The sequence below is a fragment of the Pelophylax lessonae genome (assembly GCF_965119305.1).
Source record: "Pelophylax lessonae genome assembly, chromosome: 4".
NCBI lineage: Eukaryota > Metazoa > Chordata > Amphibia > Anura > Ranidae > Pelophylax > Pelophylax lessonae.
In genome coordinates, this window is record NC_138771.1 from 587570286 (window position 1) to 587844346 (window position 274061).

General features: G+C 43.5%; 1 protein-coding gene across 1 annotated transcript; it reads left to right on the top strand.

Moving 5' to 3' along the window:
• The first annotated feature begins 69934 nt into the window (after positions 1 to 69934).
• Positions 69935 to 213731, top strand: LOC309552808 (interleukin-3 receptor class 2 subunit beta-like). Its single transcript, XM_082253721.1, has 12 exons — positions 69935 to 70059; positions 137925 to 138036; positions 143585 to 143708; positions 161637 to 161800; positions 170678 to 170798; positions 172762 to 172919; positions 178070 to 178221; positions 183521 to 183725; positions 191558 to 191648; positions 194143 to 194218; positions 201540 to 201625; positions 213362 to 213731. The coding sequence occupies exons 2-12, from the start codon at positions 137937 to 137939 to the stop codon at positions 213633 to 213635; spliced, it is 1551 nt and encodes a 516-aa protein (XP_082109847.1). The 5' UTR covers positions 69935 to 70059; positions 137925 to 137936; the 3' UTR covers positions 213636 to 213731.
• Positions 213732 to 274061: the final 60330 nt, after the last annotated feature.

The window sequence follows — 274061 nt, forward strand, 5'->3', positions numbered from 1 at the left end:
GTGGTTTTCATTAAATCAGGACCCCAAGTGAAAGAAAAGCATTTGAGATAAGTGCCTAGTGTGAGGATCGAACTCACGACCTTCAGATTATGAGACTGACGATTTACCTGCTGCGCAAAGGAGGCTTAACGTGAAGGATGTCCATGTCACAGGTGGCCACCGTCGAGGAAGAGGATGGTGGTGCTACGTCAATTTACTTTAATTTTCTCTATTTTTACTATAAAATATTATGACGGTTGTCCCATATGGTCTAGTGGTTAGGATTCCTGGTTTTCACCCAGGCGGCCTGGGTTCGACTCCCGATATGGGAAATGAATGAGATTTTAATGACCTGCACACTCCTGATCCTGAAACCTCCAAAACTGTTCTTCCCTTGCTACCTCCAATCATTCCCTTCTTGTCAAAGTACCAAGCAACACAACATCTATGCTCTGCTTCGATAACTCTCAGTCATTTTTCAATTCCATTCTCTGTCTTGTCCAAGATCTAAGCAATGGGGCACATGTGCTTGCTTTCAACAAGTCTTATTGGGCTTGATATGAAATTGCTTTAGAAAATCTGGCCTTTGATTTCAAAGCGGTTGCTGGTTTTTCTCCCCCTCTCACCACTCCTTCTATAAGTAGCTGATAGACATCATAAAAAAGTCCTAGAAAAGGTAGCAAAATAAACCAAAACACTCAATGCAGATTTCAGAAGCAGTCCTTCTCCAGTTTCCCTCAGCTGTTAGAAAGGGCCTAATCCACATCAAGGCTGTCAGTCCAACATTTGGAAGACAAGATAGAAGAGAATGTTTTTTCTTTATTTGCTTTTTTTCCAAGGAAGGTAAATCCATGAACAAAATGATTTCATGGTGGTAATAATGCAGTGACAAAAAGCGGTTAAATGGGGAAGTGAAAATACCTGTGCTTTTCATCTACAAAGAAAATGTGGTAAAATGAGAAAGGACAAATCATGGGGACTTTTGCTTTTTTTTTCACACCTTTGTAAAAGCCCTTTTGGATTCCTCTTTCCTTTTTTCTTTCTGTATAATGAAAGGAGAGAAACATGTCACATAGATGACATATGGTAAAATGCCTCTGTTGTTCCCGGGTGAGTAGACATTGCATCTTGCAAAGTATGTTAGATGCAAAGTTACAGATTTCAGCTGGGTTAAAGATGGTGGAGGAGAAAAGAGCATTGAAAGTTCGAGCTGCTAGCAACTTAAACATGGATATGGCTTCTTTCAAGCCTTAAGAGATGAAGAATACGGGTTTTCATTAAATCAGGACCCTAAGTGAAAGAAAAGCGTTTGAGATCAGTGCCTAGTGTGAGGATCGAACTCACGACCTTCAGATTATGAGACTGACGATTTACCTGCTGCGCAAAGGAGGCTTAACGTGAAGGATATCCATGTCACAGGTGGCCACCGTACGAGGAAGAGGATGGTGGTGCTACGTCAATTTACTTTATTTTTCTCTATTTTTCCTATAAAATATTTTGACGGTTATCCCATATGGTCTAGCGGTTAGGATTCCTGGTTTTCACCCAGGCGGCCCGGGTTCGACTCCCGGTATGGGAAATGAATAAGATTTTAATGACCTGCACACTCCTGATCCTGAAACCTCCAAAACTGTTCTTCCCTTGCTACCTCCATTCATTCCCTTCTTGTCAAAGTACCAAGCAACACAACATCTATGCTCTGCTTTGATAACTCTCAGTCATTTTTCAATTCCATTCTCTGTCTTGTCCAAGATCTAAGCAATGGGGCACATGTGTTTGCTTTCAACACGCCTTATTGGGCTTGATATGAAATTGCTTTAGAAAATCTGGCCTTTGATTTCAAAGTGGTTGCTGGTTTTTCTCCCCCTCTCACCACTCCTTCTATAAGTAGCTGATAGACATCATAAAAAAGTCCTAGAAAAGGTAGCAAAATAAACCAAAACACTCAATGCAGATTTCAGAAGCAGTCCTTCTCCAGTTTCCCTCAGCTGTTAGAAAGGGCCTAATCCACATCAAGGCTGTCAGTCCAACATTTGGAAGACAAGATAGAAGAGAATGTTTTTTCTTTATTTGCTTTTTTTCCAAGGAAGGTAAATCCATGAACAAAATGATTTCATGGTGGTAATAATGCAGTGACAAAAAGCGGTTAAATGGGGAAGTGAAAATACCTGGGCTTTTCATCTACAAAGAAAATGTGGTAATATGAGAAAGGACAAATCATGGGGACTTTTGCTTTTTTTTTCACACCTTTGTAAAAGCCCTTTTGGATTCCTCTTTCCTTTTTTCTTTCTGTATGATGAAAGAAGAGAAACATGTCACATAGATGACATATGGTAAAATGCCTCTGTTGTTCCAGGGTGAGTAGACATTGCATCTTGCAAAGTCTGTTAGATGCAAAGTTACAGATTTCAGCTAGGTTAAAGATGGTGGAGGAGAAAAGAGCATTGAAAGTTCGAGCTGCTTGCGACTTTAACATGGATATGGCTTCTTTCAAGCCTTAAGAGATGGAGAGTAGTGGTTTTCATTAAATCAGAACCCCAAGTGAAAGAAAATCGTTTGAGATCAGTGTCTCGTGTGAGGATCGAACTCACGACCTTCAGATTATGAGACTGACGCGCTACCTGCTGCGCCAACAAGGCTGAACGTGAAGAAGGATATCCATGTCACAGGTGGCCACCGTACGAGGAAGAGGATGATGGTGCAACGTCAATTTACTTTATTTTTCTCTATTTTTCCTATAAAACCTTCTGACGCTTATCCCATATGGTCTAGCGGTTAGGATTCCTGGTTTTCAGCCAGGCGGCCCGGGTTCGCCTCCCGGTATATGAAATGAATGAGATTTTAATGACCTGCACACTCCTGATCCTGAAACCTCCAAAACTGCTCTTCCCTTGCTACCTCCAATCATTCCCTTCTTGTCAAAGTACCAAGCAACACAAAATCTATGCTCTGCTTCGATAACTCTCAGTCATTTTTCAATTCTATTCTCTGTCTTGTCCAAGATCTAAGCAATGGGGCACATGTGCTTGCTTTCAACAAGCCTTATTGGGCTTGATATGAAATTGCTTTAGAAAATCTGGTCTTTGATTTCAAAGCGGTTGCTGGTTTTTCTCCCCCTCTTACCACTCCTTCTATAAGTAGCTGATAGACATCATAAAAAAGTCCTAGAAAAGGTAGCAAAATAAACCAAAACACTCAATGCAGATTTCAGAAGCAGTCCTTCTCCAGTTTCCCTCAGCTGTTAGAAAGGGCCTAATCCACATCAAGGCTGTCAGTCCAACATTTGGAAGACAAGATAGAAGAGAATGTTTTTTCTTTATTTGCTTTTTTTCCAAGGAAGGTAAATCCATGAACAAAATGATTTCATGGTGGTAATAATGCAGTGACAAAAAGCGGTTAAATGGGGAAGTGAAAATACCTGGGCTTTTCATCTACAAAGAAAATGTGGTAAAATGAGAAAGGACAAATCATGGGGACTTTTGCTTTTTTTTCACACCTTTGTAAAAGCCCTTTTGGATTCCTCTTTCCTTTTTTCTTTCTGTATGATGAAAGGAGAGAAGCATGTCACATAGATGACATATGGGAAATGCCTCTGTTGTTTCAGGGTGAGTAGACATTGCAACTTGCAAAGTCTGTTACATGCAAAGTTACAGATTTCAGCTGGGTTAAAGATGGTGGAGGAGAAAAGAGCATTGAAAGTTCGAGCTGCTAGCGACTTAAACATGGATATGGCTTCTTTCAAGGCTTAAGAGATGAAGAGTAGTGGTTTTCATTAAATCAGGACCCCAAGTGAAAGAAAAGCATTTGAGATAAGTGCCTCGTGTGAGAATCAAACTCACGACCTTCAGATTATGAGACTGACGCGCTACCTGCTGCGCTAACAAGGCTGAACATGAAGAAGGATATCCATGTAACAGGTGGCCACCGTACGAGTTAGAGGATGGTGGTGCTACGTCAATCTACTTTATTTTTCTCTATTTTTCCTATAAAATATTTTGAAAATTATCCCATATGGTCTAGCGGTTAGGATTCCTGGTTTTCACCCAGGCGGCCTGGGTTCGACTCCCGGTATGGGAAATGAATGAGATTTTAATGACCTGCACACTCCTGATCCTGAAACCTCCAAAACTGTTCTTCCCTTGCTACCTCCAATCATTCCCTTCTTGTCAAAGTACCAAGCAACACAACATCTATGCTCTGCTTCGATAACTCTCAGTCATTTTTCAATTCCATTCTCTGTCTTGTCCAAGATCTAAGCAATGGGGCACATGTGCTTGCTTTCAACAAGCCTTATTGGGCTTGATATGAAATTGCTTTAGAAAATCTGGCCTTTGATTTCAAAGCGGTTGCTGGTTTTTCTCCCCCTCTCACCACTCCTTCTATAAGTAGCTGATAGACATAATAAAAAAGTCCTAGAAAAGGTAGCAAAATAAACCAAAACACTCAATGCAGATTTCAGAAGCAGTCCTTCTCCAGTTTCCCTCAGCTGTTAGAAAGGGCCTAATCCACATCAAGGCTGTCAGTCCAACATTTGGAAGACAAGATAGAAGAGAATGTTTTTTCGTTATTTGCTTTTTTTCCAAGGAAGGTAAATCCATGAACAAAATGATTTCATGGTGGTAATAATGCAGTGACAAAAAGCGGTTAAATGGGGAAGTGAAAATACCTGTGCTTTTCATCTACAAAGAAAATGTGGTAAAATGAGAAAGGACAAATCATGGGGACTTTTGCTTTTTTTCACACCTTTGTAAAAGCCCTTTTGGATTCCTCTTTCCTTTTTTCTTTCTGTATGATGAAAGGAGAGAAACATGTCACATAGATGACTAATGGTAAAATGCCTCTGTTGTTCCCGGGTGAGTAGACATTGTATCTTGCAAAGTATGTTAGATGCAAAGTTACAGATTTCAGCTGGGTTAAAGATGGTGGAGGAGAAAAGAGCATTGAAAGTTCGAGCTGCTAGCAACTTAAACATGGATATGGCTTCTTTCAAGCCTTAAGAGATGAAGAGTAGTGGTTTTCATTAAATCAGGACCCCAAGTGAAAGAAAAGCGTTTGAGATCAGTGCCTAGTGTGAGGATCGAACTCACGACCTTCAGATTATGAGACTGACGATCTACCTGCTGCGCAAACGAGGCTTAACGTGAAGGATACCCATGTCACAGGTGGCCACCGTACGAGGAAGAGGATGGTGGTGCTACGTCAATTTACTTTATTTTTCTCTATTTTTCCTATAAAATAATATGACGGTTGTCCCATATGGTCTAGCGGTTAGGATTCCTGGTTTTCACCCAGGCGGCCTGGGTTCGACTCCCGGTATGGGAAATGAATGAGATTTTAATGACCTGCACACTCCTGATCCTGAAACCTCCAAAACTGTTCTTCCCTTGCTACCTCCAATCATTCCCTTCTTGTCAAAGTACCAAGCAACACAACATCCATGCTCTGCTTCGATAACTCTCAGTCATTTTTCAATTCCATTCTCTGTCTTGTCCAAGATCTAAGCAATGGGGCACATGTGCTTGCTTTCAACAAGCCTTATTGGGCTTGATATGAAATTGCTTTAGAAAATCTGGCCTTTGATTTCAAAGCGGCTGGTTTTTCTCCCCCCTCTCACCACTCCTTCTATAAGTAGCTGATAGACATCATAAAAAAGTCCTAGAAAAGGTAGCAATATAAACCAAAACACTCAATGCAGATTTCAGAAGCAGTCCTTCTCCAGTTTCCCTCAGCTGTTAGAAAGGGCCTAATCCACATCAAGGCTGTCAGTCCAACATTTGGAAGACAAGATAGAAGAGAATGTTTTTTCTTTATTTGCTTTTTTTCCAAGGAAGGTAAATCAATGAACAAAATGATTTCATGGTGGTAATAATGCAGTGACAAAAAGCGGTTAAATGGGGAAGTGAAAATACCTGTGCTTTTCATCTACAAAGAAAATGTGGTAAAATGAGAAAGGACAAATCATGGGGACTTTTGCTTTTTTTTCACACCTTTGTAAAAGCCCTTTTGGATTCCTCTTTCCTTTTTTCTTTCTGTATGATGAAAGGAGAGAAGCATATCACATAGATGACATATGGTAAAATGCCTCTGTTGTTCCAGGGTGAGTAGACATTGCATCTTGCAAAGTCTGTTAGATGCAAAGTTACAGATTTCAGCTGGGTTAAAGATGGTGGAGGAGAAAAAAGCATTGAAAGTTTGAGCTGCTAGCGACTTTAACATGGATATGGCTTCTTTCAAGCCTTAAGAGATGAAGAGTAGTGGTTTTCATTAAATCAGGACCCCAAGTGAAAGAAAAGTGTTTGAGATCAGTGCCTCGTGTGAGGATCGAACTCACGACCTTCAGACTATGAAACTGACGCGCTACCTGCTGCGCTAACGAGGCTGAACATGAAGAAGTATATCCATGTCACAGGTGGCCACTGTACGAGGATGAGGATGGTGGTGCTACGTCAATTTACATTATTTTTCTCTATTTTTCCTATAAAATATTTTGACAGTTATCCCATATGGTCTAGCGGTTAGGATTCCTGGTTTTCACCCAGGCGGCCCGGGTTCGACTCCCGGTATGGGAAATGAATGAGATTTTAATGACCTGCACACTCCTGATCCTGAATCCTCCAAAACTGTTCTTCCCTTTGCTACTTCCAATCATTCCCTTCTTGTCAAAGTACCAAGCAACACAACATCTATGCTCTGCTTCGATAACTCTCAGTCATTTTTCAATTCTATTCTCTGTCTTGTCCAAGATCTAAGCAATGGGGCACATGTGCTTGCTTTCAACAAGCCTTATTGGGCTTGATATGAAATTGCTTTAGAAAATCTGGTCTTTGATTTCAAAGCGGTTGCTGGTTTTTTTTCCCCCTCTTACCACTCCTTCTATAAGTAGCTGATAGACATCATAAAAAAGTCCTAGAAAAGGTAGCAAAATAAACCAAAACACTCAATGCAGATTTCAGAAGCAGTCCTTCTCCAGTTTCCCTCAGCTGTTAGAAAGGGCCTAATCCACATCAAGGCTGTCAGTCCAACATTTGGAAGACAAGATAGAAGAGAATGTTTTTTCTTTATTTGCTTTTTTTCCAAGGAAGGTAAATCCATGAACAAAATGATTTCATGGTGGTAATAATGCAGTGACAAAAAGCGGTTAAATGGGGAAGTGAAAATACCTGTGCTTTTCATCTACAAAGAAAATGTGGTAAAATGAGAAAGGACAAATCATGGGGACTTTTGCTTTTTTTTTCACACCTTTGTAAAAGCCCTTTTGGATTCCTCTTTCCTTTTTTCTTTCTGTATGATGAAAGGAGAGAAGCATGTCACATAGATGACATATGGTAAAATGCCTCTGTTGTTCCAGGGTGAGTAGACATTGCATCTTGCAAAGTCTGTTAGATGCAAAGTTACAGATTTCAGCTGGGTTAAAGATGGCGGAGGAGAAAAGAGCATTGAAAGTTCGAGCTGCTAGCGACTTTAACATGGAAATGGCTTCTTTCAAGCCTTAAGAAATGAAGAGTAGTGGTTTTCATTAAATCAGGACCCCAAGTGAAAGAAAAGCATTTGAGATAAGTGCCTAGTGTGAGGATCGAACTCACGACCTTCAGATTATGAGACTGACGATTTACCTGCTGCGCAAAGGAGGCTTAACGTGAAGGATGTCCATGTCACAGGTGGCCACCGTCGAGGAAGAGGATGGTGGTGCTACGTCAATTTACTTTAATTTTCTCTATTTTTACTATAAAATATTATGACGGTTGTCCCATATGGTCTAGTGGTTAGGATTCCTGGTTTTCACCCAGGCGGCCTGGGTTCGACTCCCGATATGGGAAATGAATGAGATTTTAATGACCTGCACACTCCTGATCCTGAAACCTCCAAAACTGTTCTTCCCTTGCTACCTCCAATCATTCCCTTCTTGTCAAAGTACCAAGCAACACAACATCTATGCTCTGCTTCGATAACTCTCAGTCATTTTTCAATTCCATTCTCTGTCTTGTCCAAGATCTAAGCAATGGGGCACATGTGCTTGCTTTCAACAAGTCTTATTGGGCTTGATATGAAATTGCTTTAGAAAATCTGGCCTTTGATTTCAAAGCGGTTGCTGGTTTTTCTCCCCCTCTCACCACTCCTTCTATAAGTAGCTGATAGACATCATAAAAAAGTCCTAGAAAAGGTAGCAAAATAAACCAAAACACTCAATGCAGATTTCAGAAGCAGTCCTTCTCCAGTTTCCCTCAGCTGTTAGAAAGGGCCTAATCCACATCAAGGCTGTCAGTCCAACATTTGGAAGACAAGATAGAAGAGAATGTTTTTTCTTTATTTGCTTTTTTTCCAAGGAAGGTAAATCCATGAACAAAATGATTTCATGGTGGTAATAATGCAGTGACAAAAAGCGGTTAAATGGGGAAGTGAAAATACCTGTGCTTTTCATCTACAAAGAAAATGTGGTAAAATGAGAAAGGACAAATCATGGGGACTTTTGCTTTTTTTTTCACACCTTTGTAAAAGCCCTTTTGGATTCCTCTTTCCTTTTTTCTTTCTGTATAATGAAAGGAGAGAAACATGTCACATAGATGACATATGGTAAAATGCCTCTGTTGTTCCCGGGTGAGTAGACATTGCATCTTGCAAAGTATGTTAGATGCAAAGTTACAGATTTCAGCTGGGTTAAAGATGGTGGAGGAGAAAAGAGCATTGAAAGTTCGAGCTGCTAGCAACTTAAACATGGATATGGCTTCTTTCAAGCCTTAAGAGATGAAGAATACGGGTTTTCATTAAATCAGGACCCTAAGTGAAAGAAAAGCGTTTGAGATCAGTGCCTAGTGTGAGGATCGAACTCACGACCTTCAGATTATGAGACTGACGATTTACCTGCTGCGCAAAGGAGGCTTAACGTGAAGGATATCCATGTCACAGGTGGCCACCGTACGAGGAAGAGGATGGTGGTGCTACGTCAATTTACTTTATTTTTCTCTATTTTTCCTATAAAATATTTTGACGGTTATCCCATATGGTCTAGCGGTTAGGATTCCTGGTTTTCACCCAGGCGGCCCGGGTTCGACTCCCGGTATGGGAAATGAATAAGATTTTAATGACCTGCACACTCCTGATCCTGAAACCTCCAAAACTGTTCTTCCCTTGCTACCTCCATTCATTCCCTTCTTGTCAAAGTACCAAGCAACACAACATCTATGCTCTGCTTTGATAACTCTCAGTCATTTTTCAATTCCATTCTCTGTCTTGTCCAAGATCTAAGCAATGGGGCACATGTGTTTGCTTTCAACACGCCTTATTGGGCTTGATATGAAATTGCTTTAGAAAATCTGGCCTTTGATTTCAAAGTGGTTGCTGGTTTTTCTCCCCCTCTCACCACTCCTTCTATAAGTAGCTGATAGACATCATAAAAAAGTCCTAGAAAAGGTAGCAAAATAAACCAAAACACTCAATGCAGATTTCAGAAGCAGTCCTTCTCCAGTTTCCCTCAGCTGTTAGAAAGGGCCTAATCCACATCAAGGCTGTCAGTCCAACATTTGGAAGACAAGATAGAAGAGAATGTTTTTTCTTTATTTGCTTTTTTTCCAAGGAAGGTAAATCCATGAACAAAATGATTTCATGGTGGTAATAATGCAGTGACAAAAAGCGGTTAAATGGGGAAGTGAAAATACCTGGGCTTTTCATCTACAAAGAAAATGTGGTAATATGAGAAAGGACAAATCATGGGGACTTTTGCTTTTTTTTTCACACCTTTGTAAAAGCCCTTTTGGATTCCTCTTTCCTTTTTTCTTTCTGTATGATGAAAGAAGAGAAACATGTCACATAGATGACATATGGTAAAATGCCTCTGTTGTTCCAGGGTGAGTAGACATTGCATCTTGCAAAGTCTGTTAGATGCAAAGTTACAGATTTCAGCTAGGTTAAAGATGGTGGAGGAGAAAAGAGCATTGAAAGTTCGAGCTGCTTGCGACTTTAACATGGATATGGCTTCTTTCAAGCCTTAAGAGATGGAGAGTAGTGGTTTTCATTAAATCAGAACCCCAAGTGAAAGAAAATCGTTTGAGATCAGTGTCTCGTGTGAGGATCGAACTCACGACCTTCAGATTATGAGACTGACGCGCTACCTGCTGCGCCAACAAGGCTGAACGTGAAGAAGGATATCCATGTCACAGGTGGCCACCGTACGAGGAAGAGGATGATGGTGCAACGTCAATTTACTTTATTTTTCTCTATTTTTCCTATAAAACCTTCTGACGCTTATCCCATATGGTCTAGCGGTTAGGATTCCTGGTTTTCAGCCAGGCGGCCCGGGTTCGCCTCCCGGTATATGAAATGAATGAGATTTTAATGACCTGCACACTCCTGATCCTGAAACCTCCAAAACTGCTCTTCCCTTGCTACCTCCAATCATTCCCTTCTTGTCAAAGTACCAAGCAACACAAAATCTATGCTCTGCTTCGATAACTCTCAGTCATTTTTCAATTCTATTCTCTGTCTTGTCCAAGATCTAAGCAATGGGGCACATGTGCTTGCTTTCAACAAGCCTTATTGGGCTTGATATGAAATTGCTTTAGAAAATCTGGTCTTTGATTTCAAAGCGGTTGCTGGTTTTTCTCCCCCTCTTACCACTCCTTCTATAAGTAGCTGATAGACATCATAAAAAAGTCCTAGAAAAGGTAGCAAAATAAACCAAAACACTCAATGCAGATTTCAGAAGCAGTCCTTCTCCAGTTTCCCTCAGCTGTTAGAAAGGGCCTAATCCACATCAAGGCTGTCAGTCCAACATTTGGAAGACAAGATAGAAGAGAATGTTTTTTCTTTATTTGCTTTTTTTCCAAGGAAGGTAAATCCATGAACAAAATGATTTCATGGTGGTAATAATGCAGTGACAAAAAGCGGTTAAATGGGGAAGTGAAAATACCTGGGCTTTTCATCTACAAAGAAAATGTGGTAAAATGAGAAAGGACAAATCATGGGGACTTTTGCTTTTTTTTCACACCTTTGTAAAAGCCCTTTTGGATTCCTCTTTCCTTTTTTCTTTCTGTATGATGAAAGGAGAGAAGCATGTCACATAGATGACATATGGGAAATGCCTCTGTTGTTTCAGGGTGAGTAGACATTGCAACTTGCAAAGTCTGTTACATGCAAAGTTACAGATTTCAGCTGGGTTAAAGATGGTGGAGGAGAAAAGAGCATTGAAAGTTCGAGCTGCTAGCGACTTAAACATGGATATGGCTTCTTTCAAGGCTTAAGAGATGAAGAGTAGTGGTTTTCATTAAATCAGGACCCCAAGTGAAAGAAAAGCATTTGAGATAAGTGCCTCGTGTGAGAATCAAACTCACGACCTTCAGATTATGAGACTGACGCGCTACCTGCTGCGCTAACGAGGCTGAACATGAAGAAGGATATCCATGTAACAGGTGGCCACCGTACGAGTTAGAGGATGGTGGTGCTACGTCAATCTACTTTATTTTTCTCTATTTTTCCTATAAAATATTTTGAAAATTATCCCATATGGTCTAGCGGTTAGGATTCCTGGTTTTCACCCAGGCGGCCTGGGTTCGACTCCCGGTATGGGAAATGAATGAGATTTTAATGACCTGCACACTCCTGATCCTGAAACCTCCAAAACTGTTCTTCCCTTGCTACCTCCAATCATTCCCTTCTTGTCAAAGTACCAAGCAACACAACATCTATGCTCTGCTTCGATAACTCTCAGTCATTTTTCAATTCCATTCTCTGTCTTGTCCAAGATCTAAGCAATGGGGCACATGTGCTTGCTTTCAACAAGCCTTATTGGGCTTGATATGAAATTGCTTTAGAAAATCTGGCCTTTGATTTCAAAGCGGTTGCTGGTTTTTCTCCCCCTCTCACCACTCCTTCTATAAGTAGCTGATAGACATAATAAAAAAGTCCTAGAAAAGGTAGCAAAATAAACCAAAACACTCAATGCAGATTTCAGAAGCAGTCCTTCTCCAGTTTCCCTCAGCTGTTAGAAAGGGCCTAATCCACATCAAGGCTGTCAGTCCAACATTTGGAAGACAAGATAGAAGAGAATGTTTTTTCGTTATTTGCTTTTTTTCCAAGGAAGGTAAATCCATGAACAAAATGATTTCATGGTGGTAATAATGCAGTGACAAAAAGCGGTTAAATGGGGAAGTGAAAATACCTGTGCTTTTCATCTACAAAGAAAATGTGGTAAAATGAGAAAGGACAAATCATGGGGACTTTTGCTTTTTTTCACACCTTTGTAAAAGCCCTTTTGGATTCCTCTTTCCTTTTTTCTTTCTGTATGATGAAAGGAGAGAAACATGTCACATAGATGACTAATGGTAAAATGCCTCTGTTGTTCCCGGGTGAGTAGACATTGTATCTTGCAAAGTATGTTAGATGCAAAGTTACAGATTTCAGCTGGGTTAAAGATGGTGGAGGAGAAAAGAGCATTGAAAGTTCGAGCTGCTAGCAACTTAAACATGGATATGGCTTCTTTCAAGCCTTAAGAGATGAAGAGTAGTGGTTTTCATTAAATCAGGACCCCAAGTGAAAGAAAAGCGTTTGAGATCAGTGCCTAGTGTGAGGATCGAACTCACGACCTTCAGATTATGAGACTGACGATCTACCTGCTGCGCAAACGAGGCTTAACGTGAAGGATACCCATGTCACAGGTGGCCACCGTACGAGGAAGAGGATGGTGGTGCTACGTCAATTTACTTTATTTTTCTCTATTTTTCCTATAAAATAATATGACGGTTGTCCCATATGGTCTAGCGGTTAGGATTCCTGGTTTTCACCCAGGCGGCCTGGGTTCGACTCCCGGTATGGGAAATGAATGAGATTTTAATGACCTGCACACTCCTGATCCTGAAACCTCCAAAACTGTTCTTCCCTTGCTACCTCCAATCATTCCCTTCTTGTCAAAGTACCAAGCAACACAACATCCATGCTCTGCTTCGATAACTCTCAGTCATTTTTCAATTCCATTCTCTGTCTTGTCCAAGATCTAAGCAATGGGGCACATGTGCTTGCTTTCAACAAGCCTTATTGGGCTTGATATGAAATTGCTTTAGAAAATCTGGCCTTTGATTTCAAAGCGGCTGGTTTTTCTCCCCCCTCTCACCACTCCTTCTATAAGTAGCTGATAGACATCATAAAAAAGTCCTAGAAAAGGTAGCAATATAAACCAAAACACTCAATGCAGATTTCAGAAGCAGTCCTTCTCCAGTTTCCCTCAGCTGTTAGAAAGGGCCTAATCCACATCAAGGCTGTCAGTCCAACATTTGGAAGACAAGATAGAAGAGAATGTTTTTTCTTTATTTGCTTTTTTTCCAAGGAAGGTAAATCAATGAACAAAATGATTTCATGGTGGTAATAATGCAGTGACAAAAAGCGGTTAAATGGGGAAGTGAAAATACCTGTGCTTTTCATCTACAAAGAAAATGTGGTAAAATGAGAAAGGACAAATCATGGGGACTTTTGCTTTTTTTTCACACCTTTGTAAAAGCCCTTTTGGATTCCTCTTTCCTTTTTTCTTTCTGTATGATGAAAGGAGAGAAGCATATCACATAGATGACATATGGTAAAATGCCTCTGTTGTTCCAGGGTGAGTAGACATTGCATCTTGCAAAGTCTGTTAGATGCAAAGTTACAGATTTCAGCTGGGTTAAAGATGGTGGAGGAGAAAAAAGCATTGAAAGTTTGAGCTGCTAGCGACTTTAACATGGATATGGCTTCTTTCAAGCCTTAAGAGATGAAGAGTAGTGGTTTTCATTAAATCAGGACCCCAAGTGAAAGAAAAGTGTTTGAGATCAGTGCCTCGTGTGAGGATCGAACTCACGACCTTCAGACTATGAAACTGACGCGCTACCTGCTGCGCTAACGAGGCTGAACATGAAGAAGTATATCCATGTCACAGGTGGCCACTGTACGAGGATGAGGATGGTGGTGCTACGTCAATTTACATTATTTTTCTCTATTTTTCCTATAAAATATTTTGACAGTTATCCCATATGGTCTAGCGGTTAGGATTCCTGGTTTTCACCCAGGCGGCCCGGGTTCGACTCCCGGTATGGGAAATGAATGAGATTTTAATGACCTGCACACTCCTGATCCTGAATCCTCCAAAACTGTTCTTCCCTTGCTACCTCCAATCATTCCCTTCTTGTCAAAGTACCAAGCAACACAACATCTATGCTCTGCTTCGATAACTCTCAGTCATTTTTCAATTCCATTCTCTGTCTTGTCCAAGATCTAAGCAATGGGGCACATGTGCTTGCTTTCAACAAGCCTTATTGGGCTTGATATGAAATTGCTTTAGAAAATCTGGCCTTTGATTTCAAAGCGGTTTCTGGTTTTTCTCCCCCTCTCACCACTCCTTCTATAAGTAGCTGATAGACATCATAAAAAAGTCCTAGAAAAGGTAGCAAAATAAACCAAAACATTCAATGCAGATTTCAGAAGCAGTCCTTCTCCAGTTTCCCTCAGCTGTTAGAAAGTGCCTAATCCACATCAAGGCTGTCAGTCCAACATTTGGAAGACAAGATAGAAGAGAATTTTTTTTCTTTATTTCCTTTTTTTCCAAGGAAGGTAAATCCATGAACAAAATGATTTCATGGTGGTAATAATGCAGTGACAAAAAGCTGTTAAATGGGGAAGTGAAAATACCTGTGCTTTTCATCTACAAAGAAAATGTGGTAAAATGAGAAAGGACAAATCATTTAGACTTTTGCTTTTTTTCACACCTTTGTAAAAGCCCTTTTGGATTCCTCTTTCCTTTTTTCTTTCTGTATGATGAAAGGAGAGAAGCATGTCACATAGATGACATATGGGAAATGCCTCTGTTGTTTCAGGGTGAGTAGACATTGCATCTTGCAAAGTCTGTTAGATGCAAAGTTACAGATTTCAGCTGGGTTAAAGATGGTGGAGGAGAAAAGAGCATTGAAAGTTCGAGCTGCTAGCAACTTAAACATGGATATGGCTTCTTTCAAGCCTTAAGAGATGAAGAGTAGTGGTTTTCATTAAATCAGGACCCCAAGTGAAAGAAAAGCGTTTGAGATCAGTGCCTCGTGTGAGGATCGAACTCTCGACCTTCAGATTATGAGACTGACGCGCTACCTGCTGCGCTAACGAGGCTGAACGTGAAGTAGGATATCCATGTCACAGGTGGCCACCGTACGAGGAAGAGGATGGTGGTGCTACGTCAATTTACTTTAGTTTTCTCTATTTTTCCTATAAAACATTTTGATGGTTATCCCATATGGTCTAGCAGTTAGGATTCCTGGTTTTCACCCACGCGGCCCGGGTTCGACTCCCGGTATGGGAAATGAATGACATTTTAATGACCTGCACACTCCTGATCCTGAAACCTCCAAAACTGTTCTTCCCTTGCTACTTCCAATCATTCCCTTCTTGTCAAAGTACCAAGCAACACAACATCTATGCTCTGCTTCGATAACTCTCAGTCATTTTTCAATTCCATTCTCTGTCTTGTCCAAGATCTAAGCAATGGGGCACATGTGCTTGCTTTCAACAAGCCTTATTGGGCTTGATATAAAATTGCTTTAGAAAATCTGGCCTTTGATTTCAAAGCGGTTGCTGGTTTTTATCCCCCTCTCACCACTCCTTCTATAAGTAGCTGATAGACATCATAAAAAAGTCCTAGAAAAGGTAGCAAAATAAACCAAAACACTCAATGCAGATTTCAGAAGCAGTCCTTCTCCAGTTTCCCTCAGCTGTTAGAAAGGGCCTAATCCACATCAAGGCTGTCAGTCCAACATTTGGAAGACAAGATAGAAGAGAATGTTTTTTCTTTAATTGCTTTTTTTCCAAGGAAGGTAAATCCATGAACAAAATGATTTCATGGTGGTAATAATGCAGTGACAAAAAGCGGTTAAATGGGGAAGTGAAAATACCTGTGCTTTTCATCTACAAAGAAAATGTGGTAAAATGAGAAAGGACAAATCATGGGGACTTTTGCTTTTTTTTCACACCTTTGTAAAAGCCCTTTTGGATTCCTTTTTCCATTTTTCTTTCTGTATGATGAAAGGAGAGAAACATGTCACATAGATGACATATGGTAAAATGCCTCTTTTGTTCCAGGGTGAGTAGACATTGCATCTTGCAAAGTATGTTAGATGCAAAGTTACAGATTTCAGCTGGGTTAAAGATGGTGGAGGAGAAAAGAGCATTGAAAGTTCGAGCTGCTAGCGACTTAAACATGGATATGGCTTCTTTCAAGCCTCAAGAGATGAAGAGTAGTGGTTTTCATTAAATCAGGACTAGTGTTGAGCGAACACGGACTGTATTATTCGTGTTCGTACCGAATAATTGGATTTTTGTTACCCGAACACGGACACGGACACTTTACTGTATGTTCGGGTAAAAAATCAGTGTTCGGTCGTTTTATTTCCGGGTTTTGCATGTTTTGGCGCTCTTTTCATGGCGGGCTTTCAACAGCCAATCAACAATCGTTTAACTGGTGTGCCTTAAGCTATCCCAGCCATGCCTGCAAATGTATGAGTAGCTGTGATTGGCCGTCTGAAGCATGTGACCAAGTCTTTATAAGTTCGAGGCAGCCGCAGCGGCGTCATTCTGCTGCTTAGCTCAGGGACAGAGCACACATACGTGCTGGCTGCTGATTAGGGAAAGACAGGCAGGGAAAACAAATTGGTGTTCGGATAGAATTTAGGGTCAGGTCGGAGTGTTTAGGCAGGGCGAGTTGTAGGCATTTTAGGGATAGAGTCTGCTGAATTATAGGGTCAGTGTGTTCTACAAACTACAATCGATATTGCTGTGTGGGGTGGGGTCTGCACTTAATCCTGATCTACGATCTCTTCTCAATCCTGTTAGGGAGAGGCTGCTGCTGAATTATAGGGTCAGTGTGTTCTACAAACTACAATCGATATTGCTGTGTGGGGTGGGGTCTGCACTTAGTCCCGATCTACGATCTCTTCTCAATCCTGTTAGGGAGAGGCTGCTGCTGAATTTTAGAGAAAGTGTGTTCTACAAACTACAATCGATATTGCTGTGTGGTGTGGGATAGGAGATAGGCAGGTGTCAGTGATCCACATCCATTTTTCTGTGTGTGGGCTGCAGTGAATACAATCTTTTTGGGGTGCAGTGAACACAATCCTTTTGGGGTGCAGTGAACAAAATCTTTGTGGGGTACAGTGAACACAATCTTTGTGGGGTGCAGTGAACAAAATCTTTGGGGGGTACAGTGAACACAATCTTTGTGGGGTACAGTGAACACAATCTTTGTGGGGTGCAGTGAAGACAATCCTTTTGGGGTGCAGTGAACACAATCTTTGTGGGTTGCAGTGAACAAAATCTTTGTGGGGTACAGTGAACACAATCTTTGTGGGGTACAGTGAACAAAATCTTTGTGGGGTACAGTGAACACAATCTTTGTGGGGTGCAGTGAAGACAATCCTTGTGGGGTGCAGTGAAGACAATCCTTGTGGGGTGCAGTGAACAAAATCTTTGGGGGGTACAGTGCAGTGAACACAATCTTTGTGGGGTACAGTGAACATAATCTTTGTGGGGTGCAGTGAAGACAATCCTTTTGGGGTGCAGTGAACACAATCTTTGTGGGGTACAGTGAACACAATCTTTGTGGGGTGCAGTGAAGACAATCCTTGTGGGGTGCAGTGAAGACAATCCTTGTGGGGTGCAGTGAACAAAATCTTTGGGGGGTACAGTGAACACAATCTTGGTGGGGTACAGTGAACACAATCTTTGTGGGGTGCAGTGAAGACAATCCTTTTGGGGTGCAGTGAACACAATCTTTGTGGGGTACAGTGAACACAATCTTTGTGGGGTGCAGTGAACACAATCCTTGTGGGGTGCAGTGAAGACAATCCTTGTGGGGTGCAGTGAACAAAATCTTTGGGGGGTACAGTGAACACAATCTTTGTGGGGTACAGTGAACACAATCTTTGTGGGGTGCAGTGAAGACAATCCTTGTGGGGTTCAGTGAACACAATCCTTGTGGGGTGCAGTGAACAAAATCTTTGGGGGGTACAGTGAACACAATCTTTGTGGGGTACAGTGAACACAATCTTTGTGGGGTGCAGTGAAGACAATCCTTGTGGGGTGCAGTGAAGACAATCCTTGTGGGGTGCAGTGAACAAAATCTTTGGGGGGTACAGTGAACACAATCTTTGTGGGGTACAGTGAACACAATCTTTGTGGGGTGCAGTGAAGACAATCCTTTTGGGGTGCAGTGAACACAATCTTTGTGGGGTACAGTGAAAACAATCTTTGTGGGGTGCAGTGAAGACAATCCTTTTGGGGTGCAGTGAACACAATCTTTGTGGGGTGCAGTGAACAAATTCTTTGTGGGGTACAGTGAACACAATCTTTGTGGGGTACAGTGAGCAAAATCTTTGTGGGGTACAGTGAACACAATCTTTGTGGGGTGCAGTGAAGACAATCCTTGTGGGGTGCAGTGAAGACAATCCTTGTGGGGTGCAGTGAACAAAATCTTTGTGGGGTACAGTGAACACAATCTTTGTGGGGTGCAGTGAACAAAATCTTTGGGGGGTACAGTGAACACAATCTTTGTGGATTACAGTGAACACAATCTTTGTGGGGTGCAGTGAAGACAATCCTTTTGGGGTGCAGTGAACACAATCTTTGTGGGGTACAATGAACACAATCTTTGTGGGGTGCAGTGAGCAAAATCTTTGGGGGGTACAGCGAACACAATCTTTTTGGGGTACAGTGAACACAATCTTTGTGGGGTGCAGTGAAGACAATCCTTTTGGGGTGCAGTGAACACAATCTTTCTGGGGTACAGTGAACACAATCTTTGTGGGGTGCAGTGAAGACAATCCTTGTGGGGTGCAGTGAAGACAATCCTTGTGGGGTGCAGTGAACAAAATCTTTGGGGGGTACAGTGAACACAATCTTTGTGGGGTACAGTGAACACAATCTTTGTGGGGTGCAGTGAAGACAATCCTTTTGGGGTGCAGTGAACACAATCTTTGTGGGGTACAGTGAACACAATCTTTGTGGGGTGCAGTGAACAAAATCTTTGGGGGGTACAGCGAACACAATCTTTTTGGGGTACAGTGAACACAATCTTTGTGGGGTGCAGTGAAGACAATCCTTTTGGGGTGCAGTGAACACAATCTTTGTGGGGTACAGTGAACACAATCTTTGTGGGGTGCAGTGAAGACAATCCTTGTGGGGTGCAGTGAACAAAATCTTTGGGGGGTACAGTGAACACAATCTTTGTGGGGTACAGTGAACACAATCTTTGTGGGGTGCAGTGAAGACAATCCTTTTGGGGTGCAGTGAACACAATCTTTGTGGGGTACAGTGAACACAATCTTTGTGGGGTGCAGTGAAGACAATCATTTTGGGGTGCAGTGAACACAATCTTTGTGGGGTACAGTGAACACAATCTCATACTTCTGAAGATTTGAGGGTGCTGCCTGTTTCATCCTCCTCCTCCTCATCCATCCTTTTAGGGGTACAAACAATAGTAATTGGGGCCTAGTGTGCTTCTGTACGTGTGAAAAACATACACTTTTTTTGATCATATTTCCTATTCCGCTATTCAATAAAAACCTTTGGGGATCAATTAAATTGCGGGATAGTCTGTGTCGGTACATGTGAGATCCACCTTTCCAAGTTTTTGGGGTTCATCTCATACTTCTGAAGCTTTGAGGGTGCTGCCTGTTCCATACTCCTCCTCCTCCTCATCCATCCTTTTAGGTGTACAAACAATAGTAATTGGGGCCTAGTGTGCTTCTGTACGTGTGAGATACATACACTTTTTTTGATCATATTTCCTATTCCACTATTCAATAAAAACCTTTGGGGATCAATTAAATTGCGGGATAGTCTGTGTCGGTACGTGTGAGATCCACCTTTCCAAGTTTTTGGGGTTCATCTCATACTTCTGAAGCTTTGAGGGTGCTGCCTGTTCCATACTCCTCCTCCTCCTCATCCATCCTTTTAGGTATACAAACAATAGTAATTGGGGCCTAGTGTGCTTCTGTACGTGTGAAATACATACACTTTTTTTGATCATATTTCCTATTCCGCTATTCAATAAAAACCTTTGGGGATCAATTAAATTGCGGGATAGTCTGTGTCGGTACGTGTGAGATCCACCTTTCCAAGTTTTTGGGGTTCATCTCATACTTCTGAAGCTTTGAGGGTGCTGCCTGTTCCATACTCCTCCTCCTCCTCATCCATCCTTTTAGGTGTACAAACAATAGTAATTGGGGCCTAGTGTGCTTCTGTACGTGTGAGATACATACACTTTTTTTGATCATATTTCCTATTCCGCTATTCAATAAAAACCTTTGGGGATCAATTAAATTGCGGAATAGTCTGTGTCGGTACGTGTGAGATCCACCTTTCCAAGTTTTTGGGGTTCATCTCATACTTCTGAAGCTTTGAGGGTGCTGCCTGTTCCATACTCCTCCTCCTCCTCATCCATCCTTTTAGGTGTACAAACAATAGTAATTGGGGCCTAGTGTATTTCTGTACGTGTGAGATACATACACTTTTTTTGATCATATTTCCTATTCCGCTATTCAATAAAAACCTTTGGGGATCAATTAAATTGCGGGATAGTCTGTGTCAGTACGTGTGAGATCCACCTTTCCAAGTTTTTGGGGTTCATCTCATACTTCTGAAGCTTTGAGGGTGCTGCCTGTTCCATACTCCTCCTCCTCCTCGTCCATCCTTTTAGGTGTACAAACAATAGTAATTGGGGCCTAGTGTGCTTCTGTACGTGTGAGATACATACACTTTTTTTGATCATATTTCCTATTCCGCTATTCAATAAAAACCTTTGGGGATCAATTAAATTGCGGAATAGTCTGTGTCGGTACGTGTGAGATCCACCTTTCCAAGTTTTTGAGGTTCATCTCATACTTCTGAAGATTTGAGGGTGCTGCCTGTTCCATACTCCTCTTCCTCATCCTCCCTTTAGGGTAGGAAAAAATTTAATCGGGCCTAGTCAGTGTTTGTACGTGTGAGATACACAGTTTTTTATCCTATTCCGCTATTCAATACACACCCTTTTGGTGTAAAAAACATTAAATTGCGGCATAGTTTGCATATTTGACTGTGAGATACACCCGTGCGATACTGTTGTTCTTTTGTTCTGCTATTCAATAAAGACCTTTCTAGGGCAAGATCTTAAATTTCAGAAATATCGTCATCCGCTCCGCATGGTTCCCCATTGGGAGAGGGACGTGGGAGTTTTTGAGGATGAGCAGTGGGAGGAGGCCCTGCAGGCTATACAGCTTAGCTCCCTTAACGTGGCTCAGCGACTGTCACAACTGTATATTGTTTACAGAACTCATTACACTCCGGTCAGGCTACATAGGATGGGTAGGAGGGATTCTCCTCTGTGTGGTAGGTGCATAAGAGATCAAGGGGACTTGGTACATCTCCTGTGGCGGTGCCCCAAGCTTCACATGTATTGGAGGGAGGTGCTTGAGACAATATCGGGGGCCTTCGGGGTTCGGGTGCCGGAGGATCCCAAAGTGTGCTTGCTGGGCATCCTGAGTGGTGTCCAGGCCCCGCCGCTGGCTCTGCAGGCCATTGGCCGGGCGCTGTTTCAGGCGAGAAAGCTGATTTTGCGGCACTGGATTTCCCCGAGGGCACCTCTGGTTAAAGAGTGGATTGCCGCAATGGGTGACACGCTACGTTTAGAAAAATATATATACCAACATAGGGGTAACCCTGGAAAATTTGAAGCACTATGGGCCCCGTGGTTGGCTGTCCCGGGCCTGGCCCCGGTGGACCTGGTCCTTAATAATCTTATAGCTGGGGTGGTCTGAGTTTTGGAGGGCCGGTCATGCTGAATTCTGTTTCCATTCGAACCTCCGCATTTGTGCTCATTGAGGGGGGGTGGAGCGGTGTGGGCGGCTAAACGCCTGTTCCACTATTTTTGTGATGGGTAGGTTGCATTACTTGAGTTGTGGCTATGCTAATGCTGTATGTTGTCTATAAATGCTTGTGGGCATTGCGGGGTGTGCGGGGTGTGCTCTGGACTCTGTTGTTTTGTTTTGTATCTGTTTGAACTTTCTAATAAAGTTTTCTCTTGATTTAAAAAAAAAAAAATTCAGAAATATGAGGAGAGCGTCAAATAGGGGCCGTGGCCTGGGTCGTGGTGCTGCTGCTAGAGCTCCTGTTGCAAGGAGAGGACGTGGTCGATTTGTGCCAGCTACACGCACAAGTGAAACACCTTCCTCAAGTGTGAGTAGGCGACAGAACCTGCATCAGTATTTGGTAGGGCATCATACGCCTCTAGAAGTGATGAGGCCAGAACACGTAGAGGCGATAGTAGATTGGTTTGCTGCTGACAGTGCCTCCAGTTCCTTCACATTGTCTCCCACCCAGTCTACTGCAGAAAGGTCAGAGTTGGCACCTGCAGCCAATGTCCAACCGTCTTTCACCTCACCCCCTTGCAAATCAGGCAAGCAGTCTGAGCCCCAAGCCATACAGCAGTCTCTTATTCTTTTTGAGGACTCTGTTAGCAGGGTTTCCCAGGGCCATCCACCTAGCCCTGCCCCAGAAGTGGAAGAGATTGAGTGCAGCGATGCCCAACCACTTATTTCTCAAGATGAGTACATGGAAGGACCATCACAGCACGTCTCCGATGATGACGAAACGCAGGTGCCAACTGCTGCGGCGTTCAGCATTGTGGAGACCGACAGGGAGGGCAGGGGTGAAGACTGGGTGGAAGATGATGTGGAGGACGATGAGGTCCTCGACCCCACATGTAATGAAGGTCATGCAGGTGATCTGAGTAGTTTGGAGGAAGAGGCGGTGGTCGCACAGAGCCACCAGCACAGCAGAAGAGGGAGCAGGGTGCAGAAGCGGAGCAGCCGTGCCCTAGACACTACGCCTGCTACTGCCCAACGCAGCAAGGGAACGAGCGCACCAAAGTCAGCTCAAAAGAGTTCTCTAGCGTGGAAGTTCTTTAGAAAATGTGCTGATGACAGGACATGAGTGGTTTGCACCCTGTGCAACCAGAGCCTGAAGCGAGGCATAAACCTTCTCAACCTGAGCACAACCTGCATGATCAGGCATCTAAGTACAAAACACGAGCTGCAGTGAGTACACACCTTCAAAACCAAGAAACGTCTCTGGCTCATCCTTCTTCCTCTTCTGCTGCAGTCTCGGCCGCTCCAGCCACCTCTGTAGTCATACCGGCACCTGCCACCCCGCAAACAGACGATCTGTCAGCAACACCACCACCTGGGTCACCAACAACCATCTCCACAATGTCCCGTGGAAGTGTTCAGCTTTCCATCTCCCAAACACTTGAGAGGAAGAGGAAGTACCCCCCTACCCACCCGCGATCCCTGGCCCTGAATGCCAGCATTTCACAATTATTGGCCTTTGAAATGCTGTCATTCCGTCTGGTGGAGACGCCCAGTTTTAAAAAGCTTATGTCGGTGGCTGTCCCACAGTACGTGGAGCGCGATCGCAAGATGCGCGAGTACAAGCGCACGCTGGTAGATGCGATGCTGCTGGCATTCCCATCTGACAGCGGGGCCACAGCGGAAGCACAAGGCAGAGGAGGAGGAGGAGGAGGAGGTCACCAACGCAACCAGGGCACCGCCAGCACCTCAGAAGGCAGGGTTAGCATGGCCGAAATGTGGAAAAGCTTTGTCAGCACGCCACAACAAACAGCAGCACCAGCAGCTCAGATGGAACGTCTTAGCAGGAGGCAGCATTTTACCAACATGGTGGAGCAGTATGTGTGCACACGCCTACATGTAGTGAATGAGGGGTCTGCCCCCTTCAACTTCTGGGTCTCCAAATTGGGCACATGGCCTGAGCTTGCCCTTTACGCCTTGGAGGTGCTGGCGTGCCCTGCAGCCAGTGTATTATCTGAACGGGTATTTAGCACGGCTGGGGGCGTTATAACAGACAAGCGCAGCCGCCTGTCCAGAGACAATGTGGACAAGCTCACGTTCATTAAAATGAACCAGGCATGGATCCCACGGGACTTTTCCGTACCTTGTGCAGAATAGCAATGGATACCGACCTTACCCACCCATTGTTCCATTTTTGCTCTTTCTCACTCTTTTGGGGTGTACCCTCATTTAAAATTTGTGAAAAGAAGCAGTGTTGGCTACCTCGTCCTCCTCCTTAGGGCCAGATTAACGTAGGGGCTATTGGAGCTGCAGCTCCAGGCCCCTACCTTTTATATAGGCCCCGGGTTGGCCATATTCACTGTGACCGCTCTTCTGTCACTTGTAAACACAGAAGTCTGGCTTCTATGCTCGCTTCCCCAGGCAGCACCCTCAGAACCTCCCCACACAGCGCGAAGGCCTGAAAAGGAGGGACAGTTGCCGATGCATGGATGTGTTTATGGGCTTCAGAGACAGCATCCCATGTTGAATTAGGCATGCATGGCTGCACCCTTCCTCCTCTGGGTGCATGCCAAGGCACGGCCCTTAAGGCCCTTCAAAATCCTCAGCACCAAGACCATGATGCTCTTAATCCGGCCCTCGTCCTCCTCCACCGCCGCTTCCACCTACACCGCCCATAGGTGTGAGCAGCCTATTGCATTAGGGTGTGCACCCCAAAGTTGAAATACACATGCATGTGTTTGCCTACATGTACATGGCCCCGATACATTACTCTCCCTGCTGGCAAAGAAAAATAGAGCAGAGCAGGTCCGAGGGAGATCTTTCCCATCTCCTCACTGGCAAACAGAGCGATAATGCTATGTGCCCTAGGTGATTAGGGTGTGCCCAGGTACACCCGGCACACCCTGTGCGCACGCCTATGACACCGTCACATCCACCACCACCTCAACCTCCCTCCTACTCCATATGGGCCTCGTCCTTCAGAGATGAAGAACATTGTTTTATTTTTCTGTTTTTTTTTTTTGTTGTTTTAAGTTATTTCCCTATCCACATTTGTTTGCAGAGCACTTGCCATGCTCTTAACTACGTTTTGCTGCCATTTGCAGCACTCTAGCCCTTTCCATTTGTGTTTTACAGCCATTTTAGTGCCTTAAAGTTCGGGTCCCCATTGACTTCAATGGGGTTCGTTGTCCGGGAAAAGTTCGGTAAAAGTCCGGGACACGGAACCGGACTTTTTTTTAAAGTTCGGCCGAACCCGTCGAACACGGACATCTAGGTGTCCGCTCAACCCTAATCAGGACCCCAAGTGAAAGAAAAGCGTTTGAGATCAGTGCCTCGTGTGAGGATCGAACTCACGACCTTCAGATTATGACACTGACACGCTACCTGCTGCGCTATCGAGGCTGACACAGGTGGCTACCGTACGAGGAAGAGGATGGTGGTGCTACGTCAATTTACTTTATTTTTCTCTATTTTTCCTATAAAATAATTTGACAGTTATCCCATATGGTCTAGCGGTTAGGATCCCTGGTTTTCACCCAGGTGGCCCGGGTTCGACTCCCAGTATGGGAAATGAATGAGATTTTAATGACCTGCACACTCCTGATCCTGAATCCTCCAAAACTGTTCTTCCCTTGCTACCTCCAATCATTCCCTTCTTGTCAAAGTACCAAGCAACACAACATCTATGCTCTGCTTCGATAACTCTCAGTCATTTTTCAATTCCATTCTCTGTCTTGTCCAAGATCTAAGCAATGGGGCACATGTGCTTGCTTTCAACAAGCCTTATTGGGCTTGATATGAAATTGCTTTAGAAAATCTGGCCTTTGATTTTAAAGTGGTTGCTGGTTTTTCTCCCCCTCTCACCACTCCTTCTATAAGTAGCTGATAGACATCATAAAAAAGTCCTAGAAAAGGTAGCAATATAAACCAAAACACTCAATGCAGATTTCAGAAGCAGTCCTTCTCCAGTTTCCCTCAGCTGTTAGAAAGGGCCTAATCCACATAAAGGCTGTCAGTCCAACATTTGGAAGACAAGATAGAAGAGAATGTTTTTTCTTTATTTGCTTTTTTTCCAAGGAAGGTAAATCAATGAACAAAATGATTTCATGGTGGTAATAATTCAGTGACAAAAATCGGTTAAATGGGGAAGTGAAAATACCTGTGCTTTTCATCTACAAAGAAAATGTGGTAAAATGAGAAAGGACAAATCATGGGGACTTTTGCTTTTTTTTTTTCACACCTTTGTAAAAGCCCTTTTGGATTCCTCTTTCCTTTTTTCTTTCTGTATGATGAAAGGAGAGAAGCATGTCACATAGATGACATATGGTAAAATGCCTCTGTTGTTCCAGGGTGAGTAGACATTGCATCTTGCAAAATCTGTTAGATGCAAAGTTACAGATTTCAGCTGGGTTAAAGATGGTGGAGGAGAAAAGAGCATTGAAAGTTCGAGCTGCTAGCGACTTTAACATGGATATGGCTTCTTTCAAGCCTTAAGAGATGAAGCGTAGTGGTTTTCATTAAATCAGGACCCCAAGTGAAAGAAAAGCGTTTGAGATCAGTGCCTCGTGTGAGGATCGAACTCACGACCTTCAGATTATGAGACTGACGCGCTACCTGCTGCGCTAACGAGGCTGAACATGAAGAAGAATATCCATGTCACAGGTGGCCACCGTACGAGGAAGAGGATGGTGGTGCTACGTCAATTTACTTTAGTTTTCTCTATTTTTCCGATAAAATATTCTGACGGTTATCCCATATGGTCTAACGGTTAGGATTCCTGGTTTTCACCCATGCGGCCCGGGTTCGACTCCCGGTATGGGAAATGAATGAGATTTTAATGACCTGCACACTCCTGATCCTGAAACCTCCAAAACTGTTCTTCCCTTGCTACCTCCAATCATTCCCTTCTTGTCAAAGTACCAAGCAACACAACATCTATGCTCTGCTTCGATAACTCTCAGTCATTTTTCAATTCCATTCTCTGTCTTGTCCAAGATCTAAGCAATGGGGCACATGTGCTTGCTTTCAACAAGCCTTATTGGGCTTGATATGAAATTGCTTTAGAAAATCTGGCCTTTGATTTCAAAGCGGTTGCTGGTTTTTCTTCCCCTCTCGCCACTCCTTCTATAAGTAGCTGATAGACATCATAAAAAAGTCCTAGAAAAGGTAGCAAAATAAACCAAAACACTCAATGCAGATTTCAGAAGCAGTCCTCCAGTTTCCCTCAGCTGTTAGAAAGGGCCTAATCCACATCAAGGCTGTCAGTCCAACATTTGGAAGACAAGATAGAAGAGAATGTTTTTTCTTTATTTGCTTTTTTTCCAAGGAAGGTAAATCCATGAACAAAATGATTTCATGGTGGTAATAATGCAGTGACAAAAAGCGGTTAAATGGGGAAGTGAAAATACCTGTGCTTTTCATCTACAAAGTTGAGATCAGTGGCTTACACAGCGTTCAAATAATTCAGCTGACTCCTCCATGCATGATGCTGGGGCTATGGCAGGAGTAGCTGTGGACAAGTGGACTGTGCACTAGTGCCAGCTTGGGTCATGGAGGATGAAGATGGTTTAGTAAGCCAGTCCACCACCTCCTCTACATGCTGAGGCTGGATAGCACGGGCAACATCACTAAACAGACAAAGGTGCCCTGCCTGTGTACGGACTAAATTCATGACTGCTGAGAAGCATAGGCTCATTTATGAGCAGCTAATAATCCAATACCTTGCCCCCCCCAAAAAGACACAGAAGCTGATTACATTGGAAATAGGGCAAGGCCACAGCTTTTTTGAACTTTGCAAAAATAACAACTTTCCAAATGTACCAAACAACAGTGACAGTCACGGTTATACCGTGAGCACCCGACAATGCCAGTCACAGTTCTACCGTGAGCACCCATAAAACATAAACTTACATAGTCTAAGAGGCCTGTCCTTACCATCAGTGCCAGACAGACATTAGATTGACCTCATAATTTAACTTGAGGGCATAGCCCATAAAGCAACATTAATTGCTGGCAAGGTCAAAACCGCCAATAAAGCTGTGACAAAACATCACAACGGGCGGGGGGGGGGAGGGTGTGCAACTCTTGTAACAGATGAATCTCCTCAGAGCAGTTGGATGTGCCCCAGCGTAGCCTTTTCCTAGAGTTTAGGCTCCACCCAATCACCTCAGGTCTTTGTAGCCAATCCCAAGGGAGCTACTTAACTTCTCTTTTAGGTTCACACCTACAGTGACGCCATGCTTCCAGCAGTCAAGGCTCCCTTTTCCTAAAGGAGGTTCAAGGGGCCTTCACCATTGCCTGTGGACACAGTGGCTGCTGCTTCCCCTTACAGTGGCATAGGAATGTCCTCCTCTCCTGGTTGGCCTCCCAGACATGATAGGGGGGCTTATTACACAGTTTTTTAGATACGGAGAAATGTGTAATTGGATGCACTACATTCGATGAAAAGTGCTGTATGGTGCAATTTAAATTGAGGGTTGATGCTGACAGGAATGTAAAAACTATGAAAAAAAAAAAAAAAGGGGGGGGGGGGGACACCACGACGCAGTCAGAAAAACTCCGGTTGACAATTTAAAAAAAAAAAGGGGGGGCAGGCAGCAGACAAAAGAAAAAAAAGACACAGGAAACAAACAAAAAAAAAAAAAAATGCAGCAACTATAAAAAAAGGATATACAGCAGCACTAAATGTTATGTAATGTTGTGTTAAACATTTCTCTGCACTAACACATTACACTGACACATTATTCTCACACACTATACTAACACTAAACTAAAGGCCCGTACACACGTACCGATCGTCGGCATACAAACGTCGGCGGACGAAGGATCTGCCGATTGTACGCTTGTTAGTATGGTGCCTCCGACAGCTGTCTGCGCACATTCTGCGGACAAGAGTCTGTCTTGCAAGCATTAAAATTTTTGTATGCCGACACCAGAACGGACGATTGTTCGCCTGTCAGTACAGAATTCGGCCGACACACAGCTACAAATCCCAACACGCATGATCAAACCAAATGAGGTCCCGGAAGAATTTTCTCTAGTAAACTAAACATTTTATTCAGAAAGAACTTTCGGCTCGCGGCAGTCCAAGAAATAGGTGAAATGCGGAGCACATGCTCATCTTGATAAATGTGAGAAGAAGGAAGATGCTGCTCATAATTCAATACTTTTCTAATAAAAAGGCATGTGTTCTGTTATGATGAAGATAATGTTTGTCTATTCTATGTGTTCTATCAAATTTTTGAAATAAATAATTTGAACTCTTCACCATTATTATTGTTTAAACAGCAAAGATCTAACTATTGATATGACCCTTTATTCTTGTATGAATTAATGTCTAAAACATATTTTTCAGGTTATGCACAATATTAAACATGTTAACAAATTCAGATAGGCCATTTTTTATTTTCAATTTTCTTTATTTTTTTTATCTCAGAAAAAAAGAAATGAAAACATCAATACTCTCCGTATAATAAACTAAACATAAAAAAGGTCCATTTGGACAAAATTAAAATACAATCTGCCAAACAGGGGTAAAATAAATAATAAAAAAATTAAAGTTGCTGGTAACTGTAATCAGGTTGCCATGAGGGCAGGTTTGGATCCTGCTGGCCATATTGCCACTGGCCATGTGGCATTTGGCGAGGTGGTGGGTGTTGTGGAGGTGGAGGTGGAGGGCATGGGTGTTCCTGGCATGCATGGCTGTGCTCTGTAAGTATGCCGTTTTCAGCCTTTTGCAGCACATCGAGGATGATTTTTCGGGCATACTGACACTGGCTGAGGTCCACCTTATCCAAAATTTTGCCCGTCATGTTGCCGAAGGACTCATTGGCCTCCGGTTTCCTACGTAGGGCTATGGTGGCCTCCTGGATAAATTCCTCAGTGATGTCATCCACATGCTTCCTCTTTTGCCTCCGTTTGGCAGGAGGAGGTGGTGGTGGAAAGAGTTCCGCAGGCTCCTGGCTGCACCCTGGCTCCTCCTCAGTGACACTTCCCTGTTGATGAATTGAACAATTGATTAGAATGTTATAGTGTATATAAAAATGCATGGTTGTTATATTATTGTGATCAAATAGCAGACTTTACATACAGTGGCGTATCTAGGGTCTCCAGTGCCCTTGTTGAGGAGCTGTATTTGGCAACAACCCCCCCCCCCCCAAGATCAATGTAAAAATGTAACCCACCCACCAAAAAAAAATTAAAGGGCATTAAATGTTTCTCATTTGTCCCTTGTTTGCCCAGCGTAGAGCTCTCTAGTGGGCAATCATTGTCTCAGGAGTGAACAACAAGAAAGAGAGGGGTGAGAGATAGAGAGAGGGAGAGAAAGAGGGGGTGTGAGAGAGATAGAGGGAGAGAAAGAGGGGGTGTGAGAGAGAGATAGAGGGAGAGAAAGAGGGGGTGTGAGAGAGAGAGAGAGGCCTGAACTTGCAGAGGGCTTTGATGTAGGGCATTGAGGGTGAAGCGGTGCAGGAAAACAGGAATAAGGGAGCCACCTGCCTTGCTGACCCAGAGTGAGAGACCAGAGACATGGAAGCAAGGATGGATGGATCATTTGCCGGAGCTGTTAGTTTGTTAGTTTTGTATTAAAAAAGGTTGAGCCATAGGAATGCTGAGGCTCCAGCAGTGTTTGTTAGGACCGGAGGTGTGCTGGGGATGCAGTGAGAGGCAGTCTCAGTCTCCTGGTCTTTTGGCTCAGCTGCTCTCAATGTTTTACACCTGCATGAAGCAGCTCTCAATGTTTTACACCTGCATGAATCTGCCTGCAAACTGGGGGTTCTGGGGTGTGCAGGCTGAGTGGATTGTTCAACAAAACAATAAACCAATGCCAATGTTTTTGTGACCCACCCCCCTTGGCCTGCGCCCCTGGCGGTTGCCTGTCATGCCAACCCCTTGCTATGCCTGTTTACATAAAGGGTCAATTATGGTTTAGCTTCTAATTTTGTTACATGATTACATTTTAGCAGACAATATATAGTGAAATGCCATACCTGAGTCAAACTCTCCTCCAGGAAATCCTCATCCTGGCTTGGATCTACCGACACTGAGCCCTCTGCCGATGTAGAAGGCAGTGTTGATATCGATGGCCTGGATTCCAAGGTGTCGGACAGGAATCGCAAGTTATCATAGTACCACAGCCGTGGTACATGTACATTTTGGGCACCTGCTCCAGACTGGGTGGACTGTTCTATTTTTTTTACCTCCCGCCTGTAGGCAGTGCGAATACTGTTGATTTTTCGCCTTACATATTCCACATTTGCCCCAGGATAGACGGGCTTGTAGAAGGCCACCAAATGGTCAATGGCCTGTTTTTTTAGTTTTTTATTTTTATAATCCGCCGACTTCACTTGCCACAAACACGGCAGTTGCCTGTACTCGTCAATAAAACTGATGAGAAAGTTGTGGGTGGTGTAATTGTCCACCATATTGCAGGACAGTATATGCCTGCAAGACACAACACAACACAAAACATATTAAAATAGCATGTATTTAGGCACATAATAAAGATATTCCTAATAAAATCTGTATAGGGCCCAAAACACACACTTTCTATTAAAATAGTCGTACCTTTGTTTGTGGTGAAAAGTCGTGATTCGCCGCTCGATCGTGCTCCAACCCTTGATATGTCCGCTAGCGAATCGTCGGCCGAACGATCCGGCATCCTTTAAATACAGCGCAGGCGTCAACTCCTCCTCCAGTGGCGGGCTTGTGCAGGGGTGTGTACGTGCTGAAGATCAGGCCTACATGCGACACTCACACCTGAAGCAGTGGAACAATCTTTTAATCAAGAAGAATGTCTGAAAGATCTCAGAGTTCATCAAGTGGGGGCCGAAGTGATTGGGCCACCAGAAAATCAAGGGCTACACCCATGACAAAGCCAGAAATGGTGGAGATGGTCTCCATTTTAGAAAAAATGGACTATGATGGCAAGTTGGCTAATTACGAGCGGCCCAATGCCAGGAAAGATGGCATCATGGATAAGGTGGTGGCCTGTTTATTGAGAAAATTCGGTGTTGAGCGATCGAAAGATCAGATTCGGAAACGGTGGTCCGACCTGAAACACCGTGAGCAGGATCAGCTGGGCCAAATCCATCGGATTCTGAAAAAAAGTAAGTTTTTTTTTTTTTTTAAACATGCAATATGTTTTTTATAATTTGGTGTATGTTGTATTAACATGTCTAGATCATAATGTCTATGTAAAAAGTTAGATTACTAATTTTAGTTGTCATGTCGTGATTAGATCGATCTATTGTTGATGTTTTAGTATATGACATTAAAAGTCAGGAAGCCATAGTTAAAAATATATGTATTGTGTTGCAACGAACGTTCTTTCCTGCACGAATCTTCTCTGCAAACATTCCTATTAATCACAGATTATTAATCAAACCTTTAAATAGGAGAAAAACGCAAACTCCGTGCCAAACTATGGGAAAGGAGGAGGAGAGGTCTGGCAGCTCCATCGGCAGTTGCCGAACAAGATGAGGACATGGGCACAGATGGTGGCACAGATTCCACTAAAGGTAATTGGTTCCTATGCACTGTCAAACATTAATGTACCATATTTTTCGTAGATAACTATGTACATGTCTTCATATTTGTTACTAAAAAAGCTATCAAGCAGGGCACCATGTCCTAACAAATGTACCTCTTGTGACTTTTATGATATGGCCAATTTTTTGTATTATGTAGATGAAGACATTATTCCTGAGGTGATTCTGGTGGAGCCAACAAGTGACCAGACACCAGAGCAACAAGAAGGTTTGTAGGCACAGATTTTTGTGTAGTGGGATCATAGAAATATGTGTATTTGCAATGATTGTTTAACCTTATATTCTTGTATTCTCTTACAAATTTACATTGCAGATGTTGCGTCATGCCAGGATGTGGCATCCCCAGCCATGTCAGAACCCAGATCTCCTGGCAACTTGGCAAGCAGCGTGGAAGCCACTTCCGAAACTGTGGAGGAACCAGGACCAAGTGTCCAAGAGCCAGTTGTGTGCCCACGTAGGTTTTTTCATAATGATTTTTATCAGTATTATTTTTAGCCTGCAATTGCCAACACTAGTTCCCTATGGGAGCCTCTTTATTTGAATAGAAGTCGCACCGTAAGTCGGATCAGGATGCTCTGACTTGCGGGGCCACCTGCGCTGTGAAGATTTTTGAGGGGGAACTACACAGACAAATTGAATAACCCACCGTGGGTGTCCCCCCAAGTTCACAACCAGGCCTTTTTTGTGTGGTATTGAGTTTGAGGGTAGGCCCACAACAAAAAGACAGCGTGGGTTATCCCCAAAACCCATACCAGACCCTTATCCAAGCATGCAGCTTGTCAGGCCAGGAAAGAGAACGAGCAAGCGGAACAAACACCCCCTGGACCACAGTAGGACCCATGCCCTCAACATGGGGGGGTTTTATTGCTTTGGGCCAGGGGGCCTCTGCACCGCACACCCAAAAGCACCTTGCTCTCATGTAGAGGAGGACAAGAGCCTCATCCCCACAACCCTGTCTGGTGGTTTTGGGGGGTCATGCGTCCAGGGGGTTCCTAGGAGTTTGGAAGCAACCTTTAACAAAGGGTGGTCCCCAGATCCCATACACCAATCCCTATGTGAATGGGTATGGGGTACATAGTACCCCTACACATTAACCACATAAATGGAAGTGTATGTGAATAACGACAGGAGACGTTTATGAAATGTTCTTAAATATCTTCATCCGGTCTTCTCCACTCTGCTCTTTGGATCTTCTCCTCTCCACTCTTCTGCTGTCCAATCTTCTGCTCTTATGTTGTCTGCTCTTTTGCCCTAGGCTCTTCTTCTTCCTCCTGTCCTGTCCTCCTCCGATGCTGTTGCCGTGCATTCTGCCCGTCTCTGGTCTCTGCATCTTAATATATATACATTACAACCATGCCCTCACAATGACGTCATCATGCGTTCACACCCCTAATGAATATATAGTAAGCTCAGGAGACCGGCAGAATCATCAGCAACAGCATTGGAGGAGGTCAGGAGGAAGATGAAGAGCCTAGGGCAAAAGAGCATAAGAACAGGGTAGGTATTAACTCGAGAGGAATTTAAAGATTACCTGCACACCAAATGTTTCTATATTATGACCTCATGTAGGTGATTCACATTGACTCCGTTGTATTTTATTTTCCAGATCATGTATTACATACTTGCACATTGGCCAAATTGACCCGTGAGGCTCTTCAATGCTGCTCAGACCTCGAGCAAATAAAAGAGACTGCAACGGCATTGCAAGGAAAGATGCGTGATTTTGTGGACATGCTTGCCAAATTTAAAAAAAAAAGTATTTTTAAATTTTTTACTGTTTGTATTGGGATGTTCCCATTTTTATATAATATTTTATGCCAGTTTTATGACACTCAGATGTTAAAGAGTGTACCCAAGTTTGGGAAAAGCACTTTCCAACACCCTAACCCTAACCCTAACCCTGTGAATGTTTGATACTAAAACGTTTTTACATTCAACAATGTGTGTTCAATTCTTTATTAGACTTTCGTTGGGGGGGTCGAGGTCTAAAGCTGTGTAAAGAAGCACTAAATGTATGATGGCTGTCCTATTCCCATATTTACATGTTAATGTAAGCATTTTTGACACTGCCATATGCGAGTTGCTGGAGGTGTCAATGAAATGTTAAAGATACCCCCAGTTTTAACGCATATCACAGTGCGATCTGACATTTCACACAGGATCGGATCACACAAGTTTGAACAACTGTGCGATCCTATTCGGATGCGGCTGAATAAATGCATCATGTGCGACTTTTGTGCGAGTGCAGTGCGAATTGAGCCATACAAACTGTATAGATGATTTTCGCATGAACATCTGATCGCATGTAATAAAGGAGCAGTGCGCTACGATATTACATGCCATCAGATGTGCAGTGTGAATTGAGAAATATACACTTTGTATGGCAACATTCACAATGAACACGCATACAAGTCGCACATGACCCTTTATTTCTGATGTATCTGGATTGGATCGCACAGTGCTTAACACTTGTGGAATACAATCCTGTGCAAAAAGTAAGTGGCGGGTCACACTTATGCAATGCTGGAAGGCTGAAAAGTCGCAGACTTCACACATCGCATAAGTGTGACTCAACACTCAAGGTACTAGCAGTCCTAGGATTCAAGATGGCATTGATATTGCCAGTAGCAATCAGTGTAGGGAGATCAGTGTAATCTATAGTGTATTGCTTGTTCGTTGCTCTAGTTCACTTTCCATTACCTATATATATAACACTTTGAGATGAACAATGATCTAGTTTCACATAACACTGAAATATCCTAACATTGGTGGGCAGTGAGAAGGATGTCCTAAATGAACACAACATAACAGGTGTAGGTACGTTGTTAATACCCTAATGTATTATATGAAATATATAGTATGGGCACCTTCTGGACAATGACCACCAATGTAAGGTGACATTAGATGAACCTTGGGTGTGACCTAGTTCTCTATGTGAGAGGGTTTGTGGAAATTTTATGGGGTGCAGAAGGCCCTTGTATTTACACCACTGGATAAAAAAATAACACATGGCCATCATCACTTTGGATCAGCTGGTGATAGACTACAGCAAAGAAACCCACTGATGAATGTATTAACCCTTCCAAAGTCACACATATATAACACATGATTTACAACAAAAATTATGTTGGCCATATGTGCCCAAATGATTAGAATCCACAATACAGAATCATAGCAATTTTTGTTTAATGTGTTCAAAAATAATAGATCGCTGAAATGTATCTTGTGTGTCAAATCTTTAACAAGATTAATGTGTTTGTGACAGTGATTGCTGCCACGACACAGCTCCTCTCCCCACGAAATAGTCCAGATATTCCTGGCGGATCTGACGGGCCCTGTGTGATGCCAATGCTGACCGTCCAACTTGCATTGACGTCATGGACTCCACTTGGTCAGAAGGTTGGGCCTCTCCACTTGTACCTGGCATAGCAGGGTCAGTATCCAGTTGCTGCAAAACATAATTGTGTACATTCCTGCGTAGGAAGTTGTGCAAAATGCAGCAACACAAGACCACATTATCCACTTGGTACAGTGCCAGGTTTATGGACGTCAGGAATATCCGGAACCGGTTGGCCATTATCCCGAAGGCATTCTCCACAACTCTGCGAGCTCTGGACAACCGGTAGTTGTAAATCCTTTGGTCGGGGGTGAGGTTCCTCTGAGGGTATGGCTTCATGAGATGCTCCCCAAGCGCAAAAGCCTCATCTGCGATAAACACAAAGCTCATACCCTCAACAGTTTGCTCCCTGGATGGCAGGTTCAGAGTGCCGTTCTTTAGACGACGAGCGAACTCCGTCTGATCAATAACTCCCCCATCCGAATTGCGGCCATTTTTGCCAATATCCAAAAAAATAAACTCATAGTTTGCATTAACTATGGCTAGCATGACTATACTAAAAAAACCTTTATAATTATAATAAAATGTGCCGGAATTCGGAGGGGGGACAATGCGGACGTGCTTCCCATCAATAGCACCCCCACAATTTGGAAAATTCCACTTCTCCAGAAATTGATCAGAAATCTCCAGCCATTGCTCTGCGTTTGAAGGAAACTGTGGGGAAAAAAAAAATAAAAAATTAGTGCTTGAGCACATCACATTATTAATTACACACACAGTTGTCTGTTAAATGCTTATGCAACTGGTTAAAAAAATAAACAACAGGAAGGCAAATGTTTGGATTTGGGGATGTAACATCTACATACATTTATTTTCAACCTCCTATTGTTCTTATATTGTAAAGGGCCATACACACTATAAGATTCTCTGAAGACTTTTTCGTGCAGATTTACCTTTTCTATGTAGTGCAAGGGCCTGCCAGATTGCATAGGATTTGAAAGTGTTTGTTGGACCTCATATTATTTGATTTTGGTAAATCGGAAGGATAAATTGTTCTGACAATCTTATAGTGTGTATGGCCCATTATACTCACCAGCTAGAGCTGAGATTTACAAACTAAGGCCCTCCAGCTGTTGCAGAACTACACATCCCATGAGGCCTTGTAATTCTCTGACATTCACAGACATGACTAGGCATGATGGAAATTGTAGTTCCTGAACAACTGGAGGGGCATAGTTTGAAAACCTCTGAGCTAGAGCTTTGAGATTTAGCATGTGGGTGGGGGGATGGGTAAGTAAAACTGGGCATTTATACATCAATAAGGGCTTGTGGTCAGTGAAGGTTTTAACATCATTACATAAACATACAGAATCATAGGTGGAAATGGATGGACTGATGTATTTTAGAAAAATAATAAACTAGGTAATAAAACATTGGCCAAGGAATAATTGTTTGAGGGAAAGCAATAAATTTTTAATATTTCGACATACTGTTAACAGGCAATGCATTTAGGGACACATAGGAGAGAATGGTGGGGTGGTTAGTGGGTAATTTTAAAAAAGGTTAAGATAATCTAAATCTTTACTACTATGTGCATGCGGACAGAGGGTAGTTTCAAAATAATGGCCTGTGTCAATTGCTGTACATCCAAAAACATCATAATTCGGGTGAAACTACTAATACATGTAATGTAAAAAAATAAACATACCTTGATATAGTCCTTCTGCAAGACCTTGATGATGGCAGAGCAGGTCTCAGGGATGATGACTCCAAGTGCTTGGGGGGAGATGCCTGTGGTGAACTTCAGATCCTGCAGGCTTCTCCCTGTTGCAAGATACCTCAACGTCGCAATTAACCTTTGCTCAGGAGTAATTGCAAGCCGCATACAAGTATCCTGCTTCAGAATATAGGGGGACACCAGGGCAAGAAGATGGTGAAAGATGGGATCCGTCATCCTCAAATAATTCCTGAAATCATCAGGATTATTTTCCTGGAGCTCCCTCAGCAAGGACATATGAGAAAATTGATCACGGTTAAGCAACCAATTTTTCGTCCAGGAGGTCCGCTTCTTCTTCCTATTGCTCGTACGTCGTCTCAGAGCCAAAACTCCAACACTAACGACAGCAACGGTCGAATTCACGGTCGCCATAATAAATTCTCGAACGATGTCTCGGAAAATAGCGAAATGTCGTCAACCAAACAAATGCTACCGAAATCAGCACGAGATGCCCAGAAGGGTCACGGCCAAGCACTCACTTCCTCTTTTGTAGCGGCGAACGTGCGTGGAACGTAGTGACGTCATTTTCTGTCGGCAGACAAATGTCCTGGGCAAGTTTTGAGCACTTTTCAACAGACAAACAACAAACACGCCAGCCGCGAACATTTGTAGGACGTTCTGTCGGCCGACGATCGGTACGTGTGTACGGGGCTTAACACTCTACACTCTGTATACAATATACTCTGTGAAAGGGAGATTTTCCTAGAAAGAAGCTTCAAAAGGCAGATGACTGTGTAGGAATGCATTATCTCTGCCTTTTGACAGCCCTGAAGAAAAGCAATGACTTACCATGTTTGTAACTTTTCTATTCAAATTAGTGAAACCTTCTGGATTGGGTCAAGAGCAGGGCTTTTTTTCAGCGGGAACGCGGGGGGAAGGCATTTCCGGCACCCCCAGTCTGAATGTATGCATTGGCAAAGGGGTGCTGGGGTCAGTGGCGTGAGCTGAAGGGCATATTGATGCTGGCTGTGGGGGGGATCTATTGTTGCTGGGGGTGAATCTATTGTTGCTGGAGGGCATTTTGTTGTGGGGGGGACTTCTTTTGCAGTGGAGGATTTATTGTTGCTTGGGGGAAATATTGTTGCTGGGGGGCTATTGTTGTTGGGGGGGGGTCTATTGTTGCAGGGGAGGATTTATTGGGGGGGACTATTGTTGCAGGGGAGGATTTATTGTTGCTGGGGGGCTATTGCTGTTGGGGGTCTATTGTTGCTGATTGCAGGGGATCTAATTTACTGTTTTTTCTATTGTTGCAGGGGAAGCTTTATTGTTGCTGGGGGATCTATTGTTGGGGGGGTCTATTGTTGCTGATTCCAGGGGATCTATTTTACTGCTTTTCTAGTTATCATTAACAAATTACATACAAATTACATAGAACCATAACATGATACTTGGTTCTGTATTCTCTAAAAGGGGGGGGGGGTACTGGGAGGTGGGTAGAGAGTGGAACCAAAGGACAGCGCTCGGAGGTGGGTAGGGGGTGGAGACAAGGGGTGATTCAGAAGAGGGCAGTGCCTGCACTTATTCTCGGAGAAAAAAAGCCATGGTCAAGAGGATAACAATAAATCACAAGGCTTCACAGAAAGATTTTTGGGGGTTTCCTTCTTAACCACTTAAGGACGGGGTCTATTTCTGACACTTGTTGTTTACAAGCTAAAATCAGTTTTGTTTGCTAGAAAACTACTTAGAACCCCCCAAACATTATATATATATATATATATATATATATATATATATATATATTTTTTTTTTTTTTAGCAGAGACCCCTAGAGAATAAAATGGAGATCGTTGCAATATTTTTTATCACACCGTATTTGCGCAGCGGTCTTCCAAACGCAATTTGTTTGGAAAAAAATCACTTATTTGAATTAAAAAATAAGAAAGCAGTAAAGTTAGCCCAATTTTTTTCTATATGTGATATGTGAAAGATAATGTTACGCCGAGTAAATAGATACCCAACATGTCATGCGTCAAAATTGCGCACGCTCGTGGAATGGCGACAAACATTGGTACTTGAAAATTTCTACAGGCTACCATCTTAGAGTTACAGAGGAGGTCTAGGGGGTAAAATTATTGCTCTCGCCTTAATGATCATAGCGATACCTCACATGTGTGGTTTGAACACCGTTTACATATGTGGGCGGGACTTGCGTATGCGTTTGCTTCTGCGCGCGAGCTAACGAGGACAGGGCGCTTTAATTTTTTTTTCCTATTTCTTTTATTTATTATTTTTACACAGTTTTTTTAAAAAAAATGTTTTATCATTTTTTTTCCTATTACAAGGAATGTAAACATCCCTTTTAACCACTTAAGCCCCGGAGGATTTGGCTGCTAAAAGACCAGGGGGTATTTTGCGATTCGGCACTGCGTGACTTTAACGGACAATTGCGCTTTTGGTGGTATTTGATCACCTGTGCGATTTTTTGATCATGCGCTATAAACAAAAAAAGAGCGTCAATTTTGCAAAAATAACAATATTTTTCACATTTTTTTATATGAAATTCCCCAGAAAAAAAGGAAAAATCAAAATTTTTTAACATTTTCGGCCAATTTGTTTTATGCTACATATGTTTGGTAAAAAAAAATCGCAAAAAGCGTATTTTGATTGGTTTGCGCAAAAGTTATCATGTTTACTAACAAAGGGAGAGATTTTTGTAATTTTTGTTGTTTTTTTTTAACGCGTAATGGCGGCGATCTGCGATTTTTTTTGCGGTACTGCGACATTGGGGCGGACAGATTGGACCCTTGACTGACATTTTTGACACTTTTGGGGTTACCAGTGACATTTCTACAGTAATCAGTGCTATATATATGCACTGTTACTGTAAAATTACACTGGCAGTGAAGGGGTTAACTTTATTTGAGAGGGAGGGGCTGTGTGTGTCCCTAGGGGCGTGATTCTAACTGTGATTGGCTGTGGCTTGAGCTGTAGGAACAATGATCAACGGTCCTACATAGTAGAAACGTATGATCAGTGTTTCTACACAGGGGAGAATGACAGGCGGCTTGTTTACACAAGCCGCCTGCCTTTCTCCCTCTCCCCCGACAAACGCAGAGTGATGTCCGCCGGTCACACGCGCGGGGGGGGGGTCCGTGACCGCGCGGGAGCGTTCCGGCGGCGCCGCGCGCTCGCTCCCCAGAGCCTCACAGGCTAGTGACGTACCGATACGTCACTCTGCCTGTGAGGGGCTGACCGCCGCAGTATATGTACTTGCGGCGGTCGGCAAGCGTTTAATAAAAAATAAGCATGACAGGTCCTCTTTATTGTGAGATTTGGAGTCAAAAAGACCTCAGACCTCACAACTATACAAAAAAAGAAAAAAAAACAAATTGCTGAAAAATAATTGTCTCTTTAAAGCAGTTGCTAGGAGACGACGTTTGACGTCGCTCCAGTCCTCCAAGACCAAGATGGCCCCCACTCGACTTCCTGTCTGTGAGAAGAGAGGACCGGATCACTTTCCCCACTGCTGGCAGGTCCAGTAGGCTGGCTTTGTGTTTCCATAGGACACAGAGAGCACAACACGGCCCCACCCAAACCCCAACTCACAGCCAGCGTGTCTGAGTCAATGAGGAAAGAGAGAGCTGAGAGAGCCTCCACTTTCATGCACATTGGTTGATCGAGATCTGGTTCAGGAATCCTCCAGCACTCGAGCCCAGTCCCAAGGTCACTCCCCCAGACTAGGGGGCACCCCTGAGGGTCACCAACAGCCTCCTTAGCACTTAAAACGAGCCTTGTAGAAAGTACTTGTTCTTGAAGCCAATCTAGAAGATCTGGACCCTGATTTACACACCATATCCATATCTTTGAAGATATTATCTAAGGAGACATCCCCTAAAGGTCTACAGGTTGACATGAGACACCTGAAATGCTCATATGAGTGTTAATGGAGGTGAGCGGCCATTACACCTATTCTGTGGATCCCTAGCTCACTAAAGCTCGCACTGGGATCACCGGACACCATTTATTATTTCACCTGATACGAACTTGATTTTTCTTTCATTTGTAGCACTGATTGGATTTGACTTTCACTTTGTGATATTGGTCACTATCACCTTTGTTCACATTTTTTTGTGTTTCTGTCCATTTTTTCACAATATTTAAGAGTTGACAGTGGTTCGCCCTTCATAGGGCATTGTTCTCTCTTTTTTAAAAAATAATTTTTTCTTCACTTTTTCTTCATTCATCTCTGCTTTCATGGATACCACTTCGGTTATTATTGGATGAGTTACTGTTTCACCGCACTTTGAAGAGCGACATTGGTTTACTCTTCATAGGGCATAGTACCAAAATGTAATATTTTTTCTTCTTTTTTACAATAATTGTTTCAGTTGGAGCCTTTGATCAGTTCTTCTTCTATAGAACTGTGTGCAATTGCTCATTTCTGCACATTAATTCATTTTACATCGATCCAGCTATTTTTTGATCATTTTAGATCATTCCAGCACTGGATATTCCCTTTATTTTATACTCAGCTATCTTTGATCACTTTATAGATCACTTGAACACGTTATTACGTTATTATTCTTGCTTATCCACAATTTCTGCACATGTCACTTTTCCTTCACCATCTGAAGAATTTTTATATATTTATTGATTATTCAGTTAGTTTTACTATTTATTCTTATTATTACTTACCATTGTTTTAGCCATTTCCTTGGGATTACGAATTTTTGTATTTTATATATATTTATTTACGTTCACTTTGGCACATTCAGCACATTTGTGAAGATTGATATTTATTATCTAGTTTATGGTTCACCGATTTTAGAGTGTTTTGCGCTGATTTTATCCTTTTATTTACAGTGAAGATTTTATTTTGACGTTTCGACAAGGCACAAGCTTGTCTTCCTCAGGACAACAAACAAGGGAAGTAACACAGTATATATACAACCTAACACTCCTTCCATCATTATCATCCACATGTAATGACTTCAAAAAGTGCAAATGTCAAAGTTCAAGCTAAAAACAATAATGGGCAAATGTCTTAAATAGGAGACCATAATGAACATGTTGAATGTATAGAACAAAATACAACAGGACACTGCAGAGCAGCCTTCAGCACCAGGAATGTAGATTAGAAGATAGAAAAGTGATCAATTAAAAACAGTAAGGCCCGGTTCACACTAGGGTTGCCACTTTTTCTTCAAGCCAAACCTGGACACTTTAGCGGCACGCAGCAAATTATTATTATTTTTTCATTTAGATAACACTATAGGATTGTAACAGACCCAGGACACCTTTGGGTGCTCCAAAGAGAATAGTAATCACGTACAGTGGCCCCTCACCCTCCTGTCAGGCCCTGTTCCGAGCCACGTTCCTGTCTGATTAATGTGTCCGGGTTTCAGCTAGACCAAAACCCGGACACATGATTCAAAACTTGGACTGTCCGGGTGAATCCCAGACAGGTGGCGACTCTAGTTCACACAGGCTGTGACCGTAGCTCGCAGCAGGGGGTCCAGTGCATCCCTGTTCTCTATTTCAGGTACGAATCAGGTCAGAATTTTTGCTTGAATTCAAACCTGAAACGGTAAACCCATATCCAATTCGCATAAGCATGAACTCAGCCTAAAGCGTTTGAGTTCAGAACAGGGAGAGCGCAGAAGGTGCCAACACTCATAGCAGAGTAGTCCCACTGGTAGCAGAAATATACATAAGGAGGAGAAACACTACAGACCTGTGACAGGTAAAGCCCCGTACACACGTACCGATTGTCGGCCGTAAATATTCAGCCGCCGACCGATCGTCCAATTGTAGGCTTGTTAGTATGATGCTTCCGACAGCCGACAGCGCATTTTCGGCCGAACAGAATCTGTCGTGCAGACTTTAAAATATTTGTTGGCTGTCACCAGAACGGCCGATTGTTCGCCAGTCAGTACAGATTTCGGCCGACAGACAGCAGATTAGCAAGACTGGGCATGCTCAGAAAAGAAAAAACACACGGAAAGTTAACCATCACATGACATCACTTCTGCAGTCGGCTGTTGTTGGCCGACAAAATTCGTGTGCAGTCTTTTGCAGTTTTCAACAGACACAACAGCCCTGGACAAAAGACGGCCGATCGTTCGGCCGACGATCAGTACGTGTGTACGGGGCTTTACTTTAGAAAGGAGATCACTGGAGAAAGAGGAGGCTGGACCCAGGGCTGGAGGGAAAGCTCCAGAATGAACAGCAAACAGGGAGAAATGAATAGAAACAAAGTGTGAGAGCCAGAGTAAAGCTGGATACACACTGTCCAACTTTTGTGGTTAGATTTCCTTCAGATTTACCTTTTCTATGTAGTGCAAGGGCCTGCCAGATTGCATACAAATTGAAAGTGTTTAGGTTTGACCTCATATTATATGGCTTTGGTAAGTCTGAAGGAAAAAGTCTTCAGAAAATCTTATAGTGTGTATGGCCCATTAGGGAGAGCATACATAGTAAAGGTGAATAAACATAGAAAACACAGCCAATTCAACTTCTACATAGAAAGTAGTGCCAAAAATCATAATATCTATGTTTCCAAGCCCATAATGAAAACTTAGAAAGGTAAGTAAAAAAAGGAGCTCCCAGTGTCCAATAATATACAAGTTGAAAGGAGAGTAAAGGCCCGTACACACGTACCGATTGTCGGCCATAAATATTCGGCCAATGTCCGATCGGCCGATTGTCGGCTTGTTAGTATGATGCTTCCGACAACCGACTGCGACTTTTCGGCCAAACAAAATCTGGTGTGCAGGCTATAAAATTTTTGTAGGCCAACAAAGAACGGCCGATTGTTCCTCAGTCAGTACAGATTTCGGCCGACAAAAAGCAGATGAGCAAGACTGGGCATGCTCAGAGAAGAAAAAACACACGGAAAGTTAACCATCACATGACATCACTTCTGCAGTCGGTTGTTGTTGGCCGACAAAATTAGTGTGCAGTCTTTAGCACTTTTCAACCTACACGACAGCACTGGACAAAAGACGGCCGATCGTTTGGCCGACAATCGGTCGAAGGCATTTATTGAAAACAGGAACAAGTACATCGACCAACATGTTTCAGGTGAACAAGGGCTCCCCCTTCTTCAAGGCTAAGAAATAAACACGGAGTTGTACAGAAACGGATATATACAGTGGGTACGGAAAGTATTCAGACCCCCTTAAATTTTTCACTCTTTGTTATATTGCAGCCATTTGCTAAAATCATTTAAGTTCATTCTTCTTCCTCATGAATGTACACATAGCACCCAATACTGACAGAAAAACACAGAATTGTTGACATTGTTGCAGATTTATTAAAAAAGAAAAACTGAAATATCACATGGTCCTAAGTATTCAGACCCTTTGCTCAGTATTTAGTAGAAGCCCCCTTTTGATCTAATACAGCCAGGAGTCTTTTTGGGAAAGATGCAACAAGTCTTTCACATCTGGATTTGGGGATCCTCTGCCATTCCTCCTTGCAGATCCTCTCCAGTTCTGTCAGGTTGGATGGTAAACGTTGGTGGACAGCCATTTTTAGGTCTCTCCAGAGATGCTCAATTGGGTTTAAGTCAGGGCTCTGGCTTTGCCATTCAAGAACAGTCACGGAGTTGTTGTGAAGCCACTCCTTCGTTATTTTAGCTGTGTGCTTAGGGTCATTGTCTTGTTGGAAGGTAAACCTTCGGCCCAGTCTGAGGTCCAGAGCACTCTGGAGAAGGTTTTTGTCCAGGATATCCCTGTACTTGGCCACACTCATCTTTCCCTCAATTGCAACCAGTCGTCCTGTCCCTGCAGCTGAAAAACACCCCCACAGCATGATGCTGCCACCACCATGCTTCACTGTTGGGACTGTATTGGACAGGTGATGAGCAGTGCCTGGTTTTCTCCACACATACCGCTTAGAATTAAGGCCAAGAAGTTCTATTTTGGTCTCATCAGACCAGAGAATCTTATTTCTCACCATCTTGGAGTCCTTCAGGTGTTTTTTAGCAAACTCCATGCGGGCTTTCATGTGTCTTACACTGAGGAGAGGCTTCCGTCGGGCCACTCTGCCATAAAGCCCCGACTGGTGGAGGGCTGCAGTGATGGTTGACTTTCTACAACTTTCTCCCATCTCCTCACTGCATCTCTGGAGCTCAGCAACAGTGATCTTTGGGTTCTTCTTTACCTCTCTCACCAAGGCTCTTCTCCCCCGATAGCTCAGTTTGGCCGGACGGCCAGCTCTAGGAAGGGTTCTGGTCGTCCCAAACGTCTTCCATTTGAGGATTATGGAGGCCACTGTGCTCTTAGGAACCTTAAGTGCAGCAGAAATCTTTTTGTAACCTTGGCCAGATCTGTGCCTTGCCACAATTCTGTCTCTGAGCTCTTCAGGCAGTTCCTTTGACCTCATGATTCTCATTTGCTCTGACATGCATTGTGATCTGGAAGGTCTTATATAGACAGGTGTGTGGCTTTCCTAATCAAGTCCAATCAGTATAATCAAACACAGCTGGACTCAAATGAAGGTGTAGAACCATCTCAAGGATGATCAGAAGAAATGGAAAGCACCTGAGTTAAATATATGAGTGTCACAGCAAAGGGTCTGAATACTTAGGACCATGTGATATTTCAGTTTTTCTTTTTTAATAAATCTGCAACAATGTCAACAATTCTGTGTTTTTCTGTCAGTATGGGGTGCTATGTGTACATTCATGAGGAAGAAGAATGAACCTAAATGATTTTAGCAAATGGCTGCAATATAACAAAGAGTGAAAAATTTAAGGGGGTCTGAATACTTTCCGTACCCACTGTATGTAAATATATAATATAAAAGTGGAAAAGTGACAGCTAAAAACATCATATAAAAAAACCATACGAAACAAACATATGAAAACAATTTATAAAAATTCATATAAAACTGTGGAATAAGTCATATATAAAGACACCCCGCTCTGTGCAGGCTTTATCTATCAATGCTTTGGTTTTTACTAGTCATAAGACCAAAAATTAGTAGTAAGGGCCAGTTCACACCATAGAAACGCAGTCTGGATGCATTCTGGATGCTTTTCTGTATGCGTGTTTTTGATGCATTTTTAGTGCATTCCGGGGTGTTTTTGGTTTGTTTTTGATGCAGTCCAGTGAATTTTTCCCCCCTCTTAACCGTAAATAAGGACGTGGGTTGCAGTGTGTTTTTGGTGCATTCCATTGAGTTCCAGTGCGTTTTTGATTTGTTTTACCGTGTTTCAATACAGTCTAGTTCAGAAAAAAATGCAGCAGTTCTACTTTTTTTCTTTTTCTGGAACTGGAACTGACCGCACTGGTGTGAACCATGCAACTGGAAACCATATAACCTACTATCCATGAGTTTTTCATGCAGAAAAAATGCACTGGACTGCATGTGGTGTGAACTGGCCCTATAATATTTTTTTAATATTCTTCTTATTTTTTAAAAAGTTATTTACAGGGAAAAAGAAAATGTTTTTACTGGGCTCCTAGTGTGGGGGCTATACAAAAGACAGCTTTGTGTTAGGTCTTGATTATGCTGCAAAGGCAGCAGCTGGGGGTGTACACATTCTGCAGGTGCATGCAATGGACACAGTTGTGGAGCAGTAGTGTAGCATTTAGGGGGTTAAAACAGGCAGTGAGGAGGTGAGCAAAAACCTTCTCAACACCTCTCAAATGTTTCTAAAAAGCGATCTGACCATGGATAGCTTTTCAGAGGCACAGCAGTCCATATCTCTATTGTAAACGTGTCCATAAGACACGCTTTTATATTGTAAATGTTGGATAGTTTTTTAGGCATTTACCCATTTTGAATACATGTACACAAGGCTCAATGTTTATATCTGAAGAGCTGACATGCATATCTTTTCTCCCTTCCTTTGTATTTCTCTACTGTTTCCAAATCCAGAATATAGAAGACAGGAAGTTTTATGACTCCCGCATCATAGAATTACAAGATAAGAGTAGCTTTCAGCAGCTGCAGGTCAAGCAAAACTAAATTGTTTGTCATATTTATATGACACTGCTTGCTTTCCTTATGTTTTTTGTGCATTTCTGAAATACCAGCATATAAATTAAAACTGTAGCATGAGGGTGAGCTTATCTGGAATTTTAATCTATTCCCCTTAAGGCCTAACTCCATGTTTACTTTTACTTTTAGGGCTCTTTCACACTATCCGTCCGTCGGACGGACTCCGTTTATTTCAGCGGGGGATCGATCCGTCAATCCCCCGCTGAGCAGGAGGATGACAGCTGTTCTCCACGCTGTGTGCGGAGACACAGCTGTCAGTTCCCCATACATCTCTATGGTGGAATCGTATGGGAACGGACCGTCGGTCCGATCCCATCCGATCCGATCCGCTGGACGGATGGAAAATAGGGTTTCCATCCCTCCAGATTTGACGGATCGGATGTCAGTGGACATGTCTCCGCTGACATCCGATGCCCCATAGGGATGCATAGGGGGACCGTTCAGATCCGCCAAAAAAACGGACGGGCGGATCTGAACGGTCCGCCTGTGTGAAAGGGGCCTAAAGGATAAGTTCACTTTTTAGAACCACTGAAGGCAGGTGTTGTAGTAACTTGGCACGATAAATGCACATCTTTTTTGAGGTAAAAAAAAAGTATGCATTTTTTTATTTATTTAATTATTTGGAGCCTGTAAAGCATTGCACCAGCAATCTGCTTAAGATCCCTGCTGGCTGTCAGATCAGGGAATCAGGGTGGTGTGGGGGGTCACACATTCGTAACATGTTACACCCTGAATATGAGTGTACCATATAATGTTACCAAAGGTGAACTTTTTTTAACTCATTTGACTATACGACAGGCGGGAATGGCGTTATATGACATTGCCCCAGTCTCACCGCTCTTGCACGCCTGTGTTCATGTGGGCACTGTGTCCCTGGGACACAGTCTGACCCCGATCTTGGTAAAGAGCTGATGACGCGGCTCTTTCCCAATGAGATCAGCTGTGTCCAATCACAGCTGATCACAAATAGAGGTAGAAGTGCCAGTAATCGGCTTTCCTCGCTTCACACTGACAGAGTATGCAAAGAGGAGAGCTGATCAGTGGCATTTCCTCATTAGGGAGACCTGTAAAAGGTAATCAGGGCACTAATCACCCATGCCCTGATGATCAGTGCAGCCCCAACATTGCCCAGCGGTGATGCTAGTCAGTGGCCATCTGTGATGCCAATCTGTGCCCATTAGTGATGCAAATTTGTGGCCATCAGTGATGCTAATCTGTGCCCATCAGTGATGTCAATCAGTACTGCTTTTCAGTGTGAAAGAGTGTATCAACGTGCCTTACAAAAATTATATTTCATATTACATTTTGTTAGGGCTCATTCTACGATGGAAGGTGGCCCCCTGCAATTACAGATTTAACAAGCCAGACTAGCACCCATTCATAACAACCTTGGACAGCAGCCAGCTGTATTTTGCATTTAGACGACATGTTAAACCACCTCTCCATTCATTCATTTGAACACTTGACAGTTGAATATTTAGCATTTAGATTACAAGACATTTTGCATAGAGACTGACACCACCCATAAACAATTGACAATTGCTTACATTAACACAGACAAGCTGAACACAGACGGACCGACTCTACAACAAAACACCTCATATTGACACAAATGCATAGGGAAACAAAAGCCTTTCATGTACAGTTTCTGGGAGACATGTTCTGTTGTCAAATTGACCAGTAAATTGTAAACCAGTTAAAGCAGTTTTTTCCCGCTCAAAACGTGCCTTAAATATGAGCTACACTTGCAATAAAATCAGTTGTGACTGCACTAAGTTTGGGTGCTATGTGTCGTCATCACTCCCGGCCGGACTAGAGAGAATTCACTATCTATTGGGGGATTAGCAACTGAAAGGCTGTATATCATCGTGATTGCCTCCTGACGAGAATTGAGCTAACACAGTGCCACTTATTATTGCCCATAAGTGCCGCCTATCAGTGCCACCTATCAGTGGCCATCAGTGTCACCTATCAGTGCCCATCAGTGTCACCTATTAGTGCCCATCAGTGCGGCATATTAGTTCCTCTTCATCAGTGCCACCTCATCAGTACCTTTGAGTGCAGTCTCATCAGTGCCCATAAATGCCGCCTCATCAATGCAGCCTATCAGTGTCCATCAGTGCCGCCTCATCAACGCACATTAGTGAAGGAGAACAATTACTTATTTACACATTTTTTGACAGTAACTAAGAAAAAACTTTTTTTTTCTTCAAAATTTAGTATTTTTTTTTTTTAGCAAAAAATAAAAAAAACCTGATTCAATACCACCATAAGAAAGCTCTATTTGTGTGAAAAAAATGAATTTGGGTACAGCGTTGCATGACCGCGCAATTGTCATTCATAGTGTGACAGCGCTGAAAGCTTAAAATTGGCCTGAGCAGGAAGAGGTGAAAGTGCCCAGTATTGAAGCGGTTAAATAGTTCACTTGGACCAAGCTGGCTGCAAGAATTTGCTGCATATGTTTTTTTTTTTGTGCCCTCATATAAGCTTTAGCTATTTCCTGAATTTACGGTACACAATTTGTCCAATCCTGCTACTAAAATTGCTAGGGAATAATTGCTAGGTGTAGCAAATGATTGCAAAACAAACAGTACAAATGAATGAAGCATTGTGTGATCATGTGAGACTGATTGCTGCTACCTGCTACTTGTACAGCTTATGCCAATATGCCTTTTGTTCCATTAGTTTAGTGAGACTTTGCTACACTTAAAGGTTCATGCATAAAAATATTTCTATGTGATTATCTCATCATCATTCGTGCAAAAGTAACAAATAATACCCGTAATGATTGTAATATATGTGTAATGTCAGTTTCTTTTTGCTGTCTTTTCCAGGGTGAATCTAACATTCCCTTATTCGATACTAAGAAAAATTAGCCATAAGATAATGCAAGAATAAGAGTTAAAAAACATTCACCAGCATAGAAAACAGTCTAAAGCCTCGTACACACGCACCGATTATCGGCCGACCGTTCGGCCGTCTTTTGTCCAGTGTTGTTGTGTTGGTTGAAATGTGCTCTAGACTGCACACGAATTTTGTTGGCCAACAACAACCAACTGCAGAAGTTGTCATGTTCTGGTCTACTTTCCGTGTGTTTTTTCTTCACTGAGCATGCCCAGTCTTGATCATCACATTTTTGTCGGCCGAAATCTGTTCTGACTGACGAACAATCGGCCGTTCTGTTGTTGGCCAACAAAAATTTTATAGCTTGCACACCAGATTTTGTTCGGCCGAAAAGTCGCAGTTGGTTGTCGGAAGCATCATACTAACAAGCCAACAATCGGCCGATGGGACGTTGGCCGAAAATTTACGGCCAACAATCGCTGCGTGTGTACGGAGCTTTAGGCCCCTTTCACACAGGTGGACCGTTCAGATCCGCCTAGCAGTGTTTTTGGCGGATCTGAACGTTCCCCCCCATGCATCCCTATGGGGCATCGGATGTCCGCGGAGACATGTCCGCTGACATCTGATCCGATCCGTCAAATCTGGACGGATGGAAAAAGTCTAAGAACATTTTGGGATTTTTTAGCTATTAAAGAACTTTAAACTATGTGTTTTTCTACTATTGACCTTTTTAGGAATGGGTAAAAGTAATCATTCATGTAGGGGGGCAGTATCTGGGAGCCTACCTATTTTTAAAGGTGGCTTCTAGATTCCAATAAGCCTCTTCCAACAGACCCCCACAACACTTGCACCAGGGTTGTGGGGAAGAGGCTCTTGTTCTCATCAACATGGTGACAAGGTGCTTTACCCTGGCAAGCTATCCCCAGGACATATGGCCTGGTAATAGTTCAGGAGGGTTGACTACATACTTCTTTCCCCCCTTTCATGGCCAGCCAAGCAGTATGCTAGATAAGGGTCTGGTTTAGAATCTAGGGGACCTCACTTAGTTCTTTTGTGTGGTGCCCCTTAAAATCCATATGAGACCTGAAGAACCCACGCACCACTTTTTTTTACACCCTCCCATTTTTTCTTTTCACCTGTCAGCCAAGAATCCCTAACAACTGAATGTGCAGGTTGAGGATAAGTCATTTTAAACTGCAGCTGGAGGTTCTCTCAGCTGAACACCCATTCTTTGGCCATTCACAAAGGAATCTCAAAATATTATGTACACGGTGCAAAGGTCTCCCTCATATTTCCCCTTCTAGTTGAATGTTCCTAGACCAGCCTTTTTCAACCAGGGTGCCCAGCCACCCTAGGGTGCCTTGGGGATTATTCAGGGGTGCCTTTGCAAAATGCCTAAAAATGTATCAAACATAGTATACAAGCCAGCAGGTGGATCAAGCCTGCCTTTTAGTTACACAAAACCACAGGTTTTCATTCTGCCACCATTACTGTTGCCTCCACAGCATCCTTGTTTGACCCTCCTCGGCCCCTCTCCCTCAGCACTGGGGTCACATTAGCTGATGGACAGAAACTGAGGGAGAAAAGAAACATTGGAAAACTAGTCAATACCAGTGTGCAAAAGTGTATTTGCTTTGGAAGAATAAATCACCTCTAACATTGGGGGTCCTACGTGTGGATGTTGCTGCATTGTGTAAAGCTAATTGAATCGTTTTTTATATTTTAGAATGGGGTGCCTCGAGATTGTCCATAATTTTAAAGGGGGCCTTGACTGAAAAAAGGTTGAGAAACACTGTCGTAGACTATAAGGTTAGGCTATTTTCTCTATTGTGCCCATTAGCCCATCATTATGTCTGGTGCCTCCACAGCATCCTTGTTAGACACTCCTCTGCCCCTCTTCCTCAGCACTGGGGTCACATTAGCTGACCGATGGACAGAAACTGAGGGAAAAAAGAAACATTGGAAAACTAGTCAGTACTAGTGTGCAAAAGTGTATTTGCTTTGGAAGAAAAAATGACCTCCAACGTTGGGTGTCCTGTGTGTGGATGTTGCTGCATTGTGTAAAGCTAATAGAATCGTTTTTACATTTTAGATTGGGGTGCCTCAAGACTGTCCATAATTTTAAAGGGGGGCTTGACTGAAAAAAGGTTGAGAAACACTGTCCTAGACTATAAGGTTAGGCAATTTTAAACTCATATGTTCAAATGTTCTTATGCTATTCTGTCTTACGATCGAAATATAAGGACAATGCAAAAAACATTATGGGTATTATTTCTTACATTTTTGTGAATGATGAGGCAGTAACAAAGCAAATTTTTATACACAGACTCCCCAAGTAACTAATTCTTGCAATTTTAGTAACAGGATTGAGATACTAAAAGTTTCCTGTGTTCAGAAAATTGACAGCAAGTAGTTACATCGCTATGCAGCAAGGGATTTAACCACTTAAAGTGGAGTTCCACCCTATTTTTATACTTACCTCCATCTTTTCGCTCCGGGTCACCTGAAAAAGAAATGGATAATCGCATATTTTTTTTTTTTTTACTTACCTCGTAGCGAAGAAAATATACTTACCTTACTTCCTTCTTCCTCCTTCCTCGGCCGCGGCCCGTCGTCACTTCCTGGCTCTGCAATGATTCCTGGGAGCTGGACGTCATAGCTCCCAGGAATCATTGCGCCTGCACCGGCCCCGACGTCAGTTCCGGGTCGCGCGCGTTATCCCCTTCTAAACAGCTTCTGGGCATGCCCAGAAGCTGTGGAGGGATGACGCGCACGACCCGGAAGTGACGTCGGGGCCGGCGCAGAGCATCGTGGGACCAAAGAAGGCGGAAGAAGACGCCGAAGAGGACGCGCTGGCTTCAAGCTGCCCACATCTGAGATGGCAGCGCTGGACAAGACGTTTGCAAGGTAAGTATTTGTCCTAACAGGTAAGTGCAACCCGGGACAGATCAGAGGCTAGCCATTGTGGAATGCACTAGCCCTGACTGTCCCGGGGGTATTAAAAAAAAAAAAATCCAGGGTGGAACTCCGCTTTAAGCCCCGGAAGATTTTACCCCCTTCCTGACCAGGGTTTTTTTTGCGATTTTTTACTGCAAGACTTTAACGGACAATTGCGTGGTTTGTACCTAAACGAATTTGACGTCCTTTTTTCCCCACAAACAGAGCTTTCTTTTGGTGGTATCTGATCACCTGTGCGATTTTTTGATCATGCACTATAAACAAAAAAAGAGCGTAAATTTTGCAAAAATAACAATATTTTTCACATTTTTTTTATATGAAATTCCCCCCCAAAAAAATGTAAAAATCTAAATTTTTTAACATTTTCGGCCAGTTTGTTTCATGCTACATATGTTTGGTAAAAAAAAATCGCAAAAAGCGTATTTTGATTGGTTTGCGCAAAAGTTATCGCGTTTACTAACTAAGGGAAAGATTTTTGTCATTTTTGGTGTTTTTTTTTTAACGCGTAATGGCGGCGATCTGCGATTTTTTTGCGGTAATGCGACATTGCGGCGGACAGATCGGACCCTTGACTGACATTTTTGACACTTTTGGGGTTACCAGTAACATTACTGCAGTAATCAGTGCTATACATATGCACTGTTACTGTAAAAATGACACTGGCAGGGAAGGGGTGAACTGTATTGGAGAGGGAGGGGTTAAGTGTGTCCCAGGGGCGTGTTTCTAACTGTGATGGGACATGTCTACTATTGTAAAAACAGAGATCATCGGTCCTACATAGTAGAACCGTCTGATCTCCATTTTTACACAGGGGAGAATGACAGGTGGCTTGTTTACATTAGCCGCCTGCCTTTCTCCCTCTCTACCGACGATCGCCGAGTGACCGGCGGACATCGGGTCCGCCGGTCACACGCACTGACTCCTAAGTGAACGAGCCGGGGCAGGCGCGCGTCTCAGCGGGCACGCGCTCGCCCGCTATTGGCTCACAAGCCGGTGACAGGCTAGTGACGTATATATACGTCACTTTGCCTGGCCGGGGCTGACCGCCGCAGTATATGTACTTGCGGCGGTCGGCAAGTGGTTAAATAACCTGTGTAGTCTTAGCCTTAGCCTTAGGTTATCCGCTAAATAATTGTTTTCTCAGTTTAGAAAACTGAAGAAAAATTGTTAATTCGTTGTATTTAGAGATCAGTGCACTTATGTAATTCACAACTATAAGTTTAGTCCTAGGACGTTGTTTTATATGCACTCCCACATGAAGGCTGTCTAACCATAATAAAATGAGACATACGCCTATTACATATTTAGAAACATAAGAACTGACAAAACTGGCTTCAACGAAACTGCTGTTTATGTCTGCCAACATGTATATGATAGGCTGTCAAACCTGTTTTTTTTTACCATAAAGTTGCCCCTAGTTTAGGGATAGATTAAAAAAAAAAAAAAAAAAACACTGTTTCATAATCAGATTTATGTATTCATATACATGGAGACAAAAGCATATGAAGACATTTCCATTGTGTGGGAGACATATTTGCCCCAGTGGAGGCAGCTGAAATAAAACAGAGTTGGGCATTCAAATTGGCTCTCATAGAAAAATATACTTTTCCTTTTTACTTTTTTTAGAGGTAGGCTGCAGCTATACTGTATATGAAAAACATTCACTTACAAACCCACTTAGAAGGCACATTCTTCTTGCTGAGGTAATCAATTTTTCATTTTTGCTTCAGCAGCGGAGATGAGTTGATTGCTAATTATTTGCTCTGTCTGCAGTTCATTCAATATTCACACATGATTTGATTTGTATCTACTGTGTCTTTAAGGGTCCATTCACATCTTCACATTTTACCACATCAGTGCAGAGTAATGTGGAAATTACAGTGCACATCATTAATGGTGCTATCATATTGCTGTTGTCCTTTATATGCTATAAGAGCACCCTTCCACTGGACTGCCAGTTGAAAATATTCACCCCATCCAGGTAGTGACATAGACACTTGAAGAAGGATCCTCCTCTTCTGCAGGCAAAAAAGAGAAAATGCTGGACCATGTCAAGTGACCACAGATTTGGGTATGTAAAAATGGGGTTAAGCTTTGTTTCTTAAACGAACCTAAGGATTAGTTGTGGCTTGGGGGGTTGAGCGGCAAGGGGTAGAAAGGAGGAGCTTAGCCTGGAGTTTAGCTTTGACCCATGATAATGTGAATGCGTTAAATACATCTCATAGTGGTAATGGGCCCTCAAGGAAAGCTGTCATGGTTGACTTTCCTGTGAACATACTATTGACCTGACTATTAGGTTAATCATTTTGGTTCAACATTTTCTAAATCACTAAAGTAAAACACAAAGGCAGAAAGTCATTTTACTTGCCGGATCAGGGTCAGTGACTTAAGTTGGCCCTAGATAGATTATTTTTTCATCAGCCAGACAGTTGATAAAAGAAAAAGAATGGCAAGCTAGGCGCAGTACGCGGCTCGCTGCATGGGATTGTGGCTGCCGCTGTACGTTTTAAATAAAGAAATTAAAAAAAAAAAAAAATGTAAATATACCTTTAAGCCGCGCACGGCACGCACGGGTCTTTTAGTCGGGAGAAACGTGACTTTGCGTCATACGGGAAACACGTGACCTTCTAGAAGCTTCCATCACGTTATCAAATAGGGCAGCTGCATGAGGGCTCCGGGCTCAGTTGGTCTAGTATGGCGTAGCGAGCTCCCCTCCCTCCCACCCCTGTCGCCAGCACTTTTATGTGGCTTGTCACCCTTAGGCCCCGTTCACACTGGGGCGATCCGACTTCCCGGGGTGACCTCGGAGCGGCCGGCACGGACTTCATAACATTGAAGTCTATGACGGTCGCTCCGGGTCGCCCCAAAGAAGCTCCGGACCCTTTTTCTAAGTCGGAGCGACTTGTGTCGCTCCTATTAGAACGGGTCCGCAGCTTCCCTATGGAAGGCGACCTGTGAAGCGACCAGGTCGCCTCACAGGTCCCCCAGTGTGAACAGGGACTTATTGTAAGGGGGGACTTCTGATTTATTTATTTATTGATTCGCTTGAGTTTTTTATGAGTAAGCGATAATTTTATTTGCATATTTATTTGGAGTTTGAATTTATTCAATATTTATTCGAATTTTAGAATTAAAAGTTATTTGAATTATTTATTTATTTATTTATTGATCCATTAGTTATTTATTTATTTATTTATGCCAATAAAAGTGCCGCGGCCATTTAACTACCAATGAATTGTGTTTGGTGTTTTCTTTTAAATTAGTTTATATATACAGTAATAGTGCAGTCTACATTCCCATGGAATCCCTATCCACACATTCGAGGTTGAAGAAGGAAACCTCTCCAATCCACTATTGTATTCTGACAGCGGGACTTCTCAACTATCAGAATACATAGATCAATGCTGCTGCCAAATGATCGCATGCTCTGATCGAGCACAAACTTTTCAACAGTTTTCGATAACTAAATTGACTCTTCTTGAATGGGAACAGCCATAAAAAATATCAAAATTTGGCCAGTCCATGCTGAACAGGCTGAATTTTAATCCATTTATGGTGAGGTTTAGAAAATGATCAAACCAGAGGTACAGCATGATAATCACAGCACTCGGAGATCACAAATAATCAGGTTTCATTAGGTTTTTGTAATGATACATTTAAAGTAGATGTACCCCCCCAAAGAAATGATATACTCTATATATTTATAATATTGCAATTTACCAGGCCTTAAAAAAGATGGCTGCATTAGTTGTTTTAAGTCTTGTACACCTGGGCAGCAAATTGGCCGTAATTGACGTGTTCAGCAGGAAATCGATGACTTTCGGCCTGAGTGTACAGCTGTCTGTTCTACAGAAGTCGTTCTCATGACTGGCTACTGTTGAACAGGCAAGCTGGAAAATCAGCATCCGACTGCATCGGCGCGTTCTAGCGGGTTGCAGTCTCCCGGTCAGTACACAAAGACAGTGGGGGAGATGGCTGCAATTACATTGTGGGTTGATCAAAAAAAAATCTTCTAGTGTGTTCCAGGTTTAAGATTTTATTTCCCTTTAATTTTACCTGTTAATGCTACGAATAACACACTTCCTGTAATTTAATGTCTATACCCACTTCCTCATGGTATCTACAGCAGGAGACGAGGTTGTGACACAGACTGGACTTCAAGCATGTCTGTCTTTGTTCTTATCCATTACGTGTTTGATGAATGGGACTAGTAACTTACAGAAGGTAGATAACAATATTTATGCTGCCTTTTCAACTCACATGAAGTGACATGGACACTGAATTTTTGGCAAGATTCACAGATATTTTTTGTTCTTGCAAACAGGTGACTTCAATAAAGTATTTGCTCCACATTCTTTTAAAAAGTCCTGTGCCAAATTCACAAAAGCCTGTTGCCAGTTTCAGTAGTTTTACTGAAGTGTGCAACAGATTCAGATAGTTATTATTTACAATAGGAAATTAGTTTAGTTGTGAAATCAACACCGAATACCAAAAAACGATTTAATCCCAAGAAACTTTTTAAGAAGAAGAAAACTGGACTTTTAGGCCCCTTTCACACGGGCTTTCCGATCTGATCCGACTGTCAGTTTTTCAGTCAGACCGAATCGGATGCTCCATGCAACCCTATGGAGCAGCGGGTGTCAGCGGAGACATCTCCACTGACACCCGCTGCTATCCGATCTGATCCTGTCCACGAAATCCGGTCCATTCTCATCCGATCTCCCCATAGAGGAGAGCGAGGATCTGACAGCTCCATCTCTGCACACAGAGCGGAGACGGACCTGTCATCCGCCTGCTCAGCGGGGACTGGCGAATCGATCCCCTGCTGAGCAGAACAGACTTCGTCGGGCGCACCACCCGTGTGAAAGCAGCCTAAGAGATGTTGAGACCTTCACTCAAAATGATTCACCAAAACATTTGTATATTAATAAAAAAAAAAAAAATGTATTAAAAATTAATTAAAATGGTTAATGCGGGGTAATCATCCCCTTAATAACATACAAAAAGTTGAGCACATGCTATTTACTAATGCAACCGCAAAGTAGAGATCCTCCCCTATACAGTATCAAATACAAGATATGATTCAAAAATACTATCACATATAGCACAAAAAAAGAGGGAGGGGTGCCTAACCCCAACGAGTTTCGCTCTGCTGGCTTCCTCACTGGTTTGCGGAGTGCACCTAAGGATGATTGCGGAAATGTCCAGGACATTAGACTATGTCCAGTCATGAAGGGTCAGATTAATAAGTATTAGTGATCTCTCCCAACATGGTCATAAACAGAAGCAGTACAGGATGGAAACCAGTGTGAAGGCTATTTGCCGGGCAGGCTGTGGCCACCCCAGCACACACAGAAGGGGGTCCCAAAATCCTCCTTAGGAGGGAGATAGCATAAATTTCCACCACTTTCAAATTCTTATATCCATTATTGTGCAAGTAAATGATTCTGTCAGGCAAGCTAAGCCAGAGAACACCACTTAGATAAAGGCTCTAAGATACGGATAGATGAATCTGTGCCTCAATCCAATAGAGATCCCCAGGGATCTCTGCTCTTACACAGTCTATAGTTTGTATCCATGCATGATAGTGCTCCACAGATTCTTTATCCAAAAGCAAGCTGTCTATTGGCTAAGAAATCCACCCACTGACTGCTGTCAATCACAAGGGGAGCAGAACTGATGGGGAACTAGTCTCCCTAACAGGCTCCACCCACACAACCACAAAAGGTTTTTTCCCCTGAGCTGTGTGACACTATAATCTCAGTGAGCATCTCCATGACAAATGTTGGTGCTTGCTTCCAACAGTTACATGAATTCGGGACAAGTACTGTCATGCATAGACACAAGGAAATTCCAAAGAATTCTTTATGAATTCCCCAGAATGTTCTTAGCCTGAAAAAAAAAAGGAATCGATTGAAGCCACCACATCTGAGGACTATTACACTGCAAAACAGTATATTTTTGTTTTTTGGGCTGGCTAACTTCACAATTTAGAGTATGTTACACCCATATTTAAAGGGTAAAGTGTAACATGATGCCAAGCTGGTACTAACCACAGTACATACTGGGAGCTGAAGACAAAGCCTGCAGGAGCCTGGTATTGCACCTGTGATTCACTGATCCAGATTGTAATGCTTTGTAGGCTCATTTGCAAAAATAATACCATACTTGCCAACTGTCCCTTTTTTCTTGGGACAGTCCCTGGAAATAGGAGCCTGTCCCAGGTAATTTATATTGTTCCTGGAAGCGCCTGTTAATCGGGCTGCCCATAAATGTTACGCAGAAGTAGTGCAGCTGAATGGGAGAATTATTCCAACTCTTCTACTGTGGCCTTAAGTTTGAAATTCCCCTTTTTAATTTCCTGTAATTCTCTCTATATTGAGTAGACTATAATCTGATAAGTAGGCGAGATTAATTATGCAGAGTGGGCGGAGCTTCAGGGAAGTGGGTGTGGTAATTGATAGCTGTGCTGCAAAGTGTCCCTGGATTTTTTTTTTTAAATGTTGGCAACTATGTAATACATGCACATTTTTTTCTGCAAATGTGAAAGCATTTTTTATATTTTTGCAAAAAGCTGGTGTTAGCCTTTAAATTGTGGTATCACACCCTCAACCAACATACACATAGATTTCTATCAGCTGGGTACTCCAAGAAGAAATGCTGTTATTCCCAAAGTAAAAAGGCCAGGAGGCCTACCTGCTTTGCTAATACTAACCCATATGTTAGTCAACAACATATTTCTTTTAGTTGGTAAGACTAAAAATAGCATTGCTTTGTCCATCCGAAATACCCCAGGCCAGTGCTGAAAGACACACACGCCATATTTATAAAATCATGGAATCCACAATCACACACAAGTGTCATTAGCTATGGACACTTCTACTTTTGTGAGTAGTAAATGTGACTACTAGGGATAAACGAAACTGTGGGTTTTCATTTCTCTGAAAATCAAGAGAATTCAAGAGGAACTTCAGATAGATTTTTTTAAGTCAGCAGTTACTATACTGTAGCTGCTGACTTTTAAAAAATTAGGCTATTAGCCGTACTTAGGGTTCAGCGCTGTCTTCCTGCAGCCAGTTCTTTTTACTGCTGTGGGTCACTAGCATCGACATCTTGGGTATGGGAGCCAGCCAGCTTCCTGAGGATCCACAGCTGGCTTCCAACTGCAGATGCGCAAACATGAGCAGCACTTTGCAAATGGTTCTGCAGCCCCATGGGACATGTAAAGGAAGTGCAGAAGTGGAAGGGGGTACCGATAAAAAATTCAGGTTAGAGCAGAGGGAAGCAATCAAACCAGCTAGCTAGACTTCTGCTTTCAGCAAAATATTACTAGCATTGCAAAATACAATCAAATCAATAAAGAAGATGGTGGGATTGGCTATGAACAGAGTTGTATAAAGTACTCGAAACCCATACTTGAGTAAAAGTACAAGTGCTCGATCAAAAAGTGACTTGAGTAGAAGTACTAAAGTATTCAACATTTTTTGTACTTAAGTATTGCAAGTAGTTTTTTAAAAAATTTTGCTACTCAAGTACTGAAAGTAAAAGTATCAGTAGTTTTGAAAAAAAAAATTGCTACTCAAGTACTGAAAGTAAAAGTACTGTGTTATGTAGTTATTAAAGAAAGAAGTCAAAAGTTTGAACATCATATTGTTTTTTATTATTTCAAATGCAGCTTTTATTTATACATACAGTAGCATTTATTTTCGTATGCGTTCTTAATACACATGTTTTGAGCTTCATGAAACCTGCCATCTACTGTTCTGGTAGTGGTAATTTTTATAATTGTAACGAGTAACTATGCAGCACAAAAAAAAAAAAATATCGGAGTAGAAGTATTGAAATCATTGAAAAATGTAGTGAAGTAAAAGTGGAAGTAGGAGAAAAAAATTCTACTCTAGGAAAGTACAGATACCGCCTTTCGGTACTTAAGTACAGTAGTGAAGTAGTTCTACTTAGTTACTATACATCTCTGTCTATGAATGGCTCTTGAAGGTTATGGAAGCTCTTTTCAACTATCCTGGTTCATGTATGAACAAACAACACCCCATTAGCCTCAGTATTTTACTAGAATTTTGGGTTGCAGTGTACTAAAAAAAAAAAAAAAAAAGAAAAAGAAAACTAAATTAAACTAAAATACCCTTTATACAAGAAACATCCTCTTACAAACAAAAACATGTACTTTATAACGGTATTTTACCAGAAAATTTGGCTAAAGTGGCTCAATGATCAAAATTTGAAAATTTGTAGGTTTCTGTTGAATTTCAGCAATGGCGAAATCAATTTAATCAGCAATTGAAATAAACTTAGCTTAAATCCTCATGGCTAGTAGCGATGAGCTCAGGCTTTCTCTGAACTCACCTATCCAACATCAACATTTTTATTTTTGTTCCCTCTCTATTTCCCCAGTTTCATCCTTTTTCTCTATCTTCAATTCCCCTCTACCGATGCGCAATTTTTCACTACCCCATACCAACTCAACAACATATCGCTGGAATTATTGCACCCCCTCCAGTCCCACCCTTTTATGGGATAAAATCAAAAGTGCTTTCGTGTCTATACCCACCTATTTTTTATGTCCCGCCTCAACACTTTCAGAGTTCTACCTTTTTATACTTGTTCTTCTCCTTGAGTTTTGAGTTGCAGCTTTTTGGCTACATTTTTGGCATTCTACCTATTCAAAACGACATAACCGCAAAAAGATTTTCTTTACAAATGTTTGTTATTACTATGTTTGTACTTTTTTTGAATTGTTAACTTGGAAGGTACGTATTTACGACTACGATGTATCTGTACTCCTTTGTCTTTTTTTATACTTAAAGAGGAAGTAAAGTAAAAAAAAAAAAAACGAGAAAAAAAAGCCCTGTAAAGAGAAAGGCATAATGAGCTAGTATGCATCGCATACTAGCTCATTATGTAGTACTTACCTTAAAACGAAGCCCCCGCCGTGCCGCCACCTCAGCGACAGGACGGCGACATGTCCTGCCGTCCCGCTTCCGGGTTCGCGTCCTCCGGCCATCTGATTGGCCGGAGGCGCGATTACATCACTCCCGCGCATGCGCGCAGGAGCCGCCGTTCACGGCACTGAGCTCTGAAGGAATGGCACGGGTGGCCGTTCCCTCAGAGCGCCTGTGCCGATGACGTCATCGGCAGTTTGCGCTGTAAATATCTCCTAAACGGTGCAAGTTTGGGAGATATTTATAGCACCTATAGGTAAGCCTTAATATAGGCTTACCTATAGGTAAAAGTTATACAAGAGGGTTTACAACCTCTTTAATAAACCTTATGGAACAAAGAAAAAGACATACATCAAAAAAAAAATATATATATATATTTTGTTACTTCAGTCAGCTGCAGGCTGCATCATTCCCTGCCCCAAAAGAATAGAAACAAAGGGACAGGATATCGGTAATGACAATGCCCTTATATGGACACATGTCTATATTTAATGAATGTTATTGGCTTAACATTGGCATGTGCTCATATAAGCCCACCAACATCACCATCATCTAGCTCCTTTGTTTACTTGTGCTTCGGCGTGGGGAATGGCCCAGCCCACAGCTGACTGAAGTAAAAAAAAAGGCAAATTTGATGTTTGTATAGAAATTAGTTCAGAGGATATCTGAGCTCATCTCTAATTCCTACTGATCACATAATGTGAAATAGGACAATGTCAAAAGAGTGAAGACCAATGAAGGCACCTTGAACAGCTTTAGGGAAAGGGAGCCTTGACTGATGGAAGCATTGCATTACAGTGGGAGTTGATCTAAATTAACCACTTGCCGACCGCCGCAAGTACATATACTGCGGCGGTCAGCCTCGGCCAGGCAAAGTGACGTACTGGTACGTCACTAGCCTGTCAATCGCTTGTGAGCCAATATCGGGCGCCCGCCCCGGCTCGTTCCCTAACAAGTCAGTGCGTGTGACCGGCGGACCCGATGTCCATCGGTCACTCGCAATCATTCGCCGTGAAGGGAGAAAGGCAGGCGGCTAATGTAAACAAAGCCGCCTGTCATTCTCCCCTGTGTAAAAATGGAGATCAGATGGTTCTACTATGTAGGACCGTTGATCTCTGTTTTTACACTAGTAGCCATGTCCAATCACAGTTAGAATCACGCCCCTAGGACACACTTAACCCCTCCCTCTCCAATACAGTTAACCCCTTCCCTGCCAGTGTCATTTTTACAGTAACAGTGCATATGTATAGCACTGATTACTGCAGTAATGTCACTGGTAACCCCAAAAGTGTCAAAAATGTGAGTCAAGGGTCCGATCTGTCCGCCGCAATGTCGCAGTCCCGCAAAAAAAAAAAAAAAAATCGCAGATCGTCGCCATTACTCGTTGAAAAAACAAAACACCAAAAATGACAAAAATCTTTCCCTTTGTTAGTAAACGCAATAACTTTTGCGCAAACCAATCAAAATACGATTTTTGCGATTTTTTTTTTTTACCAAACATATGTAGCATAAAACAAATTGGCTGAAAATGTAAAAAAGTTTGATTTTTACATTTTTTTGGGGGAATTTCATATAAAAAAAATTGAAAAATATTGTTCTTTTTGCAAAATTGACGCTCTTTTTTTGTTTATAGAGCATGATCAAAAAATCGCACAGGTGATCAAATACCACCAAAAGAAAGCTCTATTTGTGGGAAAAAAAGGACGTCTAATTCGTTTAGGTACAGCATCGCACGACCGCGCAATTGTCCATTAAAGTCACGCAGTGAAAAATCACAAAAAAACCCTGGTCAGGAAGGGGGTAAAATCTTCCGGGGCTTAAGTGGTTAAGGAGGTTAAGTGGCTCCGTTAGGATTGGCTACAAGGACACAAGGTGATGGGGTGGAGCCTGAACTCTAGAAAACGTACACTGAGGCACATATCTCTGACATGAGGAGATTCAGCTGACAGAAGAGTTGGTTGTTTTGACATTGCCAGCAATTGACGTTGTTGTAATGGACTATGCCCTCAAGTTAAATTCTGGGGTCAGTCTAATGCCTGTATGGCACTGATGGTAAGGATAGGTCTCTTAGACTATGTCAGTTTACAATTTATGTGCGCTCACAGTATATCTGTGACAGCCATTGGTTATTTGTTATGTTTGGAAAAGTTCAATAAAGCTGTGGCCTTGCTCTTTTCCAATTTAATCAGCCTCCGTGTCATTTTTGGGCAAGGTATTGGTCTGGTAATTGGTTGTATGAGCATATTCTTCTCAGCAGTCATGATCTACATTTGATTTATCTGTTTTATACGTTCTGTGGTGTAGGGTTCTGACCTAAATGTAAAGATCAACAATAGGAACGCTGTTCCGGTGAATAGATGGAAACAAATTTAAAAGTTCAAAGTAACAATCATTTTATTGACAGATAATCTGATGCCATAAAACAAGCCCTTACAAGGAGATGGAAATGTGCCCATGAGACACTGTGGCTCACAGCTACCGTGATATCCTCCGCTGAGACAGATGGAATGGATGGCTGCCTTGGACCCTGGTGCTCCTGGGGACAGGCAGTGAGCCTGATGGGGGCTGGCTCTACTCCCGGAAGTAGTGGCGCTTTTCCACTGCATGGAACCGAATGGTTCGGCTCGCTTTTGTGCTTTTCCACTGCTGGTACCGCATGGTATGGTGTAGGAACGGTACGGTACGGTATGGTACGGCGGCGCTTTTTCACTGCATGGAACCGAACGGTTCGGCTCGCTTTTGTGCTTTTCCACTGCTGGTACCGCATGGTATGGTGTAGGAACGGTTCGGTACGGTACGGTACGGCGGCGCTTTTCCACTGCATGGAACCGAATGGTACGGCTCTCTAAAACAGTACCACCTCAATTGTGGTTCCAAGAGGTACCTATCCAGGTACCATAGCCCACAATCCTTTGCATGCAGTCACTACTAGCTACTGATTGGCCAGAGAATCGTTGTTATCCCACCCACTTAACTTTAGTACTACTTTAGTGGAAAAGCAAACCATACCAAACCGTACCGAACCGTTCCAACACCGTACCATGCAGTACCAGCGGTGGAAAAGCAAACCGGGCCAAGCAGGGCCGAGTAGAGCCGAGCCGGTACTTGCAGTGGAAAAGTATCATAGGAGATTCAGTGCAGGGCTGATCTGTGCCGATTAAAGAGGTTGTAAACCTCCGATTTTTTTTTTTTTTTTTTTTAAAAAGAACACCTGAAAGAAAAACACATAATGAGCTAGTATTCATCGCACACTAGCTCATTATGAAATGCTTACCTAAGAACGAAGCCCCGAAGTGCCGACCGCTCACCTCTCTCATGGGTGACATGTTGTGTCGCCCTTCTTCAGGGTTTGCGGCATCCGACCATCTGATTGGCTGGAGCCGCGATGAGCATGTGCGCGGGAGCTGACGGTAACGGCACGAGCGGCCGTTCCTTCAGAGCGCATGCGCCAGTGATGTCACTGGCTGCATGCAAAGTAAATATCTCCTAAACTGTGCATGTTTAGGATATATTTACAGTACCTATAGGTAAGCCTTAATATAGGCTTACCTATAGGTACAAGTTGCAGAGGAGGGTTTACTTCTTCTTTAAGGGGAAACACCAGGAGCGGGCAGAAGTGTTCCGTTGTAGAGTCTGCACACAGACAGCAACAAAGTACCAGACAGACTGTGGCCGCTCATGTAGCAGCAGGGCAGTAAATGATGAGAGAAGATGCCAGAGCTCGATCAGGATGGACTACATGTTTCAGGAATTAAACCCTTTGTCAGGGTTGTTGGTGCTTTGTCGCTGTCTGGTTGTGTGCAATTTTATGTTTTTGTGGGGTTTTTTATGTTTTTCTTACATCTGGTCTTATGAGTTTGGGAGCAGAGGCCGGGGACTAATCGTTCCCATTCACATGGTATTCTGGATACATCCATGCGCCTGGCTTTTTTTTGTTGTTTTTAGTCCTGACCTAAATGTACCTATTAGAAAGAGCAGGGATGCTTGAAACTGTACTGTCACATTTTGCATTGTCTGTTACCTTGTGATGACATTATTCTGAAGTAAAGGAAATTGCACATTGGAGATTGTATCTGGTTTTTCTTGAGATACAATATATATATACATATATATATATATATATATATATATATATATATGTATATATATACATACAGTATCTCACAAAAGTGAGTACACCCCTCACATTTTTGTAAATATTTTATTATATCTTTTCATGTGACAACACTGAAGAAATTACACTTTGCTACAATGTAAAGTAGTGTACAGCTTGTATAACAGTGTAAATTTGCTGTCCCCTCAAAACTACTCAACACACAGCCATTAATGTTTAAACCTCTGGCAACAAAAGTGAGTACACCCCTACGTTAAAGTGTCCAAATTGGGCCCAAAGTGTGAATATTTTGTGTAGCCACCATTATTTTCCAGCACTGCCTTAACTGTCTTGGACATGGAGTTTCACAGATTGCCACTGGAGTCCTCTTCCACTCCTCCATGACAACATCATGGAGCTGGTGGATGTTAGAGACCTTGCGCTCCGACACCTTCCATTTGAGGATGCCCCACAGATGCTCAATAGCATTTCGGTCTGGAGACATGCTTGGCCAGTCCATCACCTTTACCTTCAGCTTCTTTAGCAAGGCAGTGGTCATCTTGGAGGTGTGTTTGGGGTCTTTATCATGTTGGAATACTGCCCTTCGGCACAGTCTCTGAACAGAGGGGATCATGCTTTGCTTCAGTATGTCACAGTACATGTTGGCATTCATGGTTTCCTCAATGAACTGTAGCTCCCCAGTGCCGGCAGCACTCATGCAGCCCCAGACCATGGCACTCCCACCACCATGCTTGACTGTAGGCAAGACACACTTGTCTTTGTACTCCTCACCTGGTTGCCGCCACACACGCTTGACACTGTCTGAACCAAATAAGTTTATCTTGGTCTCATCAGACCACAGGACATTGTTCCAGTAATCCATGTCCTTAGTCTACGTGTCTTCAGCAAATTGCTTGCGGGCTTTCTTGTGCATCATCTTTAGAAGAGGCTTCCTTCTGGGACGACAGCCAAGCATACCAATTTGATGCAGTGTGCTGCTAATGGTCTGAGCACTGACAGGCTGACCCCCCACCCCTTCGACCTCTGCAACAATGCTGGCAGCACTCATACGTCTATTTCCCAAAGACAACCTCTGGATATGACGCTGAGCACGTGCACTCAGCTCTTTTGGTCGACCATGGCGAGGCCTGTTCTGAGTGAAACCTGTCTTGTTAAACCACTGTATGGTCTTAGCCACTGTGCTGCAGCTCAGTTTCAGGGTCTTGACAATCTTCTTATAGCCTAGGCCATCTTTATGTAGAGCAACATTTAATTTTTTTCCAGATCCTCAGAGGTGCCATGTTGAACTTCCAGTGACCAGTATGAGAGAGTGGGAGAAATAACACCAAATTCAACACACCTTCTCCCCATTCACACCTGAGACCTTCTAACACTAACGAGTCACATAACACCGGGGAGGGAAAATGGCTAATTGGGCCCAATTTGGACATTCTCACTTAGGAGTGTACTCACTTTGTTGCCAGCAGTTTAGACAATAATGGCTGTGTGTTGAGTTATTTTAAGGGGACAGCAAATTTACACTGTTATACAAGCTGTACACTCACTACTTTACATTGTAGCAAAGTGTCAATTCTTCAGTGATGTCACATGAAACGATATAATAAAATGTTTACAAAAAATGTGAGGGTGTTCTCACTTTTGTGAGATACTGTGTGTGTGTGTGTGTATATATATATATATATATATATATATATATACAGTGGGTACGGAAAGTATTCAGACCCCCTTAAATTTTTCACTCTTTGTTATATTGCAGCCATATGCTAAAATCATTTAAGTTCATTCTTCTTCCTCATGAATGTACACATAGCACCCCATACTGACAGAAAAACACAGAATTGTTGACATTGTTGCAGATTTATTAAAAAAGAAAAACTGAAATATCACATGGTCCTAAGTATTCAGACCCTTTGCTGTGACACTCATATATTTAACTCAGGTGCTTTCCATTCCTTCTGATCATCCTTGAGATGGTTCTACACCTTCATTTGAGTCCAGCTGTGTTTGATTATACTGATTGGACTTGATTAGGAAAGCCACACACCTGTCTATATAAGACCTTCCAGATCACAATGCATGTCAGAGCAAATGAGAATCATGAGGTCAAAGGAACTGCCTGAAGAGCTCAGAGACAGAATTGTGGCAAGGCACAGATCTGGCCAAGGTTACAAAAAGATTTCTGCTGCACTTAAGGTTCCTAAGAGCACAGTGGCCTCCATAATCCTCAAATGGAAGACGTTTGGGACGACCAGAACCCTTCCTAGAGCTGGCGTTCCGGCCAAACTGAGCTATCGGGGGAGAAGAGCCTTGGTGAGAGAGGTAAAGAAGAACCCAAAGATCACTGTGGCTGAGCTCCAGAGATGCAGTCAGGAGATGGGAGAAAGTTGTAGAAAGTCAACCATCACTGCAGCCCTCCACCAGTCGGGGCTTTATGGCAGAGTGGCCCGACGGAAGCCTCTCCTCAGTGTAAGACACATGAAAGCCCACATGGAGTTTGCTAAAAAAACACCTGAAGGACTCCAAGATGGTGAGAAATAAGATTCTCTGGTCTGATGAGACCAAAATAGAACTTTTTGGCCTTAATTCTAAGCGGTATGTGTGGAGAAAACCAGGCACTGCTCATCACTTGTCCAATACAGTCCCAACAGTGAAGCATGGTGGTGGCAGCATCATGCTGTGGGGGTGTTTTTCAGCTGCAGGGACAGGACGACAGTTGCAATCGAGGGAAAGATGAATGCGGCCAAGTACAGGGATATCCTGGACAAAAACCTTCTCCAGAGTGCTCTGGACCTCAGACTGGGCCGAAGGTTTACCTTCCAACAAGACAATGACCCTAAGCACACAGCTAAAATAACGAAGGAGTGGCTTCACAACAACTCCGTGACTGTTCTTGAATGGCCCAGCCAGAGCCCTGACTTAAACCCAATTGAGCATCTCTGGAGAGACCTAAAAATGGCTGTCCACCAACGTTTACCATCCAACCTGACAGAACTGGAGAGGATCTGCAAGGAGGAATGGCAGAGGATCCCCAAATCCAGGTGTGAAAGACTTGTTGCATCTTTCCCAAAAAGACTCCTGGCTGTATTAGATCAAAAGGGGGCTTCTACTAAATACTAAGCAAAGGGTCTGAATACTTAGGACCATGTGATATTTCAGTTTTTCTTTTTTAATAAATCTGCAACAATGTCAACAATTCTGTGTTTTTCTGTCAGTATGGGGTGCTATGTGTACATTCATGAGGAAGAAGAATGAACCTAAATGATTTTAGCAAATGGCTGCAATATAACAAAGAGTGAAAAATTTAAGGGGGGTCTGAATACTTTCCGTACCCACTGTATATATATATATATATACACATATATATATATACACACACACACATATATATATATATATATACATACACACATATATATATATATATATATATATACACACATATATATATATATATATATATATATATATATATATATATATATATATATATATTTTATATGTGCGTGTGCGTGTATTATAAAAATATATGTAAATGTTCTGACAAACAGTTCTAGAGAAAGTTCATTACAGTCCCTGGGCTGTTTTTTCTCTGGAAGTATTGCCAAACAAGGGCAGGATCTGATTAGCAGGAAGCAGAATTTTTTTTGTTACCAGATAACGTCAACAAGAGAGAAAAGGAGGAAGCTGTTCTAAGCTCAAAGTATCCGTAAAGTCTGCAACTATTGTTTTACAGCAACGCTGAGTGGGGAGCCTAACCGAGGTAGCGCATTTTATTGGCTGCTTTATCTATTTGCTATTTTTAATTGTACAGCTTGATGTGGGAAATGACAGCACTCATAACATCTGTAGCTGCATGCACATGTTTTTAGTAGCTATTTGCTCACAATGACAAGATGCTCAGTGCAGTTGATGCATGTTCCAGTGTTAGGACAGCTGTTGAATGTGTTTGGGAACCTGGGAAGGCATAAATGTGAAAGCAAGCTTTGAGGGCTTTCATCTTGGTCCAGGCTTTCACTATTTAAGTGAATGACTTGGAACAAGCACACAGGATGGGAGGCTTTTTCAGACTTCCCTGATGGCAGTGACATCTCGTATTTCTGCCCTTACAGATTTGCTTTCACTGAGATGACTAGTAAACATTTACTGTGAGATTCTAAATTTACAATATTGCTAATGTTTAAAAAAAGGAAGCAATCTGTTATGAAGAAGATCAGCTTAGATTTATAACTTTTCCTACCAATGATTTTCCTGCTATCCTGTCAGATGAGGGGGTTTTCATTCTAATAATGCATATTTCACATGGTAAGAGCATTTTCTTTTGCATTGAGTTGATATACCAAGGTTATTAGTTCAGTGTAACATTTTTACGTTATTAAGTGCAGGATCACATTATTGCGTTTTCAGAGATCGCATGTAATTCTGCTCCTTCATTACATGCGATCTCATGTACGGATGCGAATTCAGCCATACACTTTGTATGGCCGAATTCGCATTGTATCCGCACCAAAGACACACAGGACCCTTTTTTTCAGCTGCATCAGGATCGGATCGCACAGTGGTTCACACTTGTGCGATCCGATCCTGTGCGAACTGTCAGATCGCACTGCGATATGCGATCAAACTGGGGGTGTCGTTAACATTTAATTGACACCCCCTGCGTATCGCATATGGCAGTGTGAACTGCCAGATGTGCGGATGCGATGCGGGAACAGGCTGCGAATTCGCAGCCTTCCCGCATCGCACAAGTGTGAACCGGCACTTACAATTAAAAGCAATTGCTTGTAGGCAAAGTTATCATTTAGCATCACCCCACAGGAGAACTGTTAAAAAGTAAGTGTACCTCTGGCCAAAACCTTTTCTAGTTTTGGATAGACTATAGTTAAAGCTCCTGTATTTTATTTTTTTGCTGTTTTTGTCCCATCGGGGGAAAGATGTCCCTTTACTTTCTATCCCAGAGACTCAGCATGAAATTAGAGGAGATCACTCCAAAGTGTGCAGTTTTTAGTAAAACAGGTTTGCCCATTGGAAGCATTCCCCTCACTTCTTGTTTCTGTGACAAATAATAAATGTTGAATTTCCCATCACATTCTGTACCAGAAACAATAGTCACCTCTATAAATAGAGAAAGAGAATTCCTCAAAGTGGGGACATGTGCAACATTATAAAGCTGACAGGGGTTCTAACCCTTGGACATGTTATACAAAACTATAAAAAAGGTTTTAGCATTTTTGCACTTAAAAAACCTTTCTCTGACAGGAACAGCCACCATCTTATAAATAGGAGATATGTCATTTAGGGAGAAGTAACTTTAAACCTGTTAGGCTTCATTGTGAAGTGCCTTATTGTGCTGAAATTGTATGCAAATGATGATTTAGAAAATGGCAACTGTAACATGCTCTGTAACAAGCTCACTTTTAAGGAAAACTTGGTAATTCTATTTTATGTTGTATGCCTTGTTTTTTATTTTTATGTAGCAGGATTCCCAGCCGTTTTGCTGGATGTGGGTCCCCCTGGGTCACCGGGTGCAACAAAAGTACCTTTGTGCATGTTTCTCCAAGTGTGAGCACTGAGACAATGACCAGTCCAGTATCTTTGGGTTTTTATATTTATTGAGAACTTGGATAGAAGAAGGGATGAGTGGGATACTCCTTTGGCTCAACTATGCACAATTTACAGGGGACAACTGAAAAAAATGCCTGTTGGCACTGACTTGATGCCGGTCAACGCCGGTTAACGCTGGTTAACGCTGGCCTGCTTTGGCACTCCTTGCTGGGGTAGCTACTTAATCACTGCTGCACTGCTGAACAAGTTGTATGCTTCAGGGCCCGCACCGGCACCCTCTTTCACAAACTTATCTAAAGGGCTTAGACTCTGGCATCCCCTTTCTAAGTCTTCTCTACTGGTTAGCTGATCCTGTCCAATAAAAGCAAACGGATGGGGATCTATTCCCTATCCATCTAGCGGATCGTATTGGATGGTAGTCTGGTGTAAACGGACAGACGATCCATTTAAATCTGACTGTCCATAGAGGAGAGCAGGCTTTGTCTGTGTCTGCTCTGCATAAGTGGAGTGAACACAGACCAACAATCCGCCTACTCATTGGGGATCAGCGGACATATTCCCTGCTTAGCAGGCAGACTCCAGGGGAGCCCATCTTGTGTGTAAGGGACCATAAGGATGTTTATATTATTGAATTGTCTGCATTAGGATAAAAACCCTTCTGTGCTGCAGGATCTGCCCCCAGTCCCCCCCTATACGTTCCTGAGCCTAATCCAGCGCTGTGCCCACTGCTGCTTTAGTAGTTCTCCCCGCTGACCTCCAAATCATTACAGGATGCAGTTTCCCTTTCCTACCAGGTAGTTGTTTTTCATGCAATAGAGTAAACTAGTAGTGGTTGACATACTTGTTTTAGGGGGACTCTGATATCAACAAATGGCACACAGAAAAAAGCCCCTTAAAGGTCCATTATAAAGGATCAGAGAAAAAATCATTAAGTAGAAAGGACAGTACTGAAAAAAGAGGAAAAAATAAACAAATTACTGAAAGCCAGTCTACAGAAAATTTAGTTTTTTCTTTTTTACTGGGTTACACAGTTAGTCAGGTTAAAAAAAGCCACTAGTACATCTAGTTTAACCTCAATTGAACTAGATGGACTAGAAAGCCTCCATATAGGAAATACAAAAAGCAATAAAGCATGATCCAAATTACGGGGGGGGGGGGGTTTCTTCCTTATCTGCCATGAGACAATTGGGTATTCTCTGGATCAACTACCCCTGGTTTTATCTAAAAAAAAAAAAATTGTATCCAGGTATATTTTGTGCATTTAGGAATACATCCAGGTCTGTATTAAAACAATATACTGGGCTAGCCAAAACTAGTTCTTGAGGGAGCCTTTTCCACATTTTCACAGCTTTTACTGTGAAGAAACCTTTCCATATGTGACGGTAAATCTTTTTTCCTACAGCCGTAATGACCTAAAAGTGAATTAAACTACACTAAGTTCACTATATGCACCATTTATGTATTTATACATGTTGATCTTATTCCCACTTAATCTCCTCTTCTCATATCATTTATAAATGTATTAAAAAGTAAGGGTCCCAACACTGAACCTTGGGGTACACCACAAAAAATCATAGACAATTCAGAGTAAACACCAAAACACGGAATACAGTTTGAAGAGTTCCTGAGGAATAAGTGATAAAGGGCCTCAGGAAAACCCTGGGTTTGGGACAGATTATATTGAAAGGATAGAAAGAAGGGGGGAAATAATGGTTTGCCATATCAAAATGTACAGTTGCCTCCATCCCTATGTGTAAATATGTGGACAGAAAAGAGAAAATGGGACTTTGATTGAGGTATATATTGAAAGGATATCTATGTCCAAAAAGTTTGCATGTTTAGTAATAATGAAAAACGATTGGACTTGTGTACAATCAAGGCACCATATTCTGTGTTAACATATTATCCGTAATATTTTTTCTCAGAGAATAGGTGCAGGAACTCCTGCCTTCTGAATCAGCATTCGTTTCTGCCCCCTAGCCACCTCTGAGCAATGTCCCTTGGTTCCACCTTCTACCTACCTCCCAGTACCACCCCTTTTAGAGAATGCAGAATCAAGTACCATTTTGTGCTACTAAGTGATTTGCAAGGAATTTGTTAATGCTAACAAGAAAGACAGTAAAATTGATCCCCTGCTGTGAGCAATTATAGACAACACCCCAGCAACAATAGACCCCCAGAAACAATAGGCCTCCTTCAGCAACAATATATCCCCCATGAAACAATAGACCCCCCTCAGCAACAATGCCCCCCACAACAAACACCCCAGCAACAATAGACCCCCAGCGGCAACAACAGATCTCCAAGCAGGGAGCATCAATAGACCTCTCCCTCAACAGTAGACAATTGACACTCCACCAGCAACAATAAACCTACCCAGCAACAATAGACCCCCACCCAAAGATAGATCCCCACTAGCGACAATAGATTCCCCCAGCAGCCAGCATCAATAGGCCCTCCAGCAAACCCCTGCCATTAGAACCGGTACTCTCTCCAGCCCATGTGAGCTGCGGCCCTGGGTGTGATAACTGAAGCAGCGACAACTCCGGCATCTTTGTTTGTGGTTTTTATTTGATTTAAAGGGGATGGGAGAAGGGAATGTGTGGGATACTCCTTGCGGCTCAAACTAATTACACGTGGGAATTTGTTACTGAAAAACGCTCGTTGGCGCTTTCTTGACGCCAGCCGGTGCCAGCCAACGCTCACTGACTCTGAGAATTCTCTGTGTAACCGAAGAAGCGTTGAATCCCCGACTTATAGTCCTGTGGATCCAAGACTGAGAGCTGTAGAACTCCTGACACTGCTGTGCTGTGGAAGTCACTGAATAATGTCTCCCGCTTGGTACAGCTTGAGGTAGTATCTTGTAGAACTTTGTGTAACTGTCGCTTCACTGACACTCTCTGTACAATTCGGGGCCCAGACACCTATAACATATGTTTAAAAAAAGTCCTGCTTAATTTCTCCAAAAATGCCAAAAACATGAACGAACATTAAGGGTTTGTTCACGCCAGCTGCCCCACTTAGGGCCCTTTCACACGGGCGCTCCGTATGTCCGCAAATCAACCTATTTTTTTGCGGATGATTTGCGGACATAATGTAAGTCTATGGCATTGCGGATGTCAGCGGAATACCATCCGCTGACATCCGATTTTCTTCCTTTCAGTTCTGTTCCGTTTTTTGGAACGGAACAGAACTCTATTTTTCCTCCGTTCAAAAAACGGAAAGGAAGGAAAATCGGATGTCAGCGGTGTCATCCGCTGATATCCGCAATGCCCATATACTTACATTATGTCCGCTTATCATCCGCAAACGGATGGGATGATATGCGGACTTACGGAGCGGATGACACAACTGTCATCCACTCCGTGAAAAAAAAAAAAAAGTCCCGCAGCGGACAAAAACAGCGGAGCGGCCGACTGAAAGAGCCCTTATTGCTGGGCCACTCAATACACCAATCCTAGCACATCATTCTAGTTCCCTTTTTTCTCTTTGTTTTCAAGTGACATTTCATTAAGTTCTGTTCACACAGCGGTTTTTCCAACGCAGTGGCTTCCATTGCATACTGCAGTGCTGGCAAAAATCCTGTATGCACCCTTACAGCGTTGTGAACTTCTCTCATAAGGAACAATGCATTTTGCATTGTCTTGCATTGTCTTACCTTATCTTGCATTGGGACTGCAGTGAACAAGGCTTCCCAATATAGTCCCAATACACCTGATGTGAACAAGCCCTAAAAGTAGTCTGCTTCAATATTGCATGACCTAGATAACATACAAGTACTAGTTTTTTGATACCTCCATGGCCAGGGCTGGTAGGCACTGCGAGAAAACAGTTCTCATGCACCAATCACAGGGCATCACAGTGTTTACTATTTTGTCAGAACTTTATTGGAAAATGTTACAACTTGTTTCATTTAGTTTCATTCACACAATGGCATCGGGTTGTGATAGTTTGTGTTGTAACCCGATGTTCTGAAAATAAGTACTGCATGCACCATTGCAACTCATTTGATGTGAACCTGCCTTAAGTGCCGGTGCACATATATGTGATGCGGGAACACTATTTCGGTTTAATATTGCATAATCATTTACTGCTCAGCTTCTATTTATACACCAACGTTATCATAGATAATAATGATGATTAACAACCACGATTGATAGAGAATCAAGAGTTGATTCATGCAGTGGAACAGGAGTGGCTTAGCTTGAAGTCTTTTCCAGATCTGACAATCAGCTTCAATGGGCGATGTATAGACACAGGTCTACAACATTATAGTAAAAAATATACATGCAAAGAATTAACAATCATATATAAATCCCAAATATTCAGAAACACACACATTGGCCTAAATGCGCATATAGCAAAAGAACCATGGGGTTGATTTACTAAAACTGGAGAGTGCAGAATCTGATGCAGCTGTGCATGGTAGCCAATCAGTTTCTAACCAGCTTGTTCAGGTAAGCTTGGACAAAAAAAAAAAATAGAAGCTGGTGAGTTTCTGGGCACAGCTTCACCAGAATTTGCATCTTCCAGTTTTAGTAAATCAACCCCATGTCTTTAAATCACGTGGAGTAAACCAGATGCCAAATAACTCTCAGGTGGGTGGCCATAGGGAGGAGTAAGGATTGATGGAGCAACTGTAGGTAACGCTTTTCAGATTATTTACATAATATTGAGAAAGTTATCCATATATTAACCACTTGCCGACCGCCCCAAGTACATATACTGCGGCAGTCAGCCCCGGCCAGGCAAAGTGACGTATATATACGTCACTAGCCTGTCACCGGCTTGTGAGCCAATAGCTGAGGCGTGCGCCCGCCGCGGCTCGTTCACTAAGGAGTCAGTGCGTGTGACCGGTGGACCCGATGTCCGCCGGTCACTCGGCGATCGTCGGTAGAGTGGGAGAAAGGCAGAGCGGCTTATGTAAACAAGCCACCTGTCATTCTCCCCTGTGTAAAAATGGAGATCAGATGGTTCTACTATGTAGAACCGTTGATCTCTGTTTTTACAATAGTAGACATGTCCCATCACAGTTAGAAACACGCCCCTAGGACACACTTAACCCCTCCCTCTCCAATGCAGTTAACCCCTTCCCTGCCAGTGTCATTTTTACAGTAACAGTGCATATGTATAGCACTGATTACTGCAGTAATATCACTGGTAACCCCAAAAGTGTCAAAAATGTCAGTCAAGGGTCCGATCTGTCCGCCGCAATGTTGCAGTCCCGCAAAATAAAAAAATCGCAGATCGCCGCCATTACTCGTTAAAAAAAAAAACACCAAAAATGACAAAAATCTTTCCCTTTGTTAGTAAACGCGATAACTTTTGCGCAAACCAATCAAAATACGCTTTTTGCGATTTTTTTTTACCAAACATAGGTAGCATAAAACAAATTGGCCGAAAATGTTAAAAAATGTTGATTTTTACATTTTGTTTGGGGAATTTCATATAAAAAAATGTGAAAAATATTGTTATTTTTGCAAAATTTACGCTTTTTTTGTTTATAGCGCGTGATCAAAAAAATCGCACAGGTGATCAAATACCACCAAAAGAAAGCTCTGTTTGTGGGAAAAAAAGGACGTCAAATTCGTTTTGGTACAGCGTTGCACGACAGCGCAATTGTCCGTTAAATTCACGCAGTAAAAAAAAAAATCGCAAAAAAAACCCTGGTCAGGAAGGGGGTAAAATCTTCCGGGGCTTACGTGGTTAAGAGGACTGTACAAGTATATTATTCAAAAAATTGATTGCTTGACTTGGATAGAGTATGTGGCCAAAGGGAGATTCACTCTTTTAAATTGTCCTAGTTACATTACTGTTTGGGACAGGAAATCCAATTTTTTTGTGGGTGTCTTCCTGTCTTAAGACAGGAAATAAAGGGAAATCCTTGCAAAGGGTTTGCAGGCAGCAGAAGAAAAACAAGTTAGGGTTCTAAGAATTCCCTGCTCTATTCAAACTTAAAAAAGGTGTTTGGTTTGGGACATGCTCAAGGGCAGTGGTCTCCAAATGCGGCCCCTTGCTGGCTTTTATCCGGCCCTTGGGGCACTATTTCATCCAGTGATACCAACAATGGGGCATAATTATCCCCACTGACACCAATGAATGGGGCTCATTTGCTCCCAATGACACCAACAAAGGGGGCACAATGAAATCAATGATGGGGCACAATTCCTCCCACTGAAACAAATAGAAGGACATTATTTTTTCCACTGACATCAGCACTTTTTCTACTCCCAATGGCCACAGTTCGGCCCTCCTAAAGTCTGAAGGACAGTAAACTGGCCCTTTGTTTAGAGAGTTTAGAAAGCAATAATTATTATTAGTAGTTATAATATGATATATATCAGAAAATAAAGACAGGGTCTGCAGAGTGCATAATGTTTATTTTCAGAAACCAAGTTGTACATTATGTATATTAAACCATTAGGAATTAAGAATTCTAGGCAAGCTACATACTTTAGAATAATATTTTTAGTGTCCATTTACATTGATCCGACTTGTCAGGCGACTTGTCAGTCTGACAAGTCGCGGTCCTCACGCTTCCGTTATGCGGTACAGGAGCCGTTCTAATAGGAGCGACACAAGTCGCTCCGACTTAGAAAAAGGGTCCTGTACTACTTCGGGGCGACCTGGAGGCGACTTGCATAGACATTCATGTTATGAAGTCCGTGCAAGTCGCGCCGAAGTCGCGCTGCACGCAAATTCACAGGTCGCCCCCTAAGTCGGAGCGACCTAATGTGAACGGAGGCTTAGCTTTTGGCACACCAGCACTGATAATTTTCTGAAGAGGGGCGGGGGGGGGGGGTCAGCATCAGGGGTTTAAAAGCAGCCCCCATTAGTGTTCTCCCTACAAACTTGCTGTGTGTGAAAAATTGGGATGTGTCTGATTTTAGCTGCTTTTTTTGGTGTATTCATAGCCAGCCCAGTAAAGTGAATTAGCTGTCATAAAACAACACACATTACCACACTCCCTAAATACCTAGCCTTGACACTTAACTTTAAAGAAGTTGTAAAATCAGGAAGGTTTTTTCATCTTAATACATTCTATGCATTAAGATAAAAAAAACTTTCTGGGTGTAGCAGTCTCCTCAGCCCCCCTAATACTTACCTGAGCCCCATCTCTCTCCAGCGATTTCCACAAATCCCTCCTTATTGGCTTACACTGACACATCCACGGTGCCAATGGCTCCAGAGGCTGTCAATCAAAGTCAGTTATCCAATCAGGAGAGAGGAGGAGGGGGCCGAACGGCAGCATCGTGTCTGAATTGACAAACAGAGCTGCAGCTCGGCTCGGGTGCCCCCATAGCAAGCTGCTTGCTGTGGGGGCACTCGACAGGAGGGAGGGGCCAGGAGCAGCAATGAGGGACCCGAGAAGAGGAGGATCCAGGCTGCTCTGTGCAAATCCAACTGCACTGTAGAGGTAAGTATAACATGTTTATTATTTAAAAAAAAAAATACTTTACAAGCACTTTGAAATTAAAATCCTCACCCTAAGACCCTGTTCACACTGGGGCGACCTGTCAGGTGACCTGGTCGCCTAACAGGTCGCCGTAGGTCGCCTGCCATAGAGAAGCTGTGGACCCGTTCTAATAGGAGCGACACAAGTCGCTCTGACTTAGAAAAAGGGTCCGGAGCTTCTTTGGGGCGACCTGGAGCGACCTGCATTGACTTCAATGATATGAAGTCCGTGCCGGCCGCTCCGAGGTTGCGGAGTTAAAATTTTGAAACCTTTTCATAGTTAACATTGTCACAACATGATTCTAAAATGATTCATGTCCTCAGATGACCACATATTCTTCAGAAAACCAAAAAAAACAGTTGCGAAAGTCAAAGTGTTTCTAAATCTACTAAAGTAAAGTCAATCTGCATAAGAAATAAAGCATGTTTGTTAAAATCACTGTGAAACCTAAGTTGTAATCCTCCGCATTGTGTAAAAAGGCTGTTTGATCCTGGCTTTTCTCATTCCCCCCCCCCCTTTTTCCACTGTCCCCTAATAATTCTATGGAGTCAGGCTGCACATGCTCAGTTTGGTGTGTATATCTAGCGAGTCTTCTTTTTCATGGGAGGATGCATGTGATCAGCACAGGGCCAATCAGCACTGTCCAGACAGAGGGTCAGGGGTCTTGCATTCAGAAAACTCCTCCTACAAGCTTTAACCCGTGCTTGGCTGGATACTGATAGAAGTCACAAAACTGCTATATACTGATGATGGGAAAATGCAGTTTTTATTTACTAGAATTATTTCATTTCCATGTTCTGTGTACTGTGGGAGACTAGATATAGTAAATGCACATCTCCTGGGTTTAGTAATACTTTAGAGAGGCACGCAGAGGAAGCTGATGGTGTTTTTACAAAAGGCAAACCCTGACCCTCTTATGCTCACCCTACTTGCACTTGTTCATTGTTCCTTGCTTCTGAGAAAAGCTGGCACTTTCAGGTATGGGGGTAGCATGTGATTTGCTCTCCTGAGAAGAAAAGAAACAAATCACCGCTCAAAGGGCTGACAGTTGGGCCAGTAGGATTCCCAAGTAAACTGTAGTAGTCCTGCAAGACTGGGTGCTCACCAAGGTCCGTGTAATGTTCTGGTACCTCTGGTACCCTTATTTCCACATTTCTCTCTTAATATTGCGTCCCATCTTGCTATCCAAATGGAACGCATACACCTTTAAAGGCAATGACGTCATCGCCGGGCGCCGCTATGAGCGGCTATTTCAATCGCCGGCTTTCTCTCACTCATTGCTCGTTCAAACCGTATGTTGCCTTGTCTTGTCCAATGCTGCCGGAGCTTCAAGCTATTCCCCTTGCCTGAACAAGACCGGAACCTCGCTACCGATCCAGTATCTCGCTACCGGATTACTCCATTACTCTTGGACCTTGCTACTACTAACCCATCTAGTGATAAGTACCCCGCAGGGGATTCCTTCCTCAACCTAACTTTCACTATCTACTACTGCATACTAAAGGGACTATTACTATCTAAGCTATTTCTATCATCTGCATAGATTGCTAGCTCTTGGGACTACCATCACCTATGATTGCACTAGGTTACTCTCTCTTGCATACTTCATCTGCTGTCCCCTACCACCTGTTACTATACATGATTGCTAAAACCTATCTGCATACTATCATCACCTACCACTCTCCTGAATACTACTACTAAGTGCTCACCATTCTATTGCCTGTCTCTCACCTCTATTCTATCATATACATTCTATCACTCCAGGAACATCATATTGAGTGTATGTATATTTGCATAACAGGCTGTACACAGTGATGAAGTCCTGAGAGTTGGATATGTTGTTCAACACATTCTCTACATGACTACTGAGTGTAATAATTCTGCAGCTGCAAATCCATTCACTAACAAAAAACGCATGAGCGTTACAGATTGAATGAGCCAGAAAAAATATGGATTCAGCAGAATTACCCACTCAAGTAATACAATTAAAACAACAAGTAGATGCATTGATACTTGCTCTTACAGAGGTAAAAAACGAAAATCAGGCTTTAAGACAGCAGGTTGGCCGTCTTGCGCAGCTCTCTGCTGCTCAGCCCCGTGAGCCTAAGATAAACCCTCCTCTAGTGTTTACTGGTGATCGGAGTAAATTTCGTGAATTTAAAAACGCATGTCGATTGCTATTCTTGTTGAAACCTCATACCTACCCCACTGACCAAATCAAAGTCTGTACCACTATTTCTTATCTGACGGTGATCCCCGGGCCTGGGCAGACTCTCTCTTTGAGAAAGATGACCCACTTCTTAACTCCTATCCTTTATTCCTAGCGCAACTCGCTAGTTTATATGAAGACCCCAATAGGCAGAGTACTGCTGATACCCAATTGAGGGCTTTAAAACAAGGAAGGAGACCTGTTGAGGACTTCGTGGCAGATTTCAAAAGATGGTCCCTTGATTCAGGGTGGAATGACACATCCTTGCGAACGCAGTTCAGACTCGGCCTATCAGAAGTCGTTAAAGACGAGCTCGCCCGAGCGGATTTACCTGACACCTTGGATGGCCTGATACAGACCAGTATCAATATTGACAGACGACTGCGAGAAAGAAAGGCTGAGAAGATGGGATTGCCATTGTCCAGTCCTTCTCGGATGTCGCCTGTTGACCCTACTCCTATGGAGGTAGGAATGATACGCCCACCTTTGACCTTTTCTGAACGTGCCAGGAGGAAAACTGAACATCTCTGCATGTACTGCGCATCCCCGGATCATTTGATAAACGGCTGTCCCCTTGTCCGCAAAAAAGAGGGTGAGTGTTCAAATGTCTTGCTAGGGGGACTAACAATTTCATTTTCTAATCCTTATCTTTTTATTAATTTGACATTACAGTGGGACCAAACTAGGATCACCACCAAGGCTATGGTATTCCGTTATCCTCTGGTCCCATCACTAATCAGACACAGGCACTCCTTGTCACTGCTGACGGGTCTCATGTGGAGACCACCACTTTTGATGTACTGACCTCACCACATTTTCCCATTATTTTGGGGACTTCCCTGGTTACACATACATCAACCAATCATCGATTGGAAAACAAGAACTCTAACCTTCTCTTCTCACTACTGCGAAACCACGTGTAATCTCTCATCACATGGAAGGATCCTGTCTGTGGTGTCGGATGAGATTATACCAATATGTTATCAGAATTTGTCGGAAGTCTTCCTTGAGAAAAACGCTCAAGTGTTGCCTCCCCATAGGGACTATGATTGTTGTATCGATCTACTCCCTAATAGCAAATTGCCTTTCGGTCACGTTTATCCTCTTTCACAGGATGAACTCTCTCATCTCAAGGAATACTTGGATGAAAATTTGGCGAAAGGATTCATCAGACCTTCTACTTCCTCCACTGCTGCAGGACTCTTCTTTGTCCGCAATAAAGATTCAAGTCTCAGGCCTATTATTGATTTCAGACAATTAAATACCATTACAATAAAGGATCGTTATCCTTTACCTCTTATTCCTGAACTTATAGAACAGGTGCGCGGAGCTTCCTACTTTTCGAAATTGGACCTAAAAGGGGCATACAACTTAATTCGAATCCATGACGGGGATGAATGGAAGACAGCATTCAGAACCAGATACGGACTATTTGAGTACATCGTGATGCCATTTGGGTTGTGTAATGCTCCCGCAGCCTTCCAACGATTTATAAATGAAATATTCAGAGACTTGCTTGATGTTTGTGTTGTAGTATATCTGGACGATATACTTATTTATTCTCATTCCCTATCTGAACACATAAAACATGTAAGACTCGTGTTGTCAAGACTACTTGCACATAAATTATATGTTAAATCAAAAAAATGTTTATTTCATAAAGAGGAAGTACTATTCCTAGGATACATTATATCCAAAAATGGAATCAAAATGGACATGAGCAAAATATCCTGTATTCTAGATTGGCCTGTGCCAACAACTCGCAAAGCATTACAAAGATTCCTCGGATTCTCTAACTACTATAGAAAGTTCATCAAGAACTTCTCTGCTATTGTGAGACCTCTCACACAACTCACAAGTACAAAAAAACAATTCAAATGGTCAGAAGAAGCAAATGGAGCTTTCTGCTTGTTGAAATCAAGCTTTACTTCTGCTCCCATACTACGCCATCCAGACCCATCCCTTCAATATATTTTGGAGGTAGATGCATCAAATATGGCAGTAGGAGCAGTTCTCTCACAACGACCAACAAACACTTCACCACTTCACCCAGTTGCTTTCTTCTCAAAGTCACTAAGCAGCCCCGAGGTGAATTACCCAGTGGGTGAAAAAGAGTTACTAGCCATAAAACTGGCATTAGAGAATTGGCGACACCTACTTGAGGGTACTCGATTGCCGATCCTTATATACACAGATCACAAAAACCTTCAATACCTTCAGACTAATAGAACTCTTTCCCACCGGCAGGTACGATGGTCATTATTCTTTTTGAGATTTAATTTTCTAGTGACCTATACACCTGCAGACAAAAATAAAAAAGCGGATGCGCTTTCACGATTAACCGAAGATAGCTACGCCGAGGTTCCCTCAGTTCCTATAATACCCTATGAACGTATTGTCGGTGTTGTCCGTTCCCTGAAGGAAGAGATTTTGCACAGCATAGGACTGGATTCACCTCCACCACAGCTAAATGCTGATGCAGAAGGCTTCCTCTATTACAACGATAAACTATACATACCCCCTACTATGCGAACCAAGATCTTGGAATTGTCGCATGATGTACCTATGGCAGGACATATGGGTATGACTAAAACATTTAATTTACTTACTAGGCAATTTTGGTGGCCTGACATGAAGACGACCGTACAAAAGTTCGTTTCATCTTGTGACATCTGTGCAAGGTCCAAAATTGACACTACAAAACCATCGGGTCTACTTCCCCAGGTTCAATGGGAAGTGGTGTCTTTAGACTTTATAGTAGAACTACCACCTTCCAAAGGATTCAACACCATTTTAGTGTCAGTGGACCATCTGACCAAGATGGCACATTTCATTCCTATCCGAAGACTACCTTCATCCAAGCAAACAGCGGAATTACTTGTAAAACATGTCTTTAAGTTACATGGTATTCCAAAAACACTTCTGTCTGACCGTGGTTCACAGTTTATCTCAAAGTTTTGGCAAGCTCTTCTGTCAGATCCTACGAATAGAGCGAAAACTTACTTCTCCTTACCACCCTCAGACCAACGGACAGACAGAAAGAGTCAACCAGTGCATTGAGCAATATCTACGTTGCTATACTTTATATCTACAGGACGATTGGGTGGACCTCCTCCCGCTGGCGGAATTCGCCTATAACAACGCGACCCACAGCACTACTAAACAAAGTCCATTCTACTTAAACTATGGGTTTCATCCCACACTTCTTCCACCACGTATCTTGCCATCAAGTAATCCAGTGGCCTCTGATTATCTTACCCAAATAAAGGATTCCCTGGGTTTACTCAACACCACCATCTCACATGCCCATAGCCAACAAAAGAGGTACTACGACCTTCGTAGAAAACCCTCTCCCCAATATGCCATTGGGGATCTTGTTTGGCTTTCTACAAAAAATTTGAGATTAAAGATCCCTAGTAAAAAACTTGGACCTTTATTCCTGGGACCTTTCCCAATAAAGAAGCTTATTGGAAAAGCTGCAGTACAACTCACATTACCAACAGACCTCAAGATACATCCCATCTTCCATGTGTCTCTACTAAAGCCCCATGTTCCTAACCAAGGAATAAGGCCTACCATCTCACCTCCACCTCCTGTACAAGTTGAAGGCGGAGAAGAATTTGAGATAAAGGAGATTCTGGATTCTCGTATCCATAGAAGAAGACTCCAATATCTAGTACGATGGAAGAACTATGGGCCCCAAGACGACACCTGGCTGGATACCTCCGATATACATGCCCCTAGACTGATTCGCAATTTCCACTCGAAATACCCGGAAAAAACAGTTCTAGAGGCCTTCCGGAGCCGGCTTTAAGGGGGGGGGGGGGGGGTTCTGTAATGTTCTGGTACCTCTGGTACCCTTATTTCCACATTTCTCTCTTAATATTGCGTCCCATCTTGCTATCCAAATGGAACGCATACACCTTTAAGGGCAATGACGTCATCGCCGGGCGCCGCTATGAGCGGCTATTTCAATCGCCAGCTTTCTCTCACTCATTGCTCGTTCAAACCGCATGTTGCCTTGTCTTGTCCAATGCTGCCGGAGCTTCAAGCTATTCCCCTTGCCTGAACAAGACCGGAACCTCGCTACCGATCCAGTATCTCGCTACCGGATTACTCCATTACTCTTGGACCTTGCTACTACTAACCCATCTAGTGATAAGTACCCCGCAGGGGATTCCTTCCTCAACCTAACTTTCACTATCTACTACTGCATACTAAAGGGACTATTACTATCTAAGCTATTTCTATCATCTGCATAGATTGCTAGCTCTTGGGACTACCATCACCTATCATTGCACTAGGTTACTCTCTCTTGCATACTTCATCTGCTGTCCCCTACCACCTGTTACTATACATGATTGCTAAAACCTATCTGCATACTATCATCACCTACCACTCTCCTGAATACTACTACTAAGTGCTCACCATTCTATTGCCTGTCTCTCACCTCTATTCTATCATATACATTCTATCACTCCAGGAACATCATATTGAGTGTATGTATATTTGCATAACAGGCTGTACACAGTGATGAAGTCCTGAGAGTTGGATATGTTGTTCAACACATTCTCTACATGACTACTGAGTGTAATAATTCTGCAGCTGCAAATCCATTCACTAACAAAAAACGCATGAGCGTTACAGTCCGCAACCTAAGAAGTCCATATGCATGTAGAAAGAAAGCGGCACTTCCAGTGTCAGGAAAGTAGAAACTTGAGTTTTATTTCTTCAAATCAAAAAGTCCAACATCGACATGTAGCAAGACAAACAGGATAGCAGCAAACGCGTTTCACACCATGTGCTTATTCATTGCTTAAAAAGGAAGTAAACCCTCCTCTGACACTTTTACCTATAGGTAAGCCTATTATAAGGCTTACCTATAGGTACTGTAAATATCTCCTAAACATGTACCTTACATGCATCCAGTGACGTCACTGACGCATGCGCTCTGAAGGAACGGCCGCTGGTGCGGTTTCTTCAGAGCCCCGTGCCGTGACTGTCGGCTCCGGCCAATCAGATGGCCGGATGCCGTGATCCCGGAAGACGGGCGACTGGACATGTCGCCCATCATCCAGCTAAGTGGGCGGCACGGCGGGGGCTCGTTCTAAGGTAAGTATTTCATAATGAGCTAGTATGCGATATTATGTGTTTCTCTTGCAGGGTCAAAAAGAAAAAAAAAATAAATGGTTTACAACCTCTTTATGCACATGGTGTGAAACGCGTTTGCTGCTATCCTGTTTGTCTTGCTACATGTTGATGTTGGACTTTTTGATTTGAAGAAATAAAACTCAAGTTTGTACTTTCCTGACACTGGAAGTGTCGCTTTCTTTCTACATGTATATGGACTTGCTCTCCTGAGACATGCCTGAGCCTAGCAGCCAATCACTCTTTTCTGCCTATGGCTATGACTAAGGCTTCTTTAGGCTGACATGTGTTAGTGGTGATACATGAATGGATTCTTACCTTGGTTGCAATTAATGTTATTTTTACCACATTTTTTGGTCGAGGTTTGGCTTCAACATATATACATGATTATCATGCCCTTCCTGTCTTTAGGGTGGCTACATTCAGTCCTCCATTGTATCTATTGAGTAGCAACATAGTCCACCTTAGAAAGCAGAATTGTCAATTTATAGAGAGCATAGTGTTAGATCAGTGATGGTGAACCTTTTTGAGCCGAGTGCCCAACTTATTTTTTTCAAAGTGCCAACACTGCAATTAATAAGAGCCACAGATAATGGCCGCAAGGGCCTCTCACTAATCCCAGGGATACAGCAACACTTCCTCTGAACAGATGTCCACTCACACTCGGTTGCCCATGGCAAGGTCCGCAACTGGCACTGCAGGGGGGGTATCCTCACAGCCTCTCTGTCCCCTGGCTCACAGTGTGCTGCTCCAGTCTTTCTTGCGATCTCTCTCACGATCTCTATCTCTCTCTCCCCATAGTCTTCCCGGGCTAAATGTCCCATGGTCCACTTGTCAACCTCCTCATTGGTGCTTGGCTGCAGCCAATTGGGAGGCAGGAGGAATCAGCGCGGGCAGCGATCTCTGCAAGCACAGCTCTGTCCCTGTCCAGCACTGCTAGACAGAAGGGGGGCGAGCAGGGAAATACACTGACAGTCCATGCAGGCTTCCCCCCTTGTCATAGCGCTGCTGCTATGAGGGGGGAGGGAGGATTAGAGAGCCCAGGCATCAGCGGCAGCAGCTTCCCAGTATAGCTGGCATGCCCACAGAGTGGGCATAGTATAGCTGGCGTGTAAACAGTCCAGCTGCAGTAGATGCAGTAACAGAACTGTATTGTAAATGTAGTCCAAATCAGTACAACTACCCAGCGTGAAGTCAACCCGACTGGGCACACTCGCACATTGTTGCAGGGAACAGTGTAGCAGCAGGTCTTGGATGTACTGATAGCCTTTGTCTCGAGGAATGGGATGCAGCCTGGCCAGTCAGTGCCCAAATGGGGAGGTTTCCTAGAAGGTAAGAGTGACCCTGCTCTTTCCCTACTCATCCTTAACCTCTCCCTACCACTAATATTGTCACTGACAGTGTCTGAGCTGACCCTACACTACCCACACATGAAATGCAAACCGAGCCTGGGAGCTAGGGTCTTAAAAAGTCTCTGCCTGACCCAAGATGGCTGCCATAGTCACATGGGGTGGCAGCATCCAACGGATTGCTTCCTCAGTGTCCCAGGAAACCATAGAGGAACCATTTTCCTTTTGACTTCCTCTCCCTCTGCAATGCCACTGTGGTTGAGCCACACCTGCAGTGGAGAAAGTGGACTGCACCTGCCTACAAGTATGCATATTATATACCTGTCAGCCTGCTAGAGAAGCTGACAATCACTGTAGTAAATGGAGCTACTACAGTCTAGAGAATGGGTGTCCAACCTTTTGGCTTCTCTGGGCCACATTGAGTATAGAGAAATTGTCTTGGGCCCCATATAAAATATATACTATAGTTAAGGTAAATAAGTAATAAAACGCCGCCGTCCCTTCCCGTGCTGCCACGCACACCCACCCACCCCCCCCCCCCCCCCAGCACTAATTTAACACAACTAGTGGATGATCCCCTCCAAGGCTGCCTCTGTTGCCATGCCACTGACTCGACTTCCTTCCTCCCCAGCAAAAAAAATAAAAAATTGTCAGGGGGCAGTGGGCTGCATTGCCTGAAATTCTGGGCCACATGCGGCCCCCGGGCCGCAGGTTGGACATGCCTGGTCTAGAGCCACTTGGAACTGCATGCAGGCATGCTATGTTAGTGAATGGGGATGCAGAGGCTGTATGGACAGATCTGCACATCCAAGCTTTATCAGTCAGACTGTCTGCATTTAGGGCTGTGCATCCATCCCTTTGTACTTGTTGTACAGGCATGGGTCTTGGATGGGAGATATGTGTCCCCATTATGTTTGTGGTCCCTTGGGGGATGAAAAGAAGCATGGTTGGAGTACTGAGGGATTCTCAACTATGAAGGGTTCTGGGGTGATCCAGCAAAAGGGGAAAATTGACTTTCCCTGATAGCAAAAATAACTTGTTACAAATGTGTGGCAGTGTTGAATTGTAAGTCTTGTTAACTTGCTGCACATTTTCACTGGAAAGTTGTGCACTTCCCGAGCACTTGAAGCACAAGTTTGTCACTTTTCCAATTTGTAGCAAATTTGCCTGCCAAGTTTCTAACAAGAGCAAAGTTGCCGTGATGAGTCTACAGCAAGAGCTCTGCAAGTCACAGTGACCCCTGTGGTGGGATGACTATTGCATGACATAACTGATTTTTGTATGGAAAAGAGCTTCCAGGCCTGATTACAGGGACTTTGGTCCTGAAAGGGTTAACTCACCTGTAAGAGACAGCTAAAAGCACCAGGAACCAGGTTTCTGCGTCAGCAGGTGTCTGTCAGGTGTTGAGTGGAAAAGGACACAGTTGCTGCCTAAAGCCCCGTACACACGCGTCGAAAATTGGCAGGGAATTTTTGGCCAACGTCCGATCTGCCGATTTTCGGCTTGTTAGTATGATTCGGCCGAAAAAAATCTGGTGTGCAGACTATAAAATTTTTGTTGGCTGTCAACACAACGGCCGATTTTCATGCAGTCAGTACAGATTTCGACAGGGAAAAATCTGATGAGCAAGTCAGGGCATGCTCAGTGAAGAAAGAACACAAAGAAAGCAAACCAACACATGACATAACTTCTGAAGTAGAATTTTGTTGGCCGAGAAAATTCGTGTGCAGTCTAGGCACATTCCAACCAACAAAACACAACTCTGGACAAAAGACAGATGATCGGTCGGCCAATAATCGTTGCGTGTGTACGGGGCTTAAAGCTGACTACTGAGCCACCACCTGAGCTCCTGTGGTCCTTTTCTGGACCCCAAAGCAGGGGGGAACTTTAAACTCTGGTGTGTAACTAGTATCCTGGTGGTGAGCCATTGTGTTGTTTGCTGTACACCAGAGTTATGGACTGTTTTTGTTTGCTTTGCTGAAGGAAGCTGTTTTTTGGAAGAAAAATAGACTGTTTACTTTTACGTGGCTGGCTAATCCACACCCAAAGACTGCACTGTCAAACTTGGATATATGGCTGTGTCCATACTGCGGCTGCATCTCCAAACACATAGGCTGTCTTCACGTAGTTTAGGCTGCTCCAGATGTGTAAACAAATGCTTCATTAATAATGCGTGGGCCTTTGCACCGTTGTGAATGAGTCCTAAATGTAAATAGTACCAAAAAACAAGTGATGTTTGAGAAGTAAAGCAGAGATATCAGGGCTTAGGCCCCTTTCACACTTGTACGACCTGGCCATCATTTTTTGCCACGACTTTTCCGCAACTTTGACTGGACTTGAAGCAAGGCCTGTATAATCTTGAGGTCTACGGACCTTAAGTCTCATTAAAGTCTGACTAAAGTAGTGTGGGACTACTTTGTAGTCGCTGCGACTTTAAGTTGCTCAGATATGAACGGTGCTTATTGGAAATCATGGGATAGGACCTGTCATGCGACTTTGCTGTCCCAAGTCACAGGACAAGTCGCACAAGCGTGAAAGGGGCCTTAATCATACTTATGCATTTTCTTGCAGAAAAATTCATGCATGTTGCTGCATGGAAATGCATTATAAGTAGGCATTTTACTCTTCACGACAGTGCACCCAGAAAGTATTCACAGCACTTCACTTTTTCTACATTTTGTTATGTTACAACCTTATTCCAAAATGGATTCAATTCATTATTTTCCCCAAAATTCTACAAACAATACCCCATAATGACAACATGAAGAAGTTTTTTTGAAATCTTTGCAAATTTATTAAAAATAGAGAAACTTAAAAATTCTCATGTACATAAGTATTCACACCCTTTGCTCTATACTTTGTTGAAGCACATTTGGCACCAATTACAGCCTCAAGTCTTTTTGAGTATGATGCTACAAGCTTGGCACACCTTTTTTTGGGCAGTTTCTCCCATTCTTCTTTGCAGGACCTCTCAAGCTCCATCAGGTTGGATGGGGAGCGTCGGTGTACAGCCATTCTCAGATCTTTCCAGATATGTTCAATTGGGTTCAAGTCTGGGTTTTGACTGGGACATTCACAGAGTTGTCCCATAGCCACTCCTTTGTTATCTTGGCTGCGTGCTTAGGGCTGTTGTCCTGTTGGAAGATAAACCTTCACCCCAGTCTGAGGTCCAAAGTAGAGCCCTGTGCGGGACTGTTTTATTAAACCCACACCCGCTGAATGTACTGTATGACCAGGACCGCCCGCACCCGCAATGTTTGTGTCCACTCCTGCGGGTTTGCCCTATACTCGCCGTATAAGACTACCCCCTCTTCTGAGGCAACACCATTTCATAACATCAGTGGAGCCATCACGTCCCTATTAAATATTTTAGCCCCCTGGATGTGCCCTAATATGTACTGTAGCTTCTGCAACATACATAACTTCTCTATTATTAATAGTTTAGCCCACTGGATGTGTATACAGTAAGCTCCCTGTGCTGCAATACTCAGTATTCTCTCAGTATTCAGTATACTCAGCAGTATATTCTATTATTGCATACAAAGCCTGTTTGGATTGGCAAAGGTTGTATAAGCCTGCTTCTCTGACTCCAATCCAAGCAGGCTTTTTGAATGCATTAATAGAATACACCGCTTGCCGTGATTGGCTCAGCACAGTACATAGAGTATTACAGCACAGGGCTGTTCTGTAAGTTGCCAAAGGTACTGTATACACATCCAGCGGGCTAACATTTTTAATAGGGATGTTCTGTAACTAGCTGAAGCTACAGTACCTGGCGTATAAGACGACCCCCGATTTTTGTGGTATATTTTTTTATTATAAAAAAAGTCGTCTTATACGCAGGAAAATACGTTATACCAAATTGCACCGTTCCCCGTGGGTACCCGCAAAATTTTTTGACCGCCCACTCCCGCCTTCAGCAGAGGTAAAACCGCCAACTCCCGCAAGATTTGCATTGGGTCCCACGGGAGCCCAAACCCAATGCAGCCCTCTAGTCCAAAGCGCTCTGGAGCAGGTTTTAATCAAGGATGTCTCTGTACATTGCTGCATTCATCTTTCCCTTGATCCTGAGTAGTCTCCCAGTTCCTGCCGCTTAAAAACATCCCCACAGCATGATGTTGCCACCACAATGCTTCACTGTAGGGATGGTATTGGCCAGGTGACGAGCGGTGTCTGGCTTCCTCCAGACATGACGCTTGCCATTCAGGCCAAAGAGTTCAATTTTTATTTCATCAGACCAAAGAATTTTGTTTCTCATGTTTTGAGAGTTCTTTAGGTGCCTTTTGGTAAACTCCAGGTGGGCTGTTATGTGGCTTCCATTTTTCCACTCTACTATACAGGCCTGATTGGTGGAGTGCTGCAGAGATGGTTGTTCTTCTGGAAGGTTCTCCTCTCCCCACAGAGAAACTCTAGAGCTCTGTCAGAGTGACCATCGGATTCTTGGTCACCTCCCTAACTAAGGCCTTTCTCCTCCAATCACTCAGTTTTGCCAGGCAGCCCGCTCTAGGAAAAGACCTGGTGGTTCTAAACTTCTTCCATTTATGGATGATGGAAGCCTCTGTGCTCATTGGGACCTTCAATGCTACAGAAATGTTTCTGTACCCATTCCCAGATATGTGCCTCGAAACAATCCTGTCTCGGAGGTCTACAGACAATTCCTTGGACTTCATGTCTTGGTTTGTGCTCTGACATGCACTGTTAACTGTGGGACCTTATATAGACAGGTGTGTACCTTTCCAAATCATGTCCAATCAATTAAATTTACCATAGGTGGATCTGAGCTCAATTTTCAGTGTCATGGCAAAGGCTGCGAACACTTATGTACATGTGATTATTTTCGCTTTTTTTTTTTTTTTAATAAATGTGCAAAGATTTCAAACAAACTTCTTTCCTGTTGTCTTTATGGGGTATTGTTGGTAGAATTGTGAGGAAAATAATAATTTTAATCCATTTTGGAATAAGGCTGTAACATAGCAAAATGTGGAAAAAGTGAGGCGCTGGATACTTTCCGGATGCACTGTATATGGCTGATTCAAATCTGCACTGCAGCTTAGTGTGAAAGGGAAATGGGAATTATATGGGCTCATACACACCTATACATGTGCGTTACTACGCACGTTTTCATACAAAATAGGTTAAATTCAGCCTTTGAGATGTGAGATTCAGATTAATATGGATGCCCACTGATGACCTTTTCTCTTTAAAGCAGTAGTATACTCAAAAAAAAGAAAAAAGAAAAAAAAAACCCTGCAAGACAAAGGCATAATGAGCTAGTATGCATCGCATACTAGCTCATTATGAAATACTTACCTTAAAAAGAAGCCACGACACGGACCCCCGGACACCGCTGTGGGAGCTGACATGATCCCTCTGCGTCTCTTCCGACGCTGTGAGTGGCCGGAGCCGCGATGACGTCACCCCGCGCGCTTTCCGGCAACTTCCCGGCAAGGAACTCTGAAGGTCTTTCGGACCTTCAGAGCGCATGCGCCGCTAGCGTCCGCGGCTGCATGCAGTGCAAATATCTCCTAAACCATGCAGGTTTAGGAGATATTAACTGTACCTACAGGTAAGCCTTATTATAGGCTTACCTGTAGGTAAAAGTCACAAAAATCGGTATACTACCACTATAACCACTTTACCACCGGAGGATTTTCCTGCTAAAAGACCAGGGGGTTTTTTGCGATTTTTTACTGCGTGACTTTAACGGACAATTGCGCGGTCATGCAACGCTGTACCTAAACAAATTTTACATCCTTTTTTCCCACAAACAGAGCTTTCTTTTGGTGGTATTTGATCACCTGTGCTATTTTTTGATCACGCGCTATAAACAAAAAAAGAGCGTAATTTTTGCAAAAATAACAATATTTTTCACTTTTTTTTATATGAAATTCCCCCCCAAAAAAAATGTAAAAATCAAAATTTTTTAACATTTTCGGCCAATTTGTTTTACGCTACCTATGTTTGGTAAAAAAAAATCGCAAAAAGCGTATTTTGATTGGTTTGCACAAACGTTATCGCGTTTACTAACAAAGGGAAAGATTTTTGTCATTTTTGGTGGTTTTTTTTTAACGAGTAATGGCGGCGATCTGCTATTTTTTTTGCGGTACTGCGACATTGCGGCGGACAGATCGGACCCTTGACTGACATTTTTGACACTTTTGGGGGTACCAGTGACATTACTGCAGTAATCAGTGCTATATATATGCACTGTTACTGCAAAAATGACACTGGCAGGGAAGGGGTTAACTGTATTGGACAGGGAGGGGTTAAGTGTGTCCTAGGGGCGTGATTCTAACTGTGTGGGACATTGCTATTGGTGTAAAAACAAAGATCAACGGTTCTACATAGCAGAACCGTCTGATCTTCATTTTTACACAGGGAGAACAGACAGGCGGCTTGCTTACATAAGCCGCTCTGTCTTTCTCCCGCTGTACCGGCGATCGTAGTGTGACCGGCGGACATCGGGTCCGCCAGTCACACTCCCGCACTCCTCCGTGAACGAGCCGAGGCGGGCCCGTGCCTCGGCGGGCGCGCGCTCGCCCGCTATTGGCTCTAGAAGGAGTGACAGGCGAGTGACGTAGATCTACGTCACTCTGCCTGGCCGGGGCCGACTGCCGCAGTAAATATACTGTGCGCAGTCGGCAAGTGGTTAATAGCAGAAATTATTTTTCTATGCCTTGAGAGTCTTAGATCTTGGCCTAAAAATGAAAATCTACATTTCCAAATAAAGCAATCCAGTCCACATTTATGTGTGTGAAACAAAGTTTACTAGGTCCATTTTAATAAAAATGGTTATGAAATAATTGAAGTATGTTCTGTTTTCAGGCAAATAACATTCTTTGCTATTGCAGGAAAATTCCGGTTGATCAGGATCAGGATTAGGATCAGGAAATCTTGTCTTTATAACTTGTGTATTGAACCAAAATATTGAGCAATGTTATCTGCCTTCCATTTTAGATCAGGATAGGATGGCAAACTTGCTCCTCCACAGATACAATACAGTGAATGAGTGTTGTCTCCCTAGGACAGCAAGTACAATATCTCACAAAAGTGAGAACACCCCTCAAATTTTTGTAAATATTTTATTATATCTTTTCATGTGACAACACTGAAGAAATGACACTTTCCTACAATGTAAAGTAGTGAGTGTACAGCTTGTATAACAGTGTAAATTTGCTGTCCCCTCAAAATAACTCAACACACAGCCAATAATGTCTAAACCGCTGGAAACAAAAGTGAGTACACCCCTAAGTGCAAATGTCCAAATTGGGTCCAAAGTGTCAATATTTTGTGTGGCCACCATAATTTTCCAGCACTGTCTTAACCCTCTTGGACATGGAGTTCACCAGAGCTTCACAGGTTGCCACTGGAGTCCTCTTCCACTTCTCCATGATGACATCACGGAGCTGGTGGATGTTAGAGATCTTGCGCTACTCCGCCTTCTATTTGAGGATGCCCCACAGATGCTCAATAGGGTTTAGTGCTGGAGACATGCTTGGCCAGTCCTTTACCTTAACCCACAGCTTCTTTAGCAAGGCAGTGGTCGTCTTGGAGGTGTGTTTTGAGGTTGTTATGTTGGAATACTGCCCTGAGGCCCAGTCTCCGAAGGGAGGGGATCATGCTCTGCTTCAGTGGCTCACAGTACATGTTGGCATTCATGGTTCCCTCAATGAACTGTAGCTCCCCAGTGCTGGCAGCACTCATGCAGCCCCAGACCATGACACTCCCACCACCATGCTTGACTGTAGGCAAGACACACTTGTCTTTGTACTCCTCACCTGAATGCTGCCACACACAGTTGACAAATCTGAACCAAATAAGTTTATCTTGGTCTCAGCAGACCAAAGGACATGGTTCCAGTAATCCATGTCCTTAATTTGCTTATCTTCAGCAAACTGTTTGCGGGCTTTCTTGTGCATCATCTTTAGAAGAGGCTTCCTTCTGGGACAACAGCCACGCAGACCAATTTGATGCAGTGTGCAGCGTACGGTCTTAACACTGACAGGATGACCCCCCCACCCCTTCAACCTCTGCAGCAATGCTGGCAGCACTCATACGTCTATTTCCCAAAGACAACTTCTGGATACGACAGGGAGCACGTGCACTCAACTTCTTTGATCGACCATGGCGAGGTCTGTTCTAAGTGGAACCTGTCCTGTTAAACCGCTATATAATCTTGGCCACCATGCTGCAGCTCAGTTTCAGGGTCTTGGCAATCTTTTTTATAGCCTAGGCCATCTTTATGTAGAGCAACAGTTTTTTTTTTTAAGATCCTCAGAGAGTTCTTTGCCATGAGGTGCCATGTTGAGCTTCCAGTGACCAGTATGAGAGAGTGAAAGAGGTTAGTGTTTGCGCTCCAGGTATATTAGCAGGATGGGGCAAATTTAAAATACTATAAATTAAATTACCATTAGTCCATAAGTAAAGGTCCATAAATGAAAGATGAATAAGCTCCAAGTGGGCTGATGGGTAGTATGCAGCAAGGGCAAAGCTCTTCGATAGAGAGAAGTCAACTCTGTAGATTAGGGTAAAAAAGAAAAACAAGAAGAGCGCTTCTAAGTGCAGTAGTTTTAATGGATAAAAAGGTGAACAATATCACACTCACATTGATAAGAGATAAGGCTCATCGGATGGGGCAGAGCCCAATGGTAGACGTAGCGCGGTGTGGCCAGGATCCAGGATAATGAGGCCAAGATGACGGCGGGAGACAAGGAGGGTGTGGGCACTCAGCGTCTTCCGGGTAGGCTTGGTGTGGAACCAGCTTGAGCCGCAGCTGTCACAAGTTAGCCTGTAGTTTTTGTTTGTATATTCTTACCTCCTTGCTGCAGTGCTTCAACCTTGCTTCTTTTCACATGTGTTGTTTGGCTTCCCCATTCACACCTTAGACCTTGTAACACTAACGAGTCACATGACACCGGGGAGCGATAATGGTTAACTGGGCCAAATTAAGGCAGTGCTTGAAAATAATGGTGGCCACACAAAATATTGACACTTTGGGCCCAATTTGGACATTTTGACTTAGGGGTGTGCTCACTTTTGTTTCCAGCGGTTTAGACATTATTGGCTGTGTGTTGAGTTATTTTGAGAGGAAAGTAAATTCACACTGTTATACAAGCTGTACACTCACTACTTTACATTGTAGCAAAGTGTCATTTCTTCAGTGTTGTCACATGAAAAAATATACTGTAATAAAATATTTACAAAAATGTGAGGGGTGTACTCACTTTTGTGAGAAACTGTATGTTACTGGCAGGATCATCATGTGAAAATAAAGTAGGACAAGGCTGAAATGAAGGAAACTAATGCAGCAACCACATCTAAAGACTGGAGAGCTACAAGATTTTACATTCATATTTTTGCTTTAGCTTTAACCACTTGCCGACCGCCGCACGACTATCTACGTGGGCGGTCAGCCCCTCACAGGCAAAGTGACGTAGGTCTACGTCGCTCGCCTGTGAGGGTTTAGGGAGCGAGCGCGCGCCGCCGGAGGCGCGCTCCCGCTCCCGCGTGGTCACGGACCCCCCCGCGCGCGTGACCGGCGGACCCGATCGCCGCCGGCCACTCTGCGATCGGCGGGGGAGAGGGAGATAGTCAGGCAGCTTGTGTAAACAAGCTGCCTGTCATTCTCCTCTCTGTATGAGAGCTGATCACATGGATCTACTATGTAGATCCATTGATCACTCTGCATACAGTTGAAGCCACAGCCAATCACAGTTAGAATCACGCCCCTAGGGACACACACAGCCCCTCCCTCTCAAATAAAGTTAACCCCTTCACTACCAGTGCATTTTTACAGTAACAGTGCATATGTATAGCACTGATTACTGTAGAAATGTCACTGGTAACCCCAAAAGTGTCAAAAATGTCAGTCAAGGGTCCGATCTGTCCGCCGCAATGTCGCAGTACCGCAAAAAAAATCGCAGATCGCCGCCATTACGCGTTAAAAAAAAAAACAACAAAAATGACAAAAATCTTTCCCTTTGTTAGTAAACGCAATAACTTTTGCGCAAACCAATCAAAATACGCTTTTTGCGATTTTTTTTTACCAAACATAGGTAGCATAAAACAAATTGGCCGAAAATATTAAAAAATTTTGATTTTTACATTTTTTTTGGGGGGAATTTCATATAAAAAAAAGGGAAAAATATTGCTATTTTTGCAAAATTTACGCTCTTTTTTTGTTTATAGCGCGTGATCAAAAAATCGCACAGGTGATCAAATACCACCAAAAGAAAGCTCTGTTTGTGGGAAAAAAAGGACGCCAAATTCGTTTCGGTACAGCGTCGCACGACCGCGCAATTGTCCGTTAAAGTCACGCAGTGCCGAATCGCAAAATGCCCTCTGGTCGTTTAGCAGCCAAATCCTCCGGGGCTTAAGTGGTTAAAGTATAACTTTAAATTGGAGTGAGATTAGAACACGTTAGGTTTTTATTGCTGTCTGTATCCTCGTTAGGGAGGGTCATTCTTTCTACAGTATTAGGCTCCGCTGCTTTAGTCCGCTGCGGGATTTTTATTTTTTTTTTCCACGGAGCGGATGACATTTGTGTCATCCGCTCCGTGTGCCCGCATATCATCCCATCCGTTTGCGGATGATATGCGGACATAATGTAAGTATATGGCACTGTGGATGTCAGCGGATGACACCGCTGACATCCGATTTTCCTTCCTTTCCATTTTTTACATATATAAATAAGGTTCTGTTCCATTCGAAAAAACGGAACAGAACTGAAAGGAGGAAAATCGGATGTCAGCGGATGGTATTCCGCTGACATCCGCAATGCCATAGACTTACATTATGTCCGCAAATCATCCGCAAAAAAATAGGATGATTTGCGGACACACGGAGCGCCCGTGTGAAAGGGCCCTTAGAGTGAAAGTGAAGGAAAATCTCAAATTTTGCGTTGTTGTCAGAACAGCAAAAGAGGGAAAATCTTTCAGTTGGGGGGGACACTAGTTCTGGCGACCCTGGTGACAACCAGAGATTTCCTCAATTGGAGGGATTTCCTATCACTTCCTCTTTTGTCCCTAGGACAGGAAGTGAAGGAAAGTCTCCCCCAGTGCAACACAGAAGTCTAACGTGGGTTTTTACATTCCTTACTTGTTTCACAATAAAAAAAAATTGCATTTAGTTCTACTTTAAATAATGAGCCACGCGCTGGATATGTGAATGAGCATTCCTGTATTATTTTAACCACTTGTGGACTGCTCACCCTAGATATACTGCGGCAGGGCGGCCGCTCTGTGCCAGATCTTGTACCTAGTACGTGATCTGACACATCCGGGCCTGGGGCATGCACTCACGCTACCCCCAGCCAGCTCCCGCTGTGATTCTACATGACTCAATGTCCACCAGCACCCACTGATGCTTCGGTACAGAGGGAGAATGGCGATCTGTCTTGTGTACATTGTTCTGTCAGTACGGAAGGCATGGATCCTGTGTCTCTGCAAAGCAGGGGCAGCGATCCATACCTTCCCCTAGTACAAGCACCTCCCCCACAGTAGGAAAACACCAGCTAGGCACACAGTTAACCTTTTGATCAATCCTGATGTTAACCCCTTCCCAGCCAGTGTCATGAGTACAGTGACAGTGCATATTTTTTTAGCACTAATCACTGTATTAGTGTCACTGGTCAACAAAAAGTGTCAAAAGTGTTAGTGTCCGATTTGTCCACCGCAATATTGCAGTCCCATTATTCGCTGCCATTACTAGTTAAAAATAAATAAATAAAAATATCTATTAGCTTGTAGATGCTATAACTCTTGCTCAAAGCAATCAGTATACGCTTATTGGGATTTTTTTTTTACCAAAAATATGTAGCAGAATACGTATTGGCCTAAACTGATGAAAAAATTTGATGTTTTTAAATTTCCTTTTTGGATGTATTTTATAGCAGAAAGTAAAAATTTTTAATTTTTTATGTTTATAGCGCAAAAAATAAAAACCACAGAGGTGATCAAATACCACCAAAAGCTGTCTGTCACATGATCACGCAATTGTCAGTTAAAGTAGTGCCGTATCTCAAAAAAAAAATGGCCTGGTCATGGGGGGGGGGGAACCTTCCAAAGAACAAGTGGTTATAAAAAACAGAATGGATTGAAGCTTGTTGGCTCACAAGAGAGGCTCTGTGGCTCACATACAGGTCCTTCTAAAAAAATTAGCATATTGTGATAAAGTTCATTATTTTCTGTAATGTACTGATAAACATTAGACTTTCATATATTTTAGATTCATTACACACAACTGAAGTAGTGCAAGCCTTTTATTGTTTTAATATTGATGATTTTGGCATACAGCTCATGAAAAACCAAAATTCCTATATCAAAAAATTAGCATATTTCATCCGACCAATAAAAGAAAAGTGTTTTTAATACAAAAAAAGTCAACCTTCAAAAAATGATGTTCAGTTATGCACTCAATACTTGGTCGGGAATCCTTTTGCAGAAATGACTGCTTCAATGCGGCGTGGCATGGAGGCAATCAGCCTGTGGCACTGCTGAGGTGTTATGGAGGCCCAGGATGCTTCGATAGCGGCCTTGAGCTCATCCAGAGTGTTGGGTCTTGCGTCTCTCAACTTTCTCTTCACAACATCCCACAGATTCTCTATGGGGTTTAGGTCAGGAGAGTTGGCAGGCCAATTGAGCACAGTAATACCATGGTCAGTAAACCATTTACCAGTGGTTTTGGCACTGTGAGCAGGTGCCAGGTCGTGCTGAAAAATGAAATCTTCATCTCCATAAAGCTTTTCAGCAGATGGAAGCATGAAGTGCTCCAAAATCTCCTGATAGCTAGCTGCATTGACCCTGCCCTTGATAAAACACAGTGGACCAACACCAGCAGCTGACTGAAGCTGACTGTGGGTACTTGACACTGGACTTCAGGCATTTTGGCATTTCCCTCTCCCCAGTCTTTCTCCAGACTATGACACCTTGATTTCCGAATGACATGCAAAATTTCCTTTCATCCGAAAAAAGTACTTTGGACCACTGAGCAACAGTCCAGTGCTGCTTCTCTGTAGCCCAGGTCAGGCGCTTCTGCCGCTGTTTCTGGTTCAAAAGTGGCTTGACCTGGAGAATGTGGCACCTGTAGCCCATTTCCTGCAAACGCCTGTACACAGTGGCTCTAGATGTTTCTACTCCAGACTCAGTCCACTGCTTCCGCAGGTCCAGCAAGGTCTGGAATCGGTCCTTCTCCACAATCTTCCTCAGGGTCCGGTCACCTCTTCTCGTTGTGCAGCGTTTTCTGCCACACTTTTTCCTTCCCACAGACTTCCCACTGAGGTGCCTTGATACAGCACTCTGGGAACAGCCTATTCGTTCAGAAATTTCTTTCTGTGTCTTACCCTCTTGCTTGAGGGTGTCAATGATGGCCTTCTGGACAGCAGTCAGGTCGGCAGTCTTACCCATGATTGCGGTTTTGAGTAATGAACCAGGCTGGGAGTTTTTAAAAGCCTCAGGAATCTTTTGCAGGTGTTTAGAGTTAATTAGTTGATTCAGATGATTAGGTTAATAGCTTGTTTAGAGAACCTTTTCATGATATGCTAATTTTTTGAGATAGGAATTTTGGGTTTTCATGAGCTGTATGCCAAAATCATCAACATTAAAACAATAAAAGGCTTGCACTACTTCAGTTGTGTGTAATGAATCTAAAATATATGAAAGTCTAATGTTTATCAGTACATTACAGAAAATAATGAACTTTATCACAATATGCTAATTTTTTGAGAAGGACCTGTATACTCCCAGGTACACCAGGTCTAGAAGCTTCACTTGGAGCTTAGTATTTATTATCTAAAACAAAACTATAATTTTATTAGACAATTAAGACAAAATAGGAACACAGGTGCCAAAAAGTACCTAGGCAGAAAGCTTTCTGATCTATGGGTTTAGACAAAGAAATAATGAATTTTATTCACTCGGCTTAGGCTAATAAGCGGTGCTGGCACAAAAAAAGCAACGACCTACATATGTGATTGCAAACAAATACTCATAGCAGTGATAATAGTTATAATTGGCATCATTGCATAATCATCTGTAGCAGAACTGGGCCAACGGGTAAACATAAAAGGTGGCTTCTTTTGGGAGCTTCACTGTGAGAGAAGGGGAAAACCAAAAAAAAGCTAAACCTACAATCTATGTTATTGAGATCATCGATCATAGTAGTTGCCCTTTAACCACTTAAGCCCCGGAAGATTTTACCCCCTTCCTGACCAGGCCCTATTTTGCGATTCGGCACTGCGTGACTTTAATGGACAATTTAATGGACTTTAACTAAATTGACGTCCTTTTTTTCCCACAAACAGAGCTTTCTTTTGGTGCTATTTAATCACCTGTGCGATTTTTTACTTTTTGCGCTATAAACAAAAAAAGAGCGTAAATTTTTTAAAAAATAACAATATTTTTCACATTTTTTTATATGAAATTCCCAAAAAAAATTTAAAAATCAAAATTTTTTACCATCTTAGGCCAATTTGTTTTCTGCTACATATGTTTGGTAAAAAAAAACCGCAATAAGCGTATTTTGATTGGTTTGCGCAAAGGTTATTGCGTTTACTAACTAAGGGAAAGATTTCTGTCATTTTTGGTGTTTTTTTTTAATGAGTAATGTCGGCGATCTGCGATTTTTTTTTTTGCAGGACTGCGACATTGCGGCGGACAGATTGGACCCTTGACTGACATTTTTGACACTTTTGGGGTTACCAGTGACATTACTACAGTAATCAGTGCTATACATATGCACTGTTACTGTAAAAATTACACTGGCAGGGAAGGGGTTAACTTTATTGGAGATGCAGGAGTTAAATTACATCATATAACGCTCGTTCTGAGTGTTGTGGAGGTGAGCGACCACTGCATTCGGTGTCGAATTGCTTGCTCACCTGCGCACATTTTCCTGGCTGTAACTTGAAGTCTGATTGCACCCTATTTATTCACCTGGATTTCTTTATTGAATTTCCTGAGCACCCTGCACTTTAATCACCCAAATATATTTTGAAGGACTTATGGACATTATGCACTTTATGTAGCACTACTGCACTTTGTATATCTACTTCATTCATTCACTTATTTATGTTTAAAGTCACACTGATTAATATTATCATTTATTTCTTCCATGACCTATTTAAATATGCATTTTGTTGGTTTATCACTGAATTTTTTCAGATTTCTGCATTAATTTATGCCCTATACTGACACCGATTATTTTATTAATTTTAGTGATGGCTGATCACTGAATATTGTCACTGATTTTATGCACATTTTATCAATTTGACATTTATTGTTTATTAATTTTATTTTATTCACTATTTAATTTTTACATCGATTACAAATAGAACCTCATTCTGATCTATTTCCTCTATCATTACATGCAATACCTCTATGCTTTCTGATTTTTCTGGAGATTTTAATTATTGTGATTGGAAGGTTCTAGATTTATACTATCTCCTACTGTGATTTAATTTTTTATGGAATATTGATTTTAGATTTGCCCACTTTTTATGCATTCTGCGGTTTTTAGAATCATCTAGTTTATTTCTGGTATTGATACAGCCAGAGTGGTTCATCTTAAGAGTGGATCGCTGATTTTTTGCTTTTCAATTAGAAAATAGAATCACCATCTGTCTGCTTTTGGCGGACAGGATCAGATGGCGGCAGATTACTGCTCCATAGAGGAGAATGAAGGGTCCGATCAGGGAAAGGGGCCTTCGGCTGTGGCATGGCGATGAGGAAAAAAAAAAAAAAGATTATATATATATATATATATATATATATATATATATATATATATTTTTTTTTTTTTAATAATAATAATTGGGAAAAAAAAGAAATATTTTTTTATTTTTTTTAATAATTAAAAAAAAAAAAAAATATTTATTTATTTATTTATTTTTTTACATTTAAAAAAGAAATTAAATTAATAATAATAACCACACTCCCTGTCAAAGGTAACTAACTGGACAGGGAGATGGTAATGCATTGAGAACAAACAGGCAGTGGAAACAGTCATTACAACAGTCATTACTCCCGGCCACCACAAGAGGGCGCCAGTTCCCCATTGGAAGCCTCTCATCTCAAGTAGGCCGAAAAGCCGGGGCCTCAATTTTCGGACGGCGCGATAGTCCGTGCATTCCGTGCGTGGAAGTCCGTGCAAAAATGAAAGAACACCTTCTGCAGGGCACCCCAGGCGCCAGGTCGCTAATTCTAGTCGCAAATGCGACCTGGCGCCCGGGTTTTGTCGAGCCCTGGTTGTGATGATGATAGTGATAAATTCCAACACCAGCAAGGTAATATGAATACGCTCACCGGAAATAATGGACCCAAAATTCCATATAGAATATGGGTCATTCAGAGCAGATTATGGTAGCATGTCTCTACAAACAGCATACAATTGCCAGATGTAAATGCAAGGATGACCAGGATAATCAGCAGCCAGATAACACCCAGACTTCCAGACTTCCAAACGGATGGTGTATACATGAAAGTAACCAAACGGTGCAAACATAGTGTAAAACTGTTTCCTAAAATGTATTAAAAGAAAGAAATACACTTACAAAGTTATCATGTAAGACAATGCATGTAGTGAAGAGATGGCAGAATGAGATCTGACGCGTTTCATCCGATAGGATATAATCATAGGAGAATTGCTATGCGTATGTACCATAATCATACAATTTATATATGCTAGAGCCAGGAAGTTGCCTACACAAGCACTTCCGCCCACCTGTCAAAGATGGCGGCGGCATGCAGTCCAAGCCTCCATATCAAACAGGAAATTACCTCATATATTCACTATTACAATTGTTAATGGCACCCCAAATGCAGCCAGCAAATACACGTTATTGCTCATGGCAAAATGTGCTAATATGCAGGAAGCTCTAGACTCAAAAAAGGTGCAGGAGCTTCTTTGGTGCATTTGTCACATATAGGGCAGCTCATTCATGTGAATGAGCTACCCTATATGTGTTGCATGAAAATGTACAAAAAAGAAAAGCACAAAAAACAAAAAAGCAGTCCCAAAATATGCAGTCACGTGATGTGAAGGCGTCAATGGGGCCTAATAGTGTAACTTAAGCCTGGTACACACTACAACTACTTGGGTTAAATGAAAAAAAAAACTGACAGCTCCAGTCGGAGCCACTGTACTAACCATCCAAAGTTAGTACAGCGATCTCCCCCAGTGAGCTGTTGTGTTTTGACAGGGGAGGCGCCCCCCCCCCCCCAACTGTACACTCCAATGAGTGCTCTCTGCCGTTGGCTGAGAGCGCTGTTTGGGAGTCGGTCGGCTGCTAGTTTTCCAGCAGGTTTTATTGAACCAAGTGTAGAGGACCCCTGGGACCTCCTAGGGCCTGGTGGTGACCCTCAGAGGCAGAAAGGGCCTACATACCTCCTTTGGGTGTGGATTGTCAGGCATGGTGGGTAATGATACAAGTAAAAGAAACAATGGGCGCCAGTCACTTTTATGCTTGAACAACAGAAGAGTTTTATTTCTTCTCAACAGAACAAAAAAACAAGATAAAGGAAAGAGGGGTAGGGCACAGGACACCCTTAGAGCAATGTAGTAGGCAGATTGGCAGACTCCATTTACAAAAATGACAGGCACTTAGACAGCGGTACAGGAAAACAGACCTTGAGGTTCAGACTGACCTGGGAGGCAACTCCTCTCCCTTGGATTCAGTCCCTTTCAATAATCTGTAAAGCTTCAGATTGACCTGGGAGGCAACTCCTCTCCCCTGGGTCCAATCTCTTTCAACAATCTGTACTGGCTGGACAGCTGTCTTCTATATCAAAAAGGCAGGTAACTCACAAAAGGTTGTTGGAGGTCTGTGGATGCTCGCTTCTATGTAGAACACTGGCTCTCCTCCGCAGAGTCTCAGGCATGTGGCTAGGCCCCAGGCTTTAGGCCTACCCAGCAGCAGCAGCAGTGGCACACCCCCGCCCCAGACGGGGGTGGGTGGCAAGAGAGAGAGCATTGGGCTTCCCCCAAGTTAAATAGCCTCTCCCAGCATGCACCAGTTGCAATGTAATTGGCTAAGAGAGACATAAATATTCATAGCCTGTTTAACTGTATTTCTCTCTCTGTCAGAGGCAACAGTGCCACCTACTGACAGAAGGGAGAACTACAGCCAAACCCAGATTAAGAGGACGTCCAATTTACCACAGTGCTATAAATCAGCCAAGCTAGTTACTGCCCAGCAAACTAAATTTTACTAGCAACCCTGCTTAAAAAAAGGGTGCTACACAAGTGTTGTCTCCCGACATTTGGCCCGTGTGTGTGGGGCTTTAGAGTTAGCAATTACTGTCCATAGATAAGAATACTGTATATCTCCCAGAGAATGATGAGTGGGAAGAGACCTGCCTGTGTTCCCATGCCTTATAGGAGAACCAGTATTCATTGTAATGTTGACAGGTCTTCATGAGTTGTACTTCTCATCCTTCACTCTTCAAATGAAAGTGAAGGTTCAGCAGTGTTTGCAGAGAGATTCTCAAACTAACTGGACAAAATCCCTGAACAGTGACAAGCACCTCCAACAGCTTGTCCTATTCTGACACAGCAATTGCCCAGTAATATTAAAAATTGGTAAAAGCTCAGACATTACAAACAGGGGCGTACCATGGGGTTGACTAGAATGGCGCCCGCCAGGGGCGCAGGCCGAGGGGGGGCGCAAAATCACTGGCAGTGTAGTGTAGCAGACCCAGTGACTTACTGCTCCTCTGTTCAGCCTGTGCCCCTGGCGGCCGCCCCCCCCCCTCTCAAATCGCGGAAGCCGCCCGGAGCTCTCTCTGTGTCCAGGGCCAGGCAGGAGATGGCAGTCTGTGTCGGAGCTCGGAGCTCAGTGCAATGGGCGGCTCCCCTCGTCACAGGGCTCCGCCCACATGACCTCATCAGTCGACTCCTAGGCAGCTCTCCAGGCTGGTGGATTTATGCACTCTCTCTCTGCAGTGATGGAAGACCTGCCCTGGCTGGCCTCTCAGGTACCAGAAGCATTATCTCCCCCTGTCACCCCCTCTCCCCCTGTCACTCCCCTCTCTCCCTGTCATCCCCCTCTCTTCCTGTCATCCCCCTCTCTTCCTGTCATCCCCCTCTCTCCCGGTCACCCCCCTCTCTCCCTGTCACCCCCCCTCTCTCCGTTACCCCCCTCTCTCCCTGTCACCCCCCTCTCTCCCTGTCACCCCCCTCTCTTCCTGTTACCCCCCTCTCTTCCTGTTACCCCCCTCTTTCCCTGTCATCCCCCTCTCTCCCTGTCATCCCCCTCTCTCCCTGTCATCCCCCTCTCTCCCTGTCATCCCCCCTCTCTCCCTGTCACCCCCTCTCTCTCCCTGTCATCCCCCTCTCTCTCTGTCACCCCCTTCTCTCCCTGTCACCCTCCCTGTCACCCCCCTCTCTCTCCCTGTCATCCCCCTCTCTCCCTGTCACCCCCTCTCTCTCCCTGTCATCCCCCTATCTCCCTGTCACCCTCCCTGTCAGCCCCCTCTCTCTCCCTGTCACACCCCTCTCTCTCCCTGTCACACACCTTTCTCTCCCTGTCGCACACCTCTCTCTCACTGTCACTCCCCTCTCTCTTCCTGTCACCCTCTCTCTCTCTGTCACCCCCCTCTCTCCCTGTCACCCCCCTCTCTCCCTGTCACCCCCCTCTCTCTCCCTGTCACACCCCTCTCTCCCTGTCACCCCCCTCTCTCCCTGTCACCCCCCCCCCCCCTTTCTCCCTGTCACCCCCTCTCTCCCTGTTATCCACCTCTCTCCCTGTCACCCCCCTCTCTCCCTTTCACCCTCCCTGTCACCCCCTCTCTCCCTGTCACCCCCCTCTCTCCCTGTCACCCCCTCTCTCCCTTTCACCCCCCCTCTCTCACTGTCACCCCCCTCTCTCCTTGTCACCCCCCCCTCTCCCTGTAACCCTCCCTGTCACCCCCTCTCTCCCTGTCAGCCTCCACTCTCCCTGTCACCCTCCCTGTCACCCCCCTCTCTCCCTGTCACCCCCCTCTTTCCCTGTCACCCCCTCTCTCTCCATGCCAACCCCTCTCACTCCCTGTCCCCCGTCTCACTCCCTGTCCCTAGTCTCACTCCCTGTCACCCCTTCTTTCTCTCTCTGTCACCCCCTTCTTTCTCTCTCTCTCTCTGTCACCCCCTTCTTTCTCTCTCTCTCTGTCACCCCCTTCCTTCTCTCTGTGTCACCCCCTCTCTCTGACAAACCCCCCTGTCTCTCTCTGTCAAACCCTCTCTCTCTCTCTCTCTCGGGGGGGGGGGGGGGGGGGCGCTGATACAGCTTTTCGCCAAGGACGCTGGAGACCCTAGGTACGCCTCTGATAACAAACTGAATCTAAATTTCCGTTTTATTTTCAACAGTTCAGATTTCTAAAAGGCTTTTGGGAGAAAGAAAGCAAATGCTGAGAACCCTTAGGTTTACAGCCATCAGGTCCCACCCTTCTATCTTAGTATCCCTTCTATAAGGCATATCTGGATTCCAAATTTTACAGGCTCTCATTTCTGTTATAGTTCTAATCACAACTGATAGCACTTTTCGGAAGTTAGCAAACCACCCCAACTATTAGTGTTAAACTTTTTTTTTTTTTAATCTTTCTTTTGGCATTTTTCAGACAGTCAATGTAATTAGATACTAGCATGACATGAACATATTATTGGTCATGGTACAAAGGGTGAGACATAAAATAAAATACCCATATCATACAAAAAGGAATGTCAGTCACAACCTGTTGTATAGAGGTGATGCCAGGTTAAGAAGTCCAGAGTACCTGCAAGCCCATGAGTGTCAAGATCACTGGTGTGAAAGAAAGCGAGGAGATGTCTGACTTGGTAATTAAGGTCGTAGCTTCAGGGGATATGTGAGGTGGCAGGTACGGATGTAACGATATCAAAATCTCACGGTTCGATACAATTTCGATATTGACCTCACGGTACGATATTTATTGCGATATTGTGGAAAAGCTCACGGTATTGTTAAATAGCTGGACAGGACTAATTCATCAGTGACCAGCAGTGACAATACATTAACCCCCTCATGCTGCATAATACAAATACCATTGGTAGAGTATCATCAGTATAGTATCACAGGGCTGCTCCACTCTATTTAAACCAGCTGTGCAAGATCAAGTCAGTAAAAGTGACAGAAGACAGCAGCACATCCAATTTCCAAAATAAAAATCGTCTTACAAAAAGTTAACTGCTCAAGATTAGTGGAGTTCAGTAAACAGTTAACAGTTGGGTTTGTTAAACTTCTAACCTGAACCAACAGTAAATCCTCCAAAAATAAAATAAAAACCTATACAGCACAAACAGAGCTCAAACTAGCTGAATGGAAGCTGAAATGGTTAACAGCAATGTGTTCCTGCAGTGTCTTTCTTATCAGTGTTATCAGGCAATTTACAGCTCAGGGAGATAAAACATAAGCAGTGAGGGGAGAGGAGGCTGATTGGTAAGAAGCTTGAATACACAGCTATCCGAAACACACTGCAGTCCACCAGCATTCCAATGTGACATTGCTCTAATTCTTGTCATACCTTCTTGCTTGCAGCTATCTCCTGGTGCTCTCAGTCAAATGTGGCGGGCTGGAGAGGGGCGGGGGAGGAGTGTTTTACTGCATGCTGACTGGCTGTGGATGGAAGGGAGGAGGAGCTCCACATTTCAGCCCGCCCATCCCCGACATCAGAGCTCCGATCTGACAGCTCTGCTCTCTCACTGACTCATTCACTCTCACTGTGCTAGAATGAGTCACACTGCAGAATGTAGTGCTACACTGTCAGCACACCGGGGATAGCAGTGATGATTTGTTCCGGATATCGAGACACGACCACGACGATATCTAGACACGTTTACCACCGCGATAGCGCGATATCGTCAATATCGTTACATCCCTAGTGGCAGGTAACATGTTGGCAGATGCAGTTAGCTTGTCTGCCACTGGGTGAAGTGGAAATAGAAACTAGAAAACCTTCCTCTAGTAATTGATGGAAGTAGTGCCCATTTAAGTGCCAAGATGGGAGGAGCTGAGTGAGATGGGGCATGGGAGTCAAACACCCCTGAACCAGTTGGATATAGTCAGCTACCACCAAATGCCCTGCAACCTGGGCTGAAACTCTAGGTGGGGTAAATATACACCCAGCTGTAGTCACCTAACTATTTTACTCTCTGCTGCAGGCTGTGAATGTGATTCAAAAGGTATTTTGAGCCAGGCCAAGAGTTCTCTGAAGTAACTACTAGTACACCTAGGAATTAGAATGTCATGTGAGAGCATGACTGGCTGCATGAAAGGGACATTAGGAGAGAGACTGGTATACTAATGAGGACACCATGCTCATACTCAGTGATGGATGCCGTAGAGTATGGAGGGAAACCAAAAAGGCAGGACCTTGGGAAGAAGGAGGGGTCAAATATTACTCTGAGTTTCCACAAACATTAGTTTCCAGTCCTTCAGCTGTGAATATAAAGGAATCTCAGTAAAACTATGTGGACTTGTATGACCCATGATAAATGCTTAGGGTCCCCGTTCAGGCTATCAAAGTCTGATTAGTTGAATTCCATTGACCGGTGAGGGTGCAGGCTGAGGAGAGGTTTGTACCCAAAGCATGGTGCAGAAATAGGAAGAGATAGCCTACCCACCACACACCTCACCCAAACTGAGTGGTTAGCAGGTAAAAGTAGCCTCAGCTTGATTCAGCCAGACCATGTCCTCAACATGTTTCCCCCTGCCTCTGGGCTTAATCATGGAGATTAGGCCCAGGATGTGGAAAAACATGTTGGGGACATGGTCTGGATGAATCGAGCTGAGGCTGTTTTTACCTGCTAACCACTTGAGCCAGGGGAGCTGGGGGTGCAGAGGTGAAAGATGGGGAGTTGCAGAGGAAAAGAGCTGTACATAGGGGTGTGCTGTAGAGGGGGGCAGAGAGAAACTGTGAGAAAAACGGTGCCCTGGACGAAGATGGAAATAAAGAAATAAAGAAAGTCAGTCTCACTTCAAAACAAGAAAATACTTAAAAGAATACAAGTAAAATTAAGTTTTTAATGCGATAGAAACAGAGTTCGCTCCCACATTTTAAATATACAGTGGGTACGGAAAGTATTCAGACCCCCTTAAATTTTTCACTCTTTGTTATATTGCAGCCATTTGCTAAAATCATTTAAGTTCATTCTTCTTCCTCATGAATGTACACATAGCACCCCATACTGACAGAAAAACACAGAATTGTTGACATTGTTGCAGATTTATTAAAAAAGAAAAACTGAAATATCACATGGTCCTAAGTATTCAGACCCTTTGCTGTGACACTCATATATTTAACTCAGGTGCTTTCCATTTCTTCTGATCATCCTTGAGATGGTTCTACACCTTCATTTGAGTCCAGCTGTGTTTGATTATACTGATTGGACTTGATTAGGAAAGCCACACACCTGTGTATATAAGACCTTCCAGATCACAATGCATGTCAGAGCAAATGAGAATCATGAGGTCAAAGGAACTGCCTGAAGAGCTCAGAGACAGAATTGTGGCAAGGCACAGATCTGGTCAAGGCTACAAAAAGATTTCTATAAAATAAAAATGTAGTAGCGCCAAAACACTATAAAAATGTAAAACATTCACATAAAGTCCCAAAAGTCCATAAAGAGTGGAGGAGATAGTGTAGACCAGTTCACAAACTCCAACTGTGCAGAAATGGAAAGCCGACACCCAGACGTGGAATAACACCAGCTGCTTACCAGATAATAGGTAATCATGAGCGATGGATAGGACACAAATACGGCATCAATCAAGGGATCAATCTCGTCTTATGGTCACATCAGCCCCATTCAAATAAACAGCCACAATGTTGGGGTAACGATATGGGTAAGGGTCAAACCACCAGATGGAGTATATGGTCACATCAACTCCGATTTACCTCGATAAAAAAGGCAGGACGATAGTGCAGACCGTATGGATAGTTTATTCATTCATAAAATAAAATAATACTCACATTGAAGTGGATAAGTGAAAGCATTTAAATGAACCGCGGTATAGGATGGCGTGCTGCTCGTGTGTCGGGTCGCCTGACGCGTGTCGTCAAAACCATGACATCATCAGAGGCGGCTACCGCCTCTGATGACCCGACACACGAGCAGCACGCCATCCTATACCGCGGTTCATTTAAATGCTTTCACTTATCCACTTCAATGTGAGTATTATTTTATTTTATGAATGAATAAACTATCCACACGGTCTGCACTATCGTCCTGCCTTTTTTATCGAGGTAAATCGGAGTTGATGTGACCATATACTCCATCTGGTGGTTTGACCCTTACCCATATCGTTACCCCAACATTGTGGCTGTTTATTTGAATGGGGCTGATGTGACCATAAGACGAGATTGATCCCTTGATTGATGCCGTATTTGTGTCCTATCCATAGCTCATGATTACCTATTATCTGGTAAGCAGCTGGTGTTATTCCACGTCTGGGTGTCGGCTTTCCATTTCTGCACAGTTGGAGTTTGTGAACTGGTCTACACTATCTCCTCCACTCTTTATGGACTTTTGGGACTTTATGTGAATGTTTTACATTTTTATAGTGTTTTGGCGCTACTACATTTTTATTTTATGCCTATTTTAGCCTATAATCTGCTATTTAGTTGGCTGCCTACACTTATTGCTTTGTTTGGACTTCAATGTTCTTGATCTAGCTGTCTGAGCGCAGATTCTTCTACATTTTTTTTCGTACAAAAAGATTTCTGCTGCACTTAAGGTTCCTAAGAGCACAGTGGCCTCCATAATCCTCAAATGGAAGACGTTTGGGACAACCAGAACCCTTTCTAGAGCTGGCCGTCCGGCCAAACTGAGCTATCGGGGGAGAAGAGCCTTGGTGAGAGAGGTAAAGAAGCACCCAAAGATCACTGTGGCTGAGCTCCAGAGATGCAGTCAAGAGATGGGAGAAAGTTGTAGAAAGTCAACCATCACAGCAGCCCTCCACCAGTCGAGGCTTTATGGCAGAGTGGCCCGACGGAAGCCTCTCCTCAGTGTAAGACACATGAAAGCCCGCATGGAGTTTGCTAAAAAACACCTGAAGGACTCCAAGATGGTGAGAAATAAGATTCTCTGGTCTGATGAGACCAAAATAGAACTTTTTGGCCTTAATTCTAAGCGGTATGTGTGGAGAAAACCAGGCACTGCTCATCACCTGTCCAATACAGTCCCAACAGTGAAGCATGGTGGTGGCAGCATCATGCTGTGGGGGTGTTTTTCAGCTGCAGGGACAGGACGACTGGTTGCAATCGAGGGAAAGATGAATGCGGCCAAGTACAGGGATATCCTGGACAAAAACCTTCTCCAGAGTGCTCTGGACCTCAGACTGGGCTGAAGGTTTACCTTCCAACAAGACAATGACCCTAAGCACACAGCTAAAATAACGAAGGAGTGGCTTCACAACAACTCCGTGACTGTTCTTGAATGGCCCAGCCAGAGCCCTGACTTAAACCCAATTGAGCATCTCTGGAGAGACCTAAAAATGGCTGTCCACCAACGTTTACCATCCAACCTGACAGAACTGGAGAGGATCTGCAAGGAGGAATGGCAGAGGATCCCCAAATCCAGGTGTGAAAGACTTGTTGCATCTTTCCCAAAAAGACTCCTGGCTGTATTAGATCAAAAGGGGGCTTCTACTAAATACTGAGCAAAGGGTCTGAATACTTAGGACCATGTGATATTTCAGTTTTTCTTTTTTAATAAATCTGCAACAATGTCAACAATTCTGTGTTTTTCTGTCAGTATGGGGTGCTATGTGTACATTCATGAGGAAGAAGAATGAACTTAAATGATTTTAGCAAATGGCTGCAATATAACAAAGAGTGAAAAATTTAAGGGGGTCTGAATACTTTCCGTACCCACTGTATGTATTTTTTTAGAGGTACTTAAAATGCCTTGAAATAATAACGCAGCTTTGCTTCCCTAATCACAGGACAGAGCTCTGCCTTGTTTACAGAGGACTGTCCTGTGTGTCTTCCCAACGATCGGTTGGTGCCGGTGGTCATCCATTGGCCAGCACCCATTGATTTGCATCTGCTTTGTATCATCACAGCACAGCTGGCGCGCGCGTGTGTGCCCCCTACCCGGGAGTCCTGGATTATGTACCTAGTACGTGATCCAGCGCAGCAGAGCCGGTATACAAAATAACAACCCCCAGTATAAATGGCAGTCTTCATATTAATACCCGCCAAGAACTACTTGAGCTCTGGAAGATTTTACCCCCTTCATGACCAGTCCATTTTTTGCAATACTAGCAATGGCGGCGATCAGCGACTTATAGTGGGACTGTGATAGTGACACTAACTGACACTTTGTGGGAACTGACTAACTGACATTACCAGTGACACTAATAAAGTGATCAGTGCTATTACTATACACTGTCACTGTTCTAATAACACTAGCTGGGAAGGGGTTAACATCTAGGGGCAACCAAGGGGTTAATTGTGTGCCAGTTGTGTAACAATGTGTAATGTGTGTACTGTGTGCTTATTTTTAACACATTGATTCGTTTATTTTCCCTGCTTTGCAGGGAGAAGAAACAAAGTGATCATTCCCTGTGCAGAGCCCTGTGTTGAAGTGCACCTGTCACCCATCAGTGCCCATAGAGTGCACCTGTCACCAATCAGTGCCCATAAAGTGCACCTGTCACCCATCAGTGCCCATAAAGTGCACCTGTCACCCATCAGTGCCCATAAAGTGCACCTGTCACCCATCAGTGACTGTCAGCAATGTACCTTTCCCTTATCAGTGACCGTCAGCAGTGCACCTGTCGCCCATCAGTGACCTTAGCAGTGCACCTGTTGCACATCAGTGACCTTAGCAGTGCACCTGTTGCACATCAGTGACATTAGCAGTGCACCTGTTGCACATCAGTGACCGTCAGCGTTGCACCTGTCCCACATCGCCTATCAGTACAATCACCAGAGTACCCATCACACAGCCACCTATCACCAGAGTACCCGTCACACAGCCACCATCACCAGAGCACCCATCACACAGCCACCATCAGCAGTCTACCAGTCCCTGTCATGTCCAAAAACGTTTACACCAGTGAGGAGGTGTTTCTGATCCTAAGCATGACTGATGAGAGCAGCGGTGAGGTTTCACAGGCAGATTCCAATGCCGATTCAGCATTTGAAAGAAAGGGTCCCTCCAAAAAGCATACGGGGCACTGAAAACCAGTCAGCCACCAGTGATAGACCCCAGGATGAAATGCCCAGGCCCAGTACCAGCGCTGCAGTATCACCCCCAAGTACCAGGAATGGAATGTCAAATCCCTCAAGCACCAGTTATGGAATGTCAAATCCCCCAAGTACCAGCACTGGAGTGTCACATCCCCCCCCCCCCCCCAAGAGTCAGGATCCATACATACCTCGCAGATGCTCTTGCCAACAAAACATGACTGCGTTCCAAATTAGGATCAGCAAGCATCCCCCTTTAACCGCACAACCAGCTGTGCAGGCCAATACTGAGAATTTTTCTGAAATTTATTTTTTTTATTGATTGTTGCAAAACACTTTACTCCAATTTATTGTGGACCAGACAAATCTATTTGCCCAGCAGTATATTGCTAACAACCCCAGTTCATCCCCTGCAAGTCCGTATGAGTGGAGAAATCTGACTTTGGAGGAGTTCAAATTGTTTATGCGCCTCGCCCTTAACATAGGTTGCCCTGCTATTGTAGTACACAGGGGTCTCACATATGTGAGGGGCTCCATAACTGTTTTTCCAGGTGGAGAAAACTAATTTTTTAGGTTTTTTTCCGGGTTTTGTAATTTCTGGATTAGGTTCTGGAGACCGGAGGCTTCAAAGAGCTTTGGGTGGGAGAAGCTTCTACCCCTGTCTCCAGGTCTTCCCTGACTGAGGCCCTCAGCCTGCTTTTAAACCTTTTTTTACACTCAACTTTTTTTGCTATCAACATAGTAGGCATGAAAGGTGCTCTTTAAGGAGATATCAAGGGACTATTAGACCCCTAAAGTCACCTATGAATGCCACTCAAGCTGTTCATGTGTAGATTATGCTCAGTTTCTTTCCTGACCAGTATTGCCAGGGAATGACAGCTCAGAACCCTGAGGTGATGAACATGCAGGGCTGGGACAATGGGTGGGCAGGAGGGGGCGGTTGCCCTGGGCACTGTGGTATATTGTGAGGTGGGGAGGACACCACAAGGAAATTGGGGGGAGGGAATTTATGTTGAAAGGGGGAATTTGGGGGGCAGCAGGGGGTAAGTATTGCTCTAGAAGGGGGAATTGAAGGGATGGGGAGTGCTAAGAGTAGTGATTTAGGGGAATTTGTGTTGGGAGGGGGGTGGAGGGGGGAGGGGATTTGTGCTGGGAGGGGGGGGATTCAAAGTGGGAGGGAGAAGATGTGTTCTAGGAGAGGGAATTTTAGGGGTAGAAGACTTGTGCTAGGAGGTGTGAATTTTGTTTGGGGGGGGGGCATTTGAGCTGGGGGGAATTGGGGGATGGGGGGGCAAACATTTGTGTCGAGAGGGGGATTTCAGCAGGGGGGTAAATTTGTACTGGGAGGAGGGGGGATTTATGCTTGGGGGGCAAGCATGCAGATTAGTACTCAGTGTTTTAGTGGGAGATTTTTGCTGACACATAGAGTACTGCTAATCCATCTGGAGGGGGGTGGGTGTAGTTTGGTTTGTTTGCCCTGGGCTCTAGATGACCATGTCCCAGCACTGTGAACATGTTCATGTTTAACACTCTGTCCCTGACTCCCAATTGTGCTTCTGTGTTATCAACCTGTAAACCAGCAGCCTCACTTACACATATCGCACCATTATTGTTCACTGGTATGACAATAAAAAGCCTTATTTAGAGTAATGATCTGCAGATAACACTGGAATAAATACATGCAGCCAGAAAGTGGCTAAAACACCTAAGGCCCCTTTCACACTTGTGCGACTTGTCCTGCGACTTGGGACTGCAAAATTGCATGACAAGTCGTACCCCATAATTTCCAATAAGTACCGTTCATATCTGTACGGCTTTAAGTCGCAACGACTTCAAAGTAGTCCCTGCACTACTTTGGCCTAATTTTAATGTGTTTTGAGGTTCATAGACATAGGCATTGCTTCAAGTCCAGTCAATATCACGGCACAAATATTGCGGAAAAATCGCTGTAATATTCACAAGTGTGAAAGGGGCCTAAAGGAGATTAGCAGCAGGAAGAAACAAAATGCAAACAAATGGTAAAAAATTATTTTTTTTACCCACTTGCCGACCAGCCGCAGTAGTTTTACTGTGGCAGGTCGGCTCTATTATGCAAAACTATGTGCCTGTACATCGTTTTGTGAAATAGATAGTGGGGGGTGAGCGTGCGCTGGAGGGGGAGCCAATCAGCGGGTCCAGCGGACGCGATATCCGCCGGCCCCCAGCAATCTCTTCCCATGTAGACAAAACGGTGGTCTGCCTATGTAAACAAGGCAGACCGCTGTTCTGTCACAGATGAACACAGGGATCCTGTGGGTCCCTGTCACAGATGATCCACAGGGATACAAAATGATTTCCCAAGCTTTAAACATCCCAAGGAGCACTGTGCAAGCGATAATATTGAAATGGAAGGAGTATCAGACCACTGCAAATCTACGAAGACCTGCCCGTCCCTCTAAACTTTGAGCTCATACAAGGAGAAGACTGATCAGAGATGCAGCCAAGAGGCCCATGATCCCTCTGGATGAACTGCAGAGATCTACAGCTGAGGTGGGAGACTCTGTCCATAGGACAACAATCAGTCGTATACTGCACAAATCTGGCCTTTATGGAAGAGTGGCAAGAAGAAAGCCATTTCTTAAAGATTTCCATAAAAAGTGTTGTTTAAAGTTTGCCACAAGCCACCTGGGAGACACACCAAACATGTGGAAGAAGGTGCTCTGGTCAGATGAAACCAAAATCGAACTTTTTGGCAACAATGCAAAACGTTATGAGCCAAAGGACCATTCTGGAAGAAAACCTGATGGAGTCTGCAAAAGACCTGAGACTGGGATGGAGATTTGTCTTCCAACAAGAGAATGATCCAAAACATAAAGCAAAATCTAAATGGAATGGTTCACAAATAAACATATCCAGGTGTTAGAATGGCCAAGTCAAAGTCCAGACCTGAATCCAATCGAGAATCTGTGGAAAGAACTGAAAACTGCTGTTCGCAAATGCTCTCCATCCAACCTCACTGAGCTCGAGCTGTTTTTCAAGGAGGAATGGGCAAAAGTTTCAGTCTCTCGATGTGCAAAACTGATAGAGACATACCCCAAGCGACTTACAGCTGTAATTGCAGCAAAAGGTGGCGCTATTAACTTAAGGGGGCTGAATAATTTTGCACGCCCAATTTTTCAGTTTTTTATTTGTTAAAAAAGTTTGAAATATCCAATAAATTTCGTTCCACTTCATGACTGTGTCCCACTTGTTGTTGATTCTTCACAAAAAATTACAGTTTTATATCTTTATGTTTGAAGCCTGAAATGTGGCAAAAGGTTGAAAAGTTCAAGGGGGCCGAATACTTTCGCAAGGGACTGTATACTGCGGCAGTCAGCCCCTCCTGGGCAAAGTAACGTACCGGTACATTAATCGCCCGCGAGCCAATAGGGGGCGAGCGTGCGCCGCCGGAGGGGCTTTCCCGCCCCCACTCGTTCATAGGGATCCCCGCGCAAGTGACCGGCGGCTCCGATGTCCGCCGGCCACTCGCAATCTCCCGCAGGAGAGGGAGAAAGGCAGGCAGCTAATGTAAACAAAGCCGCCTGTCATTCTTCCCTGATGTAACTGCAGAGATCATACGATCCTGCTATGTAGGATCGTATGTCTCTGGTTACATCACAAGTCATGCCCCTTGACAGTTAGAATCACGCCCCTAGGGACACACTTCACCCCTTGATCACTAATAAAGTTAACCCCTTCCCTGCCAGTGTCATTTTTACAGTAACAGTGCATATGTATAGCACTGATTACTGTAGTAATGTCACTGGTACCCCCAAAAGTGTCAAAAATGTTAGTCAGGGGTCCGATCTGTCCGCCACAATGTCGCAGTCCTGCAAAAAAAATTGCAGATCGCCGCCATTACTAGTTTAAAAAAAAAACAATAAAAATGATATAAATCTTTCCCTTAGTTAGTAAACGCAATAACTTTTGCGCAAACCAATCAAAATGCGCTTATTGCGATTTTTTTACCAAAAATATGTAGCAGAAAACAAATTGGCCTAAAATGTTAAAAAATTCTGATTTTTACATTTTGTTTGGGAATTTCATATAAAAAAATGTGAACAATATTGTTATTTTTTCAAAATTGACGCTCTTTTTTTGTTTATAGCGCAAAAAATAAAAATCGCACAGGTGATCAAATACCACCACAAGAAAGCTCTGTTTGTGGGAAAAAAAGATCAATTTCATTTGGGTACAGCATCGCACGACCGCGCAATTGTCCGTTAAAGTCACGCAGTGCCGAATCGCAAAATAGGCCCTGGTCTTTGAGCAGCCATGTCCTCTGGGGCTTAAGTGGTTAAAGGAGACATCAAGTGACTATTAGGCCCCTAAAGTCACTTATGAACGACACTGAAGCTGTTTGAGTACAGATCATGCTTGATCAGTTGCTTCCCTGACCATTACTGCCAGGGAATGACAGCCCAGAACCCTGCGGTCATGTTCAACTCTCTGTCCCTGACTCCCAGTTGTGCTTCTGTGTTGTCAACCAGCAGCCGCACTTACACGTATTGCGCCATCGTTGCTCACTGATATGACAAATAAAACCTAATTTAGAATAACGATATGCAGATAACACTGGAATGAGTAAATGCAGCCAGAAAGTGGCTAAAACGCCTAAAGGAGATTAGCAGCAGGAAAAAACAAAATGCAAACAAATGGTGAAAACAGAATTTATTTAAACATGGCAAATGTTTCATTATGCACAGTTTACTGGAACCCTTCATTTGAAGTAATACTGTAACCTTTTCATGTGGGATTTATGTACCAACTCAATATCTAATCATCATGTTGTTTTGTAAAATTTGCATGTCAGCTTGTTCCGCATTTTAAAAATGAATAAAACATATTCAAATAAAAGCTGATGTTAATAACCCTCCTTCCCATCTCAGAGAAAGGGGATGTATAAGGATATTGCCCAATACACCTAAAACTGATACATATGGACTGTCAGGAAATGGTTATACTATAAGTGTGACTGTAGCTGCAGCCACAAGCTTGCTGTCCTTTTTAAAGCTGGCATTTGGCTTGCAGGCATATGTAGTGTTGTCTCCTTGCACCAGGGCACTGACCGCACCACCATGCAGGGAGAGAAGGACAGGAAGAACTCGCATTCCGCTTAGGCCTCTGTAGGGGTCATCAGCTGTCTGATTGGACACTGCTGTCCCCGTGGCCATCTTAAGTGAGAGCCGTGCTTAACCACTTCTAGACTGGAAGGATTTGCCCCCTTAATGACCAGGCCATATTTTGGGATTCGGCACTGCGTTCATTTAACGGAAAATTGCAAGGTCGTGCGACGCTGTACCCAAATAAAATTGATGTTCTTTTTTTTCCCACAAATAGAGCTTTCTTTTGGTGGTATTTGATTACCTGTGCGATTTTTTTTTTTTTTTGCGCTATAAACAAAAAAAGAGAGACAATTCTGAAAAAAAAAAAAAAAGTTTTTCACATTCTGCTATATAACATTCCCAAAAAAAAAGATTTTAGGCCAATTTGTTTTCTGCTACATATTTTTGGTAACAAAAATCGAAATAGGCGTATTTTGATTGGTTTGCACAAAAGTTATCGAGTCTACTAGCTATGGGAAAGATTTATGTCATTTTTATTTTTCAATTTTTTTTTTACTAGTAATGGCGGCGATCTGCGATTTTTTGCAGGACTGCGACATTGAGGCGGACAGATGGGACCCCTGACTGACATTTTTGACACTTTTGGGGGGACCAGTGACTTTACTACAGTAATCAGTGCTAAAAAAAAATGCACTGTTACTGTAATAATGACACTGGCAGGGAAGGGGTTAACACAGTAAGTGATCATGGGGTTAAATGTGTACCTAGGGGCGTGTTTCTAACTGTATGGGGGCGGGGCGTGTGAAATGACCATAGAGACCTGTGATCCTATATAGAATGATCACATGAGCTCTGTGATCATTCCAGAGAGAACGGTGAGCTGTGGTTACCACCGGGAGACCGGCAACCAGCCTGCACGGGCCACCGCATTCGGCTCTGATCGGGTCTCCATGTCAAAACCCAGAAGTGATGTCATGACATCACTTCCGGGTACTCAGCGCCAAATTCAAAAAAATTACAGCATTCAAAACAGCCAAACTTGGATGCTTTTAAGTGCAGAGGAGGGGTTTGGGGTCTTTTAGACCCCCAGATCCCTTCACCACAGTACCTGTAAAAAAATAAAAAATAAAAAATATATATTTTTTTTAAATGTCTAAAATAATCGGCCAATACCGATATGCGATGACCAAAATAGCGATATCGGCATTAAAAAAACTATATCGGTCGATCACTAGTTTAAATCACTGCCAAGTTTTTGCTGTTGGGGAGATTTTCTGTCTTACAACAGAACAGGAAATAAAGAAATCCTTTTTAACATAGACAGCTACAAAAAAAAAACTTACAGTGGTTCTTATACACTTAAAGCAAGATATTTGTATTTACTGTAAAAAATCCTTTTCTTTTTTTTTTAAGTCCATTGAGGAACACAAACATTCTGAAACAGTTGGGTTTTACTGCCACTTACAGGAGGTTTGGACACTGGTAAACAGAAAAAACCCAGCCCCCCGATTAACCTTGCCTCTAACCATCATGTCTCAGTATTGTCAGCAAGCAATTAACAGAGAGGGGCAGGACCTGTGTCTCTCATTTAGGGATGAGCTCAAGGTGTAAAGTATTTAGGGCATTTAGTGTTAACAAGCATGCCAGCTTTTGCATGTCAATGGTTGCTAAGGAAGCAGCGGGTGCTTGTACCTGCCGCGTCCTTGCCAAACACTGGGGTCTTCTAGCCTATTCACTTACATCCCTAGCCACATAGGTAAATGGGCAAGGAATGGAGTGGGTACATCATTAACTACATAAGGCAACATGGTCATATTTGGGCAATAACATGGCCATGTTTTGGCAATGATCTCACCACTATCCCTGCCCCATCCTTTATATAGCTGATGATATCATAGTAACTGACAATAAATTTATGAAGACTTTTTGGGGGGATTTTTATTTTTTTAATAAAGGACGTTTGGGTTTCTTTATTTCTATAGGTGACTTTTTTTGTGAATGAGTAGGGGCATGTAGCCCATACTCGTTCACTTAGGGGGCAGTATCTGGGGTATCTTCTAGATTTCAAAAGGCCCCCTCCCACAGACCCCAACGATTACTAGCAAGGGTTGTGGGGAAGAGGCTCTTTTCCCCATCAATTTGGGGACAAGGTGCTTTGTGAGGGGGCCCCCATGTTGATGTGCTCAAAGAATAAGTCTTCCAAAGCAAGGTCACAAGGCTATGCCTTGGCTCTAGAGCACTGTGCAGCTAACTAATGCAGTATACAAAGGTCTGGAAAGCACCAAAATGTAGAGCCACGTACCCAAAGTTCCTGTTCAAGGCTAGTCCCACAAGTTTCCAGTTAGATGGGTCTGGAGAAGGCCCCCCAAGGCTGCTATGTAGGGACTACCTCAAGCAGAATTTTTGCAGTCTTGATTAACCACTTGCCGACCGCCCACTTGAGCTCTACTGCGGCAAAGTGGCTCGTTATCGTCCAGCGACGTGGACCTACGTCGCTGGACTCCTCCCCTTGTGGGCGGCGCACACGCCGCCGGAGGCTCGCTCCCGCTGTATTCATTCACAGAGGGAGTCGGGCCAGGGGAGGAGCGGCGGTGATCGCCGCTGCTCTTTCCCGATTGTCGGGGAATCGAGCTTGAAGATCCGCCTGCTTGTGTAAACAAAGCGGGCAGATCTCCTAAGTGACAGACAGTGACAGATTGCAGGGTTTAGCATAGCTGAACCTTCGATCTGTCCCTGTGTCACTCAGTCACCTCCCCCCACACATGTTAGTAAGCACGAGGCATACATTAACCCCTCCCTCTCCAATAAAATTAACCCCTTCTCTGCCAGTGTCATTTTTACAGTAACAGTGCATATTTATAGCACTGATTACTGCAGTAATGTCACTGGTAACCCCAAAAGTGTAAAAAATGTCAGTCAAGGGTCCGATCTGTCCGTCGCAATGTCGCAGTCCCGCAAAAAAAAATCGCAGATCGCCACCATTACTCGTTAAAGAAAAAAACACCAAAAATGACAGAAATCTTTCCCTTAGTTAGTAAACGCAATAACTTTTGCGCAAACCAATCAAAATACGTTTATTGTGTTTTTTTTTTTACCAAACATAGGTAGCAGAAAACAAATTGGCCAAAAATTTTTAAAAATTTAGATTTTTTAATTTTGGGGGGGGGGGGGGGGAATTTCATATAAAAAAATGTGAAAAATATTGTTATTTTTTCAAAATTTACGCTCTTTTTTTGTTTATAGCGCAAAAAGTAAAAATCGCACAGGTGATCAAATACCACCAAAAGAAAGCTCTGTTTGCGGGAAAAAAGACGTAAATGTTGTTTGGGTACAGCGTCGCATTACATGCCGCGCAATTGTCAGTTAAAGTTGCACAGTGCCGAATCGCAAAAAGTGGCCTGGACATAAGACAGCAAAATCCCTCAATGAAGAAAATAATTTTATTGCTGTCTGTGTGCCGACTGGAGAGATTTCCCTTACTTTATAATCCATTAGCATAGGAAGAAATTCATGGAAATTTCCCCACTGGGGACACAGACATAAATAAAACCTGAAAAGAAATTGCTTTAGCTCTAACTCTACTTTAAAAATAATAAATGATTTTACATACAAAATAAAAACATTGTATCCCCTGCATGCTTTGCGATTTACATTTACAGTGCAATATGTAGATGTCTTTATACTAGGAAATGAGGTTTCAGGCATATGATCATACAGGAAGGCTTCTTTCTCCTATCATATCCTGTCATCACTGTACATGGTTTGCTAAAGATTTTATATATTTTTACTATTCATATGACTAACAATGCTGTGTTTTGTATCACTAACGCCCCACATAAAGCTTTGCTTATAATTACTGGTTCATTTTACATTTCATTAAAGAGGTTGTAAAGTCTAACTTTTTTATTAGCTTAAAAAATGTTATACATACCTGCTCTGTGCAAGGGTATTGCACAGAGCGGCCCCAAATCTCTGCTCCTCCTCTTCTCCATGTGCCACCATAAGACGGCACATGTGTGCGTCCATAGACAGCAGCAGGATGTAGGACTGTAGGAGGTAAGTATTTAGGGAGGAACAGCAACTAGAAGTTTTTTTTACCTTCATGCATAGAATGCATTACCCCTTCAATACTGGGCACTTTCACCCCCTTCCTGCCCAGGCCAATTTTCAGCTTTCAGCGCTGTCACACTTTGAATGACAATTGCCTGGTAATGCAATGCTGTACCCAAATTAAATTTTTTATCATTTTTTTTTTTCCACACAAAAAGAGCTTTCTTTTGGTGGTATTTAATCACTGCTGGGTTTTTTATTTTTTACAAAAAAATGTTTTGAGAAAAAAAGTTTTTCTTAGTTTTTGTCAGTAAATTGTGTAAATAAGTAATTTTTCTCCTTCATTGTTGTGCGCTGATGGGCACTAAAGAGGTGCCACTGATTAGGTGGCACTGTAGAGGAGGCACTAATATGCCACACAGATGGGCACTGATAGTTGCCACTGATATGCGGCACTGATGGTCACTGATAGGTGGCACTGATAGGCATTGATTGGTGTCACTGATGTGCACTGTTTTTGCTTTACTGTAATCAGGGCACTGATAATCAGTGCCCTGATTACTTGTCCTGGACTCCCCTTTGAGAAGGAGCACTGATGGGCAGCATAGCTGAGCAGGCACTAATGGGCACTGACTGGCATCACTAATGAGCACTAATTGAGGTCACTGGTGGGCATTGATTGGGATCACTGATGGGCACTGATTGGGGTCACTAATGGGCACTGATTGGTGTCACTGATGGGCATTGATTGGTGTCACTGATGTGCACTGTTTTTGCTTTACTGTAATCAGTGCCCTGATTACTTGTCCTGGACTCCCCTTTGAGGAGGAGCCGCTTATAGGCTCTCCTTGCCACACACTCTGACAGTGTGAGGCGAGGAGCGCCAATAAACGGCACTTCTGCATGGACACAGCCGATCACATGGGTAAAGAGCCACGTCATTGGCTCTTTAAAAAGATCGGGGTCGCACCGAGCCCGAGGAACATGGCGCGGCTGCGATCGCCGCACTGCGCGCCCTCGTTTGATGGTGGGCAGGCGGCAAGTAGTTAAGGTAAAAAACAAAATGACTTTAGCTCCACTTTAACCAGTTGCCGACCAGGTACATTATATTTACAGCGGCAAGCTGGCTCGTACAGGCAAAGCAACGTAGGCATACATCGATCGCCTGGAAGGAGCTAGGGGGCGACACCCACGATCGCTCCCCGCTGAGAGAGAAGGGCGGTCGGCTGTTGTAAACACAGCCGACCATCCTTCTCCCTGGGATGATCACAGAGCTAATGTGATCCTGCTATAAAGGATCGCATGTCTCTGTGATCATTTCACAAGTCCAACCCCCATACAGTTAGAATCACTCCCCTAGGGTCACATTTAACCCCTTGATCACCTTTACTGTTAACCCCTTCCCTGCCAGTGTCATTAGTACAGTAACAGTGCATATCTTTAGCACTGATTACTGTAGTAATGTCACTGGTACCCCCAAAAGTTTAAAAAATGTCAGCCAGGGGTCCGTTCTGTCTGCCGCAATGTCGCAATCCCGCAAAAAATCGCAGATCGCCGACATTGCTTGTAAAAAAAAAAAAACATTAAAAGTGATATAAATCTTTCCCGTAGTTAGTAGACGCAATAACTTTTGCGCAAACCAATCAAAATACACTTATTGCGATTTTTTTTTTTAACCAAAAATATGTAGCAGAAAACAAATTGGCCTAAAATGTTAAATTTTGATTTTTAATTTTTTTTTTTTGGGAATGTCATATAGCAGAATGTGAAAAATATTTTTTTTATCAAAATTGTCGCTCTTTTTTTGTTTATTTGGGTACAGCATCGTACGACCACGCAATTGTCCGTTAAACTAACACAGTGCCGAATCGCAAAATAGGGCCTGGTCATTAAGGGGGAAAATCCTTTCGGTCTTAATTGGTTAAAGACCCGTTCACACTAGTGCTTGTAGTGCACCACCACACACACAGATGTAAAATGTGCTGCCTAAAAAAAGAGTGTGCTTGTCCAGTTTTATGTGCATTGTGTTGCGTTGGCAGCCAATGCTATATCAAATGCACAAATACTGTTCCTTGAATGTGCATTACTGCAATGATCCATTGTGAATGAGGCCTTTAGGGGAATTATGAGCAGCTTAGGAAGTTGCAGGTGCTTGCTATGATACAGAAAGATTTTCTATCTTGATCTTTTCTATCTTGATTTTTTTATAACTTGTATGTAGTTACAGATTTCAGAGCTATAATGGGTACTAAACTAGCTCCAGGAGGGATCAGCCCATCTATGTCCAGCCTCACTTAGCGCTAGGGATGCTAGTTCGAATGCTGCACTTTTTGTTTGTTTAGCGTAATCTCAACATAATACATATAGTTGCAAAGATTTGAAAAAAAATTGCAGGGACACTTTGCAGCACAGCTATCTATTTCTTACAACACCCACTTCCCTGAAGCTCCGCCCACTCCACATAATTAATCTCCGCCTACTTATTATCAGATTATAGGGTCTACTCAATAAAGAGAGAATTACAGGAAATTGAAAAGGGGAATTTCAAACTTAAGGCCAAAGTCGTAGAGTTGGAATAATTCTCCCATTCAGCTGCACTACTTCTGCCTAAAGTTTAAAATTCTCATCACAATTCCCTGCAATTCTAAAGTGTCAAATGTGCTCAGATGTGACCATACAAAAAATGTAATATGGAAATATAAATAAAGTGCAAGGTGTAAATAAGTATAATAAAACCTAATTATACTATCTGGTATAATTAGGTTTTAATGGCGCCATTGCGTAACTGCGCATGCGCCAGCCCGGCCCAGCCTGTACGAGCTGGCAGGCGTCGGAACGGCGCATGCTCCATTACGATGTCGGCCCGCAACCATTTTTTTTTTTACGGGCACCGGCTGCCTGTAGCGGGCATTTACGGGCAGCCCGATTAATGGACACTTGCCGGGACAATGTAAATTACCCAGGACAGGCTCCTATTTGCCAGGACTGTCCCTGCAAATCGGTATGCATTTAGACAGTTGGCAAGTATGAATACAGTGTATAGTAAATATCTTTCTACTGCTAGAATACATGACACCTTCCTCTCATAGGTTGTTAAAGAAGCAGTGAGTGACAACACCGGCCCCATTTCAATTATTGGCTGGGAATCCACAGCCAAGTTAACAAAGGGGCAGGAATATCACTGATATCACCAAATAAAGCCACAAAGCCCTATCTGGGTAATGACATCCCACAAGATATGGATCTTGTATGGATTTTGGAGGGACCTCCTGCTTTTTTTATTTTGCTTTTTGAGGGGGCCCCTATTAACATCTGTAGCAGTCCTCATCTAAAATATGGATCTGATATAGATGAAGGGAATTCCCTGCCACTTGGTTTACAAACAGAAGTAAGCTGGAAGTTGTCATTAAAGCGGAGTTCCACCCAAAAGTTTAAGTACTCCTGACCCCCTGACAGGCCACATCTTGACAGGTACCTGCTCCCACTTCCACTCTGAGTGCCCCGGTGCCCAAAGCAGAAGTTCTCCTCTCCCCCTCCCTCCCTGCAATCTTCTGGGACACATCAGAGATCCCAGAAGATTGCCCGGCTACTCAGGACACACAGCGCGACTCACGCATCCACAGTGCGCACCCGGCTGTGAAGCCGCAAGCTGTCAAAGCCGGATGCCCACACTAGTGATGCTAGTGTTCTATCAGAATAGTGCTACCTATCGGATTCTGCAACCGGAAGTGACGTTCAGACGAGAACAACTTAGTGCGCATGCGCCATGCGTTCCAACATGGCCGCTATGCATTCCAATAGGTTTCCTATTGTGACAGATCATGAAGCAGCGGCAGACATCGTCTTACACCGACGCAAGTCTTGAATTTTACATTTATTTTAGCAGTAAACTCATCTCATATACTGAAATAAACTATTTCACCGCAACCGAGTGAAATAAACGATTTCACTATATAATCAGTTTGCCGCTGTGCGGGGTATACCAAGATGGCCGCTGCCACCTTCTACCTGCAGGTTCCTCACTATATTTACTATATTACAATAATAATAGAAATGTAATACTGTTATTCAGTCTATAAGGTGAGTTTACTGCTAAAATAAATAAAAAAATTCAAGACTTGCGTGGGTGTAAGAAGATGTTCACCGCTGCTTCGCGTTCTGTCACATTAGGAAACCTATATAAGAATGCATAGCAGCCATGTTGGAACACATGGCGCATGCGCAGTAAGTTGTTCTCGTCCGAACGTCACTTCCGGTTGCAGAATCTGATAGGTAGCGCTATTCTGATAGAAAACCTGCGCTGCTGAGAGGAGAGGGAGAGGAGCGAGGCTTCAGCTGGCAATTTAAACTGTTTTTTTTTTTTCTTTGTAAATGTATTTTTTTTTTATGCAGTAAGTTGATTACATTGTACAGATGCACCACTTCAAAGTGGGTTAAGTGAACGGCTCAGCAGGAAGCGGCTGAATTTCAATCCATTTGTAGCCCTCTCTGTTCAACAGGAGCCAGTCATTATCCTGGCTTCTGTCAAATGTGAAATTCCGCGAAATAGAAAAACCCTATTAAAATGCATTGTAGGCATGTTTTTTTACTGTCACTGTACATGTAAAAGCATTTTAAGGTCTTTTAACACACTTTTAAAACAATAGAAACTAATTTAAACACATAAAAGATACTGAGAGACAGAGCAAGAGCTGTAAAAAACACAAAAATATTTCATTTTTAATGATTTATATAGTAAAATAACATTACAAAAAAAAACGCGAATTACCAGGACCGCAAAAACTGAACCGTGATGGAGCGGGGGATTACTGTACATTCTGATGGGGGGAGTCCCCGCTGTCAGAATACAATAGCACAGTGGGGAGATCCTTGCATCCACATCATTTGTGTGGATGTGGGAATCTGCAAGTTTTCTGTTCAACCTGCTGAGTGAACGAAAAAACTCAGTGTATAACCAGCTTAACAACTGAGACAGGGGCCGGGCTCCACGTTAGAGTAAGAGGCTGGGAGATAAGAGTAAAAAGATGAGTGAATAGATAATAAGCTGCTGTTTTGTACAAAGAGTTATGTACAAAGAGTTATGAATCTATCAAAACTTTGTAGGCACCAAATTCTGCTAACGTTGCTAATAAAAATGTGTGTGATCCTAATGTGCAGGCATCTGCTGTCAGGGTGCCAGGAAACCAGATCACACAAAGATGCAAGTGAAATAAAGCAGTTTATTAGGGCAGCAACAATAAACGCACAGCAAGAGTGAAGAGCGAAATCAGGAACAGCCAGGCTCAAATCCAGAAGCGGGTAGTCATCCAAGCTGGGATCGAGAGCCAGTAAAGTTGTCGGCCAAGCCAGGTCATGCACAGAGGAACACGGAGAACAGAAGACTGCTAGCAGTGATGCACCTTGGAGCACAAACACAAGGGCAAGGACTGCAAGCTATCAGGTGATATATATAAATATATATCTGGACACACGTATGTCAAGCAGGATATCTCTGCGCTTGCTGGAGGAGTCAGCTGGTTAACTGCTAAAAACAAACAAACTGCTGCTACTTCACCAAATATCGTATAACTTGGAAAAACATGAATGAAGAATAATAGTAGCGCAAAAAGTCACTTATGATGTAACTCACAAATTGCATAAAATACAACCATAAAATAAGGGGTGTTTTAAAACACTTCAATATAGGATAAAAAGTCCTTTAAAGTCCATAGACCGTCCAGGATAGAGTGATGTTGTTAATGGATCACCTTTTTCAACCACCACCAAGTGTCACACAGTAGAAGTGGCAACTCACCAGATATAGTGGCTCAGGTGTTCTCACACAAGAGCACAAAAAGCAGGAATCAAAGGTATTAATGATGGGTGTCAGAAACAGCCTTGATCAATCCTTGCTGTATACACTAGATCCGATGTCCCTTCCACAAACTCCACTCAGTATAATGGCCACATGCAAGGTAAAATGACTACAATAGTGAAGTACTGTAAAACTCAACTTTATTATAAAAAGAGAATTGCACTCACATATGTAGGAAAAGATAAGGCTTCCATATAACAATCAACAGCGGTCAGGCAGGAATCCTCACACGAATAGCCTCCCGGGTTGACTCCACGCCAACCCCGATACTTCCGGGTGGGTCCTCTACCGTACCACGTGGTGTCGGATGCGTCGTCTGGTCACGCCCCGACGCGTTTCGTCATTTCCGACTTCAACTGGGGGCGTGACCAGACGTCGCCATCCTCCATCTATATACCTCCGCTGGAGCGCACCGCAACCAATCAGCATAGCGGTGAGCCGACCGGAAGAGAACCAGCGCTTCCGGAAGCGGAAGTAATCAGACACATCTGAAATTACGTATGTCCTCTGAAAATAAACAAAGGCCATGACACTGCAGAGAACTTTTAGCAGCGCCGGAAGAGCCCGGCTTGATAAGCAACGGGCCCACGGATGCTCAAATAAAAATGGAGCTAGCTGATGCCAATTGCCATATTTAAGGCAATATATTAAGGGTCTCCCCTATGCTGATATAGAGTCTGCAGGGCGCCCTCAGCCATGCATATAATTCAATGTCAACATATGTGCACATGACTCTAAAATCATAAAGGACATAGCTAAATTACATGAAATATACTAAAAATAAAATAGACATAAATAAAAATTACTACAAAGTCACACCCATATACATTGTAGTATGTCAACCATAAAATACAAAAGAAAATGTAAAAAGATGGTAAATTATTAGTATTATTCATCCACAACCAGATAATCTCATGGGGTCCTAAAACATAAGGAATAACCCCAAAGGTAGGCAGACTATAAGTATCACGAATTACTAATATAGCAATTCAAGTCCAACTCTATATTTAACCCCGTCGGGGCGAGGGCCTGGGTGAGAAAAATCCACTTAGTCTCACGTTTGGATAATTCTCTCACCCAATTGGTGCCCCGCCACGACGGGGTCACACGCTCTATGCCCCAAAAGTGAAGACTCCTAGGATCTCTCTGATGGAATTTACGAAAGTGTGCGGACACATTGTGTTCTCGCAAACCTTTCAAAATATTGGTGATATGTTCACCTATTCTCACCTTCAATGCCCTCTTAGTGCGACCTATATATATTAGGTTGCAGGGGCACATCAATCCATAGACCACATGTGTGGTATCACATGTGATCAAATTTTTTATTTTGAAAGTTTTAGCAATAGCCGGAACTGTGAAGGATTCTCTTCTCCTGAAATTGGTCGGTGTAAAGGAACAAGCCCTACACCTACCACAGGTGAAGGAACCCCTCATGTCCGGAAAGAAGGAGACGTTTGGGGGATCTAATACCTTCTTAACGACCTGATCTCCGAAATTCGGGGCTCGTCGATAAATGAACGATGGTTTGGCTGGAAGAACTGGACCTAGTGTTCTATCCATTTGTAAAATGGGCCAATGCTGTCTGAAGATCTCCTCTAGCTTTTTATAGTCATTGGAGAAATCCGACAGGAAGCTCCATTGTTTGGGATCATCGTTGGTATGCATAGATTTTATTGAGGGTCTGAGAGGTCTGGGAGCATTCTTGATTTTAATAATCTCCCTATCGAGACAAGATTCGTCATAACCCTTGGCGACGAATCTGTCCTTCAAGACCTCTGCCTGTTCCACATAGTCAGTCACAGAGGTACAGTTTCGCCTGACGCGGACAAATTGGCCTCTAGGAATATTCCTAAGCCAGTTAGGATGGTGTCCGCTCTGAATCGCCAAGTAACTGTTCCTGTCCGTGGTTTTGAAAAAAACTTTAGTTGTCAGTCTCTCACCTTCTCTTTTGATTACAACATCCAAAAAGTTGATTTCCTTCAAACTATGGTGGAAATCTAACTTTATGTTATTCCGATTGGAATTAAGATGTTCCATAAAGACAATCAGGCCATCTTCAGATCCCTGCCAGATAAAGACGATATCGTCTATAAAGCGCCTATATAGTAGTAGCTCCTGCCGATCTTGGTTGAACACAAACTTGTCCTCCCACTCCGCCATGAACAAGTTTGCTAGGCTAGGAGCAAACTTTGCGCCCATGGCTACACCTGTTTTCTGGCTAAAGAAATCACCATGATGCCAAAAATAATTATGGCTCAGGCAGAAGTCCAGAGCCCTGCCAATGAACACTTTCTGTTCCCTGGGTAGAGTAGGGTAGGGTACCCAGGGAACAGAAAGTGTTCATTGGCAGGGCTCTGGACTTCTGCCTGAGCCATAATTATTTTTGGCATCAGGGTGATTTCTTTAGCCAGAAAACAGGTGTAGCCATGGGCGCAAAGTTTGCTCCTAGCCTAGCAAACTTGTTCATGGCGGAGTGGGAGGACAAGTTTGTGTTCAACCAAGATCGGCAGGAGCTACTACTATATAGGCGCTTTATAGACGATATCGTCTTTATCTGGCAGGGATCTGAAGATGGCCTGATTGTCTTTATGGAACATCTTAATTCCAATCGGAATAACATAAAGTTAGATTTCCACCATAGTTTGAAGGAAATCAACTTTTTGGATGTTGTAATCAAAACAGAAGGTGAGAGACTGACAACTAAAGTTTTTTTCAAAACCACGGACAGGAACAGTTACTTGGCGATTCAGAGCGGACACCATCCTAACTGGCTTAGGAATATTCCTAGAGGCCAATTTGTCCGCGTCAGGCGAAACTGTACCTCTGTGACTGACTATGTGGAACAGGCAGAGGTCTTGAAGGACAGATTCGTCGCCAAGGGTTATGACGAATCTTGTCTTGATAGGGAGATTATTAAAATCAAGAATGCTCCCAGACCTCTCAGACCCTCAATAAAATCTATGCATACCAACGATGATCCCAAACAATGGAGCTTCCTGTCGGATTTCTCCAATGACTATAAAAAGCTAGAGGAGATCTTCAGACAGCATTGGCCCATTTTACAAATGGATAGAACACTAGGTCCAGTTCTTCCAGCCAAACCATCGTTCATTTATCGACGAGCCCCGAATTTCGGAGATCAGGTCGTTAAGAAGGTATTAGATCCCCCAAACGTCTCCTTCTTTCCGGACATGAGGGGTTCCTTCACCTGTGGTAGGTGTAGGGCTTGTTCCTTTACACCGACCAATTTCAGGAGAAGAGAATCCTTCACAGTTTCGGCTATTGCTAAAACTTTCAAAATAAAAAATTTGATCACATGTGATACCACACATGTGGTCTATGGATTGATGTGCCCCTGCAACCTAATATATATAGGTCGCACTAAGAGGGCATTGAAGGTGAGAATAGGTGAACATATCACCAATATTTTGAAAGGTTTGCGAGAACACAATGTGTCCGCACACTTTCGTAAATTCCATCAGAGAGATCCTAGGAGTCTTCACTTTTGGGGCATAGAGCGTGTGACCCCGTCGTGGCGGGGCGCCAATTGGGTGAGAGAATTATCCAAACGTGAGACTAAGTGGATTTTTCTCACCCAGGCCCTCGCCCCGACGGGGTTAAATATAGAGTTGGACTTGAATTGCTATATTAGTAATTCGTGATACTTATAGTCTGCCTACCTTTGGGGTTATTCCTTATGTTTTAGGACCCCATGAGATTATCTGGTTGTGGATGAATAATACTAATAATTTACCATCTTTTTACATTTTCTTTTGTATTTTATGGTTGACATACTACAATGTATATGGGTGTGACTTTGTAGTAATTTTTATTTATGTCTATTTTATTTTTAGTATATTTCATGTAATTTAGCTATGTCCTTTATGATTTTAGAGTCATGTGCACATATGTTGACATTGAATTATATGCATGGCTGAGGGCGCCCTGCAGACTCTATATCAGCATAGGGGAGACCCTTAATATATTGCCTTAAATATGGCAATTGGCATCAGCTAGCTCCATTTTTATTTGAGCATCCGTGGGCCCATTGCTTATCAAGCCGGGCACTTCCGGCGCTGCTAAAAGTTCTCTGCAGTGTCATGGCCTTTGTTTATTTTCAGAGGACATACGTAATTTCAGATGTGTCTGATTACTTCCGCTTCCGGAAGCGCTGGTTCTCTTCCGGTCGGCTCACCGCTATGCTGATTGGTTGCGGTGCGCTCCAGCGGAGGTATATAGATGGAGGATGGCGACGTCTGGTCACGCCCCCAGTTGAAGTCGGAAATGACGAAACGCGTCGGGGCGTGACCAGACGACGCATCCGACACCACGTGGTACGGTAGAGGACCCACCCGGAAGTATCGGGGTTGGCGTGGAGTCAACCCGGGAGGCTATTCGTGTGAGGATTCCTGCCTGACCGCTGTTGATTGTTATATGGAAGCCTTATCTTTTCCTACATATGTGAGTGCAATTCTCTTTTTATAATAAAGTTGAGTTTTACAGTACTTCACTATTGTAGTCATTTTACCTTGCATGTGGCCATTATACTGAGTGGAGTTTGTGGAAGGGACATCGGATCTAGTGTATACAGCAAGGATTGATCAAGGCTGTTTCTGACACCCATCATTAATACCTTTGATTCCTGCTTTTTGTGCTCTTGTGTGAGAACACCTGAGCCACTATATCTGGTGAGTTGCCACTTCTACTGTGTGACACTTGGTGGTGGTTGAAAAAGGTGATCCATTAACAACATCACTCTATCCTGGACGGTCTATGGACTTTAAAGGACTTTTTATCCTATATTGAAGTGTTTTAAAACACCCCTTATTTTATGGTTGTATTTTATGCAATTTGTGAGTTACATCATAAGTGACTTTTTGCGCTACTATTATTCTTCATTCAGGTGATATATATAGTTAGGTGTGCAGCTCATCACTGAGCGATGCCTAAGCAGCAGGCAAGTGATGATGCAAACAGAGTTTATAAGAGATAGCAGTCTGCACATGTCCAAGATGGCTGCCAAAAGGAAGGCAAGGTAAGACCTTGACATCTGCAAATTAGCGCAAAGTGACACTTCTAGGCAGTGTTGCATTTGGCTATGACCTAGTGATTCTCCAGTTTGTATAATCAATTTACTTGGTTTTAGGGGTTATGTTTGGGTAGTCAGGGCCTGCTTGAGCGTTGCCGATGAAAACTTGCAGTGCTATTATCTTTTCTTGAACCAGTTAGGCCTCGTGCACTCTGGGCATTTAGTCCTGGAGCATGAGGTTTTGGCATTGTGGCTGGAGGGCACAAACATGCTGTCACTGCCGGCAACCTGTTGAACTCTTAGGCCCCTTTCACACAGGGAGTCCATTCAGATCCACTGAATGGACGCCCCATGCATCTCTATGGGGCATCGGATGTCAGCGGAGACATGTCGCTGACATCCGATCCGTCAAAACCGGACGGATGGAAAATAGGGTTTCCATCCTTCCGGTTTTGACGGATCGGATGTCAGCGACATGTCTCCGCTGACATCCGATGCCCCATAGAGATGCATGGGGCGTCCATTCAGTGGATCTGAATGGACTCCCTGTGTGAAAGGGGCCTAAGAGTTCAACAGGTTGCCGGCAGTGACAGCATCGATCGGATCGGATGAGAACGGACAGACGGTCCGTTCCCATCCGATTCCCCCATAGAGAAGAATGGGGACCTGACAGCTGTGTCTCCGCACACAGCGCAGAGACGGAGCTGTCATCCGCCTGCTCAGCGGGGGGATCGGCGGATTGATCCACCGCTGAGAAAAACGGAGTCCGTGTGTGAAAGGGGTCTAATAGCTGCTGAAAAGTAAGCTTTGATATACACACAAGGGACACCTGTCAAGTGCTTCTTCCTGTCATCCAGATATAACTACAGTGCAATAATCTGCCCCACCTTTCAGATCACCATGTCAGGGGTCATCTGGTTTCTTAAAGCGGTAGTATACTCTGCTTTTAACTTTTATAATAAGGCTTACCTGTAGGTAAAATTAATATCTCCTAAACATGCACGGTTTAGGAGATATTCACCCTGCATGCAGCCGCTGACACCATCGGCGTAATGCGATCTGAAGGTTCGGAGGACCTTCAGAGCTCCTTTCCGGAAAGTGAACTCCCGCCCGCATGCGCGGGAGTGACGTCATCGTGGCTCCGGCCACTCACAGTGCTGGAGCCTCTGAACCCGGAAGAGATGCTGAGGGAACATGACAGCCCCCTTAGCGGTGTCCGGGCGACCGTGTGGGGGCTTCATTCTAAGGTAAGTATTTCATAATGTGCTAGTATGCAATGCATACTAGCACATTATGCCATTGTCTTGCAGGGTTTTTTGTACGGGGATACTACCGCTTTAATTATCAATCAGCTGTGAACCTGCAGGGCTCATGAAGGGCTAATGAAGAAAGCTGCTGGGCCTGCAACCTTTTAGACGTGATTTCTCTTTGGGAGTATCTCCCCAAAAATTAAATTTTTGTTGCAGGGGATGCCTGAAATCTGGCCTACATCTTAGGCAGACTTCTGGGAGAACTGGCGAGCCAATCACACAAGCAGGAAATTATGTTTCTGGGGTGTGGTCAGTATACATTCTGTGTATAGAATAGCTCCAGGTAGCCATATTGCATTGCATTTTCAGAAAATTACAGCGGCTTTAGATTGAAAAGGAAAGGTCATTTAAATAACATTCAATTACAATATGACTTGTGTTGCTATTGTATACGCTATACTATTTTTTTCTTTATTTGCTATTTTTATCCCCACAAAAGTGGAGTTACCCTTTAACCTCCCTGGCGTTATGATTATGTCAGGAATTCTGTACCAAAAGCGGTACAATTTTTTGCATGGAAATTTGGCGTTATGTATTATAGGCCTACAATTCTTAGTAATTACTGACTTAAACCTGACCAAAACAAGAGTCTAGTAGACATCCCAGATGTGATAAATTTGAAACACAAACGCATGAATTATAATCGAATCAATAATATAATTTTATTATATAATATATATATATATATATATATATATATATATATATATATATAATATTATATAACAAAATTATATTATTGATTAGATTATAATTCATGCGTTATATATTTTTTATGTGTATATATATATATATATATATATATATATATATATATATATATATATATGTGCGTGTATATATATATATGTGTGTATATATATATATATATATATGTGTGTGTGTGTGTATATATATATATATGTATATATATATATATATATAATATAAATGTTATGTGTTTGTGTTTTGTGCAACGTTCAACGTTTGAATTTCCCTCCCTAGTTTCGGCTCCCATGCAGCATTGCTGCTGCAGGGAACGGAACCAGGAAGTCATCATACCGACAGACGAGCGGTGGAAAATCCACCCAGAGTCACGCTCGGGGATACCGCTAGGCAGGTTAAAGGAGAAGCAGCAGACTGTAGAGCTAATCTTTCTGTTGCTCCTCTCTCTCCTAGTATAATCATGCTGCTTCACGGCGAGCACACATGATTGGCTACTTGTGCTGCTTCTCCGTCCCCCTGACTGATACCAAGTAAAATTCATATTTAAAGGTGTATTAATAAACACAGAGCTGCATCAACTTGTGTCTTTTATTTTTGTCTGGAGTTCAATTCTAATAGCGTTTTCAGTCTAATGAATATGTCAGTCCTAGAAAGAATATTTCACACGTTTGTTTTTGCTTATCACAGCTCTCAGGAGTGATGCTGAAGGCAAACTGCTGTGCATTGGAAATGAGGAAGAACAATATCGTTACATATTGCGTAACCTTTTGCTTGCTGGCTGCAGTTTCAGAGAACCAAGGTTTGACTGTTTCCTAATACATTTCTTAAAAGTCACATTAAAGTTTCATAATGATAAAAATATCTGGTTACAAATTACATCAAAATGTCCAAGTTGAAATTTCCTTGTGGGATCAATGGTCCTAATGACTAGAGCTAAGGAGAACATACCTGGGTTTGTTTCGAGCAGGGTTGGGTGAACATGACTAGTTTCGGTATCAAATCCAAATCCTAATGAAGTCAATGGGAGCCAAATCTTAAAAATAGTAATGGCCATTTTCTAGGCTAATAGGCAAGGGATTGAAAAACAAATAGCATGGGGGACTGGGAAATTACAATTTCAAACAGTGCAGCGGTGGACACAACTACCCGACTCTACAATAAAACCTTGGGTTGAGAGTAACTTGGTCTGCGAGTGTTTTGCAAGACAAGCAAATTTTTTTTATAAAGTTTGACTTGATAAACCAGGGATGTCTTGATATACAAGTAGCGTCCTGTCACAACTGAGTATAAAAAAGAGAGATGCCGCTAAATGTAACAATATGGTTGCATTTAATGAAGGTACAACATTTAACAACTCACATGGTCGATGATTAAAATGGGCACATCTAAGTATGCAGTCATCCGGAGTAAAGCTGTACACATAGACCATCCTCTGCAGCGCCATCGCTGTCATCCCTTCCACACTGCGCTCCACGAGCGATTCAAGCCTTGCCTTCAGATCGCTCTACTGCAGGGTAGTCTTCCCGGTCACGATTGCAGACTGACAGCGGTGAGAGCCGGTGGTGCGGAGGACGGTCTATGTGAACAGCTTTTTTTTTTATTTTCAAATAGTCTTTATTGAATTTTTCAAATAACATACAAAGTAGATTCATTGAAAGATACATACAGTTTTTCCAACCAGACATCATCACATTCTTATGTTCAAATAGATGCAGATTGTAAGTTCTATTCAGCACATTTTATAACACATAAATGCCAGGCTGGGTCTAGTGGAGTAAGGGCAAAGGAAAAGGAACGGAAGGAGGGGTGGAGGGGGGGGGGGGCGAAGGAGGGATGGCAGGAAGGGGGGAGTAAGGAAGGAAAGGAGGAAGGGAGCACCAAAGTCTTTAGTCCCCGTTCACACTGGGGCAACCTGTGAGGCGACCTGGTCGCCTCACAGGTCGCCGTAGGTCGCCTTCCATAGGGAAGCTGCGGACCCGTTCTAATAGGAGCGACACAAGTCGCTCCGACTTAGAAAAAGGGTCCGGAGCTTCTTTGGGGCGACCCGGAGCGAACGTCATAGACTTCAATGTTATGAAGTCCGTGCCGGCCGCTCCGAGGTCGCGGGGCGAGCAGCGCGCCGCGACCTCGGAGGTCGCCCCGGGAAGTAGCATCGCTGCTATGTGAACGGGGCCTTAGGATATGAACATTGTATGACAGCAAGTAAACAAGAGGTAAACAAACAGATATCTCACTAGTATCTCATTCAGTTTGCAAAGTGCACTTGGTGTGGTGTAACCAGGTTGACCACATATTCTTACATTTGTCAAGTCGCATATTTTTCCTAGCTATTATCTTTTCCATTTCACACTGGAGGTTGAGATTGGTTACGGTGTTCGAGATAAAGGGGGCTTCACAAGTTTTTAAAAGTCTGGTAAGTGTAAGCTTTACCCCTGATGCCTACATACTTAGATGTGCCTGTTTTAGTCATTAACCATATGAGTTGCTAAATGTTGTACCTTCATTAAATGTAGCCATATTGCTACACTTAGAGGCGCCTCTTTTCTCTTTTATACTCTGTAGCTCCTGCTGGATTTTGCTTCTAATCCCCTTGTGGAGGCTGCCATTTGTGGATGGACATTTTATGGTTACACAACCTATCACATTGCTATAATCTTTTTATATTGACTATAAACTGAAGGACCTATGAATAAATGGTTGTGGAACAAATCATCAGAGTTTCCATTATTTCCTATGGGGAAATTGGCTTTGATATAAGAGTGCTTTGGATTGCAAGCCTGTTTTTGGAACGAATTATGCTCGCAATCCAAGGTTTTACTGAATATATAATATTATCTCTCCCTTATGTGCTATACACAAATGTTCAACAATATAACATATTTTATGATTCAATAGATTTTTATTAAAGTTTTCAAAAGAAAAAAACAGAACATACCAACCGTAAGGAACTTACAACATGAATACAAAAGACAATTATCAAGAAACAGTTTCAGGAGGAAGTCAAGGAGCCCCAAAGAGGACCTTTCTATATCAACCTGGTACAGTGTCAAAAACATAGTGTGGTGAAGGAGAACCCCATCATCAGTGGTGGCCACCCCAGTAGAGCCATCGTATACAGATATGCCCTTATCCCTGCAATGACAGGGCTGCAGGAAGGGCATCCACAACCCGGGCACTCCTATTGGGATCAAACTGCGCCCATGGCCAGTGCCGCCAACCCCCCCCCCCCCAGCTCCGACACCTCCAAGAAAATACAAATGGACACATAGCGCAAGCTAGGGGTAACCAACTGGTGGAAATATACTGTACAACATGGTAGGAATAATCAACAAAACTGAAAGATCCAGATAGAAATCCAGTGTGAGTTTATAACAGGAGCGAGAGAAAGAGAAAGTGAGAGAAATTTGAGAAATTTGAGAAAGAAAGGAGAGAAAAAAGAAATGAAACATATTTTAAAATGAATTCTTAGAAACAGTGTGCCATCCAAAATTTGGCTAACAAATGAGTCTATCAAACAAAAAACGTATTGTATGTAAAAAAGCGTTAAATCATTTTCACACCCAGCCCATATTTTGTGATAATATTCATCAGTCTTTCATTAAACTGTGTCTAAATCACCCATGTGGGGGGACATACCATGTTCCCATGTTGCCTGTTCCCTACAACCCTGGTTAGATTTTCGTCTGCAGGTAGGGTGCCAAATTGGAATCTGGAAGCCCCCTTTACCAATAAAGGGGCCCCAAGACACTAGCCCCATCTGCAAAAGTAAGGGGTACTTAGTAGAAAAAAAAACACAAACAGTTTTTGACAAGTCCTTTAATAAACCAAAGTAAAATGTCCCATTGAGTTCATCCGTCATCAATTAAGTCATTTAGCCATGTAGATCCACATAAATAATGATTCCAAATGCTCACTGATCCACTGAAAGAGAAAAAAAACTCCCGTAGTTTCGCTCCTGCTGAATGACAGCTGGTACATGCAAAAAGGTGTTGTCTACAGGGTGACATCTTTGACCATATATGGTCATGTCCATAAATGGCCACTCATGTCACCCGGAAGACCCTGCTCCTTTGTAAATATTAGCTGTCATCCCCCACACAAGTCCTTTGGTGGGAGTACAGCAATAGGAACAAACTTGCGTCAGCAGGTGACATTTCAGCGGGTTGGGAGGCATTGGGCATCATGATTGACGTGGATCTACATCGCTGAATGACGTGATTGCAGGTGGATGTACATAGTGGGACTTTTTTTTTTTTTTTAGAGTAAGTTTTTTTAAATTTTTTACTGTTCACTTTTCTATTCATTCATTGAGGGGTTGTGTCAGGGGCCCATGTGAGGGGTTGTGTCAGGATAATGCGCTCTGCGCGCCCCCGTGGGGGGGGGGGGGTGTGCAGAGCGGCGATCAGTGATGCGGCGTGTCACTCTGACACCCCGCATCTCCGATCTCGGTAAAGAGCCTACTGATGTAGGCTCTCTACCATGTGACCAGCTGTGTCCAATCACAGCTGGTCACATAGTACACAGGAAGAGCCGTTGATCAGCTTTCCTTAGTTCGTGCCTGACAGTGCATCGAGTCGGCCAGACCCGCTGATGCTTGAGCGAGCCTCCAGTGGCACACATGGCGCCTAATACCTGAAAATTAAGGATCACTTATATATATACATACATTTAGTTACACCTGAAACTGAGGCAAGTTCAAGCACTTTAGCTTTAGAAGGTTTTACCCCCTTAATGACCAGGCCATTTTTTGCGATTCAGCACTGCGTTGCTTTAACTGACAATTGCGTGGTCGTGCGAAGCTGTACCCAAATAAAATTTATGTTTTTTTCCACAAATAGAGCTTTCTTTTGGTGGTATTTGATCACCTGTCTGATTTTTTTTTTTATTTTTTTTTTATGCTATAACCAAACTATGGGATACATTTATGAACTTTTTTTTATTTTTTCTATTGTTTTTACTAGTAATGGCGGCGATCAGCAATTTTTAGCGGGACTGCGACATTGCGGCGGATAAATATGACACTAAATGACACTTTTTGGGGACCAATGACAATAATACAGTGATCAGTGCTAAAGAGAAATGCACTGTTGCTGTATAAATGACACTGGCAGGGAAGGGGTTAGCACCATGGGGTGATCAAGGGGTTAAGTGTGCTCCTAGGGAATGCTTTCTAACTGCGGGGGGGGGGGGGGAGTGAATGCACTAGAGGAAAAGCGAGATCTGTGTTTCAGCTTAGCTGAAACACAAGATCTCTCTCTTCCTCTGTGACAGAACGCGGTCTGCCTTGTTTACATAGCCAGACAGCCGTTCTGTCATTCCACAGAATGATGGGCGGGTTCAGGTGGCCATTGTGGCTGTTGAACCCACTGATTGGTCTCCCGCTGTGTCCAATCACAGTGGGAGGCGTGCTCCGGTGGCGTGCACGTGCCCTCAACATCTTGTGCACAAAATCACGTACATGTGCGTGATTTTGCGTACCTGGGCCGCCCTGCCACAGTATATATGTGGTAGGTGGTCCGGAAGTTGTTAATAGTAAACCTGTCATGAGAAAAACATAAGGGGGTGCCATTTCTCCTTCTGAAAATGTTGGAGGCTTGGTTGTTATGCTAAGCCACTGGCAACAATACCTTCCAAGTTATCACCCTGCAACAACAATGCAGATCAGAAAAGTCAGAAGTCCTTACTCGTCAGTGACTGGTGTACTGAATAAAAACGATCAGCATCACAGCCACACATATATCATTTTCAGAAGAAGTGGTCAGCAATATTAGCCTCTACATGTCTTTAATGATATGCTTACCTAAAGAGAAACCACACTTATCGTTAAAAAAAAATTCAAATTCAGAAACTACAAATACTCTCCGGTCCATGAGCCTAGCACTGTCTTCACCCAGGCTGGTTCTTCACCAGTCTCCAGATCCCCGGTGCTGCCATCTTGGCTTTAGGGGTTGGCTGTGACTTTCTCCTTTTTCACTGCCGGCTTCCCACTGAACATGCAGAAGATTGCGTTGCACTTTCAAACTGGTCCTGCAGCCTCCTGGGACATGTAGCATGTAGCATGTCCCAGGAGATTGCGGGTGGGGAGGGTAGGAGGCCAAACTTCCATCATTTTTGCCTAAGCAAGAAATGCAGAAGTGGGTGCATGTATCTGTCAGAAAAAGGTACCTGCTCTCAGAAAAAAGTGAAGATCCACTTTAAAAGTTTCACCAATCACTTGTTGTATACTGTATATGGACATTGAACTGCTATTTTCTTATGCAACTATCGTTCAGTGCAAGTTTATTTGATTGTTTTCTCTGGGCTAGTTATAACTATCATTTAGGTTCTTTATGCTTGTTTCCACCTAGGTGCCAAATTACTAGACACTCTGTCCTGCTTTTCTCCATATGGACAGAAAATGCTTAACTGCACATGGTCAGAAAATAACTTTTCAAGAAATCTGGTGAACATGACTCTGGAAGTAATAGATGAGTATGTCTATGCGTGTGACTTATTAGCATTTTTTTTTTTTTATCTACGACTTCTCTTTTGTATGTGAGATTTGCATTTTTCCCCATGGTTAGCTTTACTTACTTTGTCTTAGGGTTCTTTCACACGGAGCGGGCCTTTTTTTGATCCGCTCTGGCATTTTTTTTTTTTTTTTTTTACGGACATGGATGACACTTGTGTCATCCGGTCCGTATGTCCATTTATCATCCCATCCATTTGCGGACGATAAACGGAGATAATGTATGTCAATGGGATTACGGATGTCAGCGGATGACACCGCTCACATCCGTTTTTGCATCCGTTCTGTTTTTTTAAACGGAAGAAAAAGAAAAATAAGGTTCTCTTCCGTTCCAAAAAAAGGAACTGATAGGAAAGGATGCAAATCGGATGTCAGCGGATGGTCATCCGCTGACATCCGCAATCCCATTGACATGCATTATGTCTGTTTTTCATCCGCAAAAAAATGGGATGAAAAATGGACATACGGACCGGACCGCCCGTGTGAAAGGACCCTTCACTTGAGTGTCAAAAGTCATAGGTCACCTGAACTCTGAAAGTTGCTGCCCATCAACTGCTTGATTCCAGTCTTTTTAAAGAAAGATACCAATGCGCTACCAAGTGTAAGTAGTAGAAAGTATAAAAAATACTAAATAAAATAATCGTAAAACTGGATACAGCAGCCAATCCCTGTATTGTCACCACATACAAAAATAAAATAGATAGGTATGCATGGGGTGGCCCTATATCTGTTGAAACACAGTAAAATACAATGTATTCAAAAAATATATAAATATACACAAAAAAATATATATAAAAAATCGTGCCATAAAAACTAGAAAATATTCATGTGAATAAGTAATTCCAACTGTGCAAAGAAATACTCAGAATAAATGTGCAATATAAACACAATTAATGTGCACCATTTAATAAATGTAGTAAATAATGCATAAAAGTCCAGTAATAATATCACAAAAAAAAAAATGATTATAAATATATATATATATATATATAAATCAAAACCAAAAGAATGTGAATCAGCGCTTACAATAAAGTGAAAAAGCTGCTAGCAAAAAAGTGCAATATATGCGTACACTGAATAATCAAAAATGAAACAAAATTGCAGCGCTCAAAAAATAATACAGTGCAAGCAAATTAAAGTGCATAACAATGTATAAAACAATAAATATCGTGTCCCAATAGTAGATATGACAAAAATAAAAATAGAATAAATAAAAATAAATATAATTATATAAATAAATAATAAATAAATATAAATGTAATATCCACTATCGGGACACAATATTTATTGTTTTATACATTATGCACTTTAATTTGCTTGCACTTTAATTTTTTGAGCTCTGCAATTTTGTTTCATTTTTGATATACATGTGTAAGGTAACCAAATCCAGTGTGAGAATGTTGCAAAAAAAAAAAAAAAAAAAAACAGTCTATATCCATGAATGCTGTGATCCAATAAGGTCAAGATAAATTGGTGAAAAAAGTGCTCTATCCCAACAACCGACAATCCACCGCCATCAATCGTTGGCTGGTGAAGTTCGGTCCGTGGCAATTATAGCTCAGAACTATAATTTGGAAAACTCCAAATTCTGAATTTTTCATGCTGCATCATCCTGGGACTCCTCAGTCTCATGTATCCACATTCATCTTTGTGTATTTATATGTAAGTGACTACTACTTCTTATTAAAGCTGTGTTTTATATACTTACACTGTGGAGATCCTTATTTTTATTTTAAATATGAGCTGAGTTATAGTTGCCACAGAACGAACTTCACCAGCCAACGATACCTCTGAAAACACATTATCACTTGTCTTAAGGTGAGCGGCCAATTTACACGGTGGTGCATTATTGGTTGTTGGGATAGAGCACTTTTTTCACTAATTTATTTTGACCTTATTGGATCACAGCATTCGCGGATATAGACATAGGACATAGTTTTTTGCACCATTCTCGCACTGGATTTGGACACCTTACACATATATATTTTTTATTTTTATAATATTTTTTTCTGTGATATTATCACTACACTTTTAAGTATTATTTACTACATTTGTTGAATGGTGCATATTACTTTATTCTTAGTATTTCTTTGCACAGTTGGGTTTACTTATTCACATGAATATTTTTTAGTTGTTAAAGAACAATTTTTTATATCTATTTTTCTTTGTGTAAATTTACACTGTTATATGTTATATTTTACTGTGTTTCAACAGATATAGCGCATACCTATCTACAGTGCCTTGCGAAAGTATTTGGGCCCCTTGAACTTTGCAACCTTTTGCCACATTTCAGGCTTCAAACATAAAGATATAAAACTAATTTTTTGTGAAGAATCAACAACAAGTGGGACACAATCATGAAGTGGAACAAAATTTATTGGATATTTCAAACTTTTTTAACAAATAAAAAACTGAAAAATTGAGCATGCAAAATTATTCAGCCCCCTTAAGTTAATACTTTGTAGCGCCACCTTTTGCTGCGATTATAGCTTTAAGTCGCTTGGGGTATGTCTCTATTAGTTTTGCACATCGAGAGACTGAAATTTTTGCCCATTCCTTTGCAAAACATTCCTTTGCAAAACAGCTCGAGCTCAGTGAGGTTGGATGGAGAGCGTTTGTGAACAGCAGTTTTCAGTTCTTTCCACAGATTCTCGATTGGATTCAGGTCTGGACTCCATCTTGGCCATTCTAACACCTGGATATGTTTATTTGTGAACCATTCCATTGTAGATTTTGCTTTATGTTTTCCATCATTGTCTTGTTGGAAGACAAATTTCCGTCCCAGTCTCAGGTCTTTTGCAGACTCCATCAGGTTTTCTTCCAGAATGGTCCTGTATTTGGCTCCATCCATCTTCCCATCAATTTTAACCATCTTCCCTGTCCCTGCTGAAGAAAAGCAGGCCCAAACCATGATGCTGCCACCACCATGTTTGACAGTGGGGATGGTGTGTTCAGGGTGATGAGCTGTGTTGCTTTTACGCCAAACATAACGTTTTGCATTGTTGCCAAAAAGTTCAATTTTGGTTTCATCTGACCAGAGCACCTTCTTCCACGTTTGGTGTGTCTCCCATGTGGCTTGTGGCAAACTTTAAACGACACTTGTTATGGATATCTTTAAGAAATGACTTTCTTCTTGCCACTCTTCCATAAAGGCCAGATTTGTGCAGTATACGACTGATTGTTGTCCTATGGACAGAGTCTCCCTACTCAGCTGTAGATCTCTGCAGTTCATCCAGAGTGATCATGGGCCTCTTGGCTGCATCTCTGATCAGTCTTCTCCTTGTATGAGCTGAAAGTTTAGAGGGACGGCCAGGTCTTCGTAGATTTGCAGTGGTCTGATACTCCTTCCATTTCAATATTATCACTTGCACAGTGCTGCTTGGGATGTTTAAAGCTTGGGAAATCTTTTTGTATCCAAATCCGTCTTTAAAATTCTCCACAACAGTATCTCGGACCTGCCTGGTGTGTTCCTTGTTCTTCATGATGCTCTCTGCGCTTTAAACGGACCTCTGAGACTATCACAGTGCAGGTACATTTATACGGAGACTTGATTACACACAGGTGGATTCTATTTATCATCATTAGTCATTTAGGTCAACATTGGATCATTCAGAGATTCTCACTGAACTTCTGGAGAGAGTTTGCTGCACTGAAAGTAAAGGGGCTGAATAATTTTGCACGCCCAATTTTTCAGTTTTTTATTTGTTAAAAAAGTTTGAAATATCCAATAAATTTCGTTCCACTTCATGATTGTGTCCCACTTGTTGTTGATTCTTTACAAAAAATTACAGTTTTATATCTTTATTTTTGAAGCCTGAAATGTGGCAAAAGGTCACAAAGTTCAAGGGGCCGAATACTTTTGCAAGGCACTGTATCTATATGATCTCAGTCTTCCATTTACTGATTGTGCCTGACAGTGTCGATTAACAGAGCTCCATATTTTATAGGAATGTAAACTATAAAACTTTGTTATTGAACACTGTTATTATGTTGTGTGATATTATGTTCAGAGGAGGCAATCATTACTGTTTCATTGTGAAGACATTTAATGTCTCGTGTCCACTAAAGTATGACTGTAAATGATGTAAGAGAAGAAGGATGATTTCATTTTCTTTCCTTCCATGGGTGGAAATCATTCAATTCCCCCATCAATACAATCAGCGTTGATGGGGGAATGCCTCCAGTAGCATTAGGGTGTTCTGCCAGCGGGGAGCCTTCCCCGCCTTTCCTGCCTTCCCAGCCAGCAGAACACAATGATTCCTGCTAGCGACTGTTTGCTGTATTCCATTTCTTTTAAATATTTCCATGAACCTGTTGTGCTTATTTCGGAGGCATTATTGCTATGGTCCTTTGCTCACAGTTTGCAGTAGAAGTAAATGTAAAAACCCAGTTAAAAATGTCAGATTCTCAAATTCACTATATAATTCACCCAACATCATTGAGGATAATATGGAAGGAAAACGCTGTTACTCACAGAGGTAAGGATGGACTGGATGTACAGGATGAAGGATCTCTGAACCAAAGTTCATAGAAAGAATGAAGGGTGTTTGTTACACTCTGAATTATAGCAGCAAATATTGCAAAGGAGTTCCCGGAGCATTTAGTAGTAGCCTAAGTTCTAGGGTCTACGAACATCCCTGCCCTGGAATCTACTAGAATCTTTAGAAAACTATTTGAGAGATTTATGGGCTTCTTGTAATTATTGTACTTACCTTACTATCATGGTGACCCAATGACTTTAGTGCTTTGTTAGGCCTCATTTACCACCTCCTTAACGCTGCCTGTGCACAGGTGTCCTATCACCTCTAAAATAAGTCAAGCTGCAAATCAGCTGTCCTGCCGCCACAAGACCTGCTTGAGGCCTCATGCACACTGGGAGTTTTTACAGCTGCTGTTTTTGGGCATCAGACATTTTATTTAACTGCCTTTAAACTCCCCTGCATGTTATCCTATGTGTTCATGCACACATAGGCTTTTATCAGCGTTTTTTTTTTGGTGTTCAGCATTTAGCAGAGGTTTATTTTGCTGCCAGTGCCCTTAACAACCAGTAAATAGCCAGGAGAGGACCAGGAAGCCTGCCACTACGTCCTTAACAATGGCTGAGTCATAAGTCAACGGGCTCTCCCCAATATATACCAGGCCCTTTGGGTCTGGTATGAATTTTAAGGAAAACCCCATGCCAAAATAAAAAAAAAAACAGCATGGGGCCTCCCAAATTTATACCAGATTTTGAGGGGAACCCCCAGGCCAAATTGTTCTTTTTAAATGGAGTGGTGTTCCTCCCAAAATCCATACCAGACCCTTATCCGAGCATTCTGCCTGGCAGGCCGGGAAAGAGGGGGAATGAATGAGTGCCCATCCTGAACCATACCAGGCCATATGCCCTCAACACGATGGAGTGCTTTTGGGCAGAGGGGATCTGCGCCCCCCCCCCAAAGCACCTTGTCCCCATGTTGATGGGGACAAGAGCCTCTGCCCTGCAACCCTGGCTGGTGGTTGTTGGGGTCTGCAGGCAGGGGGCTTTTTGGAACCTGGAAAGCTCCTTTAATAAGGAGGCTCTGAGATCCTGACCCCCCCCCCCCCATGAGTGTGGGGTACATAGTAAAAAAAAGTGTAGTGTTAAAAAGACAGTAGGCAGTTTTTGACAAGTCCTTTATTTAAAAAACATACATTTTAAAAATGTCCTGTGGTGTAGATCTATTGTCACTCACAATGCCTGACACAACCGCTGACCCAAAAAAAAAGAAAAACATCCGGTCCCAACGAGGGCTTCTGCCGTCTGACAGCTCTTAAATTACCAAGGGGCAGGGCCACTAGGTGACATCACCAGGTGAACCTGCCCCCTTGTGATGTCATCGATTAAGGGCATGCTGGGTCAGTGATATCACAAGGGGGTGGTGCCAGCCAGTGATGTCACCAGGTGGCCCCACCCCTTGGTTATTTAAGAACTGTCAGACGGTGGTGGCCTTCATTGTTATTTGTGGGTCAGTGGTGGCGGCAGGCTACAAGATTGACGTTGGATCTACATCGGGGTGACATTTTTATTTATTTTTTTTAATTTTTTATTAAAGGACTTGTCAAAAGCTTGTGTTATGTTTTTATTTACTTTTTTGGTGAATGAGTAGGGGTACTATGTACCCCTACTCATTCACATAAGGTGAGCTGGGATTTGGGGACACCCTTGTTAAAGGGGGCTTCCAGATTCCAATACATCCCCTGTCTGCAGACCCCCACAACCCCTGGCCAGAGTTTTGTGGAGGAGGCGCCCTGTCCCCATCAATATGGAACAGAGCCTCCCTGCCCCAAAGCATTCGCCTGTGTTGAGGGCATGTGGCCTGGTATGGTTCAGGGGGGACGCTCGCTCGTCCCCCCCTTTCCTGACCTGCCAGGCTGCATGCTTGGATAATTGTCTGGTATGGATTTTGAGGGGACATTGTTCAAAAAATTTTGGCATGGGGGTTTCCCTCAAAATTTATACCACACCTAAGGGTCTAGTATGGAGTGAGGGGGACCTCCAAGCCATCTTTTTCACATTTTTTATCTTCAGCAATGGGAACAGCTGATGACTCATCCATTGTTAAGGACACAGCGGTCTGGCCCACTCCTTAACAACCAGCTATTCACTGATTGTTAAGGACAACGGCGGCCCTTCTCCCGAGAGACAGGGCTGTTAATGCTCCTTGAGCACAGCAACGTTAAGGTCCTCTGTCCGTCAAAATTAGGGTAATGCATTAGGGAAATTAGGTGGCCACAATGCCCCTCTGAGCGCGAGGCCTTAGGTGACCACCTAATTTGCCTAAATAAAGAGCAGCCTCTGTCGGGAATTAGGAGGGAGTTACTCGATGATTTGGAATTAATAGGTAAGCAAGGAAAGGGGCTCATGCTCCAAGGGATCCGTCCCTCCACAATAGCATCTTTAATATTTACTATAGTAGCAGTTTTTTTTTCTTTTTAATAGATGCAATTACATTATTATAATCATCTATAATAATCTATAGGGATGTTCCTACAGGCTTGCTACTCTAAGGGCACCCAGACCAGTTTATTAAAAGAAAAATATATTTGGGTTAATTGAGTCAATTGTGCTGCCAAATTGTATTTCCAAAAGTCAGTAAATAGCAAAGTTTGAAATCTATTAAGTTCTATAGTGGAGACAGCTACTAGCAATGTTCTGAAATAACATAACAATTTTGGCAAAATGGTCATTTTCACGGAAGCTATCCTACCCATCCAAGAAAGGGAATAGGAAGACCATATCTCCAATTCTCCATCTCTTCATCCAACTTGGCATATAAAGGAGAATAATTTGCTTTATGAACTGTTGCCACAAGTGTAGTTAGCTTAACCCCAAGTGAGTAAGTGATATTGCCAGACACAAGAGAATTGAGATTTAATGCTCTTGTAGACCCTACCATCTAAATTATTATTCATTGCTTCCGGTTTACCTGGGTTGACATGCAGGCCTGAAATATAAGGACATTTTTGTATAGAAATTAAATTAAATTCCAGCGGGTGGTATGAGGCAACGTGATAAAAAGTAAAATATCATCTGCGAATAGCGCACATTTATGGTGAGTCCCACTACTCTCGATTCTAAGTATGTTTGAATTAGCACAAATAGTGATAGCTAGAGTTTCAATAGCAATTATAAAGAGGAGAGGAGATAGCGAAAATCCCTGATGCGTCCCAGACCTAATGGCTGTAGGTTCCAATTTGTACCCTTGTGTCATAATCTGAGCTGTTGGGAAGTACTAGTTTCTTTTAAAAGGCATGTAGCAGCTGTGCCAACTAACTGAAAAACACATCTAAGCCTCCGTTCACATTGGGGTGATTTCAAATGCGATTTGACATGTCAAATCGCATGTCAAAATGAAGCCTATTCCTGGCAATGGCACTGTTCGATTCAGTGCGACACTGACTTTGCACCGGAGCGCTGCACCGATTTCCAAAAGTAGTTCCTGCACTACTTTTGCCGACTTCGGGGGCGATTTCAGTAGACATCTGTGCATGAACCCACACAGATGTCTTTCAAATCGCCCCCTAAAGCCCCGTACACACGTACCGATCGTCGGCCGACGGAACGTCCTACAAATGTTCGCGGCTGGTGTGTTTGTTGTTTGTCTGTTGAAAAGTGCTCAAAACTTGCCCAGGACATTTGTCTTCCGACAGAAAATGACGTCACTACGTTCCACGCACGTTCGCCGCTACAAAAGAGGAAGTGAGTGTTTGGCCGTGACCCTTCTGGGCATCTCGCGCTGATTTCGGTAGCATTTGTTTGGTTGACGACATTTCGCTATTTTCCGAGACATCGTTCGAGAATTTATTATGGCGACCGTGAATTCGTCCGTTGCTGTCGTTAGTGTTGGAGTTTTGGCTCTGAGACGACGTACGAGCAATAGGAAGAAGAAGCGGACCTCCTGGACGAAAAATTGGTTGCTTAACCGTGATCAATTTTCTCATATGTCCTTGCTGAGGGAGCTCCAGGAAAATAATCCTGATGACTTCAGGAATTATTTGAGGATGACGGATCCCATCTTTTACCGTCTTCTTGCCCTGGTGTCCCCCTATATTCTGAAGCAGGATACTTGTATGCGGCTTGCAATTACTCCTGAGCAAAGGTTAATTGCGACGTTGAGGTATCTTGCAACAGGGAGAAGCCTGCAGGATCTGAAGTTCACCACAGGCATCTCCCCCCAAGCTCTTGGAGTCATCATCCCTGAGACCTGCTCTGCCATCATCAAGGTCTTGCAGAAGGACTATATCAAGGTATGTTTGATTTTTTACATTACATTACATGTATTACTAGTTTCACCTGAATTATGATGTTTTTGGATGTACAGCAATTGACACAGGCCATTATTTGTAAACTACCCTCTGTCCGCATGCACATAGTAGTAAAGATGTAGATTATCTTTAACCATTTGTAAAATTACCCACTAACCACCCCACCATTCTCTCCTATGTGTCCCTAAACGCATTGCCTGTTAACAGTATGTCGAATTTATCTAATTTTATTGCTTTCCCTCAAACAATTATTCCTTGGCCAATGTTTTAGTACCTAGTTAATGATTTATCTAAAATACATCAGTCCATCCATTCCCACCTATGATTCTGTATGTTTATGTAATGATGTTAAAACCTTCACTGACCACAAGCCCTTATTGATGTATAAATGCCCAGTTTTACTTACCCATCCCCCACCCACATGCTAAATCTCAAAGTCAGCATATACCAAAGCTCAAGTTCAGAGGTCTTCAAACTATGGCCCACCAGTTGTTCACGAACTTCAATTTCCATCATGCCTAGTCATGTCTGTGAATGTCAGAGAATTACAAGGCCTCATGGGATGTGTAGTTCTGCAACAGCTGGATGGCCGTAGTTTGTAAATCTCAGCTCTAGCTGGTGAGTATAATGGGCCATACACACTAGAAGATTGTCAGAACAATTTATCCTTCCGATTTACCAAAACCAAATAATATAAGGTCCAACAAACACTTTCAAATCCTATGCAATCTGGTAGGCCCTTGCACTACATAGAAAAGGTAAATCTGCACGAAAAAGTCTTCAGAGAATCTTCTAGTGTGTATGGCCCTTTACAATATAAGAACAATAGGAGGTTGAAAATAAATGTATGTAGATGTTACATCCCCATATCCAAACCTTTGCCTTCCTGTTGTATATTTTTTTAGCAAGTTGCATAAGCATTTAACAGACAACTGTGTGTGTAATTAATAATGTGATGTGCTCAAGCACTAATTTTTTTTTTTTATTTTTTCCCCACAGTTTCCTTCAAACGCAGAGCAATGGCTGGAGATTTCTGATCAATTTCTGGAGAAGTGGAATTTTCCCAATTGTGGGGGTGCTATTGATGGGAAGCACGTCCGCATTGTCCCCCCTCCGAATTCCGGCACATTTTTTTATAATTATAAAGGTTTTTTTAGTATAGTCATGCTAGCCATAGTTAATGCAAACTATGAGTTTATTTTTTTGGATATTGGCAAAAATGGCCGCAATTCGGATGGGGGAGTTATTGATCAGACGGAGTTCGCTCGTCGTCTAAAGAACGGCACTCTGAACCTGCCATCCAGGGAGCAAACTGTTGAGGGTATGAGCTTTGTGTTTATCGCAGATGAGGCTTTTGCGCTTGGGGAGCATCTCATGAAGCCCTACCCTCAGAGGAACCTCACCCCAGACCAAAGGATTTACAACTACCGGTTGTCCAGAGCTCGCAGAGTTGTGGAGAATGCCTTCGGGATAATGGCCAACCGGTTCCGGATATTCCTGACGTCCATAAACCTGGCACTGTACAAAGTGGATAATGTGGTCTTGTGTTGCTGCATTTTGCACAACTTCCTACGCAGGAATGCACAAAATTATGTATTGCAGCAACTGGATACTGACCCTGCTATGCCAGGTACAAGTGGAGAGGCCCAACCTTCTAACCAAGTGGAGTCCATGCCGTCAATGGAAGTTGGACGGTCAGCATTGGCATCACACAGGGCCCGTCAGATCCGCCAGGAATATCTGGACTATTTCGTGGGGAGAGGAGCTGTGTCCTGGCAGCAATCACTGTCACACAACCATTAATCTTGTTAAAGATTGGACACACAAGATAAATGTCAGAGATATATTATTTTTCAACACATTAAACAAAAATTGCAATGATTCTGTATTGTGGATTATAATCATTTGGGCACATATGCCAAACACAATTATTTGGGTTAATCATGTGTTATATATGTGTGACTTTGGAAGGGTTAATACATTCATCAGTGTGTTTCTTGACTGTAGTCTCTCACCAGCTGATCCAAAGTGATGATGGCCATGTGTTATTTTTTAGCCAGTGGTGTAAATACAAGGGCCTTCTGCACCCCACAAAATGTACACAAACCCTGTCACAATGAGAACTAGGTCACACCCAAGGTTCATCTAATGTCACCTTACATTGGTGTTCATTGTCCAGAAGTTGCCCATACTATATATTTCATATAATACATTAGGGTATTAACAAAGTACCTACACCTGTTATGTTGTGTTCATTTATGACATCCTTCTCACTGCCCACCAATGTTAGGATATGTCAGTGTTATGTGAAACTTGATCATTGTTCATCTCAAAGTGTTATATATATAGGTAATGGAAAGTGAACTAGAGCAACGAACAAGCAATACACTATAGATTACACTGATCTCCCTACACTGATTGCTACTGGCAATATCAATGCCATATTGAATCCTAGGACTGCTAGTACCTTGAGTGTTGAGTCACACTTATGCGATGCGGGAAGTCTGCGACTTTGCAGCCTTCCAGCATTGCATAAGGGTGACCCGCCACTTACTTTTTGCACAGGATTGTATTCCACAAGTGTTAAGCACTGTGCGATCCAATCCAGATACATCAGAAATAAAGGGTCATGTGCGACTTGTATGCGTGTTCAGTGCGAATGTAGCCATACAAAGTGTATGTCTCAATTCACACTGCACATCTGATGGCATGTAATATCGTAGCGCACTGCTCCTTTATTACATGCGATCAGATGTTCATGCGAAAATCAGCTATACAGTTTGTATGGCTCAATTCGCACTGCACTCGCACAAAAGTCGCACATGATGCATTTATTCAGCCGCATCAGGATAGGATCGCACAATCGTTCAAACTTGTGTGATCCGATCCTGTGTGAAATGTCAGATCGCACTGTGATATGCGTTAAAACTGGGGGTATCTTTAACATTTCATTGACACCTCCAGCAACTCGCATATGGCAGTGTCCAAAATGCTTTCATTAACATGTAAATATGGGAATAGGACAGCCATCATACATTTAGTGCTTCTTTACACAGCTTTAGACCTCGACCCCCCAACGAAAGTCTAATAAAGAATTGAACACACATTGTTGAATGTAAAAACGTTTTAGTATCAAACATTCACAGGGTTAGGGTTAGGGTTAGGGTTAGGGTTAGGGTTTAGGGTGTTGTAAAGTGCTTTTCCCAAACTTGGGTACACTCTTTAACATCTGAGTGTAATTAAAATGCCCTAAAACATTATAAAAAATTTGTAACATCAGGAACATCCCAATACAAACATTAAAAACCTAGTAAAATTGTGGCTTAAAATTTGCCAATCATGTCCACAAAATTGCGCATTTTGATTTGTAATGCCGTTGCAGTCTCCTTTATTTGTTCCAGGTCTGCGCAGCATTGGAGAGCCTCACGGGTCAATTTGGCTAATGTGCAACTATGTAAAACATGGTCTGTAAAAAATAAAAAAAAATGAGTCAATGTGAATCACCTACATGAGGTCATAATAATAGAGAAACATTTGGTGTCCAGGTAATCTTAAATTCCTCTCGAGTTAATACCTACCCTGTTCTTATGCTCTTTTGCCCTAGGCTCTTCTTCTTCCTCCTGTCCTCCTCCGATGCTGTTGCTGATGATTCTGCCGGTCTCCTGAGCTTACTATATATTCATTAGGGGTGTGAACGCATGATGACGTCATTGTGAGGGCATGGTTGTAATGTATATATATTAAGATGCAGAGACCAGAGACGGGCAGAATGCACGGCAACAGCATTGGAGGAGGACAGGAGGAAGAAGAAGAGCCTAGGGCAAAAGAGCAGACAACATAAGAGCAGAAGATTGGACAGCAGAAGACTGGAGAGGAGAAGATCCAAAGAGCAGAGTGGAGAAGACCGGATGAAGATCTTTAAGAACATTTCATAAACGTCTCCTGTCGTTATTCACATACACTTCCATTTATGTGGTTAATGTGTAGGGGTACTATGTACCCCATACCCATTCACATAGTGATTGGGATCTGGGATCTGGGGGCCACCCTTTGTTAAAGGTTGCTTCCAAAGTCCTAGGAACCCCCTGGCCGCATGACCCCCCAAAACCACCAGACAGGGTTGTGGGGATGAGGCTCTTGTCCTCCTCTACATGGGAGTAAGGTGCTTTTGGGTGTGCGGTGCAGAGGCCCCCTGGCCCAAAGCAACAAAACCCCCCCATGTTGAGGGCATGTGTCCTGCTGTGGTCCAGGGGGTGTTTGGTCCGCTTGCTCGTTCTCTTTCCTGGCCTGACAAGCTGCATGCTTGTATAAGGGTCTGGTAGGGGTTTTGGGGGTAACCCACGCTGTCTTTTTGTTGTGGGCATACCCTCAAACTCAATACCACACACAAAAGGCCTGGTTGTGAACTTGGGGGGACACCCACGGTGGGTTGTTCAATTTTTTGGTGTAGTTCCCCCTCAAAAATCTTCACAACGCAAGTGGCCCCGCAAGTCAGAGCATCCTGATCCGACTTACGGTGCGACTTCCATTCAAATAAAGAGGCTCCCATAGGGAACTAGTGTTGTAAATTGGAGGCTAAAAATAACACTGATAAAAATCATTCTGCAAAAACCTACGTGGGCACACAATTGGCTCTTGGACACTTGGTCCTGGTTCCTCCACAGTTTCGGAACTGGCTTCCATGCTGCTTGGCAAGTTGCCAGGAGATCGGGCTTCTGACCTGGCTGGGGATGCCACATCCTGGCATGATGCAACATCTGCAATGTAAATTTGTAAGGGAATACAAGAATATAAGGTTAAACAATCATTGCAAATACACATATTTCTATGATCCCACTACACAAAAATCTGTGACTACCAACCTTCTTGTTGCTCTGGTGTCTCATCACTTGTTGGCTCCACCAGGATTATTTCCGGAATAATGTCTTCATCTACATAATACAAAACATTGGCCATATCATAAAAGTCACAAGAGGTACATTTGTTAGGACATGGTGCCCTGCTTGATAGCTCTTTTAGTAACAAATATGAAGACATGTACATGGTTATCTACGAAAAATATGGTACATTAATGTTTGACAGTGCATAGGAACCAATTACCTTTAGTGGAATCTGTGCCACCTTCTGTGCCCATGTCCTCATCTTGTTCGGCAACTGCCGATGGAGCTGCCAGACCTCTCCTCCTCCTTTCCCATAGTTTGGCACGGAGTTTACGTTTTTCTCCTATTTAAAGGTTTGAATAATAATCTGTGATTAATAGGAATGTTTGCTGAGAAGATTCGTGCAGGAAAGAACGTTCGTTGCAACACAATACATATATTTTTAACTATGGCTTCCTGACTTTTAATGTCATATACTAAAACATCAACAATAGATCGATCAAATCACGACATGACAACTAAAATGAGTAATCTAACTTTTTACATAGACATTATAATCTAGACATGTTAATACAACATACACAAAATTATAAAAAACATATTGCATGATTAAAAAAATAAAGAAAAAATAAAACTTACTTTTTTTCAAAATCCGATGGATTTGGGAAAGCTGATCCTGCTCACGGTGTTTGAGGTCAGACCACCGTTTCCGAATCTGATCTTTCGATCGCTCGACACCGAATTTTTTGACCAAACAGGCCACCACCTTGTCCATGATGCCATCTTTCCTGGCATTGGGCCGATCGTAATTTGCCAACTTTCCATCGTAATCCATTTTTTCTAAAATGGAGACCATCTCCACCATTTCTGGCTTTGACATGGGTGTAGCCCTTGATTTTCGGGTGGCCCAATCACTTCGGCCCCCACTAATTGAGCTCCCAGATTGTTGAGACATGGTTCGTAATTAAACAATGATTATTCCACTGCCTCAGATGTGAGTGTCGCATGTAGGCCTGATCTTCGGCACGTACACACCCCTGCACAAGCCCGCCACTGGAGGAGGAGTTGACGCCTGCGCTGTATTTAAAGGACGCCAGATCGTTCGGCCGACGATTCGCTAGCGGACATATCGAGAGTTGGAGCACGATCGAGCGGCGAATCACGACTTTTCCCCACAAACAAAGGTACGACTCTTTTAATAGAAAGTGTGTGTTTTGGGCCCTATACAGCTTTTATTAGGAATATCTTTATTATGTGCCAAAATACATGCTCTTTTAATATGTTTTGTGTTGTTTTGTGTCTTGCAGGCATATACTGTCCTGCAATATGGTGGACAATTTCACCACCCACAACTTTCTCATCAGTTTCATTGATGAATTCAGGCAACTGCCGTGTTTGTGGCAAGTCAAGTCCGCAGATTATAAAAATAGAAAACTCAGAAAACAGGCCATGGAACATTTGGTGGCCTTCTACAAGCCCGTCTGTCCTGGGGCAAATTTTGAGTATATACGCAAAAAAATAAACAGTATTCGCACTGCCTACAGGCGGGAGTTAAAAAAAATCGAGGAGTCCACCCAGTCTGGAGCAGGGGCACGGAATGTATATGTACCACGGCTGTGGTACTTTGATAACATGCGGTTCCTGGCAGACACCATGGAATCCAGGCCGTCAATTTCAACACTGCCTTCTACTTCGGCAGAGGGCTCAGTGTCGGTAGATCCAAGCCAGGATGAGGATTTCCTGGAGGAGAGTTTTACTCAGGTATGGCATTTCACAATATATTGTCTGCTAAAATGTAATCATGTAACAAAATTATAAGCTAAACCATAATTGACCCTTTATGTAAACGGGCATAGCAAGGGGTTGGCATGACAGGCAACCGCCAGGGGCGCAGGCCAAGGGGGGTGGGTCACAAAAACATTGGCATTGTTTTATTGTTTATTTTAACAATCCACTCAGCCTGCACACCCCAGAACCCCCAGTTTGCAGGCGGATTCATGCAGGTGTAAAACATTGAGAGCAGCTTCATGCAGGTGTAAAACATTGAGAGCTGCTTCATGCAGGTGTAAAACATTGAGAGCAGCTGAGCCAAAAGACCAGGAGACTGAGACTGCCTCTCACTGCATCCCCAGCACACCTCTGGTCTTACAAACACTGCTGCATCCCCAGCACACCTCTGGTCCTAACAAACACTGCTGTAGCCTCAGCATTCCTCTGGCTCAACCTTTTTTAATACAAAACTAACAGCTCCTGCAAATGATCCATCCATCCTTGCTTCCATGTCTCTGGTCTCTCACTCTGGGTCAGCAAGGCAGGTGGCTTCCTTATTCATGTTTCCCTGCACTGCTTCACCCTCAATGCCCTACATCAAGTCCTCTGCAAGTTCAGGCCCCTCTCTCTCTGCAACCCCCTCCTCTCTCTCTCACACCCCCTCTTTCTCTCCCTCTCTCTATCTCTCAACCCTCTCTTTCTTTTTCACACCTGAGACAATGATTGCCCACTAGAGAGCTCTACACTGGGCAAACAAGGGGCAAATTAGAAACTTTTAATGCCCTTACATTTTTTTTTGGGGGGGTGGGTTACAGTTTTACATTGATCTTGGGGGGGGGGGGTTGTTGCCAAATACAGCTCCTCAACAAGGGCACTGGAGACCCTAGATATGCCACTGTATGTAAAGTCTGCTATTTGTTCACAATAATATAACAAACATGCATTTTTATATACACTATAACATTCTAATCAATTGTTCATTTCATCAACAGGGAAGTGTCACTGAGGAGGAGCCAGGTTGCAGCCAGGAGCCTGGGGAGCCTGCGGAGCCTGAGGAGCCTGAGGAGCCTGCGGAACTCTTTCCACCACCACCTCCTCCTGCCAAACGGAGGCAAAAGAGGAAACACATCGACGACATCACAGATGAATTCATACAGGAGGCCACCATAGCCCTCCGTAGGAAACCGGAGGCAAATGAGTCCTTCGGGAATATGACTGCCAAAATTTTGGATAAGGTGGACCTCAGGCAGTGTCAGTATGCCAGAAAAATTATTCTTGATGTGCTGCAAAAGGCTGAAAACGGCATACTTACTGAGCACAGCCATGCATGCCAGGAGCACCCGTGCCCTCCACCTCCACCTCCACCTCCACAACACCCACCACCTCGCCAAATGCCACATGGCCAGTGGCAATATGGCCAGCAGGATCCAAACCTGCCCTCATGGCAACCTGATTACAGTTACCAGCAACTTTAATTTTTGTAACCCCCTATTATTTATTTTACCCCTGTTTGCCAGTTTCTAGTTTAATTTTGTCCAAATGGACCTTTTTTATGTTTAGTTATACGGAAAGTATTAATGTTTGCTTTGGTTTTTTTTTGCTGAGATCCAAAAAATAAAGAAAATTGAAAATAAAAAATGGCCTATCTGAATTTGTTAACATGTTTAATATTGTGCATAACCTGAAAAATATGTTTTAGACATTAATTCATACAAGAATAAAGGGTCATATCAATAGTTATATCTTTGGTGTGAAAATACAAAAATAATGGTGAAGAGTTCAAATTATTTAATTCTAAAATTTGATAGAACAGATAGAATAGACAAACATTATCTTCATCATAACAGAACACATGCCTTTTTATTAGAAAAGTATGGCATTATGAGCACCATCTTCCTTCTTCTCACATTTATCAAGATGAGCATGTGCTCCGCATTTCACCTATTTCTTGGACTTCCGCGAGCCGAAAGTTCTTTCTGAATAAAATGTTGAGTTTACTAGAGAAAATTCTTCCGGGAACTCATTTGGTTTGATCATGCGTGTTGGGATTTGTAGCTGTGTGTCGGCAGAATTGTGTACTGACAGGCGAACAATCGTCCGTTCTGGTGTCGGCATACAAATATTTTCATGTTTGCAAGAAAGACTTTTGTCCGCGGATTGTGCGCAGACATCTGTCGGAGGCACCATACTAACACGCGTACAATCGGCAGATCCTTCGTCCACCGACGTTTGTATGCCGACGATCGGTACGTGTGTACGGGCCTTAACTCGCAATGAAATGTGGGTTTGAAAGCTGAACTCGCACTAATTCAAACCCGCCTCCAATGTAAACGAGGGCTCAAGGTATTGTGAACAGTTTTCTGTGTGGTCAGCAGAACAGGATGCTTTAATGTTTCTGTGTTGTCTATCTATTTATATTTGTGAAAGTGAAAGTTTTTCTTTTCATTTTAAATCTAGAAATACAAGTGCTTGTCTAAACAAAAGTATAATCGGGAGTTCAGCGACACATTCAAATTGGACATGTCATGTATCTTGGGGTAACAGGTTCCCAGCGGATGACATCAAATTTCGTTTTGTGCCGATGAGAACACTGAGGACTCGACTTAACACTGGGGAAGAGAGTGAGCAAACAACATCATTTTTACTGCATCTCTGTGTTTCCTACATCTGCATTACTTGTGCAACACATGCCTACCGTCAGCTGAATTGTAAATGTAATGGAAAAAATGATGACATACTTTTTCTACGTAGAAATGTTTTCTAGACACTTCAGTCACCCTTTACTGGGTATATAAAAGTACACCACGTCTTTTGACATTTGGACAAAAAGGCATTCTGGGCACAAATAGGACATAATACCAATTCCTAGAAATGTCATTTTACAATTTTGCTTATCTACAGCATTGCAATACCCCTAGTGTGCAGCATCTGGAGTGGCTCTTCTGGTGTGCTGGTTTATAGCCATGAAAGTACAGCATATCACAAGCCTCTTTTGGATTATAAATGCCCAGGGGTTTATAGTCAGTTATGTGTCATTTGTGTTTGTGTGCTCTAATGTACTGTATGTCTGTTTAACACCTAACTCCAGCTTTTCTATAATTTCAAATAATTTGTTTCGCCCAACTTGGCCCAATCAAATTATTTGTTTTACTAATACATGCGGCCAAATGTCGAAGGGACATTTTGGAAAATATTTTCTCAGTCAGCGGCTGCAGCCAATTCTTACTCATCTTATGCAAAACCTTCTCACAACTCTAAGCAGCTAGCATTTGAAGTGAAAAAAAAAAAATAAAAATCAGCCAAAAAAATAAGTGTACAAAATATGCCATGCTAAATGCAGATGAATCAGTACTATGTGTCCATGCACCTACAGTATGTTACCAAATGCAATAATATATAACAAAATGTATCATATAAAAAATTCAAAAACTCGAAGGCAATATGTTACCACATCCTACAAAAGGCATATTGCCTTCAAGTTTTTTATTTTCTATGTTCACATTTGGTGATTTGTTATTGTGCTCTGGTTTTTCTATTTTTGTGATTCACAACTTGTTACCGTAATCATTTTTTTTATGTAATACATTTTGGTAGGTATTATTGCATTTGGTGACACAGGTGCATGGGTATGTAGCATATTATGCAATGCACTGGATAGGATTGATTCAGTTTATTCTGACAGTGGTGAGTGCTGCTGTCAGAATACAAGGTCCCAGCAAGGGACCTTGCTTGTGTAGAAGGAGGAATCCATGTATGGTCAGCTTAACATGGGTTGTAAAAACTTCAGTATCTCCCCCACTGTTTAAAGTGAAGTTAAAGTAAGGTGACCAGATTTTTAAAATGAAATCTAGGGACATTTTTTTTTTTTTTATTGGCAATTGGTAAACTATTTTATAAGCATTTTCTCCTCAAGTTTGTTGTGTAAATGTGTTTATAGAATGATTGTATAATATATATGTTGTTTCCCAGATTTCGCCCATGAGATAAAAAAAAGGATACTTCTTAGAATTCTTTGGATATGGCTACCAAATGTTAAGAAGATAGGATAGAGAGAAAACTTTTCAATGCGTATCTCTATATAATGTATTTCCCTCTGTATACTGTATCTCCTCTCTATATACTGTATTTCCTTCTCTCTATATACTGTATCTCCATCTCTCTATATACTGTATCTCCATCTCTCTATATACTGTATCTTTCTCTCTCTATATACTGTATTCCCTCTCTCTATATACTGTATCTTTCTCCCTCTATATACTGTATTTCCCTCTCTCTATATGCTGTATCTCATTTCTTTATATACTGTATCTCCCTTTCTCAATAGACTGTAATTCCTCCTCTCTCTATATACTGTATTTCCCTCTCTCTATATACTGTATTTCCCTCTCTCTATATACTGTATCTCCATCTCTCTATATACTGTGTTTCCCTCTCTCTATGTATACTGTATCTTCCTCTATCTATATACTGTATTTCCCTCTCTATATATACTGTATCTCCATCTCTCTATATACCGTGTTTCCCTCTCTCTATATACTGTATCTCCCTCTCTCTATATACTGTATTTCCCTCTCTCTATATACTGTATCTCCATCTCTCTATATACTGTTTCCCTCTCTCTATATACTGTGTTTCCCTCTCTCTATATACTGTATTTCCCCCTATATATACTGTATCTGCCTCTCTCAATACTGTATCTCATTTCTCTATATACTGTATCTTCCTTTCTCAATATACTGTAATTCCCTCTCTCTATATACTGTATTTCAATCTTTCTATATAGTGTATCTCCCACTCTCTATATACTGTATCTATCACTATATACTGTATTTCCCTCTCTCCTAGTACTTTAACTCTCTCTATATACTGTGTTTACCTCTCTCTTTATACTGTAGCTCCCTCTCTCCTGTAGCTCCCTCTCTATGTATAGTAGATCTATCTCTTTCTTTCTTGGGACCCCCTGGTGCTCTCTCTGTACCTCAAGAAGGGGGTTCTGGCTTTACGCCCGTCACATGTAGTCTCTCTGCAGAATCAAAAATACAATGAGTGATAACATTCTATTGGACATTGCTTGAGCAATATCCTTTGAAAATGTCCAATAGGACGAAACGCGTCAGAAGCCTCCATTAGAGTTCTTTCCCTCATTTGTATATTGCCTGTAAACATCGGATGTTTGTAAGTGCAATTCTTTGCTTTTTTTATTAAAAGTTTATTTAGGATTTTGGATCATCTCATAAGCTTGTTTGGTCTGTTTGTCATTTGATAGTACAGGCCCACAGCATCTGGTGAGCTGCCATTTCTTATGTTCATCTGGTGACGGGACGCATCTCACTTTACGTCACAATTTTGCTTGATATCAGGATCTGTCACGATTTGGGACTTTATTCACCTTTATTATTCATTATATGGGACTTTATTTTTTTTAATCACATGTCTTGGATCATTTATTTGACAATGTTATCACTCATTGTATTTTTGATTATGTATTATTTACATGTCACATTTATTTAGCGCTGCACATACCATTTATCTCATGTCTTTATAACTTGTTTATCAGTTACTCAGTGCTGTTGGCAGCTTTGAATTTGGTGTTAGCGCTTAAAAGACCACACTTTTTTTTTTTTTTTAGTCTTTCTGCAGGCTGCAGCTAATGGTCGGTTGTGGTGTGGCCTCTGAAGCCTCCTCCCCAAGTGTTAGTCTGGGACCCACCCCCTCCCTGCTCCTTCCCTCCATTTATCAGAGGAGCCAGCACATCCGTGTCTGTGCAATCACTGTGCGCCACTCGGAGGGATCAGGGCTGGATCGGCACTGCAGGGGAAGAGACACAGTGACCGTGGCTCGGGCCTGCAATCCAGGGACAAAATCAGGGACAGTCTTGGCCCGGGGACAGTGTCCTCAGTCTGGGGACTGTCTCTGGAAACCGGGGATGTCCGGCCATTCTATGTTTTTTAGTAACAAACATGTCAAAGTTACCTGCTCTGTGTAATGGTTTTGCACAGAGCAGCCCTCTTCTTGTCAGGTCCCTCACTGGTGCTCCTCCCCATTGACCAGTGCCTCCAATAGCAAGCTGCTTTTAATGGGGGTACTGGTGCATGCTTACTCCCAAGCCCCACTCTATGCATCCATAAGAAACAGAGCCGTGGCTCAACCCTGCCCCCTGCTCTCTCCTTATTGGCTCCCTGGTTGAGATTTACAGTAGTGGGAGTCAATGGCTTCTGTTGCTGTCTCAGCCAAAAAGGAGAAAGAGACCCGGGACAGATGAGGCTTTCGTGCACATCGCTGGATCAAGATGGAGCACAGGTGAGTATTAGGGTGGTCTGTGGGGGGGAGCAGGACACAGAACCACTTTAAGGAAGTTTGTATTAGGCCTTTAGAGTAATTAGATAGAACAAACAATTGGCCAGGGAACCAATAAAATATGAGGTATCCAACAAAAAAGGATAAACCTCTGTGAAACTTTCCCACTCACTCAATGATAAAGTGGGGCTCTATGGCCAAACAATTGCATACCCAAAAAATAAGCAGATAGAACACTGCCTTAAGGACCATATTTAAGAGCCACCGGGGATTAGTAGCACAAAATCGCAAAAATAATCATTTAAAAAATGTATTGATACAAAAGTCAAAAAAATATAAATAATGTAATACAAAAACAGGAAACACCCACCATCACCAATAAAAAAAGACAACGTTATCCCATTGTGCGAATCAGTGCGCCGGACGCCAAACACACATCAATCACGCATCTCACACTTAACCTACTAAATAAATGGGCAGAGCTAATTGGGAACTAACTCCAAAAAATAGCTACATGAACAGGACTGGAATAAAGGGCCAGTATAACACCATTCACTTTTCAAAATCAATTCAAAGTCCAATAGCTATTGCCCAGCTACAAATCCCAAATACAGATCAATAGCTAATTCACAGAGCTGACATAGGTAAGCTATCAAGATTGTCAATGTGCAATTTGAGCAAGAAATTGACACTATCAGATGGTATACTGAGTCAATTTCAAGTATTGTGCAACAAATGCATACATAGGCACCTAGCTAGAATCAAAACACTGCTGGCCATGGTGTGACCAATTCACAAACGATCAGAATGTGAGTCTTATCCACCACCATAAGGCAGATCAGTGAAGCATAGAACAGCTGATGATGCATATAGCGGAGACAAACAGGTTGGCTATGTGAGAGCATGTCCATGCAGCAGACAAGTAGTCATGGAGCAGAGGATTTGAAGAAATAGCAGAGTAATTGCGTGCAGCAGAGGCGTAACTAGAACCTTCAGGGCCCCGATGCAAGAAACCATGAAGGGCCCCCTAGACCCCTGGCCGGGGCCCTTCCCTTCAAGCCTGGGGCTTTTCCCACTAATCCTGGGGCTCTTTACTCTCGTTGCATGGCCTTTTATTACGGTCCCGCAGCAGGATCCTTTCACAAGTTCTGCAGTGGGCTCCCTTCCTGCAATCTTGGGGCCTCCCCACAGTGGTGCAATGCCAGGGCCCGGTCGCAAGTGTGACCTTTGAGATCCTGGAAGTTCACCCACTGGTTTGCTACTGGGCCCCCTGGAGCATGGGGCCCGGTAGCAATTGCAACCCCTGCAACCCCTGTAGTTACGCCCCTGGCGTGCAGTACTAACAAATATGGCATAATAGAAAATACTGTGCTGGTCTTTATTATTGCTACTTCTGTTTTGAAACAAGGAGTACATCCATCTTTTAAATCATTCCTGTCCACCCCTTTGGGTGATTTTTATGATCTGGCAGAATGGGGGCCCCAGAAAGTCCCAGCCTTTTAAATATCAATCCACCAGATCTACCAGATAGATGTAGAAGAGGCCTGGACTTAAGTTTTTCTATTGGGAGTCACTGCATGCAGATTACTCCGCTGCACCCGCAAATGAAAATCTAGTCCCATTTCTGCAGCTAAACAAATGGAGCCAGAGAGTTTTTTTTATTTAATTTATTGTTCTAAGTTTGCTGAGAATTAGGGAGTCCTATCTGCAGCTATCCCTGCCTAAATCATGGGACACAGGACCAATAGGCATCCTAGCAACCAATCACATTCATGCACAGGGCCCAGGAGAGGAGGAGGATGTAACTCCCTGTTCGGCCTCCGAGTGCTCCAGCTCTCTGGCCTCTCTTCCTTCCTGCCGACAACAGAACTGACTCTGAGGTGAGGGGGACCCGCAGGGAGTCACTGGCGGAGGAAAGGAACATGACAGCGGCACATAAGGTAAACAAATGTCCTCTCCATGCCAAGCTCTTGCAGGCCTTCTCATGGACATCCTGTGCCCGTTATCTAACATTCCTCTCCACCAACAAAGCCAAAAATCTTTCACATATAATTTGCTGCTGAAATAACAACCAGGATGACGTGAGCAGGAAGGCCAGGGAGGAGAAGCAGCTGCTGAGGAACTACAAATTACAGCATGACCACATTTCAACATGCCTCTGTACAGACCATGTTGAGGGACGTGTTTCTGGAAAGTGCTGAAGCCAAAGATGTCCCAAATTTACAAGATATGTCAGAAGCAGGGGCATGCTGAGTCTTGTAGTTACTCAACACTAAAGAAGACAAAATTGTTCCAGGTCCGCTATGTTACAGGAACTTTCAGCATTTAGTTTATCTCACCAACCCGGGACTTGTAGTTCCCTGTGTAGTTTACCAACACACTAGTAAGAAAGGTGGACCAACCCCCAACATTGTCTGTCCGAGGTAATAAATGACAATGCTGGGACTTGTAGTTACCCAAATATCTGAGAAACTTATATCAAGTATTTAAGCCCCCTGGGGGTAGAAGGCACTACATATGCCTGCAACAAATAAATTAATATGTAAATTATATTCTTTTTGTAGGACAATGCCCATTTTAAATGAATGCCCCACCCCTAATTAAAGTACATGCTCCGCCTACAATGGCTTGCTGGACATAAAAAAAGATGCCCCTGAACAGTGTTTTTGGTATATTGGCAACAATGCATACTGCTGTGTCTCTAGGCCTCCAGACAGAAGAATCGGGAATACCATCCCACAACCTGACAAATTTACTCTACATGCTTGGGGCCTTACACCAGGCTAAAAATATCAGGTATTCAGTACCCCAAGGTTCCCTACTGCAGGAAAGGGAAGAGCTGATACCTAAAGTGGAACTACACTGCACCTGAGCACCACAAACCCAATTTTTTTTTAATCCATTTTTAATATTCAAAGCAAACTCAACCATGCATCCATGTCTCCATACTATTTCCAGAGAAATCACCTTGAAATACACCACTTAGCGTTTCTTGTCATTGCCATCTTGAGCAAGGGCTGATGATTTATGTAGCATTTTATTTATCTGCCCTTAGCTCAGGCATGCAGGCAGGAGGGTATACTTAGCTGAGAAAATTCCTCCTCCCATTCTGAAGACTCCTGGGATGCATGGCATCATTTTCTTAGGCCTTGAAACCAGGAAGTAACTGAAGAAATGCAAAAAAAAGTTTAAAACAAGTAAATGTTTCATGTAAAATATGAGACTTGTGAATGGTAAGGCCCCGTTCACACTGGGGCGACGCTACTTCGCCGGGCGACCTCACAGGTCGCGGCGCGCTGCTCGCACCGCGACCTCGGAGCGGCCGGCACAGACTTCATAACATTGAAGTCTATGCAGGTCGCTCCGGGTCGCCCCAAAGAAGCTCCAGACGCTTTTTCTAAGTCGGAGCGACTTGTGTTGCTCCTATTAGAACGGGTCCATAGCTTCTGTATGGCATGCGACCTGTCAGGCGACCAGGTTGCCTTACAGGTCGCCCCAGTGTGAACGGGGGCTAAAAGTTACTTCTCTGCACTTTTGCCCCCTCTTCCCCCACAACATCTGTCCACAGCTCTGGCCCTAAATGATGTGTTGACTATACTAACAACTGTCCTTGATTTATATATACTTTATGTTAAGATCAATGACAATAGGGGGCTCCAAAGTTCTGGTACTCTACCTCCCTGGGAGGCGCCTATGTTGTGATATGCTCCGCTTATCTCGGTAGCGTGCCTGTCGGCAGCAAAGGAAAGGGAGGAAATGACAGAGTGTGTTCTGTCCTTCTAGTCTCCCCCGGGTTTTTCTAAAACAGCTCTCCTCTGCTGCACTTCAGATGAATTTTGACACAAAGCATACTGAAAATGCTTCATGTGTCATTGACATGCCTGAAATTTCAGAAAGTAAACAACTTCTTCTTTAAGATGGCCATACATTATACAATTTTCTTGTAATTTCCTTTAGATTTACCTCCAACTATGTAGTGCAAGGGCCTGTCTGACTGCATACAAATTAAAAGTGTTTAGGTTTGACCCCCTATCATATATGGTTTTGGTAAATCTAAAGTAAAGTTGTACAAGAAAATTGTTTAAGGCATGGCCAGCTTAATATATGTCATTTAGGTCATTCGCACGGGTTTTTCGTATATCAAAAATATAGACTGCATTTTAGCATGTGTGCAAAAATCAAAAAAGAAAGGTGTTAAGAAAGTGAAATGGTTCATTGGTTCATTGGTTCATTTGCAGTTTATTTGGAGATTTTAGTAAGGTGGACTTGGCTTCCCATAACTTAGAAGAAGCCTAATTCCACCACAGAGCTTACCTATGTCTGGGTGTGTGTTATCTTTGATAGGCTGTGGCAATTGGTTTTTGTTCTAGATCTCAGTTACACATTTGACAGGTGGTAAAGAAGCCATATTTCACCACTGCTTTTAGCCCTAAAGCCTGCACCACTATGTCCTAATAGCTGCATTGTAGCCCTATTCAGTAGAATAGCTTGTGTTCGGCAGGCAGTGCTGTGATGCGATGGGGGATGTTTATACCTACATCGCTGTCTTTGCAGCCTAAAAAAGAATGGTTGGGGGGGGGGGGGTAGTAAAAATATTTCAAAGGAAGTTTTTACTCCCCCCCCCCCCCATCAAGGGTAAGCATTGCTTTAGTGTATGTCAGTCTGGTGTTCAGTGAATCATATCAAGAAATAACAAACCCCTTTGCAATCAATTAAAGATTATTAGGAATTATGAAGCCTTTATAAATGCAGCTGGCTTGCTGGCTTGTGCATTTTTTATGATTACTGCATTCTTTTGAGATTTTAAAAATTATTAACATTTACAGCAGGGCACTACTTTATCATATATATATAGTAACTACAGAGCAAACAAACAAAACAAAACATTTAACAAAAAATGCTGCACAATAATATAATGTAATCAGTGGCTCAAACCAATTCATAAAATGGTGGCCACCAAATGTAATGCATTCACATTTGGTGCCCACCATTTTATGAATTGGTTTGGAGCCACTGATTTGGCTCACTATTTATTGTGCAGCATTGTTAAATATTATTTACACTGTGTGAGATAATGAAGTTCTTGCAGCAATTATATCATTATTTGGTTGCTCGTGGGATTTACTGATTACACGTAAACAAAAACACCATGTTTATAACATACAGTATGATTACATTGCATCTTTTTCTACAATTTCTAGAAGATGAAGCCAAACCACAAAACCTGCACTGTAATGAAACTGATGGGAATATTACATGCTCCTGGCGAATCAGAAAGGAGATAGCTGAATCTATTGACTTTGTTCTCTTCTATAACAATAGGTAAGTTGCAATGCTTTTGTTAAGGTTTTGTGATGCATACATTTCTGATTGCAATAGATTAGATTTATTATTAAAATAAACCACTTGACTATCAAATGTGCCAAGAGTGTGAAAGCTTATGTAGCGCTTACCATCGCGGGTGATGATGAGTCCTCTGTTCTGCCATGACTCTTTGAACCACTTGGTCACCACTGACACACTCTGTTAGAGATGGAGGACCACTTGCACCTTGATAAATTAAGCTTTAGTAAGCCAAAGATGTATAATGACACACGGAAATTAGACCAAAGACTACCAAATGATAAGTTAAATAAATGTATAATATCAAAGTAGGTAAACAATGCAAAAGTTAGCATCAAGCAATACACAACTCAAGTTGCAAAACTGATGAAGTGAATTCTGACCTATTACATGAGTAAATCTCTAACTTGTGTCAATGTTAGTCCACACTTTACTGAGGTTACTATTGGGGAGCAAAGTCAGACCCAAAATAACTCAATACCAATGTTCTTGAGTGCACTCCGCAGTGATACCCCAGATACGGGTATTCATACATGTTCCTGAATGGGGTACCCCTATATGGTAGAAGCAAGCTCCTGGCCCCTTAAAGTTAGCGTTGACCAGCTTTCGTTGGGGCCCTGCTGTCAAGAGTAAGTGATGTATAAATGCAGAGCTACTAAATAAGGAACAATATAGCTGAACTGAGTGTAGCAAGGGGGTTAAAGCTGTGTCTCCTCTCACGACTTCTGGCAGGCAACAGCTCTCATTCCACAAGCATGGTGGATCCGAGACGTCAGGTTCCATATCCTCTGTCACTCAGCTCTGGCTCACACACATGCAGTCACTGATAAGCTACAGCAACAGGATTACCCTCCCTGGGATGCAGACAGACAATAAAAAAGCCCTCTCTATGTCGCGCTCTCTCATTTGTGTGGCCGTATAATGTCCCACAGAAAGTCCTCTCGACTCGGCTTCTCCTTTCTCAAGACCCCAGTCTTGCAGAAGTAAGACACAGACCCTGACAACTGGTCCATCATACTGAAAGAGCAGTATTTTCACCTTGTCCTGCTACCCTAATTTTGACAACAAACACCTTTGCCTCTCCTCACCTCTCTCACATACAGAGACATTGCTTTGTAGTTATAGAAGCAAGCTGCGATGGCTGGTAAAATTCTTCAATATTTTAATTCAGAGCACAGCAGGTTATAGGGTCACTGGATTCCTTACAAGAGTGCTTAGCCTGAAATTAAACGAATGCAGCCATCTTATCTAAGGACTGGTGCGCTGCAAATGTAACTTTGTTTTCTTGGGTTTAGATATCCTTCATTTTTCTTTGTCCATTAACTCAACCAGATTGTTTTTGCTCTGTATAAGCATAATTTACATGATTAGTAGTAAAAACAAAAAATGACAAATACAAAAATTATTGGGTCTAGTGGACATTGGATGGTCTAAGATTCCAAGGATTTATGGATTGCTGGCAACCATTACAGCTACCCTTCCACTAATTTATACACATAAGGTAAACACATAAAATAACCAAGCATTCATAATTGGCATTTACTTAGAGATAGTATGAATCCAATTATCTGCCCATTTGCTGGTATGCTGTCTTCTTGATCCTTCCATCAGGAAGACTGTACCTAATTTCAAGACGTCTTGTGCCCCTGAGGGTTTCTTGGCTTACAATTAACCATCTTCACCAGCCTTCAAAGGCCTATCTAGTTAGAGAGAAGCTGCATACTTGCTGTATGACATATCATGAATATTGAATTCTCTGGAGTGTATTCTTTATCTTCTAACCTCTCAGTTTACTCATTATTATTTTTAATTAAACTTGTACTTGAAAGGCCACACATATTGCTAAGTTTATGAAACCAAGAAAATAATAAACTATGGTAAAATGCTGCAAACCATATTAAGCTATTCTTATTTTAATTTACTATATATACTTTGTCCACAGTGATAAAGAATGTCAGCCCAGATGTCAAGAGATTTCAGACTACCGTTCCTGTCACTGCAGCATAGCAACTGATGGTCATCTGAACACGTCTGATTTTTTAAAGACCATCAGTGTAGAACCAAAGCATTCTTCTAAATCATTTAGGCTGTGCTTGATATGTAAGTACTGGTAGGCCATTGCTGATGTTGTTAACCTTTTTATAAATATAAAAACCTGATAAAAATCATTAAACTTGTAGGCATATTAAAGGGATTGTAAAGGCAGAAGTTTTTCTTCTCTTAATGCATTCTGTGTGCAGTGTGTGCAGCAGTCCCTCTCAGCCCTCATACTTACCTGAGCCCATCTTTATCCAGCGATGTTGCAGGAGTGTCTAAGCTGCCTGGGACTGCCCTCCTCATTGGCTGAGACAGCAGCGCGGTGCGATTGGCTCCCACTGCTGTCAATCAAATTCATTCAACCAATCAGAAGAGAGGGGGGGGTCGGATCGCGGCTTCGTGTCTGAATGGACACAGGCAGCGGTGACTCGGCTTGGGTGCCCTCATAGCAAGTTGCTTGCTGTGGGGGCACTCAACAGATGGGAAGGGCCAAGAGAGCCGAAGAGGGACCTGAGAAGAGGAGAAATGCGGGCCACTCTGTGTAAAACCAACTGCAAAGAGCAGGTAAGTATAACATGTTTGTTATTAAAAAACAAAAAAAAAACAAGACTTTACAATCACTTTAAGGCAGCTGGATATGTGGGATAGGTAGGAGTTCCATGAATAGACCTGTTCTGTTCTGCAGAGTTGTTCCTTTTCAAGTAATGTAGAATAGAGAGGGGAGGAGATGAGCATTTGTAGTGGCACATATTTTCTTAGTATCAGTTACAATCAAGGTTTTATTACTGGTCTAGTCAATGTTACCCTGACAGCAACCAATTCCCAAGGATATGAGATAGCCACCTCATACAGCCAAAAAAAGTATGCATATGACCAAAAAGGACAAAAACTATTAGATGCTAATTTAATCAAAATATTACCGACAGACTCCCAACCCAAAATGAAACTTTTTTTTCTGGGGAAAAGGGGAAAACTTGAGAACAGTTTTAATTCAACTCTATCAATCACTAAAAGCTTACTTAAAAGGGAATGTTCTATATCTTCCATACAATTCATCCCAAATGATGGGCAATACAACAATTTTTAGGTATCAATTAAAATTTGAGGTGAACAGGAGGTTCTAAGAAAAGAGTACATCCTGCACACATACCTCTTCACTTTCAATAGATGTGGGTGCACAGCCTGTGATGTTGCCACCAGGAACATTAAATGCATAGTTACCAACAGCCCCAGATTGGCCCGGACAATCCCGATTTTCAGACAAGTGCTCCTAGATGTCTGTGTCCAGTGTCCCCTCTCTGTTTAGTAAAAGGCTTCTCCCACCTTCCCTCTTGTGTTCAGTTTTGACCCTTCCTTCTGCCCCATTCTCTCAGATTAAACCTAGTTCTACAACTGAGGGGTCTGCACTGGGAGGGGGGAGGATGTCTGCACTAAGAAGTTTGTGCTGGAGGGGGGTTCTGTATTGAGATGTCTGTATTGGGATGGGGATTGTAACGGAAGAGGGTACCCCGGACCGGGTACCTCCGTTGAAAGATGCTCCTAGTGCTTCCCGAGGGCTCCAAGCACTCCACCAGAGACCGTAAGCACTTCAGACTCCACGAACCGCCGCAGCTTGGTTAGGGTCTTGGCATCTCCTACCCATCCTGGACCTACGACAAGGCTCCAGGTTCCTGTGGGTGAACCTCTCTTTCCCCAGAGAGTGCAGCAGAACAAGCTCTTACACAAGCTCTTACAAGAGCTCAGTGATTATCCAAGGGAGTATGGAGGACATAGCAATCCCTTGCAGCAGATTCCCCCAATAAGAGACAGAACTCTAGATTGAGGTGGAGGAACTCTACAACAACTTTATTGAACAAGACTTATATACAGTTTTCACCCACAAGGTTACCACCCAGATGGACCTTGTTGAAGAACATAATATTCACCATCCAATAGGAACAGAGTTTTACACTCTCATACAGTGTACAAAATATACAATGTGGGACAATCCCCCCTCCCCCTTAGCATCCAATCCACATACCTATAAGTTTCTCTTAAGGCAGACAGACAGAACAATGGGAGGTCATTAACACGTAACAATGCAAAAGGGCAATCCACATTCCCTCCCAATACACAACAAAAGGAATACCTGTCTGGCATTGAAAGATATGTAATATACACAGCATTTAGGAATTACAGATTTCATGGCAAATGGAAATAAATCTTAATATTTCTATATGGAGATATTGCTGACAAATATGAAGTAATCCAAACCATTACTTTTCTGTCTTTAAATTCCAGTGACGGTGAATACTGTCACAGGGATTCTATGAGTGGTCTATACTGGTGTGAGGGGTGGATTTTTGAGAGGGGTCTGTGCTGGGGGGTCTTTAGTCTAGGGGGAGTTCCGTGCTGAAGGGTCTGTGCTGGGGGTTGGTCTGTATTAAGGGGTCTTTGCTGGGGGGGCAGTCTGTGTCATGGGGTCTATGCTCAGGGGGTCAGTCAGTGCACCTGGATAAGTCTGTGCAGAGGTGTTAGTGCTGGGGGAATCAGACTGTGCTGGGGGGAGAGTCTGTACTGATCGGTCTGTGCTGAGAGGGGGGGGGGTCAATCTGCACTGAAGGGTTTGTGCTGGGGGGGACAGTCTGTGCAGAGGGGTGTGTGTTGGGGAGTTGGACTGTGCTGGGGAGGACAGTCTGTACTGAGGGCTTTATGCTGGGGTCATCTATACTGAGAGGTCTGTGTTGGGGGTAGGTGTGTGTTGGGAGGGGAGTCTGTACTAAAGTGTATGCACTGGGGGTTCTGTACTGAGGGGTACGCTGGGAGGGAGAATTTAGGGATGTTACAGGACATCTGTACTATGGGGATTGGGAGGTGATTTGTGCAAGGGAAGAGGAAGTAATTTTGGTTGTACTCCTTGATTACACACAGGTGGATTCTATTTATCATCATTAGTCATTTAGGTCAACATTGGATCATTCAGAGATCCTCACTGAACTTCTGGAGAGAGTTTGCTGCACTGAAAGTAAAGGGGCTGAATAATTTTGCACGCCCAATTTTTCAGTTTTTTATTTGTTAACAAAGTTTGAAATATCCAATAAATTTTGTTCCACTTCATGATTGTGTCCCACTTGTTGTTGATTCTTCACAAAAAATTACAGTTTTATATCTATGTTTGAAGCCTGAAATGTGGCAAAAGGTTGAAAAGTTCACGGGGGCCGAATACTTTCGCAAAGCTCTGTAGGAATTTGGATAGCTTAAAGCAGTTGTATCCTCAAAAAACAAAAAACAAAAAAAAACAAACCCTGCAGGACAAAGGCATAATGAGCAAGTATGCATTGCATACTAGCTCATTATGAAATACCTTAGAACGAAGCCCTGACACGGTCGCCCGGACACCGCTGAGGGAGCTGACATCTTCCCTCTGCGTCTCTTCCGGGTTTGGCGGCTCCGGCGCTGAGGGGCCGGGGACGCGATGACGCCACTCCCGTGCATGCGCGTGGGAGTTCTCTTTCCGGAAGGGAGTCGGCAAGGAGCTCTGAAGGTCCGCCAGACCTATAAAGCGCATGCACCGCTGGTGTCAGCGGCTGCATGCAGGGTGAATATCTCCTAAACCGTGCATGTTTAGGAGATATTAATTTTACCTACAGGTAAGCCTTATTATAGGCTTACTTGTAGGTAAAAGACAAAAAACTGAGTATACTACTGCTTTAAAAGTTAGTGGTCGGTGTGATGTTAAAGGAAACCTGTCATGAAAGAAACCTGCAGGCTACCATTGCTGACCTCCTTCTTAACCACTTAAGGACCAAGCCTATTTCTGACACATGTTGTTTACAAGTTAAAATCAGTATTTTTTGCTAGAAAATTACTTAGAACCTCAAAACATTATAAATATTTTTTTAGCAAAGACTCTGGAGAATAAAACAGTGGTTGTTGCAATATTTTTTATCACGGGGTATTTGCGCAGCGGTCTTTTGAGCGCATTTTTTTTTTTTTTTAAGAAATACATTTCACTGCATTTAAAAATAATCTAAACAGTAAATTTAGCCCAATTTTTTTGTATATTAAGAAAGATAATGTCACGCCAAGTAAAAAGATACCTAACATGTTACAGTTTAAAATTGCGCACACTCATGGAATGGCGCCAAACTACAATACCTAAAAAATTTTCATAGGCGATGCTTTAAAAATGTTTAACGGTTACCAGTTTAGAGTTACAGAGGAGGTCTTTTTATAGAATTATTGCTCTCGCTCTGGCAATCATGGCGATTCCTCACATGTGTGGTTGGAACAACGTTTTAATTCGTGTGCGCAACCTACGTATATGTCTTCTTTTGTGCGAGAGCTCACAGCGGCGCTTTACATTTTTTTTTCCTTTTTTTTATTTAATTTTTGAATTTTTAACATTTTTTTTAAAAAATCGGATCACTTTTATTGCTGTCCCAAGGAATGTAAACATCTCTTGTGACAATAATAGGCAGTGACAGGTACTCTTTACGGAGGAATTGGGGGGTCTAAAAGACCCCAGACCACTGCACTTCAAAGTATTCAAAATGCCGAATAGTGCCGAAAAAAAATACTGACAGTTTTTTAAAATTGGCGCCGTTAGCAGCCGAGTAAACCGGAAGTGACGTTGTGACGGTGACCCAATCAAAGCCGAATCCAGCTTTGTTCGGGACTCCAACCAGCTGGCGGACGTGCTGGTTGCTCGGGTCTACCAGTGGGAGCAGAGACCCGGGCAGAGCCGATGGAGGGGGGGACGTCCCGCTCACTGGGATAACTGCTGAGTGGCTGCTGAGCCGCATCGGCTGTCATCTCCTAAAAAACGGTACTGGGTTAATGCCTGCAATTGCAGGCATCATCCCGGCACAACCACTTCTGCAAGCCGATGTACAGGTACGTCGGTTTGTGGGAAGTGGTTAAAATGCTAGATAGCTGACTGTCACACTGACTTACGATATTGTTACTTTCTGATTCACTGATCTAAAACTAGTATGCAGATAGGAGCTTCTGACTACTCTTCCACTTTCTAGATCAATATGCTTGTTCTAGTTCAGTGACCTAGAAAATAATAAAGCCAATGAGAAGAGCAAGTTCCAATTTTAAAAGGAGGTCAGCAGATTATGGCCGATTTACCTGAATGATATTTTAATTTTAATGATAATTTAACTTACTAAAGGGTCTCTTTGTCTGTTTGTAATTTATATTTGAAGATATTGTCATTTTTTTCCTAGATAAACTGCTACCTAGAAACCTGACAATCAATGAAACAAAGAAAGGAGAGGTTTTCACTGTTTCCTGGAAGAACACCACTTCAGAAAGTGTTGAATTTAAGTATATTTATGAACTCTGCTACTGGAATCAGAATGATTTGAAATTAAAGGAGGTTTGTTCTACAAAAATATTACATTCATGAGCCTAGGAGCACATAAACAGAATGTTGAGCTTTAAAGAGCAGGTGTGGGTTAAAGAGGAACTGCAGTCTTCTCACATAATTTGGAATAAAAACATTTTTGCCATTCTGAAGCTTCCTTTCAACCACTTTGCTTATTATTTTATATGTACTGTGATTCTATACTTGCCAAATATGCTGCAGAAATCTCCCTCCTCTAAGTCTTGCTGCAGCCATTTTACCTGTGGGTAGCTGAAGCTGCTGACTGTTCACTTCCTGGATTGACACAGACACACATACATACACATATATATGCGGGCAGAAACACTTACACCACTGCTTGTCTGCACATTTCTCTCCGCTCAATGAATACACATGGATCTCTGCAGTCTCCTGTTATCTCCGTCCTCATCCAGCCCCCTCCAGCTCTGCAGCTCTCCTTGGCTTTCCTATGACTCATCCCTTGCTGGCAAACTCTCACAAGACAGTGAGAGAGAGACGTGCATGATGTCATCAGCCTAGGCAAATTACCAGACAAGAAAGAAGGTGGGCTGTGTAAGTTATTTACTGGCAGAAAAAGTTTTACTCTGCAAAGTTAAAACAACAAGGGCAGATTTAATACATGGAAAAATGAAAAAATGGCTAAAGAGCCACTTTAATAATAATAAGAAATATTTTAAAAGAAACAGGACAGGCCGGCTGTTTACATTTTTTATGTCAATAAACAAATGAAAAACACAAAACATCACATTTTAGCACATTTTTTAGAAGGTTATTATGAGTAGGCAGCCTTATAATAAGGTGGATAAAATGTGTAACTATCTATTAATGTTTTCATATTACCAGCAAGTGTTCAAATTTCTTGAATTGCTAATTATGAACATTGTGTGTTTTTGAAAGTGTATCTCTGGTCAAAGGCTAAAACCTTATATGTTGTCTAGCATGTTAATGTAATGTTTGCTAGTCTCTCTGTTTTTAACCACTTAAGGACCAAGCCTATTTCTGACACATGTTGTTTACAAGTTAAAATCAGTATTTTTTGCTAGAAAATTACTTGGAACCCCCAAACATTATATATATATATATATATATATATATATATATATATATATATATATATATATATATATATATATATATATATATATAATTTTTTTTTTTTTTTTTTAGCAAAGACTCTGGAGAATAAAATGGCGATGCAATATTTTTTGTCACATGGCATTTGCGCAGTGGTCTTTCAAACGCATTTTTTTTTCTTTAAAGAATACACTTAATTAATTTAAGAAAAAACTAAACATTAAAGTTAGCCCAATTTTTTTGTAAATTGTGAAAGATGATGTCACGCCAAGTAAACAGATATCTAACATGTTACAGGCGAATGGCGACAAATTATGGTACTTAAAAATCTCCATAGGCGATGCTTTGAAATGTTTTAATGGTTAACAGTTTAGAGTTACAGAGGAGGTCTTTTGCTAGAAGTATTGCTCTCACTCTGACAATCGTAGCAATACCTCACATGTGGGATTTGAACACCGTTTACATTTGTGGGCACCTCTTATGTATGCGTTTATTTGGTGGACAGGGGGCGCTTTAAAAAAAAAAAAAAAATGTCCTATTTATTTTATTTTAGATTATTTTTTTCACTGTTCCTTTTTCACTGTTCCTTTTTAAAAATAAAAATCTGATCACTTTTATTGTCACAAGGAATGTAAACATCCCTTGTGACAGTAATAGGCAGTGACAGGTACTCTTTATGGAGGAATCTGGGGTCTAAAAGACCCAAATTCAATCCTTTGCACTTAAAAGTATTCAAAACGCCAAAATCTGCATTTTTGAATACTGTCATTTTTTTTTTTAAATCAGCGCCATTGGCAGCTGAGTAAACCGGAAGTGACGTCGCTTCTGGGTTACTTTATCGGAGACCCGATCAAAGCCAAATCCGGTTTTGTCCAGGACTCTGACCAGCCAGCGGACATGCTGGCTGGTCGCTCGGGTCTCCCAGTGGGAGGGAGAGGGAGACCCAGGCAGAGTGGCGGAAGGCGGCTGGACGGGGGACGTCCCAGTGTTTGTATACATTATAAATACCTTAGTGATCTGCATAAGGGACTGAGAAGAGCTGGGGTGGAGACTGCAGAGAGGCATGTCAGCAGGAGGCAGAGTAACAGCTGTACACTGATCTTCTCAGTGAGGAGCTGTGCAGGGGAGATGTATCAGCAGTAGGCAGAGAAACAGCAGTAGACTGATCTTCCTAGTGAAGAGCTACACAGGGCCATGTCAGCACAAATCTGACCACTGGAGTACAGGCAGACTAGAATAGCAATGCAAAGGTAGAATGCAAAGAAGAAAACTGACCATGCTGGGATGGATGTGCCTGGTGTGGTAAATTTAAAACAGGAAAACAGGAGGTCTGTCAGGATCACCAAGTATTTCACACAAAGGGACCAATGCAAAGAGAACAGAATACTTTTTCAAGCAAGGGCAATGTAACATAGACACGAATCAGAAATTTTAAATTTTGGAGTAACATGCATGTTAATTACTTATTCTTTAAAGTCGAGTTCCGCCCCCCCAAAAAAATTTTAAGTCAGTGGCTACACATACTGTAGCTGCTGACTTTTAATATTAGGACACTTACCTGTCCTGGAGTCCAGCGATGTGGACACCGCAGCTGATGTTTCCATCGGCTGTCGGGTGCTGCCGCCGCCATTGCCGGTCAGGAAACCAGGCAGTGAAGCCTTACGGCTTCACGGGCGGGTCCCTACTGCGCATGCGCGAAGCGTGCTGCACATTCGGATTGACTCGGCGGCGGGGAAGGAGGAGGGGACCAAACATCTGAGGGACGGCGCCGTGGCGCCGTCTCCCGGAAGTGGGGAAGGGTACCTGTCAAAAATAGGTACCCGTTCCCCCTCCCCCCTGAATGGTGGCAAATGTGGCACTGGGGGGGGGGGGGGGAGCAAATTAGCGGAAGTTACACTTTTAGGTGGCACTCCGCTTTAAGTTTAGGTGTTGTGAATTATGTGGGTTATGTAGTATTTTATAATATTTCCATGTAAGCAATATTTTTAGTAATGTGTCAAACAATGAGGGCAGGGAAGTGATAATCTAACAATATTGCGGCTCCAAAGCCGTACAGGTTGCTAGGGTGCCAAATGGCCATCACAAACATAAAAGCAATGCAAAGGTGTTTAAGAACTCATCCAATTTGCATTGCTAAAGGATATTTTTTATCATTAGCAGGCAATTAAACACCATCAGCATGTTTTGTGTCTTCTTTAGGATTAGTGTAAAGGTAAGAATATTACAGAGACATGCAATAATTCCTTTAAAGGCTCATACACACTGCTTCTCAAAGAAGCGGCTCCTACAGGCTTTTGAGCTTTTTTGAGCTCTCATTTTTTCTGAATGGAAGCTCCCCTCCATGTTAGCCAATGTGTCCATGCACACTATGGCTTTTTCAGGAGCTTACAGGCATATGCTCTTACAGACAGAAAACCCCCACCAAACTAACATTTTTGAGAGAAGCTTTCGAGCAAAAAAGTGACCAAAAATGCGTGAAAACACTCGAAAAAGCATGAATGAGCATTAGAAAACTCAAAGATGCTCAAAAACACATAAAATAAATAGGAAAAAATGAACTGAGGGGAGGATTTGTGAAAAAAACTTATGCTCAAAAAAGCTCAAGTTTAAAGGAGCTCAATAAGCTCATTAAAATGTGCAAAAGAGCACAAAAAGTAGAAGCTTCTTCAAGCTGAAATAAAAGCTCAAATGCCTGTAAAAGCAGCTTTTTTTTTTAGCTGCAGTGTGCATGAGCCCTAAATGTTACATAAAAAAATGGTGGCTACAATTGCTATAATTTTTAAACATGTATTAGAATTTGATAGAATTTAATAAGGATTTAAAAATATTATTTAAAGTGAAACTCCAGGCTCAGAAATGATGAGGGAAATGTTACCTCAGTTGTAAGAAATGGCAGGATTACTTCAAAATACTTTTTTGCTGTACTTCCCCTCCCCTTGGCAATTAACAGAACGCTGTGTTTAACTACTTGCCTTCTGTGCACTTAAACCCCCTTCCCATCCAGACCAATTTTTAGCTTTCAGCGCTCTCACACTTTGAATGACAATTGCGCGGTCATGCTACACTGTACCCATATGAAATGTTTATCATTTTTTTCACACAAATAGAGCTTTCTTTTGGTGGTATTTAATCATCTCTGGGTTTTTTATTTTTTACAAAAAAAAAGAAAAAAGACAGAAAATTTTGAAAAAAAAAAGTTTTTCTTATTTTCTGCGAGTAAATTTTGAAAATAAATAAATTTTTCTCCTTCACTGATGTGCGCTGATGAGGCTGCACTGATGGGCACTGATAGGCTGCACTGATGGGCACTGATGAGGTGGCACTGATGAGGTGGCACTGATGAGGAGGTACTAATATGCTGCACTGATGAGCACTGATAGGCGGCACTGATGAGCACTGATAGGCGGCACTGCTGGGCACTGAGAGGTGGCACTGCTGGGCACTGAGAGGTGGCACTGATGGGCACTGAGAGGTGGCACTGACGGGCGGCACTGATGGGCACTGACGGGCGGCACTGATGGGCACTGGCGGGCGGCACTGATTGACACTGACAGATGGCACTGATGAGCACTGATGGGCGGCACTGATGAGCACTGATGGGCAGCACCATCAGTGCCCACACTCAGTGCCCATAGTGCTGCCAGTCAGTGCTCATCAGTGCCTAGATGAGCAGGCACTGATGGGCACTGACTGGCAGCACTATGGGCACTGATTGTGTGCACTGATGGGGGGCACTGTGGGCATTGATGGTGTGTTTGGTGTACCTTGTGTAATCAGGGCACTGGTGATCAGTGCCCTGATTACTTTTTTCTGTGTCCCCGGCGCTGGGCAGCTCTCCCTCCTTCCTCACACTGCAGTCTCCGTGTGAGGAAGGAGCGCTGGCGATGAGAGATGATCTCATATGTTTACATATGAGATCATCTCTCATTGGACGGTCCGATCACGTGGTGAATGGCCGCTGTGATTGGCCATTCACCACGATCTGTGATCGGCTGTGTCCAAGGGACACGGCCGACACAGATTTTCCCCGATGCGCGCTCTCGGGAGCGCGTGGGGAGACTGTTTCTGGGAGGCCGTTTAAAAACGACCTCCCGAAAATGTGAGTCCGCGCTGCAGCCGTACTTCGGCTATATCGCAGATGGGAGGAGGTTAATTGAAGTTCTCTTATGACTTTTTATGATTTCAATGGGCTGATGCTATTTTTTTTCACCAACAGGCCCCTGATAATTGTCCAAAACCTGCAATCGATATACCAACCAACAAAGATGCCAGTGAAATACTCCAGCTTGGTAAACAACTTAAGCCAAGCAGTGATTACGCATTGATGGTTCGTGTACGTTTGAAGGAAAAATATAACACTAGCTGTTTCCAGGGACCATGGAGTCAGTGGAGTCAAGTGCGAACACTGACCACCAAAGCAGGTACCAGCAAGCACATTATCATTTAGGAAATTGGCTGGCTTGATAACATTTAGGGCTCATTCACACTATTGCATTGTATTCATATCAGCGTGTTATGCTGCATGTTAACCACTTCTGGACCGGAAGGTTTTACCCCCTTAATGACCAGGCCATTTTTTTCGATACGGCATTGCATTACTTTAAGTGACAATTGCACGGTCGTGCGATGCTGTACCCAAAAAAAAAAATGATGTCCTTTTTTCCCACAAATAGAGCTTTCTTTTGGTAGTATTTGATCACCTCTGCGGTTTTTATTTTTTGCGCTATAAACAAAAAAAGAGAGAGACAATTCTAAAAAAAAAAAATATATTTTTTTACTTTCTGCTATAAAACACAGCCAATAATAAAAAAAAAAATTAAAAAAACATTTTTTTTCATCATTTTAGGCCAATATGTATTCTGCTACATATTTTTGGTGAACAAAATCCCAATAGGTGCATTTTGATCGGTTTGCGCAAAAGTTATCGCGTCTGCAAACTAGGGGATAGATTTATGGCATTTTTATTTATTTATTTTTTTACTAGAGGCGATCAGCGATTTTTAGGAGGACTGTGACATTGTCGCGGACAGATCGGACACCTAACTGACACTTTTGACACTTTCAATGCTAAAAAATATGCACTGTTACTGTACTAATGACACTGGCAGGGAAGGGGTTAACACCAGGGGCGATCAAAGGGTTAAGTGTGTCCCTAGAGAGTGCTTACTAACTGTGTGCAGGATGTAGGGCGTATCGGTCCGGGGTTCCTGGCCTATCTGCTTCTCCGAGTGGAGTCTCCTATGGCGCTGACAAACTAATTTGGAAGTCACCACGAGAACTCTGGAGGAGTTCAGGTGGGTTCTGAACCTTCAAAAGTCATCCCTGGTCCCTTCCATGAGACTGGACTATCTGGGCCTGACTTTGGAAAAAACTCTTGGAACTTCAGACTGCGGTTAATGTCCCGCACATGGTCGTCCCTTCAGACCTGTATGCGAGTTCTAGGACTGATCGTGCCATCATTCGAGACGGTCCCTTTTGCTCAATCCCTCATGGGGATCCCCCAGAAGGCAATCCTTCTTGAATGGGACTAGAATCCAAACTCTCTGGACTTTCGGATCCATTTGAGCTGGCTGACCAGGGAGTCTTGAGCTGGAATCCTTCCTCCCCTTTTTCCTGAACACTTATCACTGTGGATGCAAGCCTGTCTGGGTGGGAAGGAGTCCTTGGCAGGTTCTCTGCCTTGGGAGTATGGTCTCTGGAGGATCCAGGTTACCGATCCTGTTGGCTTTGCATCTACAGGATAGTGCTGCAGTTTGTGGCCCGCTACCAGAACCCTCTGGCGGGTGCAATGGTGGCACCATGGGTTCTGTCATGGTCAAGAACATTCGCTAAGGTCAACTTGAATGATGCCGTGAAGTTTAGCATGGTCACCTGCTCACAGCTGCCGCTGGCATAGTCTTGTGTGCGTGCTCACGGATGGGCCAAGGTCAGTATCAGCTGCGGTCTGCCTTTCCTCCTCCCAAGTTGCTGCCAAGAATTTTTCACAGGATCGAGGCGGAAGGGATTCCGGTCTTTCTCGTGGCTCCGGATGGGCCTCGATGAGCTTGGTACCCCGGCCTGGTCAGGCTAGCCGCAGACGCTCCATGGAGAATTCCTCTCGGGGAGGAGTTATTGTCTCCAGGGCCCATCTCCCGTCCGACTTTGCGGTCGCTGACTTTGCCGACTTGGCTGTTGAATGCCAGGTGCTGAAGGATGGGGTTTGGCTGCTTCAGTGATTCCTACCCTGCTTGAAGTGTGGGAAGCGACTTCTAGGGTGATTTTTGTTCATCATACGAGACAGTCGTATATTGCGTGGGCTCCCCCTCGCTCTTACTCGGGGGCCGGATCTTGGCTTCCTTCAATGGAGAGTGGATCACAAGTTGGCCTTGAGTACTGTCAAAGGTCAGGTTTCAGTTTTGGCAAATTTCTTCCAAAGGCCATTGGCCACCTGTGCCCTGGTGCGTAACTTCTTCCAGGGGGTGCGACACTTGGTACTTCCGGTGTGACCTCCATCACCCACTGGGGACCTTGATTTGGTGCAGTTGGTTCTTTTAGACCCTCTGTTTGCGAGTATTCAAGGGTATCCCCTGCCTACCCTATTACAGAAGGTGGCCTTCATGGTTGTTGTCACTCTGCACGCAGATGACGGCACTGGCGACATTGTCCTGTCGTTCTCCCTGTATGTTGATCATGGGGCCAATTGGTACTTCATCCGGATCCATCCTTCACTCCGAAGGTGGTTTCTGGTGTTCACTTGCATGGGGACATTGTATTCCTATCTTGTGTCCTGAGCCCTCATATCCTAAGGAATGTGCATTGCTTACTCTGTTTAGAGTGAGGACACTCAAGGTGTACTTGGCGACTACTGAGTCTTTTCGTGAGTCAGGCTTGCTCTCTGTACTTACGGATGGCCCATGAATGGGACTGCCTGCGTCTGCTGCATCTATTTCCAGATGGATCGGACAGACGGTGGTGCAGGTTTATTCAATTAAGGGTCAGGTCCTACCTTTCCCTGTTTCGGGGCATTCTACTCAGGTGCCTAGTGCTTCCTGGGCTTTTCGCCTTGTAGGCATCTGTGCTCCAGGTTGCAAGATGGCTACCTGGTAGTTTGTTCACACCTTTACCACTTTTTATAAGGTAGATGTGCTGGCATCTGCAGAAATCTATTTTCGGCCGCAAGGTTTTTTGCTGGCTGCTGTTTGGAGGGCTTTTGACCTTCCTTGAGGGTGTTTACTGTTTGTTTTAGGTGGGCCTCATCTTTTGTTCTGATGAGTCCTATGTTGCCTGCTCGGCTATGTTTGGCCTTGCTCTTTTCTGCTATTCCCACCCCTCATTTTATGGCACTGCTTTGGGATGATCTCTACTTATATGCATCAGAGAGAACTGCGTCCTTTAATGAACGATAGAGAAAACTGGATTTTTAACTTACCATAAAATCCTTTTCTCTTAAGTTCATTGATGGACGCAGTACCCTCCCCTCTATTTTGAGTTGGGTTGGTGTTACTTTTCTGACACTGCTTTGATACAAAACTGACATCCTATGCAGGAAGAGAGAGGATGTACCCTCCGGGACTGCCCATAGGTGTAGCCAGAACTTTTTTCTGCCTAGTGTCCTACTCCTGTAGGGGGCAGCATTACCCTACTGATATGCATCAGAGAGAACTGCGTTTGTCAATGAACTTAAGAGAAAAGGATTTTACGGTAAGTCAAAAATCCATTTTTTTTGTTTATAGCGCAAAAAATAAGAATCGCACAGGTCACAATCAAATACCACCAAAAGAAAGCTCTATTTGTGGGAAAAAAAGGACATCAATTTTATTTGGGTACAGCGTCGCCAACGCAATTGTCCGTTAAAGTAACGCAGTGCCGAATCACAAAATAGGGCCTGGTCAGGAAGGGGGAAAATCCTTCCGGTCTTAAAGCGGAGTTCCACCCATTTTTAATACGTTGGATTACATAGATGTATGTAATCCCCTTTAAAACGACTTTTACCAATGGAAACTTTTTTTTTTTTTTTTGCTAGTAAATACCTTATTTTCTAGTTTATTCCACCTCTCCTCACTTCCGGGTCCGATCGGCGATGACGTCATTCGGCGATTCGCAGTGTGTGCTGGGATGTATTCCATGCCAGAAATCTCGCAGTATTACCCAGGAGCTGAGCTGAACTGTGTGTATTCAGGCCGTGACCTGCCCCGCCTCCGCCCCACCTCCGCCCCGCCTCCTCTCAGTGAGTTTTACTGTATACATTGTATTCAGGCCGTTCTCTGCCCCCCCTCTGCCCCGCCTCCTCTCAGTGAGCGAGGACTGAAAGCATTATATCCTCACTGAGCTCACTGAGAGGAGGCGGGAAAAAAAGTTTCCATTGGTAAAAGTCGTTTTAAAGGGGATTCCATACATCTAAAGTTACGAAAATGGGTGGAACTCCACTTTAAAGTGGTTAAAGTACACTTCTACTCTCCTCCCACGGACCCTGATACAGAAGAGTGTGCATGTGAATGCAATGCAATGCACACAGCTCAAATTAGGAGACATTGAAAGATCGTCCTATCTTTAGTATTAACTGATTGGTTTCATTTGTATCATTTCTAAAAACACTGGCTGCTTGGATGTCATTCTGAACCTCAGGTTAGGGATTGAGCTAAACTCCAGGAATTATCATTTTTTTTAAACTTACATTGGTTCAGCTTGGTTACACCTAATTCCTCATATCGCACATCCAGAGGAATGGTGGGGATGCAGAAATAACCTGTAGTAGCCTATGCCATGAACAATCAATCAGCACTGGTCTCTTCCGGGTGCTGCTCAAACAATTTGCCTTCTATATGTTGAACAGAGGGGGTGGCTCCTGTTGGCACATCCTCTATTCAGAAACTGTCTCATATTTTTTTCAGTGAAGGCATTCTCTGCTTGGGTGTGGATGAGATCATGACACCGCTTCTCTCTGCCTCATCCAATCAAAGAATGCCTGTGTGCAGCTATTGTCTTTGGATGGTCAGAATGCTTGACTTGTTATTGGCCTGTCTGTAACTTAGAACTTAAAGTGTTACTAAACCCAGAACCTTCATTCACTATATCTGGTCTCCCACAGAACACAGAACATGGAAATGCAATTATTTTAGTAAATATAAATGGATAAATACCTTTTCTTATCAGCTGTATAAAGGATCCTTGTGACTTGTATCAGTTCCTAGTAAAGCTTGTAGGATGGGTTTTCATTCTCCCCTGATCCTCTGCCTGGAAATGTCTGGACAGTGCTGATTGGCTCTGTGCTAACCACATGCACTCTCCCAAGAAAAAAAAAAGAACTCTCTAGCAATACACACCAAACTGAGCATGTGCAGCCTGTCCCCTGACTATGTAAATATCAGGTCATTTTTTGGAGACAGTGAAAGAAGGGGAGGATCAGAGAGACAGGGTCAAACAGCCTTTATACACAATACAAAGGATTAACCCCTTGGGTTCCACAGTGAGTATAACAAGCATGCTTTACTGCATTTAGAGACTGATTTTACTGTTGTGGGTTTAGTAACACTTTAAGTCTTAACTTATAAAGATTAAATTCCCAAATATATGGTCAATTCTGTCATTATATTGCATAACAGTATAACCAAGAATGATCTGTAAACCATTTAGCAGAGACCTGACATAAAAGAGTCTATTGTCAAATAACAAAATGTAATCCGTTTTGATTTAAAGTTTTATGCTAATAAAACATGGAAACTTTCAAGGGACTAAATACTTTTTATAAGAGTTGGATAAAAGTGATTGTGATCTGCTTATATGAAATCCGTACTGTGACAAATACACAGGTTTCTGTTGCTCACCTCATTTTAAAAATCTACAGTGTGCAATTAGTTGCAATTAGTTTATTTGACCTTGTTTACTAATGTTAAATAATAAAAATGTTTTACTGTTCCATCAAGTGACTTCCTCGGTTCAAATGTGCATCAGGTATCCAAGCATTTACTTCACATACATTGTAAAAAAAAAAAAAGTGCATCCTAGAGAATTTTTTTTTTTTTTTTAATTAAATTTTTATTGAGTTTTCAAGAAAAAAAAAACAGAATCATACAGAAAATTGAACAGGAATAGGGTTACATACTCACAATTATATTTTGTACAGAAGTCTGTTGAGCATAATATATAAGGTACTATTAATACAACCATTGAACAAAGAAAGGGGAACAAATAGAGGTGATGAGATTGGGATTCCCTTACAAATGTATAACTGCAATTAGCACAATATATTTCAGTTAGTAATATTGATGTTCACATATTGACCCAGGGTATCCATGTGTGCCACAGTTGTTGAAATTTGATAGCTCTACCCGAGCGAATGGCTAGCTGTTTTTCCTACTCATAAGTGCAGTTGACAGATACTATGACCTCTGAGACACTCGGGGTCACAGTCGATTTTCAATGTCTAGTGATAGTCAATTTTGATGCTAATAATATGTGTGCGACTATAGTACGGAAAGTGGGAGGGAAGTCACCTATCTCTAGGTTCAATAAAGCCAGGGCAGGAGTGGCCGGTGTTAAGATACCTGTGACAGAAGATATTAATTTAAATATTTGGTTCCAGAAACTAGTGAGACTTTTGCAAGTCCATAGAATGTGTAAAAGATTGCCAACCTGACCACATTCACGCCAGCACAACGGAGATTGAGAGGGGTAAAATGTAGCCAATTTGATGTGGGTGAGGTACCATCGAGAGACTATCTTATGCGAAAGCTCCCAATGGTTAGTGCAATTAGATATGCTATATATATAATGAAATGCCTGTGTCCATTGTTCTGGCGTGAAGGATTTTTGGAGATCTGATTCCCATCTTAGTATAGGGTTAGTTTTGGTAAATTGTACTTTAGTTTGGAGTGCCTGGTAGAAAATTAAAATGCCCTTTGATATTTGTGGATTTTGTTTCAAAAGGGCCCATAGTGTGGTCTGAATTTTGATTACAGGTATAGGGTTCGACTGAACTAATTTAGATATAGGGAGGTATGTGAATGCCTCAGACAAAGGAAATTGTAGCTTGGACAGTGGTTTCATGGAGCCGCCATCGTATATATCTTCTTTCTATCTGAGGTTCTGGTTAGTCCATTTCCGTAGAGATAGGTAAGGTATTTCTAATGATTAGAGGGGTATTTGTATATTTTTGAGATTAGCAGTGTCACCCGGATATAATAGAAGAGTTCTCCATGCCTGGATAGAGGCTTGAATGGTAATAGGGAAGCTATTAGGGAGAGCCATTTCCAGCTGTCGGTAGTGTAGGTAGATGGTTCGTTTTAGCCAGTGCTGTTTCCACCTGGACCCACTTAGTCTCTGAATTTGGTGCGAACCAGTGCTGCATGTGTGATAGCTGTGCTGCTAAGTAGTAATCTTTTAGGTCTATCATTCCTAGCCCTCCAACTTGTGTTTTGATCATGTGCATCCATGAGCATTGTGGGCATTTACCCTGGCATACATAGCGTTTGAAAAGGGATTGGAGGGAGGATAGGTAAGACAGTGCAACCAGAATTGGTAAAGTGCGAAAAATATATAAGACTTGTGGGAGCACGGTGGGAGCACCATCATAGTGCCGCCAGTCTGCCCATCCATGAAAGTTCCTTAAATGCATGTTGTGAGAGGTCTTGTGTTATTTTCTGTATCAAGGGTTTGTAGTTTGCCAAGGCCAGAGTGTCAAGGGCCGGTGTCAATTTGATGCCCAGATATGGAATCTCTGTGTTAGTCCAGCAATACGGGAGCAATGTCTCCAAATGGAGCTTTGTTTGCTTGTGAATTCCCAGGTCTAGGATAAGAGAACTTGTTGCATTTTTCAACATATTGAAGAGTCAAACGTTCTTCATTCAAAACAAAATCAAAGAAAAAGTAATACATTTAAATAAAAATAAAATAAAAACAAGGAAAATCTTCCCTTTCAATTATTTATTTAAAAGAAATATCAACATTTTTAATAGTGTACTGTGAAATAGTACACTCTTGGTCTTAGAAGTTGGTATTGTCCCCTTAAACAGAAATGCTTTTTTGTAGAAATTTGGCATAACTGTTCACCAATCCTGGACATTGACTTTTGGACATTAACCAATCCTCCATGCACAATTCCCCCAGTTGCAAGATGCATTTGGGTTTCCTTGCATGAACTGCCCTTTCAAATTCCCCCCACATAATTCAATGGTATACCTGTCAGGGCAGTGGTAAGCAGTTATGAAAAATGATACCTTGGTATAAATATTTAGTATTTTATATATTTATGATTTTGTTTTTTGTTTTTTTGTAGTTCCCAGTCTCATCCTGCTTTATGTCTTGATTCCTATATGTATCATTGTACTTGTATTATTTGCTGTTTTTGGATACAAAGCTATGAAAAGGTGAGTATAAACTATATGTATTTATATGCACATAATAACAGTTAATGGAAGACTACAAGCTTATTTATAAAAAATTGAAAAATTAAAATGGGATTCAAGCATATTTCTAACTAGCCTAAAACGGTTCCCTTCACACTCCTATGCTAACTAACCTGTGTAGGAAAGATGTATATACTGTACTTACCTATTTTCAGCCTGCTCCAGTCCAGCTCCCCTGTGTCAGCCAGCATGGCTGCAGAGGAGAGGAGGGAGCACCAACAACAAATGGGCCATTAAAGCCTATGGGTGATGTCACCACTCCAGACTTTATTAGCCATTGTCTGGCTGATACACGATAGATCACATGGCCAAACTGGAGTGGCCTAAAAATAGATAAGTATGAACATTTTCCTTACCCAGGTTAGTTAGCATAGGTGTTAGGAGGGGGAGGGGACCTTTTTAAAACACTTAGGTGTAAGCTGAAATTCGTAACGGCAGCTATAAAATCCAGAAATTATTAAGGCATTTTATTCATTATTATAGTCCTAAATGTAGTTTTGAAATGCAAGCAGAAAAGTTACCTGGATTTGGCTTGGTGTCAGCCTCTTGCAGTTCTCGAACGGCTGAGTTCTGACTAAGAAAAGATAGATGCAGCACAAGCAGACACAATTAGTTGTGAACATGCTGATAATTAGAGAGAGCAGAGTGACGGATTGACAGAGAGAGTAGTTCATCAGTTTTCTGCTTTGCCTTCCACTGTCTAGTTGCAGGTTGGTGGAGGGACAAGACCTGTAAGTGTTACTGAACTGCAATCACGAAAAATGTGGTCTGCACCCCCACCAGACAGGGCTATGCAGTGTGGCAAAACAGAAATAGAAATCATTTGATGTATAACAAAGCTCCCACAGGTGTTGTTTATCAGTGTATTGAATTGTTTGCCTGGAATTCAGTTTTTTAGGTTCTTCACAAAAAATGTTAATGGCAACCAGTAAGGTTTTGTTTTGTATCCTCTGGCAAAAGTAGACACGGGATCTAAAGGGAAGTTCTCTACTTTAGTGAGCCATTCTGCTATACAATAACTAGGGCACCTATTCACTACCTTTACCATAGACTGTTGTCAGTTTACGGCTTGAACCAGGGAGTTACATCACCAGGCGTGAACTGGAAAAGTAAAATAAAAAACCTCCTCCTGGCTTCTGCTTTTGGTCATTTTCTAGTAACTATTGTTGCAGTATGGTAAATCTGTCATGAGATAACCATGGGCGATGCTGCCGCAGACAACTTCATAAAGATGATGGTTGCCTGGCTATAATAGTGACCCAAAATGTGTATACACTGCTCAGGTGAATGAATGTCAGCAATCCAGTGTGGATGCCTGGCCCCGACTCGCCACCATAATAGTACAGAACCGAAAGGGGTCCTGTGCAGCTCCGAAACGTTGCACAATTTTTTTTATGTGATCTTCTTTCAATAAAACTTTTGGACTGCTTTTGCAAGATCCATGGTGTGCTGGCGAATATGTATCTAGGTGTATACACTGCTCAGGTGAATGAATTTCAGCAATCCAGCATGGGTGCCTGGCCCCGGCTCGCCACCATAATAGTACAATCAAGAAGAGAAAAATGGCTGCACACCACAGCGGAGCTTGAATGAAGTACATCCTTTTTATTGACACATGTCAAGCCTCAAAAGGTACAAACAGGAAAATGTGGAGACGTTTCACATGGACACAGCATGCTTGTTCACTACCACTGTGGTGTGCGGCCATTTTTCTCTTCTTGATTATGATGGTGACCCTTTGGTTTCAGTAATTTCTGGGTCACTGACCTGGAACAGGTGTGCAGATCAGGAAAGTCTGGGAAAATGAATCAATATAATATGCAAGCTTATTTTAGGCCAATGACTGAGTCTTTCAATTAGCAAGACAGCCAGGCTGTTAGCGTTTTAAGGAAAGGGCAGCAATGGCAACCTACATGTTTCTCTTAGGACAGATTTTAATGTTCTCACTGATATCATTATCACATCACCAATGCATCACCAATGCTTTAGTTAGGTAGTCATTGCAGGATCACTTGCTCCAGGCTTTATTTAAAGGCGTTAGGAATGGAGCTTTTTGATACTGCCTTGTTGATTGAAACCTATAGGCAGTACATCTAGCATGTTCATGGTTGTTACTGAAAAGAGGCATACATGGGGAATGGGATATTCTTTTAAAAGTGTGCTTGTTGGTGCACAAGACATAGGTTGGAGCTGTATAAGAAGAGGAAAGATATTATGGGTGAACATGCTGCGAAAGCTTAGCCTCAAACTAGTAATAGAGTTATTATTGAGTTAACAGACACATACTGATGCTGTTAAAATTTGGTCTGGGAATCTAGGCATCTGTATATTTTGGGCAGAAAATGGTTGAATAACAACATGTGGTGGTGTCAGCTACAGAATGTTTTCAATTTGCTGATGGAAAGAAAACTGTTTTTAAATAAGATTTTTATTTCTTTATTAATTTATATTACAGGTATACAAAGCAGTGGGATGAAAGTATTCCAAATCCAAACAAGAGTGCCATCATTAAAGGATTACAGAAGACTAAGGCAAGCATTGTATTTGGAGTTAGTATAAGCACATTATCTGTTAGTAAAGAATTTGTAGGGTGATCATTAATTAGGAATATCTTAAGAAAAAGTGTGTAGCGCCAAAAGTGAATGAACAACAATGAAATGTGAATACTGTGTTATAAATGCACAACGCATTAAAGTAAAGTCCAAAAAAGTGCTAAAGAACAATATAGTGAAAAATATAGATTTAAATGCACGGTCCCATGATAGAATCAGCAATATAAACTTACTGGTGAAAGCACAAAGTTCAGTGCACAGGTGATCACAGATGTGCACTGATGTGCACAAAAAATTTGTGGTGACTTGAAAAGTGAAGAAGTGATCCAGTACATTGCTCCAGAATCATCCACCACACCCCTGTAAAATGGATACTCACCGGAAAAGCTGTCTGCCGTTACAGCAGCAAACACGCACTCAGTGTAGATCCGCCATCTGTTGTGGGGAAGGCTGTTCAGCAACTCACACCATCTAGATGTAGCTGTGGTAAATAAAGCTCACCGGGAGCCAGATGATGTCTCCATAGTATATTATTTATAGGATGTGTATGTTAAAAGCCAAAATAAAATGAATCCTAAAACCATATGACAATGGGTGCTACTACTGACCCAGTATCAGACAGTGGCCTGACATCAACACTAGTGTCCCCTCTCTGACACGTTTCATCCAATAGGACGTTATCAACCCTGTTCAGTGGACAGTGCAATCTCCAGCAAATCTGTTAGCTTGGAGATATGAGGCTGAGGTGTAGGAGGGAGGGGCAGGGGAGTGCCTTGCCATCCTGGGTTGTATGTTGATGCAGGGAGACACAACTCTAGTCCCTGCATGCAAGGGCAGCTCCATAAGATACTGCAAGAGAAAGCAGCCACCCTGAAACAGGAAAACTTGGGGCCAATGGCACCAACTTAAACAGGAACAATGAATAAAATAAAAAGAAGCTACATATTCAGTTAACTATTAAATAATTTGCTGAAAGTAAAAACTGAGGGTTTAATATCACTTTAAGCATTACAGCATAGTCAACTGCCTGTGTTCAGTCTGTGACTGAGCAGTGAAGAAGCCGCAAAATACAGATGAGCTCATCCATCTGTTCTCTCCTCCCTGTTAGCAGGTTCTTTGTCATAACATATGCATGTTGCTCATCTGGCTGGCTCTTAGAACTGCCCCTCCCATTCAACTAGTGTTGCTGTTCAAGGATTACAGGAGACTGATAGCAAGTCTAATTAAAGTACTAACTGCTAATTACAAAGCTTCATATGATGATGTTTTAATTTTAATAAATACATACCTGTAACTGCATTTATGGGTGTATTTTCATATCTGGTGTTCAGATTTATTATAAATAACAGAGGTGAGCTAAGTGATTCATGATTCTCCAAAAATTGGGTGGACTGCACTGGATTAGGTTACATTCTGAAAAAATTGTATTCGAACAACTCTTATAAACCAGTTTATTCTAAGCTGCATGATCTATAACAAAATTAAAGCAATCAATAAATTATTGATTCATGAATTATACAACATGATGTGAATCACCATATATACTTTCATAATAATTGGTGACTTGTGAATTGTCTTTAAAGTTTTAATATTCATCTAACACACCCCAATCCACCAGATTCATAGCAATTTAGTTTTCTTACCTCTACCTGCCTGAAAGAGAAAAAAATGATTCTAGGTTGCTTGCTTGCTTGCTTTAACTAAATATAATAACTAATAATAATAATTTATAATATTTAAATAAATAATGCCTAAATAAATAATTAAACTTAAATAAATAAATACATAAATATGTGTATAAATTAATACAAATCTCAAAAGCTGACTTTTTTCAATGATAACTTTGGTAGATGCACAGCTATTATTCTCAGCTACAGATACTGGCATTAGATTCAGATACAAAAAGAGAAAAAGTATTCAGATTTTTTTTGTTCTCACTCTGAAGCAATAATCCTTCAGAAATCAGTATGGCTGGGACTCTTGTAAGAGATGAAGTAGATTTCATAAATAAAAATAAAATAGAATATCTGCTCTCAGAAGTAGTATGTTGAAATAAAAGAGCAGCCACTAAAAAACTGATACCAGTCCAACAATAATTAACACATAAAAAGGCGGCGCTAAGGTGTGCTAGAGTGCACTAAATAAGATCAATGCAACAACATATAAACATTGAGAAAACATGAAAATACAGTCAGTCATTAATCTCTATACTATGCCCACATCCTGTGGTAAAATGTATCGAAAGTTGAGGGAAAGGGAGATGGGGCTACCATATGTTCACCGGGTATGTGGGAACAAAAACCCGTGTGATACTCCCAAAGACAAGGGGGGGGGAAATTATGGACTTTATAGGGCTAGTATATAAGTGGTAAGCAACAACGAGATATAAAATCTATATTATTTTATTGAAATAGAAAAGGTGCATATTTAAAAAAAAAAAAAAACATGTACAAAAATACAAAGACACATTGTATAGACATATCAAAATTGGACAAAAACTCATCCATGTAGCAACATGTAAGGATGTAGAATTTATTGGTTCGACGCGTTTCGCCTGATTGATACAGTCAGCTTCATCAGGAACCAATGGATACTAGGCAACAGAGGCCTCTAATGTGAGCATTGCCAAAAAGAAAGAGAACAACAATTATAAACAGATATATCATAGATGGTACATTCTGTTAAAAACAAGGCTATGCCTTTGAAGTTATTATCAAGGCAAGTAGCAGGGGATTTATCACTATAGTAACTTGCTTACCTCGATCATGTCATAAATAAATTTAAAAAGGGTTCAGGATGCCAGAGTCGCCCATTGCGAGCCAGAGCAGATCGAGCTCCCCTCCAAAAGATCCTACAAGAGGATCACAAAATCTCCAGCGAGATAGGGTGGACCGGACCTTCTCCAGATTGTACCCCAATGACTGGTTATGTCATTCAATCCGTGCAGATAAATGTCCCCCATATGCTAGTATGGGGTACTAACAAAAATGGCACGAAGGTAGATGATAGGGTCAAGGTATATCAGCCCAGATGACTCTACAATATTAGCATGGAAACAGAGAAATGAAGAGGAAACAAGAAAAATATGTTTTAGCTTGATGGCCAGCAAATACAATGCAGATCAGGTTCATGAAGAAGACTATTTTCCTCTGTTTATATTGCTTACCTATATTGGGGATATCTGGTATAGAGGTCCAAACGCCGATGCTTGCGGCACAAACTGCCGCTGCTGTCGGCGTCCTCGCCTCGTGGGCTTCTAAATAGGAGAGAAAGGTCCCGCCGGAAGTGCGACGCTGAGACAGCGTCATGACGTCACTTCCGGCGCGGGCGAAGTGCCTGCGCGTCACTGCCGGAGTGGCGAGAGTTGGTACTGCAGCCAGTGGGCAGCGCGCGTTAATCCCAATACTGGGAGAGGAGCGAACGCCTAAAGGGGCGTGTCTCCTCTGCTTTGCGCCCGAATCCACCCTGGTGTGAGGAGAGCTCATATAAACCCGGACCTACAACGGAGCGACCCGAGCATCTGCAGCAGCCTGGAAAACAAGAACGGCAGAACATATTAACAAATAACAAATATGGATCCCACAATTATCAACAATAGACAGTTAGTTTAAAGGGAGAAAAACATATCAAAATACATATTTTTATATATATATAACTCCCTAATATGTTGAGTTGGCAAGAGAAACATATCTTAATTGCAGTTTACCACCACTCATAGACCAAATTGTGCAAATGAGTGGCAAAGAATCTCATAGTCAGTATAAATAATACTTGCAACTAAAGATTAAGAATGAATATAATAAAGAGACATAATCAATTCATGCATTTGGCAGACTATTGGTAGGAATAGAGGACAGATATAAATATAATAGGGAGGAAGGAAAGAGGGAGACGGAGGGGGAAGGGGGAGGGGAAAGGGAGGGGAGGGGAGGGGAGGGGGAGGGGAGGGGAGGGGAGGGGAAGGGAGGGAACTCGTAAAAAAAAAAAAAATGGGAATGCTCAAGAAGCATCGGGACGCGGATAGACTAGGCATATGAAGGGTGTTGGCATATATAGCTGGAATACAGATATATGTTCAAAGAAAGGGTTTGTATGACACTGCTGTGTTCAAACCTGACCATTTTGTGGCTTGCTGGTTAAAAATCCATTTTGCCTCCCTCTGGAGGATGATCTTGTCAGTATTACCACCTCGTGGGTTACTGTTTACCACTTCTAAGACCGAGAAGGAGACCATATGGGGATCGAAACTATGGTTAAGACCGACATGTTTGCATATTGGGGTAAATATAAGTCCTACTTCTAGATAATAAAGATGGTCTTTTATCCTTTGCCAAAATTTTCTCTTTGTCTTACCTATGTAAAACGCTCCACATTTACATGTGGCTAGGTAGACAACCCCCTCGGTCTGGCATGTGGCTAAGAATTTCGGTCGTAACATCCCTCCTCGTGGCAGGGGAAGGGTGCTCCCCTCCCTTACCCATGGGCATTGGTCACAGGATCCACACCTGTGTGTCCCTAGTGTACTTACCGAGCCCATGGGAACGGGAGGCCGGTAGTGGCTATGAACTAATGAGTCACCCAGTGATCTGGCCTTTCTAAAGACCAGTTCTGGTCTGGGTTTGACATATTTCGATATTGTTGAATCCTCAGTCAAGAAATGCCAATTTTTGGCCAAAATGGAACGGATTTCTTGGTGGTGACCATTAAATGTGGTTATCATTTTAGTGGTTGGGGAGGGTTCCTGTCTTTTAGGGGTATAAATAAGAACCTCCCTGTTCTGTGATTTCGCCTTTTGATAGGCAGTTTTGAGGACCCTGTTACTATAGCCCCGTAGTTTCAATCGTTGTTTTAGGGCCAATGCCTCCCTCTCGAAGTCTTCCTCCCTCCCGCAGTTGCGGCGAATCCTTAGGTACTGGCAGTACGGAATGTTACGTACTAGGGATCTAGGGTGACCACTCTGAAAATGAAGGATGGTGTTACCGGATGTGTCTTTGCGGTATAAAGACGTAAATAGGGTCCCATCAGAAGACAGGTGTATGTAGGTATCTAGAAAAGGGATCACTGGGTGGCTGTGCTGCATTGTGAACTTCAAATTAAAATTATTGACCGATATGAATTGCATGAATTCCATCAGTTGTTCATAAGATCCCATCCACACCACAAGGATGTCATCAATGTATCTCTTCCATATGAGGATATGCTCAAAAAGGGGCGACATCCTCTCATCCGAGAACAGGTAGCGCTCCCATCCCCCCAGGTACAGGTTGGCATACGATGGGGCACAGGCCGTCCCCATCGCTACCCCCTGCACCTGGAGGAATGTTTCGTCATTGAAGGTGAATATATTGGAGTTCAAAATGAACTCCAAGAGTTGCAATACGAAATCAGTATGAGCCCAATTGGAGCGCTCCTGTTCTCGGAGGAATGAAGATGCCACCTCAAGGCCTCGAGCATGGGGTATTGAGGAATAGAGTGCCTCAATGTCAATTGCTACCAGCAATGATTGTGGAGGTACAACAAGGCCCTCAACCACTTTGAGTAATTCCACTGTGTCCTTTAAATAGGATGGCAGGCTGGCCACCAATGGGCGCAGTTGGCTGTCAACGTACCGGCTTGCCATCTCTGAAATGCTACCAATACCAGATACAATTGGACGTCCTGGTGGTGGGACGGTTTTTTTATTTTTTTTTATGGATCTTAGGGATGGAGTAGAAAGTAGGCGTGATAGGCCATTTAACAAATAGATATTCAAATAGTTCTTTATCAATTACGTTATTATAGGCAGCATTGGAAATTAACGTGTAGAACTCAGCATTTTTAATGGTGATCAATGTCTCAGACACCTTAGAATACCATTCCTCATTCGAGAGGATGGCCATACACATGTCAATATATTGATCACGATCCATGACGACCACATTGCCGCCCTTGTCGGAGGGTTTGAGGACAATGTGGTCGTCATGGATCAAGTGATCGAGGGCCCGTTTTTGCTGAGGGGACAAATTGGACTCAAGATGGGAGGAGGGGACGAGATTTTCAAAATCCTTCGCCGTTTGCTTCAAGAAAGCCCAGATAGCTGGGCAAGTTTGTAAACTTGGAAAGTTAGTTGACTTGGCTTTAAATTGAAGTTCAGGGGAGGTTCAGATTCCTCATCGGATGAAGACGAAGAGCCGGAACTGTTAGTAGGCCCTCCGCTTTCATCCAAGAGTTGAATCAAAATCTTTAACATTTTGAAGTCATTAATTTTGAACCCTTTGTAGGGATCCTCACATGTCCCATCTTTGTTGCATTTGTTCTTATTTTTATCAAATAAATATTTATAGGTGAGATTTCTCGCGAAAAGATGGAGGTCTTTTGTAATTTAAAACTTGTTAACCTTTTCTAATGGACAGAATCCTAACCCCAACTTGAGGATGTCTAATTCATCGGCAGTCAGTTGTCGAGATGACAAATTGACAATATCTAGTCCGAGGGAGGGTGTATCGGTTTCACCATATTTATGTCCAAGAGTACCTGTATAAACATTGAATAACGAATAATGCTGAAATCAGTGCAAAACAAAAGTGCAAAAACTGGGCAAACAAAGTTCAATATGGTGATATATAAAATCTTCAGTAAATATTGCAGTACAATCAAACACCAGAATAAGGATCGCCACCACCAACATCCTCCAACACACACCTCTTACCAAATCAACAGGACCATAAATTATACTGGTCAAATGAACTTGAACAGGTAGGTGGATATCACAGATGGAAGCCGACATTTTGCTGGAACGTTATACCGTACCTGTCTTATATTGACCTTCTTAAGGTAATTGTAATCATCTACTTTTAAAATAAACATCATATTGATTTTGATGGACTTCACTATGGGACCTTTCTTATTCATTTATTTTAATTTTCGAATCCATATTTAATCCAATGCCTGCTGTCAACACTTCCATCTGTGATATCCACCTGCCTGTTCGAGCTCATTTGGCCATTATAATTTATGGTCCTGTTGGTTTGGTAAGAGGTGTGTGTTGGAGGGTGTTGGTGGTGGCGATCCTTATTCTGGTCTTTGATTGCACTGCACTATTTATTAAAGATTTGATATATCACCATATTGGACTTTGTTTGCACAATTTTTGCACTTTTGTTTTGCACTGATTTCAGTATTATTCGTTATTCAATGTTTATATATTGTTGCGTTCATCTTATTTAGTGCACCTTAGCGCCGATTTTTATGTATTCATTTAGATTTCATAAGTTTCCAGGTGAAATATACATGCAACGTGGCTCTTTTTTTTATATTTTAGAAACCCATTGTATGTAATGAACAGAATGGATCGTGTTTGCCTTATGAAGAACATCTGTACGTCGAGCCATTCAACAATATAATGATGTAAGTATAACTGTATATGCAAGCTGAGAGTGCTCAATCTGATGTTTTCCTTTATCTGCATTAATTTTAATGTAAAACTAAAGGCAAAAATATATATATTTTTTTTAAGTTTTGGATAGTGGAAAGAAATTAGAAACACCTGTCAGGTTTTTATTACTATCTGCATCCCCTTTAGGGAGATTCACCCTCTCTAATTATCCTTTCTACTCTTATTACCGAAGGTGAAAGAAAATCCCAAATTTTGGGTTATCACTAGAACAGCAATATAGGGGGATATCTTCCATTGAGCGCACTAACTCTGGTGATACTCTTTGCCTCACTTTGGAGGGATTTCCCCTTATTTTCTGTTTTGACTATGGTGCAGGAAGTGGAGGGAAATCTCCCCAATGGGACAAAATTGGTTACCACTTTGATTTCTGCTGCTAGTTAGATTATTTTAGGTGTGGTGTTGAGTGCAAAAATGTGTTGTTTTCTCCTTACTACTGTATATGCACATTGAGGTGTCTTTAAAAATGATTGGCAACACACGTCCCTATTACCCATGATTTTCCTTATATAATTATCAATAAAACCACTCTGGTAGATCTTTTGAACATTGTAGTTATTGCCATAAATCCAACAACAAAAAGGTTTCAAGAGTTTTACTCCAACCTTTTCAATGTTCCAAAGTAGAGTGGGAATTACTTAAACTTGTAAGCAAGTTTTGGGGGGTTTGTAGGTCAAAGGTTTACGACTGAACTGGGCCCCTAGATTGGATCTGAGTTTGGATCTACACAATAGTGTACAGCTGTAGGCATAAGCTGTAAGTGAACTACAACTAAAGGGTCAATAAGGACAGTAGCTGGAACCTTAGAAAGCCTAGTCCATTCCCATAAGGATTGACAACTGGACATTACTATGGCATGTTGCATGGCTGGGTCTGCCAATGAAAAGAAAGATTTGGAAAGGGCTTTCATGCATTTGTAAACTTGATCCTTAAACACTGGTGCATCCTCAACAGACAGTGTTTTATTAGGGCAGGATATAGGTTAAGGGACCATTCCCCCCCTGGCCCAGGCTCTGATGGCTGAAATAGTCTGCCTGCCAATTGTCCATACCTACAGTATAATCTGAATGGCAAACAAAGTTGGAACATGGAGTTCTGTCTAAGCTAGAATCCTTTCTACTTCTCTTGCCTTGGCAAGACTTCTGGTTCCTCCCTGATGGTTGATGTACACCATTGCTGTGGGGTTGACCCTCCAGACAGGGTGCCCAGCATTGCAGGGACAATTAAATTGATCAGAGCTCCTAAATGTTGATTGGGAAATGATAGGCCTCTGACAACCAAGACCCCAGAGTCTAAAACTCCTCCCCAACCCTTTAGTCCAGCACCTATTGTGATGATCTTCCAAAACAATGGGAGGGAGAATTTCCCCAACACCAGAGCTAGATTTCTGACTCACAAGGTCAAACAATGTCTGGCATTTAGTTTCAGGTGGCATGCGTTTGTCTAAATACTGAACTGATTTGTCTCAAGGTGACAGAATATTGGCTGAAGGATTCTGGAGTGGAACTAAGCAAATGGGGCTGCTTGAAAGAAAGCCACCATCAGACCCAGAACCTTTATTCAGAATCATAAAGTTTAATGGTTGCCAGACTGTAGACTCAGAGTCTGAGGCCAGAGACTAAGAAGGTTTTCTGGTAGGAATAAATACTCTGCCTTCAGCTGTGTCTAAGATGAGTCCCAGATACTCCAAGCAATGTGTAAATTCTGGCACTGACCTATGAAGTTTCAGAATCCATTTAAACTGTTTCAACGTTTGGACACATCACATTTTTGTACAGAGCCTGTGGCAACTCTTCCCATTTCAATAGGAGGTTGTGCAGATAATACATAACGGGAATGCTCCGGAAGGGTGGTAAGTATAGCAAAAGTGCAGGATTTACAGTGTGGACTGCCAACCTCCTAATAAAAGCCTCCTCAAACAGTTGTGGGTCAATAAAACATTTTGGAGGAGAGAATAAGCTTTAATAGTCATGGGCCCTTTCAGAGATCCCAGACTAACAACAGAACTAGTGTCTTGCACTGCACCAGTAAGAACTGATATGATATTTTTAAGTTCACTATATCAGCTTGCTGTGTATGAAACTCAACCAAAATGGATTTATGAGACTTCATCTGACAGTGCATCTGCAGTGTAATGCTTAGTGGCTGCTACAGCTGCAGAAATGTCAGATTCCTGAAGAGAAGGTACTGAAGTATGAGACAGCAACCATATTAGCATAACTGTAGAGATCCTTTTCTGGCATAAGGCAAAGAGATGGACCACACCTAATGAATTAAGGGTGACTCTGAAGAGTGTGTGAACTCAAAAACGCTGGGTACTCACAAACAAAGCAGATGAGGTTCAACAGCAGAGGGTGACTACTTCACTTTAGGCAGTAGAATGGACTAACATATAGGGATTGGATATTTAACAAGCATTATTTACTGCATGCAGACTTTACTCTGACTGTATTTATATGCACCACTGTAAACACTGGGTCCCAGTGCTAGCGATCTGAAGAACTAGCATGAAAGACTGCTCACTCAGATAGCTGCCTCACAAGACCTTTGTCTCTTGTCCATAGTAAAAGGTATCCTTTTAGGTAGCGCCACCACCAAAGGAGCCGCTTGGTAACTTGAATTCTCTTTTCTGCACCTTGACTCCGACAACACCCTTGGTCCCACTGGCTGGCTTTAATGAAAATCACTGCAGACACTTAAAGAGTCACAAGCACAGATGCCTTTGAATTTGTGGGGAGCTATAACCAGAAAATTAACTTGGGTCCATTTAGTGGTAAAATAGTATGAGTTAAAGTAAATAGTGATAAATAAACATACAGAAGGTGGGATAAGACACAGACTGCTAGACAGTGGAATTACTATGCCCAAAGCTTAGATTAGAGTTCTATATGACTAGACTGGAATTAATGCATACATCAGAAAAATCAGCAGCAAACAGTACCTATAAATGTTAACTGTGCTGTGATTAGGGATATTGCAGCTGTTTAGGGTGCACCCAAAGAAAATTAATCCTTTGTGGTATCCTTTGAAAGATACCCCTGAAGTAGCACTAGCAAAAGTCTCTGTATAGTAACAGTAAATGTGCAGCCTTTAGTTCTAAATCTTCAGCTGGCTAGGTTGGGCCCAATTTTACCATTGGTGCACATAAAAACGGTCACAGTAAGGCCTGCAGGCAGTAATGGGATATAGAGCAGCTGCGTAGCCAGTTCCTAAGAGCTCAACCTTTCTCTAGTGGCAATAGATAATGGCCAAAAGGCCCCCTCATCAACCCCAGTGACTCAGCCAGAAGTCCCAATGCATGTAAGGGAATCCTTGTTCTTGGTTCTGTGTGGCTCTTGACCTTAAATCACCCAGTGGTTGTGCTGTAGTATGGCAGCAACACAAGGTTTCCAGCTATAGTGACAGAGTCCTAATCCCCATGCTCTCCGATACTTTCTCTCTCTCTGGTCTTCAAATTGAATGCCTGAAGCCTTGGCTCTAGCTACATGCAGATCTGTTCTCTTCAGCCTCCTGCTGCAGAAAAACCATGTGATTCGAAGACAGCCTGGGCAAATACTGCTCCTTTCTCCTCCTCTGTCCTCCTCTAAATAGGTGTTCAGCCAAGCCAAATCTCTGACTGCAGTGGGAAGCTAAACATTTAACAGTTGTTAAATACCACTGCTAATTGTGACAGCTTCCATGTTAGGCTTGTTGTTAGTGAGTCAGTGATTGCGAGCGTCCTAACAACCAGTGGGGGAGATTTACTTAAACTGGTGTACTCATAATCTGGTGCAGCTGTGTATGATAGCCAATCAGCTTCTAACTTCAACTTGTTCAACTGAGCTCTGACAAAACCTGGAAGCTGATTGGTTACTATGAACAGCTGCACCAGATTCTGTGTGCACGTTTTAGTAAATCTCCCCCAGTGACTTATCCCCTATGCAGCTGTCAGACAGACATTTAAGACATTCAATGTAAACAAAGGAATGAGGATGGTGGTTAACAAGTAAAAAGCAAAAAAAGAAAAATGAATGGATTCCCTCAGAATATCAGACCCTTCCAATCTGATAAGGATTTTAAGGGGGATCCCACAAAGTTCAGAAGACCCTTCCCCCAAAAAATTCAATACCAGACCCTTTTGTTTGGTAGGGATATCCATATCCAAGTTAGGCATATTCAATATTGGGATCAAGGCTAGGGAAGTCATGTGGATGATAGAAGGGGGAATAGGTAAGACTCTGATATGGTGGAGGCTGCAGGGATAAGTAGCTAAGCTTGGGATAGAAGTGAGAGATGCAGAAGAGGAGAAGGGGTGAAAGTGGAATGTAGGGGGTATAGGGACAAGGAGTGTACTGAGGAAGATGGGAGGGCCCCCCTTTTACCACACCCAGACCAGGCAATTTTAGTGTTCCTGCATGTTATTCATGAGGAGAGAAGGTCCTGACATATTTAAGAGCCTTTTATCATTGTCAAAGCCAAATGATTGTGTAACATTCTTGTTTGAGCTTCAGCGTGAGCTTCAGCAGTCAGGCACTCCATTCACATGATAGAATCTAATTAAGTAACCCAGTTAGCTGAAGATGATGCATTTTTGGTTCACCAGTGGCAAGGGATGACTGCTCTGTCCACCATAAGGATGTGGCAGAGAATGATATTAGTACCAGGTAGAGATCTGTGGGCCTGTCACTCAGTGATAGAGATAATACCTCAGTGAAGATAGAAATCGCTAACATGTGCCCAGGACTGAGGGGTAAGGATTGTGAAAAAGAGAGGGGATCTTCACCATCTGATGAAAATGTTTAGGTTTTTCACTTGTGCTTTACTAGAAACATCCAGACCATTTAAGAGTATGAATGTTTTTTCCCGTTCCTCAAGGTCAATGGGAGTACCTAGTTTCATAGACCATGTTTCAATGTAATATGGTAGCATGAGTAGATGAGAAACCAAATGAGTCGGTGGTCTCCTGTAGGAGAAGAATGTCAAAAGCAGTAGGCTGAGATAGCAAGTAAATTCAGTAAGCGAGTGAACTAGGAGAGACTGAACCCGTCAATTGGCCAGCCATTTGAAAAGCAGTTGTGGATGTCTTAGTTGGTTTGGGCATAGTGGGTGTAACTCACCCCTGGAATGGTAACCACTTCAGCCCTGGAAGATTTTACCCCCTTCCTGACCAGGCCCTATTTTGCGATTCGTCACTGGGTGAGTTTAACGGACAATTGGGCGGTCATGCGATGCTGTACCCAAATGAAATTGACGTCCTTTTTTTCCCACAAACAGAGATTTCTTTTGGTGGTATTTGATCACCTGTGCGATTTTTACTTTTTGCGCTATAAACAAAATAAGAGCGAAAATTTTGAAAAAATAACAATATTTTTCAAATTTTTTATATGAAATTCCCCCAAAAAAATGTAAAAATCTAAATTTTTCAACATTTTAGGCCAATTTGTTTTCTGCTACATATTTTTGGTAAAAAAAATTGCAATAAGCGTATTTTGATTGGTTTGCGCAAGTTTTATTGCGTTTACTAAGGGAAAGATTTATGTAATTTTTATTGTTTTTTTTTTTTAACTAGTAATGGCGGCGATCTGTGATTTTTTTTTTGTGGGACTGCGACATTGCGGCGGACAGATCGGACCCTTGACTGACATTTTTGACACTTTTGGGGGTACTAGTGACATTACTACAGTAATTAGTGCTATATATATATGCACTGTTACTGTAAAAATGACACTGGCAGGGAAGGGGTTAACTTTATTAGAGATGCAGGGGTTAAATGTGTCCCTAGGGGCATGCTTCTAACTGTAAAGGGGTGTGGCTTTTCATGTAACCACAGAGACATACGATCCTACATAGCAGGATCGTATGATCTCTGCTGTTACACCAGGGAGAATGACAGACGGCTTTGTTTACATTAGCCGCCTGCCTTTCTCCCTCTCCACCGGGAGATCGCGAGTGACCGGCGGACATCGGACCCGCCAGTCACACGCGCGGGGATACAGGGGAACAAGCGGGGGCGGGAGCGCGCCTCTGGTGGCGTGCGCTCGCTTCCTAAAGGCTCCTGGGCTAGTGATGTAGTACTACGTCACTTTGCCCAGGAAGGGCTGACTACCGCAGTAAATGTACTTGCGGCGGTCGGCAAGTGGTTAATATTCTATGGTGAAAAGAGTTGTTCCATACCCACAAAATGGAACAATGTATAGTTGCGGGGAAGGCAGGGTTGTCAAAGAGGGGTTCCAGTAGCCCAAGATAAGAAGAGCAGGTTCCCAGTTGCTATTTCTTTGCACGTAAGGCCATTACAACTCTGTACTATCACGTGAAAGGCAATGTTTTGGCATCTTTGGGCAAGGCAGTCAGCCGCAAGCTCCACATTACTGCTGACTAGTTGTCCAGCAAGCCGGGTCAGGGACAATATTTTTTGTTCACAGCACACTGGGTAACTCTGCTTGCAACTAGGAAGGATGCAGGACAGGGCCCAGTGCTGGTTTTGCCACCACATCTCTATACAGCTGGTGGTGATGATGCGGGATCTATCCGCTCCACCCCCTCCTCCTCACCCTCCTCCTCCATGCCCTCCTCTGCTGGATTGTCCTTTGAACCACCAGTACCCCTTAAGAATTCTAGGGGCCATTTAACGAGTCAGGCTAAAAGATGCCATGCAATGCTTCAGCTGGTCTAACTAGAGGACAAGAGCCACACCAGAGCAGAGATCCTTTCAGCTCTGCAGGGGCAGACACATGTCCTTAATTTGGTGGTGCAGCATTTCTTAAACAGGTACCCAGGTTTGCAAGATCATCTAAAGCAGGCCAGAAGAGTCTATAGCCATTTCAGGCAGTCATACACAGTGTTTGGTTTGTTGAAATTCAGCGGGAATTCCACCTGCCCGTAAACCGTCTGATTTGTAACATGCCCACTAGGTAGAATTCAATGTTGGCAATGCTGTAGCAGCTGCACATGCAGCAGAAGGCCGTCAACAATTACCTGTGTGAGTATGGCACAAGGACAGGTTTAGGGCTGCTCGGCTTTTTTTTCCCCACGCCAATGGCTGCTGATAAAGGATGCATGCACTATACTGTCATCATTTGAGGAGGCGACAAGGATGGTAAGCCGTGACAATGCATGCATCAGTGACACAATCCCTGTTGTGCTCCTGCTGGAGCAGACTCTGCATGGCTTTATGGACAGGGCATTAAAGGCAGAGTAGTGGGAAGAAGAGAGGACTCCCTTTCCTCGCAAGGCCTGCTTTATGCAGACACCATTCTTGTGACGCCACAGAACACACAAGAGGAGAGGGAGGAGGAGGAATATGGCAGTTCTGGAGGCATTGAAGCAGAAAGACATACTGTATGTCATACCTTAAGAGATGGTTTTCAGTCCCCAGAAACCTTGGGAGTAGTACGTAGCTGGAGGAGGCAGTTCCAGATACTGTAATCCTCAGTGACCCCGAGGACTCTGCTTCTCATGCCTCCGCAAACTTATGGTGCATGGTCTTCCTTATTCTTCAAAGCATGTGAAAGGACCCGAGAATTTGTGGCATCAAGGATAAGGATCATTATTGGTTGGCAACCGTCCTTGACCACCTTTACAAGGGGAAAGTCTTGGAACTCATCCCGTCCTCACAGAGGGAGCAGAGGATGAAGTATCTTGAGGAAACCTTAAGGAGAGGTTTATGTAATGCCTTTCCCGACTCTGGTAGGTTACAGTCTCATCCACCTCTGTCCACAGACTCCTTTGACCGAATGACATTTGTAAAAATGAATCAGTCCTGGATTAGCAGTAGCTATCAAACCACTGATGCTGATGTCACTGATTAAGTGTTATTGGGATTGCCAATCTCTGCAAAACTGTCTAGGCTGCCTAGATTTGTGGGTGTTTTATCTTGAAGTTGTTTTTTTTGTTATAGGTTTCATGGGCACAATTAACACCCAAGGATCAATTTTTCCACAAATGATTCACAGGGGCGTCAAATTTACATTTTTTACAGTGAGCTCAGTTCTTACTTTCATAAATACTAACTCTAGAAGGTTATGGGGTTCCGAGTGCACTATAATATGGCCTCATCATACAGACTGGCTCCCCAAGTTGTTGTTTACTAAATAAAGAAAGCTTGCAGGAAACATCAATTTAAATGTCATTTTTTTTTTTTTATAAATGACAGTTTTGCTGCAGCAGCTTCTATACATGGCACAGATGCACCACTTTACTGACTAAGGGGACCCCCAAATACTATATATATAAAGGAATTTTCCATTTTTTATTGTTTCACTTTAAGCATGATTAAAATCACTGCTCCTTTATAACCAATCTTTTTTAAAAGTTTTTTTTTTTGCATTGGTACATGTCTCCCAGGGCAGTACCCAGGCCCCCATACCCATTTTATAGCCAATAACCTGCATATAAGCCTTCAAAATGGGGACTTTGGATTTTTCCTGTTCGGATTCCATTGATTTCAATAGGGTTCATCGTTCGGGTCCAAACTTTTGCGATGGTCAAACGTTCTGGTACGAACCAAACTGAGGGTTGTTCAGCCCATCTCTAGTGCTCATTAGAGATGGGCCAAACACCCCCCCTGTTTGATTCACAGCAGAATTCCTGAACAGAGGAAAAGTTCTAACCTGAACGACGAACCTCATTGAAGTCTATGGTAGCCAAACAGGAAAAATCAAAAGTGCCCATTTTTAAAGGCTTATATGCAAGTATTTGGCCATATAGGGGTATGGGGTTTTGGGTACTGCCCTGGGTGACATGTACCAATGCAGTGATTTTAATGATGCTTAAAGTGTAAAAATAAAAATGAAAAATTCCTTTAAATATAGTGCCTGGGGGGGGTCCTGGTGGGTCTGCCTGTAAAGTGGCGCATCTGTAGCATATATCGAACATGCTGCAGCAAAAATGACGATTCTAAAGAAAAAAAGACTAGGAAGAGTGCAGTGTATTTATTGACTTTGTCATTTCACCCACAGCTGGTGAGCAGAAATGCATATATGAATGTACAAGAACTCTGGGATGGGACAGGCTAAATGAAAAGTCTATTTAAGCAATGAGCAAGATCATAATAGGCACATAAAGTTGATTGTAGCATGACAGCATATAGTGTGCCTGAAAGTGAGTCTCTTGGAGCAAAATTATAAAGGAGTTAGTGGGGAAGAGAGGGGTTGGGGAGGGATAGATAGCAGGGAGAGGAATGGAGGACATAAAGTGGGAGAGAAATTACTCTCTGAACCTGCAACTATGCTAACTCAGGGGTCAGCGGTCAAAATAACCAAATCCCTAAAATTATTGGGTGTACTATTTGGAAGTAGGTGGTCACACTAGGGGGAAGGAGTAAAACCAGTGGCGGCCGGTGCGTTGAGGGCGCAGGGGCGTCAACCCCCCATCCATGCGTCCGGCCCCCTAATCTGCATGAGGGGCGCTGGACGCATGGAGTTCAATGGGTTTTTTTTTTCTTCTGAAGCACCTGATTAGAGCCAAAGGCTCTAATAGGCTTCAGAAAAGGGTGGACCTGCGCCCCGGGCCCACCCAGTGTGTGACAATAGCAAATGAATATTCGCTATTGTCACACGGATCCTCCACATGGCCAATCAGGAAGCGGGTCCGAGACACGTTTCCTGATTGGCCGAAAGGCGAACTTTAGCGATTGGCCAAGGAGGAGGAGGAGGACTCGGGAGACGCGGAGGACTGAGGAGAAGCCGCCGCTGCATTAGGTAAGTGCACTGACTGGTCTCTCTGCACGCTGTGCTAACCCTGCATTGAAAGGGGGCACGCTGTGCTAACTCTGCATTGAATGGGGGCACGCTGTGCTAACTCTGCATTGAATGGGGGCACGCTGTGCTAACTCTGCATTGAATGGGGGCACGCTGTACTAGCTCTGCATTGAAAGGGGGCAGGCTGTGCTAACTCTGCATTGAATGGGGGAACGCTGTGCTAACTCTGCATTGAAAGGGGGCACGCTGTGCTAACTCTGCATTGAATGGGGGCACGCTGTGCTAACTCTGCATTGAATAAGGGCATGCTGTGCTAACTCTGCATTGAATGGGGGCATGCTGTGCTAACTCTGCATTGATGGGGGCACGCTGTGCTAACTCTGCATTGAATGGGGGCACGCTGTGCTAACTCTGCATTGAATGGTGGCACGCTGTACTAGCTCTGCATTGAAAGGGGGCAGGCTGTGCTAACTCTGCATTGAATGGGGGCACGCTGTGCTAACTCTGCATTGAAAGGGGGCACGCTGTGCTAACTCTGCATTGAAAGGGGGCACGCTGTGCTAACTCTGCATTGAATGGGGGCACGCTGTGCTAACTCTGCATTGAATGGGGGCACGCTGTGCTAACTCTGCATTGATGGGGACACACTGTGGTAACTCTGCATTGAACGGGGGCACATTGTGCTAACTCTGCATTGAATGGGGGCACGCTGTGCTAACTCTGCATTGAATAGGGGCACGCTGTGCTAACTCTGCATTGAATGGAGGCACGCTGTGCTAACTCTGCATTGAATGGAGGCACGCTGTGCTAACTCTGCATTGAATGGGAGCCCGCTGTGCTAACTCTGCATTGAATGGGGGCACGCTGTTCTAACTCTGCATTGAAAGGGGGCATGCTGTGCTAACTCTGCATTGAAAGGGGGCACACTGTGGTCACTCTGCATTGAATGGGGGCACGCTGTGGTTACTTTGCATTGAATGGGGGCAAGCTGTGGTAACTCTGCATTGAATGGGGGCACGCTGTGGTAACTCTGCATTGAATGGGGGCACGCTGTGGTAACTTTGCATTGAATGAGCGCACGCTGTGGTAACTCTGCATTGAATGGGGGCACGCTGTGGTAACTTTGCATTGAATGAGCGCACGCTGTGGTAACTCTGCATTGAATGGGGGCACGCTGTGGTAACGCTGCATTGATGGGGGCATGCTGTGGTAACTCTGCATTGAATGGGGGCACACTATACTTTGATCACTTTTGTGACCTCAAAGTCATGCAATTTTTTGCCACGTTTTTTGCCACAAAGCAATGCCTATTCGATTTTTCTGTTTGCGCCCCCCAAAAATTTTGAGCACCAGCCGCCACTGACAACCTTGGAAAGGGAAATTGTAGGGATATAAGATCTCACATAAGCCTCAAGCAGAGTAGCATATAGATATATCAAGCATGGAAAAGAAGGTGAAGAGGTATTGACACTGTGGTTTGGGTAGAAGATGTATGCAGTAAAATGTAACTGCATATTAACAAATAAAAACTGTAAGACACGAAAATAACATCAGTTCCAACTTCTAGAAGCAGATTTGGGGAACAATATACAATCCATAACAAACCAAATACCCTGCGCTGCCACCAGTGTTTTTTTTTTTCTTTTGTTTTGCACGGGGTCTGTCTTGACAGCCAAATCAAGGATATGAGTAATCAAGGATATTAGGGACATCAAGGATAAGTAACTGATATGCATTTTAGCAGGAAGCCTATGTCTTTTTTCATGGCTTCCCCCTCTAACAACTAGGATAAGGGTCAGGCAGAGATAAATGGAAACCCTGGCTAATTTGTTTATGGAACAAAATAAAGCATTCAGGAACTGTCATTGAAGGATTTTTCTTTGTAATTGTCATTTTTGCTTTAGTTTCAGTTTAGACATTATTTACATTTTTACATCTTACATGATTCAATATCAATGTTAGGGATAAAATATGCTCCACCTGCATCCTTATCTTTTTTTCCTCTTTGATTAGGTGGACATCTTCAGTTTCAAAAGAGCCTCCCTATTATTACAATAATGAAGAGCACATCAGTAAAATAAACAACCAAATGATTCCTCAGGAAGATAGTGAAGGTTTTATTCTTTGTGACCATACTAAAGAAGACTATCCAACAGCATCCATTGTTGATGGGTATAAGCCTTTTACGGACTTGGAGAGTGAACAAGAAAGCAAAGACATAAATGATTCACAGTTCATGTTTTCAGCCTTTGATGGACCATATTTGTTCTCTGAAAGTAAATTATGACAATAGCTTTTCAATTAATTTCTGTTAACACCATAAAATTAATGGATTTCCATGTTCTTAATTGTAAATAAACTTTGGGAAACATTGAATAAGAAATTTGGAAAATGGTAATTGAACAGAAGTAGTTATGGTTTACAATTATTTGATCAGCCATTAGAGACTGTTTGCACAAAGAATAGAGGACTGATTCATCATGGCATGATAAAGACATGAGATTATTGGGTGATCATTGTGTGATGTATGCTAAACATTATCAAAAGCTAGTGAAGTTGAAAAAGGGGGGCTTATACTGTGAAGAGGCACCGTGTATATAACTGTTCAGGCATGAATAAGGTCAAAGCAAGGCAATAAGGCAATAGCCAAAAGTGCATTTCTAGTATAGAGGAAATGTATGTAACATACTGTATACTAAATAACTATGCTATATTGTAGCACATTGTACTGAGTTCAGAGTTGTCGAATATATAACGTATTGGGATTGGCTGAGTCTGTGGGTCCCCATGCCTTATAGAAATACTTAAAAATGCAAAATGTTGGGGATAAGTATTAAATACTATTAGCACAGCATATTTGAAAAACTAGGCAGGCATCAAACCTAGTTTTTTATTATTTGTTTTCAGAAGCTTTATCCAGTGTGCCCCAGAACATACTGTGGGTCTTTGCCAAGCTTCCTTTAATCACAACTGTGGGATCAAAACACATTTTCAAGGCAATTCCAATTTAATCAACTGATTTGAACAACATGTGAAGGATCTACAAAGGGAAGAATTTTCCTAAAGCCTCTACAGTTCTTGTTCAAGATAAGATAGGATTTTGCCCAAGAAAAAAATAATATCATCTTGCTTTTTCAATGATTTCCAAAATGATATATATATCCTCTAAAAGTCCAAAATGCAGAGTACTAACCACTATAAGAGCCAATCCTACAATCTTTAAATCCACAGTCAGATTAGTTATCCATTGGGTCACTAACCCTGCTATTGAACCTTTCATGAAATTACTTTGATACCCATCCCAACTGCGGGACCAAAAGCCACCGCAACTGGCATTCTGGAGGATCTCTAATGGGTAGAACATTGCTAAAACCTCCAATGCACTTGCCCAAGCCAAGGCCAGATATTTAGAATGAATCTGTCCAAAAAAACAATGCCAGCTTCCTATTTGCCAAGATATTTGATCACAAACATCTTGCTCTCTCAAGGATTTCCAAGAGGATATAGTCTCTCCAATCCTACTGCCAGCTTGCTGGCTCCAAGACCAAGTACTTGAAATTGTGTGAGTAAGAGGCCATCATGGCTTTCCATTAGCCAAACCTCACAGGAACTTGCTAAAGCAAAGACCAGCATTTTTTTTTGGAATTCCCCTATCCAAGAAACCATGCCAAGTTCAGGCTTGTCAAAGTCATTAGGTGAATGTCTTGTTTCCTCCAATGACTAGCAGGAAAAAGACTCTTAAAGACTGAGATACATTTTCAAAGTCCAAGACCAAGCTTAAAAAACATGCTTAACATAAGAAACTAACTTGGGTCCCCAATCGCCTAGTAATATCTTCAAGGCAAACTTTCAAACTATGGAAAGGATACGATGGTAAGCATATTGCGTAAACATCTTAACGCTGCACAGGGGAGACTTAAGTGCCACCTTTCTCGAGCATTGGATTTCCGAACAGGCTATTCCAATCTTTCTAAGCCTCCAAATAACCCGCTGACTCAAAGTACTTTGAATCATTTAGGTCAGGAAGTCAACATGGCTATCTGTTTGCCAAGATTTCTTAACCTGCCAAAAATTCAAGCTTGGAAAAGGATTTTAATGTGTTCAGAGATCACACTAAGCAAGCACACGGAACATTTCTGATTCTGCTTAATTTGCATAATGTAAATAATCTCAACATTTTCCATGAATAATAAAATATGCAACTGTGCAGCATTAAGAAATATCAAATATATATTAGTTTCAAAATGGTGTGCACTTGTAAAACCATAAATAACTATGGTATCCAATCAGTATACAACAGACAGTGCAGTAGAAAAAAGTTATAACTTGTCACTTTAGAGTTATGGCTAGATGATGGCCCTAGATTGAATCCTCCACCCCTGTTGTGTGCAGGGATACCAAATAAATGTTGAGCAAATATGTTAATGTACTGTTGGGAGTTGCAAAGTGCGCATTTGTGGGTGTTAGCCCAGGGATGGGTTGGGCTTTTAGAATTGCTTGATTTTTTTTTTATATACATTTATTTAACTTTATATCTTTATTTAACTTTCAGGTTCCCATCCCGAAGTAGCTGCCAATAACCCTTATGAAAACGTAATGAGTCAGTGAAAGGCACTATTGACTATTGGCACATATTAGATCTCGAATTCCTTCTCTGCTTCCTTCCATTGAATCCCCTCTCTAAGGCTGGGTTCACACAGTATTGTGGAGCGGCTCACAGCAGGAGGTCTGGTGCGTACTGTTCACTGTTTCAGGTCAGAAATTATTGTTGAATTCAGACCTGAAACAGAACGGAAGATGCTCACTAATTTTCTGCAAACCTCTCCGCAGCTGTCCCAGGGCTGTGTAAACCGGCTCCATTGAGAGAAACCCACATCCAATTCGCATCAGTGTGAACCCAGCCTGAATCTTGCCAGGCAGCTATACCATCAAAAGCAGCCGTGACCAGAATTGCTGCTGACCACAATATGATCCAGAACATCTGACAAGCCAGGTAGGAGTCAAACCTACAAAATTCTGATCCAAAGTCAGACATGTTATCCATTTCGCTGTTGGACCTGCTGTTGAGCTTTTACCAAAGCTCCTTTGATTCCCATCTCAATATAATGAGGTAGTGAAAGGTACTGTTTAACAGGGCTCAAATTAGATCTCTGATGCCTCCTCTGCTTCCATCCACTGAAGATGCGGGATACAGAATCCCCTCTCTGAATCTTGCCCAGCAGCACCAAAAGCTGCTGTGACCCAGATCCGCTGCGGCCACAACGCAGAGCACTAATCATTATACCATCACAACACATCTGACAAGCCATGTAGGAGTCAAACCTACATTCTGCTGATCCGAAGTCAGACACATTATCCGTTGCCCCACTGGCCCTGCTGCTGGACCATCGCCAAAGCTCCTTTATTGCCCATCCCAATTAAAAGGACCAAAGGGCACCATGGTGGCCATTCTGATTTAAAACAACTAGCTTTCTTTAGGATCTCTAATGGGTAGAACAATGTCAAAACATCTAATGCACTTGCCCAAGCCAAGGACCGCTATTTGGACTGAATCTGTCCAATAAAACAATGCCAGCTTCCTATTTGCCTTCAAATAACCTGCTGACTCAAAGTACTTGGAATCGTTTAGGTCAGGAAGCCAACATGGTCATCAATTTGCCAAGATTTGCTAACCTGCCAAAAATTCAAGCTTGGAAAAGGACTTCAAATATGCTGTAGAGAATGTTATGCTGCTTGTAAGATTGTTCAGCATGACCGGCTTGGTGGTGGATCAGGGATAGTCTGGGGAGGCCTTTCCATGGAGGGATGCACAGACCTCTACAGGCTACACAATGGCACCCTGACTGCCATTAGGTATCGGGATGAAATCCTTGGACCCATTGTCATACCCTACGCTGGTGCAGTGGGTCCATGGTTTCTTCTGGTGCACGACAATGCCTGGCCTCATGTGGCGAGAGTATGCAGCTAGTTCCTGGAGGATGAAAATAATGATTTTCATGGCTGCCTTCAAAAAACGAACCACTAACGGATCCAAAGCCCACCTTCTATTTGACATAGCGGACAGGGCAGAGACCTGGACTTTAAAAGAATTGTAGGCTAAACCCTTGCCTAGGCCACATTGCAGAAACTCTAATATATTGGAAACTGAAGGTGACATGGAACCCCAATCTTTATCTGAGGAGAAGTTCAAGAAAGCTTTTTAAACTCTGTAATATGTTCTGTTTGTTATCTTCTTGAGGGCTTGTAAAGGGGTATCCATTACCCATTCTGAGACATCTAAATGTTTCAAAGACTTCCTTTCAATCTCCACAGCATTATTTCAGTCTCTTGGTGTTCATGTGACAAACCCCATTTTGTAGTAGGAGATCTTGAGAATGAGGGAGTGGAATTTGTTGACACGACTTCATCCTCCATAGCAACGGAAACCCCAGCCTTCTGGGGCAGAAGGGTAGAATCACAACTGCCGCTACTTTCTCTTGAGGAATCTTCAACAAGACCTTGAGAATTAGCGGGAATGGAGGGAACACATACACTAAAGTGAAACTCCATGGCTTGAACAGAGCATCCTGGCCCAAGACTTGCAGATGCCAAACTTGGGAGAAGTAGCCAGGAAGCTGGAAATTCTTCTCCGAGGCCATCAGATCTATCTCCGGTTTTCTTCAGATTTTGCCCAAATATTAGAGTTTGAGGCCCCTGTCATGTACCTGATACGAAGCCGGAGTGTAGAGAGGGCTCCCCCTTGCGGCTAGGTGCAGAGCACCCCTGGGAGTGGGACAGGGAATGCTGTGCCCGAAGTTGCACGGGTTGCCGGTTGGGATGACCAGATGGAAGCAGGAACAAACCAGTTGTGAAGTCCCAAGCAGGTCTGGAACACTTTGGCAAGCCAGGCAGTCTCAAGGTGAAAACAGGAACAAGCTGGGTAAATACTGGAGCGAAGTCAGGAGCCAAGCCAAGGTCAAGTACTGGAGAAGGCAACGGAAATCCAAGAGCAAGCCAAGAGGTCAGGAGCCAGGAGATCAAGAGAAGCAGGGTCAAACAGTCCAGGTCGGCAACAAGAGGTCAAGATCAGCAGGTTTACAAGGCACAGGGAACACAGGAGTCTGTTGATCATCCAGCAACTAGTTGTTGTGGCTGCTGGCTTTAAATAGGCCATTTGGCGCCAAGTGCTATTACGCACGGCGTACACGCGTGCGCATTGGCGCACACACATTCCTGGCTGTGGCTGCCCGTGTTTGGGCGCACATGCGCATTCGCGCCAATGCGTGAATTCGCTGATTGGCCAGGATGTTGGTAGTACCCTGACAGCCCCACTCATGATCTATGAAACTTTGACTTAAACGATCCACTAGAACATTCTTGGACCCTGGCAGATAAGCTGCCATAAGAGCAGAGATTTTCTTTCGCCCACAGGAAGAATGGCAGGTCAGCCACAGAAGAGTCAGACTCCTGGTGCCCCTTGCCGAGTCATGTAAGCCACAGTGGTTCTGTTGTCCGAAAGCACCTTGACTGCTTGTCCTTGTAAAACAGGCTGAAACAGTAACGGAGCGCGTTGAACGGCTTCTAACTCCAAGTGATTCAAACTTGGCAGCGCCTTCCATTGACCCTGAACGTGCTGTCCCAAACAATGTGCTCCCCAGCCAATATGACTGGCATCTGTCATCACCTGTCGAGTGGCACTCCCCAGGACAGATTGCGAGAGACCCTCCACCTGACCAATGAATGAGCTATTGGGACTGGAATGTACAGTGCCTTGCGAAAGTATTCGGCCCCCTTGAACTTTTCGACCTTTTGCCACATTTCAGGCTTCAAACATAAAGATATAAAACTGTAATTTTTTTGTGAAGAATCAATAACAAGTGGGACACAATCGTGAAGTGGAACGAAATTTATTGGATATTTCAAACTTTTTTAACAAATAAAAAAATGAAAAATTGGGTGTGCAAAATTATTCAGCCCCTTTACTTTTAGTGCAGCAAACTCTCTCCATACTGGAATATGTTTTTAGGAAACATTATACCTGCCACCAGAGTAAACAAAGAACTTCCTTAGGGTATTATGAAAAATGCCCTACAAAAAACAGAATTTTTGTAAAATCTTACCATAAAATTCCTTTCTCTGAGTCCTCCGACAGTCGCCGCCCACTCATAGTCTTCACTTATGGGGTATTGACTTCATCTCCACAGGAGTTTCTAGGCATAAGACTTGTAAAAGAACAATAAATCTACATAGTCACTCTCATGGGGGCTGTCCTTCTAGTTCAATACCCCCCTGCAATGGCCATCCCAATTCAGTTTGGTCGCAAGCAGTGAAAGTGTATAACAAAGGACCCCAAAAAGAGGGACGGGGCGGCGACTGTCGGAGGACTCAGAGAAAGGAATTTTATGGTAAGATTTTACAAAAATTCCGTTTTCACTTATGTCCTCCAACAGTCGCCACCCACTCATACAGTCTTCACTTATGGGGACGTCCCAAAGCAGTGTAGACATGAGGAGTGGGCAACGCAACCGCCAGAAAAGCAACGCAGTACCCACATCAGAGAAAGGAACCTTACAGTACAAGAAGGTAACCTTCTGGGCAACAAAAAAGGGCTCAACATAAGCAACAACCCAGGAAAAGAAATGACCAAGGAGAAAACAACCCCAACAGCCAGGGACCCATACAAACCCAGGGTTCCCTAAGGAACTGCCACACAGAGAACTTTGCGGCCATAGGATGCATTAGCTGATGCCAGAACATCAAGTTTGTAGAACTTTGAGAAAGTGTGCACCGACGACCAAGTCGCAGCCTTGCACACCTGGGCCACCGAAGCCTGATGCCGATAGGCCCAGAATGTACTCACCGACCTGGTAGAGTGAGCCTTGACAGGGAAGGGAGGAACCCGTTCCCGCAACGAATAAGCCTGTACAATGGTCTGTCTGATCCATTTGGCATCAGGAAGGACAAAGAGAGAATCCGATTTTCGAAAGGATTTAGTCGACGACAGGCAACCTCCTTTGGATGCTTAGGATTCGCACAAAGCGAAGGCAAAACAATGTCCTCATTCAGGTGGAATTCCGAAACCACCTTAGGCAAAAATGACGGATTAGGTTGCAAGACCACCTTATCCCTATGAACCACCAGGTAAGGGGAGCGGCAAGACAATGCCGCCAACTCCGACACTCTGCGAGCAGAAGTGATCGCTACCAGGAAAGCAACCTTCTTAGATAGACTGGGCAACGAAAGTTCCCTGATGTTTTCAAAAGGGGAATGCTGCAACACGGACAGAACCAAGTTCAAGTCCCATGGAGGTAAGGGCTCCCTCCTAGGAGGAGCCAGGTGACGCACACCTTGAATAAAGGTGCGAATCAAGAGACCTGGCCCTTAAACGTGGCCAACGCAAGACGCTGGTCCACACCAGTCTGAAGGAAAGCCAATATTCTCGCCACCGAGTAGGAACGAGGCGAGAAACCCCTGGACTCCCACCAGGCAAAATAAGCTTTCCATGTACGGTAATAAATCTTACCAGAAGAGGCTTTTCTAGCCTTAATCAAAGTAGGAATGACCTCTGAGGAGAGACCCCTGTCTCTCAGGACCTGGCTTTCAACAGCCAGGCCATTAAAGCCAGCGACTGTAAAGCAGGATGGAAGATCGGTCCTTGAGACAGCAGATCTTCTCGCATTGGCAGCCGCCACGGAGGCTCTACAGCCAGGTTAACGATTTTCGCGTACCAGGACCGGCGAGGCCAGTCCGGCGCCACCAGAATCACCAGTGATTGTTCCGAGGCCAACCTGCGAAGGAACCTGGGCAACAATTGAATCAGAGGAAAGGCATAGATCAGTCGATACTGACGCCAAGGCACCACCAGCACATCCGAGGCGTCTGCCAGAGGATCGCGCGTTCTTGCCACGAACCTTCCCACCTTGTGGTTTAGCCGAGACGCGAACAGATCCACATCCGGGGATCCCCACTTCGCACACAGCATTTGAAACACCTCCGGGTGTAGGGACCATTCCCCCTGATCCAGGGACTGGCGGCTCAGATAGTCGGCCTGCCGATTCTCCACACCCGGAATGTGAACTGCCGATATCGCCGGGACATGAGTCTCGGCCCAAGACAGAATGCTGGTCACTTCCTGGGCCGCCCGGGCACTCCTGGTGCCCCCTTGGTGATTGATGTAGGCCACTGCAGTGGCATTGTCCGTCTGCACCCGGACAGGACGGCCCTGAAAACGGTCCGACCAATGGATCAGGCACAGCCTGATCGCTCTCAATTCCAAAATGTTTATCGGAAGGGAGGATTCCTCCTCCAACCAAGTGCCCTGGGCAGACAGGTTGCCCAGGACTCCACCCCAGCCCGACAGGCTGGCATCTGTGGTAATCACCGTCCACAGAAGTGGCTGGAAGGATTTGCCTTCTGATACTGCCGGGGACTGGAGAAACCACAAGAGATCCATTCTGGTTTGGCGACTCAGAGACACTCTCAGGTCCAAGGACTGAGGCAGTCTGTCCCACCCGGCGAGGATCTCTGCTTGAAGAGAGCGCGTGTGAAATTGTGCAAATGGTATCGCCTCGAAGGCCGACACCATCAACCCCAGGGACCGCATACAGGCCCTAAGCGACGAGGATTTTTGTCCCTGAGGGACCTGACCTCGGTCTGCAGGGTCCGGAGCTTGTCCTCCGGCAAGAACACCTTTGCATGAGCAGAGTCCAGCACCATTCCCAGATACTGGAGACGAACGGAAGGCGACAAGGTCGACTTCTGGATGTTGATTGTCCAACCGAACTCCTGAAGCGTCTGGACCGCAGTGGACAGATCGCGCAGTAGGTTCTGGCTGGCACTCGATCTTAACAGGAGATTGTCCAGATATCCCAAGACCGTAATGCCCTGTGCCCGCAACAGGCCCAGAACAGGCGCCAACACTTTGGTAAAAACCCTTGGAGCCGAAGCGAGACTGAAAGGCAACGCCACAAACTGGTAATGTTCATCCGCGATGGCGAATCGGAGGTACCTCTGATGACCCTCGAAAATGGGGATGTGTAGATACGCATCCTTCAGGTCTATAGAGGCCATGAACTCCCCCGGATTCAGGGAGGCCACCACCGAGCGGAGTGATTCCATGCGGAACGTTTGAACGCGCACGATGCGGTTCAACGCTTTTAAGTCCAGAATCGGACGCACTTTGCCCTCCTTTCTGGGTACGGTGAACAGATTCAAATAAAACCCCCGAAACCTGTCCCGATGAGGCACCAGGACGATCACCCCCTGAGTGAGAAGTTCCTGCACCGCTTGATGTAGGTCCTGTAACCTCCCTGGGGTCAAACGAAGATTTGAGGGAAAGAATCTGTTCGCCGGCCGTGAAAGAAATTCGATCTTGTAACCTGATCGAATGATTTCCTGAACCCACCTGTCCGTGATCCGGAGCAGCCAAGGTTGGAGGAAACCGCGCAGACGTACCCCCACCCCTGAAAAGGGTGAGGGCGCCCCTTCAGGCAGAGGCAGACTGAGCCGCCGCACCGGCCTGGCCGGATTTTTGTTTGCCCCGACCAGGGCTTCTTCTGGTCACCTTGGCCCTTAAAAGGTTTCCCCTTGATTTGCGCCTTGAAGGCACGAAAGGACCCCAGAGTAGGTTTAACAGAGGGAGCACGCTTACCGCGGAAAAACTTACCCTTAGGGTTCTGGGGCAGCAAAGTGCTTTTGCCCCCAGTGACTCCTTTAACCAATTCATCCAGGGATTCCCCAAAAAGGCGAGACCCTGCATAGGGGATGTCAGCCACCGTCTTCCTTGATTTTTGGTCAGCCGACCAACATTTCAACCAGATTAGGCGACTGTTAACCGGTTGCCGACCACCGCACGACTATATACTGCGGCGGTCAGCCCCGGCCAGGCAGAGTGACGTAGCGGTACGTCACTAGCCTTCGCCGCTCTGGTGCGCGCGCGCGCGCACCCGCGGTCCCGCCGATGACTCGATTGGGGTCAGAACCGATCAGTCATCAGGTCCAGGCCAATCATTTTTGGTCTGGACCTGTTGATCGGTCCTGCCCAATCAGATCTCCCTCTAAGCCTGTGAAATGTAAACACAGGCTTAGAGGAGATGTGCCCTCCCCTCCCAACGGTCTTTTTGGATCCAGCGTGAGAGGAGAGCACATCTAATTGTAAGTACAGCACCAAGCACGTACATACACACTTAGATAGGCACATTTCACCCCCGATCGCCCCCCCAATTAACCCCTACAGCACCTGACACAACACACACTATATACAGCATATAGCATTTACCTATATACCTGTATAAGTGTGATTTGTGAACAGGTGTAGCACTTGCGACCCCCCCTTTTCCACTCAAATTACCCCCCACCCCCCCTAATAAAGATTTAACCCACTGATCCCCCCTGAACCCCCCCTGATCACCGCCGTTAACCCCTACACCCTCTGTCACATCAGCACTAATACAAACGCAATATACGGTGTTATTGTATTTTTGTATTAGTGTCATTGTGATCAGAATTAGCGCAGGCGACTAAGTTTCTGTCCCAAGAAGGTTTAGGGTCCCCGCCACCCGCCCAATAAAGATTTAAGCCCCTGACCCCCCCCTGATCACCCCTACACCCCCTGCCATAACACACACCGTATACAGTATATAGCATTTTGCTATATACCCGTATAAGTGTGATTTGTGGTCAGGTCTAGCGCTTGCGACCCCCCTTTTTCCACTTGAATTACCCGCCAACCCCCCCTAATAAAGATTTGAGCCCCTGATCTCCCCTGACCCCCCCCCCTGATCACCGCTAGTTAACCCCTACACCCTCTGTCACATCAGCACTAATACAAACGTAATATACTGTGTTTTTGTATTTTTGTATTAGTGTGATTGTGATCAGAATTAGCGCAGGCGACTAAGTTTGTGTCCCAAGGAGGTTTAGGGTCCCCGCCACCCGCCCAATAAAGATTTAATCCCCTGATCCCCCCCTGATCACCCCTACACCCCCTGCCACAACGCACACTGTATACAGTATATAGCATTTTCTATATACCCGTATAAGTGTGACTTGTGACCAGGTTTAGCGCTTGCCACCGTTTCTTTTATCCTTAGGATACCCGCCAGCCCCTTCCAATAAAGATTTAAACCCCTGATCCCCCCCTGATCACATCCCGTTAACCCCTACACCCTCTGTCACATTAGCACTAATACACACATAATATACTGTTTTTACTGTATTTTGTATTGGTGTCATTGTGACTTGAGGTTGCGCTAGCTAGCTAGTTTCTTTCCCAAAGGAGGTTTAGGGTCCCCGTCACCCCCCCCCCAGATCCCCGGCGCATAGTTTAGAAGTAACCCCTTGATTACCACACACGCACGCACGCACATACACTTCCATTTCTAGTATAGTGTTTGAACAGATCAATATCTGATCTGATCAGAGCTATACTAGCGCCCCCATAGTTTAGGGTTCCCAAAACGCGGTGTTTGCACGATCAGCACTGATTCCGGCCAGCACCTGCGTTTAACCCTTTCACCCAGGTAAGTGTAGTAATCAATAGATTACTGTCACTTACAAAAAACACAAGACACAAAACCGCTGTGTTAGCAGATTCAGGCCTGATCCCTGCTAGCATTAGCAGTTTTTTTGGTAGCGCTTGAAATAGTCTTCGACAACCAGGTGCTTTTATTACCTGTGAGTCGCATCACTGTACGGGTAAATTTAGTTACCAAAATGTCTAAACGTTCGTACAGTGATGAAGCTATTTACAGTATAATGACCATGCCAGGTGAGAGCGATGGGGAAGCCTCACCGGCAGAATCAGGGTCAGTATACGAACCAGATGACAGCAGCGGCTCCCTGACAGACAGCTCCGACGACAGATGGGTCCCTGTTAGACCCAGGCGTACCCGACCCCATTCTGGAGTTGTTGAAATGCAGGAATCGCAGGGTGCTCGTATGGAGCAGAGTGTGGTTACTAGTGCCGCTCATTTTTCTGGCGACCTGGCAAGCGCCAGCGGCCTAGTACAACCTGGACCTAGTACAACCAGCACTGCAGTAAGACCTGGTGACGTGGCGAGTCCCCTAAGTGCAGTTGAAGCTGGTGCGGTGGCTAGCACAAGTAGTGGCCCGCAGCCACCGCGTATTCGAAGACAGGCCCGTAGAGCCCATAGTGCCCTCCCTGATGCGCTGGCATATCCCAATTGGCAACCCACTGATTCTACAGCGCCAGTACTTCCCCCATTCACTGCCCAACCTGGAATCCACGTGGAGACAGCTGGTTTTACGCCCCTGAACTTTTTTGAGCTGTTCTTCACGGAAGATCTTTTCAGATCTATTGTGGATCAATCAAATTTATATGCTCAACAATTTATCGCCGCCAACCCAAATTCGCACCTTGCCAGACGATTCGGCTGGAATCCTATAACGGTTTCCGAATTTAAGATCTTTCTGGGCCTTTCCCTCCACATGGGCATAACTAAACAAAGTGAATTGCGGCTATATTGGTCCACTAGCCCAGCTCACCATATGCGCATGTACTCTGCCTCCATGTCCAGGGGGAGATACGAGCAAATTCTGCGATTTATGCATTTCAGCGACAATGAAATCTGTCGTCCTCGGGGAGACCCTGCATAAAATCGGCTCCACAAAATTCGGCCCCTCATAGACCACTTCAATCAGCGGTTTGCAGCCTTGTTTACCCCCGAACAAGTTGTCTGCATTGACGAGTCCCTGATTAAATTTACTGGCCGTCTTGCTATCAAACAGTACCTCCCCAGCAAGCGTGCCAGATACGGGGTCAAGTTGTATAAGCTCTGTGACAGGGCCACAGGCTATACAGTTAATTTCCGTGTCTATGAGGGAAAAGATAGCACTGTGGAGCCCCCGAACTGCCCAGACTACATAGGGAGCAGCGGTAAGATTGTTTGGGACTTGGTGTCACCCTTATCCGGAAAGGGGTACCATTTGTACGTGGACAATTTTTACACAAGCGTGCCACTATTTAGTCACCTGCTTGATTTACAAATTGGCGCATGTGGCACCGTGCGACCTAATCGCCGGGGCTTCCCCCAACGGCTTGTAAATTCCCGTCTTAGTCGGGGGGCGAGAGCCTGCTTGAAAACGGACAAATTGCTTGCGGTGAAGTGGAAGGATACACGGGATGTTTATGTTCTGTCCTCCCTTCACGCAGACACGACAGTCCAAATCCCTACGGCAACTGGCGTTATGGAGAAACCCCTCTGTGTCCACGAATATAACCTTAACATGGGAGGGGTGGACCTTAACGACCAGCTTTTGGCGCCGTATTTAGTTGCCCGTAAAGCCAGACGCTGGTACAAAAAAGTGTCTGTTTACCTTTTCCAATTGGCTATGCTGAACGCCTTTGTCCTATACAGGGCGTCAGGACGAACTGGACCCTTCCGGGAATTCCAGGAAGCGGTCATCCTTGCCTACCTGTACCCAGGAGGCATGCCTGCCCAACTTCCCCTTCCAGATGCAGTGAGCCGGCTGCATGAGAGGCATTTTCCTTATGCCCTCCCGAGTACCCCTACCCAAATACGACCCCAAAGACGATGTCGTGTCTGTAGCAGGCGCGGATTTAGGCGTGACACCCGTTATTATTGTCCCAAATGTCCTGACCAACCTGGTCTCTGCATCGGGGAATGTTTTGAGCGCTACCATACACTAGTGGAGTATTAGTGTAGGGTACAGCACGACACAGTGTAGGGCACACAAACACAGGGTCTCGAAGGATGTTGGATGTCCATCGACATTTTGAGAGACCCAAGCTGGAAGAGAAGATCGCAGAAGATCGCACTCCCTCCCAAATCAAGAAATAAAGGAACAGTTAGAAAGAAAAATAAAAGGATCCAAAAACTGTTGTGGTGTCAGTAATTTTATATGTCCTTCTACTCCTTCCTACTATACTTTTTTCAATGTCCTTTGTTTGTTTTTTCATTCTTTTGTGACCTGTTTCTCTTGCAGGTAATCGTCGGCTACCACGCATTGATTTTATATATTCTGACACAAACAGCGTTTGCGCTCAGCATATATGGATACCTTTGCTGATAGCAGCTGTGGTGATTTTCTGATTTCAGCACTGCAGTTAAAATCTTATTTTGGTATACGTGGATAGTGCCGTGTATACCCATCATTAAATTCAGTGGGTGGTTGTTTGGGCGGTTAATGATGAGAATCCAAAAACTTTTGTTGTGTCAGTCATTTTATATGTCCTACTCTTCCTAATGTACTTTTTTTTAATGTACTTTGTTTGTTTTTTCATTCTTTTGTGACCTGTTTCTCTTGCAGGTACTCGTCGGCTACCACGCATTGATTTTATATATTCTGACACAAACAGCGTTTGCGCTCAGCATATATGGATACCTTTGCTGATAGCAGCTGTGGTGATTTTCTGATTTCAGCACTGCAGTTAAAATCTTATTTTGGTATACGTGGATAGTGCCGTGTATACCCATCATTAAATTCAGTGGGTGGTTGTTTGGGCGGTTAATGATGAGAATCCAAAAACTTTTGTTGTGTCAGTCATTTTATTTGTCCTACTCTTCCTAATGTACTTTTTTTTAATGTACTTTGTTTGTTTTTTCATTCTTTTGTGACCTGTTTCTCTTGCAGGTACTCGTCGGCTACCACGCACTGATTTTATATATTCTGACACAAACAGCGTTTGCGCTCAGCATATATGGATACCTTTGCTGATAGCAGCTGTGGTGATTTTCTGATTTCAGCACTGCAGTTAAAATCCTATTTTGGTATACGTGGATAGTGTCGTGTATACCCATCATTAAATTCAGTGGGTGGTTGTTTGGGCGGTTAATGATGAGTAATACTACGCATTATTCCTGTGCTGATTTCTGATAGGTTCTCTTTTTTTCCGTTCAGCCCACAGGCTGCATGAAAAAAAAAAACCTATATGCCAAACAAGGACCAGCAATGTACTGGTACGTTGCTGGACTTTGAGTGGTTATACCAGGATGATGCCTGCAGATTTAGGCATCATCTTGGTATCGTTTTTTACAGCCAGTGGTCGGCTAACATGTAAAAGCAATCCCAGCAGGTAATTGGCCGCTAGACTGCTTTTACATGCAGTGGGAGGGGCCTCCCCCCCCCACCGCCGCCTTCCGCAGCCTTCCGTGGTTTTTCTCGGGCTCTCCTGTCCCACCGGTTAACCCGAGAGTGCAGCCGGTGGTTCAGTTATCTAACCATAGAGCTAATTGAAGATTAGAATGGCTCCAATCATCTCTATGGCCTAAGATGCCGGAGGCTACGAGCATTTCATGACTTCTTTTTCGCCAGAAATAAACAGGGCCATTGGGAAATTGGGAAAGTATTTTATCACACCAATTTTGGCGTGGTCAGATACATTAAGGTCAGAGGAGAGATCTAGAGTATAAAAGACCCCAATTTTTTTAAAAAAGAGTACCTGTCACTACCGATTGCTATCATAGGGGATATCTAAATTCACTGTGATAACAATAAAAATGATTTAAAAAAAAAAATTAAAGGAAAGGTGTCAAAATAACATAAAAAGCAAAAAAAAAAAAAAAAAAATTGAGCCCCCCCCCTTTCCCCCCGTGCTTGCGCGCAATGGCACACGCAAGCGTTGGTCTAGTGTCATATGTAAACCGCAATTTCAGCATGCATGTGAGGTATCGCTGCGATCGCCAGATCGAGTGCAGTAATTTTTGCAGTAGACCTCCTCTGTAAGTCTAAAGTGGTAACCTGTAGAGACTTTTAAAGTTTTTAAAAATGTACGTACGTTGTTGCCGCTGCGCAGGCGTGCGCAATTTTTAAAGCATGTCATGTCAGGTGTCTATGAACTCGGCATAAGATCATCTTTTAAATTTTACCAAAAAAATTGGAATTATATAGTGTATTTGTGCAATAAATTTAAAAAAAATGTATTTTTTTCGCAAAAATTGCGTTTGGAAAATCTGTGCGCAAATACCGTGTGACAAAAAAATTTGCAACATCCACCATTTTATTCTATAGGGCCTCTGCTTTAAAGAAATATATAATGTTTGGGGGTTCAAAGTAATTTGCTAGTAAAAAAAAAATATTTTTTCATGTAAACAAAAAGGCACAGAAAAGGCTTGGTTTTCAAGTGGTTAGAAGAGTGGGTGATGTGTGGATAAGATTGAGCATAAAATGCCGGGACAGTTCAAACACCCCGCAAATGACCCCTTTTTGAAAAGTAGACACCCAAAGCTATTTGCTGAGAGGCATGGTGAGTCCATGGAATATTTTATATTTTGCTACAAGTGTCGGGAAAATTATTATTTCTTTTTTTGTTGTTGTTTTTTTACAGAAAGTTGTCACTAAATGATATATTGCTCACACATGCCATGTGTATATGTGAAATGACACCCCAAAATACATTCTGCTGCTTCTCCTGAGTACAGGGATACCCCATGTGTGAGACTTTTTGGCAGCCTAGCTGTGTACGCGCCCCCGAAAACCAATCCACATCTTCAGGTTTTCTAATGGCGTAAATTGCTGATTTTACCCCTGACTACCCGTCACAGTTTCAGAGGCCCTGAAATTTCAAGATAGCACAAAACCCCCCCAAATGACCCCATTTTGCAAAGTAGACACTCCAAGCTATTGGCTGAGAAGCATGGTGAGTCCATGGAATAGTTTATATTTTGTCACAAGTTTCGGGAAAATAATTTTTTTTTTTTTTTAACACAAAGTTGTCAGTAAATGATATAATGCTCACGCATGCCATGGGTATATGTGAAATGACACCCCAAAATACATTCTGCTGCTTCTCCTGAGTACAGGGATACCCCATGTGTGAGACTTTTTGCCAGTCTAGCCGCGTACAGGACCCGGAAAACCAATCTGCACCTTCTGGCTTTCTAAGGGCGTAAATTGTTGATCTCACTCCTTACTACCTATCACACTTTTGAAGTCCATAAAAGGCCAAGATGGCACAAAACCCCCCCAAATGACCCAATTTTGCAAAGTAGACACTCCAATCTATTTGCTGAGAGGCATGGTGAGTATTTTGCAGCTCTCATTTTTTTTGGAAAATGAAGAAAAAACAGGAAAATGCATTTTTTTTCCTCTTTTTTCAATTTCCAAAACTTTGTGACAAAAAGTGAGATCTGCAAAACACTCAACATGCCTCTCTGCAAATAGCTCAGGGTGTCTACTTTCCAAAATGGGGTCATTTGGGGGGGGTTTTGTGCTATCTTGGAATTTTAGGGCCTTCGAAACTGTGATAGGTAGTCAGGAGTGAAATCAACAATTTACGCCCTTGGAAAGCCTGAAAGTGGAGGTTGGTTTTCGGGGTCCTGTACTCGGCTAGACTGCAAAAAAGTCTCACACATGGGGTATCCCTGTACTCTGGAGAAGCAGCAGAATGTATTTTGGGGTGTCATTTCACATATACCCATGGCATGTGTGAGCAATATATCATTTACTGACAGCTTTGTGTAAAAAAAATAAAATATATATATATATATATATATATATATATATATATATATATATATATATATATATATATATATATATATATTTCAAGGAACTTGTGGCAAAATATAAAATATTCCATGGACTCACCATGCCTCTCAGCAAACAGCTTGGGGTGTCTACTTTCCAAAATGGGGTCATTTGGGGGGGGGTTTTGTGCTATCTTGGAATTTTAGGGCCTCCGAAACTGTGATAGGTAGTCAGGAGTGAAATCAACAATTTACGCCTTTGGAAAGCCTGAAAGTGGAGGTTGGTTTTCGGGGTCCTGTACTCGGCTAGACTGCAAAAAAGTCTCACACATGGGGTATCCCTGTACTCAGGAGAAGCAGCAGAATGTATTTTGGGGTGTCATTTCACATATACCCATGGCATGTGTGAGCAATATATCATTTACTGACAGCTTTGTGTAAAAAAAATATATATATATATATATATATATATATTTCCCGGAACTTGTGGCAAAATATAAAATATTCCATGGACTCACCATGCCTCTCAGCAAATAGCTTGGGGTGTCTACTTTCCAAAATGGGGTCATTTGGGGGGGGTTTTGTGCTATCTTGGAATTTTAGGGCCTCCGAAACTGCGACAGGTAGTGCAGAGGTGACATGAACAATTTACGCCATTAGAAAACCTGAGAGTGTTGATTGGTTTTCGCGGTCCTGTACACAGCTAGGCTCCCAAAAAGTCTCACACATGGGGCATCCCCATACTCAGGAGAAGCGGCAGAATGTATTTTGGGGTGTCATTCCACATATACCCATGTCATGTGTGAGAAATTTATCTTTTAGTGACAACGTTGTGTAAAAAAAAAAATTAAAAAAAAAAATTGTAATTTTCCCGAAACTTGTGGCAAAATATAAAATATTCCATGGACTCACCATGCCTCTCAGCAAACAGCTTGGGGTGTCTACTTTCCAAAATGGGGTCATTTGGGGGGGTTTTGTGGTATCTTGACATTTCAGGGCCTCCTAAACCGTTATAGGTAGTGAGAAAATGCAATGAAAAATGTACGCCCTTTGAAATTCTGATGGTGGTGATTTGTTTTCCGGCTCCCGTACACAGCTACGCTCCCAAAAAGTCTCACATATGTGGTATCCCTGTACTCAGGAGAAGCAGCAGAATATATTTTGGGGTGTAATTACACATATACCCATGGCATGTGTGAGCAATATATCATTTCAATGACAACTTTGTGTAAAAAAAAAAAAAAAAATTTTTTTAGTCATTTTTCAAACACCTGTGACAAAAAAATAAAATATTCAATGAGCTCAACATGCCTCTCAGAACATTCCTTAGGATGTCTACTTTCCAAAAAGTGGTAGTTTGGGGGGGTTTTGTACTGCCCCGCCATTTTAGCACTTCATGAAATGAGATAGGCAGTCAGAAATTAAAGCTTCGTAAATTTCAGTATTTACACCATAGTTTGTAGATGCTATAACTTTTGCGCAAACCAATAAAAATACGCTCATTGATTTTTTTTTTTTGTCAAAGACATGTAGCTAAATATATTTTGGCCAAAAAAAATGACATAAATTTTCGCTCATTTTTTTATTAATATCGCAAAAAATAAAAAGCGCAGAGGTGATCAAATGCCACCAAAAGAAAGCTCTGTTTGTGGGAAAAAAAAGGACGTAAATTTCGTTTAGGTACAGCATTGCATGACCGCACAATTATCAGTTAAAGTCACGAAGTGCCAAGTTGAAAAAAGGGGTCTGGTCCTTTAGCAGCCAAATCCTCCGGGGCTTAAGTGGTTAATCACAGAGACACTGGACAAGCGTATCGCCAAAGGGGCCTCATTTAGAGCTGCATCGCACAAATACATGGCCCCCATGGTAGATCTGATCCACCATCTCCACTGTAGTGGGGGGGGGGGGCAGAATCTGCCACGAGGGTGCGTTTGAGCACCTTGGTCCAATCCGCCACAGCCTGAGCCACCATCACAGAGGCAAAAATAGGCTTGAGCATGGAGCCCGCCACCATGTAGGCGTGTCGGGCAAGAGATTCTAGCCTCCTATTAGTAGGGTCCCTAAACGCAGGAGAATCCTCGGCAGGGAGTAGGGTAGATTTATTCAATCTGGCCACCGTGTGATTCACTTGAGGAGGCACACACCAGCGCGCCATTGTAGTGGCCGCAAAAGGGTAGAGAAGTTGAAACTTCTTAGGCACCACGAAGGTGTGTTTTAAATTATTCCATAGCTCATTCACCTTATGGTGAAACTCTGCGGGGCAAGGAAAAACCTGCGCCGTCTTGCGGGTCCTGTGTGTGCCAAAAGAGGACACAACGCCCGGAGGAGTGGGCTCATCCTCCAAATGTATTGTTTCCTTTACTGCTAGGATCAACTCATCCATAGCTGCGCGTTCCTCGGGCGACCCAGGGGGGGAATCATCCACCCCTGTGACCTCCGCCTCCCCCTCAGACTCTTGCGGGTCCTGAGAAGAGTGAGACCCCGAAGGGGCCACGCTACCTACAGCAACCATATCACACTCAGAATAAGAAGAAAAGTAGATTCTAGGCCTTTTTCTAGCAGCACGTTCAGACATCAGCACATCCATTTTTGACACCAAAGTTGCCACAACAGCAGCCAGATTAGGGACTGCAGAGGATTCAGAGGACCCTGAATCCCCCACCAAAGCTGGAGGAAACTTGCTGTCCTGGGATTCCTTTGCAGAAACAAAAACTTTTTTTCGTTTGTTTTGGAACTGGCCCTTTAAGTGCGCTGTGGACCCCACAGCACACCGCTATCGAGACTGTGGCACACAGACTCCCCGCAGGGACAAAACTGACCAGGAAGAGTGCACAAAGCAGGATAAGAAAAGGAACAGCAGGACAGAACCCCACAGTGTGTTACCAGCTTCTTCGGTCGGCTCTGTGAGAAAGGAGGAAGTGATGTCACCGCTGGAGGCTGAACTAAGCTGCAGGCCAAGGGAAAATGGATGCCCATGTAAACTAATGGGAGGCTTCGGCAAGATGGCCCGCCGACATGTGCTCGGAACGATCATTTGCCACACGCAAGATGGCGCCATAAGGCGCGAAAATACACTACATAGCATGCTGTATGAGCGCCCACAGTGAAGCCAGACATGCTGCCCTCACTTAAAATGGCGGACCGGCAGTCGCCGCATGTGTCTGCATCCCCAAGCACCCTAAGTGACATTAGGAGAGGGACCCCCAAAAACCCCACACAGCGCTGCAGTGAGAGAATAAAACAACTCCCGCAGGGACCAGGACCAGGGAGCCCAAAACGCACAGACACAGGGGACACCACAGACACACAGGACTGCCGACCCCAGACAGAGGCCCCACATAGAATGTACTTACCTGTACCCGATGGCGTGAGGGGTGCTTCATATCAAGCGGGAAACCGCCCACCTTCAGATGGCAGGGGAGTGCCGCCAGCCAAAAACGCAGGACACTAGTAGTGCACGGACGAACCTATGCTGTGTCCAGTGAGGTAGCCACCTCACATGGCTGCATACCAGATGGACAGGGATGGGTCGTTTGCGAGGCCAGGGCGAACACATAGCCTACGAAACGCTCAATGATGGGCTGGGATTCCATCTGATCCTCTGTCCTGGAGAACCAGGACGGTCAGTGTGATTCCCAGCTCCGCAGACGCCGTCTTCATCCGAAGATCCACTAACTAGTGCTGATAAAATAAACAGCTAGCAATGTAAAGAAAAATAACATCTTTTGAAAATAAATCATAAAAGAAAAAGAGAAAAGGCTGAGACTGTAGCCTCAGCACAGGGAAGCCTATCCACTCCTGAAGCTAGGCAGAAGACAAACTGAATTGGGATGGCTATTGCAGGGGGGTATTGAACTAGAAGGACAGCCCCCATGAGTGTGACTATGTAGATTTATTGTTCTTTTACAAGTCTTATGCCTAGAAACTCCTGTGGAGATGAGGTCAATACCCCATAAGTGAAGACTGTATGAGTGGGCGGCGACTGTCGGAGGACGTAAGAGAAACATAAATTGTAAAATAATTGGCAGATAGCACAAGGAATTTATACACCTCAGGAGGAATAGGAATGACCTTAAATAATTAAATGTATTGTCTGACATCTTAGATAAAATGATAAATGAAACATCAGAAGCTATAGCAGAAATACATGCTTTTTTAGCTCAAATAAAAAAGGTAGCAATAAAATAGGATGGCCTTGGATTACCTATTGGTTATACAGGGAGGAGTCTATGCTTTAATTGGTGATACCTGTTGCATATTCATTTATTATCAATATGATAGCATAGAGGCCTTTCTAGATGAAGGCAAGGAAATACAGAAAGGACTAAGGACAGATGAGGGTAGATGATATTTGTTTGGTTGGGAGGGTGGAGAAAAGTAGTATGCATAATGTAAAGAAGGTAGGTGTAATCATTCTGATAAAACTTGTGGTAGCATTGTTTTTAAAACACTATTGCTAATTTTTATTGCAATTATTAACCACTTCTGGACCGGAAGATTTTCCCCCTTATTGACCAGGCCATTTTTTGCGATTCGGTACTGCTTGACTTTAACTGAAAATTGCGCAGTTGTGCGACGCTGTACCCAAATAAGATTGATGTCCTTTTTTTTCCCCACAAATAGAGTTTTCATTTGGTGGTATTTGATCACCTCTGCGATTTTTATTTTTTACGCTATAAACAATAAAATAGCAACAATTCTGAAAAAAAAAAAAAAGAATTTTTGTAAAATCTTACCGTAAAATTCCTTTCTCTGAGTCCTCCGACAGTCGCCGCCCACTCATACAGTCTTCACCAATGGGTATTGACCTCCTTTCCATAGGAGCAAGCTAGGCATAAGACTAAAAAAACAAAGCATTTACATAGACACACCTATGGGGGCTGTCCCACTGGTCCAATACCCCCCCCCCCTGCTATCAGCCATCCCAACTCAGTTTGGTAGCAAGCAGTTAGAATCCAAGAACCCCAAAAAGAGGGGCGGGGGTGGCGACTGTCGGAGGACTCAGAGAAAGGAATTTTTACGGTAAGATTTTACAAAAATTACGTTTTCTCTTACGTCCTCCGACAGTCGCCGCCCACTCATACAGTCTTCACCAATGGGATGTCCCAAAGCAGTGTAGACATGAGGGGTGGGAAACGCAACCGTCAGAAAGGCAATGCAGTATCCACATCAGAGAAAGGAACCTTACCTGAACAGAAAGGTAACCCTCTGGGTAACAAAAAAGGCTCAACAGGAGCAACAACCCAGGAAAGCAAATAACCAAGGGGATAAACAACCCCAACAGCCAGGGACCGCAAAAAAAAAACAGTGTCCCCTCACGGTACTGCCGCACAGAGAACTTTGCGGCCAAAGGAGGCATCAGCTGATGCCAGCACATCAATTTTGTAGAATTTGGAAAAAGTGTGCACTGACGACCAAGTCGCAGCCTTACACACCTGGGCCACCGAAGCCTGATGCCGGAAGCCCCAGGACGCACTCACCCCTCTGGTAGAGTGCGCATTGACAGGGAAGGGCAGTACCCGTTCCTTCAACGAATAGGCCTGTACAATTATCTGTCTGATCCATTTCGAAATGGTCGCCGCAGACGCAGCCATACCCTTCCAAGGTCCCTCAGGAAGGACAAAAAGAGAATCCGATTTCTGAAAGGATTCAGTTGACGACAGGTAAACCCTGATCGCCCTGACAACATCCAAGGAATGCAAAGCAACCTCCTTAGGATGCCTAAGATTCCCACAGAGCGAAGGCAAAACAATTTCCTTATTAAGGTGAAAATCAGAGACCACCTTTGGAAGAAAGGACTGGTTAGGTCGCAAGACCACCTTATCCCTATGAACCACCCGATAAGGGGAGCAGCAAGACAAGGCCACTAACTCCGACACTCTGCGAGCAGAGGTGATCTCCACAAGAAAGGCAACCTTTTTAGACAGCAGAGTTAACGAGATTTCCCTGATGTTTTCAAATGGGGAAGGTTGTAACACGGACAGAACCAAGTTCAAGTCCCATGGAGGTAAGGGCGCCCTTCGAGGAGGGGCCAAGTGATGCACACCTTGAATGAAGGTGTGAATCAAAGAATCAGACGCCAAGGGGCGCTGGAAAAGGACAGCCAGTGCAGATACCAGGCCCTGCACGGAGAACCGTGGGGAGACGTCAGGGCGAGGTAGCCACCTCGCAGGCTTGCATCCCCGAGGACAGGGATGGGTCGTTTGCGAGGCCAGGGCGAACACATAGCCTGATAAATGCTCGATGGCGGGCTGGGATTCCATAAGGCCCTCTGTCCTAGAGAACAAGGACGACCAGTCCGACTCCCAGCTCCGCAACGCCGTCATCATCTTGAAGAAGTGACTAACTAAAAGCTGAGAAATAAACAGCTAGTAATGTGAAGAAAAAACACATTCCCTGAAATAAAATCATAAAGAAAAAGAAGAAGGCTGAGACTGTAGCCCCAGAACAGGGAGAGCCTATCTCACTCCTAACTAGGCAGAAGACAAACTGAGTTGGGATGGCTGATAGCAGGGGGGGTATTGGACCAGTGGGACAGCCCCCATAGGTGTGTCTATGTAAATGCTTTGTTTTTAACAAGTCTTATGCCTAGCTTTGTGAAGATTGTATGAGTGGGCGGCGACTGGTGGAGGACATAAGAGAAAAAAAATGATTAACTTTTTGCTACATAACATTCACAATAATAAAAAAATAAAAATACAATTTTTTCATTATTTTAGACCAATTTGTATTCTGCTACATATTTTAGGTTTTTGGTAAAAAAAAATCCCAATAAGCGGATTTTGATTGGTTTGCGCAAAAGTTATTGCGTCTACAAACTAGGGGAAAGATTTATGTCATTTTTATTTACCCATTTATTTGTTTACCAGTAATGGCAGGGATCAGCGATTTTTAGCGGGACTGCGACATTGTGGCTGACAGATCGGACACCTAACTGACATTTTTGACACTTTTGGGGTGACCAGTGACATTACTACAGTAATCAGTGCTAAAATATGCACTGTTACTGTACTAATGACATTAGCAGGGAGGGGGGTTAACCCAGAGGCGATCAAGGGGCTAAATGTGAGCCTAGGGGTTGTTTTCTAACTGTGGGGGGGGGTGGGCTAATGGAATCATCACAGGGACCTGTGATCCTAAATAGGAGGAACACAGGAGCCCTGTGATGATTACTGAGATAACAACGGTCTGTTGTGTTTACAACAGCAGACCTCCGTTCTCTCTCCACGGGGAGCGATCGCGTGTGCCCTGCGGCAATCGTGGCTGCTGGCCCCGTGCATCAGCTTCCCCACTTGGCAATGGGCGTGCGCATGCGTCTCCGGTGGCGAGGTACGGTGCAGGTACGGTGATTCGTGGGAACCTGCCGACCTGCGGCCCGTATATAGCTGCCGGCTGGTCAGCAAGTGGTTAAAGCAATGGTCCAAAGGGAATTTGAGATTGAAATCAAAAGACTCGTGCCAATCCAAATTTCTTTTTGGTAAGCATCCAAACATGGGAGGTGTCAAATTAAGTAATGTTTATATTATAGGTATTGTAACAATGACTAATTCTATCATAGCTGTATTTTGTTTTTTCTTTTGAAATAAGAAGTGTCATCTCTTTTTTTTACTTTTTTGACACCTATTTCACTGAAGAGAAAGCATATATTTAAATGTGGGAACGGAAACTGGTAGAGAAACACACATTTTGTATTTCAAATTTTCTTTAATAAATTGTTATTCTCCTTTGTAATCTGGTGAAAAACAAAAACAAGTATGCCAAATAGTCAAGCATTAGTACAATATGTTTTAGTCAATAAGTTAGCATACAGCGTAAGGTCAAAGCTTGTAAAGAACAGTTGAAGATAAAGTTAACAAGTAAAAATAACAATATACAACTGCATAATCAACACCATTTGTCAAAGCCGTATAACATTGGAAAGTACCTAGGGGTGAGTAGAATCTAATTATCACACATATTATGGGAAATATTAAAACGCTCAGCAGACAGCGAGTTCTATATGTTGCAGAGTGTGTGATTAAGCCATTGCTGTCAAGAGTGATAGAATTCAGGGTAAGAGTTATTTATTTATGATTATGATTTCTGCAAGTCCTGATGGGGATGAAAAATACCAATGTTGTGCTATGCAAGATTAAGCCGCAAGTAAAATATGTGGGATTATTGTTTTGAAACAATTAGGAAAGTCATTAAGGGTTAGATGGAGAATTGCCTTTTTTCAAAGAGAGAGGAAGATAGTGGTTAATTATATCCAATATTAATTTAAATATTTGGTTCCAAAAAGACTTGATGGAATTGCAATGCCAGATGATGTGACTCAATGAGCTGATAGAACCACAAGCTCTCCAGCAAAGTGGGCAGTGGATAGAGAAGTATTTAGAAAGTGTATATTGGACCATCTATGTGCTGTATAATTTTTTGTAGAAGTTCCCAATGGTGGCCACATTGGGTAGCTTTGTATGTAGATTGGATTGTTTGGAACCATTTACAATCAAATATATTTTACCAATTTCTTGTTTCCACTTCTAGATAGTAGCTGGTGTATGGAAGTGTGTTTTGCTGTCTAATTTATTGTATAAAAAGGGATATGCCTTTAGTTTGACATGAAAGAGAGTGAAAGAATTTAGGAAAATTCTTGTCAATCTGCTAGGATTCAGGCATTCGATTTTGGAGCAGATGTTGTAATTGAAGAGAGACATAATAGTCACAGCATGGAATACCATAATCTTCTCTGAGGGCATCAAAGAATTTGATAGCAGAGTTGGATGTCAGATCGAGTACATTATGTGTAAAGTAGAAAAGAGTCTATGGGGAGGAAAATGGTGTGGGGAGGAGTAAAAGCAGTTGGATTAGCTCTGTAGAGGCCAAGAGCATTGAATGTGGCTTGGATCATTGGGTAAGGTGAAGGAAAAGAATCGTAGCCTGTAAGCGTTTTTATTTATTTATTTGTATATTCTTAAACTCACCTAGTTTATTTACACGTAGCCCAGTCATAGTGTCACAAATTTTGAAGAAATTAGCGCCGATTCATCTTTTTTATCTTGAGCCTGTAAGCATTGCTAACAACAGCGACCGTAGGTATTTAAATGGGCTTGGAAAACTTACTATATGCGCCCAGGGTTTAATTGGGTCATGTTTCCACCATGCACGGGCCTAGTCCAGTATAGAGGCTAAGTGATAATGTTGTATGCCAGGCAAAGAAAGACCTTCTGTAGACTTATGCTCCTTTAAATGGGGTGAAAGCATCTATGTTTATATGAGTCCAGATATAGGTGCCTATAATAGATCTTGTTTTAGAGAAGAATGAGGACGGGATAGATATAGGGAGAGTTCTATGTATGTAAAGGATTTTAAGGAGTACCATCATCTTAAAGGCAGCAATTCTGCACATGGTTGATAGTTAAAATTTGGCAAGATTAGTCCGTTCCTGTGGAAGAAAGATTACTAGCTATTTATCAGAGAAACACACATTTTTAAGCATACCGTTCTCTGTAAAAAATATATCAGGAAAAGCTTTGTCTTCTAAGCCGAAAAGAGGAAATGTAAAATTGTTAGAATATTTATTACGATAATTTTCATCATATATTTTTCTTATTACATGCTGTCTCTTTGTGTGCAAATCAAATTAAAACTTTTAAATTACTATTTAACCTCCCTGGCAGTATTCCCGAATGTGGCTCAGGGTTAATTTTCAGTACCAAAAGCGGTAACCCCGAGCCACACTTGGGATTACCCTGTAGTGAAACTTACCTTGTCCCTAGGATCCCCCAATGTCCTCCGGCCGATGCCAGTGTTCTATCAGAATACTGCTACCTATCAGATTCTGAAACCGGAAGTAACGTTCAGGCCAGAAAACTTACTGCACATGCGACATGCTTTCCAACATGGGCACTATGCGTTCCAACAGCTTTCCTAATGTGACAGAACACAAAGAAGCAGCAGATACTGTATGTTCTTACACCCATTGAATTTCAGACTGATTTTAGCAGTGAATTCACCTTACTGTATATACTGAAATAGACTATTTCACCACGACCGAGTGAAATAGTCTATTTCACAATATAATCAGTTTGTCCCTGAGCAGTGCTGGGTGTACCAAGATGGACGTTGCCACCTTCTACCTGCAGGTTTCTCACTATATTTACTATATTTCAATAATAATATAAATGTAATACTGTTATTCATTCTATAAGGTGAGTTTACTGGTAAAATAAATCTAAAAATCAAGACTTGCGTGGGTGTAAGAAGATGTCTGCAGCTGCTTCGTGTTCAGTGGCGATCGGTTCGTTAGGGGCGCAGGGGCACCACCCCCCCCATCCATGCGTTCGGCGCCCCTGCATGCAGATTAGGGGGCCGGACGCATGCATCACCTGATTAGAGCCAGGGGCGCAGAGCAGTGTGTCCCGAGTCCACCCATTGTGTGACAATAGCGAATGAAAATTCACTATTGTCACACCGATTCTCCTCCTGGCCAATCAGGAAGCGCGTCCGATACGCGTTTCCTGATTGGCCGCAAGGCAAACCCTATGCCATTGGCCGAGGAGGAGGCGGGAGCGGAAGGACTGGAGGAGACGCGCCGCCGGGACCGAGGAAAAGCCGCCATTCGGGGGACTGAGGAGAAGCCGATCGCCGCCGCCGCTGCTGCTGCTCCAGGTAAGTAAGGGGGCACGCACGCTGATCTCTGCATTGGGGGAATGTATGCTGGTCACTACATTGGGGGCATGTATGCTGGTCACTACATTGAGGGCACGCATGCTGATCTCTGCATTGGGGGCATGTATGCTGGTCACTACATTGGGGGCATGTATGCTGGTCACTACATTGGGGGCATGTATGCTGGTCACTGCATTGGGGGCATGTATGCTGGTCACTGCATTGGGGGCATGTACACTGGTCACTGCATTGGGGGCATGTACGCTGGTCACTGCATTGGTGGCATGTACGCTGGTCACTGCATTGGGGGAATGTACGCTGGTCACTGCATTGGGGGCATGTACGCTGGTCACTGCATTGGGGGCATGTACGCTGGTCACTGCATTGGGGGCATGTATGTTAGTCACTACATTGGGGGCATGTATGCTGGTCACTACATTGGGGGCATGTATGCTGGTCACTACATTGGGGGCATGTATGCTGGTCACTGCATTGGGGGCATGTATGCTGGTCACTGCATTGGGGGCATGTATGCTGGTCACTGCATTGGGGGAATGTACGCTGGTCACTGCATTGGGGGCATGTACGCTGGTCACTGCATTGGTGGCATGTACGCTGGTCACTGCATTGGGGGAATGTATGCTGGTCACTGCATTGGGGACATGTACGCTGGTCACTGCATTGGGGGCATGTACGCTGGTCACTGCATTGGGGGCATGTACGCTGATCTCTGCATTGGGGGGAATGGTATGCTGGTCACTGCATTGAAGGGGGCATGTACGCTGGTCACTGCATTGGGGACATGTATGCTGGTCACTGCATTGGGGGCATGTACGCTGACCTGCATTGAAGGGGGCATGTACGCTGGTCACTGCATTGAAGGGGGCATGTACGCTGGTCACTGCATTGAAGGGGGCATGTACACTGGTCACTGCATTGAAAGGGGGCACGTTGCTCACTGTGCATTGAAAGGGGGTACGCTGGTCACTGTGCATTAATAGGGGGCACGCTGGTCACTGTGCATTGAAAGGGGGCACGCTGGTCTCTCTGCATTGAAAGGGGGCATGCTGGTCTCTCTGCATTGAAAGGGGGCACACTATACCTTAATTACTGAAGGCCCCTTTCACACTTTTGCGACCTCAAAGTCACGCAATTTTTTACAGCGTTTTTTACCACAAAGCAATGCCTATTACATTTTTCTGTTTGCCCCCCCCGCCAAAAATTGAGCACCAGCCGCCACTGTTCGTGTTCTGTCATATAAGGAAAGCTATTGGAACGCATAGCGGCCATGTTGGAGTGTATGGTGCATGCGCAGTACGTTTTTCTTTCTGAACGTCACTTCCGATTGCAGAATCTGATAGGTAGCGGTATTCTGATAGAACACCGGCATCCGTCTACCGAGTTCCCTTCCCTGCGAGCGCCATGATGCAGGGGGGGCGGAACTGGGCGGGAAATTAAAAAGTAAAGTACACAAAACATGACATGATACATTGTAATTTGTTAGGATTATATTACTGTATCAAACCATTTCACCTCAGTTTTGTCCCTAGTGCTTTGTCCAGTGCCCTGCCTGCACTTTTACTTTTTAATTCCTTTCATTTTTAAGAATTTCTTATTAATAATTTATTATTTAATGTATTAGTTTATTAATTATTTTTATTCACTTTTACTGTTTTATTCCTAAGAATTACAGGCCTACGATATAAAACAACAGATTTCCATGCAAAGCAATGTACCGCTTTGACATTCAGAAATACTGACATAATCAGACAGCCAGGGAGGTTAAACTACTTTCAGGCCCAGATTCATTTTTTCCAACAGTTTTATTTATAAGGGCCCTACTATATCTCTGATGCCTCCTTCTGCCTCCATCCAATATAGTCTGCAGTATATATTTCTGCAGCCTCTTAACGAATACAATATTCTATATACCAGCATTCTCTATATCTTCCACTGTCTAGGCTTTTCTGCCTTTTGGTCATCCTTGCCCGCCCGGGGGACAATTTTTGACGACCGACGTCTATGCTCCGTTTGCTATGAACCATCAGTCCCACCACTGGGAGTATCATATATATGCCTTGGCCTACATGCCAGTGTAGATTATCCTTCCTGTATACTCATGTAAGTAAGATGTCTACCATGTGATCGAATAAATGACGTACTTGTGTCAGAAGTTGGAGGGGCTTATCGCCAATTGCTCCATACTTGACACACACTGATATTCGAAACAGCAAAACGAACATGTATATGTATGAACGTTTGTCTACAACAGTGTATGATAACTGTGTATCTATCTTTGTTATTTTTTAGTGGCTTTTTATCAAGTTACACCCCTTGTACCCCTGAAGAAGCGGTATATACCGCGAAACATGTCGGGTAGTGGAAATCGGACCGATTAGAGGGACACACACCAGTCCTGGCACCTCCAGACTGACCGTGACCTCTGACTAGTCCTGTCCACAATTTCAAGGAAATTATCTCTGATGATATTTTATCAATTATGTTGTTACCATGATGATGTTTCATGTTATCTTGTAACAGTAATGTCTTTGTATTTGTACCCCTATTCTTTTTGACTCTATGTGATTAATAAAATTATATACTTTTTAGATGTTTTGTAGATACATCTCTCTTATTGGTTATATAACGGTACCCTAAAAATCCCAACCCTTGCCCCACATCTTGCTATCTTTTCTCCATCCAATATAGATTTGGGACACTATGCCCCATCAAAATGTTGCCTGGCAGCTTACACCGTCAAAAGTAGCCATGATCCAAATGCAAACTAGGATTGCTGCTGTTACAGTACAGAGTACTAAACACTATACAATTAAGGTACGTTTGACAAGCCAGTCAGGAGTCATGCCTACAAGTAACTTGCCAATATTAGAATTTTGGAATTATTTTATATAAGAAACCATGCTACGTTCCTATTTGTCAAGATATTTTGATAAGTAAATACCTTGGTTCCTCTGACAGGAAAAAAACTCTCAGTGACGAGATACATTTTCAAGTTCAAAGGCCAAATTTATAAACTTTCCTAATTGAAAAAGCTAACGGAGGTTCTAAGTTGACAAATAGTTCTACACAACAAAGCTACAGCTACGGATACAATATAGCCTTTTCAAGCCCCAAACTAACGTACTGCTCCTTCAAGTCTACATAAAAGGGATTCCATTTCATCCATGTGTAGTGCCACCCTTGAAGAAGTTGTTTGGTAATTTCAACTTTTCAGTTTTGCGCATTGACTCCGAGAACAACCGCAGCCCCTCTGACACACCTGGTTGAATATGAATCACTGCAAGCATGTATAAAAACACCAGTATAAATACCTTTTACCTGGCTATGGGTTGCTACCAGAAAATAAACACACACCCATTTAGAGATAAATGTCTCTAGTCTATGGTTACGAGTTTTTTATCATTGGCAGTCGAACATCCATGGCAGTGTTGGGGTAGTTACTCAAAAAATGTAACTAGTTACTAGTTACTTCTGTAAATTGTAATGAGATTACTTTACTAGTTACTGCATTTGAAAAGTAACTTCACTACTTATTACTTTACTTTGCTCTTTCTTAATTGACCGTGTAGAAGAAGATACATGACATATGAGTTTATTGTATAAACACAGGCTTTGGGAAACATGAGAACAAAACCTGAAAAAACAGAATAAAACATAAAGTGCAACAAAAAGTCATAAACTTCATCCCTCTCTATTCTTCGAAATAACGATTGTATCGCACGGCTTGGGTAACGTAGGAAAGCGCGTTCCTATAGCCTAGTAAAGTAGTGTAGTTACTTCCTATAGCCTAGTAAAGTAGTGTAGTTACCAATATTAGTATTGTAACTAGTTACTTTACTTCGTTACCAAAAAAAGTAATGTAGTTACTGTAATCATTTACTTTGTAACTAGTTACCCCCAACACTGATCCATGGGCACACAATGTATACATTTGAACACAGTCTGCTAGACAGAGTAATAACTAGGCAGAAGTGACCAAGATCAGGTTCTAAACCAATAACTAAAATCAATAGAGATATTAACAAATCAGTTATAAACAATGTAAATAAACGTTAAATGCAGAATAAAAAGAAAAGGGGACGAATGGCCTCTTTTATTTATGGGGAAGTGGCAGGTGAGGATAGCTTAGAGTAAGGAATAGGCTGAGTTAGTTGTTAGGCAGTTTAGAGCCTGTCAGATATAATGAAAGCTGATTGGCTATGGGGTGATAGTTAGTTTACCCAGTATCCAGGAAGAATAAGCCCCTTACCAGTTTGAACCGGTTTTTCCCGCCTGAAAGAGTTGAAGTTGATTGGCCAAAGAGTTCAAGAGGTCCTATTTAAGGGCCCCCTCACAGATGAATCGTCACGTCGCCGGTCAAGAGGAGAAGAAAGAAGTCAGCCCAGCGGTTCCCAGACGGAAGAAGCGGTCGGTGCAGCGGCGGTCAAGAAGGGTCATCGTCGGGCGGCTTTCCTCCTTCGTAGCGGTACCAGCCCAGAGTTCTCGGGAGGAAGACGGCGGCTTCCGGAGCGGTTCCTGGCCGAAGACAGAAGAGGAGAAGACAGGCGGTTCAGCTTACCTCAGGAGAGATGAGCCTCATGAGAAGACTGATCGAGCGGGCGGGCGAGGCTGGCGGCGAAGATTGGGTCCGGCGGTGTCTCGAGCTGCCGCTCGTCGCGGAATCCGGTGGAGCGGCGGGCGAAGATGGAGCTGGACCGGCATCAAGGGCGGCCGCCGGAAGTGAAGTCGGACGGGGATCGGCTGACGTAACGGTCCCGGACGGAAGAGCGTCATCCTCGGCGACGACGGGCGGAGAAGACGTCACGGGAAGCGGTGCGAGCAGGCGCGTCACACCCGGAAGAGCCGGCCAGGGGATCGGGCCGGTGAAGAGGCGGCGCAATCCGCGCCATCGTTTCTCCCCTCCGGTGGAGGTCCGACGAGCTGGGAGAGGCAGCGGAGCATCGCCAAGGAGCGGCCAAGCGGGAAGACCTGCTCCGGGTGACGGAGCGAGGGCCCAGTCGGTGGCGGCAAGATCGGTCGGCGGGACGAGGAGCTCGGAGGGGATCGCGCCGGCGAGATCAGGTGAGGAGATCTTCGTGGATACTGTGGTAGCCCCCTCCCGGGTCACTAGGCCCCCCAGGACACAGCACATGGAACCGGAACACACCACCAGGGGCGCTGTTGCTCCGGACAGTGCACCCCTGCCTGCCATGTCAGGATTATTACAAAACTTCCTGAAGGACTTTAAGTCCTTATTAGAAACCAGCACAGATGCTGGGTTGAGTACCCCTGCAACTGTGCTGCCATCCCCTGCTGCCATATCTGCCCCCACTGCTACTATATCGGGCGACATGGTGGCTCATCAGCCTGTTCCTTCACCTAGAGATGTATGGATTCCTCCCATGGGCAATTTGGAGGTTGAACCTCATAGGCCCCAGAGTTTACATTCTGATATGTCAGCTTCTTATCTCCTAGCTCAAGCGCAGAATCTGCCGGAGACTTCCCTTAGGGAAACTCTCACCTGTGAGGTGTCCCCGTTAGGTTTCCACTTATCGGAGACCGTTAAAGAGAGGATCTGGCAGGGTCATTTTATGGATATGTTGTCACTGTTACCTTCAGCTAGAGATTTTGTTGCTAGGGGTGATAAGAAGGACGATGATGAGCGGAGGCGCCCTATTTCCAAATCTTTCAACAACTGGTTGCAGGGCTTTTTTATTTTTTCGTCGGTTATGTGCGAACGTTTCCCTGCTAAAAGCATCGGGTTATTTCAACATGCCGATATTGTACTGGAAGCGTACAAAAATTTTGGTGGAACCTCCTGGTTTCAGTACGACGTGGCTTTTCGCCAAAAGCTGGCGGTGCAGCCCGCTATGAAATGGGGAGTAAAAGATGTCAGCCTTTGGCTGGACCTTTTTCTCCCACAAAGGTCAATTTTTCCCAGGCAGCCCTTTCCGAGCCAGCAGCCCCAAGCCTCCTCGGGTTTTCAGTTTAGAAAAGGAGTGTGCTTTAACTTCAATGAATCCGTCTGTAAGTGGCCGGGTTCATGCAAGTACAGGCACGAATGCGCATTTTGCTCTGGGACCCACCCCATTGCAAAGTGCTTTAAGAGGCAAGGGGGTCAGGCCACGGGTGTTCTGCACAAAGGCGGTAACCCCAGTGAGCCTCACCGCCATGCTCCCGTGGCTTCAGCGTTACCCAGACAGGGCGAAAGCCAAACTCCTAATTGAGGGTTTTACAGATGGTTATCCCCTGCCCAAATTTTACGGTCAGGGTTGTAGGTTGGTGGAGAATCTTAGATCTGTTGAGGGTTTGGAATCAGTCGTGGAGGAAAAGGTGAGTAAAGAAATTGAATTGGGTAGATTCGCTGGCCCTTTCTCGGTCCCCCCCTTTAGGAATTTTAGGATCTCCCCTTTGGGCATTGTCCAAAAGAAGGAGCCTAATACTTACAGGCTTATTCATCATTTGTCGTTTCCTTTCGGGGATTCTTTAAATGATGAGATAAGCGAGGATTTAGCTACGGTCCAGTATTCCTCATTTGACGATGCCCTAGTGAAATTAAGGGGTCTAGGGAGGGGGGTTTTGATGGCCAAGGCAGACATTAAATCGGCTTTTCGGCTGCTGCCGGTACACCCGGACGCATTTAATTCCCTTGGGTTTTTCTTTTCGGGTAATTTTTATTTTGGCAGATGTCTCCCTATGGGATGTTCATTGTCATGTTTTTATTTCGAATGTTTTGCAACCTTTTTGGAATGGGTCGTTTCGACATTTTGTGATTCGGCCGACATCGTCCACTATTTGGACGATTTTTTGTTCTTGGGACGAGCGGGATCTACAGACTGCTTGCGCTTACTGGATGGTTTTGTACAGTTGTGCGAGCTTTTTGGGATCCCGTTGGCTCATGAGAAAACGGCTTTGCCGTCTACCTGCATTCAATTTTTAGGTATCACCATCGACTCCGAGGTAATGGAGTTTAGGCTCCCGCAAGAGAAGGTGTCTAAACTCAAACTTTGTCTATTGTCTTTGATCCGGAGGCGTAAGGTTCGTCTTAAGGAGATGCAGTCCTTGCTTGGTTTACTGGCATTTGCTTCCAGGGTCATTCCCCTGGGTAAGCTATTTTCCAGGAAACTGTATGCGACGATTGCGGGTCTCAAGTCGCCCAATTCTCATGTGAGGTTAACTCAGGAGGTCAGGGAAGATATGTTGGTGTGGTTCCAGTTTTTGACGGATTTCAATGGCAAAAGTGTTTGGCAGGAGGAATTTATCCTGGACAAGGACTTTTGTCTTTTTACGGATTCAGCGGGTTCGGTTGGCTTCGCCGCCATTTGGCGCACACACTGGTGCGCCGATCGCTGGTGTCCGAGATGGGTTCAGTTGGGTTTCACACGCAACAGCGTTCTTCTGGAGCTCTTTCCAATTGTAGTGGCCCTGGAGGTCTGGGGCCATCACTTTCGGAACAGGAGATTGATGGTTAGGACAGATAACAGGGGGGGTGATGTTTGCTATCAATTGTTTGTCTTCAAAATCCCCTCCTGTTATAGCATTATTGCGTTATCTTGTGTCTAAATGCTTGTCCTTTAATATTTGGATTAAGGCGACTTTCGTCCCGGGCAAAGATAATGGTTTGGCGGATGCTTTGTCTCGCTTACAGATGGAACGCTTTTTTACGCTGTTTCCGGAAGCGGACGAGCTGAGCTGTCATTACCCGAGCCACTTATGGTACATAGTTTAGACTTGGTAGCAAGGAATGTATTGCGTTCTTTGGCTCCGTCGACCATGGCAGGATACCAATCTGCATGGTCTCTATGGGTGTCGCATCTTCAGTCATCGGGTGTATCCCCGGATAGTTTTTCAGAACATTTGGTGCTGTCATTTCTAAATTCATTATTCCATAAAGGGTATGCGTGGTCTCACGTGAACAAAATTTTGGCCGGAGTATCGTTTTTCGTTAAGTTAAGGAATTTCCCTTCATGCATTTCCTTTTTTACGGTACGTCAAGCCCTGAAGGGTTATCGGAAAGCGACTTTTTTGCCTGATTCTAGGAAGCCTATTACTGTCTCACTTTTGGTGAGTTTGTGTTCAATTACGTCGTCCGTTTGCTTTTCTTATTATGAGTCGGTCCTTTTTCAGGCGGCTTTTTTTTACCCAGTATCCAGGAAGAATAAGCCCCTTACCAGTTTGAGCCGGTTTTTCCCGCCTGAAAGAGTTGAAGTTGATTGGCCAAAGAGTTCAAGAGGTCCTATTTAAGGGCCCCCTCACAGATGAATCGTCACGTCGCCGGTCAAGAGGAGAAGAAAGAAGTCAGCCCAGCGGTTCCTCCCCCCACCCCCCCCTTTTTGTTTGTCGCGGTCAGTCACAGCGAAGGGGGACGTTCTTGTTTTATTTGAGTTGGATGTTTCGATATATTTATTTGTTAATGGCAACCTGGGTCGTTGGGACCGGGTTGTTTTCTATACTGCTGTTTTATTAAAGTTTAAAAAGATTTATCGATCTTTAATGTGTGAAATAATAAACGGCCGCGGCCGCGGCCTCTTTCATTCCAAAATTAAGTCTGAAGGTGTCTTATTTAATATTTTAAGATAAGGTTAAGGAAATCCTGCCTACTACCCCATGAGAGATACTACTACTACTCTGGTTTAGAGGGCACTCTAAAGAATTGGCTAGGTACCTCTTAACTAAGCAAAGGGGAGGGGTGTAAAAGGCCTCTGGGAAGCAACTGTTTGGGGCGGTCTTTTGTCCTGAATCTTTAGTCAGCTAAATATTAGGGCCCGGTTGGCGCATTTTTAGGCAGTCAAACAGGCCTGCAGACAGTACTACACCTAAAAGGTAACTGGTTAGGTAGTTCCTAATGGCTCAGTCTCTAGCGGTGGTAGCAAGTAGAGGAGGCAAGGCCCTTTCAACAGATACAGTGGGAGAAAGTGGGGAGTGTGGGATGGAGCTGGCGAAGTGCCCGGCTACAAATGCACTGGTCTTTGCCCATTACGGAGGATCAGATTCAAAACACCTTTGAACAAATTGGCAGTTATCATATGATTAATCCTCTAGTATGTGTAATATAACTGGGAGTGGTGAGTAGACCCTTGGATTTACCCTTAGCAAGGCACAGGAAATAAAGTATTAGGCGTCCAGATACACCTTCAAGAGCTGGCAAAGTGGTTTGTCAGGGAGAAGTTGTAGAAATGACATTGCCAATAAGACTAATCCTAAAATTCTATTTGTGTGGAACACCCTGTCAGGGCCGGCCTTAGGTGTTCAGGCACCCTGTGCGAGCTAATCCTGTAGCACCCCCCCTACCACGCGCACGTCCCCCCCCCCCCCCCCGCACATTTTCTTGCACCTTTTTTGCACTTCATTTGACTTTTCTTTTTTATGATCACTAATAACTTAGCCCCTCTTACATTAGAGACCCCCCAATGGAGCCCCCCTTACATCAGAGACCCCCCACACAGAGCTCCCCTTACATCAGAGACCCCCCACACAGAGCCCCCCTTACATCAGAGACCCCCCACACAGAGCTCCCTTCATATCAGAGACCCCCCACACAGAGCTCCCTTCATATCAGAGACCCCCCACACAGAGCCCCCCTTACATTTGTTGCAGGAGAGAGAGCTTACTTACCTCAGTATGGAGGCTCACGCTGCCTGCAGCTTTTCTTTTCTTCTCTAAACTTCCCACCCACACATCCCTGGGGAGTGTGGGCGGGGCAGACCCAGGAGGAGAAGGGGCGGGAGGAGGAGGAGCTGACGATCTCTCTTCTCTGACGTCACTGCATAGAGGAGGAGAGGAGGGATCTGTCAGCGGCGGCAGATCTGAGGCTGAGCTGTGTGAGATACACAGCTCAGCCCTACAGCTATAGAAGACCGAGACACAGCCGCACAGCGGTAGGTAAGCGGCGACCGCGGCCTGTGTTAACCCTGTCCAGAACAACATGAATGATACATCCCAGCCGGCCGTAGTTTGAGGACCCCTGTTCTAGGGCATCCACACAAAAAAGCAAGGCAGAGGATAATTGGGTTGATTTACTAACGGCAGATAGACTGTGCACTTTGCAAGTGTAGTTGCTCCAGAGCTCAAGTTGCGCTTTACAAAAAATACCCAATCACATGCAAGGAAAAAAATAAATAAATACAACTTTTTGCTTGCATGTGTTTGGATGATTAAAGCCAGCAGAGCTTTCCCTCATTTACTATGCTCTGCAGCAACGCCCAATCAGTACCTCCTTCAGTGCCCATCCATCCCCCCTATCAGTACAACCTTCAGTGCTCATCCATCCCCCCATCAGTGCCCATCTGTCCTCCCTATCAGTACCACCTCATCAGTGCAGTCTATCAGTGAAGGAGAAAAAATCCTTACCGTATTTATCAGCGTATAATACGCACTTTAATTTAGGAGGGAAATTTTAGGAAAAAAGCTTAAATTTGAAATAAACAGCATTGAACTCAGAACATTTTTTTTTTTATCAAATGCAGTCTTACCAGTGCTCGTGAATGCAGCCTCAGCGCAGGGTTCATGCAGCCTCGCCAGCACAGTGTTCATGCAGCCTCATCGGCGCAGGGTTCATGCAGCCTCATCAGCGCCGTGTCCACCAATGCAGCCTCGCCAGCACCGTGTCCACCAATGCAGCCTCGCCAGTGCAGTGTCCACCAATGCAGCCTCGCCAGCGCAGGGTTCATGCAGCCTCGCCAGAGCAGGGTTCATGCAGCCTCGCCAATGCAGTGTTCATGCAGGCTCACCAAAGCAGTGTCCACCAATGCAGCCTCGCCAGCGCTGTGTCCACCAATGCAGCCTCGCCAGCGCAGGGTTCATGCAGCCTCGCCAGCGCTGTGTCCACCAATGCAGCCTCGCCAGCGCAGGGTTCATGCAGCCTCGCCAGCGCAGGGTTCATGCAGCCTCGCCAATGCAGTGTTCATGCAGGCTTGCCAAAGCAGTGTCCACCAATGCAGCCTCACCAGTGCTGTGTCCACCAATGCAGCCTAGCCAGCGCTGTGTCCACCAATGCAGCCTAGCCAGCGCAGGGTTCATGCAGCCTTGTCAATGCAGTGTCCACCAATGCAGCCTTGCCAGCGCCATGTTCACCAATGCAGCCTCGCCAGCGCAGTGTCCATCAATGCAGCCTCGCCAGCGCCATGTCCATCAATGCAGCCTCGCCAGCGCAGTGTCCACCAATGCAGGGCAACAGTAGTCACAGTAGCGATATACTGGTATTTAAAAAAAAAAACAGGCTGAGAGGCAGAGGGGGGCGGACCGAGGAGAAGCGAGGAAGAGAGGCCGCTGTATTCAGAAGTCCCGCCGCCTATGATAGATGTCACAGGTCACACGTCCCAGCATTGGGCCACTGTGCTGTCTATCATAGGAGGCGGGACTTTCTATGACAGCAACCACTCCTCCTTCCTTCTACTCGGCCCGGCCCGCCTCCTCCTCTGCCTCTCAGCGCTGCCTGGACTGTTTTTCTTTTAATACATCGGCATATAACACGCACTGGTGTTTTACCCTCCATTTTAGGAGGAAAAAACGGAATTTTTGTAAAATCTTACCTGTAAAATTCCTTTCTCTGAGTCCTCCGACAGTCGCCGCCTCTTCATATTCGTCACTAATGGGGTTATTGACCTTTGCTCCGTAGGAGTAGCTAGGCAACAGAATATATTAATATCAAAGCTTTTAGCATATCCCACCCCCAGGGGGTGGTCCCCTCAGTCCATACCTCCCTGCTTCCTGCATTTCCAACTCAGTTTCAGTAGCATAGCAGTAGAGTACATAAACAAACCCCAAAAGAGGGGCGGGGGCGGCGACTGTCGGAGGACTCAGAGAAAGGAATTTTACCGGTAAGATTTTACAAAAATTCAGTTTTCTCTTACGTCCTCTGACAGTCGCCGCCTCTTCATATTCGTCACTAATGGGGACGTCCCATAGCAGTGTAGACATGAGGGGTGGGAAAAAAGCAGCCGCGCCTAAAGCAACGCAGTACCCACATCAGAGAAAGGCACCTTACCAAAGTAAGAGAACCAACTGGGCAACAGGAAAACGTGCTCAACAGGAGCAACAACCCAGGAAAGAACAAGTAACCTAGGGGTAAAAACACCCCAACAGCCAAGGACCCAAACAAGGGACCCTAAGGCACCGCCGCACTAAGAACTTTACGGCCAAAGGAAGCATCTGCCGATGCCTGAACATCCACTTTGTAAAATTTAGAAAAGGTGTGAACGGACGACCAAGTCGCCGCCTTACACACCTGGGCCACAGAAGCCTGATGACGATAAGCCCAAGACGTACTCAGAGACCTGGTAGAGTGCGCCTTCACAGGAAAAGGAGGAACCTTCCCCCTCAAAGCATAGGCTTGCACAATCGTCTGTCTGATCCATTTGGCGATGGTCGCAGCCAACGCCGCCATGCCCTTCCGAGGTCCCTCAGGAAGGACAAAGAGAGAATCCGACTTGCGAAAGGATTTAGTAGATGACAGGTAAACCCTGATCGCCCTAACAACATCCAAGGAATGCAAAGCCACCTCCTTCGGATGCTTAGGCTTCGCGCAAAGCGAAGGCAGAACAATATCCTCATTGAGGTGAAATTCCGAGATCCTCTTCGGAAGAAAGGACGGGTTAGGTCGCAAGACCACCTTATCCAAGTGAATCACCAAATACGGAGACTTGCAGGACAAGGCCGCCAGCTCCGACACCCTGCGAGCCGAAGTGATCGCCACCAAGAAGGCAACCTTCTTGGACAACAGAGACAACGAGATCTCCCTGATATTTTCAAAAGGAGCATGTTGCAACACGGACAGAACAAGGTTCAAATCCCATGGAGGCAAAGGCTCCCTCCTAGGAGGGACCAAATGTCGCACCCCTTGAACAAAGGTGCCAACCAAAGAGTTAGACGCCACAGGGCGTTGAAAGAGAACGGCCAGCGCAGAAATCTGACCCTTAATCGTGGCCAACGCCAAACGCTGGTCCACGCCCGTTTGAAGGAAAGCCAACACTCTCGACACCGAGTACGAGCGAGGGGAATACCCCCTGGACTCACACCAGGCAAAGTAAGCCTTCCAAGTACGGTAGTAAATCTTCCCCGAAGAGGCCTTCCTAGCCTTGATCAAAGTGGGAATGACCCCAGGGGAAAGACCCCTATCCTTCAGGACCTGGCTTTCAACAGCCAGGCCGTTAAAGCCAGCGACTGTAAAGCAGGATGGAATATCGGTCCTTGAGACAGGAGATCTTCTCGAAGCGGCAGACGCCATGGAGCGTCGACCGCCAGATTCACGAGGTCTGCGTACCAAGACCAGCGAGGCCAGTCCGGTGCCACCAGAAGCACCGCGTGCGGTTCCGAGGCTAACCTGCGAAGGAGCCTCGACAGCAGCTGAATCGGTGGAAAGGCATACATCAGGCGATACTGATGCCAGGGCGCCACTAACGCGTCTGCCCGAGGATCACGCATTCTTGCCACGAACCTTTCCACCTTGTTGTTTAGACGAAACGCAAACAGATCCACATCTGGGGACCCCCACTTCGTGCACAACATCTGTAAGACATCCGGGTGAAGGGACCATTCTCCCTGGTCCAGGGTCTGGCGGCTCAGATAATCCGCCTGCCAGTTCTCCACCCCCGGAATGTGAACCGCAGATATCGCCGGGACGTGCGTCTCGGCCCAAGACAGAATGTCGGCCACTTCCCGAGCCGCTCGGGCACTCCTGGTGCCCCCTTGGTGGTTGATGTAGGCCACCGCTGTGGCATTGTCCGTCTGTACCCGAACTGGACGGCCCTGAAGCCTGTCCGTCCAACGCAGAAGACAGAGATTTATCGCTCGCAATTCCAGAATGTTGATCGGAAGGGAGGATTCCTCCTCCGACCAAGTTCCCTGGGCGGACAGAACGCCCAGAACACCACCCCAGCCCGACAGGTGATCACCGTCCATGACAAAGGACGAAATGACTTGCCCCCCGACACCGCCGGAGACTGGAGCCACCACAAAAGACCCCTTCGGGCGAGATGGCTCAACGACAGTCGCAGATCCAGAGATTGCGGACGCCCGTCCCACTTGGCCAGGACCTCCGCCTGAAGCTCCCGTGTGTGAAACTGGGCGAAGGGAATCGCCTCGAAGGCCGAAACCATCAAACCCAGACACCTCATACACGTCCGGAGGGACGAGCACTGATTGTCCCTGAGGGACCTTACTTCGCACTGAAGTGTCCGAAGCTTGTCTTCCGGCAGGAAGACCTTCGCTTGAACCGAGTCCAGAATCATCCCCAGATAGGGAAGACGAACCGACGGACACAACGTTGACTTTGGAAAATTTATCGTCCAGCCGAATTCCTGCAGAGTCTGCATCGTGATGGACAGGTCGTTCACCAGGCCCTGACTGGTCGCGGACCGAATCAGGATATCGTCCAGATACCCCAGGACAGAAATGCCCTGGGCCCTCAATAAGGCCAGAACCGGCGCAAGCACCTTGGTGAAAACCCGCGGAGCCGAAGCGAGACCAAAAGGCAACGCCACGAATTGAAAATGATCCTCCGCAATGGCAAATTGAAGGTACCTCTGGTGACCCTCGAAAATGGGGATGTGAAGGTACGCATCCTTCAAGTCGATGGAGGCCATGAATTCCCCCGGAACCAGGGCAGCCACCACGGATCGCAGGGATTCCATGCGGAACTTGCGAACCCGCACAAAGCGGTTCAGAGCTTTCAAGTCCAGAATCGGACGTACCTTGCCCTCCTTTCTGGGCACAGTGAACAGATTGGAATAGAACCCCCGAAATCTGTCCCGATGAGGCACCGGTACCACCACTCCCTGGGCCCGCAGGTCCCGCACCGCCAGGTGCAGATCCTGCAAGCGCTCTGGAGTCAGCTGAAGGTTTGATGGGAAAAATCTGCCCGCCGGCCGAGAGAGAAACTCGATCTTGTATCCAGATCGAACGATTTCCTGAACCCACCTGTCCCGAACGCGGTCCAGCCAGGGTTGAAGAAAACCGAGCAAACGTCCCCCCACCCCAGAAGCGGGTGAGGGCGCCCCTTCAGGCCGCATTGTTATGGGCAGCGGATCCGGACTGGCCGGACTTCTGCTTACCCGTCCACGGCTTCTTCTGGGAGCCTTGGCCTTTGAAGGGCTTGCCCTTATAGTGCGACCGAAAGGCACGAAAGGACCCCTGAGAGGGTCTAAACGAGGCATTCTTCTTACCACGAACAAACTTATTCTTGTGAGATTGGGGCAAGAGAGTACTCTTACCCGCAGACAGAAAAATTACCGTGCAAAATTGGCCCTTACCCCTGTTGAAGATTCAAAACAAATTTTAGGACAGAAAAAGACGGGGCTTTGCGGGCCTGTGGGAGTGGAAGGATCAGAAAGTAGAACCAGTAGTAAAATCAAAAATACATTTTATTGGTTCATCAAAATAAAAAACAAGCATGGATAACCATGCATGTATAATAACGAACAAATACAACATACAATAGTTAAAATATAGTGTCACTGTAATTATAGAAACATATCCCACAAGGGGTTAGAAGCGGAAAGAACAAAGCCTGTGTAGGTGGAAGGTAGGTCTCAAGCTGGATTTGGTCACGATAGGTCCCCAGCAAGCCGACGCGTTTCGCTTAAGGCTTCCTCAGGGCCTGAGAGACCCTAACAGACCGATGTTTCCTTTTTAACAGTGACTTGTGTGGGCGGCAGGGCTGTGGCGGTACATATATTGTTCGGAAGATAATATCTCCATATTTACCATACAGAATTTATATAGGTATCAAGGAAAACATATTTGTATTACATCCGATGTGTTGGATTGCAGTTGTATCATCAAGGTCAAGGCTGCTATAAATAGCTCCAATCTAGGCCTCTTGGGGTGTAATTGCCCCTTAGCAGATAATTGTCCTCTTCCTGGATTATTTATCCATATATGCAATAACCCTCAGGTACAATCAATTTAGTGTCAATATTGCACTCGTTTGAGCCAGGTTTTAAAGACCTCTATGCAGTTTGTAGGGAATGTATCCCCAATTTACTTGTCCTAAGTGGCAGCAGGGTTGACCTCTCCTCAAACTGAAAGGTGCTCCAGGCAGGGAAATAGGACCTATACAGATGTATATTTCAGTTAAATGGACCCAAGGTCCTGGGCTATCCAAGCCCTCTGTGTCGCTGTACGTATTACCACCTACCTACTCTTACCCCCAGAAATTCCCTTTATCAGAGTATCCAAAGAGTCGCCAAAAAGGCGAGATCCCGCGTAGGGCAAATTAGCTAAAGTCTTGCGGGAAGACTGATCAACAGACCAACATTTCAGCCATATCAGGCGACGGTTCAAGACCGCCACACTAGAAAGACGCGCAGCCAAAGGGACTAGATCCAAGTCCGCGTCACACAAATACATGACACCCTGATGAATCTGATCCACCATAGCCAAAGTTGTCGGCGGGACAGAGTCAGCCATCAGAGTGCGCTTGAGCACCTGCGTCCAATCCGCAATAGCCTGGGCTGCCATAATGGAAGCAAAAATAGGCTTCAGCATAGAGCCAGCAACCGTATAAGCATGACGGGCCAGAGATTCCAACCTCCTGTCCGTCGGGTCCCGGAAAACCGGGGTATCCTCAGCAGGGATCGCAGTTGATTTATTCAAAATCGCCACCCCGTGATCCACCTGAGGAGGCACACACCAACGCTCATCAGTAGCTGGTGTAAAAGGATAACGCAGCTTGAACCTACTCGGCACAGCAAAAGGCTTCTTTAAATTGCGCCATTGCTCATCCACCGCGCGCTGAAATTCCGTAGAGCAAGGAAAAACCTGCGATGTTCTGCGTTTCCTTTGCGTCCCATAAGAGGATAACAAAGCAGGAGGACATGGTTCATCCTGCAAATGCAGCGTTTGTTTGATAGAAGCAACCAACTCATCCATGAGTGCAAGCTCTTCAGACGAGCCAGGGGGAGAATTATCAACCCCTTCCACCTCAGCCTCCCCATCAGACCCCACAAGTTCTAGGGATGAGTGAGACCCTGAGAAGGGCACTACAGCCATAGCAGCCCCATCGCCCTCTGAATCAGAGGAAATAGACACCCTGGGCCTTTTTGTGGATCGATCAGCCACCAGCATCTGCACTTGAGCAGCTAAGTTTGCCACAATAGTGGCCAGATCAGCCCCCTCGGGGGAAGCAGCAGCCCCTTGGCCCCCCACCAAGGTGGGAGGAAACTTGCAATCCTGAGAATCCATGCCCCAACAAAAAAGTAATAAAGGGTACTGCCCCTTTAAGATCGCGGCGAGCGCAAGCCCACTGCACCCACTGAATACACTGACCCCCACAGGGACAAGAAACTGGGCAAGGAATACAGGAAAAAAGAAAATATAAAACCTGGAGAAATCACACAGGCTGCTGCACCGATCGCTGTCCCAGAGCAAAAGGAAGTGATGCAAGACTGACCGTCCCTATGAAGCCTATGCAAGGCTACACAAACATGGCCGCTCGGCTGAGGAATCCCTGGGCAAACAGAACATGGCGCCGACATGTGGCCTGATCGATCGCCGACCAAAATAACGGCGTTTGGCGCCAAAAACGCCGTGCAGTACCTCACAGGACCTGCCACCATGATATTGCCCCACCATGATATTGCCATGATATTGCCGCAGCGATCGCCGCACAGCATGCCTAAAATCTGACTGCTTCACTATCACACCCAGCAGAGCGGGAGAGCCCCCCCCCTTCACAGCCCACACACAGGCAGCTATTCCACACAGGAACTGACAGGGAGCACAGCAGCCACACAGACATGCAGGGTCACACAGTCCCAGACTGACACCCAAATAGACAGGTCCCCACATAGAGTTTCACTTACCAGTCCGGATGGCGTGGGGAGCCTGCTCCAGCGACCAAAACCGCTGTACTGAGGACAGGGAGTGTCGCAAGCATGACGCAGCGGAACTGCGGTGCGAAACCGCAATGGCGTCCAGTGAGGTAGCCACCTCACCGATAGCATCCCTGCAGTGAACAGGGACGGGTCGTTCAATGTGCCAGGGCAAAACCTAAGCTGAACGCTCAATGGCAGGCTGGGAAGCCCCTGGCCCTGAGCCCTGGGATCCAGGGTGGCCAGACTGAGACCCAGCGCCGCACGATCATCTTCATCAGAAGAAACTAACTAACGTTGAAAACAAACAGCTAGGTAAAAGAAAGAGAAAAAACTTCAAATAAAATCAAAAAAGAGAAAAGTGGCTGAGACTAAGAGCCCCAGCACAGGAACAGCCTGCGTACTCCTGAGCTAGGCATTAGAAACTGAGTTGGTATGCAGGAAGCAGGGAGGTATTGACTGAGGGGACCACCCCCTGGGGGTGGGATATGCTAAAAGCTTTGATATTAATATATTCTGTTGCCTAGCTACTCCTACGGAGCAAAGGTCAATAACCCCATTAGTGACGAATATGAAGAGGCGGCGACTGTCGGAGGACGTAAGAGAAAGTGCGTGTTATATGCCGATAAATACGGTCCTTGCAAAATATAACAAAGTGAAAAAAGAAAAAAAATCTCTCTTTTTTGGTTGTTTATCAAAAAATGAACAACCCAGTGATGATTAAATACCACCAAAAGAAAGCTTCTGTCTCAAAAAATGATACAAATTTAATTTGGGTACAGTGTAGTATGACTGCGCAAATTGTCATTCAAAGTGCAACAGCCCTGAAGGCTGGACAGGGAGGGAAGGGGTGAGGGTATCCAGGATTGATGGGTAAATAAATACACTGGGTCTGGGAACCGTTCTAGGCTTTCACCCTGAGAGCGCCTCATCCTCACACAACTCTTTCCCGCCAAAGCATGTCAAACACTTCCAATAAACCCCCAGTGTTTGCGCAGGCGCGCCAGCCGCTTTAAAAAATGTTATCCCAGCGCACGCTCCCTCAGTACACGCCCAGCCACGGCACAGCTCACCAATCACACTGCCTGTCTCTCTGGCTGTGGGCTGGAAAAGAGGTGCGCTGGTATTGGCTAATTCTGTGCAGCGAGCGGGCTGTGTCTTCTATGGAGTGTTGTGTATCCGGGTGTGTAAGGAGGCGGGTCGGGCGCCTGGAGATGGTGAGTACTGAGCTGTGTATGGAGGAGGGAGGTCACAGTACTTCTGTGTGGTGTCTTCATATGGCGGCTGTGCTTTATAATACATAGAATACACAGTATACAGGGACTGTGCTGTATAATACATAGAATATACAGTATACAGGGACTGTGCTGTATACTACATAGAATACGCAGCTCTATACAGTATACAGGGGCTGTGCTGTATAATACATAGAATACACAGCTCTATACAGTATACAGGGGCTGTGCTGTATAATACATAGAATACACAGCTCTATACAGTATACAGGGGCTGTGCTGTATAATACATAGTATACACAGCTCTATACAGTATACAGGGGCTGTGCTGTATAATACATAGTATACACAGCTCTATACAGTATACAGGGGCTGTGCTGTATAATACATAGAATACACAGCTCTATACAGTATACAGGGGCTGTGCTGTATAATACATAGAATACACAGCTCTATACAGTATACAGGGACTGTGCTGTATAATACATAGAATATACAGCTCTATACAGGGGCTGTGCTGTATAATACATAGAATACACAGCTCTGTACAGTATACAGGGGCTGTGCTGTGTAATACATAGTATACACAGCTCTATGCAGTATACAGGGACTGTGCTGTATAATACATAGTATACACAGCTCTATACAGTATACAGGGACTGTGCTGTATAATACATAGTATACACAGCTCTATACAGTATACAGGGGCTGTGCTGTATAATACATAGTATACACAGCTCTATACAGTATACAGGGGCTGTGCTGTATAATACATAGAATATACAGCTCTATACAGGGGCTGTGCTGTATAATACATAGAATACACAGCTCTATGCAGTATACAGGGGCTGTGCTGTATAATACATAGTATACACAGCTCTATACAGTATACAGGGGCTGTGCTGTATAATACATAGAATACACAGCTCTATACAGTATACATGGGCTGTGCTGTATAATACATAGTATACACAGCTCTATACAGTATACAGGGGCTGTGCTGTATAATACATAGTATACACAGCTCTATACAGTATACAGGGGCTGTGCTGTATAATACATAGTATACACAGCTCTATACAGTATACAGGGGCTGTGCTGTATAATACATAGAATACACAGCTCTATGCAGTATACAGGGGCTGTGCTGTATAATACATAGTATACACAGCTCTATACAGTATACAGGGGCTGTGCTGTATAATACATAGAATACACAGCTCTATGCAGTATACAGGGGCTGTGCTGTATAATACATAGTAAACACAGCTCTATACAGTATACAGGGGCTGTGCTGTATAATACATAGTATACACAGCTCTATACAGTATACAGGGACTGTGCTGTATAATACATAGAATATACAGCTCTATACAGGGGCTGTGCTGTATAATACATAGTATACACAGCTCTATACAGTATACAGGGGCTGTGCTGTATAATACATAGTATATACAGCTCTATACTGTATACAGGGGCTGTGCTGTATAATACATAGTATACACAGCTCTATACAGTATACAGGGGCTGTGCTGTATAATACATAGAATACACAGCTCTATGCAGTATACAGGGGCTGTGCTGTATAATACATAGTAAACACAGCTCTATACAGTATACAGGGGCTGTGCTGTATAATACATAGTATACACAGCTCTATACAGTATACAGGGACTGTGCTGTATAATACATAGAATATACAGCTCTATACAGGGGCTGTGCTGTATAATACATAGTATACACAGCTCTATACAGTATACAGGGGCTGTGCTGTATAATACATAGTATACACAGCTCTATACAGTATACAGGGGCTGTGCTGTATAATACATAGAATACACAGCTCTATACAGTATACAGGGGCTGTGCTGTATAATACATAGAATACACAGCTCTATACTGTATACAGGGGCTGTGCTGTATAATACATAGAATACACAGCTCTATGCAGTATACAGGGGCTGTGCTGTATAATACATAGAATACACAGCTCTGTACAGTATACAGGGGCTGTGCTGTGTAATACATAGAATACACAGCTATATACAGTATACAGGGGCTGTGCTGTGTAATACATAGTATACACAGCTCTATGCAGTATACAGTGACTGTGCTGTATAATACATAGTATACACAGCTCTATACAGTATACAGGGGCTGTGCTGTATAATACATAGTATACACAGCTCTATGCAGTATACAGGGACTGTGCTGTATAATACATAGTATACACAGCTCTATACAGTATACAGGGACTGTGCTGTATAATACATAGTATACACAGCTCTATACAGTATACAGGGGCTGTGCTGTATAATACATAGAATACACAGCTCTATACAGTATACAGGGGCTGTGCTGTATAATACATAGAATACACAGCTCTATACAGTATACAGGGGCTGTGCTGTATAATACATAGAATACACAGCTCTATGCAGTATACAGGGGCTGTGCTGTATAATACATAGTATACACAGCTCTATACAGTATACAGGGGCTGTGCTGTATAATACATAGAATACACAGCTCTATGCAGTATACAGGGGCTGTGCTGTATAATACATAGTATACACAGCTCTATACAGTATACAGGGGCTGTGCTGTATAATACATAGAATACACAGCTCTGTACAGTATACAGGGGCTGTGCTGTGTAATACATAGAATACACAGCTATATACAGTATACAGGGGCTGTGCTGTGTAATACATAGAATATACAGCTCTATAGTATACAGGGGCTGTGCTGTATAATACATAGAATACACAGCTCTATGCAGTATACAGGGGCTGTGCTGTATAATACATAGTATACACAGCTCTATACAGTATACAGGGGCTGTGCTGTATAATACATAGAATACACAGCTCTATACAGTATACAGGGGCTGTGCTGTATAATACATAGAATACACAGCTCTATGCAGTATACAGGGGCTGTGCTGTATAATACATAGTATACACAGCTCTATACAGTATACAGGGGCTGTGCTATATAATACATAGTATACACAGCTCTATACAGTATACAGGGACTGTGCTGTATAATACATAGAATATACAGCTCTATACAGGGACTGTGCTGTATAATACATAGTATACACAGCTCTATACAGTATACAGGGGCTGTGCTGTATAATACATAGTATACACAGCTCTATACAGTATACAGGGGCTGTGCTGTATAATACATAGTATACACAGCTCTATGCAGTATACAGGGGCTGTGCTGTGTAATACATAGAATATACAGCTCCCAGCTCTATACAGTATACAGGGGCTGTGCTGTATAATACATAGAATACACAGCTCTATGCAGTATACAGGGGCTGTGCTGTGTAATACATAGAATATACAGCTCTATAGTATACAGGGGCTGTGCTGTATAATACATAGTAAACACAGCTCTATACAGTATACAGGGGCTGTGCTGTATAATACATAGTATACACAGCTCTATACAGTATACAGGGACTGTGCTGTATAATACATAGAATATACAGCTCTATACAGGGGCTGTGCTGTATAATACATAGTATACACAGCTCTATACAGTATACAGGGGCTGTGCTGTATAATACATAGTATACACAGCTCTATACAGTATACAGGGGCTGTGCTGTATAATACATAGAATACACAGCTCTATACTGTATACAGGCGCTGTGCTGTATAATACATAGAATACACAGCTCTATGCAGTATACAGGGGCTGTGCTGTATAATACATAGACTACACAGCTCTATACAGTATACAGGGGCTGTGCTGTATAATACATAGTATATACAGCTCTATACTGTATACAGGTGTGTGCACCTCGGCGTGTTCTCAGTGCGTCGTGTTTAGGGGCGCCCATTCATTTCAATAGTCTTTCCTATATCCGAGAAACTCTCAGAAGTCATCCCTGGCGTTCCTCTGAAAAAGCACTGCGCTGAACCGCATGGTGCTGCATCATCACGCGCTTTGGTGTGTGTTACAGATGCATGGGGTGCGCTTAGCATAATTTTGGCACCCTTGTGTGCATTTCCTACATTGCAGCACGTTTCTCTGCGTGTCAGGGAAGCACCCTGATTTTGCGCAGAGATGTGATCCCGCCCTTAGGTTCACATCTACACAGTTTTTCTGCATTTGCTCCGGCACAGAAGTCTATTCATTTGAATGGGCCGCTGTACCCACTGAAAACGCAGGGATAAGGTCGTCGCATCTTTTCAGAAAACGTGGCCGCAGGGAAACCATACAGTGCAGTACGGTTCCCAGTGCATGGGGATGCCCTTATGATTAATAGTAGCCCCATGCATTTTCTAAACGACATTGTTTCTTTTCTGCGGGTGCAGGAAGGCATGGGATTACACGTCTTCCTGCAGCCTGCACTAATGTGAACCCAGCCTAAGGGCCCCTTAGCACTAGAGTGCCGTGCAAGAAATGTGCGTTTCATGCCAGTTTCGCCCACCACATTCAAATCGCACTGCCCTTGTCATCTGCAGCAGGTGTCGATGGGAAGGTAATGATGCCCCAAACGCAGTTGCCCAACTCAGTATATTTGCCTGCACCGGATCACATGGTAGAGAAGTACCATGTGACCTGGTTGCAGTGTGTTTCCAAAAGTAGTGAATGCACTATTATTGGGGCAGTGCAATTTGAGCCCCGTTCAAAATGAATGGGCTGAAGTCGCACTGCATGTGAATCACAAAGGAACACGCAGTGCAATCCTTTGCGTTTCACATGCAGTTCCTAGTGTGAACGGGCTGGCTTTGTGCACACGGCTGTATAGTAGGGGTCAACGGATTATCAGTGCAGCCGATTATCGGGGGGGGGGGCAATATTCACTTTTTTTTTTTTCTGAAGAATCGGTCACAAACTTACTGATATTGCTTCAAGGGTTTGGATGGTATACCCCCCGGCCCGAGTCACCTGTCACAGCGGGAGGCCCGAGCCACCAGCTGGCGTGTCCGGAATCGGCTCTGATTGGGTCTCTGATGTAGTAACCTGTAAGTGATGTCATGACATCACTTTCAGTTACTGGACCCTTAAAGGTGCCAAATTAAGCACTTGCCGACCGCCCCACGCAGATTTACTACACTACTCTATGTGAGATCTACATGATTATGCGCATGCGGTCTCAGCGGCGCACGCTGAAACACTGATCTGTGTGCCTGTCACAGAGTCCCACCCCACAGTTAGTAAGCACAATTTAGGAGCACACTTAGGCTCCTTTCACACGGTCGCCTCTGTCGGCGGACTCTGTGCTGCTCAGCGGGGGATCGATACACTGATCCCCGCATAGCAGGCAGGTGACCGCTTTCTCTCCGCTCTGTGTGCAGAGAGGGAGTTGTCAGAGCCCCGCTGCTCGCTATGGGGAATCGGATGAGAGCGGAAACCGCCTGTCCGTTCTCATCCGATCCCATTCAATCCGATCTGCTGGACGGATGTAAAATAGGGTTTCCATCCGTCCGGATTTCATGGAAAGGATCGGATGCAGATAGCAGCGGGTGTCAGGGGACGTGTCTCTGCTGACATAAACTGCCCCAAAGAGATGCATGGAGCATCCGATCAGATCCGCCTAAAAATCTGACAGGCGGATCAGATCGGATCGTTTGTGTGAAAGGACCCTTAACCCCTTGATCACCCCCCCCCCCCCCGTGTTAACCCCTTCACTGCCAGTTTCATTTATACAGTAACTGCATATTATTTAGCACTGATTACTGTAGTAATGTCACTGGTCCCCAAGAAGTGTCGAAAATGTCAGTTAGGGGTCCCATCTGTCCACTGCAATGTCGCAATACTGCTAAAAATCGCTGATCGCTGCCATTACTAATAAAAAACATAAAAAGTCCAAAAATCTATCCCGCAGTTTGTAAACGCTTTTAACTTTTGTGAAAACCAATTAGAATACGCTTTTTAGGATTTTTTTTTTTTCACCAAAATATGTAGCAGAATACAAATTGGCCTAAACTGCTAAAAAAAATTAGATTTTTTTTTTTTTTTTACTTTTATTAGGAATGTCTTTTAGCGGAAAGTAAAAAATATTGTTTTTTTTTTTTTTTTTTTTTTTATTTTATTTATTTATTTTTTCTCTTCCATAATTGTCGTTCCGTTTTTTTTTTTTTTTTTTTTTTTTTTTTTTTTAGTTTATAGCGCAAAGTCTAAAAACCGCAGAGGTGATGAAATACCACCAAAAAAAGCTCTATTTGTGGGGAAAAAAGGACATCAATTGTATTTGGGTACAGCGTTGCACGACCGCGCAATTGTTAAAGTAACGTAGTGCCGAATCGCAAAAAATGGCCTGGTCATTAAAGGGGTAAAACCTTCCGGAGCTGAAGTGGTTAAAAAGACAGTATTCAAAACAGCCAAACTTGGCATTTTGAATGCTTTTAAGTGCAGAAGAGGGGTTTGGCGTCTTAAAGCGGAGTTCCACCCTGGGAATACTTTTTTTAATAAAAATATCCCCGGGACGGTCAGGGCTAGTACATTCCACAATGGCTAGCCTCTGATCTGTCCCGGGTTGCACTTACCTTTTAGGAGAAATACTTACCTTGAAAAAGTATTGTCCAGCGCTGCCATCTCAGGTGTGGGCAGCTTGAAGCCAGCGCGATCCTCTTCTGTGTCCTCTTCCGTCTTCCTCGGTCCCACGATGCACTGCGCCGGCCCCGCCGTCACTCGCGCGTCATCCCTCCACAGCTTCTGGGCATGCCCAGAAGCTGTTTAGAAGGGAATGACGCACACACACCGGAACTAACATCTGGGCCGGTGCAGTGCATTGATTCCTGGGAGCGATGACGTTCAGCTCCCAGGATCCCTTCTTAAAGAGTACCTGTCACTGCCTATTACTGTCACAAGGCTGTTTACATTCCTTGTAAAAGCAATACAATTGATAAAAAATTAAAAGGACAGTGTAAAAATGTCCCATTGTGTTGTATTACAAGAGATGCCAGCATGCTTCCTGACATATGCTCTGCTGTCTGCGTTTGGTACATGAATTGGGCATTTGGATGCTTTATACAACCTTAGTCATACAGTTGCCTCCTCTTCAATAGGTAGGTATACATAGCAGCAGCAGATCCTGGACATGTCATTATGCAGGTTCATGCATGTTGTGTGTATGAATCCTTAAAGGATAAGTTTACTTCTTCCAGAAAATAAGCTGTGCAGTCAAGGGGCCCTAGTAGGTATTAAACTGCAGTTTTGTAAAATGTTCAGTTATAATATTGTCATACCTTTAAGTCATTTGCTCAACCCCCCCCCCCCCCCCCCCCAAGAAGCCTGGGTGAAAAACTCGGTTGGCAACCCCCACATCCCGCCTTGTTGCTAGGATGTGAAAACTGTTGGATGCATACTGCCAGCGTTACAGGAGTGAAAACCAACAGATTTGCATCCCAAGAACATGCCAGGACATGGGGTTTGCTTACTGGAAGTTCTTTCAGACCAGCTTCTGAGGATACCCAAATGGCCTACAGGTATGACATTATTGAACATTTTGCAAAGCGGCACGTTTTTTTTTTTTTATCTACTGGGGTCCCTTGACTGCACAGGTATTGAACTTGGCCTTTGAGCCACTTGCGATTGGGGGGGGGGGGGGGGGGGGCGGCTAACAGACGCTTGGGTCACATTTTTACAGCAGAAGTGGGGGAAAATTGACAGGTTGGATTATGACAGAAGAAACCCTATTGGTCTCTTCTGTCATAAACTCTTCCTCCTGCCTATCACCATTCATGTATCACGATGAGGCAATGTCATCGCGGCCCGACCAATCGAGGGGTCAAAAATTAAGATCCTGGGAGAAGATGGAAGCACTTGTAGCAGCTGAGAGCAATTACAGCATGTCGCTCATCTCAGAGAGAAGTATGGTAATGACATTTCCGGTTCCTCTCTATCCCTTTCCTTCACAGATGTCCACCTGTTAGGCTGGCTATACAGAACTGTAAATCATGGACTGTTTATTTGCTGTTGTCTTTGTTCACACCACAATGTGTGCACTTCTACATGTTGTCGTGCATTGAGATGTCTTGTGGGTGTTTTGTGTTATGCTGTCCATTCATTGTCTATGTGCTGTCAATGCACAAGAAAATAGGCACTGTTCTGTTTCTAAAAATGCACCATGTTAAAGCAGTAATAAAAGAAAAGATTTATTATATTGCAGCCTACTGATTCTTAGATGAGATGGCTGCATTCGTTTTCTTTGTCAGGCTTTTTTTCCTTTATTTTCATCCAGTGATCTGGCCAGCAAGTCTGTTTGAGCTGAAGTTGGGCTTTAATTTGCTGCTCTTATTTTCCTGTGTACGTGCTTTTAAATGGATAATAATAAAGTGGTACTTTTGCGGAGTGCAGCCGTACAAAGTTTCTTTATGTATCCAGGCTGAAGGTTTGTTAGTGTATTTAAATCTTGGAGTACATCCAACTCCCAACTTGGTTTTGGGTTTAATACTGCTTAAAGTTGGAACTGTGGAAAATTAAAAACACGTGTTCCCTTTCCTGTAAGGTGTTGTTTGACCTTTTGATCTACTCTGTTTTTTTTTCTTTTTCCCCTTGTGTAGCAAAAACTTTAGTTGCAGGGGTTGGCAAAAAAAAAACTTGTAAAAGAATGGTTACAATGGTCATCTCTTTAACCGGTTGCCGACTGTGCACAGTATATTTACTGCGGCAGTCAGCCCCGGCCAGGCAGAGTGACGTAGATCTACGTCACTCGCCTGTCACTGGTATTGGAGCCAATAGCGGGTGAGCGCGCGCCTCGGCTTGTTCAGGGAGGAGTGCGGGCGTGTGACTGGCGGACCCGATGTCCGCCGGTCACTTGCCGATCGTCGGTACAGCGGGAGAAAGACAGAGCGGCTTATGTAAACAAGCCGCCTTTCATTCTCCCTGTGTAAAAATGAAGATCAGACGGTTCTACTATGTAGAACCGTTGATCTTTGTTTTTACACCAATAGCCACAGCCAATCACAGTTAGAAGCACGCCCCTAGGACACACTTAACCCCTCCCTGTCCAATACATTTAACCCCTTCCCTGCCAGTGTCATTTTTGCAGTAACAGTGCATATGTATAGCACTGATTACTGTAGTAATGTCACTGGTACCCCCAAAAATGTCAGTCAAGGGTCCGATCTGTCCTCCGCAATGTCGCAGTACTGCAAAAAAAATCACAGATCGCCGCCATTACTCGTTTAAAAAAAAAAAATGACAAAAATCTTTCCCTTTGTTAGTAAACGCAATAACTTTTGCACAAACCAATCAAAATAGGCTTTTTGCGATTTTTTTTTTTTTTTTTTTTTTTTTTTTTTTTTTTTTTTTTTTGGGGGGGGGGGGGGATTTCATATAAAAAAAAAAAAGAGAAAAATATTGTTGTTTTTGCAAAAATTACACTCTTTTTTTGTTTATAGCGCATGATCAAAAAATCACACAGGTGATCAAATACCACCAAAAGAAAGCTCTGTTTGTGGGAAAAAAAAGGACGTGAAATTCGTTTAGGTACAGCGTCGCACGACCGAGCAATTGTCCGTTAAAGTCACGCAGTAAAAAATCGCAAAAAACCCCCTGGTCAGGAAGGGGGTAAAATTTTCCGGGGCTTAAGTGGTTAATTCACATCGCCTAAACCAGGCATCACTAAATGGTTGACCGTGGCCTTGACCAGTGGATGATTCCATTCTGACAGTGATGCATCCCGGGGTAGGGGGATCTGTGCGCCCTCAAGTCTGCAGGCAGGAGGATGGGCTTAGCTGGGAAAACCTCTCCTGAAGACTCTAGGGTGTAGGACATCATTTGCCTAGGTAAGGAAACCACAAAGTAACTGAAAAGATGTAAAAAAAAAAAAAGAATAGTTTAAAACAAATGATCTACCTTATCTATTTACTGTATTAATATTAGCAGCATAAGGATTAAAAATGGTGAATGTTGATTGAGTGAAGTTCTGCTTTAACCCCTTCTGGACCAGAAGATTTTCACCCTTAATGCCCAGGCCATATTTTGCGATTCGGCACTGCGTTATTATAACGGACAATTGCGCGGTTATGTAGGTTATGTACCCAAATAAAATTGATGTGCTTTCTTTTGGTGGTATTTGATCACCTCTGCTATTTTTATTTTTTGCGCTATAAACAAAAGAGCAACAATTCTGGAAAAAAAACAATATTTTTCACTTTCTGCTATAAAACTTTCTCAAAAGTTTTTTTAAAAATCACAATTTTTTAACATTTTTAGGCCAATTTGTGTTCTGCTACATATTTTTGGTTAAAAAAAAAAAATCGCAATAAGCTTATTTTGATTGGTTTGCGCAAAAGTTATTGCATCTACTAACAGGAGAAATTTGTCATTTTTATTGTTTACCAGTAATGGCGGTGATCTGCAATTTTTTGTGGGACTGGGATGTTGCGGCGGACAGATCGGACTCCTAACACCTTTTTGACACTTTTGGGGCTGCCAGTGACATTACTACAATAATCAGTGCTAAAAATATGCACTGTTACTGTAATAATGCCATTGGCAGGGAAGGGGTTAACCCTGTGGGTGATCAAGGGGTTAAATGTGACCCCCTAGGGGAGTGATTCTAACTGTGTGGAGGCATGGTTTCTGAAATGACCATAGAGACATGTGACCCTATATAGAAGGATCACATGAGCTCTATGATCCTTCCAGGGAGAAGAATGGTCAGCTGTGTTTACAACAGCCGACCGTCCTTCTCTCTCAGCGGGGAACGATTGCGGAGCCGTCTGACCCATGCATCGGCATCCCCGCTGCCGAGTGCGGCAGTGCGCGCTCACCCCCTAGCTTCTCGCGCGATCGACATAGGTCTACATCGGTTTGCGCAGGAGAGCCACCCTGCCGCAGTAAAAAGGCCGCCGGCGGGTGGTCGGGAAGCGGTTAAAGTGGATATAAATCCCATTCATGAAATCTGACCTTGGCACATATATTTGTGTAGTGTTTACTTCTCTCTCTCCAAAGCACTAAGTCCCGTGTCTTTCTGCTGCTCAATTCCTGTTATCAGCATAACTTCTAACCATTTCAGCTGGAAATTTTTTGTCAGGGTGGGTGCAGAGAGCTGGTCTATTCACAGCACAGCTCTGCATGTTTCTTCCTTCCTTTGCCTATGTGAAGGGGACACTTGGGGGGGGGGGGGGGTGCCTTTCCTCCAAATCAGCTGTCGCACAGTGTATGCCCAGACTCCACACCCAGTACTGGAACGGGAAGAAAAAATTCTAGTGGTATGTTCACTTTCTAAACGGCGTAGAAAGCTGAAGACAGCAGATATACGAAAAAAAAAAAACTTATGTAGGGAGATTTGTTTAATCTCTGTGTATTATCTGAGGCTGTTTACTTCACTGGTTATGTGAGGGTTTACATCCACTTTAAGCTTTGACAATAAAGCCTAGAGCAGGGGTGCCAAACTCAATTTCATCACGGGCCGAAATCAGCATTATGGTTGCCCTCAAAGGGCTGGTTATATCTGTAGGATTAGATGTCCAGAGCACCCCACACTCCTTTACATGAGATGTCAAGTCACCCACCCTTCCTTACATCACAATGCATCCCCTTACCTTGTGCTGCTGCCAGGAAGAAGATGCGGGTGGATCTGAGAAGAAGTACAGGGTCTGGAGGAGAACCAGAGGAGGGCTGGAGTTCAGCTTCCAGAGTCAGCTGAATGCTGAGACCAGGGGAGGCAAAGGCAAGGCGGTGTGGCTGCACAGAGAGGTGCAGGATCTGTAGGAGGAGTTCTGCCCTTCTCTCTGCTGCGGACTGCGAGAAAGGGGGGGGGGGGTGAGCAAAGGCTAGCCTTTCTGCAGCTGCACGGAGGAATGCAGGATCTGTCCTCTCTACTGCCGACTACAGAGACAAGGTGGGGGCAGAGACAAGGGGGGTTCCACAGCTGCAGGAGGTGCAAGGGCCACATGAAATTGCCTGAGGGGCTGCATTTGGCCCGCGGGCCTTGTGTTTGACACCTGTGCCCTAGAGGCTGATTGGTTACTATACACCTGATTCTGTATGTACCAGCTTTAGGCTGGGTTCACACTGATCCAAATTAGATGAGAGGTTGTAAACCCTTTTTTTTTTTTTCTTTTTCACCCTGAAAGACAAACGCATAATGAGCTAGTATGCATCGCATACTAGCTCATTATGAAATACCTTAGAACGAGCCCCCGCCGTGCCGCCCGCTTAGCTGTATGACTTCCGGGATTGCGGCATCCGGCCATCTGATTGGCCGAAGCCGCGGTGACATCACTCCCGCGCGCGGGAGCCGACGGTCACAGCACGGAGTTCTGAAGGAACGGCACCAGCGGCTGTTCCTTCAGAGCGCATGCGCCAGTGATGTCACTGGCTGCATGTAAGGTAAATATCTCCTAAACGGTACATGTTTAGGAGATATTTACAGTACCTATAGGTAAGCCTTATCATAGGCTTACCTATAGGTACAAGTGTCAGAGGAGGGTTTACTTCCTCTTGAAGGTTTTCCCACATGCAAACAGAAGGAGCAGTGCTACTACCCATACAGCTTTCCCCAGGGAATGTGAGCGGCTCTCAATGGGGCTGGTTCACTCACCTCTGGTATGACCGTGGTCCGCATTGGTAAAGGGTCCTGTGCATCTTTGACTCTGAAACCGGTGCAAATTCAGGCTTGATTCACACATGAATCGGTGAACAGGGACGCAGCGGACCCCTGCTGTGACTCGTGGTGGCAGTAAGTGTGAACCTAGCCTTAGTAAATCTCCCCTAGTCTGTCTTTCTGTCTTGGCTTGCTATGGGGGCAGTTGAAGAGGAGGAGCCAGGAGCGCCAACAGGGGACCCGAGAGAGGATCGGGGCTGCTCTGTGCAAAACCATTGCACAGAGCAGGTAAGTATGACATGTTTGTTTTTTTCTGTTTAAATTTTAACCTTTAAAACATACACAGAGAGGACTCTGAATAGTTAAAATTGACAAAACATAATGTACTCCTTGGTTGAGAATGTGCAGCAAATTTGGGCGTAGGTCTACATTGGCTGGATTGTTATGAGGTTAAATACATTGTGTTTTTATTAGAGTGGCTTCAGGGCAGGGCTGAACAGTCACCTGTGTCAAAGATCTTCAGGATTGTATACATAACCATGTACATGTTCATATAAACTAAGACATGAGGTGCATGAGAGTTCTAACCTATTTTTAGTGGTGCCTTATCCTCCCCAAATTTTCTTTTGCAGCTTTATCTCTAGTTGTTTCTTTCCTTTCAAACATTATTGCAAGTGGCTTTTAATGTTCCCACAGCCAAAGCCACATGTTATAGTTTGGTGGCATTCATACACAAATGGGGGTGGGACTTGGTGTAACTTTGTAACAAAAAAGGAGGTGGTTGTTCAATATTCCTTGCTACCTTAACCACTTCTGGACCGGAAGGATTTGCCCCCTCAATGACCAGGCCATTTATTGCGATTTGACACTGCGTTACTTTAACAGAAAATTGCGCGGTTGTGCGACAGTGTACCCAAATAAAATTGATGTCCTTTTTTTCCTACAAATAGAGCTTTCTTTTGGTGGTATTTGATTACCTGTGCAATTTTTTCTTTTTTTTTTTTTTCTTTTTGCGCTATAAACAAAAAAAGAGCAATAATTCTGGGAAAAAAAAAAAATACT

What these genes read in the sequence shown, in the direction of transcription:
- LOC309552808 (XM_082253721.1), top strand. Translation starts at nt 137,937, where the DNA reads ATGCTGAAGGCAAACTGCTGTGCATTGGAAATGAGGAAGAACAATATC. An exon ending in ACTCTGGAAGTAATAGATGA is followed by an intron (nt 143,709 to 161,636) that starts GTATGTCTATGC and finishes TTTTAAATCTAG; the next exon opens with AAATACAAGTGCTTGTCTAA. An exon ending in CCATTCAACAATATAATGAT is followed by an intron (nt 201,626 to 213,361) that starts GTAAGTATAACT and finishes CTCTTTGATTAG; the next exon opens with GTGGACATCTTCAGTTTCAA.